The following is a 282,833-nucleotide window of genomic DNA, read 5'->3' as shown; positions in this document are numbered from 1 at the left end:
GCCCATGTGGGCACCACACTTCCTACAAGATGCAAAGAGACAAAGGAGAGATTTATGATGATGCTATGACATATTTATTTTTCTCACCTATAGCCTGTACCTGCACTATTTACAGCCAGACGTTGTCCTGTATTAAGAGAGCAGAGGCAAAGCAAAAAAAATGCACTGAAATACAATTTAAAGGTCCCATAATATTGTAAATAGTCAGTTTCCATGCCTTTGATTAAAAAGCAGATGGAGGTGCAATATAAATACTGTGAAAGTATTAAAATGCTCAAACCACAAAGATGCTCACAGCCTGTATTCAGAAACTTGTGACATATGGACTTCTGTACAGTTGTGATGTCAGAAATAAACTATATATATAGGATATAAAGTGCCAGTCATTACTTTGCTGCAGTGACACTAAAGGTGGTGCCAGGAGTGCAGATGCAGACGACCCGAACGCTGGCCAATCAGAGCAGAATGTTTTTTTGGACAAAGAGCCAATATGGGTATTTTAAGACACAGTATGAGAAAACTATTTAATGAATTAATTAATGTATTTGATTTTATATTAAAGCATTTAAACATATTATAATAGAAACCCCAAAATACAAGTATTTACCTGAAAATGGGCATAAAATAGAAAAAACACATTTCCTTGAGAAAATAAAGCACACAATAACATCTTTGCCAATATCACAAACAGAATAAGTTAATGACAGCACATGTGCAAGCAGAACACAAACGTAAATATTGAAATGCACAGCTAAAGATCTTTAAATTGGTTTGTACTGAATTTGAGTTGCAAGAAGGATTACGACTTTGTGCATCATGCAAGACTGTTGTTTTTATGTGCAGGTGCAGCAGTCCCGTTAGCTACTGTAGCATGACCTTAGCATCAGCCAAAGCACATAAATCTGCGCTCTGGTTGTTCTGCTACTTACTTCCGTTGTAACAAACGTTAAAATCCGGAACGGAACTGAGAATCGCACATCAGAAAAACTGTCAGGTGGAAATTTCCATAGACAAACTACTATTATGCAGAAAGATAATTGATGCTGGGATTCAAGTGATGCTGCAAATAGCTCCCTCCTCCAGATGTGATGTGCCACCCTGCAAATATGTTCCTCTAAAAACAAGGAGGGAAATATATGATCTGCAAAAAAAAAGGCTTTTATATTTTACATGTATAAAACCGGAAATTAAATAATAGCATTACTAAAATAACAACTATATAAATTTAACTTACTAGCTTTGTTGTTTTTTTTATTGGGTTTTGGATGAAACAGCACAACGTTCCTGAGGTTGTGTTTCTTGTCGGACTATTTTAGCAGCGACACAGCGCCTGTCACCTGTAGCAGCTTGCGTGGGTTTTTTCATTCGGCTTTCATTTACTACTGCACCGCCGGGAGGGAACAAGAGAAGGTCAACAGCTTCATCTACAGTAAAGTCAATATAATTTATTTTATTTAACCAACTTAGACACAACACGCGGACGTTATTTATTTACTAAAACATGCAATCACTATGATTGGGCTGTTATAGACCGTGAAGACGACTGACGGTGGTCATTCTCGCTCTGACGCGCCTCTCTCACCTATAAAAGGCAACCTTCAGGGAATTGAGTTTGTGGTTTCCCTCATTTCCAACTGGACTGAACATGTCTCCTTCGCGGTCCATTTTGCTGGTGGGAGAAGGGAACTTCTCATTTTCTGCCTCTGTGAGCCAGTTGTACTCTGAGACAGAGACCAGCATCACGGCCAGCTGCCTGCAGCATCAAGAGGAGGCACTGCGGCATGAAGGCGCAGCCAGTAACATTAAGAGCATCAAGGACTCAGGTACCGGTTTGTGACTACTTTCTCGTATTTGTGCCGTTTTGTTTTCTGTGACACTTACTTTTGTACACTTTTTTTTCTGTGTTAATCAGGTGGTGCGGTGCTTTTCGAGGTGGACTGTACAAAGCTGGAGGATTGTGCGTCTCTTCGGGGCCGTGTGTTTGATCGTGTGGTATTTAACTTCCCTCACTGCGGGAGAAAGAGTGGGGTTAAGAAGAACAGAAAACTTCTCAAAAACTTCTTCCTCAGGTAGAACTGCATGATTATCATACTTTAGGATTCAATCCACCGCATGTTCTCTATAGCATCCACCATCTAAATATTTACTGTTAGTTAGTGTAAGTAGAATTATAACAAATTCAAGTTCATTTTCCACTTAGTTTAAACGGAAAAAAAGTTATTTTGTCAATTTCAACAATTTCGTGTCGAAAAATTGTTTGTCAAACCATTAATTTACTGTAATTATTACTGTGGTGCAGTTGGGTATTAGTGTATAAGGTATAAGGCTTTTCTACCGCCCACATTTATGACAACACAACAACACCAGTTTTGCTCGGTAACTACATATTAAGTACTGAAAGCTGCCTTATCCTTTGATCAGACTAGACAGATTGTGATTCAATACCAGGTTTTCCCGTTTAATTTATTTATTTAAGTTCTCTCATGGCTGCTTGTGTTTAGACATCATCTTCACCCAGATTTGATTTAATACATACTTTTATGAACTGGAGAAATTTCCAATGTGTTTTTCCTATGACGTGAATACAGTACTAAATACTTGTTTGTTTTTATGTGCCCCCAGCTGTGTTCAGGTGCTGTCTGAAGAAGGGGAGGTTCATGTTTCCTTGTGCAATGGACAGGGGGGGACGCCAGCGGACCACCCAAAGCGAGAGTGGCACAACAGCTGGCAGGTGGCTTCCATGGCAGCAGAAGCGCACCTAATCCTTAGTGATGTCCGTCCTTTTGAGAGTGAGAAATACCAGAGCTACAAGTGCACTGGATACAGGTAAGGAGTCAAGGTGAGTGTTACAGTGTACAAAGAGAAACAACCCTTTGTGTGTGTGTGTGTGTGTGTGTGTGTGTGTGTGTGTGTGTGTGTGTGTGTGTGTGTGTGTGTGTGTGTGTGTGTGTGTGTGTGTGTGTGTGTGTGTGTGTGTGTGTGTGTGTGTGTGTGTGTGTGTGTGTGTGTGTGTGAGTGTGTGTGTCTGTGTGTGTGTGTGTGTGTACTGACACATTCTGTGATGTTACTGCTATACAGGAGCCAGGATAAGGGCTTTCATGTGGAGAAAGGTTTGCTCCACGTGTTTACTCGCAGCCTCCCCTACACCCCTCCTCAGATACTGAAGGTTGAGGAGGCTGTTGAAGGGGAAAGAGTCCACTACAATATACCAGCCGAGCTCAGTGATTACTTTTTCAGGTACAGTACCACAGACACTGTCATGCTGTTTAAGTAATATGCCACCAACGCAAAAAGAGTTATATAACCGCACACTTACCATCTCTTTTTTTTTCATCAGGGGATTTCTCAGCACAGGTTCTGTCCACCCTGTCAGGTTGGTGCAAGATTTTCTTCTCAAAGGACTGGCGGAGAAATGGACTGTTTCCATGACGACACAGACTGTTCCCTTCCTCCTCACGGCCAAACAGCTGCAGGCGTGTCGCCGTGACGTCGACAGCACACACTGCTACTGGATCCGCCTGCTTCAGAAAGACCTCAGCTCAGACGCTCATACCTCTGCAGACAAAAAAAAAGACCAGTTGATGTTTCTGGATGGTCGGGGACGCACAGATACACAAGACACTTGTGTTACCTCAGATAAGGTGAACAGGGTGAGGAGTAAAGGAGCTGAGAACTTAAGGTCTGCACGCTCTCTTGATGTTGATCCTGAAGCGGAAGGTGGTCTTTATATGCTGCGTCCATCACTGCTCCCTCAGATGGAAGAACTTCTAAATAAAAAAGAAGAGTGGATTAACAACGCAGGGAGTCATGGGGAGAATGAGGGGAATAATAAAAGTGTTGAAGCGGAAGGACATAAGCAGGAGGGGCACAGTGGGGGCTCTAATGGTGTCAACAGCTTGTTATTTGCCATTAGTGGCCTGGTGTTCAAGAATGTGCCCGTCAACCTCTGGGCTCTGCCTGCTTTTCACGAGCTCCTCCTCAGAGGTGTGTTCCCTTCAGAATGTGATCCAATCAAATTGCTTGGGCAAAGGCTGGAAACACTGCTCGCATCCTATGGGGTCTCCCTAGTCACAGAACAGGGGGGTCTGCGTCTGATGGCACAGCCGATGGGTTTAGTTGGTTCGGTGTTAGCAAGCAATGCAAATGACAACGTTAGTAATGTCAGCATTACTTTATCCCTAAATTTGGACCTCCTTGCTGTGCTCCTGTTCTCACTCCCCGACTGGCGGCTGATGTGGTCACATGACCCACGCTTTTTACAACAATTTTCACTCCGCCCATCGCCGGGGAAACCTTTCCAGCCATTCTCCCTGTTCCCCGAGCACTTCAGCTTTGACATCAGCTTCTGGACCGGGCCGACGTGGGAGGAGAGGAAGTTCCACGCTGTGATCCGAGAGGCCGGTCATGGGACCGTGGAGCAAGTTAAACTCATCGACACATTCTCACATCCTGACCTGAGCCAGACCAGTTACTGCTACAGACTCGTTTACCACTCACACACACATGCTCTGTCACACACACAATCCCTCCAGTTTCATAAAGACCTGGAGTCCTTTCTTACCTCTCATTTGCAAGTTACCATCAGGTAGCAACATTTGAATTTCTAGGAGGATCAGGGATTTAACCTCTTGTTTTTTTCAGATACATTAATTACATTCATTCTCTTTGTAACTGCTAAGCAAATTGTAAGTGTATATTCTGCAAAACTGTAGCTGCACCGTGTTTACAGTGGTTGAGGCATTGCATGCTTTCATAGTTCTATGAAATGCTACTAGAATTGTGTGTCTGTGTTTTAATAATCATACAATAAACATGTTATTTAACATAAATTAGTGTCAAGAATCATTGTAAAATAACAAAAGTAAAATGTATATGCATGTTGTGGCAAAGCATTAAAACTAATACTTTGCATAAAGAAGAAAAAGCACTGCACCATGCTATTGGGGATTTGGTGCTTAGGAGGTAAACTGTTAGCACCTCATACTTTGGTCCATAGGACTTGAACAAGAAACCCTTCACTCTCCAGGCCAGATCCCCACAGACTGAGCTACAAACACCCCCTAACAGCCTTAGAATCAATAATGTCTGTCTTAACAAGCAAAGGCACTTTAGTCCTCTGCAATGGTGGAAGAAGTAGTCCTTAAGTAAAAGTAACAATACCAAGGCGTGAAAGTCCTGCATTTGAAAATTATTCTTGAGTAAAAGAACAAAAGCATAACCAGCTTATAGTTTCAAAAATAAAAGTACTCACCATGCAAAATGACCCCTTTCAGAGTGTGAAGCCTTATAGGTCCCAGAAGTTTTTCTTTTGATCAGCAGCATAACTAAAAACACCTGTGAGGGTCTGGGCCCTTTGATCTATAACAATGCATCATATTTCATAAATTGATCCTAGCTTTTGTATGTAAAATCAAAGTAACTATAACTATAGCAGTTGAATTAATGTGAAGTAAAAATGCAATATTTACCTCTGGAATAGAAGTATAAAATAGCTTAAACCGGATATATTAAGGGGTTTATTTATGGTCTGTTAGAATTTAAATTAGTCGTGTATAGCGAAACAGGTAGCCGTATTTGTGGGGGTTGCAAGATATTTCATTGAGATGTGATATATATATATATATATGTAATCCTAAAAGACAAGGACAAATGTGTAATGTACAGAAAGAGAGAGTTGAATGAGAGGTTTCATACTGAGCTGGATGAGAGCTGTCAATAACCGAACAGCGGCGATAATGAACGAAGCGCCACTCGGGGAGCAGCGTCGGAAAACATGGCGGCCAAGGCGCTTCGGCAGCGAACCAGGCGAGGCAGCTGCAGACAAGATGCAAACAACGTCCCCGCCGAAGCTCGGCCACCGAAGGAGGAGAAAGGCGGCGATGACAGTAAAACCACAGAGACTCGGCAAGAGTGAGTATGAGCCGGGAGACACTAACAGTCGCCGGTCCTGTGAGCTCCATCCCCCGGTCTGACTGACAGCCTCAGCGGGGGAAGCTAACGTTAGCTACTTTGATACGTTAAGCAAGTTTGGGTCATAACGACACGATAACAACGATTGATAACGTCCCCTTAACAACCCACAGGACTGTGTCTTTACAGTTGTTTGAAATATAATGCTGTTGAGTTGAGTATCCGCCCCAAGTACTAGTTAGTTGCGTGTTTCTTTTGAGCGACGTAGTTGAGTAGTTGCCTGGTTACCCCAGTCAGTCAGATTCATTCATAAACTGCTGTCACATTGACAGGGTTATGACCATAGACATATAAAGAGTAGATGCCGCATCGAACGTTGGGCCGCGAGAAATGCGGCCGCCATCTTGGATCGGTCCTTCTCCCAGATCAGTTCTATGAATGACTCGTTGAGCCTATGAGTTGAGCAGCAGAAGGAACAAGATGCCAGAGCACTGTGCAGCGTATTCCTGCTCTAATCTAATATTACAATATTACAATTCATAATCAGTACGGTACAGTACAATTTTAAACAATTATACATAAATCCATGCATTTTTGAATGTTATAGTGAGTCCCTCAGGCTGTGGCAGGTAGATAAATATTTAGCTGCCAGAGGAGCTGCTGTCCCTTATTATATTATTATTATCTTGTCACAGTAGAGGCGTGGAGATTAGCCTCTGTGGGAATGTTAGTTAATTTACCCCCCGGCCAGATGTGTGTGTGCAAGCCTGTGTAGATATGAAAGGAGAAGCAGGGAGGAGAGGGGTTGTCGTACATCTGGTCTAGTGTAAATGGATTGCACATTTCAAGCAGTAGGTCAGCAGAGGATGTGCTGGGGTTTCATGAGAGGAAGACACTTCAGAGACAGTTCATCTCAGGTCACCTCAGATATTCTCAGTTTTGTTTTTTTAAATATTGAACATGACATTTAGATGAATTATGAGATAATTTTTCATGTCATGTCACTTTTTTTTTTAAAGTTTAGACTATCAAAGGAGAAGTGACAGAATCTGATCAACATCCTTTGCTGTTAAACTGTTTCATCAAACAGGAGCAACATGATGTGGGGTTTATTATAAAGAATGAATCAGAGATATACGAGGCAAGCGTGAACATGTATTTCCACTCTGTGCCCGATATTCTCACCGCTGAACAAAATGTCCCATACATTTTTACTTGGTTTTCCACATCTCCACTTGAAAGCAGGACGAACCAGAACTGATGGGTCCAGGCTTTTTTAGTTCAGTTGTACCACAGAAGTTGAAACAGTCTGAAAAGAAAAAATCATACATTTATTTAACTAAGGAAAAATCTTAAATGGTTTGTATAATTTAAAATGGATATTACTGAACTATGCCCCGTGTTTTTGTTTGCACATTAAATACAATTACTACATCATTAAAATATGTAATAAAGAAGACATCCACATAATTAGACCTTGCCTAAAAACAAAGGACACAGTCATTTTAGATACTATACAAAGTACTCCTCCAACATCACTGTCTTTTAGAATGAGAGCTACACTCTACACTTGGTAACTGTGCAAGAACAAAACAGTGTGAAAATGATCGATTTAACAAAATGTTATATATATTTGTATACCACACACACTCGCTCAAATGTGGACCCTCCCTCTCCTCTCCACTACCACGACTATTCGACTGGCAGAGCATGGATCATTTCTGAATATTTATTAACATATAGGGTTCGGCTCTTGTTTTTGTTTTTTAGTGCCTTAAATGGAAGTTTGTCTGTTTGACTTGTATTTAGATGTGTCCAAAATGTCATCTCTCTCTCTCTCTCTGACCTAATTGTATTGATACTCTTGATTTATATGTATTTTAATTTTCTCTGTGGGTGTGTGTGTGTGTGTGTGCATGCGTGTGTTTGTGTGTTTGTGTGTGTGTGTGAGAGAGAGAGAGAGAGAGAGAGAGTGAGTGAGAGAGAGATTTATGTATTCATGTATGAAATATAGCCTATTAATACTCTATAAATGATTTATATTGTTGTGTTTATATTTATAGTGTTTGCAAAACACCTATCATACATCACATATATCATATATCAGAATATTCTATTACTGCTAATCCCACTGTGAATATTAAAATACGCTGAACCGTGTCCTGTCCTTACACTGAGTGGAGCGGGCGACCGGGCCAAGATGGCGGCCCCACCGCTCGTCAGCGCCAATAGGCCCAACGTTCGATGAGGCGTCTACTCTTTATGTCTATGGTTATGACGACACAAACTGTCACCTCGCCCTCAGCACAGACGTAAATGTTTATTTTAAGTGCGTAATTGTTGATGTCAGTGCGTTGCTGAAGTCCTTTGAAGTCATTTATATCAGTTTGTAAGATGACGTGTCATAATAAAACGTAACGTGTGAGGATCAATGCTAAGCTGCAACTGAGCCGACTGAGTGTGAACCACGGACACCAGAGGAGTGTAGGTTATCCTGTAACCTGTAGTGACACGTTCAATGTTTTTAAAAGTACAGTAGTCACTCCTGATTATTTCTATTAACAAGAACACAGCTGACCACATCTGGGAGCAAGTTATAATGGGCATTGATAGATTATCGAAGTAAATAAAGTACTTTTTGGGGATGCAAGATAATATCGGCAAGCTATCGGTATCAGCCGATACTGACTTTAACATTAACTATCGGATATCAGATAACAGGACGATATAATAAACCGATAAATACATACACAGCTCCTTGATTAAATTAGATTAAATGCCCGATGGCGCTACGTGACATGTCACCTACGTCAAAAAAGCAATTGTCATAAATAAATATGGTTTATATAAGTTAAGTATTTGTCTTATGTTGAACAAGGAATGATTGAAAGTAAAAAAGGACAGACAGGAAATGGGGTGAGAGAGAGAGAGCGGGGGAGACATGCAGCAAAGGGCTGTAGGTCGGAGTTGAACCTACGGCCGCTGCGTCGAGGACCTTTAGTCTCTTTACATGGGGCAGGCAAAACAAAACTAGAATTGTAGGAGTAGCAGAGGACAGCTGTTCTGAGCAATACAGGTTTCATTAGTTATTTACTTCGTGTTCCACCAAACACCTTTTGTAATTAAGGGCATATTAATGAGCCAGATCTGAAATGATTACCATAATTGCTGTTTTATTAAAAACAGGTCCACTGGAAACATCAAACAGTTCAGCCTGTGAATGTTAAAACACATAGACAAGCATCAAAGGCCAGTTTTTTTGGTTCATTAGGTTGCTTCAGATGATTAGACTCTATACCATCAAGGTCATTTTCTGTTCAATGTACACAAAGCAGACATTATGCACTTTTTGAGTACATTTTTATTAAGTTGATTACATTTAATGCTGACATTGATCATAACAATAGTGCATATATTATTGTTGGTTATTTAGCAATTGTGCATCTGTGTGCGTGTTTTTAAATAGGTCAATAAGTCGGGGAGGACAGGTATGGGCTCCGGAAGGTTCAACTGCGTTTAAATGCCTGCTTTCTGCACGTTTCTGTGCAGCTTTGCTCAGCAACATCTCAGACTGTGATGAGACTTTCAACTACTGGGAGCCTGTGAGTACTACTCACTGCTTTTAGGAATCCTTTAGTGCAATGAGCAGATATTTGTGACCCAGTGATTTTCTCATATCTATGTCAGAATTTCTTTATTGCAAGTTACTGCTTCTTTTTCTGCAACTGCTGATCTGTACTGATGATGTTACTGTTTTGCCAGATGCACTACCTGCTGTACGGCACTGGGATGCAAACATGGGAATATTCTCCATTGTACGCCATCAGATCATACGCTTACTTATGGTTACATGCCCTTCCTGCTTGTTTGCATGCCCATGTTCTACAAACAAACAAGGTAACTGTTCCACACCTACTGTTATAATTTATTACAACGTTTGTTATTGATATTTTAAATGACTGACCGTCAGCAAGATCACCGGCTCTCTTTTATTCCCAGTGTTCTCTCATTGAGAGGACTGCATTTACCTTAAACTGCAGGACAACAGTGTCCTGTATGTAGAAACATAAAGAAAGCATGTACACACACACACACACACACACACACACACACACACACACACACACACACACACACACACACACACACACACACAGAGGTGTGTATATCATTGAACTGGTATATTTGCAGAAGCTTCAGGCTTGTCTTTGAATTGTGTTGCAGGTTTTGGTGTTCTACTTTGTACGCTGTGTCTTAGCATTCTCCTGCTGTGTCTGTGAACTCTATTTCTACAAGTGAGTTTACACTCCTCTTAAATGCAAGTAGGCATCCTAAGCATTTTGCACACTCATTTTTGCGATGATTATGTATCTTTATCTTTATATATATATATATATATAGACAATGATGATTAATATCCAAGTTAATAATTTGGCTTGTGTGTGACACAGGGCAGTTTGTAAGAAGTTTGGTTTGCATGTGGGCCGTCTAATGTTGGCGTTCCTTGTCCTGAGCACGGGAATGTTCTGCTCGTCTGCAGGTTGGTCAGATTTATTCACTTAGTTCATCCATTTCCATCTCTGTTGTGATTTATTACTGATTCCATCATTTTTTATTATCGTTTCACTTTGGTATCTGACTCAAATAACTTTCTAATTGCCTCTATCCCAGCCCTCTGTGATGTTACCATCCATCTTTTTTTAATAACTTATTACAGAGTCATCTTTTTCTGCCAAATCAGCATACTGGTCAAAAATAAGGAGCGGAACGGCCATTTGCACAGTGTGCAGTATACATTTAAGAACATACATTTCTAGGGATGAGATACTGCTTATCGATACGGTACTTAAACGGTTATCGGTTCTTTTTTCTTTTTTTAAATGTAACAAATTGAGAATTGAATTGAGAATTTAATGTACTACTGCTTTATTTTCTTGTATCTTAGAATGTACTTTACTAACTGTACTGTAATAAATGTTTTTGAAAGCCAAATCTGCAGCACAGTTTTGAAGAAAATAACAGCATAAATCAAATAGAAAACGTTTTAATAGCAACGTTTAGCATAAGCTATCTATACAACAACATTAAAATACAGTGTTAATGTGGGCATCACGTCATTACTCCTGTGTTTTTTTATTTTGATTATCTCTGTTTGCTCTGGCAGCATAATAAATCGCGAGCATAAATTACTGTATCTGAGGTGGGTTGGGAAAGGGGAGATTTGCGATCTAGGCTCAAAATGATGCATTTATCCGGCTGAATATTATGCACTTTTAGGTGTTTGGAGCATTACTATTTGCGTCAATTTTGGTCAAATTAAAACCCACACTTTTGTTCTCTGCGTCATAGTCTCTATCGGTGTGAGCGAGAGAATGACAGACATGCAGCACCAAGCCCCGCCCCCTGCACAGGAGCGCGGCCTTTGATACAGAACCTGTTCATAAGGAATGCAAGGACCATTAAGCAGGACCGATAACGTCAGAGCATATCGATAGTACGGCCTTTCAGAATCTTGCCCCGTGGCAAATTTAGAACTTGGTTATGGTACCCATCCCTAAACATTTCATATTTGTGGTACATTTCTGTTTTCAATATTCCCCTTATTCCCCTTTATTCCCTTCCCTTTTATGAAGGTGGGATGAAAAAGGCAGCTGTAACATATTTAGATGTGACGTGTCTGTGATGGTTCCTTTTTTGCTGCTCATTTATTGTGATCTATCCTCCCTTTTGTTTTTGCTCCTCAGCATTCCTGCCTTCCTCTTTCTGTATGTACACAACCCTGGTTGCCATGACGGGGTGGTTTCAGGACTCAACACCATTAGCCATCTTAGGTGTGGCTGCCGGTGCCATTGTTGGATGGCCTTTCTCTGCTCTGGTTGGGTACGGTCTTGAACAAAAATGCGTATTTGTCGGCAGTACAATCTTTTTGACTCTTAATACAGCTTCGACATATTTTCTCCTCAGAATTCCGATCGCCTTTGACCTGCTGGTGTTAAAGAGGCAGTGGAAAAGTTTTATCACCTGGTCAGCTGTTGCTTTGCTTCTGCTGCTGGTGAGAATATTGATTTTTCAAAACGCATGTAAAACTAATAAGGCTTTAAATTTGCATATTATAGGACAAAGGTACATATAAATGCGCTTCTTTGCAGTGTCACAGCTGCAGCGTGTGCATAGACCTTCTGTGGGAGAGTTAATCAATAATGTGGGAAGATAAGGGGATATTACATTTTCTCTGTTTTTTTTTCATGTGTCATACAGAAAATGAAATAATATAACAGACATTGTCATGGTAAATACAAACACTCTGTAATTCTTCATTAATGATACACTACATTATGTTTGATGTTGCTAAATGTAAATCGGCCTATTTACTTTCCTCTCTCTTTCCTGTGTGTCTTTCTCAGGTACCCCTTGTGGCAGTGGACTCTTACTTTTATGGCAAACTGGTCATCGCTCCAGTCAATATTCTGCTATATAACGTCTTCACACCACATGGACCTGATCTGTATGGTAATATACAAGCATACCTACTATCTGGTTGATCAAACCTGCATTGTGTTGCGCCAGGTTTTATTACAGCCTCTAGTATATAGTTGTTTAAAGTATTCTGTGTGAAATTTAGAACGTGAGGTATTATTTTTATAATTTAACAATATTGAATCACACCAAGAAAACTGACCTTACTAGAGCCGATCAGTTAGTTAAAGCATCAGAAATAGAATTTCCAAGTTGATTCTAGTGACACTTCCATCAATGGTTTTGCCATACAACAGTTAAACACACCATTAAGGTTTTTTTATTCTAAACAATGCTGGTGTTAATTAGGCATGCTTAGGGCATTTATTATAGTGATTGTTGGCTGATTGTATATAGTATATTTAATGATAATGGAACTATAGTTAAAGCATGATACGTTTAATGCTGTACTGTTTTTTTAGTGAACTCTAGAGGGCATACCATCATCAACACTTATCATATCAAACACTCAGAGTGCCAATAGGTTGTAAATAGACCCACCACTATTGTTCAGTGTTTTATCTGCTCTTATATTCTTTGACCATCCCCTCTGTGGATTTTCAGCCAGAACTTTATGTTGTCTTTACTGTAATACTCTTTACATGAGTTTTAATACAAAGCATGTTTTGTGTTGTTTCATTTTCAGGTACAGAGCCCTGGCATTTCTACTTTGCAAATGGGATCCTGAACTTCAACCTGGTGTTTGCTCTGGCACTGTTTTCTCTGCCACTCACTGCTCTCATGGAGACACTGTTACACAGGTTCAATGGTGAGGAGTGTCTGTTTCATACACCAGCACTAAAAAAAAGGAATAAACAGTGTAATAACTTACACTTTTTGGATGATGAAAAGGTTGTTATTTGTTTCTCTTAGCAGAACAATATTTATTATGATTACAAGTGGTGTGTTAATGACACACTCGAGTACTTTTCACCTCATTGTGTCGTAGACTTTTATGTAACAAATGTCTATGTTGGCAAACTGATTGAATTCTGATATGATGCAATCCAATCGCTATTTCTTGTAACTAATGACTGTTAGTATTACAAAACCGCTCCATCAAAATTGTACCCAGCCTCAGTAAACGCATATATAACCACGTTTTGACCCAAAGTTTCTGGGACTTACAGTTAAAACAATCATTTTTCAAGGAACTAAAAGTTTTGCGGCCCACTGCGGTCTAAAGAACCACAAAGATTAGGCAAATTAGTCTGCTTAAGTATAAAAAAGCAACATGACGGAACAAGGGCTGCGGATGTTGGCAGCCTGTGTGCCCGTCCATTTCATCTAAAAAACTTCACTGCATAATTTTCTGCTCGCAGTATTTGCTGCTGCACCATAGATGTATTGCTCATCAGTGACGGCCATCCCTGTAAAACCGACCCAAAAGTCCCTGTTCTTTCAGTACTACGCTCCGAACAGGTACTCTTTAGGGGGTTAAATGACCCCGGAAAATGTCCCAGGAAGTTAATTTTGACTCAGGTCCCTTGCGTCTAAATGCAGTGAGTTCCTGCAGTCAAAAATTGTCTTACGTGGCATTATGAGGTTTTCAGCAAAAGCAAAAAATGTATCACAATTAATATGTTTTCAAGAGTTTATGTTTCTGACCAGCCATTTTTCAAAGCAGCTCCTCTTGTGATTTCTCGTGCTTGTGCACACGTGTTTTCTGCAGTGCAGAACCTGGGCCGTCCATACTGGCTGACTCTGTCTCCCATGTATCTATGGATGTTGGTTTTCTTCACCAGACCTCACAAAGAAGAGCGTTTCCTCTTTCCCATCTACCCCCTCATCTGCCTCAGTGGGGCAGTAGCCCTCTCCTCTCTACAGGTGTGTTTTGCCATTTTGTTTTTTTTGTTTCAAAATGGTAGTGTGTTAGTTGTCTTAATGTGTAGTAGTTTTTAGAATCTTTAAAAATAAATTGTGTCAGATTCATTTCATTTCTTGCAGAAATGCTACCACTTCCTGTTCCAACGGTACCGACTGGAGCACTACACGGTCTCGTCCAACTGGCTGGCCCTAAGTGCAGTCGTGGTCTTCACAGTGCTGTCACTGTCTCGCTCTGTCGCCCTCTTCAAAGGTGTGTGTACAGGCAGACACTATTCTTCTAAGCATCAGTATCAGGATAACAAAATAAACAGTCCAAGATGGATAAATAGAGATCTTTCCCTCCGTCTACAGGCTACCACGCCCCTCTGGACCTGTACCCAGAGTTCCATCGAATCGCCAAGGATCCGACTCTCCACTCAGTCCCTGAAGGCAGACCTGTTAGTGTGTGCGTGGGCAAAGAGTGGTACCGCTTCCCAAGCAGCTTCCTGCTACCACACAAGTCCGTATTCAGGTCTCTTATGAAAGTATGGAAAGTATTTTGTCATTATCAAGTGCTGATTGTTTCTCTTTCTTAATCTACAGCTGGCAACTGCACTTCATTCAGTCTGAGTTTAAAGGGCAGCTGCCTCAGCCGTACACCTCTGGTCCTCTGGCCACACAGAGCATCCCAGCTAATATGAACGACCAGAATCTGGAGGAGCCGACAAGATATGTGAGTCACACAAGTGCATGTGTGCTGACACATGGACACTACTGAATAGCAGTTGCATTCTAATTGTGAATCTTTTACCCTGTGCAGGTGGATTTACGGCAGTGCCACTACTTGGTAGATCTGGACACTGATGAAGAGACGCCACTGGAGCCACGATATTCAGCCAACAAAGAGGAGTGGAACATCATCGCCTTTAAGCCTTACCTTCAAGCCTCAAAGTATTTACCCAAATCTGAAATTTACACAGAGAAAAAAATCTAAAGTCTTTAAATTTAAAAAAGTTTGATGAGATGTTTAAAAGAGACTGATCCAGTTTTTTTTTCTTTTTCTCCATCAGGTCATCTCCCTTCTTCAGAGCGCTCTACATCCCATTTATATCAGAGCAACACACCACCTACAGGCGCTACATCATCTTGAAACCACGGCGGCAAAAGCAGCCTCGTAAGCGGACCCATGGCTGACCTTTGAACTTGGGCTCAAGTCCAGAACCTTAACAACAGAAATCAGTCACTTCCCCTTAAGAGTGTGTGTGTTTGTGTGTGTGTGTGTGTGTGTGTGTGTGTGTGTGTGTGTGTGTGTGTGTGTGTGTGTGTGTGTGTGTGTGTGTGTGTGTGTGTGTGTGTGTGTGTGTGTGTGTGTGTGTGTGTGTGTGTGTGTGTGTGTGTGTGTGTGTGTGTGTGTGTGTGTGTGTGTGTGTGTGTGTGTGTGTGTGTGTGTGTGTGTGTGTGTGTGTGTGTGTGTGTGTGTGTGTGTGTGTGTGTGTGTGTGTGTGTGTGTGTGTGTGTGTGTGTGTGTGTGTGTGTGTGCGCGTCTCTTATTGTGTGGTATCTGTGTGAGTGGCGGAGATGAATGAAAGCGAGGGTGTATAATTTAACTTGGAATGTTAATAAAAACATGCTTGACTGCTAATGAATCCACCTTTTTTATTGGGACAGTTAAACCACTTCACCACAAGCAGACAGATTTAATACTGATCTCATTTTATTTGAAGGTTTCCTGGTGTAACAAACATACAAACCACTCACTTACAGGAGAGATGTCAGGGCATTATACATTCTGAATAAATAATAGTAATATATTTGGTCATTCTTTTCTATATCATGCCATTGCTGTGGTAAGGCTGCAGGCACTCAAATCCACTGTATGAGCTGTTAGCATTGTGTTTGATTTCCTCAATGGAGACAGAATTCCATTAATAAATAAGGGAACAAGTGTATTCATTTACTTCAAGTTCTGGACATCTCACAATTTAAGGCTATGTCAAAACACACTTGCAGTACATACAAAGAATACTCCCTTAATCTGTATTGATTTGGTTTATTGTGTCTCAATTTGTTTGAGGTAGCCTGTTTATATCAGGTGAGCTTGGTTGTGTTTAAAACAGGCACAGTAAACATAAGGGTCCAAGACCTCAATAGTTATCATACCAAGCAAGGGCAGCATGACAAGGCCATGCAAACAAGCTGCTTCACAAAGACGGCATAATCATTCAGTCAGATCTGAGACACTCCATGCTATTACTTGAAGTTTAACTTGGCTTCTTTACTGGGCCTCTTTTCCGTAAAGCTCGAGTATCTACTGCCTCTGAAGACCGCCTGGTTTCCTGTGTGCACATTTTTTGTGGTAATTTCACAAAAAGAAAGTGTGTTTGAGATATGTACAGTTAAAGCACAAATCAAGTGAATTGATTGAGAAATAATCTAGTCTTAGGGCCGAGTTATGTACACATAGACAGTTTTTTTAAAAAGGATCCGGAAAGTATCAGAAATATGTCAATTCTATTTCATGCATTCTTCTTTCTTATCAAACCCTCGTGCCTCCATTACCCACAATGCAACGACCAGCAATAGTTTGGTTGAGATTCGGGTTAGATGCTGGACCGTACCCCCTGAATAAATCTTAAAGTCAATAACTTAGCAGCTAGCTAACGTTGTCTATGAGGGTTAGGGTTTGGGTTAGGTTAAAAGATAGGGTTAGAGTTACATCTCATTACTGATTGTAACTTATAAGTTCAAACAACAGTCTGTGGGTTGCCGCCTGTGTAGTTTACTTATATTTTTTTGTTATAAGTATACGTATCTTGACGTTTTGAAGGTACACTCTAATCTACCAAGATTTGGGGTGTGTTATGGGGGTCATTCCTATGTTCCCCAGGTCCCATGTTCCCCTTCCCTTTGCTGATTTCATTCAGCATTTTGTTAGGGTTAGGGGTTACGCTTAGGGTCAGGGTCAGGGTCTACTTTGGCCCATTTGCCATGAAATTTGGCACTGATTAGGGAAAAAATAACAGACCGGGACCCTTTCTATGAAAAGCGGGAAACATACAAAGCGGGGAACATAGGACCTGGGCAACATCGGTGTGCTCCAGTGTTATGCTAGTAGCAGCTAATGTAGCCTAATGCTAGCCTCGAGCAACCTCTTGTAGTCTTCAACCCCAACCAGTGCTGACTTGTGTGACATAACTTTAGGCAATTTATCCAACTTCACTCAGCAGACACAAAAGGCTTAATACATTTTTTTTCACATATGGAGTAGTTCTCCCCAAGAGGAAAGACTTTGAGGTTTAACCGTGGGAATTAATTATGCCTTCCAGTATTGCAAGTAAGAAAACGATAATTTAAAGGCTGTGGGAAATGTGGTTCATTGTTAGCAATACCATTTGATAGCAAGGCATTACACGGTATTTGCACATACAAACCGATAGAAGATGGGCAGCATTTTGTAATTTAGGTAAGCTGATTTTAAATTCATATTCCTTAACAAATCTGCTTTTGATTACCACAAACTAAGAACCAAAAGGTCCTACCAAAAGGGCTACAGGTTGAATTATGTCCTGAAATCCAATACAAATACAAACAATTACAACCACGCATGTCTATAGTACAGTATGTTTGCTGCTCTCCTGCCAATATCTGCTGTACACACAAGTGTAAAATCTGTTCAGAGGATCAGTAGTTTTCTCTGTTGATCCATTCTTGCTCATTGAAGTATCTCCTTCCGCCATCAAGATTCAGCCCATTTCTGTAGCAATCCAGATTTGCTTGGTAGGATTTTCGGTTTCCATAGGTTCCGAGGCTGGTTTGGTAAGTGTCTTCCTTGCCGTTGGTGATGTATGTCTGATAGAGGTCAGCCTTTACTGTGTGACTTCCAGGCCTAATTTTGTCATCATAAAGGTCACTCCCTCCTCTGATACTGGCGTTATACAACCCATGGTCCCCATAAACACTGCTGCCGTAATGCTCACTCTTTGTCGTACGACGACCTAGACTCCTGTCATAAAACTCTCTGTGCCCGTTGCAGCCCAGACCGCCGTCATTTAAGTCCCTCTTTCCTGAGCGGCCCAAGCTGGTGTCGTAGAAGTCGCGGGTGGCGCGACGTCCAAGGCTGAGGTCATTGAGGTCAAAGTTGAGGAAGCAGCTCTCTGTGCTGGCAAGAGTCACAAAGCCGCTCTCTGTGTCCCGACCCCCCAGGTTGTCGTAGTCACCTGTCGGGGTGTCAGGGGAGGAGCATAAAAAGGAGGTGTTCTTGGTGTGAGGGCGAGCTGAAACCAGGTCATCCTCCTTCTGGGAGCGAATGACGTTGTAGACGTCAGTTGGAGCCGGGCTGGGGCAGAGGGCCAGGTCTGTCTGGCATACTTCGGATTTCTGCTCTTTCCTCCTTCTGTCTCACACACAGAAGAAAAGCATGAATAACAAGACCCCTCAAACATAGAATGTAGTAGATGATGTACCATATGCAAGAGTTTTACTGAAGCGCATGATCTTCACTTTATATCGAAACTGAGGTGTTGATTGAACTTGACAGTTTTTTTAGTGCCAGAAAACATCAGTGTCTCAGGGCACTGATCCTACTAGCAAGTATTGCAGAAGTAGCAAAAGCTGATAAGGTTTATTTCGTTGACATAGACCTTCACTGTTGTCCACAAGTTATCAAAAACACACAAATGACCCACATCGTTGCACTTGGTGTGTTCCTCGATTACGGTAAACATGGACTCCCGCCCTGAAACCCCAAATACACCGTCCTGCTACAGTACTCACTAGTGGTTATTAATCCACAGTCGAAGATAGTCCACAACAAATGCACTGCGTCTCAAATTTCAAAGCCTTTAAAAAAGGTTAAACTATGTATTTGAGAGTGAATTTTAAAGATTAAGGCTGAAAAAACAAATGTTTGCCACAGACTGGGTAGGGAAGACTAAAACATACTAAAACATTAGAGTACCACTTAAGTGATCCTTTAAGTTTACCAATTAAAGACACGCTGCTTGTTGTATTATGGATTTTTCCTATCATGTTGCCGCTTGATGTCTATAGCTTAGATAGTCCTAGGAAATGAACTGTTTTTTAAAGTAAGACCGTTTTTCTAGTAAGGATTTTATCAACCATGCTGATGTTTGAGTTGCAGTAGATCAAAGATGCATTTGTTAGGATCCTCACCGTCTGTCAAGTAGTTTGAAGCAGCAGACTCCCATCACTGTCAGTAACAGCAGGATCAGGGGTATGGTGGGAATGATGATGTAAACCAAATTCAGAGCTGAAAGAGAGACAGGAAACAGATAAATATTTAGAGATGATTATGACGAATGCAGAAAAAGATTTATCAACGTGAATCTCAGTCAACCTGTACTTCTGCCCTGGTTGTGGTCACTTGGATTCCACGGCAGCACAGATGAAGGGAAGACATCTGTAATGAGAAGCATCGGTTACACATCACTATGTATTGACCACACTCACTTTCAAAGAGTAGTCCATTTTTTACTGAGCGCATTTTACTTTGAGTGGAGTTGGGAGGAGGGGAAGGGTCCTGTGGCTTCTCTGTGGAGAGAATGAAGCACGGTCAACAATGTCCAAGTATTCTCAAAGTAACAGAATATTGAAATACTGTGTTCGCGGTACCTGCAGTGTATTTACAGATGAAGTTGTTCTTGGTTTCACAATTGTCGTCGTTCCACTGGAACATGTAGAGGCCCCCCAGCCCGGGAGGAGCGGACGGTTGATGATACATTACCACACACACCTCATAGCCGCACGATGGCTCATCCCAATGCCATTTCCTACAACAAACACACACACACAAAGCACTTTTCCTCCCTTGAAAAAAACAATATGGCGCATCACAAGGGGTTACTCCTAATGAAACTTTCGATGAAATCCCTGTTAGGCTTGGAAGAAAGGTGAAAAATTATTTAAGGAACTGAAGTATAGAAATACTAAAAAATGTTTTAGGTAATTTAGAAAAAAAAATTAAAGTTCCTATAATGCTTAAGTACACATACTACATAGTATACTTGTATTTGGGGTTTCTAGAACATATTTGCATGTTTTAATTATTTTTTAAAACACATCGTTTTCATTCTTTCTATCTGTATATTGTATTGTATATCTGTATTAACTGTCTGTCTTAAATGCTTCATTTTAGCGCCTGCCTCTTTAAGGGCGCACTCACACTGTCCATCCGTACCGTGCCCAAGCACGTTTCACGGCTAAAGTCTAGTTCGTTTGACCAGTGTGAGTGCAACTGTACCGCTCCTAGGCGCGCTTGCAGTTGGACAAGATGCACAAAAACTCCGAGGTCTATGGAAAGATTTGTAAACATTGTGATGACATCAATCAATGCGTGTGACGTGTTACGTTCTGATGATGTATAGACAGGCAAGAAGGATTTGTGCTAGGCCCATGTAGTGTGAGTACAAACGGGGCTGGGCTGTGGGAGGAGAGGGAGGGGCGGGACAAGTACCCTAAAGCACGGGGCACGGTATGGCTGGACAGTGTGAGTGCGCCCTAAGCCCCTCTCCCAAAAAAAGCCCACTCTGCTTTGATTGGTCAGTGTTGGTTTGTTTGTTTTTCAGTATCTCTGTACCGTCATTACACCTGGAGACTGACTGTAGCGTCCCCTATAAAAAATATAGTTGTGACATCACAACCATATCAAAGTTCTGACTGAAGGCTTGTTCAAAAGCAGAGTTTATGAATATGGACTGTGTGAATTTCTCTGTTGAGCGGTTTGGTACTTTCACAGTATTTATATAGCACCTGGACCTGCTTTATTATAAATAAATAAAATACATTTACATTTAATAGGTCACTTCATTGCTCTAAAACTCTCTAAAATGATAAACTAATACTCATACTGCCTTTGCTTTTTGCCCTCCGGATCCTTTAACTACCTCCCACCCACCTAAATGTGGACTTGCTGCCATCCAGCCAGTAATACTGTGAAGAGCAGTCTGAGCTGTTGTCATCTTCTCCATGGTTACGGCGGAGACCGATCCAGAAGTCTCCATCAGTTGGGCGGAGCTCTGTGATGAGCTGCTCTATGATCTTCTGCTCAGACGCAGACTCCACGCTCAGCAGCTGCCCCCCGTCCCGTCTGCAGGCGAGCTCTGCCTCTACAAAGTTTAGCCTCCGCCGGAGCTCAGAGAAATAGGCCAGCTTGTAACAGGGCCTGCCTTTTCCTGCCTTGCATACACGCTGACCTGCAGCCAAAGACACATATGCACACACACCCACACACACACACACACACACACACACACACACACACACGCACACTCACACACACACACACACACTCACACACACACACACACACACACACCCACACACACACACACACACACACACACACACACACACACCACACACACACACACACACACACACACACACACACACACACACACACACACACACACACCTGATTACATGTGTCAGATGTGCACTGAATTTTCTTTATATATCACAAGCATCAGCTACGAGAGCGCTGAACACAATAAAGGACCATCCTGTGGGAATCATGGGAATTTTGTTCCCACATGTTAGATCGATGGTGTTAGTAGTGGAAGCCTTTTATACCGTAAAATTGTAATTTTGAGAGGAGTATGTCGCCTACCTCTGGCTTCGAATATATCCGCTTCAAGAGCCAAACATCCAGCATAAAGTCAGGAAGGCAGACCATGAGGAAACCAAAAATCCACAATTGAGGCAAGAGTTCATATATTTACAGTTTACAGTTACAGTGTTGTGTTTTCTGTATGCAGCTTACCTGTAATGAGGCTCGTGGCTGCAGATGGATCAAAACATAAAAGCAGGAGGTGACAGAAGATTGTCAACAGGTCCATCTTTGTCAGTTGTTCACCACCACCTCTTGTATCTCAGTTTAGTCTTTTTCATACCGCTGTCTGCTCATCTGGTCATCAGTGAAGCTCAGAAGAAACCAGAGAAACTCTACCTGCACCTTAATTGGTGAGCTGTCACTTCAGGTGTGAGAAAATGCCCTAAAAAGGATGAAATACAATGAGAAAGCTAAATAAGTGCTCTAGAGGCAGGTCTCCTGTTCTATCTGCTGAAAGAGAGAGTATGTGAGACAGAAGGAGGAGCAGGAGGAGGAGGAGAAAAGACTGCGTGTTTGGGAGGGGGCTGTAATCTGTTAAGAGCAGTCTTAATGATTGGGAGAAGAGGCTGCATCGATCGCAAGACATCTAATCATGCAAGTGCTTCTCATAGTAAACGCTGACAAGAGGTAGATTTCGCTCCTTCCTTTATTACTTAAGCTTTTGGGTATTATCATTACAAAAGTGTTACATGAAAATGATCTGCTCTAACTCGATCAGGGATATGTCAAAATATTGTTCTCAGGTCTGTCTCCACTGCAGTGTTCTTCCTTTATTGTGTTTCAGTACATAGAAGGACAGCTAGCCAACAACAGCTGACATCTCCAAGAGGAGGGACAATTATTTGTTTTTCCTTTGCTTTCAAATCTTAAATATTTCCCTGAAACGTAAAATACTTATTAAAGTTCAGGCTGCCATCACTTTTTGATTCAGATGTTGCTAAGTCCTAATTGGTGCTTGGATATACATGACGTCACCTTTTTCCAATCAAGCATTGCCCAAAGACACAGATAACAACACAAATACAATCTCTTAGAATAATAGGCTGAGTCAACATGTTAATAACAAAAAAATAAAAAATGCCTTTCCCCTGCACAGCAAAAAAAAAAAAAAGCGATTTAAAAACATGTGACATTATCCCGACGTAAAGTCTAAGGACTGAGCAGGCACACAGCGGGCCGCATACCCCAGAAGTAAATCCAGGAGCTATTACATTTTTTTGGCGTGTCCATCAGGGCACCTTTTCAGTTCTCATTGAAGGAAAAAGGTGCCCCAAAGCCCAGGGTTATTTAAATGAAGATGGCAATGAAAATGTCCAACTGGACAGAAGACGAGGTAGTGGCCGAAATCTCTAGCGTGAGACTTGGTTACTTATGACCAAATTACTGACCGGCTGCACGCTCCACCCAGACCCCCCGCTTCTTCTAAACCAAACAGAGTATTTCCAGGAGGTGAGAACACGTCTGAGACTGAAAAAACTCCTGTTGTCTGAAAGGAAAACTTAATTTGTCTGACAGTTTTCCGGAGCAGTGGCATCAACCTTCACACTAACACTCAATGAGATAGCAGAGGTCGTTTTTTTTTTTTTTGTTGTTAAGATTGTTAAATAAGAATAGACGCAGACGACAAGTTTAATGTCAGAAAGTCACTTTTATTAATTTATTATTGATATATATAATATAGTGCTTATTTATGATTTACAGAGACCCAACAATTCCTCCATGAGCAGCAGCAAGTCACAGTATTTATATACAGCATTTACTCCACGCAGTTGCAACAAAAACCTTCCTTTTAACAGGCAGCAACGTTGAACAGAGCCAGCTCTCTGGAGGAGGGCCATCTGTCTAATATAATACCTGCTAGGCTATATAATTTTTATATTCTCACAAGATCGGCAGAAGTCATGGATGCATGTGAGCATGACCTGCTTTTCTGAGCACAAATGGGGTAAAAGTGTATGTATGCAGCTCTTAATGGTAGTAATTTATAAAATGGCCCATAAGGGTGATTTAAGGCTCGCAGAGAGACAGACCAGCCAGAGTTTAAACAGCAGGATGCTTCATCAGGAATATGCTGTGTGTGCTAGCGTAGGGAGTTAGAGTGGGAGGGCGGTATGAGGGATGAGGTTTCCCCGAATATAGGCTATACTGTATTAATGCACGCTACTCAATCCAAACACAGATTGATTTCAGGCAAAGGGTTTGTTTAAATTGAAGGCGGGGTAGTGGCCGTTGCCGTTACTTTAGCAGCTGATGCTCTGAAAAATAAAAGAGAAGACAGAGAGGTAACTGAGTCCTCCTGAGGGATTCAATAAGGAATGGACCCGGCTTTAAATTTCCTCCTTGTTTACAGCATCTGAGACCAAGAGAGGCTTTCATTCAATTAAGCCTCTCCCATTCGTTCCTCCTCTCACACAGTCTGTCTCCCTCCGTCTCTGCCTCCTCCTCTTATCCCACTGACCTCCTCCCTCTCTCCCAATTAGTTAAAGGGAAACCAGATGAATGTTCCCATGGGAGGCCAGTACATCACTGACCCAGCGCACCACCCCACACCACACACACACACACACACAAACACACACACCCACACACACACACACACTCACACACACATACACTCACACACGGGGTAGGCGTTTCACCACGTCAGAGAAACCAAACATTGATGTTGAAAATTCCCCACAGTTCTTTGATTTTGGACATTTAGCCAATATGCAACAGTAAAGAGAACTGCTAAACGTACATTTTCACTGAGGCGATGTCTGACAGTGTAATGGTCAACAGATCATAGTTACACAGTAAAATAACATTTGATTTGAAGTCATAAACTTGCTCTGACCGCAACAAATCATTTGTAATGCAATGACCATGTTTGTTTGTGGGTTGTAAAGACACGGCAATGAATAACAAACTCAGTTCATTTCCATCGCAAAGCCAGAAAGAAGAAGAAACAACTTAATTACTCAACAAAAAAAAGAACTTAACTTTTCATTAAATTCAATTTGAATGAACTGAGCTGGCACGTCGCCAGACTGAGGGTCCGCAATGCGTAGGTCTGCACAGAGAGCTGGAAATGAGCCCTGAGTCAGTGACCTGCGGGGGAGCTGGACGGCCATATCAGCAGAGATGATTCATGAAAGAGTTTTGATGAAAGCTTTTAAGTGCTGTAGTAATTCTTCAAGTCGTGTCTTTTTATGCAGTTTTGGGGGGAAAAAAGGAGGAAATCGTTAAATAACCATCGGTTGTGAATGCATAAACCATGAGTCGTGTAAATTAAGGAGACATTTTGACTTCACATTATAAAAAATTTTTGCTAGTTAGGGAACTCTTCTTCACACCCTTCTCGTGCCAGTTCATTACAGATTCATGATGTTAGTTGTCATTTACAGGAGCTATTTTCGGATTGTATGTTTGGTCAAGTTGTAATTTTAAATAGTTTTGCTTTGATGGCCCAAGATAAGAGCAATATGGATGAAATCTCTCTCTGTCATAATGTGCTCTATCACATTTCCTTTCTGGCATTTTGCCGTTATACTGTCTAGTAACAGTAAGTGGTATCATTTGACAACATCGGCATGATGGCAGCTGATTGGGTAAATGTGTCCCATGTCCCCCAGTGCATTAATCCTCCTCTGAACATGTGTAAGTATGCATGTACGCTTTTGACAAGAAGACGTTATCTGAATTTTTATATAAATGCAAAGACTGAGAATACAAAAAACAACATAAGCCAGTATTAAAACCGAAATGGCACAACTAATTACAGTAATGCAAATACATTTGAACTCTGAACACTACATGTTCTGTTGTGACTGTGATATGGAAGACAGCCCTGGTTACAAAAGTCACTTCATCACTGGTGTAGCTGCTACAAAAATATAAAAATGTATAAGTAAAGATATTTAGACACACTATAATATAACACACTGGATGCCTGTGCTTTTTATGTCATTCGCAGCAGAATTTAACTGTATGTCTGACTTTAAAAGCTTATCAAACCAACCAAAAGACAATTTGAGTATTGGATCCTTTATTTTCAGTTTTCCAGAGGCAAAAACTTAAGCGGTACGTAAACATTCTGGGTGTCATTTCCAAGGACTGATTTGAGAAAAGGGGCAACTCTGAAAAGATTCAAGTGGAAATCTCTGGAGGTCTTATCTGACTCGACGACTCCTCCCCCCGACTTGCACAAATCCTTGGTTCCCCAGCTGACCAATGCAATCTGTGAAAGAAACCAGTGGTTACTTTACAAAGTCAACAAAAACAAAGGCAGAATTACATCATTTATCTAAATGGAGTTTCTTTGCCTTTTGCCATCAGGTGACACTCGTTTGTGATGTTGGTAACATAGAAAATAACTGTTGTTTACCTGTATTGTGCGATGCTCATAGTTCTTGAACACAGCACCTCCAGAGTCACCTGTACCACACACATACACACACACACACGGTTACACCCAAAATAACGGCCTCTGATACGGTCTGCACCTCTGTTGGCCATGTTTTAGTATAGAAAATGCATGTAAACTGAAATCTTCATCAAAAGAATAACACAAAAAACAAGAACTATTTAACGATGACTGGAAAATGTGTATTCGCACATTTTAAAGCGACACAATGTAGTTTTTCAACCATCATACTATATTTCCACTTGCAATAAGTTTAATGACACATCTGTCGTATCCTGACGGCGTCTGTGTCACTTTCACTGGCACAATGAAACTTTCAGATCGACATCTGTGCACAAAAAACTATAAAAAAATTGAAAATCTGTTGGCTGGTACAGTGTGTATACTGTGTTGATGTCATGGCTAAAGTGAAACTAAACCTAACAAAGCAAAGGTTTTGTTGGATGAGACCAAGAAAAGAAAAAGGGATAGTGACAGACACACTGGCTGGCGTGAACCAAAGGAGGAAGAGGGCTTCACCACCGATGGCGACTTGGCCCTCATGCTGTTGGACTACTAGTAAGTACTTTGACGACAGTAGTCAAAGAAAATACTGTTTCCCAACTGTAGGGGGGTCCTGCAAGCAAATCCTCCATGTTGTTGCTTTAAGGGATAATGTGAGGTTTTATTTTAGATATATTTTACCATTATTTACCCCAAACCAGACAGCGATGTTGCTGCCTCTCTGTGTCTGTGTGCAATTTGAAGTTTCTGTGTTTTGGTGAACTGAGAGATGTTTGTTGGATAACTAGCAGCTCTTATACATGTATTAGAGGGAACATACCTTTACATGCTATATGATCTCTGAAAGGATCCTGACCACCAGTGCACAGGAAGTTATCGGTCACGGCAACCTTTGGATTGTCTGTTGTTATGCCTGGTGCCTCTAGTGCATGTCTGATGCATGCATCTCTCTGCATTGGTGATTTGGAAGAAGAACCATAGCTCAAAGTGATTTTTTTTTCTTTTAGGATTTGAATAAACAATATGGAAAGAAAGCATGTACACACACACACAAACGATCATACTCTCTCACACCCACACACACACACCCACACACACACACACACACACACACACACACACACACACACACACACACACACACACACACACACACACAGGATAAGCTTATTAAAGGTGACCCACGAAGCTGTATTACTGAACATTATATTACAGTGTCACTGCAGATTGAAAATCATGTAAGCTTGCCCCTGTCCTGAAAAAAAACAGGGTTTTAGTCCACACACACACGCACACACACACACACACACACACACACACACACACACACACACACACACACACACACTCACACACAAAACACAGCCCATTAATTGAAAACTCACATTATCGCCAAGCTTAGCGTGAGCATCCTTTTCGGCTACTGTGATTCCTTTCTTCGTCAGGAAACGAAGTCTTTCAAGATGATTCTTTAACAGGATCTCCTCTGTATTTAAAGAAAACAAAAATACAGTAAAGTACAGGTACAGGAGGTAGTAGAGATGTTCTATTGAAACTGCAATGCCACAAAAATAGATGGAAAACTTTTAATGCTATGGACAAACTACCTCTACACTGCACTGCAATAACAACACTGTTTCTTGTAAGCTTTATGTATTGTCTGGCTTTTAAACTGGTGAAAATGTTGATTTTTTTCTTAAGACCAATTTTTAAGATCCTTGTTTTAAAATGAGTCAACTGTAAATGTTGAAAAAGTCATCCAGAGATGGCATATTCAACTAACTCATGGCGTTAACGTTAGCTTCATTAGCTAGTTAGCTAGAGATAATAAAATCTGACAACAACAGTTGTTTTTCAATGAATAGCCTGCTTTTGTGACCTCTGTCTGAAATCAAGGATCCAGTGTTTCAAAAATGACTACAATGTTTTCATTTTAAACTGGATGTGCCCTGCCAGAATGAAAAAACCTGTTTAATCTAGAAACCGTAAGAATCAGTTCACACAGGAAGATAAGCATTTTTTGGTATTTTTGAGGACCAAGCTATGTTATAGTAAGCTGGTAGATTCATCTAACCTTGTTGCTTGCAGGTGGATTCACCCACCAATTGTAGAGCATCACTGGTCTCCTGGGTGCAAGGTATGCAAATAGGCCTGAAAAAGAAACCAAAAACAGAACATTTAATAATAATAGAAATGCAGTAGGCCTATTACAAATGTGCCAAACGTATAAGTATGAATGACAGTGTTTGTAGGACACAACTTCTCACCTAACGGCATTGGAGATTTCAACATCTTTCTCCAGTTCGATGAGAGCCACATCAAAGTCGTAGAACTCCTTCACACCCTCGTTTACTTTAGCGTGAACATTGTATTGTGGATGAATTTTGAAGGTTTTAACTTTTTTCACTGTAAGAGAGACACAATCAAGTGTTTGTGTTGTTGTTGTTGCTGTCGTGGGCGGCGCGCGGGGGGTTGCAGATCAATTTAGTCAAGTTGGGTTTTGACCTCAAAGCTTAGAATTAATCATTACCAAAGCTAATAATTTAAAGTGTAAATCCAGCAAAAAGGGATCCCAAGGTCTTTTTTTGCATGAAATACATCAAATAAAGCATCGAGACAGTTTTTTAAATTGATCAACATGTATGGAGGATGCCTGTAGAGACGCTAACAGCCCCAACTGGCTAACACTGAGTAACTCGGGGCGATGCGCTGAACGCATCCAAAACAGCTTTTTTAACCACTAATACTGCTCAAAATAGCACCAAACCTTTGCAGTAGCATGATAAGAGTCCCTACACATAAAACAAAGCACCAACAACAAAGTTAGTGAACTCGGAGTTTAGTTAAAAATGACTGTTTTACAATTCTGTGTCTTACCTGTAGGTCCAAGTTTACAGGTAGTCCGTAAAGGTTGATTACCGAATACACTGGAGTGCAGTTCAAGGAGGAAAGTTTAGGCGTTCATTATTCCATGAAAATGCATTATTACTTGGCTGTTTGTGACGATGTCTATCGACTGTTGACACGGAAATGAAAGAAGTTGCATGTGTAAGTTACAAAATAATTATCAACTTGTCCGCAGCTGGTAGTTGGGCAGTTGGTAATTATTTTAAAACAGTCTTTTTTAATAAACTCCGGGATTCACTAACTACGTTGTTGGTCGTTCTATGTGTAGGGACCCTTATCATGCTACTGCAGAGGTTTGGTGCTTTTTTTGAGCAAAATTAGTGGTTAAAAAATGTCATTTGGGATGCGTTCACCCGCAACATATTTTCAAGCAGAACAAGACCATGGGGTCCATTTGCGCCAGACTTACACTTTAACTAGATACAGTAACGCTCATTTAGTGAACTGTTAAAGCGCCATAATGTCATACTCAGATAACTGAAGAAAAGTGGCTCGAGTAAACAAGCAGATACACATTTATAATTACCTCTCCCCTGTCCATCATCAATTTCAACTTTGACATGTTCGGGTAAGTCTCCAAATGTGAAGCAGTGAGCAGCAGTCAAGACAAACTTCGAGGTCACCAGAGAGCCGATGCAGTCCCTTGGATATCCTTCATTCTTATCATTTAAAATGTAGAAAAATATATAATATAGTTTATGACACAGAGTATCACCCATGTAAAAAAACAACAACAACATGACATGGCGGACATGGCATGACATAATTAGGAAACAGATTTGTTATGACCAAATATTTCTGAATAAAAGCACATTTCTAAGTTGAATCCTCTTCTTTCACTCATTGTCGTGGTCAAGTACAAGCACATTCTCATGCCTACATCCTTATGTTACGGATTATGAGATTTACATAGTCAGTGTTGTAAACATATTTCACAGTCAGACGTATTATAAGGTTAAAATGAAATCCTGAAACATTCACCTGGATGGTAATGAATGCCCACCATGGGTACCTTTTCCTCTTGCTGTCTTGCTTGCTATCGTATGTCTCATAATCCTTGTGAAGACCGCATAGATCCTTCACTTCTTCTTCATCTGCATACAAAAGCCAACAAAACCAATCCAATTAATGTTTCTCATGTTCATTAATGCACACACATTTGAAAGTAAAGGCTCAATGTTAAAACTAAGCATTACAATAATTTCCAGGTGCGTTAAAAAAAACACATTGGTAGCAATTTGGGGTTTAGTATGTTGAACCCATAACATCATTTAAAATTATTTATCATTCATTTTGCAGATGGTTTTATACAACGCAGTGTAAAATAAGTGCATTAAAACTCTAAAGGAACAAAAGGAAGACGTCATAAAAAATCTATGTTCTGCACCAAAGACATACAGACTGATATTGCCATTCTTCATAATGTGAAAATGTATTATTTACATAAGTTTGCGTCATTCCATTTAATTTTTCTTCATTTTCATGTTTTTATGGTCTACTCTCTATTAACAGAGATATACTTTATATAGGCTACATGTATATAAGTATATAATATAATATGGTATAAATCTAAATCAAATCTGTTAATATCTGCTACATCAGTGGTGTCCAGCTTCATATCATATCAGAGGCAAAATAGATCAAGAGTGATGGTTCTGCCTGCTCTTAAGTACTTTAGGAAACAAGAGAACGTTTGGAGAATGGTCTGACCTCCACTTATGATCATATCTCCTCTGTGTCGAATTAGATAGAGGAGATACATAGCTGCTGTAAAAATAGAAATTAAAATTTCAAAAGATGACTTACCAATTATGTCATCAAAGGTCTCTTGTAAATTTGTAATGTCCTTCATTCTGAAGTAGTGCTGTCCATCGGTCCCTACTGTGAGGGGCTGCAGGTCGTCATCAAAGATCTCAGCTCCAATGGCAAAAATATAAATGTCTGTAACAAAATTGCAAAGCATGCAAAAAAGAGGCTCTCATTAGAGTCATGATCATAAGGTTTGACATACCTTGTTTCTAGCTGCCTCTTTTGCGGTAATATGTAACTTCAGGCGAGCAATTTATTTATTTTTTTTCCTTTTTTGTTTTAAACTTTATTGAAACACATTCACCTCTCTACTTCTATATATTATCCTCTTAAATCCATACACACACATGTTCCTATTTTACTTCTGCCCTTTCTACAAGCCTGACTCAGAAGTGGGAAGATTTCTGATTGCATGTGAACGCAGCATAACCGTTAGTGACGATCTTGGCTGTCAGCAGTGTCACTAAAGGCTTGGACCAAACGTTGCAGTACCACCAGAAATGGTGGGGGCGGTGTTTGGCACTGTGCACAAAGTGTACCGTGAATAGCAGGAGCGAGCAAGTCATCAAAAGCCCAGACGGACATTGTGAAATACTGAAAGCTACGTTCGTCGTCAGTTTCTCTCATCTGTAAAACCAATGTCTCAAATTCTCCGTCCACACTCTGGGATGTATTTACTGTCTCACAGCTGTCTACAACCATGCCTGCCATTCTGCCTTCTTCTCAATAAAGCAGGATGGTTATCTCCTCCATCGTCGCCATGTTTGTTGTTGTCAAAAACTTTTTTTGAAAGCATTGAGGCGGCTAATTAGAACGATAATAACGTCTCTATTTACGCACGAAATGGAAGCATAAATGAGCCTTGACATGGCGGTGCATTTACATCTAGGGAGGGAATGTCGCCACAGACACACATATTGTAATACTCAGCAAAAAGTAATGTAGAAGTACTTTCATTAGTGGGTCATATGATCACTCACCATTGTTTTAACACACTCTTTGATAGATAGGAAGTTAAAAGACAATTAAATAAATGAAAATCTTACAGATTACAACTTTAAAATATACTGTTCAATGATAGTTTCCTGACAGCATAGTATGCATGTGGCTGAATGTTGAAAATTCAGTATTAAAGATAAAACTCACCCAGATATTCGTCTCTTGATTGAGCCCCCTGTTGACCAGTGTGGTTCATGTATACCATGTTCTTTATTTTTTCCACGGTGGGTGCAGGTGATCCGCCCATATTGTAAGCACCTACAATGAAAGAAACCAGTGTTAAAATTATGTACATAAGCTTTATTCGTAATACGGCATTGGATTTTTAAAACTTTTTTTTTTTTTTTTACTGCCCTCAGCTTATATTAATACTTTATACATGAGCATATTTACATGCTATAATTTTAAATCAGTGCTGATTTGAGTGCACATACATCCCAAATCAAGGGCAGTGGCTGGAGAACACAGTTGAACTGAAGAATATTAAAGGATTAATATAACATTTGACATTCTTGTTAGATTAAGGGATTTAAATATGAATCTACCACTTATAAAGTTCACAACACATTAGGAAATAACCCCCATACAACCACAACATGTCATTATTACACTTCAGTTCATGAACGGATTTCACAAATGAGATATAACGTGTTTATTAGTGAGCTTTAAATGTCCTGCTAAGTTTCCAGTCTTTATACTAAACTAAGCTAATCAGCTGATGGATGTAGCTTCTTATTTATCAAACAGGTATGAGAGTGGTATCAATCTTCTCCTCTGACTCTAGGAAAGAAAGCAAATGGTGTAAAATGCAGAACTACTGCTTTAGTTAATTGCAGCATGATTATTTAAGTCCATATTTTGCCTTCAGTGAGTGAAATGGCAGCTTCACTGTTGAAGTGATTACATATACCAGATGGCTGAACTTACCATCTGTAAAAGTGATAAGGACGTGACGATGTTCCTTAAAAGTTTTGTCTCCGACTCGTTGCTTTATAATAGCCATTCGCTCCAAGAATCTCATAAAGACATTGTTCAGGTCTGTCCCTGTGTTTCTGTCTTCTGTAAATACACACACACACACACAAACACACACTCGGTTAAACACAGATCAAGCTGCGTATTAAAACCGTATTTCCAACAATAACTGATTTGTTTGACTCACTGTTTATTTTAAATTTTTCCAAATCAGTCTTGACGGCATTTAGATTTTTCTTTCCGTCCAAGAAATCAAGAATTGAGACAACTTCAAAAACTTCAGAGGAGAAAAAGATTATTTCATAGTTTGGAGTCACGGTGAAGGATGCGATCTGTGGAGACATGAAGCAAATCAGTTACAGGCCATGAGGTGAACTAGGAAAGAGTGGCCAGAAAGTGATTTTCATTCCCACGTCTGGGCACTACTTTTTTTTTGGTTTTTTACATAGATATAATACCTTTAATACAATATATATACAATACAATATAATACATAATACCGTTGTGGACATTGGATTAAAAGTTCTCCTCAAAATATCCTACAGTTTTTTTCAAGAGCCATAAATGTATAAAAATGTGAATTACAAAAAAACCAAAACCTTATGCTGGAGGTTTTGCTTGTAAATTTATTTACAACAATCTCTCTTACAAACTGACATTTATACATATACCTTACATCTGAGAAAACTATCCGTGCATTAGTATACTTGAACTTGAATTCAGACCATGAAATATGCAAAAAAAAAAAAAGAGAGAAAAGCGAATAGCAACCAGTACGATTGAACATACACGTGGAAAATTTTGATAAACAATGGTATTTGATGCATGCAAAAATGTCCGTAGCTAGTGTGTAATAAGAGGAAGTAAAAAAGAAAATAAACAACACTTTGGCCCAAAATGTCTGACATGGACTGCACCGAAAGATGCATTATAGTTCAGAATCTGTACACAATATTGTATAAAGCGATATTTACAAATCAATGTGTTAATGTCACAGCATGTCTCAAGTATTTTTACTATATTTTCTTATTATAAGTAATATTGGGGTGGATGATCTTTAGTCTTGTATGACCTTTTGACACAACTTTGTAAACACATGCAAACTGCTGTGAAATATTTTGTCGATGCAACACCTCATGCATCAAACTGCTTATGGTTGTTATTTTGTTGAGTAATTGATTCATTTATCAGCAGAAAGAGAATCCAACAAGCCAAGGGACTCGCGCCAAGAAGCATCGGTCAAGATTATGACGGGTAATTCATAATGCAATTTACTACTAATGGGCTGTTGTGCTGGCAGCCAGATGGGGTGGGATACTTGTACATGTGTCAGACAAAGTAAAAGGCTTCATATGTCAGCTCACACCAAACCATGACGCAGTTTATGACTTTAAAAAGTGAAATCCATTACCCCTGCTTATTATTATGACAGTCACATTCAAAAACCTGCAGTTAAACAGAAGAAACGTATTTTTATGCATAAAAAGTGCAAAAATGCAGCTGTCCGTTGCAGATATATGGAGGCCCAAAGAGTAATCGATTCAATTACATACAATATAACCATGAAACTGTGCAATAATCCAGTACATATTTCTTATTCAGTGCTTTAGTATTAAATGTTTTATCACCCTGGTTCTTTTCAAAATAGTAATTTGTATTCCAAAATAAAACGAAAAACGTCCTTATTTCAGAATAAAACCAGCTGCTTTAAAAAAAAAAAAGTTTAATCAATGCTTTATCACTTAATGTTAAATCACCGGCTCCTTTTCAATAATGAAAAAAATACATTTCAATTATTTCAAAATAAAATAATATAACCAGCTGCTTTACACAAAAAAAAACACATTTTTTCTTCCAAAAAAACATTTTAAAATGCAATCAACACAAAATGAGGTACAGCGAGTTACGTGATTTGGGCCCTTAACTACAGGTAGAGTATTTTGGGGGTAAATATTTCTAATGAATACGTTAAAGTTTCTCAATGTCTACATGAAATCTGTGACCCATCAATAATACAGTGGCTTCTTCTGATATGTCATTTTATTCCTTATATAAGATCAGGTGATTGATCAAATGTCCACATGAGTCACAGTAATTGCTGTATATCTAACATGTTTTAACAACTCAGCAAATATATTGCCAGCGTCCATCAACAGTCGGTACTTTCAGCCAATGTGCATCCTTTAAACTGGTCAGCAGAAACAATCCTACCTCTCCAGTCCCAGCACAATGTTGCTGACTGACACTTTCAGTTCAATATTGTAAGTGAGGCTGTTCTGATCAGCCTGTCCATTAAAGAACACTGTAAAACTTTTAACATGATTTATTATTTTTGGATAAAACTTACTGTGTGTTTCTTACCTTTGTAATCAGTTTTATGACAGCATTTCTTGCATCATTGAAGTGTTTCTCTTCGATGCTCTCTGAAATGTCCACTGCGATATAGATGTTAAGTGTCCCATTTTTGGAAATCCTGATTTTTCTCCCCTCCTGTACGTCACCTGAACAACACAGAGCAAACAGATTAGATTGAGATATATATATATAACTAGGGCATTATAGCGAGCAGTGGGTTTTTATGGAGTTATCTTAAAAGTAGGATAAATGACTAAATCATTTTTATTAACTAAAGTATACCTACCTCTTTACTGAAATATGCTGTAATAGCAAACAAGGTTGTCATGATACCAGAATTTTAAACATCGAAATAAAAAAACACAGCAAAAAGAAGGAAAAGAAAACAAATAAATTAACAACCCATGCATAAACACCTAGTAAAATACTAAAAACATCATCTGTGTTAGTTTCTGCTAAAGTAGGTTCCTGCTAAAGTAGGTGACATTTTACCGATCATTTTGACAACACACACACACAAACTGTAAACAATAACAGCGTCGCTGTGGCGCTGGTAATAACGATCAAATAAATCTAAAAATCATCAGTTCCTTACTTACTGGTGGGCTCCAAAGTGGTGAGGCTATTTTTGATTGCGCTGCCAAACGCCTCTGAAACCTCCAATGAAGTGTCATAGGTGTGTTTGTCTGCAAGAAGCAAAAGCCACGCAAACAGAAATTTGGAATATTTGTGACAAAGTGAAGTGATACTAGAGAAAAAGCAAACGAAAGTACTCGCCCATCCCCACAGACACTGAGGTTCAACTGTCAGTAGGTGGGAAGCTGGTGAGGAATCGTGTGCTTTACACTGAAATAGTGGCTCTGACTGAGTGAGCATGAGGAGATACCTCATACCTGAACAATCAGTAGTAGTGGGTAGGACATGAACCCACACCAGTGACCAGGTGGATACATTTTAGAAGGGACAAGATTAGCAGTAAAAACAGAACTTGGCGAGAGTTTAACAGTTGATACAAAATTCAAAAGCCTAGAGCTATAGGTGATAACTTAGGGTTGGGTCTATTTATATCAAATATTACTTAAAACTTGACAAATTAAGTAATTCCTTCTGAATGTTGTAGCATCCCTTTTGCACATTGTTTATTGACTCCCAGCAGACCCTCTCATGGCAAAACTTTGAACAGCATTTGTAGGTATCCTTCTTACAGTAGCATGCTGGCTCTTTGCCAGTCCAGTGGCCGTTCTCCTGACACACTCTCTCACTCGACCCCACCAAAAACAGGTTGCCATTGCAGCTGTATTTCACTGTGTCATCAATTCCAAATATGTTTCCTGTTCTTGCGGCGCCAGCTGGGATACCAGGATCCGCACAATTATCCCCTGCTGTGGTGACAAAAAAGAAAAAAACGCCCAAATCAGACAACATTCACAAATGAGTGATGTATCCCAAACTAGAGAGAGAGAAAGGAGAAGGAGAATGAACTGTTCAGGACTTACTGTCACGGCTACAGATGGGAGTAGAGCCGCTCCATTTTCCGTTTGGTAAGCACGTGCGTGTGGATGAGCCTCGCATCGTGTATCCAGAGTAGCACTCATACCTGGTCTCATTGTTCACAAAGTACTTCTCCTGAGGAGGGTTGACTTCTCCGTACTCCAGCACAGTGGGGTCAGGGCATTCAACGACTGCAAAACAGTACTAAGGGATCTGAGTTATCCTGTAGAGCAGGCGGCCTGAGGCAAAGTGAGAAATATCACCATCACTCACCTCTGCATCTCTGAGGTAAAAATTTTTTGGGTGCTGGTCTCCAGCTGCCAATAAGGTGGCACAGGCGGGTCAAAGAGGGGTATGGATAGAAGCCATCAGGACAGTGGTAGACCAACAAGCTGCCTGTCTGCAGCTGCTTGGTCAGTGTGTAATGGCCTCCTTCAATTTGCATTTTGTCCTCTGTACAATCACACAGAACCTTACCTGAAAAACAAGAGTGTTTCAGGCATGGGGATGTAGTAGTCATTAATGATGGGAACGACACAGGATTTTGAGAGCTGATTGTCGAGGCCCACGTGTTGAATTTTGTCAAATTGTCTGCCCTTTTTTTTTTATTTACAGCATCAGCAATGCAGAGGAAAGAAAATGTTCTACACTGTACTACTTCATTTTAGGCTCAAAAACATGGCTGTAATGTCCAAAATTGACCATGAAATTTAAATGTTTATTCAACATCGTTCATAAAAGGCAAACTTTCGTCGAGGATTTACTGAGGTAGAACCGTAACAATTATTTCGGACAGGATTACAAACAAGTAGCACGTTGTAAACTGTGTTGGGCATGAAAAAAACAAGACGGGGCATAAGCGCCCTTATCCAAGGTTGTCACATTACTTTTTGCCAGTTTACAAAAATAAAACAGACTGTCAACTGCACTCACGCACTCTTTCGGTGAAAATGTCCATTCTGCTTTGTATTGGAGTTGGGTGTTTTTTTTATCGAGATTAACCTGCTTTCCTGACGTGATTGTTTGAAAAGCATACTCCTTGCCACATAATTTGCACCGCACTGCTTTCACTTTGGTAAAACTATCCAACACCTTGCTCCTGTTCTTCTTAGTCGCTGCCTCCGCTACGTCGACTCTCTGTCGCCTGTCTTCAAGCACGCACGCACGCTCCCGTCATCTGTGAACTTGTATGATGGTCAAGTATCCCATTTAGAAAAACGTGGATTTGTTTTATCATAATATTTTATCTTATTATTTAATCAGGGGAAAAAACGGCACTTTATGATGTTTGTTTGAATAATCAATAACTTAACAGTTCACAAATACACATGAAAATCCCACAAGGGTCGATTGTCCGTCTTTCTGTCGAAAGAAAAGTCCCATACCTAGTCGTCATTGCAGATTGTAATGACACCGTAGCAGCAATTTCTGTAGTTGTGACATCACAACCGTACAGAAATCCTGACAGCTCGTTTAAAGGCACCTTTTCTGAATAAAGGTTGTGTGCATTTCTCTGTGGATTGAGCGTTTTGGTATTTTCACAGTATCTTTATAGCACCTCGACCTGCTTTACAGTAAAAAAAAAAGATATGTAAACCTCACTTTTTAAAAACATGGGACCTTTAAATGCCGTCAGTATTTTAGTAAAAACAAAACTGAGACTGTTTTAAGTTCACATTGTAAAAATAACTTAATAGAAACAGGAAATCATCAAAGACAAAATATCAGATGATATGTTTCTACTCAAGTTTTACTTAAACTATTTTTTTCGCCTGAACATTTTAAGTTGATCATGTCTGACTAAAACAAAGATAAAACCCAACATGCGGGACGTTTGGAAAGTCAAAAGTACAAATATTCTAGAAAGTAAAAGTGGCTCACCCATATAAAAGAGACATGAAAGTGCAGCGAGCCAACTCCAGTGGACAGAAAATCCCATGTTGAACCTTAAACAGGAGAAGAATATTAAAATGAGATGTTGCAGGAGCCCTATTTTAAAATGGACAGTGGTGTTCAGAAAAAGGGACTGGCCAACAAAGACATTCCTGGTACTTATTAACTTCATGACAAATAAAAGGAAATCAATACAGCGTGTCAAGAAAAAACAACAACTTCCCCCAAAATGTTTACTATTGCATTAGACCTTGAGAGCAGGGACATTTAAATAACTCAGGTTCAGTCAACCTGACTCGTGTAGAAATAAATTACCTACATTTCTTACTTGAGCCTTTTCCTGAAAGCCATGAAACATTTAGATAAACTCCACGCCGTTCAGGTTACCTGTTACCGAGTGTTGTTGTTTAAATCACTCTGTTTTGTGTGTCCTGACCTTAAGTAAGTCCGTTTTAGTCCTGGATTTTCCACCATGTGTACACACGCACAGTCACGTGTTGCATAAAAAAACAAAGTAATTGTGAAACCAACCAACTTTCATCATTTCCCAAAAACCAGTAGGCACTGTTGAGCTTTGCTCATTGACACATTGATTTAATTATTGATTGAACATCCGGTCAAACCACAGATTTAACTGTAGCTCTCCCTGACTATACAGACATTTGACTCACTCCTTCTTCCTTAATTCGACTTATTTGTAAATCTAGTGACAGACTCTGAAAGCACTGTAAGCAGTTTCAGAGTCAGTAAAAAATAAATATAGTCTCAAACAGATTTGTGTCTCATTTTGTGGCCATTTTGCATCATTCTATGGTCGTTAAATTGGTTAGTGGGTTAGTGACAATGAAGAGTCCATACACAGTGGAATACCGGTTAATGTGCCTATTAAATTTTGAGTTATGGAGTGAAGCATTTGTAATTATATTTATCCTTCCTTCATTTATTACAGTTTTCCTAGATTGCTATGACACCCTTAATGAAAGTGGCAAATGTGTTAACACTCTTTCATTGGTTTCACACATGCCTTGATTTGGCACACACTATAACGATGTAAAATATTAACAAGCACAGGCATAACACTCAAACTAAGGCTGGAACAGTTCATATTCATATTGATAGCAGTGTATAGTTGATTGAAAGAATATAGTTATTTGACCACAAGTTTTCCTCAAAGCAATTTCAGTCAAAAACAACTGGACTGGTTGTTTGTCTAGGAAGACGTTTCAGTTGTTTTTGACTGAAATTGCTTTGAGGATAACGATGACCTGGACGAATGAGAACATTCACAGGCTTGACCACAAGTTGTGTTGTTTGATGGAAATATTAGCTTTTGTCGCATGTGTTAGATGTGTTGTGAGTGTTAAAGCATTTTACAAACAAAATGTGTCATTTTGGCCCAAAACATTCAGATCAGGTCTGTATGTGTGAACACACAAAAACGTAACTTCTGAGTGGACCAATGTTTTCAAGCAAATGAGAAAAACTGTAAGTATACTAATTTCTAACTAGAACATTTTTCTATTCTGAAGACATTAATTTACATGCTCTCTGTCCAAAATGTCTATTCTACACTCCACATAATCTACAGATTACTATGAAAAGGACACATCGATTCTTCCCAGGGCATAAATCTAATTGCCTTTCCTCTGGCACCATCCTCTGGACAAAGCCACTATGGTTAGGTCTTATACATAATCAGCAGGTTGGTACCATTCAACATTGTGTGGCATGTAACAATAACGTAGGAGTGAGGTGACTGTGGTTCGACTCCGACTTGTGGCCCTTTACTACATGCCCCCCCCCCCCCCCCCCCCTCCCGCACCCCATTTCCTGTCTGTCCTATACAATAAAGGCTTGAAAAACTGCTAACAAATAACATATAAGACACCCAAGTATTATTTAAATATGGTATCTCAAAAACTTGTAACATGTCTTGTAATTGCAAGGCGATTTTTGTTTGTACTCATATAAAAAGCCTTTTTATTACAGTGTGTGACGTATGAGAGGCTGACGCATGATGTGGCTATTATGTTGTTATTCTATATAATTATATATATAAATAAGTAATGTAAGTTTATTTTTACTCGTATGCTATTTCATTATGCTTTTATTTTATTGTCATTTTATTGGATTCTGCAGTTTGTTGTTGTTGTGAAATGCTTTGTAACTATGTTTTGAAAGTCGCGATAAAAAAATAACTATATCAAAAAGTTATTATTATTATTTATATCCTGACTATACATTATGCCAACATTTGTACAGTACATTCAAATATTTGCAAATAATGTGATTTTCAAAATGTTAACCGATAGGGGGCGATCATGTTCACCCAAACAACGAGTAACCGAGACGGGGAGAAAAAAACACGAAGAAGAAAAGAAGCGGAAATGACGACGAAGTTATCACGGTTACCACAAGTAAAACAGCAACGCGCCAAATTCGTGCAGCGTCCACTGTTGTGACTGTCTCAGACTCATGGAGAAGTGTATCTAATCTTTTCTTATAAACTTAGGAAACGTGTCTGGCTAAAGAAGCTCTGCAGGTAAGATACTTATTTAACTACGTGGCGAAAACATCCTGTTTGGCAGCGTGTGAGTACATTTGCAGAATAGCTTTAACTGTTTGACAGATACAGTGATACATATTCTGTAGGCAGACACCAGGCAGATGTTACAGTACGTGCCTGAATTAAAATGAGACATGCGTAAATATTAGCCTGGAATAATATATTCAATGTGTGTGTGTGTGTGTTGTGTGTGTGTGTGTGTGTGTGTGTGTGTGTGTGTGTGTGTGTGTGTGTGTGTGTGTGTGTGTGTGTGTGTGTGTGTGTGTGTGTGTGTGTGTGTGTGTGTGTGTGTGTGTGTGTGTGTGTGTGTGTGTGTGTGTGTGTGTGTGTGTGTGTGTGTGTGTGTGTGTGTGTGTGTGTGTGTGACAATGACTTCTGTTTTTTTAGCATGGCTGTTCCTTTTGTGCAAGACTGGGACCTTGTTCAGACACTGGGAGAAGGAGCCTACGGAGAGTAAGTATCATCACTCACAGCATGTCTTACTTTATTTTCTATAGCAATATGTGCTTACATACACACACACACACACACTCATTGACTCACAAGTGAATACAATGTCATGTATGTACACATAGCGTACAGACCTTTTTACACACAATTCAGTCAGGAAACACTGATTAATGCATCAATAATGCAGTCTAAGCTTGTGTTTTTACTGTAAGGGTCAGAGTTTAATTCTGACGCAAAATCACCCAATGGTGTTTTTTGGCATTTACTTACATCAAATAAGCCATCGAGACAGTCCTCACATATCACTTATAGGATAATGAACCGGCTTTCCCAGTTAAAGGTGGAGTCTAATCCCTTTTGTGGGGCTGAACAATTCAGAATTACACGATATCGCAACACAGACGAGTATAATATATAATAACGTATCAGTACCATTTTGATTTAAGTATTGTGGTGCTGCAGAGATGTCCCAGCCTACAAATATTCCTTTATGAAGATGAGAATCATTATGTAAAATGATAATTCACTCACACTGCATTTGCAATGTCAGTCAAAATAGTTTTTCCCCAAACTATTTGTTCCCTGTGTGTTTTGAAAAAAAAAACCCTGGTGTTCATACTCTGGCTCTGCACTAATGAGGCATACATTACTGCTCATGCACAGGCAGTGGAAAGGCCGTGGATGTATACAGAGAAAGGCAGTGAGAGCGACTGTAAATCTTGCAAATGTTAACGTTCTGAAGTAGCGCTGACGGGAGGGATGCATTAATACAATATCATGTTGAAGTCTGATATGCAGCAAACATTTAGTGACTCACTATTTCAATTTCAAGCATTTTAACAACCCTCACCAGACTTCACGTCTGTCGTCGTCCTCCTTTTCTCTTTGTTTCATGTTTGTAGAGTAAAGCTGCTGGTGAACAAACAGACAGAGGAGGCGGTAGCAGTGAAGGTGATCGATACGTCTCAGGCTAAAGAGTGCGCTGAAAATGTCAAGAAGGAGGTCTGCGTCCATAAGGTGGGTCATTCAGCTATAGTACAGTTAGTGTGGCCTAAGGGCGCACTCACACTGTCCATCCATACTGCGCGCCGTGCTTTAGGGTACTTGTCTTCCCCCCCCCCCTCTCCCCCACAGCCCAGCCCCGTTTATACTCACACTACCTGGGCCTCGCGCAAATCCTTCTTGCCTATCTATACGTCATCACAACGTAAGACGTCACACGCATTGATTGACGTCATCGCGATGTTCACAAATCTTTCCATAGACCTCAAGTTTTTGTGCATCTTGTCCAACTGCAAGCACACCTAGGAGCGGTACAGTTGCACTCACACTGGTCAAAGGAACTAGACTTTAGCCATGAAACGTGCTTCGGCACGGTACGGATGGACAGTGTGAGTGCGCCCTAAAGCGTGAATGGATAACAGAGGTGTTAACACTGGGTTTAATGGCACTTCAGAGTAGCTGAAACAGAAGGGATTTGCATTTGTTAGTAGAAAACTCATATCTGTCTGAAAATCCTGTTAAGTTACCCACTATACATAAGATTTAAACTTACAAAATATGATTTTGTAAATGTTTTTCTTTTTTTTTAAAAACTTTTTTAAACTTTTAATTAACCAGAATTGTTTATGTGACATTTGCTACTGTTTAGATGCTCAACCATGCCAACATTGTTCGTTTTTTTGGCCATCGGAAGGAAGGCACAACTATGTATCTCTTCCTTGAGTACTGCACCGGAGGAGAGCTGTTTGACCGAATCGGTAAGACGGGCAACTGCAGGCGGCAACCATAGGGCTGCTTTCTATGGATGTTTAACTTATATATTAATTACAAAAATATTGGAACTAGAAAAAGTGACAAATGTCCTCAATGCTATAAAAAAAACAAGTCTACGCTTACTCAAGAGTACTGTTGTTTTTGTTATGAACAGGACATGCATTTGAGAAAGGAACTGTGATACAATAACAATTTGTGATTTAATCCAATGCCCTAATTCTTCAGTCTTCCAATATTTTGTGTTATTTTTTCAATAAATGTAATTTAAAGTACACTTGACAGTTGGATGGCATCCAAGCTCATGGTTTTGGCCTTCTGTGTTTTGCTCTTCAAATGAAAATTGTTGGCAGTATTGGCAGTGGATGATAGCTATTCAATAGAGGACTAATATCAGCTGTCTGACACATTTGTCTGCTGCTGCTTTCTATAAATTCTGTTTATTTATAACGTTATGTTGCTGTGGATCTGGATGGTCATTTCTTCAGGTTCTTAAAATGTTCTCATTTCTTTAATTTTAGAGCCTGATGTGGGGATGGCAGAGAAAGATGCTCATAGATTTTTCAAGCAGCTAATCTCGGCTGTGGTGAGTGAAGCGTATCGGATGTGACCTCCTGCTCCTGGTTGTGCTGTTACTAAATTATCAGATGCGCTTTTGCAGGAATACCTTCACAATGCCGGCTTCACCCACAGAGACATAAAGCCAGAGAACATTTTGTTGGACGACAAAGGTGAGAAAATACATGTGTATCAAGGTAAAGAAGTAAAAGCGTTGGTTTGCATTTAGAGTAACCATCATCTGCTGTTGTTGTTCTTTACCTTCAGACAACCTAAAGCTGACAGATTTTGGCCTCGCCACCATGTTCCGCTTCAAAGGACGAGAGCGACTTCTGAATCGACTCTGTGGTACTCTTCCTTACGTGGCTCCGGAGCTTCTCAGCCAAACGGAGTACAAAGCTCAGCCTGCAGATGTCTGGGCTTGTGGGATTGTGCTCACTGCCATGCTGGCTGGAGGTAAGATCACAAAGTCTGTGTTTACAGGGGCTGAACCCAATATCATACTCACCTCTGTAGTCCAATACTATACAATACACTGTAGTGTGAAGGTTATAATGTTACATGTTGATTGAACACTCGAGGTTGACAGCTGCAGAATGTGGTTGTGTTTTTGTGATTTGTGCATTTCATTATACATGTATATCACTTATTGTGTTTGTACTTTACTGTAATTATATAAAAACATGTTTTTTATAATGCCAGGCCTTGCCTTAGAATCCTCATGTTTTTAAGTTGTTTTTTAGTAATCGAGTGGTGCCAATTTGGTAGAAGGTAAACAAATACAGGCTAAAAAAAACCGGACTCAAGTAGCTACAGCTCACTTCGGGACTGCATGACATACTTTGACAGGGGTGTTGGGGGTAAGGCTGAATAATAATAATAATACACATATAAAGTATATATGTGTAAATAATACAAATAATAGATTAACAATTTAGTAATTGTTTTTTCATTTTTGAAGCTGCACTGAAAATCTGACATCAGCCATTTTCAGACAATTGATGACCAAAGCTTGGTTAGATCGGGTAGCATTTAAAAAAAAATCACAGCTTTTGCGACTTGAAATGATTTCAAATCGAAATCAAATTGCGATATCGATTTAAATATGATTAATCATTTAGCCCTAGTTGTGGGTTTAGACTTTGATATTGGTGATTTTAATGATTGGTGTAGCATTCTCACACGGTAAACCTTCTGAAACACCACACAAGGAGAACCATACCAAACCAAACTAAACGGTTTGGCACTTGATTCATGTAAACATGCAGCCACAAGGTGATTATGTGACTGTGAAATACAGCCAGAAAGATTATAAGAGGTTTTTTGAGTAGCACAGTGACACAAGATCTCAGCGGATCATATTAACGTATATTGAAAAAGATTTCAAGCCATCTACATACCATTTCACTGTAATGGAGAAAAACTGAAACTACAATATGTCTATTGAGTTTGATATGCACATCACATCACACAAAAGGCTTAACCATTGTATAAGTACAACAGTTATCGTACACCTGATAACACTGACCATATTGTCTGTATGCAATGGATGTGGAAACATTTGACCGCTGTCTCCGTGTTGCTTCTTTTCTCAGAGTTGCCATGGGACCAGCCCAGTGAAAGCTGTCAAGAGTATTCAGACTGGCTTCAAAAGAAAACATACCTACCTCCTTGGAAGAAAATACAACCATTGCCTCTTAGTAAGTAACTATATATATATATATATATATATAAAAATGTTCTCTTTCATAGTTTTTTTAATGTTCTTTTCCACATTCAACTTCTCTCTTCAGGTTTGTTGTCCAAGTTACTGCTGGCCAGTCCAGATGCGCGCATCACTGTCTCAGACATACAGAAAGACCGTTGGTTTACTCAAGGCAAGTCTCAAACAATTCAACTTTTTAGTTCAATGGTCATCAGACTGTTGTCTGACTGTGGTCTATTGCAGGTGTGAAGCAACCACCTCTGGGCTCAGGAGGAAACAAACATCTGCGATCAGATGTGGGAGTCATATCCCGAGCCAACAGGTCAGAGCTTTGTGTCTTTCTTATTTCAACTAAAAGGTTTATTATTTCTTTTTGTGCCTGTAATCTTAAAATAACGTTCCTCCCTCCACAGTGATGACAAGATGCAGTTTTCCAGCTCTCAGCCTGATTTTGCAGCAGGTGGCTGGGAAGCCATGTTGTTAATCGGCCAAAGCCAAGGTCAAGTCAGCTTCTCTCAGCCGACCAAGCCGGAGCACATGTTGCTGGGTAGTCAACTACTGGGCACACCAGGAGCCAGTCAGGTAGGTCACATACACAGTGCTACAACTCAAATCTCTGAATCTCATGCAAATTTTCAGCAACACTGGCTCAGGGTCTGATTTAAGGAAGAGTAGCCATCTTTCTCTCTTTTTTTCCTATTTGTCTACACGAAGCAAAATTATTTTTTTATGTACGCCTACCATAAAAGGCTGCCCTGATACTTACTTTTTACTTTCTTTGTGTAGTCGCCGTGGCAGAGATTAGTGCGGAGAATGACACGTTTCTTCACCACTGTGAATGCTGACGTCTCCTTATCAGCCCTGAAAGACGCATGTGACGGCCTTTCCCTTGGCTTCAAACTCAGCTGCACCAAACAGGTACATCTCTGCTCAAGGATACAGAATTAAAAACGTTACAGGGGTTAAATACACTCTTTGGATGGTTTAAGACATCCCAAACCACACAGCCAGGTTACTACTTTCAGCTCTCTCACACACACACGCACACACCCAAGCACACACCCAAGCACACACCCAAGCACACACCCAAGCACACACCCAAGCACACACCCAAGCACACACCCAAGCACACACACAAGCACACACCCAAGCACACACACAAGCACACACACAAGCACACACACAAGCACACACCCAAGCCTCTTCCAGCTGCCGCAGAATATACTAATGAACCTTTTTCTGCCTTTTAGGTGACCGTAAGCACACTGGACAAACGGAACAACAAACTCATCTTCAAAGTCCACTTGCTAGAGTTGAATCAGAGAGTGCTGCTGGACTTCAGACTGTCTAAGGTCAGTTTTTGCATTACTACAGACAAAAGTGTAATTGCCACTAAAAACTGAGGCGGTAAAGTTTTGCCACCGAATCATAATAAAGAAATAATGGAAGAAGTAAAAAAAAAAAGCAGCAGCAGGGTTTTGGGGAAATGCCACGAACAAAACAACTGCAGTGCAGGGATGTATCAGTATGTGTTTTCTTTGAAGTTGCAGTCAGTAAAAATTTTTTTGATCATATTCACTGAAACCAACACTATGCTCCGATAGAACAACATAAATCCGGTTTTAGGGGGAATAAATGCACCTCTACGTGCACCTAGAGTCTGTTTGTTTTGCAAAAATCGACCAAGGCCCGTATCATCATGTCCACTCATCGCAGGGCTGACTGTCATGTTACAATATCACATGCATATGCTAAATAAGGGGGGGGCGTGAGAGTTGTAAACATTCTTGAGTGCAGACTTGCAGACTGCAGCTTTAAGCTAATGCTCTGTTAAGGCAAACATGCATCTTGGCAAACATGCATCTTGTGTGATCCGATCACAAGTGGACGGCTCTAAGTACAGGTGTGAACGCATTTAGATCTGGTCGTGCAGGCCACATCCGTTGCCGTTCCGGACAGAATCTTTTAGCAATGTGTACGCAAATGTATCCTGGACTGCCTACTCAACTGACGTCCTCTGAGGAAGCGTAGTGCTCTCAAATTGTGTAAGCTGGTGTTCTTGGAGATTTGTTACAAGTGCGTCAAACATCCTTCGCGATTTGGTTTAGCTGGAACATGCCAAGAAATACCATCAAGCCTGTATAGTTTTGATTTCCTCTTTTAATTTACAGCAGACTAAGCACAGGAATCGCTCTGCTGCCTCCCGCCAGTTAAAAACAACACATTTGGTCTTTACAAACGGACATGACATGCATGTTTATTTGTATATAGAGCGGTGAAGGGAGATCTGATCACAGGTGGGTTTCCCCGTAGGTCCATGTAGCAATGATGAAGGATGACAATCACCAAAACTATTAAATCAATAATTTACCCTTGACTTCATGTTTACATCCCATCTGTTAAACATTTTAGTTTAAAAACAAAACTTACGACAACTGAAAGACAACAATGGATCTATATTTTTCTTTTTTTTTATTGGTCCAAACCAGGTGAAGTGAACTAAATAACAGTATAAACAACCTGGACCTGGGAGGTGTCCAAGAGTGCTTTTGGATCCTTGTGCAGAGATGTTGATGTTTGTCTCTGTTTCCAGGGCGACGGTCTGGAGTTTAAGCGTCTCTTTGTGAAAATAAAACAGAAGCTCGGTGACATCATCAGCACTCAGAAGATTTTACCCCCCATGACATGAGCAGCCTCTACAAACAAGTGCACACCTCATGGACCTGTGTGTGTGTATATAACTGTTCTATTGATACTTTAAACGTATCCTCCGTCTGTCTGTCTGTCTCTGTGTCCGTCTGTCTGTCTGTGCGTGCGTGCGTGCATGTGTGTGCGCACATGTACATACTCTTGTGAGCAACGTTTCAGTGTTGGTCACCAGGCGGGCAGACATTTATAAAAACTTGAGTGAAATCCTCACTTCAAGGAGTGAGTTATTTAGTTTAGGTACAGCGGCAAGTGTGTGATTTGTTCTGATTATGTTTGAATAAATTATTACAAAAACAACATTGTGGGTTAAATGTTCTGTGATAAATAAAACATAATGAATATGAACACTAACTAAGAGAAGAATACTTTTAGGGTTAGATATGAGGTGAGTCAAATGTTCAGTATCCATCCAAATATAAAGGCCTCTTTTATGAAATTGTTCGATGGACATCAGATGCTGTTCAAGCCCTTTTAGGTAAGCTGCTAAAACAAAAGTTTTTTGTTTTTTTTAATTCTTTTTGTTGGCTCAGCAGTATACATTAATATCTTTTAATGGAGAAATCAATGGGTCATAGTTTTATAGCAAAGTCACGAGGTGAGTTGGAACTGTTATTGTAACAGAGTTGAGATCAAAGTCACAAACTCAGGTTTTGCAAACCGTCTACAAAGCTATTCATTCTGGGTTAAAGTACAATAATTACATGTATGACTATGAGCCTGTGGCCTTGACAGTGATGGTGACACTGACAGGCTCATCGTCGTCTCCAGGGGCAGGGGCCTGGCCGATGGGGGTGGGGGTGGTACTCCTGGGTGAGGTGGGGAGGGGTGAAGCTGCCCGGGGTAAAGCCATGGTTGGACCTGGAAAAGACCAGTGCCATGGTTCAGTATCAGGTAGACGAGCAATAAGAATGTTAGTTCTGCTGAAGGTCATTTTATGCCATACAGTATAAAACAGAAAATACTCTGCTTCCATAAAGTGAGTAATGTGGTTTTCCACAAAAAAGTTCAATCACCATTAAAAAATATTATATTTACATCTACCCCTCCCTCACTAAAAAAAATCCAGTCAGTTAAAATGCAAATATTCATTTTAAAAGTTTACCAGGTTAGTACTGCTAAACGTCCCCCTTTAGGAGATGAATGTGAAAACAAAACCTAGTGTCAAACTGCCTTACTTAACGAGCAGAGGTCTAATCAACCAGAATTGGAAACACCTGAGGTGAGTGAGCGGGGATACATTTACCAGTCAGCTATTTGAGTTTTCCCAGAATTTACCACTTTAACACTTAACTTTTGCCAGATGCCAACATTTTTCACGTTGAAAACAGCTCTCAAGTTAAGTAACAAAACATTTTAGTTTTAAAATCCCGTTTTGCAGCCAACACATATGTGTAATAAATGTATTATGAATAGTTTTTTTAATTTAGTTTTATTGTTATCATTAGAGAACCAAATATTTTTAACAATTAGCACAAAAATGGAACCAAAAAACATTTATTTGCTGTAATTATTATTTTCTGCAATAATCCCAAATCCAGTGGAAAAATCCCATCAATTTTTTGTCAAGGGAACCAGGGTGATGCTAATTTCCAGATTGGCCTTTAAAAATATTCCATCCATGTAGCCCTCTATATGTGTTTGATGTGAGTTCATCTTGCCTTGACTGGATGATCCACCGATCTCCTCTAATCCTCCCTCCAACCCGTGTACCACTTCATCCTCCGGGAAGTTGATGTTTTCCCTCGACTGGCTGTGCTGCCTGGACACACCAATAGAAGAAACTGTTTTAATGGCATGTCTGTACACAGAATTGGCCATCAACATCATTACAAACTGCATGTTATTCATTGATGGCATTATATTTATATATAGACAGTAATACAGATACTTACGAACCAAACAGCATGTCATGTAGTCCTGGAAGAATAAACACAAAATATTAATGCAACGTAATTTACAATTCAAGTCATTAGGATGTTGGTGCTTGTGTCTGGGACTCACTGGGATTATTGTTGCGGTTGCGGATTATGAACACGAGCAGTAGCGCTGTTAGGAAGGCTGCAAAGAGCATCCCGCCTATAGCTGCTCCAATCACAGCAGGATACATATTGTAGCGTGGTTCCGCTGCAACACATGACAGTTACACATTGCAAAATAGTACTCTCACAAAATACAGACAGTTTCTGCACTTGATAAGTGTCTTAGATTGTTTGTCACCGAGGTTCAACTCCCTCGAGTGGTTCTCAACCCATGTCAATGTTGTTTTTGTACCGTGAAATCATTGTTTTGAAGCGTAAGATACACTGAAAGGGTTTGTTTGTAAGTTTAGTTGACACAATACGTATGTTAGAAGCAAGACTGTGCAAATTTTGAAAGTAAAAATAACAAATTCTTCCTCTTACAAATTAAAAGCTGAATTCATAAGTAATGAAGCGCTCTTTCTCAGTTTAGTTCAATGGGCAGTTTTGCTGCTGCGGCTTTACTTGCTCCGGTAAGGCCAGTCACTTATGGTGGCAAATGTTAGCAAAGCCTGGTTCCGCCTAACTCCTGGCTAATCCAAAAATTGTGTGAAATGGTTGGATGTAGCTGAGGCGGGCTGAATGAAGCCTACAGTCTATGCTCGCAGCCTGTGACTCAACGGCCTTAATATAATTCAAACACGTGAGTTATATATTCGGCCCCCGTACACTTGTCATGAATAGTAATATTAGACCATCCAGCTTTTGTACCAGGCTGTAATCATGTTTATTTCTGCTGTACTCTCTAACACAGGGTCCATGGGGATTGACTCACTTATGGAGCCAGCCTCAAGTGGCCATACGAAGAAATACAGGTTTTGGCACTTCCTCGTCGGCTTGAGTTTTCAGCACCAGAGGTTGGCGATTGGTCAGGTAGTTGACTTTTCTTCACTATTTGTGATGCTGCAACACTTTGTTTTAGCATTTACCATCATCCTGTAATTGTCACCTCTGGCCATCGGGGCTGTGGTTGAACAAAAGTTAGGCTGGCTTTAAAGTTGGCCCTACTGAACTGCCCATAAGTGTGTATTAACTGATGCATTGACTGTACAAGGGTTGAAAACCACTGGCCTATCCTACACTGACTCCTGACTTACAAGCCCTAAGCAATCACCTGACTTGGTTAGAGCTTTCACATCCTACTATGCATCATGGTACAATTAACACAAATAATTAAAGAAGAAGCACACAGGGCCATTTAGAGGAAAGGCAAGGAGCAGGGCAGAGAAGAAGGTTAAAAGGAAGTGACTGGAAGGTGTGAAGTGTGTGTAATTATTTGTGTGTTTTGATTGTGTGTGAATCTTTCACCTAAGTGGATAACAAAAAAAAGAAAAAGAAAAGTGTTACTGTCATCAAAGTCATCGTAATAGCAATCACAGCAGTTCACCGGCAGTAATGTTTGAATAACCCCCTAACTCACCTGTCACCTTTTTGTAAAATGTCACATTATTAATTGTTTCTACTGCCTTTGCCCATTTTTTCATCATCTGTTTGTTAAGACATCCCTAACTCACGCCCCTGTCTTTGCTCAGTTCTCTACCAAAAGTCCCGTATCTGACCAAACTTTCCTCTCTCTATTCACTTACTATACCTGGAGTCTTTGCTGTAGAAGGGTGTCCAACGGTGCGGTGGTTGAAGGGTGTGATGCGGAACTGGTAGGTAACGGTGGGTGTCAGTCTCCCTACTGTGTGACTCCTGACTTCTGGGTCCTGGATGATATTGCGGTACCAGACTGGGGGACCGATCCGCTCCTCTGTCTCCTCCTTTGAATCGTTGTTGCTGCCTCTCCTTCCTGGTCTCTCTGACACCCATCTGTGCTGCAGGACGAAACCTGTCCAACCTCCACCTCCATCTTTCTCTACCCGCCACTCCAGCTCCACCTCGTTACGCTGTCGGCTGTTGTACATCACGTTGACCAAGGTCACATTGGGTGGCATGGGGTGCCCTGAGAAAGAGACAAAACAGAATCGTTAGTTTGATACATACATGTACATACATACACCACAACTAAAAGCAATTCTTACCTTTCCCACCCTCATCCCCCTGCCTAACCTCTGATGCTACCTCCTTCCCCGACACATGCATTTAGAGAGAAATGCTGCATTCCGGTGCCATGGGGAGTCTGACTTTTCAGACCTCCAACTAGGCAAAGTGCACTGAAATGCCTATTAAACTGGAACCTCCTACTATTGAATTTGAGGGAGATTGAACTACCCCAGCTTCCCTAGAAGGAGGTTCCACTTTAACAAGCATTCCAGTGCACTTTCGCTAGTTGGAGGTCCGAAACGTCGGACTTCCCATTGCACTTGAACATAGCATAAGCTTGGCAAATCATTTTTTTTAATCAACTGTTGCTTTTGATGAGCCACAGCTGGCAGTAATACAACAGCTCTGGCAGTAAGACAACAGATCTTGGTTAAAAAAAACAAAAAACTTACTCTTGATCACTAAAGTGACATTGAGTTCAGTTCCTCCCACTGCGTTGGAAGTGGAGCACCTGTACTCGCCGCTGTCTTGAGTCTCATCGGTGTCTCTCACAGTCAGATTGGCCCATGCAGATGTTCGCAGCAGCGCGTACTTCGAGGTGTCTCGGACGCCCATGCCCTGATTGTTGATCCAGGTGATTTCACTGACGGGAAGGTAGTTGGCTCTCAGGTTGCAGGTGAGTTGAACATCACTCCCCTCGTACACCGACACAACTTTGCGCTGAGTCAGCAATACAGGAGCCTCTGCAGGTGATCACGTATTAATGAACAAATCATCTCTGCTATTTTGCTGTAAAGTGTGTCTTGACATAATGTGCACTGACCGAGTGTGAGCCTGCAGGTTTTGGGTTGGACCATGAGTGGATGCTTGGCATGGCAGGTGTAGGGTTTCCCGCTGCGGGCGGTGCCGTAGCGAAGGATCAGAATGTTGGAGTTTTCTTCCCCGCCTTTCCCCTGGCCACCGGGGCCCTCCCACCACACCGAGGCTTTGGGGGCCCCTCCATCCCAGGAGCAGGACAGCATCAGATACTGTTTATTGTTAGTCACATAGGCAAAACACACCGGCTCTGCAGGTGGAGTATCTGGGGGGGAGGAGGGGAGAGATTTAAAGTGAGATGTGAACAGCATAGAGGAATTCTGCTTGTTTTTCTGTTTCTTACATGTGTGTGTGCTGCACTCTGTCGGTTGTCTCAGAGCCAGGTGGGAGCCCATACAAGTAAACACACTGTTGTTGGGAGTCAGGCCTTCAGACGGCAGCAAGATGGCAGTATCAGTCATTGGATTTATTTGCCGCCCTGTGTTGGTCTCGTCTTGGTCCACAGTACGCTTCAGGTGTCCGGCCCAGTGGAGGGAGGGGGAGGGAAATCCACCGGGCCAGGAGCAGAGCAGTCTCAGGGAGGTGTGGTTCAAAGCCGGCTCCACAGAACAGGAGGGGGAGCCGTCGGGTGGGTCTGCAGGGATACAGCGTAACGAGGCAGTGATGTGCAAAGTGGGGTTAGGTGAGTTTGGGGCTGGGCGATATGGCCAAAATCTTCTATCCTGATATAGGCCATTACATATCTCGATAACAATATATATATATATCACAATATAACAATATTTCTAGTAATTCCATAAGTAAATAGTCTTTATGATGTGACCACATGGTAAAGCCTGTTTTCGTATACTTCTGTGTGAATTAATTACTTGACCAATGAAAAGTACTGAGTATTTACTTTACTGACTTTAGTGCAAAAATAACAATGTACAAAACACAGAACGTAAAGCACTGCCAAATTATGTAAATTTTGCTGTATTGCAGTTCTACCGATGTTTTTTGACATTGACATAGAAATTACATGGAAAAATAGACATTTTTATACTGTTTTGATGATATATCTTTTATATATCTTGAAATCACCCTGCCATATGAGGTCAAATAAAGTGCCTGTGGTACAGGCTTCAGGCTGCTGTGTATGAAACAAAAATTGGAAAAGAAATATGCTATTTGTCAGATATTCTTTTACTTGCTACCTTCTCTTGCGATAGAGATGGGCAACACAAATGAATGTCAAGTCATACAAAGTCTGTCTTCTCTAATGTAAAAGATGTGTTTAAAAAAAGAAAATGCTCTCCATCTCTATTGGGGGGGAATGTGTTGTTTTAGGTCAGAAACACGTTCTGAGTAACTAGCAGAAATGCATAAACTCAGCAAAAAAGAACAGGAGAGCAGAATGACAAGCATTGGCCAACTAGCCAACCAACACTTGCCATGGCTGTGACATCACAGCGAGGTACCTGCCAGAGAGTCCCATCAACTTCCCAGATGGCCCGAACAGGAGAATAGGTCTGCAGCACTTCCACACTCTGCTGTGTGTGTGTGTGTGTGTTGGTGTGTAAGAGTGCATGTGCTTTTGCAAGCTTTTGGGTCTGTTTTGAAACCTTAGTGAGTATAAGAGCTTGAAATATGAGAGATTTTGTACTGAATGGAGTATGGGTGTTTAAAAAAGAAGAAGCGGAGGAGGTTTCCGCGCTACACAGAAAACAGGAGATTTTTTTTAATTCAAAGAGAAAATGATCAGGAAGTAATGAAAGGCAAGTTAAGATCCTGGATTTGTGTTCTCTCTGTCTTGTTCTATAAATGTCAAATCTGAATTATCATCTCAAGTCTTTTACACACTAAGCAGCACTAAGACAGAGGAACACAGGTCAGGACTGAGTGGACAGGTTCACAGAGGAGCAGGAGAGCTGATGTTGTGGTCAGAGGTCACACTCACAGTAGACAGTCAGGCTGATGGTTTTTCTGGAGCGGGTGTTCAGGTAGGTGTTCTGTGCCAGGCAGGCGTAGTCACCAGTATGCATGCGTAGGATCTTGGTGATGGTTAACTGCGGCCCGGTGTAGACCTGGGAGTTGTTGTAGAACCAGACGTACTGACTGGCCGGGTTGGACTGGGCTTGACATAGTAAAGAAACAGTCTCTCTCTCCAGGGCTGAATATCCCCGCTCTGTTATACTGTACGGAGTCACGTCTATCTGAGGGATGTCCGGGCCAACTGAAGAGAAAGAACACAAAGACACTCAAGATGTTTATTTGCCCACATGAAGGTGTTTCAAAGCCTTCTCCACTAGCCTGACATTGCCACACCAAATCACAATATGCAAGTTATTCTGAAACCTCTGAGTCCATTTTCTCATTTTTTCCAAGGGGCTTTATAAACGGGTGTGGACCAAAATGGCTTTGGACACAATTGAACACCTACAACCAACCAGAGCAACAAATGATGTGATGTGGTGCCGCTGAGTGATGTACCAATGTAACCAGACTACAGCGTGCAGACGTGAGCTATGCTGGTTGTCATTTTTTTGAAATAGTACTTTAACTGTTCTAAACTGTTACTTACATACTTTAACGGCACTCCTCTTTACTAAGCTAGGTTTATGCTTGCAATAGTGTCCCCGGCGTGAGAGTGTGTGAGCCAAAATGACGGCATCATGTATTTTGTTTAGCTGTTTAAACGCGAGGGGGAGCAAATGCGTCTCGCAGAGCAAATGAAACACAAGCTCGCAGATTTGTAAGGTTCCCAGGCTACTTCTCCACTCGCCTGATATCGGAGAGAATTGTCAACTCGTTACGAGCTTCAGTCTGACATTGCCTTCACTCCACTCCCAATTTCTGACGTGGTGGGGGTGAAACGTAATTTTCATTCGACACCAGTTTTGTCATGCTTTTAAACTGAAACTTTGCAGATTTTCCAACTGCTTTGTGTCATTGCAGTGTGTGTGCGTAGTGTGCTCCCAGGCAGCCGGAGCTCCCCGCTCACTCGCCAGTCGGGGTCTGCCGGGTGACGCACTGGGGACTTTTCCACCTGATCTACCGCCCATATCGTAATGATAAATACAGAGCTGGTTGAGGATTGGCAAAGTTTCACTTTAGTGGAGCTGAGCGAGGTCAGACAGAATATGATGTCGGAGAAGACATGCCATATCTATGTAAGCACAGCTTGACAACTCAACGACACACATCAAATGCCAAAGAACGAAAGGAAAAGACATCAAAGCATAAAAAGTCATACAGTTTAAGTTGCAGTCAGCAACATTTTTTTAATCATATTCACTGAAACCGACACTATTCTCTGATAGAACAACATAAATCATCCAGTTTTAGAAAAAAATGTGCCTCTACGATCACCTAGAGCCTGTTGAGAGAGGAGTTTGGTGGTAGTGGGGGATGGGGCGTGAGAGTTGTTAACAATTCAATTTAACTGAGTCAACTCGATCTGCTAGACTTACCAACTGCAGCTTTAATTTAAGGATTGTAACCGTAACCTGTTGTCATAGTTTTAATTTAAGAGCTTATATTTTTTAATTTGATAATACCCAATCCTACCCCAAAGTCCCACAAATACTCACAGATGGTGTCCAGCCATAACCGGTTAGAGCTCTCGCTGTTGACGGCGTTACTGGCCACGCAGCGATACCAGCCGGTGTGGTTTCGGTTGATGTCGGTCACATTGATAACGTTGGTGTTTCCCTGTGCAAAGGCTGAGATGTTGCCATTGCGGGTCTCATGCTGCCACACATATTGGATTGGTCCAGTCCCATTGTCTAGATTGCAGCTCATCCACATTGTCGATCCCTCCACTGGAGATACATCACTCATCAGGAGGTAAGGCTTGCTGACAGGAACTATATTAAAGACAAACATGCATGTTTTCTGTCATGATGAACCCCCTAGCTACACCCGCTAAGGTAGGTGTTACAGAGCATAGGTCTTACCTCGGACAGTGAGGTGCACGTAGTAGTAGAAGACTTTGGGCTCCTGTTCTATGTCATAGAAAGCCTGGCAGGTGAAGAGGCCGTGTGCAGCCAGAGGCAGTTTCTCGATGCTTACAGCTGCACTGTTTGAGATGACCGTGAGCCGTCCAAGAGTCTGGGCGAGCTTCTGGATCCTCTGCCCTTTCCCCAAATCATACACCACAGCTCTTATAGCTTCAGTTCCAGGCTTGGTGAAGCTCCATATGTACATGTCAGGTAAGGTGGCACCGCACTCCAGGATAACTGCTTTGCCCACAACCCCATACACATTGGTGTCCCGGTACACAACCTCCCAGTGGGGTTTGATCTCCACCGCTGGAGGAGGGAGAAGAAACACAGATGCAAGCAAACGTGTGTGTGAAGGTAAAAGAGATGGCGGTGTCATGTGCCCCTGCCAGTGTTCAGTTACAGGATTCATTACACTAAGTTTCAGAGGCTGTAATAGTTTAATAAGGGATTCCACAACAGGTAACTCGATTAGTCAAATTATTTTTCCAGGCGCAATGAATTCATCAACTGTCTTTTCTCTGTTACCTTCAAATTGACATTCAGTGCAGACAAAACTCCTCATGGGTGTGAAACAAAACATTGCTTTTTTTTATATTCAGTCTTTATTAATTAGCTTAGAAGTGTGTTGGACCAATAAGTGACAGGAAACTGCAATGCAGAAATGCTAAATTTGTTATATTTAGAAACCGTAATGGCACTATCTGGGTTTTACAACAAAGAACAATCACAATTTTTGAACTATAGAATTCTCCGATGCAAAACTTCTGGTCACAAATTTAAATGATCCTTATCAATTCAATTTTTTATACATTGTTAAAAATGGATATTGTCGAAACTTCTGCCTAAAATATCGATATCAAGTATGTCATGCTATATTTAAAATCCTCAATTTTTACCAACAGAATTACAACAGATTCTACCGATAAATTATACAGAATTTCTGCCCAGTAGTACTCTCAGTTGTCATAATATATCCATTAAACAATCAAATAATTCTATATGGAAAATCTAATTTTTAACTGAAAGTGTAAATCAATCCAAAGACATGGGAAAGCCCTTACCATATGTGGTAAAGGTGATCAGGCTGGTAGGTAGAAATAGAAAGGCCAGCCCTAGCAGTTGGGCCACCATGGTATCATGATGATCCTAAATCCAACAACCACTTTACTCCAAAAAATTTAGCGTCGTGATGAAAAGGTAAAGCTTTCAGACCACAAAAACAGCCTGTTAGTGGCTTCCCTCAGATACCAGAGGTCGCATCTTTACCTCTCTCCGATCCAGAAGTTTCTTGGAGCCAGCTGCAGGCACTGACTTCATTAGACTGAGAGTAGGAAGGGACGGAGGGTCACTAAACTGATTTGGGCTCAATTATTCATGTGTTTTTCCTTTCTCTCTATCCCTCTATCCTTCTTTCTTTCTCCTGCAGGGTTAGAATAACACGGTGATACTGAGCTCATCTATTATACAAGACGGACGCATTGGTGGACAGGTTCAACACACACCTGCACACTGACAGGCCTTTTATGTTTATCTGCACTTCAGTCTTTTTTTCTTAAATTCTTGGTGAGCAACATATATTCACCTTGTTCAAACTGTGATGTCGTGTGACTAAAAGCAGGAATGCTGATGATTGCTTCACACAGACTGTAAACTGTCATCTTTTGAGCCAGCATTAGACTACAGTGGATACATTAAAAAGAGGGATTAGATGGGAGGGATTAGATAGATTTTTTTTTGTTTCAGTACAAGTTTGAGTCCCAAGAAAATCTTATAGGCTGCACAAACAACAAAAGAATGTATTTCGGTCTGTCGTCTTTGGCGAGTTGTAAAATTAAAGGCTCCAGATTTGAATTGTCTAGGTCACGTGAGGACCAGAGAGCAGAGTAAACGCTACTGATAGGAACTAGGATTAAAATAGATTTGGAAATCTGGCATCTCTCAGCGATGGTCTCTCCCAGCTGCATGATGTGACCACGACACTCTGCAGGCCTCTACTTAGAGATGTAAAGTTGCAGTTACTTAGGTGCTCATCCTGCACATGCACAATCTCAATCTTTAATTTTTATTGTGTTTTTTAAATAATCCTGTTGTGAGTGATGTGTTAGTAAAATAAAAAAGGAGGAGGAGGAACTGTTAAGTGGAGCCATGAGTATGTAATGTGAGATGTGTGTCATGAATGAATGCAGCACAGAGATCGGTTTTCCTCACTTGGCAGAAACTGAAATGCTGCAGAGCCTGGACAGAAAGATCAAGAATGGCTTCGTTTATCAACCACATCCATATAAAAATAACACAGCTCTCAAGTGAAATGACATAAATATGAATATAATAAAATGTTGGAATATGAGGATGTAGTAAAAAATAGTTCTCTGTGGTGGTTTATCACACTGGAATGCAGTGTGAAGCCCTTTTTATCCTAATGCACTGTAAAACCATAGCACACTGTTTACAGACCTATTATTTTAAATAGGAATGTCACATGTGTGCACTTTTTAAGTCTTTTCTGAGCCCCCGGTAAAATGGCAGCAGTTATCAGACATGCATCCATATAGGACTGCTTTTTTAATGGAAGCACCATATTTAAATCCGATTGGTTTAATGCACAAAAAAAAGGCAAACTGTTTGTGAAAGCAAGACATAAACTTTCCGGTCAACCAGAAGCAGCACCAGCCCTCGATAGTGAACAAATTACTCTCCAAGGCTTTGACTAATAAAGCTCCCATTGCAATGGAGAGATGCAGCGAAAGAGAAAAAAAGATATGAGCAAAGGGAAGATCGGGCAGTCGCTGAAGCCAAAGCTGAACATCAAGGCTGGAAAAGTCTGTGAATGCCCCATGAGAGCAGGGCACAGTCGATCTGTATACCGTTTGTTCGGGGAGCTGGGAATTCATTGTCAGAGATTTCATCAACACACAAAGGCAGCTTTTTGACACAAAGGGCACCCTGGGACTCTGGCGGAAACTGTAAATGCTACCAGTTTTGGAACACACAACAAACATCCATCGTATTGCTTTAAGCCAGGTGGGTGTGAAAACATCAATGCTGGAGTGACAGAAATGGAAATAAACGGTGTGCTATTTTGGCATGGTCGCTCTCAAAAAAGAGATTTTAATCTCAAGGGATTTCCTGATTAAATGATATAAATAAATAAATCACTGCCAGATCATTTAATACAACTTCATTTTAAACATGCAGTAACTTGTGCAGTGGAAAGAAGCTGTAAACACAACACTGACATAAAGTTGATATGGTGAATTTACATACAGTCAGTCGTCTGTGTTTATATCCAGCAGTTATGGAGCTACATGAGCGTTCATTTGGACAAAATACAATAGTCTCTCTCCACCAACTACTAAGGGAAATATCTGACTCTTATGTTCACCAGCTAGTCTTTAACTGTGTCGATTTAGTGCTGAGCAGGTTAATGTATAGTTAGGATTTTAGAGCTTTTTCTGCTTGGCTTTACGCTGTGAGACTGAACAAAAATGGTAAATTTATGAGCCTTAAAACAATAAGCTCTGACGGTAACGGCAGAGTCTGGTGGTAATTCTATGAGGGTCCATCACTACAAGTTAAATCTTTCTCATACGGGTCATGTGATCCATTGTTAATTCAAAAATATTGATTATAGCCTTTTTAAGTTCTCTAAAGCTCCCTAATCGACTTTCAAATAGTAGCCAAACATATAAAATATTTCATATATTAGTTACTTGCATTACTGTAGATCAGAGGTTTTCAAAGTCAGGCGGCCTCACCAGGGGGCTCCAAACTGTTTCAGGAGAGGTAAACCATTACACACATTAGTTATCTAAAGAATATCACCTACTGTAGAATAGCCTTAATGTGTGATTTGGTTAAAGAGATCAGAGATACAGTAGTTTTGGTGAGAGTCAGAAAGTAATTAATGCCTCAGTATCTGGTGTAGTCTGAAGTTATGTCAAAAGAGCAATTTAGGCTATCTTGTCTTAATTGTTGAGTGTCTATGGGATTAAATAACCAATAATGACCCCTGCAACTGAGTAAAACTAAGCAAGTAAACTAATGTGGGGTGAAGGGGGCCTTTTTCCACGCCTTTTCTGTGATGAGACCCACAGTCTCAGACTCTGAAAACCCCTGCTTTAGATATCTATCTTACGCTCTAACCATTAAACAGGACATAGAAAATATGGATTAGTTGATTATTAAAATCCATGAATCATCTCTGGTTTGAACAGTGTAATGTGACCCCATAACTGGGTCAGGGCGTAACAGATTATATTCAATAGGATTACAGTTTTCTGATTACAAACAAAAAAAAATTATAAGCCAGAATAATTAGTGCAACAAGACTGAGAGTCTACCGACATATTAGCAGCTGTGTGAGGGTGCATGGATGTATCATAAGAACTGGATACCGGACCAAAGATGGCGCCTCTTCAGACATGTAGGAGTTTCTCGCCTGGGGCACTCGTCCAAAAAGTTTCTAGCTTTCAGGTTTAGTTACATTGTGATGATGAATATAAAAACTCAGTGGATTAACGATTCATAACAGAGTCATAATTGACCGCTTGCAGTTAAAGGTGCTCTTTCAATAGCTTTAGCGACGTCTTTTTTATAGCAATGATCTATGGTTTTCGCTGCAATATCGTGAGTGGCCCCTGAAAAAACAAATGGCTGCGAGGACAAGCAGCGCTGTATCATTTATGCCTGTAGGCACAGCAAAGCTATGCTACATACAACATTATGTAGCATAGCTTTCATATTTAGCATGAATAATGGTTACCATAATTACCGTTTTAGATTAGCATGTTAGCGAATTAGCACAGAATAAATCACAACTTTCGTGGCAATCCATCAAATAGTTGAGATATTCCAGTCTGGCCCCAAATGGTGGACTGCCCAACAGACCAACATTGTCATCCACCAAGCCCTGCTGCCAGTGTGGCTCAAATCACACCAGATTTGCTTCTGATGAAACCAACAGAACTATTAACAATTACTAAAAACCTACTAAACTAAAACATTTTTGAGGAAAAAGTGCACAGTAGACGGAGAACATCTCAATGCTGGCCCTCAGGAAAGAATATATTATTTGGAGTAAAGACAGATGAATGTTTGTGGTTTGTGTGTTTTTCAGTCAATGTTGATGCAAGTTAACATGGTCGTTTTTATTTAAAGGCTAAAAGTCCCAAGGCTCATCCAACATCCAGTGTCAATGAATACTAAAATCCACAGATACCACAAATAAAAACATCAATTTCATACATCAACAAAATGTCTTCAGTAAATAAAAATGTTTTTAGATTTTTTTTTCTTTGCAAGAAAAACATAAACAATACAAAATACAAACACAGTAAAAGTATTACATAAGTATAACGAAAAGATGAGGCCTGCTGTTCCTCAGTAAAGGGATTTTGTGTGTACGACACAGGATCAAGAGAGTGGGCATGGAGAAAAAGTAGAGAATTGTAATTTCTTTCATTTTTTTCATTTTTTACAAAATGATACCATAGAGGATAAAGTAAGGGGTCAACCACATCGGACATCAAGAGATAATCCTCTCGTCCCTCAGTCTGGAGTTTTTTCCAATCAAATGCAATGACAGTCAAATCATCTTTGACTTGACCGTCCTCTATCCTAAACATTTGGAACATGGTTTAACAATATTCCCTTTTTGAAATAATAGATAACACAATAAAGGACTGTCCAAAAGAGAAGAAATGTTCAACAACAAAAGCTGCATTGTCCCATGACCTCCAGAGTTGTCCACAAATAATGCAGACAGGGCAGACACTGCCTGAGAGTCCAGGGTTAACCACATTTTTACAGCCTCCTCTTAGGAATGGTTCGAGTTTATATGGGGTCGTTTCATCTGAGCTCCTTTGAGAGGTTTGAGTTTGTGACGTACCTGTCGGCTCAGACGTACTGCTCTTTGGGAAAAGTGTACGCCGCCACTCCAGGGGGAGGAGAAGACAGGCCCGGTACCGAGGGGTACTTAAAGATGGCCATGGTTTGTGAAGGAGGAGAGAAGGTGTTTTTTGGTGTGTTGGTGCTGCTGCTGCTGCTGGTTGTAGTGGTTGGTTGCGAGGAGGGGTAGGGCTGTTGGGGCAGAAACGAGAGAGGAGGCTTGATTGGAGGGGAGTAGGGTTCTGGGTAGTCTTCTTTGTTGCAGGCCAGTCTGTAGCTCACATAGTCCGCAGTGTTCGGGAGCTCTTCATAAAACCGCCCTGAGTGCTGTGAAGAAATGAAGGACACATCTTAAAATTAGAAACAATACACATCCTCTACAACTGGTCTGTAACGGAAATACTGCAAATGCATTCAGTATAAGGCTGCAACTAACGTCTATTTCCATTATCAATTAATCTGCTGACTATATTCTAGATTAACTGATTGTTCGGCCTATAAACTGTCAGGAAATAGTAACAACAATGTCCAGCTAAGTTTCTCGAATAACAGAAAAAAGTAGGAAATCTCCATAATTCACAGGCTGATAAATTGCATTTTTTGCTATTTTGCATGAAAGGTTGATGATTAATCAATTATCAAAAAGTTGTCGATTATTTTTCTGTCAGTCGACTAATCGTTGCTGCTCTAATACCTACGTATTGTATGTACAGGAGTTATGTGTTCAGCCATGGCTCTGGGGAAAAAGCTTTTTCTCAGCTTGTTAGTCCGTGCAAGTATGGTTGTGAGCCTGGCTGAGGGGATGGTGGTGATCATAATATAGTAGCAGTGTGATGGTAGGCAGAGAGTGATGTGTATCTACATGAATAAAACATAAATCACAGCCTGCTAAGAGCAACTTTTAGTCAGGCACCAAAATGGTTTTTGAGTGAACTTCCAAGGAGGCTAAAATAGAGGAGAAATCACACATCATAATGCGTCATATCACTGAGGAACAACACATTTGCAGCATAAACCGGTCTGCACTTGCTCAAAGGCTCAATAACTGGTGCATGATTTTGGAATAGGGGGATGATTGATTTGTTTCACTGAGGCGTCCACAGTCGGACTTGGGTTGGAATACAGATGTTTAAATACATCAGCATTGGCTACCTGTAACATTAAGAATTGATTTTAGGATCCTACTTATTACTTTTAAAGCACAGAAAAGGCCTAGCCGTGAGCTACATCGCTAACCTTTTAACTCCTTATGAGCCAGACTGCAGGCTCTGATCTTCAGGCACTTTTTGTTGTTCCACGAGCCAGACTCAAGACCAGATGTGACTTTGCTTTTTCTATTTAGGGCAACTGCACTTTGGAATGAACTGCCTGAGGATTTTAGGCTAGCAAAATCAGTGAACCACACTTTTTGCAACACACTTAAAGTATTTATCTGTTCTTCTATTGTATTTCTGTTTGTAATTGTCTCTGTTTTTTTGCTGATGGTTGTAGTGTATTGTACTGCATGTTAAGCACTTTGTGAACTTTTTTTTGAAATGTTATAAAAATTAAAGTTATTATTAAAAGTTTTAGAGGCTTAGAAGTGCTGTTGAAACATTCATTTAATAGCCTTGGCTATGTGCACAGTGATTTGTTGACCGATGCACTGATTTGTCAGTGAATATGAAATATAATGTTCATCAATACACAAAGCCCTGAGGAACTAATTAAATATTATTTACACGAATATGTTTGATTTCTGTAGTAGTTAAATTTTGTGTTGTTAGCTTCCAACTGTATTATTGTGAGACTGCAGGGCGTGGGCCGCCTCAGACATTTAGCTGTAGCAAAAATTCTACTGCAAACTCTGTATTATTATTCTAAGGATGCAATTTTACTTTCAGAAATAGCAGCTAGTTGACATGCCAAACAAATGACCCCTTAAATATAGTCTTCACTGCAAACTGGCAACTTTTGTGATATGTAAATTACACATATGTTACCTGGATATCATCTGCTGGTCTTTTCCTTATCGGCTGGGACGGTTTTCTGGACGGAGAGTCTTTTCTATTCAAAGAGAATGAAAGATGGATGATGAGGATCAGAACAGCTGAGAAAGAGCTGAGAAAAGTTTAGACAATGGAGGGATAACGAACTGTTACATACGAGGAGTCGCCTTTTCTGCTTCTTATTTTGAGCACCAGGACTGTGATAGTAATGCCCATGAGCACTCCGGCAGCCAGTAATAAGGCGACTACGCTGATGACGTCGCCTGTTGCAATCTGCGGTAGAGGCTTTTCTACAGAGAAAACACACACAGATACACATCAATAAAAATGTAAACAAACACGTTCCCTTAGTAAACCGTATATACAAGTATAGAAAAGTTTCTGAAGTTTCATTTATTAATAGAAAATCTTTTTATAATTCAAAAGTATTATCAGTAACAGTAGTAGAAGTAGTCCTATTAGCAGGAATTCTTCTCTTACAATCAAATCGAATTCCCCAGACTTCAGGTAAACGTACCTATGATGCTGACCTCCACAGAGGCCGATCGTGTCCCGATGCTGTTGGTTGCGTCACACACATAGGTGCCTTGCAGCTCATATGTAAGCGGCCCTTTAAGGGTCAGGACGTTGTCACGGATCTCAGCATTGTTTGGTATGGAGCCATTGATCCTGCAGAAAATACCGAAAAATAAAACTTAAACAAGAAATGTGAAACTAAGAGTCAACGTTTTCTATTTTAAAATGTTCTATTGTTAGTGATGTTGATATATACAGAGTAATTTGCTACCAGCTTTCCACACTTTGAGTATTTCTGAGTCAGAAATAGTAACTGTGTGAGCCATGCCGTGTCCGAGCCATGACTGCCTCATTTTCCTGCTGGCCCAATCACAGTTGTGATGTTAATTAACGGCAGTAAATAGCAGCCTGTCGGCATAGGCAGAGCGGGGCTGGTTTCCGCGACCAGTATGCCGCCAGAGAAATGAAGATATCATCAACATTTAAGAAGAAAAGAAAAATTTTGAGTATTCAAAGAGGAGAGGAGAAGATTATCATCACCGTCTGGCAATCAGACATTTTGTGTCTCAGTTCAAGTAGCTGGTTGCAGGCAAACAATGCCATTTCTCTCACTAGGCTCAAATATATTTTGACTGTCTTGAATTTCAAAGCATGTTGCTTAAATTTACAAGTGAGTTGTGGATCTCTGACCTTGAATAAAGATCAGATACAGAACTTTGAGTAAAACGCTTGAGAACCCCTGCAGTAGGCCTAATTATATCACAAGTACAGAGGTCTAGGAGTTTACTACAAAAACTTACTACAACAAACGCAAAAAAAAACAAAAGGCAAGCAGGGGTGAGTTTGTTCACCTGTGTGCTTGTTGTCATTTAAGAAACCTAAAGTAGGACGGAAAGGCTCTCCAATACAATTCATCAAGAGAACCCAGATTTGGTTTTATTTTCTGACTGATTTTAAATGAAACTCACATCATAACCTCCTTCATACATTGTAATTAGGTCATCTCCCTTTGACAGTGAATTTGAGTGAAACACAAATAGAGTTGTACTCACACTCTCCACTGATACAGAGACACGGCCGGGTTGGCATCAGCTTGGCAGCTCAGTTGGACGTTCTCTCGGTTCAGGTACCAGTTTCCATCAAATCCATCCACCGAAACATCTGGTTCATCTGGTACAAACACATAGAAGAAAAGGTAAAATAAGCTTGTAATTGTGTTAATATTTTAGCCATATAGTTATGTGTGTTATGGGTGGAAAAGAATTACATTGAATATCGAGGGTAACGCTGTCAGTGTAGACCTCCTCGTTGTAGGTGGTCACGCAGGTGAGTGTCTCCTTGTGTGTTTCTCTGCTGGGCACCAAAATGTAGTCACTCTGAATAGTGAATGTCCCGTCAGAGTTCCTGTACTCTCGGGTGGTCACTTCTCCCGGCACCCTCGTCTCCCACCTGCTCACATCAATGTGGACGACACAGAGATACATCATTGCAGGTTGCTAATTTGTAGTTAAGTGGAAACTAGTGCAGTGTTGTCGGCAAAACAAACTTAACAAACTCTAAAAAGCGAGATTGACTTTGAGAGAAAACACTCCTTTTCTTGCACTAAAAACTCACATAAGCACACACACACACACAAACACGCACCTGATGGTACCGGGTGGTTTTCCATTGGCAGAGATGCAGGTGGCCACTGGTGTTTTCACATTGGATGAACGAGCCACCAGAGTCGGTGTGGACAGACTCATCTGAGTTGTTGGGCGAACTGGGGAAAATAAAAATAAAGACAAGCATTGAGTTCATCTAGCATTACTGTTTTAAAGCATGCTAATAAGGTATAATGTTTACAGCCTATTCAAGGTTCTGAAATGTTAAAGCTTTAAGTTTGACTCTACAGTAAACATGCAGTTCACCCCTCAACTCAGTTTTACAAAAGCCATTTGCAACATTTTCTATAAAAGCTGGTGCCCTGGAAACAAAGTAATTAAAATAACAATATTTCAGCATTCAGAAAAACACTATACAGTATTTTATTTATTCTTGACCTTGGAAACAGTAGTTTGATTAAAAGAAAATAAATTTAAAAACCAGTTCCTCCAATCAGAATATCACTACGTCAATGAGTATTACCAGTGGGACTGCCCTTTGCGTCATTCAACACCTTAAAGGGATAGTTAGATATTTTGGGAAATAAGCTTATTTGCTTTATGCAGAGAGTTAGATGAGAAGACCGATCCACTCTAGTGTAGGCTCGCTCAGTAGGCGATATGAGAGAGAATGCCATCTTCCTTGTTCGCAAAATGACTAAAATGCATGACCCTTGGTAACCTGCCACCCCCCCCTCTCCATCCCCTAGTAGCAGATTGAAGTTAGAATCTATGGCCCCGACCATGGCTCTGAAACATCAGTTGCCTAACTGCATATTAATAAATATGTGGTGCTGAAATAGCAAATGGATTTTTAATCACGATTTCTTATCTGAGTACAGTCCTTCTGTCAGTTTCTTCTTGGATCTATAGTATTCTCTAAACTATACAGTTAAGAGGGTATTTTAAAAAGTAAGAACCAGAAGAATCATTCAAGCGTTTCGGTCGCAGGTGAGTGAAGCAAACAGGGTCTGTTCCCCCAGTTAAAAATCAACAAATCGCCTACTGTGTATGCTACATATGAAACTAGAATCACAAATCTGTTTTACCGTAGACAGTGAGGTTTACAGTGTTTTCTCGGTTCCCTGCAGGAAACGTTGTGTATTCACAGATGTAGGTGGACTCGTCAGAGAGGCGAATCGAGGAGAACGTGATGGTGGTGTCTTCCAGAGTTGGAGTCCGCCGCCTCACTGCTGCGTTCTTGAAGCTGACACGGTCCCTGTAGGGTGGGGCCACAGACACACCCAGGGAGGGATTGGCAATCGCCACGTTCTGCTTACTGCCATTCACAAGTTTCTGCCACGTTACCTTAAGACAGAAGGATAGAAGAAAGTAAATGATGAGGGGAAACCACAGACGTCTGAAACAATTATTTAGTTATGTAATATTGAGTAGGCAATGGTTTTAGCCATTAACCACTTTTGAGATTTGATATTTAATATATATTTTACATTATGAATGGCCAGTTTCAAGGGAAGCACAAGTTTTTAGATTGACTTTCATACCACAAAATCCACTCAAGGAATTATAAACTTGCATTCATTATTGTTAAGCGGTAATGCAGTTCAGAGCAGGACTGGTTATTTGGAAATAATAGCCAGTAATAAAATAAATAATTGGCTTAAATTAAGCAAAACTACTGGAATAGTCACGACTGTTTTAGAATATCTTCATATCTCAATTTGGATATTTTTTTTGTATGTGTTCTGTAAATTAGCAAGAATCTACAGTACGAGTGAAGTCTAGCCTTTGATTTTCTTTCCTATGACCCGTCTAGTGCTCTTAAACGTGACCTGTTTACAGAGACTGGCTGATAACAAGGTTTTTCCGATAGCAGGTTAAGGCAAAGCATTTTTACATGCACTGAAATAACTTGGTCACTGTAAAATATTTAAGTCAGATTTCTCACCTACCACACATTTGAACTAAAACTGTTGAATTGTATTAATGATGCTACAGCAGTCTGAACAGGTTATTTGGCCAGTTGGGGGCAGCAGAAACAAGTTGTGATTGCAACACTGACACTTCATAACCTTTTAAGTTACTGAGTGACTAGAATTATTTGGTGTCGTGTTTTGGCCCTGAATAGCTCTGTTTATGGTCTCCTGTCTCTTTAGTGGACAAATGTGTTCTGGGTAGGAGTGATGTTATTTCTATTTTATATTGAGTGGGTGTAATCTTCAGGTGGACCGTGGAATACCTGGGAGATTTTGACAGGCGGGGAGCTGTTAATGAACCGACAGCGCAGGTCCACCTTTGAGCCAACATATCCCCACTTCCCATCATCCATTTCCACAGTCTGGCTTTTTATTCCTGCAGGAAAAACACAAGGGGTACACACATAAAAGAAAGTGCTTGCTGGGCATGCATGCACACACGCTGGCATTCCCTAAGCGGGTCACAGTCAGCACAGCCTGTTGAGCTGATAAAGGGAGCTAAGAGCTCTGTCACAGGTGATACATTTAAGCAGCAGGAGAGGTGAGCTGAGGTCAAAGGTTGTGGATTAGAGTGAGGTATAAATAAGCACGATTTGTTTGGTTACTGTTCCCACTGACTTACTGATCCCCTTTAACAAATCCACAGCACTTCCCGAGTTTACATGAGTCACTTGTGTTTACTTGGGTTTGTCAGATATACCGTAAACATTATTTTTAATCTGGTAGTTTAATTAAGAATACTGTTATTCACAATGCAGGAATGGATAAAGAACCGATGATACACAAAATAAAAAAAGATTAGAACAATGAGAACAATAAAAGACACATGCTAAAGAGATGGAAATGTATCCAGTCATGCCACATGCTGCAAATGTACTCGTCATAAAAAGTATAACTTTGCCTTAAAGTTCTCTAAGATGTAAAGATATAAAGCATTTTTCCATACAAACTTGTACTTGAACCTGGTAAATACTGACTCATAAAACCTCTGCAACATGCAATCAATGTTAACTTTATACTTCACAATCAAATAGACCAACAACAGTAATGAAAGACACTGGGTTATATATATAAATATATATGTGTGTGTGTGTGTGTGTGTTACAAAGGAGCACAGCCACGGTCACTCAATAAATGTCATCATGGAAACAGCCATTTATGAACTGTCCGATAAAGCACGACTTGGGTTTAGTCATAATAATTTCAAACTTTTGACAGCTGGCTACTTTCTCAAACATTTAATACAACAAAGCAGATGGCAGGAAATGTCAGTAAATGAATGCAAAGCTGAATCAGACAGTAAATGAATACAAAGCTGAATCAGACTGTAAATGAATACAAAGCTCAATCAGACTGTAAATGAATACAAAGCTCAATCAGACTGAATGTAACCCGTACCCAGGGGTGATTTCCATGTTTGACATTCTGTATTTTAAAAACAACAACATATAAACGAGGGGCCACACTGTAGTTCATGGCTCATCATGTAATCCAATATTTCCATGTTATTAATGGATATGGATATTGATTGGTCCATCAGTTTTCTAGTCGGGTCTCAATCAAAAACACCCTAGGCTGACAGCGCAGACTTGCATCAAGCTGCATAGCGCCTGATTCATACATGGATTTTACAACAAGGTTCTCTTGTTAGTTTTATTATCAGAAAGTGTGGTAGTAGCAAATAAATAATACATTTATACAACATGTAAATGAAGTTTTTTTTACATGCTGAAGGTGTTTTTAAGATTGTTTTTAAGGTCTGTTGAACTTAATTTGCACAGACTGAAATCAAGCGGAAGTGGGTCAGTGCTTTTTTTGTTCCAACAGTAAATCTGGAACTATGATGCTTTCCTAAAGTCTAGCATAATCTAGACGTAATTAATTAGTGGACATGATCTGTGCATTGTTTTCTTAGTAAACAGTAAAAAGTAGACTGTGAGTTACATGTAACATTTCTCTTCCTCATGCAGTATAATGTGTAGTTGAACAGTTTGAGACATCACTCCTGAAATGACCCAAAATTAAATATATTTACATTATGATATTATGTATTTTGTCATTTCATTTGGATGACCACCAACAACAACCATCAACCTATGTTTCCTCAGTCACTATCCATGAAAACGGCCTGTACAGTCGCCCTACTCATAGGCCAAGACAAAGATTAATGTGTGGTGTGCCCCAGGGGTCAATTCTGGGTCCAATCTGGTTCTTTATGTACCTGCTTCCCCCTCGACCATTATTATGCTGATAACACACCGAATCTATATTTCTCATTTAATCAATGAAGCTAGACACAATTCAAAACCACATTAGTACATTAAAGAATAAACTGAAAATAGAAGATATCCTTAACTTATACTGTACACAGCATCACCCAAACTTGGCTGGTCCCCTCACTTAAAATATTAAATCTGCTGTTAAAAACTTAAAGTTAGACATCCCTGTGAATGTTGAGCCTCATGGGCATTGATTTGCTTCGGTCCAGTTACTTTGCTTCTCTCCTAAAGCTTGAAAAAAAGACAGCCAAGCAATTACCACATCACAGCTCGATGACCGTTACACCTGGTTTACCAGCTGGGTCGACTTCAACAAGACCAGAACGCTGCAGCAAGACTTTTAACAAAACCAACCAACCAAGACATACTGTATATCACACATAATATCAGTTCTTTCAACTGGCTATCTATTCCCATTAGGAATTGTTTTTTAAGATTTTAGACATACAGTAGAAGGGATTGCAATACCACTGACGTCTTCCTACAGTGATAATCAAATTTGAAATACAATTTATTTTGAACTGATTACACTAGAGAAAGACAAACAGGCCCACATAAGAGTAACAACAGTCTTATCTCTGTAGTTTTAAACATGTCTTTATGTAAGAGAGAGAAACCAAATGATTTAGATTCTGATCGCTAGACTGTGACCTGCTACGGTGTGCAGGTAAAATAAAGGTCACCTGCAGACTGAGCCTGTGTGGGAAGAGAAAGCCAATCAGCTCTGAAATACAGTCAAGAATCAAGGTCTTCGCAAATTCTCAAATCCCACTGACAGGTGGATTCATATAATTCAACCTCCAATAAACCAGGAGCGGTCAATCACCAGCAGGAATCCTTGAATTTCTCGCACAAGACTATCCTTATAAATTACAATAATTAAACGTATTGTTACTGTTTTGGTTGGCGCTGTCTTAGTTCTGACGCACAACACGATACATCCTTCCACTGTTATGTGGATGATGTGCAGATCTACCTCCCTCTTCAGTTGTCTTCTAAGGATCCTCTCAAATCTTCACTAGCTTGTCTTGAATTTGAAATTGAATTTAGGAAACAAATCAATAAAGTGGTTAAAGGCTCTTTTCACAAAATTCGTATTTTATCAAAAGTCAAGCCTTGAGAGAGTCATCCATGCCTTTATATCATGCAGGCTTGATTATTGTAATTCTTTAGATGTTGTTCTTGACCAGAACTCGCTCTGCCGCCTGCAGCTGGTGCAGAACGCGGCTGCTTGCCTTCTGACTGGCACTAAAAACACATCACCCCTGTTCTGGCCTCCCCCCACTGGCTTCCCATCCGCTTTAGGATTGATTTTAAAGTGTTATTAATAGTTTTTAAGTTTTTAACTGGTCTGGCTCCTCTATATCTGGCAGAACTCATACACGTCCATAATCCAGCCGGAGCTCTACGGTCATCCAGTGAGTTGTTGCTGGATGTACCAAGATCAAAACTGAAGACTAAGGGCGATTGTGCCTTCTCTGTGGCTGCTCCCAAACTCTGGAACAGCTTGCCATTACATGTTAGACATGCGCGATCCATGGAGAGGTTTAAGTGTGCTTTAAAAACACATCTTTTCTACTTGGCCTTTAGATCCACAGGGACGTCTAATCCAGCCTAGTTTTGTTCAAAAGGTCATTTTTAACATAATCTTGCACTGTCGTTTATGACTACTGTAGCCGTACACATATGTGTATGCATGCACAAATGTTTGTATATGTGCATTTAATACATGCAATTGTGAGTATATGTGATGATATGCATGTGTTCTTGTTTCTTGGCCATGCGCTTTTTTTGTTTTTGTCTCTGCTCTGTGAAGCCCTTTAGATGACTGTTACGGGTCTTTTTAACTGTGCTATGTAAATACAAGTGAACTGGACCTTGAACAACGGTAAACATACCTCATAAACAATACTACAATTTCCGTACATACTATATGACAATACTACTTTACTTTAACTGCCACCTAATGCCTAGCTTGGGAACAAAACAAACCTGCCGAGTTTGTTTCACTTTCCCTCCCATTTAGACAGATTTACAGCAACTTGAGATCTGATGGACCAATCACAACCATTTATCATCAGGGCAGGTTTAAATGATGGCTGAGAGAGGGGCATCGTGCTTGAAGGTACAAAGTCACCAAATGTAAATGTCATACCGCGTCCAACACAATTTACGAGGCTCAAGAAGTCACTGTCAAACTCGGCAGCATTGATCCAATTTTAATCAAGATTCTATTACTGTATTGTGTATTTCTCACCTAAAATGTTTTCAGAAACACATTTTAGTGTACTGTTTAGCTGTAACTTGACAACAAAAAAACACCAAGCACCGCACCAACATACTGTACATGAGTCGCTCAGTGCTACTTTGTTTTATTATTGTGACTGGTTGTAGGTCTATCTAATTACATCCAGAGGCATTTTGGTCTGAACCTAAATCGAAAATAAACTAAGAGGTTCGGGACGTGACAAATAATCGCCAAGTTCCCGATCGAAAACCAGATTGGCTCAACAGTTACACAGTCTAGGGCTTTTATTTTGAAAGGTTAGAACAGTAGGAGTCGATTTGGTGTGCGCTGCATTTGTCAAGGTTATAAGGAGTTTGCTGTCTTGAATGCTTCAGTGTTCTTGTTTTAATCCTCATGCCTGTATTTTGCAATTTTAGAGAATCAACCTCCTTTGTGAAAAAAACCTTTATTTATCACTGCATAATATACATGCTCTGTGTGAAAGTACTCAAAGACAAAAATGTCCTTAATGCGCATTCGAATTGGTCTGGTGATGCCTGAGGCTACCTTAGACCTGCAACATTTGAAAGAACACGTTGACGGTTTCATAAATTACATTAAGCCATAAAATCAGCGTATCATACAGAATCAATCAAAAAATCAACTGACAGCAGACTGAATTATGAGATTTTTTAAAATTATTTTAAATTGGTTTATGAAACACAAAAGGTACAGATTCACAAACAAAAGGCACAGCATGGTAGTGTGCTTATCTAGTTTCACATCACCTGCACGATGAAGACACGATTAGATTATGATGATTAGAGAGCGTATTAATTCCCTACTTTAATAGATTTGTTTGAGCTTGTCTTATAAAATAAAGCTGTGGAAACATTTAATATGCATATTTGTGCATGTTCTATTCATGCAAACACACGCAAAAGCTTAGAAATACAGATTGACAAAGGACCCATCTGCACGGCTGACATCAATCATCAAAAATATGACCAACATCATCACATACAACCTGAGCCACATGTGTTTCGTTAGATTAATAAGTTTAATAGTTTTGTGTTAGAGCAGGAGTTCACTGGGTCTTATATAAACCATTGTGAGTTTGTGTGGGTCGTTGGGAGGGATGAAGGCCAGCAGTGGGAGTAGATTACAGCATTCAGGATATTAAAGTGCATTTGCATCAGAGTCCCTGTGCTGCCGTAGATATGGAAGCTCACAATTACATCTACAGTATTTTTCAGATTCCCTCCTAACAACTTTAGTGTGCATGTTTTTAAACCTGTAAGAGATACTTTTTTCATCAGTATTAATTTGCCAGGATAAACATTTCACTAAATGCCTCATGCATCTATTGTTCATGTATGATTCTGACTACACCACATTACTACAGAAATATTTCATGTGATTCATGTTAAACTGAGAATTTAACAGAGAAGATTTGCTGTTTCGAGGATGTTTCTGTTGTGATTTGAGGCTCAACTTCATCAGGTTGAGCTTTCATTAAAGTAGAAAATCTGCAACACTCTTTCAATTATTAATTTGACAACATTTTCTGGTAAACAGTCCTTTAAATTTCCATTACTAGTACGACTAACAGCTGAGGGATGAAATGTATGGGGATATCTATCAAAGGAATAGTTCCACATTTTGGGAAATAAACTGATAATCCTCTCACGTCTCTACAATATATTTGAAGTTACAGCCAACTTCTGTTAGCTTAGCTTAGCAGAAAGACTGGAAACATCATGTCCAACGTTAACAAGTTAAGTCTGCATACTAGCACTGTGAGAGTTCAGCGATGTTCTGTGATGCATTAACAGACCCTAATCCGCCTTCTACCCATCGTTAATGTGAAGAAATAAAAACAAGCTCAGTAAGTTCAGAAAAGATACAAGTCAATCTGTAATTTACTAGTCCTGCTTATCAGGGAAATAAAATTCCTTTCACTTGTGTCTGATTTCTGTGGCTAAACACACACATATGTATACCACTTAGAGACCCCCGAATGAGCTCTGGTGCTGAGCTGATTAGGGGCTTTAGGTGGAGGCAGAACAGACAGAGCCTACCTCTCTGACACACACAAGCACACTCTTTCATATCTCGTTAGCCCCACATCTCTCCCACCTTCCTCTTTTCAGCTGTGTCCATTCACATTCTTCTATTGTTTAGACCATGGGAAATGACCTCACCAGCCCCTCATGACAATAATCTATAAACAGCAGCACGGTGGCAAGAGACAGCCCTGGGAACGTAACACAACAATAGCAATATTGTTTCACACTTGAATGTGCAACATAGAAAAACAGCAAGGGCTTCACATTGTGGTGTTGTCTTTTGTTCATATTCTGAGTGGATATCCTCCATCTTTCTTCATCATTCTCAGTATGTGACGAGACATTTTTAACCTTTTGTCATATGTGTGAAAGTTTAACAGAGAGACTATTTGGTAAATAGTTTACAAATTTACAAACACCAATTAAAATATAATATATGATAAAAATATATAAAAGATTTCACCCTAGGAAAAACTTGAAAAGCAATTTTAAACAACTTGAGAGCTGTATAAAACTATAAAAGTCTATAGCCAGGGGTTGCACCTGAACTAAATGCTAACATTGGCATGCTATCATGCTTCACATGACAATGCTTTCATGTTGATGTTAAGCAAGTATAAGGTTCACGATGTCCACTATTCGTAGTTTGTTCATTAGCACTAGCACAGTGTACAGCTGAGGCTGACAGGAATTTCATTAGTTCTAAGACTAAGTATTTAGTCATAAACCAAAGTATTTGACAAATTATTTTACCTCATTTGTTTTACTTGATGAGGCCATTACATTAAGAGAAGGGTTAAGGGGTCACCAAAGTTACCAAATCAATTCATCCTGAGGAAGATGTGTTTATATGAACCAAATTTCATGTAAATCCGTCCAATAGCTGTTAAGACATTTCTGTGAAAGTCAAGAATGTTGACCTCAGGGTAGCACTAGCGGAGAAGTCAGGGTATCACCAAAGTCAGTCAACAATCCATTAAAAAGTTGAGATACTCTAGTCAAATAATTAGAATAATATACAAATTATCAGCAGCCATAAATTGATAGATATTTTGAATTGTTACACATAAGATGGATAAATTAAATATAAAACTGGAAAAGCAGGCAGAGAGAAGATCAAAGCGGCCACTGTCACACTGGCACATTATTTCAGTATGTGTCTGTACTAAATATGAGGCTGACATTAACTGCGGCGGTGCTGTTAATAATGATCATCTCATTAAAATGTGTCAAGGCGAAATAAAACTACATCTACCTTAAGCAACCAGAAGGCCACAGATACTCGCCTACAAATCTGACTTCATGCCACAGACGAGAAAATGAAAACCAGAGAGAGAAAGAGGAGAGGACAGATTAACTGTTTAATCTTTAGGCCATCAAATCTGCGATTGATCTGGGATTAAACACTGAGTTTGTGTCTTTGGCCTTGTGACTTACAATGTAGGGAAACCTGAAGCACAGAGGAGACCACACACACACACACACACACACACACACACACACACACACACACACACACACACACACACACACACACACAGCACTCAGACTAAAACCTCGCCCTTGTGTAACTACGCACATCCTGAAAGTGACAGACTTCTGGTTTGTGATGGATACCACCACCTGTGACTAGGCTGTATTTCACATAGCAGCTCTCTTTATAGCTCTAAACCAAAAGATTGCAGTCTGACAACAAAAAACAACTTAACCAACCAAGGAAACTGACTTTTGGACATCCACTTTGCAAAATGACGTGTGTTGCTCTCGATTTTTTTCCTGATCAAAATGGAGGAAAAAAATTATCCTCGTCTCATTTTCCACTAAATCGATTATAATCTCTCATTGTTTTTGATCGGGATCTGTCTGTGTGCGCATGCATGCGTATGTGTGCGTGTGTGTGTGTGTGTGGGTGTGTGTAATCTCTGTGGCACTGCAGGAACGTGGAGTGTGCACTTGGCTGGTGTTCAGCGGGCAGCTCACAGGATTACAGTATGACTGTTGCTGCTGCGTTTGTGTTTTGGGACATTTCAGGAGAGTAAAAAACCCAAGAGAGAGAGGAGATGGAGAGAAATAAAGAAAATCTCAACTGATTGAAAGACAATGAAATGAGAAAAAGACTTCAAACGGGCTGCCTTTGGAGAGGGAGGTGCACAAAGAAAAGACAAACAAAAGAGTACGGAAGGGCTGTGTGCTTGTGCCGGATTATTTTTGCGGGGTAGCGTCTGTGTGTTCCAGATGTGGACAGTGGATTATGCAAAAACTCATAAGCATGCCTCTCTCTCTGCCTTTTCTGTGTCTTTCCACAGTGCAGGACTGCAATCTTATATGTGCAAAACAAGTCAGTGATTGCCTTTGACAGCACTCGCATCGACCTGCTCCGGGCTCCCAAAAGAGGCTGTCGGAGTGTGAGGTGCTCTGACTGCACCAGTCAGGAGAAGACAGACACACTGCAGCAACAGTCAGCAGGCTGGGAGGCTTGGCACTGATCATGTTGTTATACCCTTTCTGCTCCATGTGCAGCTCTAATCCACTGCGCTGTCCTTCAACATGACAATCCCACATATGGCATGGCCTCACACTCAATAATAACGCATACACACATGTATGCACACCCGCAAATTACTGCTCAACCAGCACGGGGGGGTTTACTACTGACTGAGGGAAAAAAGCAATCACAGCAGATGTCACAGCAGCTAAACACATCCATATGCTGCCACAATCACTTTTGTCATTACGTATTATGTATACCATCACCCCCCCCCCCCCCCTTTATTACAAAGCCACAAGTCTGATGTTATCGGTTTGTTTGGCCCCAGCTTAGTGTGATTACACAGCTGCACCTGTTAAAATGAGGCAAGAGTTAGTCCATTTACACACACACACACACACACACACACACACACACACACACACACACACACACACACACACACACACACACACACACACACACACACACACACACATACACACACACACATACTGTAACACTGTAAAAGGAGAGTTGCCATCTGCAGGGGCCACATCACACCAGTGCACCTGCTAGTTTGGTTTGACAACTGGACGAAAAACGCTGAAGCTGGTTGACATAGTCTGATTCCACTTCATCGGTCAGGAGTCAAAGTCATACGCATATAGTTTTAGAGATTAAATCATTTCGATATTGTAATGGAAAAAATTTGTACTCATAGTATGTGAAACATAATAGCACATGTGAAAACCACACAGGCCTGAAGCAGCTCAGTTGAACTTTTGTCTTGTTACAGTTCCTGTTTCTGCGAGGGCTATTTCTCGTGCCTATACATATCATGTGTGATGTCTGATCACGTATGAAATGTCTTATGAATACATCCTTTTTCAACTGCTTCTTGGTCAGTCAGTTTGCACACTGTTCTGATCCATACATGTGTGATTCTGTGTTTGCTCTCAAAACCTTTTAGAAAAAGAACCCTTAATTACAGATCTTTGTCTACAGTTTATTTCTTCTAAGTTTCCACCACAGATATGAAGATGTTATGAAGTTTTATGGTCCTAACACTGTCAGATTTGCACTGAATGAAGCAGAATGGGCTGATGCTGAGTATTATTGAACCTATAGCCTACAGTACATTGAGTATCAACTACATTTTAAAAAGCATGAAAATTTGATCTGACCGCCCTTAAATAGAGAATTTATAAATTGTAACCAATGGCGTTAGTAAAAATAAATAATTTAATGATCCATCACATATCAGCTGTAGGCTAATAATAACAGAACTCTTTGGTTACAAGGTTGTGCAAAATCAACTTAGCAACAAAAACCTTGTTTATTATTTGAAACAATAAAATAATCAATAGTTTATTAATCAATTACGATATATAAACTCTATCAAGAGTAACTAATTAGGCAGTGGTAGCCTAGCCTTTTTACTACATGTGCTTATTAATGAACACTGGTGTGATGTAACACTAATGTAAAATAGACACTACATGTTCGTATAAATACAAAATAATGTATCATAATAAAGGCCAAAACTAAAATCAACACGTTAAAACTGTTCATACAGAGGGTTATAAAGCAACCACCTATTTAAATTACAACAATAACGTTTTATAAATATTGCTCTGGGTTCTCCTTTGGATGGTTTCTCCATGCTCCTCTAGTTTTTCACCTCTTCGCGTGTCTTTACCTCCTCCTGTGTGATTGTATATTGACACAGAAAAATCAATCATGCCTTTCACATCACTATTATTTACCAGGTGCTGAAAAAAGCAGAGCAGCCTACCTGGAATAACACAAGTTGTTATCAGGAATATCCAAAATCCAGTCCTGTCCATGCCCAAACCAGCGTTGCCAGCTTCTCGCTGTGGTTAGATTCCCAGTGTGCACTTGTTTTACGCGCCCTGCCTCCCAGACTGAACACACGGCAGCGGGTTCAGCTTCAGGTCTGTCTGTCAGGGGTCCCCTCAGGTCTCCATGTATGCGACAAACGAAGCACACACACTCTGAAAACTTTAACTCTGCGGGATGTGACACTTTTTCTTTCCTCCACACTATTTCCGACTCCCCTCTGCGAGGTGACGGGGCTGCAGCAGTCTCTGTCCGGCCGAGGCTTGGCGGGGATAAAGCAGCTTAACGCGAGGGCAGATTATTTCCGAGATAGCCTACCCCCAGTTCCGACCGACAACTGTCTGTCACTGTGTGAGGGATGAGCTGAGCAGTCCGCCGGCCGACTGAGGCACATTAAGAAAAAAAATGGCGCAGTCAGACTACTTTAAATAAGCAGACTCAACAGATGCAATCAGGGGGCCCGACAGGGACGTAGATACAGGAACGAGCTCCCTGACTGTAGTGCACACACACTGATGCCACCTCCCACTAATGAAACTGAGTTATGATCTATTATGCTGGCTGACCTTTGAGTTTACAAATCTAAAGGAACTGTTGAAATACAATCATGTAAAGGGTTAGGCATACTAGGCTTTGTTTATGTGTATTTAAGATGTATAAGTTTAAAACTCCTGAACTAAACTAAACTAAATAAATGAAAAGATGATTATTACACCTAGGAGGTATTAGAGGAAGAAGAAAAAAGCGGTTAGGCTAAAACATTTATCTCTTGCTCTCCATTGCTGAATGGTGCTCTTGACCTAATATCCTATATTTTACACCCTCCCCTGAAGGGCAGCAAACACTTTTGGCACAGGATACTTAGACAGTCACAAGTTTGCAGAACACATTCATGAAGCTGGGCCTTTATAAACTGGATGGGATCCTGTTAAATAGGCCTGTGTTTAAGGGATCTAAAAGATAACACATAACAACAGCCAAAACCCAAAGTACAGTCTATCCAGTAGGCAATTAGTTCATGTTATCGGGGTTGACGCCAAACCACCTCATGAACGACTCTTATTAATGCTGTGTTCCAGTTGAGTTTAGAAAGTCAGAATTTCCTAACCTGACTATCGACAGATGACTTTCGTTCCGCCTTGACTCCGCCTATCTCCACTCAACCATCTGGGATCACTCCATTGCAGAGGGATTTCAGGGTCCGCAAAAAAATGGTCAGGCCAATCAGGACCGCCAGGCGGGGTTTTATAGATGTGACGTAGCTGTTTGTGATTCAGACAACAATGGCGGCCCGCATCGAGGAAGCAGGCGTCGCCATTGATGTGGCTATGTTCTCCCTGTTGTCCAATCTAGCGAATATTTCTTCTTTAAAAGAACACCAGAGAACGGCTCTGAAGGCTTTTGTTGGTGGAAACGATGTTTTGGCCTGTCGCTCTCATCAGCGTCACAGGTTGGTTACGATGTGCGTGGTTGAAGTAGCACGTCAATAAAGATTACGGACAAGTAGTTTATCCAATCATATGCAAGGATTTTTGATAAGGCCCAGCCTCCTGAAATCTCTTTGCTATGGAGCGATCCCTGATGGACGAGTGAAGCAAGGCGGAACAAAATTGATCTGGTGAGAGTCAGGTTAGAAATTTCCGAGTTCCAAGTCAGAAAGTGTTCTCACCTCAAAATACGACATGGTTGCACCAAGTATGAACAGTATATGAAGTTGTTGTTTATTTTCGCCTTATTTGTATCTCAAATAAGTCGTAAACACACTGCTGTCCACCATCTATCTGCAGACATGTACAGTGTTTGCCACATGTGTTCTTGACCAGGACTAAGAAAAAAAAGCTTCAGAACCACGGACAGCACCAGGAATTTATCGATACACAATTTCAAAGTCATGGTCAGGGCCATAGATTCTAACCTGAACAAACCTCAGTCAGATAAAGGATCAATGAGTCAGACTAACATATTCAGCTAAATGGCCCCTCTGCCCTGCACTCTCTCTGCTATCCGGCTGTTAAGTCTGACGTAACACCCGTTCAAATTATGATTTCTGGTTCCAACCGCTCCGATGAAACAAAACACAAAACACAAGACACAATGGCCGAACATATGAACATGTTACGACCTCTTTTGTCAGAAAGACATGTTTTTCATCGATAAGAACGAGGTAAAATGACAATTACGTTGTTTTTTAAAAACTCAGATCTGTTTAAACAACGGGGAGCACGGCACTGAAATCCTATTTTTAAAGGGCGTTACGTCAGGTCTTAACAGCCGGATAGACCTTTCAACAGAATTTCGTTGCTAGGCTACAGCCTTTGTTAACTTCCTGTCGGCTGACTAGGACAAATTTAAAATGTTTATGTTTACAACTTTGTAAAGGTCTGTAGGGGATGGACGGGGGGGCAGGTTAACAAGGGGCATGTATTATGGTAATTGTGCTAACAAATGGTATGGCATTCCTCCTCATCCCATCTCCCGTCACCCACTGAGTATATCCACATATCTCATCTAAAAGTCTAAATAAAACCATATATGAATCTAAGAGAACCATAGTAACTGTGAAGGGCACATGCGAGTCCATACTAATGTCATTAAGGTGATAAGTTATGTCAAATTTCACTGATTAATAATTTGAGAGCACAAAAACTATTAAATTATTAAATATATTAAATGTTTTCTCTCCATGGCACTGTGTAAATAATAAATAAATGAATACAAAGCTGACACTTGGAGCCCTAGGACTAATGGGTACATAGCATGAGATTGCATACCAACTGACAAGCCTTGAACAGTTAACATGCAATGGCAACATAATAGTTCGACATTCACATGCACTGAAGAGTACTGGTGAAAGGATTTATGATTGCAAAAATGATTAGGCTTAGCCTGTATGGCCAAGGGAGGTGACCACTGTAGGAAGGTGAGAAATGACTGAAACTCGAAAATAGCAGAACACAGTGGGAGTAGGAGCGAAGAGTCGCAGCTGTGTCTAAACATGCCTGATGATGAACGAGAAAAAAAACATGATGTAGGCGGCACCACATCTGTCTATAGCTATATCAACACAATTAATATGAAATATGATTGTAATATCATGGGGGGATTAGGGGAAGCAATGCTATTATGGGACGCCTCTCCAAATTCCTTATATGAATCCATTAAAAATATATATTATTTAGATGTATTCAGTTTGTCCTACATTGTCAATAGGAATGGATTAAAGTGATTAGACCTTTTGTCAGTATTCAATAAGCCCGCTGTGCTAGGCAAGGTAAGGTATCTATATAGCACATTTCAGCAACAAGGCAATGAAACGTGAAAAAAATACTTTAAAGTCATTAACGAGACTGGGAAATAAAAACAAGCTAAAATAGAATAAGAGAGGTATAAAAAACAAGAATAAAAGTTACTGTACAGTGTAAGAAATGGTTTGATTGAACAAAAGGCAGCATCAAAAAGAAAAGATTTCAGCCTTGATGTGAAAGAACTGAACTTCTCCATGTTTGACCTTTTTTTTCTCTGGGTTCGGATGCTCTTTCATACCAAAATACATGTAAGTCAGGTGGTCTGGACACTCTGACTATGTGTGAAGGCTGGGGGCAGTGAATGGAATGAATTGGGTGAAGGGAGTAATTAGATATTCATAAGTTCAACTGCAAAATTACCTTAAAAAAACATATTTTCTTTTATCTATGTGGTCAGAGCATTTAGCTCTATCACTCAAAGGAAGTGGACTTTACTCATGAATCCACTTCCAACTTACTTTGTGAAATTCCTACTATTACCTTAGGGTGGAGACACTGTGCCATTTTGGCATGACAGTGCTAGAAATGTCTGGGTGTCACAAATTCACCCTGTGTTTGTATGCATTTAAACTGTGCAAACAGGATATCATTAAAATAAAATATCTCTTATATATATATTAAGAATTAGTGTAAGGAAGTTTAGACGGAGGACAATACAAGAACCAGTATAATCTCTGTGGAGGTCATTTATAATACATGAGAGCAGCTTTAAAAGTGAAAATGCGAGGGAGACTACCATATAGAAAGACATGAAGGGAAATCTGGACAGGAGAGGAGCTCTTGCAATGAGAGGTGAGGTGAGGAGAGGACCAGAGAGGAAAGGGAACAAGGTCATAACATGCTGCTGGTGAAAATGATGATGCCGACAGAGTTTTACGCCCTCCTGGTGTCCTCCATCAGGCACTGCAGAGGAGAAAGACGAATCAGCGCTCTCTCATCCACCCTCGTCCCTCCCACTTTCTCGCTCCATCTCTCTGTACCGCTCCCACTTCGTCTCAAAAGTATGTTTCTCTGCAGTGCTACGCACTGAAATCACCAGCTGTTTATCCTCCGGCCGGACAAGAGCACCAGGCAGAAGCTACATCATCTAACCCTGACAGGAGGTAAGACTCCTCAAAGATGTTCAGATTCAGCTCTGGGAATAGATATGAGCACTAAGGACACAGGGAACATGCAAGAACATATGGTACGCAGGGCATGATAACCGGAAATACCTACGCACAGAGATGTGTAAACATTAATCTATAGCTTAACATTAAAATCTTAGTAGGTAAGATTAGACTTTGTATACTGATACATGCAAAACTCTGCTATGGACATTTGGGAAATGGGAGTGATAGTGTGACAAACAGCCAATTAAACAGGAAAGAGTAAACATCTGTGCCACCTTTCAATCTGAATCATGTAAAGTCATCACACTGAGCCACAAGTGGGCTCAGATCAAGTTCTGGAGGCATCTAGGGGACATTTACACCAGTTTGGATCAGAGCATCTCAACCTCGTCAGCTCGTGATCTAAAAGTCATGTTTGTCGCCGCAAATTAGATTTCAATAAATAATATGGCCTCACCCAGAATGACCTCACAACCGCCTGGAGAGCGCAACATGGTGGCTGCAAAGCGCTGATTTAAATGGATCATAATAGAATCTGATGTGTCACTGCAAAACAATAGTGCTTCCATTTCATTTATGTGGATGATCTTTGTGATTTGCTTTTCTCTTCTTTTTTTTCAAAGTTGAATGGATGCTTCTCCATCATGCTCAAGTCTCTGTTTGTAGTAGGAGTCCTGGGAGGTGAGAATAAGTTATTGTTACTTAATCTCTATTTTCAGATTAATTATATGTACACATGTTCTCTTCTCATCCTTGTTACTCAGATGCTTTTCTGTTTTTTCCCCCCAGTGTTGCTGATCCCAGCAATGTGTGATCAGATATCTGTGTGCGTTGAAGAAGACAACGACCTGAGAGTAGACTGTCTGATCAAGCTCAAGTCCGACCAGTACAACAGCTATCAGTTCTCTTGGTCCTCTGGCACCAAAGAGTCCCTCATTAACAGCAATGTGTCCGGTTCAACAGCAGAGGTCCAATTCAAAGACAAAAGCTACGTGGAGCAGATAGAGAATGGCTACAGAATGGTCCTGACCGGCTACACAGACAAACTCCCACATAACACCACGTACATGTGCAAAATATCTGGGGAGATTGCCAGAGTCAGTGTGGAGAAAGGTAGGTGGATTGACTCTGTGTGTGTGTGTGTGTGTGTGTGTGTGTGTGTGTGTGTGTGTGTGTGTGTGTGTGTGTGTGTGTGTGTGTGTGTGTGTGTGTGTGTGTGTGTGTGTGTATGTTCAAGGGAGTGAGCATGAGAGTAAGTGAGTGGGAGACACATTTGAGAGGACTTTGTCAACTGTTTGCATCCCACTTTTCTTCATCTGCAGAACAACTGGTCCAGTGTTCGGCTGTGAGCGTGTTTCTCAAGAGCTCCTGCTCCTGGATCTTTTGTCTGCTGCTCTTCTTCTATCAAACACACGTCTGAAAATAACATGGGAGCTTGTGCTGGCACACCCACATCTAACCACGCTTATGCATTGTACTCATCAAACGTCAATAACACCGACATGCTAATATGATGTTGTCAGCTTTCAACTATGTCTCTCCTTCCTTTGTTTCCCTCCCAAGAGCACTCAATCAGTATTAAAAATGTTTCCATAACTGTCTTTGACCCGAGAGAATGAAGACGACTCATTAGAAATTTTAAGAGATGGGCTTTTTGCTGCATACACACACACACACACACACACACACACACACACACACACACACACACACACACACACACACACACACACACACACACACACACACACACACACACACACACTGTATGACTATGACTACGACTAGCTTATTTTGGAAGCTGCAGCATTCATTGTCAATAAAGGGATGTTGTTTAAAGTGAGACATTCATTTGTTGTCAATTCAGTGTTCATAGAGGGACAGACCTGGGAAAAGGTGGAAACTTTGACTTTATGTGACACTTAATAGATCATGAGTTAAGAAATGTTAAATCTCAGTTGCTGCATACATTGATATGCGACCATATTAGATGGATTCATCTTACATATTCAGGGCCATGCATTTCCTAAAAAATAAAAAAAATCATATTTGTATAAGAATGCATCCATGCTTCCAAATTTAAAACATTTTGTTGTGTTTGTGATCATTCTCTAATCAAGCTAGCTGACTTTTAAATTTTTTTTGCATCTTTCTGTGCTACGTGGTGCTGAAATATACTTTTATGTAATATGAATCCTGCTAATGTGGTAGCATATCAGTTACAACCATGAATTACATTACATTTCATTTAGCTGACACTTTTTATCCAAAGTGACTTCCAATAAGTGCAGTCAACCATTGAGGTACAAACCCAGAAAAGCTCAAATTAAGTAAGTGCATTAGCTTCAAACTACAGAGTGCTATGTATGCTGAGGGCAGGATGTAAGTGCAATTTTTTTAATTAATTAAAAATAAAATCCTAATATCAAGTCCGTATTGGGTTAAAACCTCCACTGTGAAGACAAAATAACAAGCCAAGCAACTAGGTGATTGAAAAGCACCATCCCCGGCTTGTAGAAGTATCTTTGTGGGCAAGATGATCGTCCGATATTACTCCTGCAGGTTATGGTATGGGTGTCTAAATCTGTCTGAATTAGAAGATAGGTAGATCCTGATGAGCAGATTGTCACCTTGCATGGCAGCCTCAGGCAGCCCCTTTATACCATAAATCAGAGCAAAATCACACACACACACACACACACACACACACACACACACACACACACACACACACACACACACACACACACACACACACACACACACACACACACACACACACACACACACACACACACACACACACACACACACTTACAATCTGTTCAATCTGTTCTCAAATTCCTCTTCTTACTTTTCCTCTTCCTGCCTACAATGTTGTCTGATAAAACAATTTTTTTAGCCCTTGGCAGACCTACTCGTCAATGGAGAAATAAACATGACTTAAGTCTCAATAAATAAGTGCATTAATATTAAATAAGTGCCTAAATAAATAAATTCATGAATAAATAAATAAGTTCATACATGAATAAATACATGCATAAATAAATTAATAAAGAATAAACAAATTATTTATTTCTGCCTTTTTTATTTATTGAAACTTAAAGGTGGAATATGAAGAATCTGATTCTGATTTTGCATCTAGTGTCTCAAGATCAACAAGAACAACAAAAAATAATTAAAAGAACTCGGGTTGCCAGGTTGGTCAGACCTGGCCCAGTAACTTACAGGAGACCGGAGTCTGTTTGTGCCTGTTTGAACCCGTCCCCTCCGGCAAATCACACCATAAAAACAAGTATTTCAGATGAATTTGACTGACAGTTACCGTTACAGCGAAGTAAACATGAAAGAGTGTTTTATTGTCGTTGAACTTCTTTATTTCAGTCAATGGAGTGAATGCTTGGCCTATATTGACTCTGGTTATTTCCCGTCTCCGGTCACTCAGCTGCTGGGACAAATAAGCAGCTGCAGGATTGGCAAACTCACCCAGTGCCAGCCTACAGTAGCTGCACCGAACAACAGACAGCCCTGGCAACCCGCAATGCCGGCCGCTATCAGCTGGTAAAATGTAACAGAACGTGATAGAAAGTCACTGTCAAACAAACCTCAAAAAAATGTAAAATATAAATTCAGACAATATAAATATATATATTTTTATGGAAAGGCACAAATGTAGCTTTTAATAAAGATTCTACATATTGAATCTTTATGTTTAGATCTCCATACTCATCTGCTATTTGGCGTTCTGGAAATTTGAGTTCCTGACCCTCGGTGCTATCCGTAGTTTCCGACACTACAACGATGGCCGCTTCAACTGGTAGCAGCAAGGGACCAGAGCTATCTAGAGCTGAGTACCTAAAACGTTATCTTTCCGCTGACGAAGATGCCAAAAAGTCGAAAGGAAAGCTTAAAAAGAAACGACGGAAGGTTCCTGAAAAAGGGTGAGACTGCGGGGACCTTTTTAATGTAGCTGCTTTTGCATGTTTGCGAGTATGTTAGCCGTTAAGCTACCTGAGGTCGCTGTGTAGCGTTTCGTAAACTTCTTGTTTTTGAGGGGGGCGTGCATGTATTTAACGCTAACTCGCCTTTACTTCTCTTGTTGAAGACTCAAGATAGTAGACGATGACATAGACTGGAGACAGATGGCCACAGAGGAGAAGGAGATTGAAGAGGACGAAGAGGAAGCTCCAGTGGTGAGAACTTAGCACCCGTTGCCCTGTGCCCATTCATTCAGGCCACTCACTGTCAAACTGTACACATGTAAACATGCCGTGTACGCTCATTGTGTACACGTGTTTTTATACTCTACTTCTTTAGGGGAATCGTGGGGCTATATCTGTGCTATATGTAATTGTTTTGTATTTGTTGTGGTTTACTTAACGTTAAATGGTCATTTTTTGTAAAGGGTCGCTTTGGTACAAGGGTCGTTATATCCTGAGATAGGAGTTTTACATATGGATACAAACCATCATGGTATATGCAGAGTACTCTGAGCCTTTACTGGAGTAAAATTACTAATACCACACTGTAGAAATACTCTGTTTCAAGTAAAAGTAGAATGTTACTTACGTAAAGTACAAAAGTATTAGCATCAAAATATACTTCAAGTACAAAGTAAAAGTACTCAGTGTGCAGAATCTTATGTTATCAGATTGTTATTATTGATAAATTCATGTAAATATCACTTTAATGTTGCAGCTGATAAAGGTGTGGCTAATTTAATTTACTTTATAGACTGCTCTGAAGCTTAGTCTATAAAACATTTTCTATTTATAATCTTTAAAGTACCTAAAGTTACCAAATTAATGCAGTGGAGTAAAAAGTACAATGTTTCCTCTGAAATGTGATGGAGTAGAAGTATAAAGTAGCATGAAATGGAAGTACCTCAAAATTATACTTAAGTACAGTACTTAAGTAAATGCAGTTGGTTACTTTCTATCACTGGGTATACATTATTGTTATATCAGTGAGTGTATATATTGTGACTAGAACTGCAAAACTTTATTTTTTCTATGAATCGATCTATAAAAACGAAATTGTGAAAACTCTTGGTCATTTCTTCTGTCCGACCAGCAGTCCCAAACACAAATATAAAATTCTGGAAAAAATCAAGGTATACCAATAATGCCTAAGGCAGTCCTGCTAATTTATTTGCACCACTGACTATCATGCTCTAATACAAGCAGGGGTATTAAAGAGATAGCTACCGGGGTATAGATGCACGACAAAATCTATGGTTGTTGTCAAAAGTTGTCATATCGCCAAACCGTCTCTTGAAAACTTCATCTCTTGTGTTTGTCTTTTGAGATTGCTGAGATAATTGACGAGCGACCAGAGGAAGTAAAACAGTTGGAAGCCTTCAGAACCAGCAATAGATGGAAAGTGATTGGAGGTAATTTGTTTTGTGAAACAGTAAAGATTATCTTTGTCTGTATGCTAAACAAGGTTATTTATTTGAGTCTCCTCTACCAATAGCTGATGAAAATGAAGACACAGAAGAGGGGATGGGAGAAGAGCATCAATATCCAGAGCCTGGGGAATCAAGCAGGAGTCGCCATGACTCTCCAGACACATCCCCTCCTAGAAGAGCTCGCCATGACTCTCCAGACACATCCCCTCCTAGAAGACCTCGCCATGACTCTCCAGACACATCCCCTCCTAGAAGAGCTCGCCATGACTCTCCAGACTTATCACCTCCTAGGCAACACTCAGGAAAATCAGGGAAGCCACAAAGTAAAGGTGAGAAAGGTGTTGAAAAGTATTTTTTGATGGTGAACGTTGTCTCCTGATGCATAGGGCAAGTTCATGTTAACAAACAAAAAACATCAAAAACCAGAAGACCTTCTAACATTGATATACAGTTTATCAGAATATTTGTGTCGGGAAGTGTATTTGAAAAATCATTAAGTTGTCGAGTTGATGCCAATCATATTTGATTGCTTGGTAGTGGAAGGTCAAACTGAAACATCTTTTTCATTTCACTCTTACTTAGTAATTGGTTTGAAGCTTTAATTTGGAAAATAATTTTGTATGCCATGATTCATAGTGTAAGAAATCCAATTATATTGTTACAGTGAAACTAATGGTAAACCAATATGTGTCCATATACTAGCTAGTGTTTTTACTGCCATTCCCTCACAGTGCCCTAACAACTTCCACATGAGAAAAGTCCTTTTGGTGCAAGTGTTTAATTATAGAAACACTTCACTAAACAATTCATTGTTTCTTTGTCAGATTCATCCCCCGCCAGAAGAAAGCCCAGCTCATCATTATCAAGTCAAAAACGTTCACCTGATCCTCATCTCTCACCACTGGCAAAGAGGGTTCAGAACCGGCATGATTCAGACTTGGACCTGTCACCTCCACGAAAAAAGCCACTAAAGGGAGAAGCTTCAGACTCTGACCAATCTCCTCCAAGAAAGCAGTCCAAAAAAAAAACAAGATGGGGCCCTGATTCTGACCAGTCGCCACCCAGGAGGCAGCCCCAGACTGCAAAGGACTCAGATGGAGATCTGTCACCACCACGTAGGCCTGGCCAGTCTCAGGTGGGCACAGAGAAGCTCAAAGAGCAATATGAAATCTTATTTGTCTAAAAGTGTTGCGTGTATTCAGTCTTCAATGTCTCATGCAGTTTTTCCTGTTTTCTTCTCAGGGTCCAAGAATGCTTTCTGGTGGGACGGCAGGTCTAGTTTCTGTAGATGTTTTAAAGAAGGAGAAGGAGGAGAACCGCCGCAGAGAGAGAAACAACCAGCCACTAGAAGGTTTGCTCAGCTTTTCTTTTAAAAATGCTTTTCCTAGGGGCGCCCACTAGCTCACTTGGTAGAACAGATCTATATACAGAGGTTACGTCCTCGCCAAAGCAGCCCGGACTCACAACTGTGGCCCTTTTCTGCATGTCGCCCCCTCTATCCCCCTTATTTCCAATTGACCCTCAGCTGTCCTGTCAAATAAAAGCATTTTAAGCCAAAAAAAAAGCTTTTCCTTCACAGCTGTTCAGAGTTCACAGGACTTAACATCTCATATAATTTACATGATCCATGCATACTCCATATGTTTTTGCTCATAGTTGTGATTATTTTTTGTAAAGTTGAACGATACAGTACTCTTTTAGATTCAATTTTTAACCTATTTTCCTGCTAACACTAGATGAATCCCGAAATGCCCAGACGGTGTTCAGGGACAAGAGTGGTAAAAAAAGGGACTTGGATACAGAGAGAGAAGAAAAGAAGAGGAAAGCTGGAGAGAAAGCTGCAAAGGATGAGAAATACGCTCAGTGGGGAAAAGGGTACGTCTGCACGCTTTATGACGGGATTGTGACCATATAAAGATTTTAAATGTGTTGTGTTTTGACTTGTTTCAGTGATTAGGGTAAACATGTGTTTACAGGCTTGCCCAAGGTCAGATGCATCAGCAGAAACTTGAGGATGCAGTGCATGAAGCCCAGAAGCCGCTAGCACGCCAACGCGATGACGAGGACCTTGACCGCATGTTGAGAGAGCAGGAAAGGGAGGGAGATCCGATGGCTGCGATGCTGAGACGGAAAAAGGACCGCAATGCGAAGACACATGGTAATATATGTTTTCCTTGAGTTGATTTGTGCAAATTGATGTGTACCACAATATATATTGTAAGTCATATTATTTTTTGTTTTGCAGACAAACCGCGATATAAAGGCCCACCACCACCTCCAAACCGCTTCAATATTCTGCCGGGCTATCGCTGGGATGGAGTTAACAGGTACAGTGTAATATGTGACCTTACTGTATACTATATGTATGCTATTCTCTTACAACTCATGCAGTTTAATAAGTATGTGTAAAGTAACCGTGATCATAATTCTGTCTTCTACACTGAATTGAACCTGATACTGATTATATGTGTCTCACAGGTCGAATGGTTTTGAACAGAAACGCTACTCGCGAATAGCAGATAAAAAAGCTGTTCAGGAGGCAGCGTATAAATGGAGCGTTGAGGACATGTAACGGCAGTCAGATACTGACAGACCAGGAGCGGAGCTGAAGAGAAGGATGGCTCATCTACAGAAATAGACAGCAAACAGAGTATCTAATCTATAAGCATCTGCAGATTAGACACAAAAACTCAACAGAACTGATATTTTGAAATGTAGTGAGAAAGATTTTGTTCACCGTTCAAAGCTTTTTGATACTGTACAATGGATATCATATTATAACAAAGTGATTCAACTAAAAGAATAATTGTACATAGCAGTGAAGGGACAGGATCTTTATTGTATAATACTTGAGTTGATGTAGAGCCAAAACAGATATGTTTTTCACTGTTTTATTAAATAATGTTTTGTAAAGTGTTGTGCCCTTTGTCACAAGTCTCCACATACTTTGTAATTAATATGAACAGAGTTGACACTCAGTCATTTCATAGTCTCACATTGCCAGACCACATTCCAGTGCTGGAGAGTGATCTGACCACACCGGTTTATTATTTCTGGGCTAGGGAGGTACACTCTGGCTTGTTTATATTTTTTTAAACAGTTCCCAATCTTCTTGGGCGGGCCAAAGATGGCAGAAGGGAAGGAGAATGCATGACCAGGCGGATGTCAGGTTTTATCCAAGCATTGTACATCTGGTAACCCAGACTAGTCATTATATATTATGGAGCTGCATTGTATTGAACAGCATATAGAGTAGTTAAGGAGTTATCTAGTTATTTTTTAAAATTGGATAGGATAACTCAATAGACACTGAGGCTATTTAAACACAAGTGTATATTGTAAGTGGACCTTTAGTGAGTGATTGTTTTGTCAAACTGCTTTTTTCAAACTTCAAGAATGAACATTTATCCTAAGCCAATATGGACAAGTCTTTAAAGTGCTGTGACTGAAATAACAGCTACTGAGCTCACATCTCATGACAACTGAGCGAACTCCATACACTGATGAACATTGTGGCTAAATCATTGAAAGCTGAGTTGGGGCTTTTAAGTGAAATTAGATTATAACATTTAAAACATTGCACCTATGTTGACTTTAATTATTATTTAAAATAATTTTAAAAAGTAGAGCTATGTTAATTATATGTGAATGATGTAACATTTTGTGAGGACAATATACAGTACATTTCAAAATTACTGTTTGAACAAAGCAAAAGATCTGAGTTTGGCCCACCTTTTATCTAATATAAGCGAGGTAGATGGGGCAAAGGTCGCTTATAACGACTTATTTACTTTACCTCTGTATCAATATAAACTGGAAAGAGCTGTACATGTGTATTCATTTACACACAATTAGAAATAAGGACAATACGTGGCCATGAATCTAAAAAGTACCTCAACGTTAATCGAGTAGGAACCTTTAAGACTAGAACTCGTTTCGCTGCGGGATGTTTTTGTTGATGCACACGCTACGTTCTGTTGGAGTAAAACATTCAACAGCATCTGAGGGGTTCTGTGGCTAATTGTCGATTAACGTGGCGAAATAACCACCTAACTTTACGCTTAAACTCGTGTTTTGAAGAAGCGGACCTTTGTCACTTCACTGTGGGTAACAATGGTCGACTGGAGTCCGATAGCGAAGGTGTACGACCCGCTGAAAGCTGGGAGCATCGACGGGACGGACGTGGAGCCCCATGACCGGGCGGTATGGAGGGCTATGGGTGCCCGCTACAAGCCCAACAAAGGCGTCGTGGGAGACCCGCTGCTCACGCTTTTTGTGTACCGCCTAAACCCCCTGACAACCGAGGACAAAGTTCACCAAGTGTTTTCCAAGTACGGAGACATCCAGCGACTCCGGCTGGTCCGGGACATCATCACGGGCTTCTCAAAAGGATACGCCTTCGTTGAATACAAGGAGGAGCGGTCTGTGGTTCGGGCCCGCCGGGACGCCAACAAGCTGGTGGTGGACCAGCACGAATTGTGTGTGGATTTTGAACAAGAGAGGACCCTTAAGGGATGGGTACCCCGGCGGCTCGGCGGCGGGCAGGGAGGGAAGAAAGAGTCCGGACAGCTGCGGTTCGGTGGAAGAGACAGGCCTTTCCGTAAGCCCATTCACCTCGGGGTCGCTCCGGTGCAGGAACGAGGAGCCGGTGGAGGTGTAGGGAGGGAGTGGGATAGACAAGGGACGAGAGAAAGGGAGGACCGGGACCGCCACAGAGAGGCCGAGTGGGGTAGTAGAGGGAGGAGAGATGACCGGGATAGAGGCAGAGAGAGGGATGACCGCAGACACGGAGACAGGAGCAGGCACCGGGACAGGAGATGAAATGCTTATATTTACGCAACTGGAGAGTCCTCCACGAAACCGGTCCCGCCCAGTTTAAAACAAGTCATTGACAAAAGTTCTACTCCACAGTCGAGCAGCCTGCCTGCAGGAGGTTTAAGCCGGGTGTGCTGTGAAGGAGACTGGGACATGTAGGCCCATTGGGTTGCACACTGGAGACGTGACTGCGGAATGAATAAAAATTTCTGATATTATCATTATTTAAACTAACGAATTCAAAACTTGACTTGACTTATTTATCTTTGGAGTTTGGGATGAGAAGTTTACTTTATGATGTTTATCAGATTGTACTGATTGTAATGGGATGTCAACCTCTCATTTCCAGCTGGTAGTTCATGCTTTTTGTAGTGTACATTAAACAAAACAGTGTAACAGTGTTCACCATATCAAGAAAATGCACTGTGCATTACACTGATCAACTTTTAAAAAATATAATATAGGTGTTGTCCAGCCAAGTGAAGCCTTACAACTGAAGTAAATAAAAAGTAGAATCTGCAACTAAATGGACAACATGCTTTTATTTTTAACATCTACAAAGCTGTAAATCTGATTGAATCTCTCTCTCTCTCTCTCTCTCTCTCTCTCTCTCTCTCTCTCTCTCTCTCTCTCTCTCTTTATAAATACTACATTCAGTTTCTGTTTTAAAATCCGAGGTAAGCATATTACAGTTTGAAACACTGTGTACGAGTTCCTAAAGGGGGAAGTTTACCAATGTAGCCTCTCTGTGTTGTACAGTTTTTGCTGGTGGAGTTTTTTGGAGGATCATACTTGGTAAAAATTAAGGATGTGATGAGGATAGCATTTATGCTAATTGACTCTACACAGACGGACGGAAACCCAAATAAACCAAAGATCATTTTAACACAATGGTGTCACTTTCCTTGTTCGGGTCCAAAACCAACTAAGATTTTCCACTGTTGTTATTATGGGTTGCATTTTGACCTGTGAAAAAAGCCATTAAATGATTTTTCCAGTTATATATTACTATTACCATGTTTTGTGCGATTATAAGACAAACTTATGGTTTCAACTAAATGTAAAGTTCACAAATTTGAATTCTACAAGTTCCAACTCCTTTAGTTACCATGGAAACTTATTCTGTTAAAATGCAACTTTGTGATTGAACTTAAATTTTCATGCTGTTCCCAATGAAGACTACAAAAAACACAATCACATCCAGTCATACATATATATATATATGACATAAGCCAACATAGTTTGATTTAAAAGTGATCTGTCTTTGAGAATTGTGCTGAAGTCTCAGCTTCGACGTTTGATCCCTGCTCCTGTCCACTGAAGCAGATCCTGTTTCAGTTCTGAGTCACTGGGTGGATCGTTTTCCCTCAAGCTTACCGCAAGTCTGCCTGAAGTCATCACTGTGAACTGTTAAAAGGTCTGGTGTTAGCATTAGTTCATTAACTGGTGACTCTGTGCACCGGACACATCATCCGTCCATTAGCTCATCAGATTGACCTGCTTCTGGGAAATTCATCACATGTTGCCTGAGAAGAAGCTAAACCTGAGAAAAGAGGCTGCTGGAAAGAGGAGAGTCCTTGGTAACACTGATGTCAACAAAAGCAACTAAAGAATCTGATTGCACTTAAGCGCATATTGAATAGAGTATTTCCTGACAGACACGCTGCACTGAATGTGGTTAGACAAGGAGACTCAACACCTCTGACTTCTATTTCACTCCATTTATGTATGAGGAGTTGAATTAAAAGTGATGTGTTATAGTGTTATTTATAAGATAAGACTAGAATTGATGCAAAGACACACATAACATACAAAAAATGTTTATTCCTCTGCACTGTGATTATATCAAGTTAGGATTGATTTGTATTGGCGGCCATTTGATTGAATTTAAATTAGACATTTGTTGCAGTTGGTAAAAAGTTATTAGGGCTTTATTAAACATTTATTTTTTCATGTTTGGATGTCCCGATGAGGTCGCTCTCAGCCTCCCAGCACACCTGGGATTTATGACGGGCCAACCAGGGAAATTCTCTCTTTGCACCGTGCTAAAGTCGATCCTGTGAACAGAAACGCGCAGATACTGATGAGCTGCTCTAAAGTCAGCTGTATAAGACTGGGGGGATGTTGGCAAACTGGCTCTCACCTGAAAGCGGGGTTGATGCCAATGTTGTCTGGCTGTGGGAGGGCAGGTGTTCGTCTCCTGCAGCTGGAGGACGGAGGAGGGAAATCCTTCTGATACTGAGACTGCATCTCTGTCGTATCTTGTTCATTGGTCACGGCTGTCTGATCATGGTTGCCTTCTTGCTCGTGCTGCCCTGCTTCCAAGTCTCTGCTGCCGTGTCCTCTTCCAGTTTGTCTTGAGGATGTGGGATGAGGACGGTGGGACTCCTGCTGTGTGTTGTGGTCTCCTGAAGGGTAATTGTAAAATTGGTAATGGTTTCATTCCATACACAGTAATGAAATAAACCATAAAACATCCCATCTTTCTGCTCATGTCACGCCCCCAAAAATTCAGTGGCAGACTTTTCCACCTCTTCAAGTTTTCTTCAATTTTTTTTAATCAAATGCTTATAACAAGGCTTTTTTGTAATTATTACATGGAATGTGCTGTCCTAAATAGGTTTTTCAATAAGTACAGTAGTTACACATGGAGGGAATCATCTTCTCCCAGCATCACTCAGTGGCACAATATGATACTGGTCTTCTTTAATTGTGATAAATGCTCTGTTTTTGAATATTAAAGGTCCCATTTCATCCTCATTTTCAGGTTTATACTTTTTTTTTTTTTTAATTTCTATTACAAAATGTTTACATGTTTTAATGTGAAAGAAACACATTATCTTTCTTATACTGTCTGTCTGAAAAAAACTTTTATTCATGTTCTGCCTGAAATGCTCTGTCTTAGCGCCTGTCTCTTTAAGACCCCGCCTGATAAAGACCAGTCTGCTCTGATTGGTCAGTGTTTCTAGGTCTTCTACATCTGTGCTCTGCATCTCTGCACCTTTATTGCAGCTGAGGAATGAATGTAATCGTACTCTAGCTGCTTCTATAGAGTATAATTGTGGCATCACAACTGCGCAGAAGTCCTGACGGTTAGTTTAAAGCCACAGTTCCTGAATATGGACTGTGTGCATTTCTTTGTGGTTTGAAAATTACTTTCCCAGTGTTTATATAGCACCTCAAACTGCTTTATGATAAATAATAAATGGAAATCACACAGAACCTTTTAATTGTCATACCATTTTAATTAGGACCATATAAAGCCACATCTTAATAGCACTTTAAGACTTACATTTACATTAAGGCTACATCCTCTTTGTTTCAACCAGTACTTTGATGGCTAAAACGCACATTTTCAATCTCTGCCCTCAAACACACAGCCAACCTGGCATGTGCTTTCAGAACTGATATTTCCACTTATACACTCACAGCGTATCTTGAAACAGATAGAATGAGTTTACTCCCTAGGTTGAGATAAGACTGCAGACCTTTGCCTCTGTCTTGTTGTGAGACGGGTCTTAAGCAGAACGCTTCATGTGATGTGGTTTCCATCTTAGCAGGAGTGTCCGGGTAGAGGAGAAATCCTGGGGAGAAAGGGTAAAAAAGTGCTTTAAAAGTGCCTGATTATTTCCTATAATTTCCTATAATCAGACACTTTGAGAAGTTCATTTTAGTTCCTGTGTTCAAATTTGTTTCTTTTTAACTAACTACTTTGGAGTAATTCCAGTTAACACGTCACAGCTGGACTAACTTCACTTAACATTTGCTGAAATCGTTCCAATTGTGTATTTTTATTTTAATATTGGAACTGGAGAACCCCCAAGCCAGTGCTTTTTTTTAATATGGTGATGTCAGTCGTGGCTCCTTTCGGCCCTTTCGGCCCTTTTACTTTGAAAGCAGTAAAAATAACTAAAGAATATGTTTTTGTCTTTGCATTCAAAAAAACTGCCCTAGGATTGAAGCAAAACTACAGAAATAGGGAGGATTTTGGATATTTATAATAGGAACCTTATTCTATTTACGTAATCTTCCATTTACTCAAACCTTTTATTGTTCCAGTTGTCTTTTCTTCGTGTCATTGAGGCCATCTGTCTTCAAATCCAACCAGAAAACCACATTTATTTGCAAAACCCTATGAGGAGCACTTATTCTACCCAAACCACAAAATCCCATGAAAACAGAATAATTTGGGTCCATTAAAGTTGAGAATGAGTCATCTGAGAATAACTGATGTCTGATGAGGAGACAGAGGAGCAGCCAACCTTTACCTGCCACTGTCGGAGGTTCCCCCCTGTAGGGTCGATCACGCAGAAAGAACCCGTGGTGGCGACGGGGGTTTCGTGAGTTGGCATTTTTGATGAACATTTTGTTTGTTGGCTCCTGGGTGTGCTCTGGGCACCACCAGCTGCTCTCAATCTGTTGGTGTCTGGTACAACAAACTGATGAAAGCCTTAAAAATATCACAATTTGCATGTATTACAAATAACCAGTATCAAGCCTTTAAACAGCTGTGTCACCTTACCTTACATGTAGAAAAAAACACAAGCTGTGGTACGAATCTGCAGTTTCCCTGTACTGTCTACGTTTCCCTGTAATGTGCATGTGTGTAAGGCTATACACTGAGCTACTTAAAGCTTGTTTACTGCAGTAGTCATGGCGTTCGATTCTTTTCCAGTGAGTGACAGATACAGTAGTTACCAACTGAGACAATAAAGCCGCTGGGCCACCAAACAGAGAGCTGAAACACAGTCCAGTATGAAAGGTTTTGAAGAAGGGCTGATTTAACTAGGAATCAGATAAAGTGGAGACACTTCTCAGGAAGCCAGAAGTCCTGAGCCGAGTCTTTTTCTGAGGTAACTCGTCTAAAATGTTATATTGCATCGGTGACTCAAGTAAGATGTACAGTAGCAAGTATAGGGGTTAATTTAATACATTTTCAGTTGTGTTTAGTCGCTCACACCATGCTGTCACAAAAAGAAAACATGCTGTCTATTCAGTGGTTGCCCCGGAGCATTTGGCGAGCACTCAGCAATGCACTGTGTCTCCAGTGTTCAGCTGGCATACACCCCAACTATATTTCTTTCACATTAGAGGGCCTGTCTTAGCCTGTGACTTTCAATGTGAAACTTTATACGTACTTGTACATAAATGCTTTCACTTAATATATTCCAAGATATTCTGTGCCGAGAATGTTCCTACAAACTTTTTTCACTTCCATGCAACAGTGTACTGCATAGACTACTGTACGTTGTGGGCTGAAGGAGGTAGGACATAGTTTTATATATATATAGTATATACATATCCATCACATACTTTCTAGACTTTACGTGGATATTTTCATCAGAGTCTAGAGTCATTTTGAATTATATACTATGTACAGCAACAGTCCAGATTAAATAAAAGGTAAGATTCACATCTTTTTTTCTTTTTTAAACAAAAAAGATTCAGGTATGGACTTAAATCCCAAAACCCTGCACAAGATTTTCTTTTTAAACAATAGATACAAAATTTCAAAAACATTAAAAAAAAAACAATCAACACTTCATTTGAAAGCGAGATGTTTTCTTTGTCTTTATTTTTATGACTTCAGGGAATAACCCTATTTATAGCCTATCTGTATTTCTTTAATTATATTTTAGCTGTCTTTTTTATTAATTATAAGCACAACAAATCCTACCAGGGGAGTGGCATTTACAGTCAATTTTTTTCGACACATTTTTCTTGTTGTCCTGGAATGTAGCCTACACATATACAAACACAAAATCAGGGGGAAAAAAACAAGGAAGAAGTAAGAAGGACACACAAGGGGAGATAAATGTGTGGCCATAAGGCCAAAAAAAATAAAATAAGCCATCTTAATATATATAAATTACTACATGAACGATTATCATTATTATTACTGTACATTATTAATGAGAATAATAATATTGTCATTGTTATTAAATACAGTAGGCCTACTACTATTCTACTACTACAACTACTACTACTACTACTACTACTACTACTACTAATATAATAATAATAATAATAATAATAATAATAATAATAATAATGATAATGATAATGATAATAATATTAATAATAATAATAATAATAATAATAATAATAATAATAATGATAATGATAATGATAATGATAATGATAATAATATTAATAATAATAATAATAATAATAATAATAATAATAATAATAATAATATATGCATTTCACTGTTGTTCTTATTATTATTATTGTTGTTGAAATTTTTCGCTGATCTCAGCCCGCGCCAGCAGGAGTCTCCCGTTCCCATAGTAACAAGCCTTCAGTTGGAGCAGAAGTAGAGTTAGCAGCAGTCTCTACCGACCGCTTTGGGACGTCCAACATTAACCTCTATCACTTTTTTCCTGCTACTGTTTGTGTTTTATGTACGAACTAAAAAGCCACTAAGAAGTAAAGCCGGGTTTTAATTGTAACGTCATGCTTTTAATAGGTGAGAGAAACAGTGTGGAGCTCGTCGTGTAGCCTCACGTCACAGACTCGGCTGTGCTTCAATGTCCGGAAGTTCTGAGGGGAAAAAAGTAAGAAAGGCATGAAAACAGGAGCTGGAAGAAACTTCTGACCACTTCTATCCGAGTTCATTTGAACGCCTTTTTCTCGCGTAAATCTCACCGCGTCTTAGTCTACGTCCTCTTTGCACTAATAATCAGCTGTGTGCATTAATCTATCGATGGGTCTGCCGACGCTGGAGTTCAGTGATTCTTTCCTGGACAGTCCGGAGTTCAGGGATCGACTGCACTGCCATGAGATCGAGCTGGAGCGCACCAACAGGTTTATAAAAGACCTCATCAAAGATGGAAACATGCTCGTATCTGCACTTAGAAGTAAGTATACGCTGATGAAAAGCTTTGTTTTCGGGCGTAGGTGCGTTATTTAACCAGTTGCGCGGTATGCTGCCCAAGGCCATCAATTCAAACTGGGCCAGTTCAGCATACATTAGACTTTAATCGCTTTATACAATGCATTACAAATGTGTGGAATGAGCACCTCAGTTAGTGACAGTGTTATGCACAGGTTATAGCAGAGATCTTCACCAGGGGGTCCTCAGAGATACTGTTAGGGGTCCCACAAATTCTTTCATAATCTTTTCAACGTTTTTTTTCTTCAAGAATACGTGTGAAAACATGCATTAACATGAATGCAACGTGTTATTAGCAAAGATACATTTGTGAAAAAATAAATAAATACATCTACACAACCTTGATGTTAGGCTTACTGGTTTATATGTAAAGGTAGCCACTAAGCCATGCACAGATACAATTGAGCTGAAGGATCCAATGTGCCTTCATAATGTATGTTTAACATTAACGTATGATGTTTAAATATATGAATATGTTAATAATGATCATTGTAATATCTTTGTATTGTATGCACCATGTAAAGCCGTGTGTATGGGCTTTAGGTCACTCTAGCTGTTAGGCCCAATTTAATATGCAACTCAATTTAATACAATATTTGTAGTAGGGGGTCCCTGCTTCGTTCTTCGTCTCAAGACCCCTGCGTTATTGTGTCGATATCACCAAACAAGAATAGATGTTATCTAATCATGATGGGTTAGACCTTATTTACATATAGTCCTAGTTTTGTGTTACTTTGCGATGAAGGGACATATTTTAACGTAAAGATGAGTGAAATGAAAAATGAACATTTCTATTTGCTTCACCATCATCGTAACTAATATTAATGATCAAATGATCCATGTCCCCAGTCACTTGATAAGGCTAAATGTAGGCTAACATAAAGAGGACAACATAGGCTATCCTATTTATGTTTCCTTTTTAACAATTCTGATGTATTTCATCAAAACTGTTGTAATTATATCGATGTTACTCAGTTTAACAATGAGGTATGTGTGCTGTCACATAATAGTTCTCGACTAATATATAGCAAAGCTGGATTATCAACAGGGCAAGGCAGGTTTCAGGGGCCCCAAAACCTGCAGACTTAATGTGTCAACTGGTTTGTGCTATAGTTTCTTGAAAATGTACTAAAAAGTAGACCTACCACCAAAGTATCCACCAGGGCTGTAACTAACTTTAGGTTATTGTGTGAGTAATGGAATAATAATGTCATCTAAAAAGACTTAGAAGAGGGAATATTGAAATATGGTCATCATGGTTTGTTTAGAGGCCAAAGCCATGCCTACAGATTGCTTGTTCATCTGACTAAGGGTACAAATCCTAATACAGTCAGTACAATCATGTTAAACATACAAAAGTGTCCGATCCTCATATTTTGAGAGGTATGAAAGAGTGAAGGTTTAGCATTGTTCCTTTAGAAATGATTAATATATCATCAAAATTGTTGACGATTCATTTTTTTATAAAAAATGATGCATTAACTGACTAATGGTTTCAGCCCTAGTGTTAACTGACAGGATAGGTCCATAAAGAGGTTGCTGATAGGGTAAAACAAAAAATAGGCACACCCAAAAAACTATATTTGGTTGACAGGTAAATCTATTAATAGACATGTATTTGCTGGAAAGTACACAGGTGGCTGAGATATTCATATGTCATCAGCTATTAGCTAATGAATACTTTCAAAGAGGTATTTGTAGTTTCTTTTGATCACCTCCAGTTTAAGCTCAGACACACCTACGCTTTGTAGCTGCCTGCGGTTTCTTTGGCAGGACAAACCATGCTCACAACACTGGCACCTCAATCACCACGATACAATGCTGTTGCTATTTGTGATTTGCTAAGATTTATAACTTTTCATGACTGTAAAGCCTTTTCAGTGTGTGTATCTCACATCAGTGTTTTTAGTGCAGTAAAGAGTATTTTTTAAATTTGACTGAACAGAGCTGTCAGAAAAATAAGTTATACACATAAAAGTTTTGAAGGAATCTGACCACAAACCGTTGGCATTAGCACACTGCGACATTATTCAAATGAAACTGTATATGTAAGATATGTGAACATATTTTAGATATTGAGAATTAAGAGCCCAATTATACTTTACCCTATAAATGACAGGTATATTGACATTAATTATTGAAGTGTTTGACTTAGTGATGACACATAAACTTTTCTTTTCTCCAGCAGATGATAATTAAAATTACAGCCCTGCTTTTTCCCTGTGTCTACACTCAACACTGATAATACTTCAATAATACTTTGGTCCACATCTTAACAACATAGGGACAACGTCTGTCATGCATTTAACTTGACTCCATTCCTTTTTCCTAATCTCCAGGCAGTAATCAGCTGTAAACTGCTACTAAAGGACATTTTAATGTTTTTATTATCAGTGTATAATGCAGCGGTGTGGTTGAAATATTTCCTGACCGATGTTATGGGTTAGTGAGTGAGAGAATGCGGCCCTGTGGTGCCAAGTGTTCATGCACCTCAGAGAATAAAGCTAGTATTAAACTCTATTATTGCAGCGTTGTTTGGACACATCAGTTTTCTGAGACCAAGGCAATCAAGTTTATTGCGGGGTGTGGCTGTCTGTTTACATCAGACTTTGACACCTCATGTGTTGGCAGTGGATGATATGCAACAGACTTGTAGGAAAATACATTAATAGTTTATTACAGGAGAAAATAAGTGATGCTGCTTGTATCCTGCGGGGGAATGGGAGTGTTACATGGTGTTGGACCAATGATGTCATTAACCAAACAAATGCCAAAATCATTGTTGTCCATAATATGGAAATAGTCAAACTATATTAGTTATTGCAATAGTAAAATTGCTGTAAAGGCTTTAAATGGTGGCTGAATGGACTACTTTCTGTTTTCCTCAGGTCTTTCTCTTGCTGTTCAACGGTTCTCTCAGTCTCTGCAGGAGTTTCAGTTTGAATGTATTGGAGACGCTGAGACAGATGATGAGATCAGTATAGGTAAGACTAAAATGTCCCCCAATGATCTAGAAAACATATATCATATCTCAAATATGATTCATATTTGAAGTGTATCATTTATTTTGCAGCTCAGTCCTTGAAGGAGTTCTCTCAGCTCTTGAGCACCATGGAAGAAGAGAGAAAACGACTGGTAAGAAAACATGTGAAAGAGAGAGAGACAGAGAAAATCAGTCTGTTAGATGTGACCTTGAAAAGAGGCCAATGAAGGGCTATTGTTATATAGTAAAGATGTCAACTAACTATATGTATGAGCTGTATTGTATTGACACAATGTTAAGCTTTGTTATTTTAATTAATGAGAAAGAGGTGTGTAAACCTTTTTCTGTAGAGATATTTAAATGCTACTTTGAATAGATATACTGTATGTTAACCATCTAGCTACATAACTGACATAAAAAAAATGTGATTTCATATATATTTATACAACCAGGAACAAAAACCACAGACATCTGAAGGGCTTTAGAAATAAATTCTACAGAAGGGATTCTCCTTGTTCAATAACCCTGCTCTGAATGACAGTGATGATCTGAATACACCATTCAACCAAAAAGCCCCTTCTGAACCAAAATGTTATCACCAAAGTCGGAACTAATAGTTTCCAGGATTTCACTTTGAAAGTCACAGTATTTGCCAGGCACATTCACTGTCCTAATCTGGTATTCCCACCAGTCTGATTGACACATTTGTTGTGAACTTTGTGCCAGTGGCAGTGAGTGTTTCAGGGTGATTCGGAAAAATGTCTATGACTTACAGACCTTCCATCAGCCAGGGGCCTTTGTGTGGGAGTGATTGGTGTTTGGCACAGCCTGTGTGCAGGCAAACCTCTGCGCATGTGCAATGTATGTGCATAGTATATGCTACCTTATGCATAGCCCACTATTTGTGTGTGTGTGTGTGTGTGTGTGTGTGTGTGTGTGTGTGTGTGTGTGTGTGTGTGTGTGTGTGTGTGTGTGTGTGGTGTGTGGTGTGTGGCTTTGTGGCTGTGTACATGGTCTGGTTACAGAGGAACCATGTGGAACCTATTCTGCCAATTCCCCTGTGAGACTGAGCAGAGGCCTGACTGCCTGGGAAAGTCCATAAAAGGGTCCTGTGTGTGTATTTGTCTGCTCTCTCTTTCTGTCTTCTGTGTGTGTGTGTGTGTGTGTGTGTGTGTGTGTGTGTGTGTGTGTGTGTGTGTGTGTGTGTGTGTGTGTGTGTGTGTGTGTGTGTGTGTGTGTGTGTGTGTGTGTGTGTGTGTGTGTGTGTGTGTGTGTGTGTGTGTGTGTTAATTGTATGCCCTTTCACTGCAATGCTACAGATAGGTCTGGCTCTAATACCATCATTATTGAGTTAAAGGGCAATTTCAGCAAATGGATTCCTCTGAAATACCTACCTGTTCAACCTGAAAGGATTACACTTTGACAATGCCCTTCTGTCTCTTAGTGTTCACTTTCAGCCTGCATATTGTAATGTGATGAAAAAAGAGCTGGCATGGTACTGAAGTGAAGTGAAGTGAGAGTGAAGTCACGATGCAGGGCTGAGAAGCTATTTAAAGTCTAATGCTTAAATCAACTAGACAGAACAAAGCAAGACATGACAGAGACTTGCATTATTTAGACTCATGACTAACGAGGGCCGAGACCTTGTACAAACACCAGAGCTCTGATAACGGCTCTATAGCCTCAACACTTAACATCAACCTCAAGTTTCTCATTTAAGACCAGCTACACTAATATTGCTACAATTGTGTCATGATTATTTTAGGTTTGAAGGTGTGACAAGATTAAATTTTACGTCAATCGTGCACAGAGGATGTGTTGTTATAGCTTTTGTGATACCCTGAATTTTCACCAAGCACCATCATCAGATCAACATCTCTATTGGTATTTTTGTTTATGAGTTAATATTTGACATCCTTATGACATCCCCATCAGCCTTAGCTGTAGTTTGTCTCTATTGCTAAGACTTTAAACTAAGATGGTTAACATGGTAAATATTATATCTGCTTTGCATCACCATGCTAGCATGCATTTAGCCCAAAGCACAACACTGTGCCTGAATGCAGCCTAACTGAGCCGTTGGCATGGCTGTACGTTTGTAGTCTTGTTTCTGTGACTTGGATATACCATGAGCAAAGTCCATAAAAAGCTCAACGATCAGTGTGATCATGCTTATAATGTTGGATAATATTTAAGCAGTTACAGTCAATTTGGTCATAAACTGACTGTTATTGAGGTTTTTCCCGGGTGTTGCCATGGTATTTTTGTAATATAAACAGGAAGTAAATAAACTACAGGCACAATATATCAATAGAGAGGTATGTAATTCCTGAGATCGGCTGTTTCCTTTTCTCTAGCACAAATATTTACAAATAATCACTTAGAATTTGGCGATAGATTGACATCACATTGATGTCCTCATTTGAAGTATTTTGAAATCCCCTGATTGCAGCACAGGGAGAATCTAGTTGTTGTAGGATTTAATTTGACATTTTTCTCTGTGTGTAATGTCAACATCTGCTCTCAAATGAAGCAGAAATGTCAAGAAATGTATCAAAAATTTAATAACAAGCATCTATTGAGCAAACCCCATTCGACAAAACCTATTCTAAGTAAAACACTGAAGTCATCGCTGCAGAACTCATGAGCTATTGACAGTCTTACTGTTTACTGTTATGACATTGAGCTGAGTGTAATGTGTTTTTCCTCTCAGATCCAGAACGCAGATGACGTGTTGATCTCACCGCTCGAGAGGTTTCGTAAGGAGCAGATTGGAGCTGTTAAGGTACAACAGCTGCTGATTTGATTATCAACACCAAATAACTCAACCAGTAACCTTTTGCCTTGACTCGTAGGCGATATCCAAAACTTCACACAGTCTCTGTTGAGGTTTTAACACGTGAATATGTAAAGTTCAGTTCATTAAGCAAGCTGTGTGCATCACTGTGGTTGGTAATCAGACAGATCATCCTGCTTTGGTCTGGTCCCAGTCAGTCTCTCTGTCAGTGGTCAGAGAATCCAATTTTGTTAGATATACGGTGGATCACAGTCAAGTGTCAGTAACAAGGTCATGGGAACGGACGCTGGGAGGGAAGACAGGGAGCACGTCACAGACAGCGAGAGATAGTTGAACTCAGTGAGGCAGTATAAACACAAAGTGAGTCTGGTGTCTGGTTTCAGCAGCTGTCTCAAGTCTTTTAATTCAGTTCATCTCATTTTTTTCTCCTTGCTCTGTCTCAGACCAAAATAAGAGGTAGCATACAGAAGACAGGGTTTCAAAAAGTAGAACTGGTCACAGCTATGACTGACACTGAAAATGTAACTTAATTTCTCCGTGTTGATCGAAGCGACTCCTCGGCCTGTAGAATGTAGCATGAGTGTGTGAGCAGCACACTGTTGAGCAAGTGGTTAGACATGTGGAGTTTGGAGCAGCAGCTGTTTTGGAAAATAACTGCTGTCCTAAATATTTTGGCAATGCCTCTTCCTTTAGATTATTAATGGTTGCTCTGTAGCAACCTCACTGTGGCCTCACTGATTTGTGGCACTCTGGTATTTTCTTTCGCCAGGCTAGCAGCAGAGCTCTGACGAGGTCAATGCCAGTCTGCTGACAGTCGGTCTGACAGTCAGTTGACCATGACTGTGTTCCAGACTGAAAAATGGTGACTATAGGTGGATTGCCATGAAATATGAAACAGACATAAATGGTCCCCAAAGGATAAATGTTAACTGACTTTGGTGATCCCTTAATTTTTTAATAAAAGGGTTGACTTTTGTCATTCAGAGTGAAATATCTTCCCAGTTATTCAATGGATTCCCATGAAATTTCCTACGGATATTAAGGTCTTATACTTACTTTGCAAATGATAGCGTGCTAGCAGGCTCAATTAAGATGGTGACCACGTCAAACATCATACCCACTTAAAGAGACACTTCACCCCAAAATCAAAAATACATATTGGTTCTCAAAGTGCCAAAAAATACATTTGAAAACACAAAGTAAGGTCTCTTTCCAAATACACCAGACATACATATCACTGCGCAAAAAGAAGTGTGCTTGTCCAAGGTATCTGTTTATTATTTAAGTAATATCACTAGTAATATTCTCCTCAAAATACATGTTTGTTTTTATATTATATTTATTGCTAATATCCCCTCTACATCCCTATCTTCCTCAGGAGGGAAAGAAGCAGTTTGACAAGGAGACAGAAAGGTACTACTCTGTCATGGAGAAACACCTCAGCCTGTCCTCCAAAAAAAAGGAATCACAGCTACACGAGGTAAAGCGTTAGACTACTAAAAACGTACACAAACCTCCTCCCACATGTGTTAGGTAACAAAAAGTACGGTATGGGTGTTGTTTCTGTTTTTGTTGCAGGCTGATTCACAGATGAGTAAGGACAGGCAGGTGTTTTATGATGCATCACTGCAGTATGTCTTCAAGATCCAAGAAGTGCAGGAGAGAAAGAAGTTTGAATTTGTGGAGCCGGTGAGTTCAAATACATATCTTGTGAACATGTTTACGTGCAACTTTAGCCCAAATTAACTGAGCTGCTGGGCCTTCACAGCTCTGACCAGTAGAGGTAAAACACAGTCACTGACGATGCAATGTTTCATCACAGGAAAATATGTCTGAGTCTATTTTGTACTGTCTATGATGTAAACAATGAAGTAAAGATTGAAGTTGTAATTGCAGCCAAGCCAGTGATGATTTTGTGTGTATACAAGGTTTTGTTTGGCCAGTGACTTAAAAAAGAAAAAGTTTTAATGATAGATATCAGTGAAGCCGACTTCCTGTTGCTGTAGAGGCACTTCCTGCATGGAGATCTCTTCCGCCTGACAGAGATGGAAACTCTTTGTTGTAGAGTAAATAAGGGCGTTCAGGGATTTTTCTCTTATATAGGCCATTTGGATTGATTGAGAAGACGACAGATATTCATTCTTTTGTAATCCTCTCTCATTATACTCTACACTCCCAAGCCCCCAGCTAACATTTTTCCTGCAAATTTCTCCCTTTGATCTTCAGTTATTAGCCTTCCTGCAGGGTTTGTTTACATTCTACCACGAGGGCTACGAGCTGGCCAGTGAGTTTGAACCCTACAAGCAGCAGCTTCAATTCAACCTGCAGAATGTAAGTGTGTATGTTTTTCTGCAAGCCTCTAGACCAAATGTGGACCTGATATCACTTGCTTTTTTCTGGTCCACCTGCCTTTTACAGCCTCGACTATTCACACTTTTTAGCTGGTTCGCCTGGAAAGAGTTAAAGTTAAACTGAACAGACACTTAATATTAATCCATTTTTTGTTTAGACTGCAAAAATGAACTGGGCACTATTCATCCTTTCAAAGTTTGGGGTCTCAGATGTTTTTTTTTCTCTTTTAAGAAAAGCAAGCACATTTTAAATGCAAATGGGAAAATCAATGTACTGTTTGAAATAACACATCAGATAAGCATCATTACAGACTTGTAGTAAGTGACTCAGCTGGACTAAGTAACAAGAAAGATTTTGTATGTTTTAAATAAATATGTACACAAGCTTCTTTTCAATGCATTTTCTTATGTATGTTGAAAAGGCTCGCAATAACTTTGAAAGTACGCGTGCCGAGGTGGAGAGGCTGATGAAGAGGATCAAGTCTGCAGAAGAAGACTTCAAAGCCCCCAGCTGCTTTACAATGGAGGGATATCTGTATATACAGGAGAAACGTGAGCTATAGAAAAATCTTATTTTCTCCTCGTAGTTTCTTTCTCTCACTTATTCTGTGAAGAGCAAATGATTTCCTTTGTTAAAACACATACAAGTGCACCTGCATGAATTTGTGTCATGTATTATAGGTCCATTGGGCAGTGTGTGGACCAGATACTACTGTACTTATGAAAAAAGCTCTAAGATGTTCACCATGAGCAACACTGAGGCCAGACCAGCCAGCAGACAGGTGAGCTGGTAGCTACTCATGGGGGAATTGTTCTGGTCTTGTAAATCATAAATAAGTCATAAAGTGGGCCTACTCTATATGCAAAGTGCCCTGAGATAACTTTTGTTGTGTATTGGCACTGTAAATAAAATTGAATTGTATTTAATGTTAAATAGCTGTCAATGCAACTTTCACAAAAAACATTATGGATTACTCACCTCACACGCAAGTTTTTGTAAGTACATTTTATGGTGTCTTTGCGCAAGTTAAAGTGTAATCCCGGCGCAAAGTCATCCCGTGGTCTTCCCGGAATTACACTTTAAAGGGTAGAAAGTACATAGTTGAGAGGCTAAAAGATGGTCCTAGTGAGAAACAATGTTACGTGGCTACAATATCAAAATCTCAGACTATGTGTGTCACGTCAAACACTTCTCTCTGTTTACAGAACGGCGTGGTGAATGGTACACCTGAGATGTTCAAGCTGCGCTCGTGTGTCAGAAGGAAGACAGATTCAATCGACAAACGTTTCTGCTTCGACATCGAGGTGGTGGAGAGGTGAGAGGGGAAAGTTAAATGAGAGACTGTGTATCTGTAAAACAAAGCTATCAGTGGAATAAATAAATCAAGATAAGACCGCTGTCGGATTTTGGTCGGATTAAATGATCTCTTTCTCTGCAGACATGGCGTCATCACCCTGCAAGCGCTTTCTGAGGCCAACAGACGGCTGTGGATGGAGGCAATGGATGGGAAAGAACCAGTATGAATATATTCACTATTAATTAAAGATAATAAGCATCATCTGAAATGTCATACCCACAAACCTTTTCTCCGTCTTTGTTCAGATTTACACTCTGCCATCTTTGCTCAGTAAAAAGGAGGAGAGTAAGTATCCTAATTTATACTGTTCTTGATTTAATTCACAACATTCTATTTATTAAACTATTCATACTGTATGTCTGGTATGTCTATATCAGATATTTAAATAAAAAATTGTTGTTGTTTTTTTACAGCATTTCTCAATGAGGCAGGCTTCAGCTTTGTTAAGAAGTGTATTGAGCTGGTTGAAACAAGAGGTATCTCAAATGTTCATATTGGAAAAATATTTCTAATATTTGTATTTATTTTACACATTGTTAACAAGTGTGTCAAAATATATCTGTATGTGTGTGTAGGGATTACCACCCTGGGACTGTACCGGACTGGAGGCGTCAACTCCAAAGTGCAGCGGTTGATGACGAGTGTGTTTGGTAAGAAACACCTCGCTTTCCTCCGTACAATGTTTTTCTCCTATATTGGGGAGATTTATTCCAACATGATGAATGGCAAGTGTATTTAAAAATCCATCGCTACAGATAAATAACGCAATATCTACTTTCCTGTAGCATCCACGGCTCCGTCTGACATGCAGCTGGATGCAGACGCCTGGGACAACAAGACCATCACCAGCGGCCTAAAGAATTATTTCAGGTGACATAATATACAGTACACAGCAGTTTCTTTGAGCTGTTTCTTTCTTTGAACACAGGTCATAAATTGTGAATTCACAATTTCTAATGTGTGTGCAGGTGTCTGGCAGAACCGGTACTGACCTACAGACTGCATAAAGAATTCATCAAGGCTGCAAGTAAGATCTGTTACCGCCGCTTTCAAAATGACGAGAGTATGACGGACACAATCTGTTATATCAACAGTATTTGGATTTCATTTGCAACCTCATACATTGTATGTCATGGAAACTTTAGGACATTATGTCCACACTGAATCAAAACCATCCCTCTGTGCATTTTCGTTGTGTCACAGAGTATGACGACCAGAAGTATAGAGTGAGAGCCATTCATGCTCTTGTACACAAACTACCAGAAAAAAACAGAGCAATGTTGGACATCTTAACCAACCACCTCCTCAAGTATGTACATAATAATGCACACTGTGCTTTTATTGTGGCTACCCTGCAATTATCCCTATTATGCTTATTTGCTTCAGCTGTTCATGTGTAGACGATCACGTGTGTGTGTGTGTGTGTGTGTGTGTGTGTGTGTGTGTGTGTGTGTGTGTGTGTGTGTGTGTGTGTGTGTGTGTGTGTGTGTGCGTGTGCGTGTGTGCGTGTGTCTGTGTGTGTATGTGCGTGTGTGCGTGTGTGCGTGTGTCTGTGTGTGTATGTGCGTGTGTGTGCGTGTGTCTGTGTGTGGGTGTGTGTGTCCTTGTTTGGGTGTGTGTGTGCAGGGTGTCCTCTCACAGTGACCAGAACCTGATGACTGTGTCCAACCTGGGAATGATCTTCGGCCCAACGTTGATGAGGTCGCAGGAGGAGACCGTGGCCGCCATGATGAACATCAAGTTTCAGAACATTGTGGTGGAGATTATCATTGAAAATCACCACAAGGTACGCTTACAAAAACACACACACACATAGAGTAAACGCACACAAGCACATAAACATCCACTCACCTAACAGACATGTTTGTTCCTGCCAGATTTTTGCTGAGGCGCCAGACCTGTCGCTGCCGTTACCTCAGGCTCCGTCCTCTCGGTCGACTCCTCGGAGGAACAAGGCCATTTGTCTGTCATCTGGAAAGAGGAAGGCCCGTCTTTACCCTCCTGCTCTCTGCCTGGCAGATAACGACAGTGAGTCGCTTTGCAGCTTACAGCCCCTTTGTCTTGTAACTTATCAATACCTTATTTGACAGTTTGAACTGTTAGTTACTTTTGAGATACAGTATATGATAAGCTTATGAAATACAACCCATAATTAAGGATTAAACCAGCAGTTCACAAGCTTTTTGCATTGTAAGACCTTTTATACAGAAGCTGTCTGTGCAAAGATGTCTATAAGTTCGTATCAGTTCCACCAAAGAGTGATTTCCTGTCAAATGGTTTCTTTAAGATTCAATGCCCAAAGATGTACATCATATTATAATATTTTGTAAAACAGTAAAGATTATAAAAATAATCACATTCATTTAGTTTTTTTTGTAGAAGAATTCAGTTAATCATCATCTCACGACCCTCAGATTTATCTGCTTGACTTTACTCGAAGTTAATGGGCTGATAAAAAAGCATAGGGACCAACTAACCTTGACGTTGTCATTGTCATTCACTCTCTTTATCATGTGACTTGTTTCTATTTCTTCCTCCAGGTGACACATTCAGTAGCAGCCCCAGCACGACTCCCATGGGCAGCCAGGAGTCTCTGTCCTCACACTCCTCTGAGAAGAACGGATTGTCTCAGACTTCTCCTCCATCCTCTCCTGCTGCTGGGTCCGGCTCATCCTCCGCAGCACCGGCGTCTCCTCCCGCGTCTTCCTCCTGCTCCCCGTCCCACAACTCTTCAAACGGGAAGGATCAGAAAGACCCGACAGACGGTGCCCCCTCCCCTCACCGCACGCCTTCCTCTTCCTGGACTTCCTCCCAGCTCACTCCTGCCCAGCAGACGTCCTCTGTGTCCTCCTCCACATCCTCTTTACTCTCTACAGAGAGGAGTCTGTCTGTCAAAGGAAATTCGACTGCCTCCTTATCATCCGTAAAAGAGTCCAGATCTCCTTCCATAGCCTCCTCATCCACCTTCACCATCCATCACTCTTCAGTGGAGCGCACCTCCTCTGTCAGGGAGGGTCGTCCTGTTCAGAGGGTGTCTTCTGTCTCCTCACTGAAGAGCACTCATTCCGTGGATCAAAGAAATGCATCCAACACCTCCCCCACTGTCACAGAAACCACAGTGACGGACTCTAGCTCTCCCTCTCTGCAGCACAGGAAATCTTGCAGGACTGCCTCCTCCTCCTCTTCCTCTTCTTCTTCATTATTCCCCTACCGCCTTTCCACATCTTCCTCTCTCACCTCCCTACACATCTCTGAGGGTGCGTACATCTCTGTAGGAGAAAGTGTAAGAAGTTGAAGTCACTTTATGTCACTCTATGTTTGGGTCTAATCTCTTGCGTTTTTATCACAGATTACAAAAGCTGTCATGGATCGGTACAGAGTCTCATGTCACTGGACCCACAAGAGGCACCACACAAGCGTAAACCTGCACACACACGCTTTGGCTCCAATCTGACAGTGAAACACTCTGCAGCCGCCACATCCAGCAACGGTTACCAGAGGCCTGGATCAATGTGAGTGTCTGTATAGCTGAATTTTTATTTCAGACATTAAGGTGCTCTTATCACACAACACTTTACGTTGTGCTTCAGCCTGTGATACCTTCTCTCGGAGAAGGAAAATATATATGGATCTAACTCTGTTATTCGTGTTTTTGACCTCATTGGTCTGATTCCAGGAATTATTATTATGATATAATGAGTATCTCTAATTTTGTGTTTGTGTGTTACAGATTATCAGTCAGATTACCGCAACGTGAGAGTTCAGTATTCTCCTCAGCATTAGACATATGTTCCTCAGGAAGGTATGTTGATTTTGAGTTTGTTTGGGAAATCAACCTTTTTAGTCCAGAAGCTATCACTTGTCAGTACCTAATACCGAAGCCTGAAAACTATAAAAGCAAAACATATTGTTAATTAAATTCTCCTGCTTTCATTTGTTTTCCTAGAGATGCAAAAGCTCTTTACTCCTGTGAGGCAGAGCACAGCCATGAGCTAAGTTTTCCACAGGGGGCGCTGTTTTCCAACGGTAAGAAAACCACTCACAGGCTTAATTTCCTGAGGGATCTTTGACCCCATTTACATGGTAGATGCTAGAATGGTGATACTGAACACAACACGAGCATACAAGCATCAACACTCCAATCAGCAGCTAGCTATCTATGAAGGGTTAAGGTTGGGGTTAAATGCAGGGTTTGGGTTACATCTTGGGGAATCACATCTTCATTTATCATAATTATGAAGTAGATTATTGATGAGGTGCACAAGATGCCTGTGTTGCCATGCCGGTTATGTTTGGTATCCATTTATACCTGGTATTAACATGGGATCTGTATGTGGATACGCTACCTAAATAATGACATCTGGTGTAAATGGGGTACTAGATGTTCAGGAGTCATTTATTTTTTTAATGTAATCTGAAGATCATTCTCCATGTAATGCATGTGTTTTGCTGATTTATCCTTATTTATAAATCACCTTTTTTTAATCTCACTTGCTTCTTAAAGAGATCTTTTGCTGATTTGAATCCAGGTTAGTCCAGGTTAGGCATGGAAATGTGGGCTTTGTGTTCAGATGAACGGTGTTTGGCCTGTCTCTATGGCAAAAGTCCTGCAAAAAGGAGCATCAGTGATGAACTGCGATCTCCCCTTCTGAACACAATGCCCACATTGCCATGACACATACCTGAATTTGAATGGATAAAGTATCCCTTTGACTGTAAGTGTACTCACTTAAATTAAATTACTTCAGAGTTGACTTTAAATGTTGGTGTTTAAGGATTAAAATAAAAGAAATAATACAAAGTGGTTTCGCGTTATTTTTCTCTGGCCTTATTTTAATACATTTTTATCTTTGGAAACCTCATGACCTGGACTAGAATGTAATATGAAGTGTAAATCTGGGCTTTTCCTAACACAACCAACAGCACACTCTATTATTTCAAGACTAACATTTGCTTCCACGTTGTGCCTGGTTTGAGATTGTGGGTGTCTATGTGAGTCATTATATGAGGTGAAAATTGATTGGTCTTTGTCTTCACTTGTTGTTTGTGTCTGCAGTGTACCCATCTGTGGAACCAGGTTGGCTTCAGGCAACGTTCAACGGCAGAACCGGCCTCATACCTGAAAACTACATCACGTACATGTGACAGGACCCAGTGATGTCATCACCACATCACCGAATAACACAAAGGACTAACATAGACTTTAGGGAGCTACAGTGCATGCAGTAATATTCTGTGCTGCTGATCAAAGATATAATATATTCATCATGTAACTGTGACTGTGATCACTGAACTACTGGGGTTTGAGATAAATGATGCATATGGTATCTGACTACTTTACGGTATGTGAACCATGTTATTAAACGGCCTATAATACAGAATATGTAAAAGTCTGACTTGTTGTTTGACTTTTCCTCCATTCATACATGACAATGTCATCAGCTGGTCTTTTATGTTTTTGTTCAACGCTAGACATACATGACGTTGACTGTAGGGTACATGGAGACAGTATTTTTCAATCCACTTGTGTAGTTCATGTCTAAATAATCATTTTTATAGCTGTATGAGCAGAGATGAAGTGTTCTGTGCCTAAAACAGTATGAACTGGTGGTCTGAGACTAAATCCTACTATAACAATTTTTCTCTGCTGTCTGTCAGTTTTCATGCTGTGTAAATAAAATACTTCTCTCCCTAAAAAGCACCAGATTGTATTAGTAGATTCGGTGTATAATTATTTTTATTTTGTGTGTTTACTGTGCTTTTTCCTAAAAATAAATTGATGGTTTTCACTAGAGATATCGTTGTTATTCTATATGCCACCGTGCAATACAAACCATTCTTTATATTACAAATATGAGGGTAGGCACTGGATGTTAGTTTTGGCAAGGTACAGGATTTTCTATGTCCTTCTAATTGGAAAAAACAAACAAACGTAATCTTTAAATTACATGTATTCATATCATTAAATGTTTTAACGTGCATCAATGTGTGAATATTGTTTTTCCACGTTATAATGATGGGCTGTATTTTGTAGGAATTGGAGGATAAAATGATCCCATAAGCTGTGCTTCCTACAACTGTACTATGTGTGCGCTAAAAACATAAACGACACATAATCATCATCTGCAAGCTACATTTTAATTTTGTATTCACATACATACATTCTTATTTTATCAGTGTTGTTTCACTATCTACATTCAGTGTTGGAGAACAGGCACTTAAAGTATTATGTTCATGTCGCGGGGACTGGCAGTGCTGCTGAAGGTGAGCTGATCTCTCCCAGCCTCCTCAGCAGCCCATCCAGTGTCTCCGTGTTCTGGGATTTCTCCTCCAGCAGCTCATATCGCAGACTGGAGATGTCCTGCTTGATCTCTTTGAGCTCACCTGAAAAAAAAAAACACAGTTTCATTTCAAAATGGAAACCCCCAAGATTCAGAGAAAATGAAATACTATAGATGTTTGATGATTATTTCCAAAGTGGATATAACAATGGGAGTTCAGTTTCAGTATCACTGTGTGGATTTTACCTTCAGTGATCTCGTCACTCTCTTTGTCTGCTTGGGCTTTAATGATGTAACGCTTTATCAGACGCTTCATAATTTTCTACAACCAGAGATGGGAAAAGTGCATAAATTCTTTGAACAGGCAGAATTAACCATACTATAACTGTAAAAAAAGTAAGATATAAAATAGTTCCATATTCAAATTCCTATTTGGATTAAGGTTTTAAGATCAAGAAGTGCTAAGTCTTAGAAAAGTATTATATTGCGACATTATTGTTTGAATAACTTCTGTAAATCTATCAGTCTTCATTTCTTTTGCATATAAAATCTAATTCTGCAAAGTAACTAGAGACCACTCACATAAATGTGGAGTAAAAAGAACATACCTGATATCTCGATGGGCTGCTAGAAGCATCAAATCCTGAATGTTTGCCAACTCTGAGCTGGAAAATGAAGCTTAAATTCACTTAATTGAACAGAATTGTGACATTTCTCAGATTAAACTTGTCGTCAGGTCTGAGACGGAGCCTGTGGTGCGGCAGCAAAACCACTGGGAGGTGCTCAGCTCTGCATTTAAAGCTCCACTGAGTATCATGGTTTCATGAGAAGCTGAGAAAGGATAAAAGCTTTATAAGCTACACATCCACATGGTGTACCTGGTTGAGCTGAGTTCCAGTTTTCTCCTCACTGTGTCCTGCCACATACTGCAGGAGCAAGGACTTGATGGCTGTAGCCAGGCCCAGCATAGATTTTGGACTGGGGACCAGGTTAAAGGGCACAGGCAGCGTTCTTCCCTCCTCAAAGTAGGAGAACCAGAGTTTGGCTCGAGCAAACTTCCACTCAACGTCAGCGTCATCCTAAAGGAAAGAGAACAAATGACAGAAAGGAGGGAAACAACAAATTAAGTTTAAAAAAATGTTTGCTAGATTTTGTTGCTACATTAAAATAAAGATCAATTTTCTCATGATTCATACTTGGTGTCATACCTAAAAATACATTTAATGTATTGAACAAGCCTCATTTTAGATATTTCAGTGGCTATAGTATTGTGGTTTACCTCGTTTTTTTACTCCTAGTCTTAATGACATTTGTCCTCTCCTGTCAAAAACTGAAAAAATACTTGAATTGCATAAGAAAATGTGCTACATGTGAAGGCAGGAAGTGCTTTCTCAGGCCACTCTGTCCACATTTGCGAGCTGTATCTGAAGCACAGGATGATTTCTGATGACAAACCTCAATCTCCTGGAAGGAACTGTTAATCATAGCGATGAGCATGTTGAGCAGCACGATCACCATGGTAACGTTGTAAACCCCATACAGCACGTAGCCAATGTTCTCAATGAATTTGTGTCCGTTATTGATAACGACAGACTTGACCTCAGATAGGCCAAATATAGCCCAGAACAACGTCTTGAAGCTCTCCTCCAGGCTAGAAACACGCACAGAGAAGGAAATGGAGGGAGATGAGAAAAAAAGTTATTTTTGAATTCAAACAAACCATAAATCATCAACGGAGATGTTAAAGATGTTCAGTAAAAAAACGCAACGGAAGAAGCAAAGGTATTTAGGTCATTTTGTAACTGTGTGTATGTGAATAAAAGCTTGTTCAGATAGGTAATCCATCATATCATTTTCCTTCTTTATATCTGTGTGAAAATGCAGTGGCCAGTACCCCATAACTGTACCCAGCCCCCCAAAATGGGTCCCAAGATAAATCTTAGGGGTCACAATAGCCATCTTTCCACTACCGCTTCACTGAGAGCTAGGGCTAGTTGGTTTTAATGGTCCTGGGTCGCAAGCCGGGACAACTGAAATCATTTGCCTTTCTACTATCGCGCCAATAGCACTGTAGTATTTCTTTAAAATCCACCCATAACATGCCACCTCGGTGTAAACGTCACCCATCCATGCCACAGCTGCGCGGATTATAAACAGACTCAGAGTGTTGTAACTGAAAATATCCATACTGGAAATACAATTAGCACCATCCAGCAACTATCCGGCTGTTAAGTTATGACAGAACACCCTTTCAAAATATGATCTCCGGGTCCAAGCCGCTCCTAACCTCATATTTCTACAACGCCGCAGTGCCGCGTTCCCCGTTGCTTGAACAGCTCTGAGTTTTTGAAAAACAACATAATTGTAATTGTACATCTTATCGATGTAAAAGATGTCAAACTGACGAAAGAGATGATTGTAATTGTTCTAATGTTGTCTTTTTTGTTTAAACGGAGCGTTTGGACCCAGAAATCGTGTTTTGAAAGGGTGTTAAGTCAGACTCAATGATGTAAACATAAACATGCTAAATGTTTCCAAGTTCATTCCTGTGTCAGTGAATGCCAGAAAACTCACCAACTGAATTGGATGGATTCCACTGGATTCCACCTCAGGTCACATTAGCCCTGTTTGGCCCATGGGTAAACGGTGGGCCATATTCACCTGGAACCTGGCCCCAACATGGCCTCACCATGGCATAATTTAAGACGAGAAGTGACGAAAAACTGGCCTGGGCACGCTCAAACTAACCTTTTTTGTGTGGCAGTGGAAAGGCGGCTAATCTGACTAAACGATAACAAAGATACGAATCGTATTTCATTTATTTACGACTTGTTTGTAATTTTGATTTTATTCTGAAATGCCGGTTGTATTTCTACCTCTTTGAAAATCCTGCAAATAGATATAATAAAATAACGGCAATAATCTGAGAAGAAATGATGACTTTTTGTTGAAAATACCAACATTTCTTTTTGGCGACTGGGCTGTAATTTTATTGGGTCAAAAATCCAAACTTGATCAAGACCACAAATATTAAATTAATGGATTACCTTCTGAATCTCTTGACGTCTATGCAAGCTAATTTTCATACCCGAAACAATTAATGTTAAAACTACAGCTGCAGGAAGGCAGGAAACTCTAAGAGCACGTGTGAACAAATGCAGGTGTCGCTCACGTGGTGAAGGCATCGTTCTGCTTTGCCCCCAGGTAATAAGAGTACAGGTTGAACATGCCGATCATGAACGCCAGAAAGACCAAGAGAAAGATGACCATGAACTTGAAGATGTCCTTGACAGTCCTCCCCAGAGAGATCTGTAGTGGACCGAAGCTCTCATTGGCTGGGAGGATGTACGCGATCCGAGAAAAGCTCAGCACCACTGCCACTGCGTACAGGCCCTCCGATACCAGCTGAGGGTCTGACGGCAACCAGTACAGACGTGCTGCAAACACAGAATTTGAATCAGCCAGTTAACTTTACACTTTGACTTTAAAGGTCCCATATTAGGCTCATTATAAGGTTCATGCTTGTATTTTTGGTTTCTACAAGATAATGTTTACATGCTTTAACATTCTCCCTCTGTCTGAAACACTACGCTGCTTCTGAAAAAGCCCAGCCTGCCCTCAGTGGTTAGCATTTTCATGTTTTCCCCATCTGCGTTCTCTGCATCTCTGCACTGTCATTGCAGCCGGCACTTTCTATCTATATATAGTATAGTTGTGACATCACAAGTGTACAGAAGTCAGGACGGCTCATTTAAAGGCACGGTTTCTGATTGCGGGCTATGTGGGTTTCTCTTTGGATTGAGCATTTTTGAAACAGTCACAGTAGTTATGTAGCACCTTACTTAGCATCTTACATTTTACAATATGGGACCTTTTTGAAAGGCGAGTCTTACAATGAAGGATGCAGTTATGGTTTTAAGGGAGATTGAAGAGGAAATGTTATTTAGTTGGTCACATTATGACACTATGACAGTATGTATGTAACAAAGTCACATGATTATAGGGATAGAAAAACTTTCTTGGGGACATTCCTCTATCCCTTGTGTGTCATTTGAAACGTTTTACCTTTTCAACAATTATCCAAAACACTTCTGCAATCTGTGACTGAGGGCATACAAGTAGACTATTTTAGGGAGTCACAAGCTTGGTCGAGAATGTTGGGAACCACTGAGCACAAGCAACTGTTTCTCAGATTTGCCTTCAAAAAGCTATTTTTGTGAATTTTATTAGTCAAAAATGGGTCTGTTTTATCCAGTTCCCAACCAAAAAAAGGACTTTCAGGCAGATTATAGTTTAAAGTCTAAAGCCAATAGACGTCATCTCAGCGACAGTAGAATATATGCTCCCATATGTACCGCCTCATTCTAACTGGAACTGTTTATACATTCAGTAAATGATGGTATTTAAAGTGTGGCGGTCTGTTAGTCTGTGCGCATGCTCACCCAGTGTAAAGTAGTGTATCTCTGGGGGCAGTGTGACATTAATCAGTGTCGTGTAGTGTGTGTGTACATAAGTCTGGGCTAAGTCTGCGTGTCTCAGAGTGGAAAAGCGGCAGCTGAAGGAAGCGAGAAAGATCGCCAGCATCCCAAAGTCAAGGAAGTTCCACGGTTCGACCAGGTACTCCCCTGGCCCTTGACTCCAGATCTCCTTCACCTCAGCCCAGATCATACCTGCAGCGGCACAACGTCACACGATGTGATACACAGGATGACTTTCCTCCATCGTCCTGACTTAATAACTAATGCTCACCCATGACCCATGAAATGATGAGGGTTTCCATCCATGTGAAGGGTGTTGTGGTCATGCGGTAGAGCAGCAGCGGGTCAGAGTTCGGTTTGAGTCCTCCTGGGAGGTGATGGTGGGTCATGTTTGGCAACAGGGTGGTGCCTGCGAAACGGTCGGCAGCATTCAGGATCAGAAGACCCAGAAAAATTGTGAAGGATGAGGCATGGGCCACGAACTTCATGAAGGGACTTCGCATCACTTTACCCACCTGAGAAAGAGAGAATGTCCAGCAGGGAAATAAATGTCTAGCATTTATAGTATTTCTCGTGCCTAAATACATCTGTGATTAAGCTTTACTTGTTATACTTCCACACCTGTGGAACAAGCTTCCTGAATACCGGAAGTCTGCTGAAACTCTCATTTACAGCTCTAACAGCTCATTAAAAACAGGGCTTAAAGCATTATTGTTTACTGCTGCTTTCCAATAACTTATATATAACTTATTTTTAATCTTACACATCATTTTTGTTTTTATTGTCGTGCAATTTTAATGTTTTCTTTCTTTTGTGTTCAGTGTATCTGTACGCCCCAGGAAAGCACTTTGAATTGCCTTGTGTCTGAATGGCCCTTTATAAATAAACTCGCCTCCCCTTGCCTTGCCTATTTGGGAAGTCAAGTGAGTGACATTTGGGAGCATAAATGTTACATACTCTGCTGCACGGAGCGATCCAGTAAGCCACAGCCAGTCCAGGCAGTCCGATAGCCACTGCCATCACCACCAGCAGTTTGATAGCAGTGGTTTGTTGTCTCAGGCCAGGCATATTCTCATACCAGATACTCAGCAGCTGCTGCTGGCAGTTAGGATGTGCCACAAACTGAAGTGCAGTAACAGAAAGAGTATGGAAACAGGGATATAAAGGCAGCGAGAAGATGAAAGAACAAGGCAGCAGTTAATAGCCAAATGTTGTGTGAACATACAGCAAAGAGTATGTTGCTATAAACTATGATTTGATCCTTTAATTATTAGAGGAATGGACCAAATAAGTACTGGGGTATTATCAATGAATCATTCCGTCAAGAGTGCATCAGTGCACTCTTTCTGACATCAGAGTGAAATCAGTGCTTTTCAACAGCAGACTCACATCTTGAATCTCTTTGTCCTTGAATTAATCAAGGACAAAGAGTTTGTGTTTGTTGCCACAACAGCATTACTACATAACTTTGATTTTAAAAAAGTCATTAAATGTTCGCTGTGAGTTAAGTTTTAATGGCCAGATGTGAAATAAGTTGCTGGCCAGAAGGTTGGAAATCAATCTGATTGTTGAATATGTGTTTTATGAGCAAAAACACTGTCCTTTTCTTGCCAGTTAGTGAGCATACTAACCTTTTTGAGTTCGTATTTGATGGCTAATTTGAGCCGTGTGAGGGAGGGGCGACCTGGTAGTTCATAGGTGTCTTCAGAGTCAGTTTCTCCGCTAAGTATTGCCTCCACCTCCTCCGTGCTGCGGCACAGATCAAGAAGGCCCACCACGTAGTCCTTACACTGGCTCGACAGACAGCAGTATTCATTCTACAAACACAGGAATGAGGAAAAATGTGTCTGTTTGTATCGCATCGGATATGGTCTGATGCTTGGGTTACTGATGTGGTCCGACCCATCTGACTGCATTCTAGCAATATATAAGTCGGGATTTCATGGAAAATGTGTTTGTAAATTTTAAGGGAACTATGTCAACATTTTAAGATTGAGTCTGCTCGTCAGTTTGGCTCTAGTCACATTTGTTTATGATTATACAAAGTTTTCAGACTGAAATCTCCAGTGATATAGCTCTGGGAAAGTTTACAGGCCTCAAAACTTACCCAAAGGTCCCATATTAGGCTTATTTTCAGGTTCATACTGGGGTTTCTACTAGAACATGTTTACGTGCTTTAATGTTCAAAAAACACATTATTTTTCTCATCTTGTCTGTCTGAATATACCTGTATTCACCCTCTGTCTGAAACGCTCGGTATTAGCTCCCCCACCGGAAAAAGCCCGGTCTGCTCTGATTGGTCAGAGTTTCTGGGTCTTCTGCATCTGAGCTTTTTGTAGTGGAATGACTGTAACGGCGCTGTAGAAGCACTTTCTACATATATAGTATAGTTGTGACATCATAACTGTACAGAAGTCTGGCGGTTGATTTAAAGGCACCGTTTCTGAATAAGGGTTGTGTACATTACTCTGTGGATTTAGCATTTTGATACTTCCACACTATTAAAACACACCTCGACCTGATTTATAACAAAAAAAACAACACATAGAAATCCCACTTTTTACATTATGGGACCTTTAAAGCTATCACGGTGTGACATAAAATGGTCTATTTACAAGAAAAGTAGGCTATATGATTCATTCGGGTGAGCAGTGCATTTGGATTGTGACATGTATTTCTTGTAAAGTATCTGTAGTATACAGTCCTACAGTAGTAGTAATTATAGACTAGTTATTATGTGTGTCAGACCAACAATGTAAACAGTGTGTTTCTGCTTCCTCTAAGGGCTCATTAAATGTTCTTGAGTTTACTGGCAGCTTTTACTGGTTGGCAGCAACATGCAATAGTTTTTGTGTTCTTGAGGATGAGCTGGTATTCAGGGCATGTGCATGACTCACCTAATAAGTAGCTGTAGAACTGACCGGATGTACACAGTGATTATTAGGCAGGATCTTTAAAAACATTGTTACCTTAAATTCTTTCTCAATATTTGCCAGCATGGCCAGCTCGTTGCTGAGCTCCAGGGCTGCCAGCACCGGGTCCTCATTGGACAGGGAGAGGTATGCAGGACTGGCGAGTCCTCTGTAGGCATTGATCCTTGATCGCGAGTGGCTGAAGGAGTCAAACTGCTGCTGGTAGTTACAGGAGTCGCAGCCGCAGAAGTAATCATGAGGAGGATCGATGCGAGCCCCTTTACTCAGCAGGGTGTGAACTATTTCGTACTCCTGGCAGTGTGCTGCAAGGATCACAGGAGTAACGTCATGAGAGAACCTGTGGGGATGTACACACACAAAGACCATATTTATATTTACAGAGATCATGTTGCATCGATAATCTTGTTTGTGTTTAACATTTTGGGAAATACGCTAGACTGCTTTCCCGTCAAGTTACTGATAGGCTAGGGGAGTGTACCTCTGTTCTCCGGGTCCTATGTTCCCCTCTTTGTATGTGACACATACATAGCACACTTTTTATAAAGATTTTTTTGGGCAGTTTTTCAAACCTTTATTAGATAGGACAGACAGGAAATGGGGTGAGAAAGAGAGAGGGGGCAACATGCAGCAAGGGGCCGCAGGTCAGAGTCAAACCCACGGCCGCTTTTTTAAGAAAAGGGTCCCATGTTCCCTGGTCTGTTATTTCTCCACAATCAGTGCCGCATTCCATGGCAAATAGGCCTATATACACCCTAACACTACCATCTAACCCTGACCCTAATCCTGACCCTAAGCGTAACCCCTAACCCTAACAAAATGCTGAATTAAATCAGCAAAGGCATAGGCTTATGTGCCCGCATGCCTCCTAACTGCCTTACCTTGTCCCGTCTTCGTCGTAAGCGTAAAAGTCGTCCAACATGTCGGCTTGAGCAGGGCTTGCTGTCAGGCGATGGGCATCTCTAAACGCAGGATGACCCAACAGTGTTTCTGTGATACGGACATAACCTTTACCTACAATACACACACACACACACACACACACACACACAGGGTGCAAAGCTGTTGGTGTGGTTTGGTACCTGGTTCCTTTGACCCCAGTACGTTTGCTCATTTTGTCAAAATGTAGTCTTTAGTTGTGTAAGATATGTATTTGCCATTTTTGTTGTGATGACTTTAGATCAGGGGTAGCCAATCCTGCTCCTGTAGAGCTACTGTCCTGCATGTTTTAGGTTTCTCCCTGCTCGAACACACCTGAGTCTAATGATGTGCTCGTTATCAAGCAGCTGAAGCTTGTCACAGGTTTGATAATCATTAGACTCAGGTGTGTTGGAGCAGGGAGAAACCTAAAACATGCAGGGCAGTAGCTCTCCAGGAGCTGGATTGGGAACCCTGCTTTAGATAAACATAAAGTAAAAACCTTGAAGCTTTATCTTCCCAAAAAAAGTTGCTTTAATCTAAACTCACACAACAGCAAACTCACCATGTTGCTCGCCCACTTACAGCCAAATAAACTGGAGGTTTATGTTGCTAACAACCCTGAGTGACTCAACAGAAGATGTCATGTGTAGCATGTTAGCTAGCTCGTTTTGTAAACTGTTAAAATGTTCTTGTCATTCCAGTTTTACTGTATAGAAACAGTTGACTACACTTTCTGCACCTGAGGTGAGCATGTTTGCACTCAAGTGAGCTCATTTTTGTTTTGCTGGTCTGGAAGCTTAAGTTGGTTTGTACTGGATTTATTCAGCCTCATCCAAATAAAACTAGCTCTAAAGCAAGGTTTGCATGGATCAGTTGTTGGCGCCTCCTCGTCAGCAGGTGAAAGCCCATCCCAGAATCACTCTCGTTCTCGCAGGGGGTCATAAATTATGATTGAGAGGAATTACTTTTGTGTAAGCCTACACATTTTTTTTTAATTTAGGAAAATCCTACTCTGTGTGCCTTTAAGCTGTTTTGTGGCCAAAAAAGGATGGTTTACTGTGTTACAGTATGCATTTTGAGTCAACGCTCCTATTATACTGTAAGCCCAGTCACTTTAATTGGGCTAAAGGCGTGCTTGTGTGTGCATTTTATTTTTTTATTTACTCCTATAATGCTCTAGGTTGATGTGTTATCTGTAGGCTTTATGAGATTTGGTGGAAGACCCATTAAATCATAAATTAAAACTGTAAAGCATGATGCAGAATCAGAGTCGGTTTCACCAGCTCTGACACATTTGAAAGTTTTGACCCCTGGAGAACATTTCAGTATCAGCTTCCTGCCATGTTAATCCTCCACATGTACTTTTGGCCTTTGTATACACACAAATGCATCTTACTGATGGCTAACAGGAGGGCGTCACCCACTCTGGCCAAATCCGCCCTCCCCAGCAGCAGCTCCGTCACCTCCAGATGTTCATTGGATACAGCCAGCTGCAATGCATTCTGGCCCATGTAGTCCACAGCGTTAACATTCAAGTTGGGCACATGGAGCAGCATGCGCCGCACCTCTGGTATGTTGCCGTATTCAGCCGCCTCCAGGAAACGCTGCTCGACCTCTGACAGGCTGATTGACGGATCAGAGAACATGTACGCCGGGCCACGGAGAGCCTGGCGTCGTTTAACAGCACTGAGAGGAGCAATGAGCTGTCTCTCTGAGCTGCTGTGGCTGCCAGAGAGTCAGGAGACACAAACACAGTGTATACTGTCCAAATGGTCACTTATAAACATTAAAAAAAAAAAACAGACTTCAGTTACTTCTTCCCAGTTTCATCTCAATTTCACATTCTTTAACTAAAGTGTTTTCATTTTAGTGGCTTAAGATGCTGTAAATAAGACATTAATCAATGTAGCAGATACTAATTTACAGGTTTAGATTTACTTTACATTAATCTACAGGAAATTCTTCTGTCAATCTTTCCTGTGATGAACCATGTTTGGATACGCATCTAAAAATAGAAACCAGTAGAGATTAAGTGTACAAGTTTGAATGGAAATGTTATGCTTTCAGCCCTGATTTCACATTCATGTACAAAAACTTCAAAAGTTTTACATCTAATCCTAAGGATGTTACTGACATAACATTATTTATTGATTGACAGGAACTATTACCTCTATTTCCAGGTAACTGCAACATTCAAAAGTAAATCGTAGCAATGTTACCTAAAGCACCAGTTTAGTTCAAGTTCATATAAACAATTATCTAAAAATAGCTACAAAAGCTGCTGTCTAATAGTGAACATGCTGTATAAGATTATCCTGAACCAATTTGATGGACTCTTATTGTATACTATGCAACATCACAAACATTAATTAGGATTTTAGTAGTTGTGGAACATTTATGGTGACAAAATCAATTTCATACAGCCGAAAGGATCCATATTATGCGTGATAATCAAATATGCCTTGTTAAAATACAAAATGTTATCCATAATTGTACTATTATTTTAACAACACCTGCAGATGATGAACACAAAAACACACCTGCCCACCACATGCACATCTGGCTGAGTGTGGGATGTAAATTAAAGACTCACCCGAGGCATCGTCCAGAGCAACAGTTTTCCTCTCCAAAATCATCGTACATCAGCAGGTTATCGCGGCTCCGTGCCCTGGGGCTGTCGCCGTAAGCCGCGGGTCGGCTGTTGTGCTGAACAGCTGGTGGTCTGTGGTTCATCCCGGAGGTAATCAACAAGAGAGGGTCCTGGTTCATAAGAAGGAGTTATCAAGTGTCTGTGGCTTGACTCTCTCCCCCTCTCTCTGTCTCCCTCCCCCCTCTGTTTCTCAGTGTCCTTGAGAAAGAATGCATCCATCTGGGTCCCACTATACTTTTATTTACACAACTCCTTGAACTATACAGATGTGGAGGGCTCAGTGTTGTGACTGAGCACACTGAAGGTTACTGGTGATATATGGCTATATTTGTCTTAATCCTTTCAGCTGAATCTACGTCCAGATGTTCTCTGATGCTACTCCCTGCATTAGTTTTGAGAAAACAGGCAAATTTGCAAAGATTAAGTGGATAAACGGGAACAGAATATTCTCAAAATATTGTGCTTTGCCAACAGTTTTAATGCCCAGGTTGTAAAAATCTATTTTAAACCACGGTGTTTAGAGTACATGTGGAGTTTTGTCAGTTAGTGTGTGTGTGTGTGTGTGTGTGTGTGTATAGGAGTAACTGATGGCTGATGAACAGCAGATGAGATTCCTCAGGGTTTAAATTCCCAGTAGACTTTGCTTCCTGTGTGCTCCCACTCCCCACTGAAGGTCCAGTGTGGGAAAACGGTGTCACACACACACACACACACACACACACACACACACACAGACACAGACACAGACACACACACACACACACACACGCACACACACACACCATATATATAGGGTGTGTGTAACTGTGATTTTTTACAAGTACAATGTAGTAAAGGTGAGTCACAGCACCCAGTGTTTCCATTATACACACACACACACACACAGACACACACACAGACACACACACACACACACACACACACGCACACACACACACACACACACACACACACACACACACACACACACACACACACACACACACACACACACACACACACACACACACACACACACACACACACACACACTTGAATGTATTATTTATGATGATGCAGTGTCCTTCTTCATTGTTAATCTATGTTTTCAAGCTAATTATCCCATAAAACACATTACATCACACCGACATGTCAGCGTTCAAAGATCTGATAGAGCCGGGTCTCTGATGTGCGACTGAAGCAGTGAAACTTGCCTTTTAAGGCCCTGATTGCTAAAGATTAGTCGCTTTGGACATTTCATGACGTAAAGTAACAGCTTCAAATTTCACAGGGAGGATGGCAGGTTGAAAAGGGGGTAAACTCTGATAAACCAGCATGAGTTTTTGTTAAGATTTTCTCCTCAAAACAAATCAGACCCCAGAGCGGGATGTAAACACTGTCAGCTCAAACATACACACTCTTATTGGGGGGCAATCGGGAGCAATGAGTGGGCAAGCACCTGGATATTCATGTTCTCTATGTGCGTGTTAGTGCCACTGATTCTGGTGATAACACTGTAGCTTTGGCTCTCTGTGTGGTCTTGTATGTGTATATTACCAGGGTTAATGAACTCATACACACACACAACACACAAACACAACACACACACACACACACACACACACGCACATACACACATTAGACGGATTAGAGGGAACTGTCAACCAATGGTGGAATGTAACTTTAGTATATTTACTCAAGAACTGTCTAGTGCAGTTTTATGGTACGTTTACTTTACTTGCATATTTTGCAGGTATTTTTTCATGCAAATCAAATGTTTCCTTTAAAACAAGAGGCCCTGTTTAGTAAAAGAAATCTCCTTCAGATTAAGTCTTTTCCAATCTGAATTTTGAGTTTTATTTTCTTAGCTAAAAAAAGTGAACCTATTCAAGCATCACATACAGCATTAACAGTGCACATGCTCGGTCTTCACAATAAATCTGTTCATGAGGTAGGAGTGTGTTTGTCCCTACAGCAGGTGTTCCATCACCTCAGGTGTATTTGTTGTTAATTGATGACATCTCCGCCCCTATTGGTCCAGTTCCAGTATCACGCTCACTGGCTTTGACTTTGACACAGTCCATGGGGGCTCAGGGCAGTCCAGCTGCGAAATCTGTCCCGTGTGATTTTCCTTGTGTTTGACATATCTTTCATTGTGAGACTGAATTTTTTCTTTGCTTTAACATAAAGTGTTTTATTGTGTGTATACGTCAGATCATAACTAATATCCTGGTTGAATTTGGAGAAGATTCTTCTTTTTCCTAGCAAAAGTTAAAGACTGCATTTTCAACCTGCCACAGAATGAACCCCCCTCTATAATGCACACTGGCTTTGGAGCAAACTGTGGTTGTGTATCTGGCCTGAGGACACCTCAATGTAGACAACAGGGGTCAGGGCCATTTTTCATCGATGTGTCCATGGTTTCTATTGTGAAACTGCACGTTCGTGTACAGTAGGTCTCAAATTAACACACCGGAGAGATGCACTGCACCACCTACTGGAATGGGTCAGTACTTCAGGAGCAATAGGTTCCATCTGCTGCTGTCTGTCACAACTGTAACAAAGACTCCAAATGTACTCAGCATGAGATGCATTCAGAGTGAGAATGAGACAACGGCCCCTGGATAGAGACATGCAAAAGATCCCACCATATTTCCTACATAGGAGCAAGAATGTCTTTGTCAAGCATTTGTTTTTTTTTGTAGTTATTTTGTGTATTTTATGGCCATTCTGTGTCTCTTTGTGGTCTTTTGTGACTCTTTGCAGTTGTTTTATGTATCGTTTGGCATCTCCTATGTTAAATATGTTTCACTCTCTCTCTTCAAGGGACATTTGGCAGGTGATGGCCAGGTATTCCCTGACACTTTGGATTTGGCTTTTTTGCAAGAGCATATTTACTGTAATTGTTAATAGGAATACGTGTACATTTACAAGCTGCTCCTAGCAGGGGTTTCTTCAACTTTGATGGCCTTCCCACTCTACAGAGGACTTTGGTTCAGATGAGCCCTCAGAAGATAAGCCAATAAAGCATTAATAAATAATTTATCAACCGTTAATGAAGCAATTAGTTACAACTTGCACACATTTTATAGTTTGTCTTAAAATAAAATATTACCAATTTACTTAGATTTTTTTCTTTTTCAGAAGAAGAAGAAGAAGAGTTCCTTTATTAATCCTGTAAGGGGAAATTCAATTTTTAATTTTTTTTCACTCTGTTATTATTCAGGTTACACACACACAGGCACCATTACCCACACATGCACAAACAGGACTTATATACATGCAATTAATGAAGAGATGTCAGAGTGACGGGGCTGCAAAGCAAAACCATGTTAAAGGATTATTTTAAGAATAGGTGCTTGGTAACAATGAGGGGAAGCAATAAAAATAAGGCATCCTTTCATCCCTTCCATCCTGTTTTTATTCAAACTTCAGGCTGTAAGATGCAGTGCAACTTATATAATGTATGCTTTCTTCCCCTCTCCCCCTGCTTCTCCTCCTTCATCTCTTCCTTTGTCAATTATTGGTTGCGATCCTCCTGATCTTCATCGTGACAGATTTGATGCTGTGAGGGACTCCGTTCTGCCTCCAGGTGTCCCACAGGATGTGCGTCCTCTGCCCCTGGTTCTGCTCTGCGTCTTCAGGGGAGCCGTTGAGGTTTGCGAGGCCGCACTGGTTGAACCACCATCCTGTGTGGTTGTGCTGGGAGCTGCAGCTCTCCACTGTGCGGTTGTCGATGGAGCAGGAGGGATTACAGCCGTCGTTGTCCACATCAGAGGCGCTGAATGGAGCCGTGTCCTGGTTTTGATCCTGGTCATAGCCGCGAAATGCATCACCTGCACAAAAAGACAGAGATGCAAATTATCATTATTACGGTGTTGAGAAAAAAGTCAAACAGGTGTTACATACTTTTTGTAAACCTTGACTTATGATGCAGTCTTACCTGCGCTGCCTGCGTATCTGCCCAGGTGTATGCAGAAGAACTGGGTTTCACTGTCCAGTTGGAAGTCATCATATGATGCATAAGTGGTGATGTCATCGTGGGACACCAGAGCGATGTGAAGTTGAAACCGAGTTTCTTTCTGGTTTACTATATGAAAAACCTTCTTCAGACCCAACCAGTGCTCTCCTACACACACATACACATAACAAAGAGACTGTGACGACACTATTATCATTGGCAAGAGCAACAACATCAATGTCTCCAACATTTGTAGGGTTTGTTCAAGTGAGATAACTGCATCTTTAAATGTAAACGTTTCATGTTTGAGCCTAGAATAATGTGTAGGGGAAAACTATACATATAACTTATGATGGTGCATACATAGTAAAGTAATATTTATTGACATATAAATTGTGTTTTAAATGTTAAATGTGGATGTGCCATGTGGACGGCACAGGGAACTTTATCTGTGGTTAGCTTACTTAACTTTAGGCCGGTAAACGTATCATCAGAGTTAATGTAATGTTTGTTTGTTTTTTGTTTTTTCACGAATAGGTCGATTTATCTTTGCTAGCAATGTGTTGGATTCATGTAAATGTATATTAACTTTGGGATAAAAACATCGGTAAAAAGCTTTCAAAACAATAACTGAACAATAATACAATAATTTGGTGGCCCCCTGCAGTGACTCTGAGCACCTCCTAGGGTTGAGGATCTTTGACTTAGATTAAATAAACATTTTTGATGAGTATCACTTAAATGTGTTGTTTTTATTGTTTTTTTTTTACCAAAATATGTACAGAACTGGACACTTCACTACAGTTGCAACTATAACTAAACAACATTTACAGGACCATTGACAGAAATGGAAAATAATATGAATTAGTTATGTTAAGTTTATAATAAACTGAAAATAAGAATTGTTGTGTTTTCGTACCTCAGAATGAGCCGTTTGGATCTACATATAGAGTAGGCTGCGATATTGTTTGTTCACACTATGCTAGGGCAACCTCATCGCTAGATGCCACTACAGTGAAGCTTTAACATTATATGAGCAATTGAAACATGTTATTGGCATTGAAAAACTACTTGGTTGGATTTAACATGCAGCAAGCTATTGCACAATATATAACAACAGTGAAATAACAGAGCAAAGCACTGGGCTGGGGCTATGTGGTGAATGTCTTAATGATGATGATGGTGTGTACATTTGTTGACTGATGTTCTTGGCCAGTCAGCTGGCACCTGGTATACTTTAGCGGTTGTTCCCAGCACCTCAACCTCCTCCTCATGTTGTATTTAAAACTTAAAACAGGAAACACGCTTCTGCTTGAAGTACTTTCATACAACCTGCAAGGTTTCCAAAGCCGTCAACATAATCAGCCCAGGCTCGTTTGAAGTCAGTTAATCCATCAGTCCTCCGTTGCATCACGGTCCAGCCGCCTCCCATGTAGTCCATCTCACAGAAGACCTGCAGCATGCGTTACGTTTTCAGTTGGGGACTGACGATTGAGTGACAGACTGTGAATGACTGACGTGTTAGTGTACGTCTACCTCAAATGAAGAGTCTGTGTTCTCTGGGTGGATGATGTAGATGCCACTGGGGATCTTGGGGACGACTGACAAAAGATTGTCCTTGATGTCGCTGCAGTCTCTTCCTAATCAAAGCAAACACACTCTATTGTCACCAGGAAGGAAACATTCACCAAAGGATGTATACCTGAGGATGCATGTTGTATATCTGTAACACATTTTACATTACTGTCCAGTGAAAACCATGTATTTGGGGATTTAATTAATCATACTCAAAGACTAAACGTTCTTTTATAGGTTGGGGATTTTCTTCTACTTCTTCGGACAGTAAAACCAGAAAAAACACGTTGTCATGTTGTCATGAAAAGTTGACATTTTGGAGATTTAAATGGGTGACAGACTAAAAGTGTGTTCCAGCAGTTTAGCATTGCACTTAAGAGCATAAAGTTTGGAGACTTGCAAGAGACAGTTTGAAGGCCCAATTTTATACATCAAGATCAGTGTTATCAGGAGGACGCTACAAAACTGAAGGTGTGGAATTTGAAAGAGTGGGCCATTTACTGGGCAGGAAGGGTCTAACAAAGAGTTGCATTACGGGACTTGAAGGATCCAGTGTTTTGTGGATCGTGACCTTCAGGCTAGAGGCTAAAAGTCATAATATGTATTTAATGTCTCTCACAAGTCCCACAGCTTTATGGAAGTCAAATACTAAATTACTAGACTATGTGTTAAGAAGTCTTAGTATGAGTCAAGGCCCCAAAGCACTGGATCATACACTTCCCATAATGCAACTCGGTAGTCTCTTCTGCTAAACCCTTTCCTTTTGGTTAATACTTGTGTCTTTCACGGCCCTTGTTTGGGATGTAGGCTTTCGTTATAAATCTAAAGTCTGAAGGCCAATCAGAGATAACTCAAATGACATCATCAGGGTTATTTTGACACTCCTTGTGACTTGTAAACAGATATTCATGTGCAGAATTGGTGTAATTTGTATGTATGAATGTTGTGTCGTGTGCTTGTGTGAGTTACCGTGGGATTGCACTGGTTTGACGGAGTACATCTCAGTGTTGCTTCTCTGAACCTCGGAGCTGAGCGTCTGCACTTTGGTCATCAGCTCCTCCACCTGGAAATGTGTCGTTACTGTTCATGTAGCCGGCCAATCAGATGCTCATAAACTCCGTTACGCAGAGAGAATAAGAAGACTCCACTTCACCTGACTGCTGAGGATGTCCAGGGCTCTCTGCTGCTCCTCCATCACATCCCTCATCAACTTCCTGGTGCTGCGTCCAAACGCTAACAGAGACTGCTGTAACTGGCCTACACACACACACACACACACACACACACACACACACACACACAACCACACCACACACACACAGGTACACGTACACTTACACGTACATGTTCTGAACAGTAGATGATGATACATGTAACAATAACACCAGGAAGGAGATTTTTTTTTTTTACCACAGATTGAATGTTTCTCATCTCGTAGCAGCTTGACAGTGATGTCACACGGGATGGAGCATGTGTCCCGACCTTTGACCCCTCCAGGAAGTTTCTGGCCTTTGAGAGGAGCATCAGAGACGTCCTCACTGACTATTTCTGATTGGTTAAAATTAGAGCTGTCTCTTGTATCCTGGCAATCAAGAGAGAACTACAGTGAGAGTTTAATCCGCAGGTTTAAATCTACAATAATATAATGTGTCATGTGCTACTCTCCCGGGATGTCTGACTTTGGGCGCTTCATACAGTAAGACACAGATTCTGTAACTGATTCTGACCCACGGGTGCATACATGAAAATATTAAATCTCATGGGGTTCAAAGTTTGAAGTTAGACATCCTGGTCGGCTATAAAACACACACACACACACACAGTGTAATTAATATCCTGTTTTTAAATCCTGAACACAAAATAAACATTTATAGCCAGTCTGAGAATGTAACAAAGTACTTTGCTTGACCTATTTCCATTTGATGCTATTTTACACTTATATATTTCAGAGGGAAATATTATAATACTTATTTAGTGCACATCTGTTACTAATTATTTTGTAAAGTTACAGATTATATGATGTTGAACACATGATAAGCTTCTGAAACTTATAACTCAAAACCATGGTATATAATTTTTTCAAGTCATTTTAGTCTGAAATCAAGTCCTCAAAGTTGTATGTTCATGCACAAAAGTAAAAAATGAACTGCGAGCGTAGCGTACTTCAACGCAAAACAGCCAACCTGTTTAAAGAGTTTTCAGAATTCAACTCATCAGAACAGGGTTTTATTATTATTATTATTATTATTATTATTATTATTATTATTATTATTATTATTATTATTATTATTATTATTATTATTATTATTATTAAGTTTTGTTGGAGATTAAAGATCCTAAAACTTCATAAGTGTTGTTTTAAAATCACAATCAGCTCCACCGCAACACAAAAGCTGCTAATGATCCTATAATATATGTAACACTATAAGAGGAACTATTTGGCACAACAAGTACCCTTCATTTTATTACCTAAAGTGCATTTTTACAGTAATACTGCAGGCTTTTATTTAAGTAGGATTTTGAGTGCAGGGTTTGTACGTATAATAGAGTATTTTTACATTGCGATAATGTATCTGAATACGTCTTCTTATCCTTAATGTAATCCTTATTTCCACGCACAGACAATTTAACTTGTCTCTTTTAGTGTTAAAATAACTAAGGAAGAAAAACTAATCACTATTATTGATCCAGCCATGATGCCTAACTCTAAACACTTGGATCTTCTTGATTACATCAGCATTTCTTGAAGCAATTTATAGTCATCATATACAATAACACAACAATTCCTCCTGACTGACCAAAGTTGAAAATCTTTATGACGTGCATATAATACATACTGTGGAGGAAAGCAGCTGAGGCACAAGCAGCAGGAGGACAGTTGTTGTCCACATCATGTCAGTGTCGTCTAACTGTGATTATATCCTGAACTCCGTCTGCTCCGTCACCAGCAGCCCCTCCTTCATTTATGCTTTAATTTTCCACAGAGTCTGCTCTTTTCCCTCACATGTCCATCCTACCGAGTCTTGTCTGCATCTGCTCCTGCCTCTGAGGTGTCAAACTTCTCCCTGCGTCTTCTCTGCCTGCCTCCCTCTCTCCACCTCCATCAGTCACTCCCACTTCTTCTTGTAAATTCCCACCGTGACAGCAGGTCAAATTTTGTGAATGGGTTGGTGATAAAAGTCTGCATATGTTTCTGACAAGTAGCTGAAAGTGCTGATTCAAAATTTTTGGTGAAGAGTGATTAACTTCCCCCTCAATGTGTCTATTAAGCGTTGCTACTTTACAGGTTATATCCTGCCACCGGCATGAGAAACAGATGTGTGGAAAGGGAAATGGGCAGCTTGTTTTAATGTAGTAACACTTTCTCTCTGCATGTGTCTTTGCGTGAGAGCTGAAGGTATAGGGTGCAGCGGAGGCATGGTGCCTCTTGTCCCGCCACCTCTTCTCTCTCCGACCACTGACTCATACATCTGAAAACAGCCTCCAAGAAGGTCAGACCAATTACTTCTGTTAAATGGGCAGTTAAGCAGTGAGGAAAGTGAAAAGAGCAACAGCACATTCCAGTCGGGGTCCAGCTGGAGCCGGCCGGGCCTGTCGCTCCCCTGGAAAACTTTGCTGTGAGAGCCAAAGAAAAGCTTTGCTGTTGTTCTGAACCTGTGCAAGTTTACAGCCATGGTCAGTGAGAGGAATGTGAAATGCCTGGTGCCACAGCCTCGGGGCCCCCACATCTGTCCTATGTTACATGCTCTTGTAAAGTGGTCTATGCATGTGAATGACACATTATATCAGACAAGACTGTGTGGCGACTGTTTATTATACTCTCTATGTCCTTGTAAAGGTATGACACATTTGAAAACACTTTGAAGAAAGAAATTTACTTGTTCACTTTCTTCTTAGATAGATTGTTACAACTCACATGTCTGTATGCTAAATATGAAGCTAATTTTAGACAGTAGGGGCAAACAGCTAACCATGGCTCTGTCCTATAAGCTAGCCTCAAACTGGGGCCAATCATAGCTGATATTGGGCGTGAGGCAGGGTACACCCTGGACACTATCACAGGGCACATAGAGACAAACAACCATTCACAACTACAACCTATATTATCAATTAACCTAACACATGCATGTCTTTGGAGTGTGGGAGGAAGCCGGAGAACCCGGAGAGAACCCACAGAGAACCCACACAGACAAGGGGAGACTGCACACAAACTCCACACAGAAGGGTCCCAGCCGGGATTCGAACCAGGAGCCCTCTTGGTGTGAGACAACAGTGCTAACAACCACACTACCCTGCGGCACATGATCATGTAATCTGTGTAAATATCTTGTTCCTCTGCCTTCCCCTAGTGCTCCTAACAGCACCTGCAAGATTCAACCGCGTCCAAAGCAAAACAACCCCAGCTGAGCAGTGTCCAACGCAGTGACAATCACTGCTCATGAACTCTAATCAAATTTTCAAACTAGGATGAAATATAGATCAAGATTCTGTAACTGCATTGCCTGTTTCCCCCCTTATCATTGATCTAGTGACTCTGTCCTAATGTACCGTTTGTTTGCAGATGCAGAAGACCCATAGACGCTGACCAATCAGAGCAGAATGGGCTTTTTCAGGAGGGAGGCTGAAAGAGACAGTCGCTAACATGTATTATTTCAGACAGAGGGTTGATACAGGTATAATGAAACAGGCAGTATGAGAAAATATTTTTCTTTACAATTAAACAATGAATATATTATAGTAGAACCCCAAAATACAGATATGAAGGTATAAATTAGCATATTATGGGACCGTTAATTAGTGAATGAATGGCTGTAGTTACTTCACAGACAGTTTCCATCTCATTTGAAGCCAATAAGCATGTTTCCCAAACAGGTTCAAATCAATTAAATTAAAAATATTCTAACAGCAGTCGCCTTCCAAACACTTTTCAGTTTGTCCTTTTTTCAAAAAACAAAATATTAGCTTTTGTAGTGATTTTGACATTACAACACTAAATTAATACTTAGCATTAAATTAATGTTTTTTTAAATAAGACCAATTGTCATTTCTAGCTGATGTGTCTGGAGTCTGAATAGACACCTGATAGGTTGCCTGCGTGTCACTGGTCTGGTTATGTCCTCTGATTTGGCAACAAAAGGATTTTTTCAGAAAAACAACAGAGGAGATCCTGCAGAACTAATAATCCCAACACCAACAATAAAACAAGAACATCTGCTCCACTGCAGTAAAACAACAGCTGCATTGTTTTTTAAAAAACATCGTACTGTACTGTATATGTAAGTAATGAAAAACAAAAAGATGTAAAGGTATGACAGTGCCATCTGCTGCGCTTTGGTTTGTATTACATTACAATGATGCTTATGGTGATCTTTTGCCTTTTGCCATGGTGCATCTGAACTCTCCGCACACAGACACAAGTGATCATTTCGGTACAAATAGTACATATTGTCCCATCGATGATGACTGGACCTAACGTATAAAAACATATCAGTTCTCATACATTTATTTAGTAATGGTCTACAAAACCAATACCTATCTTTTTGGGGGGGTTGACCCCTTAAATCAAATGAATGTCTACTTGTTACCCTTCATCCCCAGTTGTTTGTCGACCAGCTGTGATTTCCTCGCCATAGCTAACTGGGTTTTCTTTTTTAGAAGTAAAATCACCAATGCATTCACCAGAAAAGAGCAAAGATGTGTGTCAAGTCAGGAAAATGAATAGAAGTGTGTTTATCATAATTGTGGTTTTCTTGCTTTCCTTTCCCATCAATCATCTTGTGACTTCCTGACCCCCAAGTTGGGAACCACTGGTCTATATATTGGTGTATTAAAACCCAACACGCAAATAGCACTGTTATAGTGACTGTAGTGCAATTGTCCAATAGTTTGTTACACAGAATAAAACAAATATATTGAATATAAATGAGAGTTCAGACCCAAAATCACATTGTTTTCCTTTTATAAGATAATAACATTTGAATCCAAATGTACAGTGCTGCTAAAAGGAGAGACTCCACCTATTATGAAGTTACCAATAATGAAAGGTTACCACAGATACACACATGATGCACTGTGTAATTAGCACAAGAAAAAACACATTAGGCTAAGTCTGCAACAATGATCACAGTAGGCTAAAACATAAAATAACTTGAGGGCCCTCTAAAAGGGGAAGTGCATGCAGACAGAAGACAACACTGTATGAATCTGTTTTGATCATCACTCAGTTTAAAACAACAATGTATCAATGTTGAAATCCCTCTTTCGAACATACCAGATGAGTATGAAAAAAATCATTTTTGACATTAAGAAGAAAATGTATTTTCTGGTAATTTAACAAATAAGATTATTGGAGCAGCATGAATTTAACACAAAATAAGTAAACATATAATACCCATTTTTCTGCTTATATTTCCCCTCAAGAAGCTTGTTAAAATCCTCTTTTTCCACACGGTTTGACAGCACATTAGATTTGATTATTAGACTCAACTTAAAGGCCCACAGTCGGGGCGACACAATACAGTTCAGCATCTGTGCAAACAGCAGCACACATAGAGATATAAAGATGTAAACAAACGTATAATGAACAATAGGGTAGAGACTGAAAGAAGGGATGTAACTGTAATAAAGCAATATAATGTGAACATTTGGTACATGTATTCCTGTATATTCAGTTTATCCCAACTCTGATATGAAGCTTTATGATGTTTACAAGTGAAATATTTAAATCCAGTACTGCATGCTTTTATGGCTGCTGCAACATTCATTGGGATGGAAATCATCGAGATGCAACCAATAGTTGTATACACATTTTCCAAAATTCAACAAAACATTATATTCTTTGAAAGTTCTTACAGGTGCTGGAAATCCTTAGAAACACTTGAATTTTAATGTAGTGTTATGCATGTTTGAAAACTGCTCTGGTTTTGAATAAAGTACTTGGAACTGCTTGACATTTAGGTTGTATAGGAAGTCAAATCCTAAAATTTGTAGTGATTTCAGCTGTCTCAAAACATAATTTTGGTTGTTTACAGCACAATAATATGTAATTTAATGTGATGAAACTATGGTGTATATACTGTTTGTACTGTGTGTTTAACCATAGCTGTAAGGTGATGAAAGAGACTAAAAATGCAGATGGAAATGTTTGAAAAGTGCTTGAATTTGACTTTGTAAAAGGTGTAGGAACCCTGATTTTTTTTTTTTTAAGTTAAAAATCGTGCACAGTGGCAGTCAGCCGGGGTTCATTCGTATGGTTTGGCAATTGTTCTGTCCCCCCTTTAAAAATGTCCATTTTTTACAATAGTAAATGACTTAGTCCAGTTATTTATAATACTATTTTGAGTCAAACTCTTTGATTAAATGTCTACTCGTAAAGAAATACATCTGTATGGCTCTCCGGGTCCAGTGAACTCTGCTGGACCATAATGGCTCAGTGACTGAATGAGTTATTGGATGCTCAGTGGATAATAACACCAGCCCAGGCAGACATTTTTTCTTGAATTCAATCTGTTGGCCAGCTGAGCTCCGGCTCACTGTGCGCATGTTTTCCACCAGAGGGCAGCCCACTGTGGCTGCGGCTGCATGGACAAACAGGCTCCGGCTGGGTTGGCCTCGTCAGGGGCGGATGTTTTCTCAGTGCAACTTCCCAATCTCCCCTCCCCACCCCCCCTTAAACCAGACCAGAGCAGGCCTTTCTCCCCTCAAGTATATCATGTCGGTTGTCTCTTGTCCCCTCTGTCTACACTTGGCCCTCAGCCTCTTCTTTCATGCAGCAGGGAAACCGCACTAACTGGAAACTGCACAGAGAGGAGATTAAAGCATGGCCAAAGTCCATAAACTGGCTCTTATACCACTGATCTCCGCGCGTTTCCAGGGTTGGAAGCGACTCTTTTTTGTTTTGATGCAGCTGCGTATAAAAGCATTAATTAATGCCATGTTGTCTGAGCCTTGTGTTGATGTCTGCTCAGAGTGAAATATTCCCCCCTTTGCAACTGCGGCAGCTTTAAAACCCTGCAACCCCGCCCCTCAGCACTATCACATGAATCTGGACTCAACAGTGGATGTGAAAAAAGTTTTGGAGGTCTCGCTGAAATCACGTTTCTCGCACTAGTTTCAAATACACGTATGTTTTTTTTTCCCCACTTGAGGAGGCTTTTTATGTCAACGTTTGCATCGGATCGCAGTTTCCGTCTGAGCGTTTTCCCGGCTGTGATTTCTCCAATTTATTTTTTCCCTGCAGGAATACGGAGAGAGGGAGAGAGAGAGGGAGAGAGAGAGAGAGAGAGAGAGAGAGAGGGGGGAAACGGTCTGGCTGCTTGAAGGTATGTGGGAGGCATGTAACGTGTTGTACAATGCTGAGATTGATTTTTCACAGCGATCGCTGCTCTAAATGGTGCCGTTTCGACTTCTTAACCCGATAAGTGAGTTTCCTTTCGCAGCTGCTTCACCTCTGAGGTGTTACAGCTTGAAACAGACAGACAAGGACACAAAAGTTCAAATGGGGTGGGGGTTGGGGGGAGTAGGTGGGTGGGGGGGAGTTTAAACTGTAAACAAATATCCGATCATTACTCTAGCGTCACTGGGCCCCGTTGTTTTTATCCCCTTTGTTTTGTTTGATCCTGAACTTTTTTTTTCTTCGACAGATTTCTTTCGACACCACCAAAAAAACTTTGGCGACATGGACGCGCACCGCGGCGCGCCTCCGGCCGGGCAGCAGATCGTGCACGTCCGCGGGGACTCGCAGACGGAGCTGGAGGCCCTCTTCAGCGCCGTGATGAACCCCAGCAAGTCGGTCAGACAGCCGCCCTCTCTGCCCATGAGGATGAGGAAACTGCCGGACTCTTTCTTCAGGCAGCCGGATTCCCGGGGCCACTCCAGACAAGTAATAACTGCACCCGGCTGCTTTACAGCGCAGCACCCATGTGTGCAGACATCCACCACGACTACATGAACTACATGGAGTACAGTAACGTTAGCCCCGCAATATAAGCCTACACAAACATGATCTGCAATCAAATACAGTCTAATACTAGGCTACCTGCTGCATCAGTGCTGGGGGCGCAAATGTGCAGAGGTGGAAAAAGTACCAAGAGCTTTTACTGAAGGAAAAGTAGTAGAATCAGAATCAGAATCAGGTTTATTGCCAGGCAATTTTCATTGCAAGGAGTTTGACTTGATTTGACAGTGCCTACATAAATATAAACATGAACACAAGCAAACTAAACATATAGATATACCACACTGTAGAAATACTCTGTTACAAGTGAAAGTCTTCCATTTAAAATGTTACCTTAGTAAAAGTACAAAAGTATTAGCATCAAAATGTACTTAGAGTACAAAAAGTAAAAGCACTCATCATTCAGAATATTATATCAGATTATAATTATTGATAGATAAATGTGAATATCACGTAAAGGTGAGGGTAATTTTATTTACTTTGTATTAGTTTGTATTAATAATCTGAATCTGTAAAGTAAAGCATAAAGTACCATAAAATGGAGTACCTTAAAAGTACCTCAAAATTGTACTTAAGTACAGTTACTTTCGACCACTTTAGTACAGTTACGTTAGCCCTGCAATATGAACCTACACTGAGTGACCAGCATAAAACAAATCCTCTGTAATACAATACAATCTTATACTTGCCTACCTGCTGTGTCAGTTGCATAATATATATATATATGGTATAAACTATATATGTATATGTAAATATGCAAATATGTTTGTCATTAATATTATGTCCACCTCCTTTGTCATACATGCAAGGGACTAAATATCAGGATCACTCAATACCTTGAAATTCATGTTAAATCTGCAGATTATTATTTTTTTGATTGTTTTCTTTATGAAATTGGGCCAATTACAGTTTTACTACAGGTGAGGTCTTAAAAGATGTCTTGTTTCTTTATTCGACCAACAGTTCAAACCCCAAATATATTGAATTTACTATCATGGATGCATCTCTTTAACACATTTGAGAAACTGCAACCAGCAAATTTCTAGCATTGAAAATTGAGCTTGAACGATAATCTGATTATAAAAATAGTTGTCAAAAATGTTTTTGGGCAGTTTTTGGTTCCTCCTCCTTAAATATGAGGATTTGCTGTTCTTCCCTGCTTTAAATCATTGTTGACTGAGCGTCTTTGGGGGTTTGGCCGTTCATCAGACAAAATAAGCCCTTGCAGACGTTGCCTATGGCTTGGGGGGAAGTTGTGGTGGACATTTCTTACTGATGTTTTATAAACAGAACAACCAACTTTAATATAATCAATAGTTACAGCCCTAATCTGTCTGTCTTCAGTAAATATTACAAGTTCAGAATCAGGATGCCTGTTATTGTCACAATGAGATTGAAAGAAGCTCCTACACAGCGCAGACATGTATGTAGAATATAAAAAAGGGGGGTTAGGTCCACAAAGGTAGTATTTTACTTGATAGTTTCAATATTTCCCGGGTCACTGATGTGTCAGTTTCTACCAACTCCACTTTCTTGTTGAGACTTTAGAAGTTGTTGTGGATGTTTGAGCGGGTTTACCTTCAAACACTGTTACAGTTTGACTGAACTGAGCATGTCCGTTTGTATTTGTACTCCCACGGCAAACACTTTTGTTGTTTTACTGATATATGCACCATCAGTTCAGACAGAAAGTATCCTGTATGCCTGATGATGACTCAAATACTCATTACATTACACTCTGAGCCCTTAAAAATAAGGACTTGGTTGAAAGAACTGCTGTCCGTCAGTCCCATCAAACTAAAGTGACTTTTACTCCAGAGTTGTTGTATTTTAAGGTTTCTGATGGAGAGTTTTCCCCATCCACTCACCTGAGATTCTGAATAAATGCATTGAGATTATAGATATAATATTTAAGCCACAGTGAGAATACATTTTCTTACTTTTCATGGCCAGATTTCAGGCAGATCTTCTTGAGACCAGAAAGCAGTCACTTGCTGTTACAACCAGAACATCCTTTCCAAACACTTACATTTCACGTTCAATGCTGTTTATTTGTTTAATGACCAGCAAACACACCTTGAGTCTATCTCTTAGATTTGTAGATGTGGCTCAAATATTATAATTCCTGAAATTTGTTGAACTCAATCAGCACTAAAAATCTGTGTTCCTCAACAGAGAAATGTAAAAACTTCCTGATAGAAGTAATGCCGACCATATTTCAAAGTAAAGCAACCAGTTTCATTTGTTTTTGCACCTTGGCTCTGTCTGGTCGCCATCCAAACCTTTTCTTCCTGCTGGTTTGTGTTTCTGATTGCTGTTTGTGGCTCGTCATGGGAGTTGTTAACCCTGCTTGTTTCCCGTCAGGCCAGTTCGGATGGAGGTGTGTGCGGCTCCCTCACTCCTCATCACGTCCGCGCCCATTCTTCCCCTGCCTCCCTCCCCGTCAACTCGCTCACCACTCAAGCAGCAGATGTAGCGGCGGCACCGATCATACCTGACGAAGTGCCGCTCCCCCACGGTTGGGAAATGGCCAAAACGCCTACTGGGCAACGTTACTTTCTCAAGTAAGGTCTGACTTCTGCTGTATCAGTGTGTTTCATCTGTTACTCCACAGGTTACTTGAAGGGTTTCTGTTTTTAAAAAGTTACCCAAAGACTCTACACTTCTACATCTGCAACCTGTTAATGTCTGAAACTATAATTTTTAGTTTATAAATGGTCTGAAAATAGTGGAAAATGCCCCTTACAGTTTAAGAATTTAATTTCAGATTGCTTGCTGACTGTTCAAATATCAAAGAGTTTCAATTGATAGTCAGAAGAAAGAAAAGAAATCAGAGAAAAGCCGCAAATCTTCACCTTTGAGAAGCTTAGAGCAGCACTTTTTTGCCATATAAATGACTGATTCAGATGATAAACATTATGTAGATAAATGCACCAGGAGGAGTTTCATCTTTTCTTTCTGTCCTGTAACAGGAAAAAAAGTCCTTCCTGAATATTTTGCTAGAGAATGAATATAATAAAAAGTAAAGGGAAACGGCAGCAGTGCAGATGTACGGATAACCTGGACTCAAAATAATCAGTTCGCATGTAAACAGAAAATGTTCCAACTAGTTTTGCAACCTGTGTGGTTTCAGTCAGTTTCATTCACCAGAGCTCACGGCCTGAGTGCTCAAACTCCTGTCAAAGGCTACCGGTAGTACAGGTAAAGCAGGTCCGTGGATAAAACGTGCTTTGCGCTTCTTATCCATCAGGTTGCAGTGGTTTGACAGATGCAGATACGTTTAGACTTGTTGTGTGTTTGCAGTCACCTGGATAAGACAACCACTTGGCACGACCCCCGACTTTCGCAGCTTCAGTCGGCTGCAGCTCAGCATCCCATCTCCGGCGCTCCGGTCCACGCCCACTCTCTCAGCAACCCAGCACCCACTACGCAACCACAAAACATCAATCCAGAGACAGGTATCACTCTGCTCCAACCCCCCTTCCTCCACCGTCCAGTTTCTTCTAAAAGCATTAGACCTGCTTTTCAAAGTTCAACTTCATAAACAGTGGGCCAGGTCTTTGGTGGGTCTTTTTTTGGGATTTCTCTTTGGGGGTCTTCGTCCATTGCTTTGGTGACTTTGGTGGGAATTCTTACATCCAAACTGTATATTAAAGCCTGAAATGACGTCACCCTGATAATAGGAATAGCTTTAAAACAAAAGCCGGGACTCATGTTTGATGTAATAATGAAAGCATCCCAATAAATTGAGTTCATTCGTAATTCTGAGAAAAACTGCGGTCAAAGCAGTTCTATCAGTGTATTCAGACTGGTGTTTTTTGTATTTAGATGCAGGTTTTATAGCTTGTTGGACCATTGTTATCTTTGAATTAATTCCACTCATGTCAAAATTTTAAAGGGTCAGTTTACCTAAATTACAAAAAAACAACTTTTTTTCTTATTTAAACTCAGGTCGTTTATTTTATTTTAAACTTTTATAAAACATTTACAAAACTGAAAATATAAATATGAGAAGACAGAGGGATGACATGAAAAAAAGGTCCCGGGCCTGTAATAATGATCTTAACTGATAGGTCCACGGTTTCCTGGTCTTGAATCCGTTATTGCAGGTGACCGTATGGACATTGAAACGGGTTTCTCTTGCTGTAATACTTCCAACTGTTTTTACTGGATATTATAAGATGCCTTACTTATGCCCTTCCAATGTAAGTAATGAGGACTAACATCCACGCTGATTGTTCTGTGCATAACGATATTAACAAGTTTAGCAGAAGCTGAGACAAGGCTTCGGCTGTTCAATTTAGCCAAAACAATTGGATATTTTCCAGACTTACTGAATTTCCTCTCTTTCTACTGTTCCTCCACTGCAGCTCAATAAGGAAACAAAGGTTTTCCATTAGCAAAAGTTGTGACTAGCACTTGGTACTACCGTTGGTACCATCTTGGTCCAGGTTCCAAGTGAGCTGAGTAGACGCCAGAAGGTGGAGGTAAAACACTGCAGACCACTGATTGGTCAGAGAGAGCCGTCACTAAGATCTGACATTTTTAAATCGCCAAGCTGCCGTCAATAGATACAGCAGTTCTTTTATTCACTAGATCGGATTTTAGAAAATGGCAGCCAGCAAACCTACGCCATACAGTGTGTATGCCGTACAGTTGACAAAATGCAGGTGTACCTTTGGTTGCCGATGAAAGTTTCAGTGAGTGTCACGTTGAAGATGATGTCAAGGCAGTTTCATCACAGGATCAAGTGAGAATCCCACTTACACAGAGGTGGTGCTTTCCACAGTGGAAAACAAAAAGAGAAAAGCACTCGTACCAAAACTGCGAGTCGAGTCTAGCAGAGCTGTATCATACAGTGGAAACACGGAGAGAGGGACCTTTTTGAATAAATTTTTGCTCCGCACAAGGACTGTGGATTTTGGAGACACGTCAAGAGTGTATCCTATTATGTCCATCATGAACAGGAGGAATGATTACAGCAAGCAAAAACTGTTACAATGTACGCATTTGTTTTTCTTTCACTATTGACTATTGTTCTAAGTCTGACTTGGAAAATTGTGAACCTATCCTTTAAACCTCTGGGCCACAGGGCTCCTCAGTTTGTCTTTCTGCTATCAATCCTATACAGTGTGGCACTAATGGCATTGAAAAGTTAAAACAACTAAACATTGTTAAAGCATTAAATCAATATTTGTGTGTTAACAGTGGGTAACAGGACTACTTGAAAGTGTGAAATGTCACTCGAAGTGATGAACCATAGACAGTTATCATTCAGCCCTACAGAGCAGTTTAGCATCTTTCAGCTCTTTGTTTTGGATTTCAGCTGAATCAGGCCAGAAATAAGTTACCCCAAATTATCAGTAAAAAGTGTTCTTCCAGGTCTCATTGGAACTACTTTCTACTGAAGAAAAAGTCCAAATACAAACCTTCCCTAATGTGTGTAGTTAATAAAATAATAATCGTGTATTATCCAGAATAATGGGGACAGTGTTTCTGCAAAGAGATGCTTCTATTGAATTTTGTAATAGTAATTTGGCTGAACGGACCCTTTAAGAGTAATTAAAACTTCTTTTTCACAAAGAGCAGCATTGCATACTTTATGCTGATTTACTGGAGTGTTTTAACAATCTCCCACCCACTGCACTCAGCAAGATACACCTAGGTTAGTACATTTAGACCCTACAGAACATTCTATACTGTCACTATTTACCCACTAACCTTCACTTCTATTCATAATACCTCTACAACTAGAAGCTACACAGACATATAAGGATGTGGGCCAGATTTTTACTTTTCTACTCTCAACACTCCATGCACTCCATCCACCATTTGCCTTCTCACTGTGTACTTTCACTGCTGTTCAGGTCCACTGCCTGAAGGCTGGGAGAAGGCTGTGACTGCAGATGGAGAGGTGTACTACATCGATCACATAAATAAGACCACCGCATGGGTCGACCCGCGTCTAGGTAGCGCACTATCAAATTTGTGTCTCCTGAATTGACAATTCTTGAGTCAATGAGAAGCATTTTGTTCCAATGTCCACAATCACAAGTTGCTGTTTGGCAACGAAAATAAATAAGAAAGATCGCAATGTTTTTGACAAGTTTTCCTCATATGTCATTGCTGAAATATTTACTTAATTTTTTCAAAATGTCCTTTTTTCCTATGAATTTTATGTTCCAGCCCAGAAGATGAACCCTGGCATCCTTGGCTTGGCACTGCAGCAAAGGCAGGAAAAGGAAAGACTCAGATGCAAACAAGGCCTCCCTCAGCAAATCACACAGGTCAGAGGTTGAATAAAGCACAAACTCAACAACTCAACACAAGATGCCTTGCATTTAGGTTATTTCATGTGTTATCTGGTTGTATTTTCAAAGTTAAGAGCAATTCAATTGTAGTTTCATGTAAACACAGTTTGAGTCTTCATGACATTATTCAAGCGTGTGTTTGTGTTGTAGGAGGCAGGAGGAAGGAACCAGATGCCCGGCGGGATGGACCATGACAGGAACGCACAGACACTTGTCCCTTCTCTGGACGTCAGGATCAGAGCCTCGAGCCACGAACCCACACTTAACGGGTGACTTCATGTTTAATGTTAATGTCATGACACGTGCTGTTGATTTGTTCTAGTGTCACAGAGTTGTGGTCATTAAGGGACAAAAGTGGGAAAAGTATTCATAACCTTCACTTTCTTCCGGTTAAACCCGTTTTTTGAACAGTTGATATGAAGGAATGTTTAATTGTGTGTGTGTTCTTGTGCAGCGCTCACTCTCGCAATGAGAGCACTGACAGCGGTCTGAGCGTCAGCAGCTTACCCCGCACGTCGGACCACATGTTGAGCTCTGTGGATCACATGGACACTGGTAATACACGTGCACACGCACACACATGCATACATCAAAATCACCATTTATACTACCATTTATAAACATGTGTATTTTTACTCAAACCATGGTTATGACGAACAGGGTGTCTAGATGTGACGTGTTGATCTAAATCTACGTTGCAACCAACGGGAAGCAGTGTATTTAAAAAAGCTTAAAGTTATTTATTTAGGGATAATGCCATAATTCTGGCTTATTTCATTATCATACTTTAAATTACTTATCTTGTAACTAAGAATTAAGATTTGCTTGAAAGTTTAAATCTAACTATTGATCTTAGCGGAAAAGAATTATAGTAACTTATGCAGAGTAATTTGTGTTCATTTATTTTTTGATTAATAAAAACTCCGTACCCAAATGGATCTGTAATTATACAGAAAAGGAGAGGAACTGTTGCAGAAACGTGAGAACATTTATTATACTAATTACATGCACAAATACATACATTCAATGGTTTAAAGAAAAAAGCTCAGACTGGCAGCAACACATTTCCAGATTTTCGCTTTTTCTCAAGAAGCATCCAAATGATAGTTCTTATTTATTTATCTGTTTGTGTGCACATATGTAGCTTATTATATTTGTGTGTCCCTAACTGCCCCTCTTATTTCCTTTATTTTTGTGCAAAATAAACAGCGGAAAATGGAAAACATGAATTGCGCGTTTTATTTATGTACATGAACCCTTCCTGCGGGAACAAACGTTTCACGTAGGCTACTGGTCCAGGTGCAGCTGTGTTAAAGAGACAGACCCTGTTTTGTGAAAAAGAGAATCATCCAAACTCCCAAATTCCTCACAGCTCACAGTTCATCTTAAATTCTCAACAAAGTTCAGTCATTTTTTATCTTCTTCTCTGACTCCTTCCAGGTGACTCCGGCGAGACCTCCTCGATGACCTTACAGGAGTCGATGCCCGTGCTCCCGATGTCTGAGAGCGAGGAGCTAATGCCTTGTATCCCCGAGGGTCTCAGTTCAGACCTTCTGATGGACATGGAGACCGTTCTCTCTGGGTCGCACATGGACAGAGACAGCCTGCTCACCTGGCTATAGACACACCCAGCCACTCCCCCCCCACCCCCAAATATGATTTGACACCAAGTCTTCATAACATGACTGAGAATTCTGGAGAATATTTGGCTTCACAAGTGGTACAGAACGACGTTACTGAGAGAATATGCTACTGCTGTGTGATGGATCCCTAACACTACTTGCACCCAGAGGAATGACAAAAACCCGGCTCTCGCAGAAGGTGGTAAGCTGCTGATGTTCTCTTTTTGGGCCTGGTTTTTACATGCGTGACAAATTTACATATTTTTACAACGCTCCTTTCTTTTTAGTCATCGACCTCAGATGATGCTTCCCATGTCTCTGGTAAAATGCGTCACGGCTAATTTTAGACTACAGATTTATTTTATTATCCCCACTTGGGCAATAGTGTTTGCAGCAAACTCCAAAACAAATGCAGTGTCAAGTCAACAAAGTCTGCATGTAGCAGCTACGTAAATGCAAAAAAGAGGCGTTCAAATAACAAAAGTTTGTCAAAGGATATTCACATTGCCCTCAGTTTACATCATATCGCTCGTGGGATGAAAGGGCATCATCTAGTGCTACTAACTATAAGCAGCCTGTATTTTGTGATTTTTATTGTTCACAGTTGTCCAAAACATATTCTATTCATCTGGTTTAACACTACATTTGTAACATAAAACCAAAAAGCTTTGCTCCAAATTACCACTGCTACACAGACACATCAGGGGGAGAGGATGCGCCCTTGTGGCGAGTCAGTAGAAGATTAAGAACACTAACAAGAGAGTTTTGACCTTCAAACTTTCAGTGACGCAAGCCAAAAAACAGTATTAAAACCCTCATCAGAGTCACTCATAAGTCTGTGTGGAATATCTTGGAGGTGTTTAGTAAGTAATTAAGTTTTAGAGGATAAGCTTTATCTTTGGTCACAGTGGAGACAAAAGCCTTCACATTTGGAGGAATTAAGGCTACAGGATAGTGGAGTCTTAACCTTGTGCACAAAAACTACAGACAAGTGTGTTTTTAGGACCTCTCTTTACAGAAAGGAGTGCTGGAATATAAAGAGGATGTCTGCAGTAAATGAACACGTACAGTATAATGCAGTCCTACACAATACAGGGTTCCCCCCATGAAACTGTAATCCTGACAGCCACATCTGGTCAGATCAGTTCACCAGTAACGCTCTAAAGCATAGCAACACTACATTCATGGACTTTGCTGTGTGAACTCTTTTTCTCATGGGTTTGATTTTATAAGAATGTGTAATTTTTTTAGAACATAAGCCCACCTCCCCTCAAAAACCTTGCAACAGCCTTGGTACACGCCTCATCTTTTTAAGTAAGTAATATTCAGGTTTTGTTAATACAGTTTTTGTTGTGTTGGATTGCATTTTAGTGTAACGCATTTAAGTCATTTTGTCCACTCCAGCATTGAATATAAGCTTCCCACAGGTAGTATTTATTGGAGATTTGTTTTTTGTTGGATTGCATGATATTGTACAGTATTATTATGTCCACCCCTCATTTAAGAAATGATGCCACATAGTTGTCATCAGGACCTGCATGTTCTTCTCTGCTTAGTGTGCAGCTGAGATTTTAGCGAAACATAAATTAAACATAATCAATTAAATGTTCTCCCTTTCCCCACTATTGGCTTAATACATTCCTAATCATTTGCTTTGTTTCTAATCTTGAGCATCTATTAATTCAGTGGCATCAACTGTCCAAATGTCTAAGTTTTAGCTAACACAACTACAATCATGTAATCACTCAATATCTTTTCTATACATCCATAGATACTATGGTGGATAACAGTATCATCATCATTTTATTAACTAAATACAATTCATCTTAGTTGCGAAAGATATATATATATATATATGACCATAAGTACAGTACAATATTAAAATAATCTTTTCAGAATACTCTCTATCAAATACAACCTTTTTTTCTTTTTACAGATTTTTAACCCATTAACAGGAAAAAAAGGTTGAATATGACAAAAAACACATCAAATTTAAACTCTATTCAATTCAACTCTCTAAATATTTATGAATAGCCCTAATGTAATTTAAAAGTCAGTCTATGGTAATGAATTTCACAATAGAAGCAAGTTTTAAGATGCTGATAATATACTGTCATAATGGATGGACACATATGGATTAGATGCCTGGAACAGTAAAACACATTCAAGTTTATAAAGCAGAGCAGCGGGGTTTTCTCAATACTTGATCACTAGCGGTGATGTAAAATGTATGTGATTTGCTGTAAATACACTAAAACATGCAAACTCACTGGTAGAATCCATAAAAAATAATCCTGTAATAGTCAGTGCCATATAAGGTCTCTCTCAACTATATCGATTTATAATTTCCTCTGTGTGGCTGAAGTTTTCGTCTCTTAAAGAGCTGTTTTGTAAGTGGGGAAGAGAAAAATATTGTGCTTTAAAAATGAATATCATATGGAGAGTCGCAGCATAAGTCAACCCTGTCGGGCCTCCTCAGAAAAGCAACATACTAATTGCGGATGCTGTGTTCTTGGTATATTTTGTTCTAACTATCAAGTGCTATCTGGTGCTGTAATACAGAAGGCAATCATCAAAAGGGGAGCTCTTTACTCTCCTCTTTTAGTTAAACTATATAATAAATATATAATCTTTTTTATCTGCTGGATTGTTTCTGCATTGTGTTTATATTTTATCTGAATTTGAAGCTTATTGGTGAGAGCATTCTTCTAACCAGCTTCCTTTTTATATATACAGTATTTAGAGGTAAATATTTCATTCACAACATCCCCAAATAAAGAGCCAAGTCACCTAAGCTTTTCTAAATTAATGTACCATAAGCCTAGAGTGACTTACTGTTCATACACATAATGCAACACACTACCTAGCCTTTTATTTATCTTAGCATGCATGACACTTGCTATGTATGTTACATATAATGATGTTTATTATCTTATTTACAGAGAGTTTGGAGGCAATCAGACTTGTTTTGTACCTTTGTATGCATGTGCTTTATATAAATATATTTCTTCTTACTCTCACTGTAATCATTTTAAACAAGTTTCTGTGTAATAAACTTTTAAATACACCTAGCAAGAAGTAGTTTCTAGTCTGTGGATTGTCTGTGCTATGGATGTAAAACTACACGTTCTTGTCTTCATTGGCTGACTGGCTGTTTTTTTCTTTACACAATTTACTCAATATTTTTTTATAGCTTTCATTGCCACGGTATGTAACGGTGTCAGGTATCCTGACAAACATATTTCCCTATAAATTTGAAAGCTTGTAAATGCAACATCTTATGCTAGAGCTGGGTAATATGGGAAAATGAGTCATATCATAATAATGGTATATCACGATTTAGCACATTTTCTGGTAATTCACTCAATAAATAGTCGATATGAAATAACCACATGGTAAAGTCTATTTTTTGTAAAGAACTTTAGTGCAAAATGAAGATATCCCAAATGTGCAGGGATCAGAACACAAAGTCATCCAAGTTGGTAAATATTACCATAAAGAGGTTTTTCTGAAAAGAGACGAAAAGACAGGAAATGATACAGAAAAATATATAAGCCTACGATAGACACTTTTATATATCGTTTCGGTGATAGCATTTATTATCATATTACCCAGCCCTATTTCAGGCTGTAGGGATTTCCAAGAGAAGTTGATCTCTCTGTAACAATAAAATTGATTTTCATAATTGACTTAACAGCTAAAAGCTGAGTTTTTAAGCACTTGATGATGGAAAATGATCTTCACTCTAGAGGGGACACAGGTAGACGCCTTTTAAAGAAATGATAGGTACTTCACATGAAAAGAGGTAAGTGGAGTTAATGTATGTCACCCATCTGTGAGAGTGGATCATGTGGTTATGAATAAGCTCAGTACAAAGTCGGCCCTGTGAGGACTGGTTGACACATCAGTGGGGGGAGTGGTTGTGGAACAGAAAGTAAGGGGAAGTACGACACACTGAACTAATCTGTTGACATGACATGGCTCTTTGTGTGGTAACCATCTGACTCGTCTTCTACAAGGCCTCTATGTAAGTATCCTGTCTTATGAGAATATTCCTTGGACCATTATTTTAACTGTAATATTCTTACATAGTAAGTCACAGGTTTTTGTAACTAGTAACTCATTTACTCAAGTACTCTAAATACATGTTTGAGGTTCTTGAATGTTTCAGTTTAACGTTACTTTATACTTCAACTCCACTACACATCAGAGGGAAATATAGGAGGCTTATTTTAATGCATTTACTGCATTTATGTGACAGCTGGAGTTACTAGTTACTGTAGATTAAACTATCCAAAGTGGATACCAGCTGTAACATTTAAATGTGGCTATGTATTGAAGACTATTTGATAATATCCCAATTATATGACTTGTATAAATAAGATAACTCCTTGAAAAGGATCACTTGGCCCAACCCAACGAGTACATCTGCTTTAATACTTTTAGTACATTTTGCTTTTACTCAAGTGAGATCTTGAATGTAAGACTTTTAGTTTTAACAGAGTATTTTTACAGTGGTATTGCTACATTTACTTAAAATATATGAGTACTTTTCCCACCACTTCATAGGGATCCAAATTGCACTTCTGCAGTTTTCTGCAGGTTGCAAATGGGAGTTTCATTCACTTTTTTTTTATCAATTTAAAACATATTTTACAAGAAATTGTAATTATAACAATACGTTTATAATTCTTGATTAATTAAATAAATATGTAAGACATTATAATATCTATTTGATAGGAATATATGAGAAATAAATTGTATTTTGTAAGATAGTTAAGTAACGTTACAAAAATGTGGTTGAGTTTGGAAAATAATACAAATATCATAATAATAATAAAAATTAAATAAATAAATAAAATAAATGTATGACAGAGGAAGCTGTTAACTAACATACAATGAGTTATAGAGGGTGGGATAAAATAAGTGTATACTTCTTTTCGGACATATCAAATAAATAAATAAATACATTTATTCATGTATCTCTATGTTTTCTAGTTGTGTAATATAAGAATTTTCTGTATGACCTTTTCGGTTTTGCATGTTCAAAATATCTTCTTTTAAATTTACATCTAATTAATTCTAACACGGGGACTTTTCGTATTTACCTGAGGGATTTCTAACCAAGTTTAATCTTCTGTAGCTTTCCTTTCACCGATAACCGGAACCAGAAAGAGGCGGTGTTTCTGTGACGAGTCTCTCCGTCACACTGGGACTTTCCATACACCGACTGAATTACGGAACGGTGAGTAAGTCACACGACTGGAAAGGACTTGTTATATCGTCTCATATGTCGGCTTCACTCAAACCAGACGGTGTTATTTCCCGTCTGCTGCAGATAAACGAGGAAGCTTTGGCCGTTAGCGGAGGCTAGCGTTAGCAAGCTAATGTCCGTTGATGTCGTGAAACAGGTTTATGTGGGGCGTTGACTGGCACGTCATTCGACAACTGCTAGCAAATATGTATATCTTAATTAATGTTTGACTGCCCAAACCAGTTTCAAGACCAGTCTCAATTCCCCTCATAAATATAACCGTAAACGACGTAACTAATGTTAGCTAGAAGCAGAACCACAACATAACCAGGGCTAAAAACAGGAAGTGTGTGGTGAATAGTCGCGTATCCTAGTTACCAGTTACACGCTGAGGAAAGTACCCAGCATACCCCGAAGAAAATACCAGTGATGACAAATAGTACCTTAGTTGAGTTTTTCAAATTATTCTTTATTTATATGGCACTTTTCATACTTTGACCGTAGAGCAAAGTGCCTTACAGAAAATAAAAGCAAAACATACACACAGATATACGCAAAGACATACACACTTAGAAACACAAACACACGCCCACGGTGTGTTTTTGTGACACCACCCTAAAAGTCTTTAGTTGAAAGTTTAATCAAGCAGCTTGTCATAGCCTTACCACCTTAACTCCAGAAAAGAGGAGAATAATAATATCAATATAATGTTCAATATTACCTTTCCTCATCATGTGCAATATTTTTCAATTTAACACTATAAGACAGTGGCCATTAAAGGTCTATATGTATTCATTATCCTTCAAAATAAAGTTAATAGATTTAAACCTTCTGACTTTGTTTTTTTTTTCTGTATTTCTTAAGGTCCTGGTATCAACTAAAGGGGAATATCCATCATCCTAACCGAAGGAGGATTACATTTTTCTTATTGGGTTTTTGGTGTTCAATTATGGCGGCTTAGACACCTACAAAAGGGATGTCTGAGATGGGGGGAGGGGTTTGAGAGCACATATCCCTTGGTCTTTGTATGTGTGTGCGCGCATGCTTGAGGCACTTATTTAATTTCTAATGTTGGTACACATAATCACATACTGCGTGTTTAAGTTTGAATGGTTAGACATGCCTGTGCTGAATACACAAGCTACTAAAGTATACACTGATCCTGGTTGATCTGAGCACATTGTAATGTTCTGATTATCGATTTGAGGATGCATTTTAATAGCGCCTTTTAAAATAGTCCATCCTTTTTTACTGCATAGGATGTGTTTTGTTGCTTGTACATCCACTGGGGCTGTAACTGAAGAAGAAATCTTGACGTTTCAGCAGTTGAATGTTCAGATGTAAAGTAAAATGGATCTAGGTGTAAAGTATACTCTAGGCTACATGTAGGGAATGTGATGTTTGAGAAAAATAAATGACAAACAGACTGCATGAGGTGCCCAAGGATTTAAGTACTGTGTGATGATAGTGGTTGCTGGACTGGTAGTTTTTTTTCTTCTGGACTAAATTTCATACTTTCACACGCCAAGCCTCACTTTCTTTTTTACTCTTCACTGTCCCTTCACTTTTGTTTTGAGTTAACCCGACACCCCCTGATCTATTTTACATTGCTGTGTGAGTGTGTGTCGGTGTGAGAAAGCAAGACCTTGGGTTTTCTCAAACCCCTCTCCCTTTGACGGACATCTCTTTTGTCTTTTGTATTTCTAAACTTAAAACCAAAAATGGAAACACTTGTTCAACTCAAAAACAACCAGTTTTTGATGGGGTTGTGTCGCAACGGACCTCCTCCTGACCTGCAGTATGATAACTCTTCAGGTACCAGTCTCTTTCATTGTCTCGTTTTATCAGATATAAATATTATTGATAATTGTTTCTGACCTACTGATAATTTCCAATCTTAAGGAAATGTGTCAAAGTTTTGATGTTTTTATCCCCAGAGCTCTTCCGCATCTCTACCTTTGCTCGATTCCCAGCTTCGGGAGTCACAGAGCGAAGTCTGGCGAGGGCGGGTTGGTTCTACACTGGCGTGGGCGACCGCGTGCAGTGTTTCAGGTGTAACGTGACAGCAGAGGGCTGGCAAGTCGGAGACTGTCCAACAGAGAAACACAGACAGCTCTCTCCTTCCTGCTCCTTCATCCAGAGCCTCCCGTCTACGGCTAACCTTCTTTCCTCCTCTCACTCCGCTTTCTCCCCACTCCGCATTGCTCCAGCCATACCAGTAAGATATCTGGAAAGTTCTTAAAAAAGATAAGAGATATACTTTGGAGAAGAAAGATGTCCATATATCTTGAAAAATCATAGCTAAAGAATAGTAAATTGTGAGCAATGATTATACTTCATATATTGATCTAAACATTTCTGACTACTGTAGTTGCCTTTCCTCGTAGCATTTAGCTGCCTATGTAAAATCTTAATATTTTGTATTTTTTGTCTTTTAGCTTTCTGGTTCAGGCCCAGCTGCTCCTAACCCGACCGTAAGCCAAGGTGAAGAGCCAGGGGGCTATCTAAATATGGGCTTCTCTGCTCCACCGCCCTCCAGCCCACTCAGCTCTCGTGGTGTAGAGGACATGTCCCACCAGAGACCAACATGCCACAACCCAAGCATGCGCAGAGAGCAGGACCGCCTGGACTCCTTCCACCCCTGGACGCTCTCCATCATAACTCCTGCTGAGCTCGCCAAGGCAGGCTTCTACTACCTGGGCCAAGGCGATCGAGTGGCCTGCTTCAGCTGCGGGGGACAGGTGTGTGTCATCTCAGGGACACGAACCAGGTTGCTGTGTAATTATCCCTGGGCTGTTATTCAAAATAAGTTCTTACCTGATGCTTGAATCAGAGGCTAAAACACACATTTTAGAGTTCCTATCCATTTTGACTGGATTGATTATCTTCTTTTAAATCCCTACATTTTGTCATTATTTTGCCCCTACTAATGTTGAATAGTGTATCACGCAACTCTTACTTATTATTTGTGCATTTCTTTGTTTGTTTAAATTTGACTTATTCTGCCGTACACCGGTTATAGGAACACTCAACAAAGATTTATTATAAAAAACTTATGTGTGTTTACTGACAGAAGTTGGCATCAGACTACAGTACATTCATTCATTCATTCATCTTCAACCGCTTGTCCCTATCGGGGTCGCGGGGGGCTGGAGACGATCCCAGCTGACATTGGGTGTGAGGCAGGGTACACCATGGGCCGGACGCCAGTCTATCGCAGGGCACAGACTACAGTACAGCCACCTTAAAAATACAGGCAGCACCATTCAAGTGTGTGTTAGGATGTTCATATGTTGAACAATAAACATGATAGACGTTTTTGTTTGTATTTGCAGTTGAGTAACTGGGAGCCAGGTGACAGAGCGGTATCCGAGCACCAGAGGCATTATCCAAACTGTCGTTTTGTGCGGGGGGACAGAGCTGACAATGTGTCGCTGGCCGGACCTGCGTCTGGAGGAGTAACGTCTCAACTGTCTTCAGGAGCCTCAGCCCTAAGTAATGTGTCCAACCCTGCCATGCAGCAGAGTGATGAGAGGCTGCTCACTTTTGTCAACTGGCCGTCTCGTATCCCTGTCAGGCCTGACCAGCTGTCTAAAGCTGGCTTCTACTATGTAGGTAAGGAAAAATTTTGAGAGACAAACATTATTCTGTCACAGTGACCTGATAATTTAGAGGCATTCATCTAAATGGCCAAAAAAGGAACGCAATGCTAATGTTGCTCCATGTCTGCTGGATGTGTAAGTAACTGTTTGCTAACACAACTGTAATATCAACTTTATATTGAGATAATGCCAGTGTTGTGTTTACAACTTGTTGCACACTTTTCCACATATTAATTCAGAATTGTTTTTATTGTGAAAGCCTGAATGCATTTTACTAACTTACTAGATTTACTTTAACTTTCTATGAAGACCACAGCATAAGCTATGCTCCCATAAAGTCTAATATAATGTATCTTTTTTTCATAGCAAATACTTAGGATAGGATAGGGTCATTAGGTCTATACTTCTAGAACAAGATGCAGCCTAAAAATGTAAATGCTGTCATTTAAAACATCTTGAAAGTCTAACACAAAATTTACTGATAATGTCCAGATGAAAGATTGGAGTGAAGTAATAAATTTCCCTTCTTTGCAAGACTTTCCCCCCTCATGATTTTGGGGTTGTCCACTGCAGACATTTTTTGTCTAGTTTTTCATTTGAGCTGGAAAGTCCTGACAGTAATCTTTTCAGGGACACCTGGTTTACACACAATCTCATGTTAAGACTAAATATAGCATTCATATGTCATTAGTTTACTACCAAAGGTTCAAGCAAAAGAGGAAGTAAAAGATGAGAAACAGACCTGTAGTCCCATAAGTTTCAAACCGAAACAGTCATTGTTGTCATTATCCCAATGTTTTTTTTTTCTCTCCCTCTTTCAATGAAACCCCCTAAAACCACTTTTTTATACTGAAAGCTCTTTGTTTGCCCTCAAGGTCGTAACGATGATGTCAAGTGTTTCTGCTGTGACGGAGGCCTGCGATGCTGGGAGTCCGGAGATGATCCTTGGGTGGAACATGCTAAATGGTTCCCTCGGTAAATGCTGCAGTTTGAAATTTAGCTTTTTAAGTGATTGTTTAATTTGGTGTCAATGTGTCATACAGAGCACTTTGTACCGTAGTTAAAATATAAATGATTTTATTCTTGTATCTCTGGTTAATCACAGGTGTGAATATTTGCTCCAGGAGAAGGGACAAGAGTTTGTTCACCAGATCCAGGCTCGCTTCCCTCGACTGTTTGAACAGGTCAGTCGAGAGCATATGTTCAAACATTTGGCTTAAAACAAGTCATCTAAAAAAAAAAAAAAGATAGCTTATTTTTATGTTTTCTCTCCAAAAGCTCTTAACAAATGGGGACAGCAGCTCCAGAGAGTTTGTGGATCCACCTGGTGAGTTTGAAATGATTAGTTGTGTGTCTTATAAATGGAGCTTATTGAAACCGAATTATACAATATAAAGGGTTTAAAGCAGGGGTGTCAAACTGATCCAGTAAAGGGCCGTGTGGCTGCAGATTTTCATTACAACCAAGCAAGAACACACGGCCCTTTACTGGATCAGAGTGACACCCTTGGTTTAAAGAGTCCAAAGACATACAATTTTCCAAAAAGGATAAAAAGTTAGGAAGCTATGTCACGCAGCCTGACGTTTCTACTCTCTCTTTCTCTCAGTGGTTCACCTTGGTCCAGGAGAGGAGCGATCCGAGGACGCTGTCATGATGGACACCCCTGTGATCAAGTCTGCTTTAGAGATGGGCTTTGAGCGTAGTCTAGTCAAACAAACAGTCCAGAGCAAGATCCTGACCAGCGGAGAAAACTACAGAACAGTCCAGGAGCTGGTTTCAGACCTGCTCAGTGCCGAGGACCAGAAAAGGGAGGAGGAGCGAGAGATGCTGGCGGAAGCGATGGCATCAGGTACAGTTGACGAAAATGGTGCATGAAAATGAACAACCATGAAATCCAGCGTTTGTAGAACTATCAGCAACTCTCACACCAGTAAACATTTGAAATGTTAAAATTCCTTTTATTGTCTTCTTTTGTTTCAGATGGTTTCACCTTTGTGAAGAGACACCAGGCAGCGTTGATCCAGCGTCTGAAGAGTGTAGAGCCGGTGCTGGAGCATTTAAGAGAGCAAAATGTGATCTGTATGTTTCTCCTTTTTCTTTTATTGTTATTGTTATTGTTGCCACATCTTTTAAATGTTTAACTCCATTAGTAGAAAGGACAGTTAATGAGTTACTATAGTTACTAGTTACTATTTCAACTGCTTAGTTGCATAGTTTGAACTAATTTGGATTATAAGTGTAGAAATATAGTAATTCAAGCAATTCTATTCAGTGCTAGGTAAGGTATAGTAAATGAGAGAACCCATACAATAAGTAAGTAACTGAAGGATCAATGGATTCGGGTTTAGTTGATTGACTTAATGTCAGAAGTTTTCCCATGAGCCAGTTGGGGCTGAACAGTTGATGGTGTTATATAATAATCAGTCACATTTCGCCATTTTATTTCATTTTCTCATACAGTAATACGCACAGTACTTCAGGTTATAGTGAGATAATATAGAAGCTCATCAATCATCAGTATGACTGCCAAGTGAAAGTCATATAAATATTCTTACAGAATAATTAGAGTGATGATGCAGCTGTAGCATCCAGAGTTCAGAAACCTCTCATTTGTGACTATCTCCTCCCTGTTAACCTATAGCTCCAGAGGAGTATAGCGGTCTTAAGGCTCAGACGTCGGCCCAGCAGCAAACCGCCAGGCTAATAGAGCTCGTCCTCACCAAGGGAAACGCCGCAGCCGAGGTCTTCCGCAACTGGATCCAGAAAAATGATGTTCACCTGCTCAGAGATCTCATGGGTATGTCTTTCAGACAACATACAGTATTTTCTGACTGCAGTCGTCCCAGAAAGAACATACAATATGTGCTCAGACCGTGTACATTAAAGTAGAAAGCCTTTGATATAGTTGGCCAATAAGAAAAACATTGCTTTCAAGAAGTGCCAAGTATGGTTTTAACTTAGAGCATATTGTCTTGTGTATTGACCTAACCATTTATTGTCTTTCTCATCTTCAGCCCAATCAAACGAAGCTGCATCACCAAGCCAAGATCTTTCAGGTATTAAGACACACTTGCGCCTCAGGCTGCACTTACCATCCTGCCGGTTTAAGGTTTTGTGCTTAATAGTTTTAACTCTGAAGCATTTTGTAATTTCCATTTTAAAGTTGTTGATCTTTACTCAATGATGGTCGCATAATGTCAAATTCCTTAATGTTTGTTAAATGAAAACTGGGTAATTTTCATGGAAGAAGAACGGGTTACTTTCCTTTTGGGAAATGTGTGTTAAGGGGAACTGGCCGAGTACCATTAAATTGCTTTTATATCATCAAGCGGGAATATAGCCCAACACCTTGGATTTTAAGGTGGAATCTTTTTGTCTGCAGACCTCCCCATGGAGGAACAGCTGCGTCGCCTGCAGGAGGAGCGTACCTGCAAGGTGTGTATGGATAAAGAAGTCAACATTGTCTTCATCCCATGTGGACACCTGGTGGTGTGCAAAGAGTGTGCACCTTCACTGCGAAAGTGCCCAATCTGCAGGGGCCTAGTTAAGGGCACGGTCCGTACCTTCCTCTCATAACCAGGAGGCTGCGAGCTGAGTTCCTGCAGTCTCACAATGTGATTGAATTTAAGCAATATGATATACATTTATATACAGCTGACAGACATAACCTTATCCGCAGAGATGTAACAATACATTCATCTCTTATGCTATTCAACACTCGGGTTGGTATCATACTTTTATTGGCTATATTTTTAGCAGTGTACCACTTTTATCCATTACATTTTACATGACATTACACAGTTAGGAACTTTTATTATTTCCATTTAACAATATGATTGTATTATAAAGATTAATCTTGAAAGTCACGCAGCACTGACCAGCCCTGCAGTAAATATCAGTGTGATTGTTTAAATGTTTTACATGGTCAGATGTTCATTAAGCCTCTAGTTTGTGAAGTAGAGGCAACAATGACTGTAAATCATGATTACAGAAGCAGCTACAGATTAGTAATTGTGACCTGAGGTGTTGATTTATGGCTGATAATTTGGTTAAGAGAAAATATCAAACAAAGCGAGTGTAAATGGTAGTTGTCATAAGTAGATCAGCACTTAAGTGTATCCAAAAACTAGCCAAGTAACATAAGGATTATCTAAAAGCCTGTACTAATACCATCATATTTACTGCAGGGCTTCTGTCTTCTAGCTATTGAATTGAACTGACTTTTGTGAATTATTGTATACTCTCCATCTCTTATCTAGTTATTGTATTTATTTTAAATAAAATCTGGTTATATATTCTGTTCCTTACTAAAACATGTACAAGTTCCTTTTCTCAGTCTCATCTGGTGATAGTTTTACCTGAACTTGCACCAGACAATATTCAGTTAAACGCTCTGTACCGACTGTTTATTCTGTTAAAGTATACACAATTAAACTTGGTACTTGCGTGTAGTCCACTCTACATGCTTTTCAATTATGCATGAGCAGTACTGGTATGACCGACCATTTCACAGTTGTAAACCTAAACATGTCCCGGATAATGTCCTGTTAAGTTTGACAGGAAGTTAACAAGGACCAAGACTGTTGACTAGCAATGACTTTCCATCTATAGTTTAAGATCCCAGTTCAACAAACACGTTTGTTTTGTTATTAATACCATTCAGGGCTTAAGTTGGATCAGAAGCAAACATACAGCAATAGTATGAAGCCAACATTATAGAATGGCATTAGAAGTTGCACCTGTACTTTGAGTGAAAAACAACTATCTTGTAAAACTCCCACTGATCAGGGCTGCTGGTAAATGTGAATCTGAACAGAAGCCCCGGTATGGTTTTGTAAACTTGCACCAAGCGTAACTGAAGACAGATCGATGCTTTCAGACACTTCTACCAAACATGCACTCCTTAAAGTCTGATTTACTTCTTGAACATGTTCTATCCACACAATTTACTCAAGAGCTGTAATAGGCTCCCTTTTCCTTCATATAAAAAAACTATGAATTGTCTCCGCTAACAAATCTTTCACGTCCTGAAAAACATGAATCCTAAATAAGCCAGTGTTGCTGAAAGCATGTAGAACCTCAGTGTATGTACCCATGTGTGAAGACAACTCAAACGAGGACACTGAATCAGTTGTAGTTTATACAAATATTTATTTTTCCACAAGTCTCTTCAGCCAGTTTAGATGATGCCAATCTGTGAAGAAGAAATGGACAAATTACACAATGTTTTGTCAACAGAATGAATACATCTATACCTGTACTATCTGGCATCAGTGGTTCCTTTGAATGCATCATGGACATTCAGACGTAAATAAAGTTTACATCACTTGCACAGGATTGACAACTTTTAGCTTTCAAAAAACACCTCTTTCACCCCATTAAATGATTAAGACTCACCTTGTTTGCAACATCCAACGCATCGTAATCTGGTGCGAGACGAACGTACGCCTTCTTCTCACCGTCAGGCCTGAACAGTAAAGGGAAGGTTAGTAAAACATGGTATCAAGTTTTTACTTACAATTGGAGCTTTGAGAACCTAGGTTGACCACATTTCAATATGTTCAATTTGTCTTTCCACATGTTATGTCTGGAGAGGTCTATCCTACAATCGCCCAGAGACTGTTCTCCTCCGGAGTCCAACAAAAACTACAACCATAGATGTGATTACACTGAGCCAATACACCAATGACCACTTGTATGGATTAAGTAGTGCTGCACGGATGACACTTTTGTAGACCTGCCCCGGGAAGTTAGCATCGCCCCGGCTCCTTTAACAAAAAGCCAATAGGACTTTTCCCTTGATTATTGCAGAAAATTGGATGTGATTCTTTATTCAATAGGATGTGGCCAACAGTTTGATATATAAATGACCACTTTTATGATTTTTGTTGTGTAAATGATATCCCAAAAGTAAACATCTGTTAGACTTAAACTACTCTACCCACTAGCTTCCAACTGATTTAAATAGTACTGCATGCTAACATTTGTAGTCTCATTCAGCCACTTTTAGTACAGGCTTCAAAATTCAAGGGTGTGGTATTTATCAACGTGTTTTATGTAGTAGAACGTTAAAATATCAATGGTCTGTTGTGGGTTTTCCAGTTCCCAAAACAGACATTGTGAAAATGGCATTCAGCTCAGTCTGAATAAAGATATCTACCTGATGAGTGTGTTCACTTTGGCGACGTCGATGTCATACAGCTTCTTGACTGCGTGTTTAATCTGGTGTTTGTTTGCCTTGACGTCCACAATGAACACAAGTGTGTTGTTGTCCTCAATCTTCTTCATGGCGGACTCTGTTGTCAAGGGGAACTTGATGATAGCATAGTGATCCAACCTGCAGGGAAAAAAAATATACATTAGGCCAAAAAACCCAAATCCAGAACCTTTATCTGGTTAATATCCAAGACTGTATCATGACACATACGCATGTGCCCTTACTTATTGTTCTCATTTAAAAATATTCTAGTTGGGTGCATCAGTAGTTTATAAAGTTGGAATCATGCCTTTTCATACTTTGATCGCATTTACCATCATATGCACCAGGTTAAATCGCTGTATTTGTCAGACGCATGCAGTCACTAAAACTCACTTGTTCCTGCGAGGAGCACTCTTGCGAGGATACTTGGGCTGCCTGCGCAGACGGAGGGTCTTGGGGCGACGGAAGGTGGGAGAAGTCCTGATTTTCTTCTTCCTCTGGCTGTGTACGCCCTTGAGCACAGCCTTCTTGGCCTTCAGGGCCTTTGACTTGGCCTCAGTTTTGGCAGGGACAGCTTAAACAAAGAAATACCATTGTTAGACATTGTAATCTGGTGCGAGATGAACGCACACCACGTTCTCAGTCAGGCCTGAACAGTAAAAGGAAGGTGCTTAGTACAATCTATGGTATCGAATTTTATTTACAATCGGAGACTTGAGAAGTTTCGAGGATCTACGTTGACCACTTTTGCTACATGGATAACATTTTTGATGGCTGACCTAGAAGTTAGAAACGCCCCGGCTCCCTCATGTGTAAACATTTCGGTTGGGTGCATCAGAAGTTTATAAAGCTGGAATCATGCTTTTTCATGCTTTGATCGCTTTACCATCATTTGCACCAGGTTTAATCCATATATATATATATATATATATATATATATATATATATATATATATATCCTTCAAGGGCCTTCGACTTGGCATACGTTTTGGCAGGGCCAGCTCAAATAGAAAAATACCCCTGTTAATTGGTCAGGTCTTCATGCACCTCTAGTTTATTTGTTAATATACCACTATACATCTGTGAAATGTTGCAAACAGCAAGTCCCTACTCTCCATTTCAAGCAGTTGACATGTAAACAACAGTTTACGCATCTAAGATGAGCCCTTGGATCAGATTTAAAGCTGACCAGGGTTTAATATTCCCTTTAGGAATCTGTGAAAGCGACATTTTGGCAGACTAACATTAATACAGTCCCCACATCTCTATGAAGCTACAGGACATCTGTCTGCCTTAAAATGGATGAGCGGTGTGATTACACGGCGACCAAAGCACACTTTTCAGGACATATGCAATACAATACACTACACATCTGATTCTCTGAGTTTATGGACATTTCAACCCTTCAGTGCTCAAAAATACCAACGCTGCATAAGACTGAATGGGCATGCTAAAGATACTGTATTTAATGTCTTTTAACATTAACAGCAACTTAAACTGCTATCACGTGTAGCTTCAAACGCCGCTGAGGCAACGTTACACAGCAAGTGTTAACATCACAAAACAGCTATTCTACAACCACATTACATGATAGCTAGGCATATTGTTATTAGGACATATCAACGTTAACAGAATAAGACGTGTCCCCAATAGACTGTGCTGTATAAAGGCAGTAACTAGACATCGTCAACATGCTAATATTAGCTTAGCATCACGTTCTAGGATACATGCCGGAGACAGTCCGCGTTATCTACATATTTAGACAGTTCACAGCATTATCCTGAGGTGAATTCAAACACGGTAAGTTTATCATTACATTTCGAAAATATCTCATGGACACCGGGTGCAATATGAGTGTAAATTGTACGATTTAAATCATTCAAAATGATTAGATTGACGAACCTTCCTTCTTCACCTTCGGTGCCATGTTGAGAAAGGAAGGCTAAACGGGGTTTCCTGCAGTATAATGCATGGGCGAGATCTCACAGCAGATGTATCGCGATACGTTAACAAAGCTGAACCCATGTAAATGGAAAAATCAGAAAACCTTACTTAATCGGCCTAAAAATGAATTTAAAAAAAATATCTTTCTTATTTACAAACATTAGCTGATGCCAACTAGCTATTACACACACACGCGCGCGCGCGCACACACACACACACACATATATATATAAAATGTCTGTGATGTATTGATAGGGCCTCAAATTACAAATGAGTGATACATTGATTTATTTGTGTATAGAAACCTATTTGAGGACCATTGTACTGTCTGATAAAATGAGATAATGCCTTGCCTTAAGTATTTTTACATCATTATTTATGTACAATGTACTTTGTTTTGTTTCCATTTTTGTTTATATTGTTTGGGGAAATGCAAACTCAATATACTTTTAATGTAGTTTTAAAGACTGAATTGTTCTAAATAAAGTTTGGAGAGAAAAAAAACTTTCTGTATATCAATCGGATTTCGAGTGTTAATATTTTGTTGTCGGTGGTGGTGCAACCTTTAGTTGTGTACATATATTTTCCTTTGTTTTAAAGAAATGAACCTACTAAGTAATAGCACAGTTTTTAGAAAACACTTTGGTTAGAAACTGTTTTGAGTACTTTTTCCAAGAACTATTTGAATATGTGTTTATGTTAAAACAAGACTGTGGGAGCTTACGTGAGATATTATTTGTTAGAAATTGCACTGGATATGCTTTTTTTTTTATTCATGAAAAATAGCAAAATACTTAATACTATATTTAGCTTTCTTCTCTCCAGGTTTAAGGTCTATGCCTTTTTTAAAATAACACTATATGTATTACTAACTATACTACTAAGACTTTGAAACTTAAAGTATAACACCCGTATTTTGTTAAGTGTACATGCTTCTAGCTTGTTAGTTGAAGCTAATCATTCATCACTCCATCACACATTAAAGCCTTCTCTTGAATGTTTGTTAAAATGTTCAGTCGATGTCACAAGTCCCCGGTGGGCAAAGGCAACGGATATTGAATCAAAATAACACAAATACATTCATATAAACTGTTTATTTTATACTCTGAAAATACAAATCACAAATGTGAAAACTAGCAGTGAAGCAGATGGAAAGTTCTAGTTAAGAAATAAAATAAAAACGTCCACGTCAGTCTGCTTGTGCGCCTATCCTCTATTCCTTTTGTGGCTTATTTTTCCTCCCCTTTTTCCTGTTGGACAGAGTTGAAAAACAAAACATACCTCTGAAGCGAATCGTCAGATAAAAAGTCATACATGCCAATTTTTCAAAATTAAACCTACAGGAAGTTCTCCCCTATGCGCACCCCCTTTCTTACTTTTTTAACTTGGCTCCAGAGGAGTTTGATCCAGTCTTCTGAGGCGCCCTCTTTTGCTCATCTCTTCCCCCTTCTTTCTGCGTTTTATTTCTTTTCTTCAGCTCCCGTCCTTTCTTTTTCGTTTCTCCTTTCTGTTGTTGCATTACTGTTTGAGATCCATTTTCTCCTTTCTGCTCTCCATCCGCTGCCTGCTTCTCTCCTTTCTGTCCTTTATTCAGCTCTTTGCCTTTTTTCTTCATTAAGAAGCGAGGAGTCGTGCAAATGGTGCTTCTTGTGGGAGGTTTCTTCTCAAGCCTCCGCTTCACTTTGCTTAACACAGACAAACACACATGGGATATTATAACCATTTTACCAAAACGGGTCAATTAAGCAAGAAATAAAAAAGCAAAAATGTCTTTAAATGCATTGGTTATTGTGGAACTTCACTGTCATCATTCATCTCTTTTACCTGTGTATCTTCTTGAAGCCAACCATGTAGTCGGGTAAGGGACAGCCAGCTTGTTTTATGACATTAGCGATGCTGTTACACAGAGATGTAAAGAGAAATATAATCAGAACGGTTTGCAAATTGTAGAACACTTCAAATTTTGGGAGCTTGCAATACTAAGTGTGCGGATTGTGCTTTGTATGCTGCTTTTGTCCTGCACCGGTTCCTTCTCAGGCTTGGATGTAACCGCCATTCGCCTTCTTTGCCTTCAGCTACTTGGCAAACCTCTTCAGGAGGTGAGCCAACAAAGCCTATCATGAGCTAACAAAGCCTTGAAAGTTGTGGTTGCAGACATATCGTAATGTCATATCTGCCCTAATTACTAGTGTCCCACACAAAAACAAGGTGTATATATTTATCTGTAAAGGAAGTCAGTTTGCACTTCTTTGTATCCATGTACCTGCGCAGCAGTGGCTTGTCATTTTCTGTGAAGAAAGTGATGGCCTTCCCCTGATGTCCAGCTCTACCAGTCCGACCTGAGGAGAAGGAATCGATGAGTCCAGGGAACTTTCTTTTTTAAATACAGGCAAACAAAACACATACTCAACAATGTGATGACATGACAACATAAACTCACAAAAACACTGATTCACTGATTCAAATAATTAGGTTGACATTAATTGTGCATTTAGAAACTGATATACATATGACAGGTAGATCAATTTCTTTGTCAAAACCCAAAAGGCATTTAATTCAAAATGATATAAAACAAAGAAATTGAATTTTGTGGAGCTGTGACCAGCAAATATTTTTGTTTTTTCACAAAATAAATGATGATAAATCCAACTAATCAGTTAATGGTCTCAGCCCAATACAGGATGATCTTATTGTGAAATGACTGATTACACAAAAATCTAACCAATTCGGTGGATGTACTCCACAGAGCTGGTGGGGAAGTCGTAGTTCAGCACGAGGTTGACTCCTTTGAAGTCGATTCCTCTGGCGAGCAGAGCCGTGCAGATCAACACCCAAATCTTACCGGACCGGAAACTGTTCACTACGTTGTCCCTCTGAAAAAGAAAAGCAACAGAGGAGGAGGGTTGAAACAGTTGCACATCAGTGGCACAGAGATGACCCATGATGCAGTGTATGAAGAGTCTGAATGTACCTGCTGCTGTGTGCGGTCTGCGTGGATCACATCCACATTGATGCCCTCGTACACCAACTCGTGGAAAAGCTCTCGTGCTCTGTCAATTGACTGCACAAACACCAGCATAGGAGGCAGGAAACCCTGCAAATGGCAAGAAAGACATTTTTTCATTAATCCTCGGTTGCAGAGAAATAAAGCATGTATTAAAACAATTCTTACCTTTCTTGCATTTCTCAGTTAGAGCACTCAGCGCTTCCCTCCGAAGTCCCACCCTCTTCCCCCTGCCTGACCTCTGACGCTACCTCCTCCCCGACATGTGCGCTGAGAGAGAAATGCCGCGTTCAAGTGCCATGGAAGTCCGAAGTTTCGGACCTCCATTTAGGCAAAGTGCACATGAGTGCCTGTCAAAGTAGAACCTCCTACTAGTATATTCTGGGCAGGTCGTTCTCCCCCGATTTCACTAGTAGGAGGTTCAGTTTGACAGGCATTCCAGTGAACTTTGCCTTGTTGGAGGTCCGAAACCTCGGACAACCCATGGCACTGGAACGCAGCATGATCAGCGCAAGTGAAACTGAGCGATGGATGACAGGGAGGAAGATCGGCAAATCATTTTATTCAGACCGAATAAAATGATTGGTCAGGTTTTATCAGAAATATATTGATGAGTTTTAACACCTGGTGGATTTTAGTGTGTCATACGCATATAAGGAGCATTTTAAGATTACAAAAGAAAAGCGTAAAAATGCCAGAAAGGTAGGAACTGCTTTAAATAACAGACTCAATTATTTACAAGCTTGAAAAGTAACGTATCTGGAGTGTCCTTACTCTTTTGATGATATCCCTCATGGCCACCAATTTGCCGTTCTCTGTCCCAACAAACAGCAGCTCTTGTTCCACAGACTCCACGGCCGTATTTCTGAGATCATAAATACATTTTTTTTCTAAGGTTAGAAAAAAAGGATTATACAGATACATGAGAGGAAGAAGTTCTTAATGTACATTTTTACCTGTGTCCAATGTTGACAGACACCAGGTTGTCAAGGTTCAGGCGGCACCACTGCTCCACATCTTGCGTGCAGGTGGCGCTGAAGAAAGCCCTGCGCACCTTCGGACCAGAACAGGCGAGGAAAACTGCGGCCAGCTGCTCCCTGAAGCCTGTCTTACCGCCCTCAAACAGCTTATCAGACTCATCGACAACCAGCCACTCCACACTGAAGAAAAACAGGATCAATAACCTTTCTTTTCTCCCCCTCATGATTTTTTTTGTGGTATTATGACTTGGTTTAAAAGTTGAATGTGGAGACAGTGACAAGAAGACAGAGAGGGGTATGACATGCAACAAAACATCCACGACTGGAATAAGAAATTTCATAAAAAGAAATACAGAGGAAATACGTGTTTTGTGTTCCAAGGAGGAAATTGGAAATTTGAAGGGTTTGCAAGTTTGGCTCAGAGTAACATGAGGTGACTGTGACTAATCTTGGAAAATGTATACTTTGTTGTCTTTTATGGTACATTTTATTTCATATATTGCACTGATTGACAAGTGGCACCGTTGCTGCATATCTGTGCGCCAAAGGCAGTAAAGAAGAAGTTTGCAAGCTAGTAAACATGGTTGTACGCGATGTACGATTTAAAATGTTTTAAAACAATTGGTTTTAATTCGACATGTTTGTTCAACCTTGAGGATTTGCACAATATGTTATAGTGAGTAACAGTGAATATATTGTATAATTTACAAGAAACATTCACAGGGCGTCTTTGAGAAAAAAAAATTCAAAGCATCAGATTCAGTGTTACCTGCTGAGGTCGAGAGCTGGAGGATCCTGGTTGAGAAGGAAGACGAGTCTATTTGGAGTACTGACGAGTATATCTGCACAGAAATGGAGGAGGTAGACAGTGAAGACATTTCACATTTCAGATTTTGGTTCATCTGCGAAAACGTTTTCTATTCCTTACCGTATTTTTTGTTTGACTGTGGCCCATATTTCTTGGCTGCCATAGAGGCTTTGTCTAGGATGTGAACTCTAAATCCTACTCCCTCTGACAGGCGGAGCAGCTCTCTGTAGGTCTGAACACAGCACAACACAACTGAATCAATAGATACACAAATGTGTGTGACCATTTAACAAGACTTTTTAAGACTTAAAAGATGTACTCTGTAAGATTTTTCATCTATTTAATTGTCTTTTAAGTTCCTATTTATCAAAGAGTGAGCTAAGACAATGGTGATTGATCAATGACCCACTAATGAAAGCACATCTACTTGACTTTTAGCCGAGTATTACAATCTGCATGTTCCAGGGCTGGATGTAAATACGGCGCCATGTTAGTGACGCTGCTGACAGCGGTTGGTCTGTCTGCCGAGATCGCCACAAACGGTTGTGCTGCATTCACTTGCAATCGGAAATTGGGAACTTCCAACTTCTGAGTCGGGCTTGTAGCAAGGGCAGAAGTTTAATAGGAACATTTGTGTGGATTTAAGAGGGTAACATAGGGGACTGACTGGACGTAGAGAGGTGAATGTGTTTCAATAAAGTTTACAAATGAGCAAAAAATAAAAAAGTCAACACAGTGACTGTGAACGTGACAAGATGGAGGGCTCTGAAAGAACAGCCTCGCCTGCAATTACATCTTTCTGCCAAAGAGGCCGCTAAAAACAGCTCATCTCAGTTCTTACGGAGTACAACTTTAAGCAGTAGCTGAAGTTGTTTTGGGGATTAAAACCAGGAAGCTTATGTCTTCACATTCACTTGTTATCCGTAAATATGGTGTATATCATGATAAACTGGACTGCAAACAGGCCGCTGTGTGCGAGTGTTTATGCGTTGTGTACCTGGTTGGCCAGTTCTCTGGTCGGGGAGATGACCACAGCTCTGAAGCCGAGGTTGGCCGGCTGCTGCAGGTGGGTGAGCAGCGGGAGACAAAAAGCCAAAGTCTTTCCTGATCCTGTGGGAGCGCAGGCCAGAAGCTCCCGAGCCTGACCGAGAAAAAAAAAGACAAAAACTGGAATCCTCACAAAACCACCGCCCCCTCTTTGCGTTATTTACCAACCACCAAATGCACACGTGTGTCTGTACTCACGTGCATCATGAGCGGTATCGCCTGCATCTGCACTGGTGTCGGGGAGGTGAGCCCTGCGTCCTTGAGGTTCTGGAGGACACGCGGGTTCAGACGGTACTCGGACTGCAGCTCTTCAAACGTGCACACGGGGTCGGGTACGTCGCAGCCATGGACATTTATACGGTGTTGAGAGCGGATACGATTCACCTGAAAATCAAATAGACAGAAAATGTGAGTACAATATACTTTCTGACATTCTTCAGAACCCTTAAAACATCTCTATTGGTGCCTGTACGAGGACCTTTTCCTGATGGAGATGCTTTAGCCTCTTCAGCGAGGACTTCTCCTTCCCGTTACTCGGCAGGTCTTGGATCTTTCTGTCCAACGAGGAGGTCCAGGAGATGCCGCTTCCCTCTTTGTCCTTCAGTGGTGCACCAACAACTTCAATCACACAGAAGACGGCAGTGAGTCTCTAGACGCGGACAGCTACATCAACTATTACATGCTTTATGAACTTAGCGAACAGGACAAGCATATAAAACTATCTGGACCTTTCAAAACATCTCGCCAGCAGCAAACAGCCACATCATTTACCTTTCACCACCACTGTGTTTACTTTCGTCTTTTTCTTTTTTTTCTGCACATCCTTCTCTTCATCCCTTTGCTTCCTTTTGACTCCTGCACCAGAATCTCCACTTCCCTCCTCCTCATCATCCTCCTCCTCATCATCATCCTCTTCCTCCTCCTCCGGTCCTATGGAACTGCTCTGGGATCCATTGGTTGATCCTGTGCCAAAGTAATCGATCGCAGAGAGAGCATCTGAGGAAGCTCCCCCTCCTTGAGATCTGGCAACCTGTAAAAAATTACACTGCACTTTAATACACTTGTGTGACCTGTTGTCCCACCACTCATCTCATTAAATGTGACATTAAAGCACCCAACAAATGTCCGAAAAACTAACACTGAAGCGCACGTTCACTCTGGTACAAATCGGGATTAGCCTAAATGTATCAAAGCGTGTGGCTCGTGCTGATCTCAGTCGCTATTTTCCGGGCGATAAATCATCAGCTGCACGTGTTCAGTTTACCTTGAACCGAGCGGCGTCTTGACCAAACCTCTTCAGGTCAAATTTAGCTCCAGCTCCGAGTTTCCGAAACAAGTCGAAGGCGTCCATTCCTGCAGCAGCGTGGTCTGTCCGCGGCCAGGCGTCACTAGTCAACATCCGGATCATCCACCCGCGCCTCTGAACACTGCTGCCCCCGAGCGGCTGCCTTTGACAGCCCCGCGTGTGATCATAATAATATTTATACAAAGATAATACAAATAAAGATATTAATAACAACGATACTATTAATAAAAATAAAGATAATAATTTTAATAATTATAATAATCATATAATATTAATGATAAGAATGATAATAATAATAAGACAGAGCAGATTAATCTTGTGTTGAGTAACTCTGAAACCAGGCTGTGGGACATCACTGTATTTATTGTTTTGAACATCTAACGTGCTGCACAACAGTCTAGTTTGTAAGTCCAGACAGCGTCATCATGGCTGTGTTCACATAGAAAATGTAGTATACATCATTAACAATTGTTAATGACTGAATAATTATGGCTGCTCAAAATACCTGTATTAAGACTATTTTTTAAAATATATATTTTTATAGGACAGCTGTAAATTACAAAAAAAACAATCAAATTGATGTTTAATTGCATCCACGGTTATGCATTTAATCAGACAGATCTCTCCACACATAACAAAATATACATTTTTCTCATCTTAATAAACTTGGACAAGAAAATTCAACATATTTGTCTTCAAAGTATAATTTCAAATAATTTACAAAAGTAAAATTTCAAATCACATTATGAGAAAGCTGGTTATATAATCTTTGCCTTCAGTCATCAGTTAGTTTGTGTTTGGATGTTTCTCATCCAACTTAATTTTTTTGGATGTTTCAGAAGGTTTCATGAAGTTCAGCGCTGCAGCCGGAAATTAGACTCTTTCCAAGTCTTCACAGGTCTTTAGCAAATCCTCCAGGAAATGAATCACCACCTCTTTACCTCTTTCCTCCTCTTCCTGTCTTTCTCCTTCAGCCATCAACTCCTTTAGTCTGATCAGGGTCTGCTGCAGACCTCCGACTCTCTGCTGAGGGGTAAAACTGTCCCCCCCTGTGTCTTTCTCTCCCTCTGCCCCCTCTCCTCCTCCTTCCTCCGCTCTGAAATATTTTATCAAATGCTCTTTGATGCCCTTCCCCTCCTCTTCGGCCAGAGATGCCCCAAGGGAGGGCATGTCCTGTGACTGGCTGACGCTGAGCAGGTGAAGGAGGGCTTGTGAAAGCGTATGTCGCAGGCTGGCACTGTAGCGGTACTCTAAGAAGTCGTTTGTGTCTTCGCTGTTCTCAAGAGCTCTAGCCAGGGAACGCCAAACACAGATGAACCGCTCTGTGTCCCCGTAGCAGCCACGGTTGGCGGGAGCCGCCAGTGCGGCGGCGGACTTGATCCGCACCTTGAAGTTCTTGCAGGAAGTAACAACATGGCAGAGGGAGGAGAACGCGTCACTAGACCACGGGGCTGACTCTAGAAGGAAAAAAGAAACAGAAATGTAAAGTTTTTATACGTGAGCATCATTAAAACAAAAACATTCAGCTCAGTCACTGTTGGGTAAATTTTACACCCATTCAAAAAACTAACAAGTGGGAAAGGGGCTGTAGAGGCTCCAGAAAGCCGCTGTGTCTGGTCAAGATTCAGTTACACAGCATCAGATCTTAGAAGAATAGCTCAGCATTTTTTAAATACACTTGATTTTCCTTGTTTCCAGTCTTTATGCTAAGCTAAGCCAGTTGACTTCTGGCTGTAGCCTCATATTTAACAAAATCATATGAAAGTGGCATTCATCTTCGTCTTCAACTTTCAGCAAGCAAGCAAATAAGTACTAATAAATAAGTATTCATTTGAATGCTGGTTGAGAGCACAGTCACAGATGACCCATGTTGATTCACACTAAGGGCAAACATGGGTGAATGCCGCGGATAACAAGCAAAAACACTTACCGAGTGGCAGGGCTGGGTTACTGAAAGCATTTCCCAATGCATAACAGGCATTCCACCTGACCTTCATAGTGGCCTCTGATTGAACCGTTTTAACCAGAGCACGGACTGCGTCTTCCAGCGGCCGTTGGAACGCAGACCGGGTCAGCTGACTCTCGCGCAGGAAATGAAGCAGATTGCCCAGTGCTCGCACTGCATTAGACTTCACCTGGGGGGAGGATGGGGGTTGGGGAGAGCAGAAAGAAATGTGGCATAATGTAACAAACCTGAATGTTTGTGCCACGCTCTTGTGTGTAAAGTGACAGAGTGAGCGCTCGCACCCTGTCTTTGTCGGCCGACGCTCGGGTGGCTGACTGCAACATCTTGAGTAGCAGCATGTCTGATAACTCTTCTTGGAAGTCCACACCTACACTCTCCCTGATACAGAGACAGAAAAATGTACAAAAATATAATAAAAAAACAGTATAATATAGTGTAGTATTTAGGGTACAAGGTCTATCTAAATCAGTTACCTAAAGTTGTTTGTTTATTATTTAAACCTCCTCTTTGTTTATAACATGATGAAAGTTAGGCTTTTATTTTGTAAAATGAGTAGGTGATCCACGCTTTAATCTTCTAAATGAGATTTCTATGATAAAGGTGCATTCGTTGTGTTTCCCAACGCAATCACTCAGCACTTTCTATCCATGTTTTCTTACATATTAACAATGAGTGTGTCTGTGAGGTTGCCTAGGGACCAGGCAGCTTTTGCGCGGACATTTGGAGATCGATCATCAAGGGCAGCGAGGATAGTGTTTGCCGTATCTGCCACGAACATCACATCCTGAACAGAAAAGAGGAGGAAAAAAAATCCCAGCCTGTAAAACAGATCCTTGTGGGTCAGAAACACGTTGCTCAGTATGCTCATAGTTGCTGGTTAGTGTCCCTACCTCTCTCAGACAGGGGAACAGTATGTAGACTCCCAAAGCCCTGACAGCTGCAGTCTTCACCAGATAGTTTTCACTGTAGGTCAGCCCCAGCAGCACGGTGATGCACATCAGCTGGGTCTTGTCCTTATAAAAAAAAAAAAAGAACATCGCGCACCTCACCTACAGATCCCTGAAGCTCAGTACCAGCTGTGTAGAAAAATCAAAGGGGAACTCACAGGCAGCTGTGCGAAGGCCTGCGGCAGGATGGAGGGGAGCGCGTCGCAGGCACTCGTCTGCAGCGTGGGATGTTGTTCGTTCTGTAGCGCTCCGTTCAATGGCCCGCTCAAAACTTCTGACCAAAACAGCACCACCTACACCATATCCACATATGTATGGATGAAAAGGTATTCGTATGTAACAGTTTATTCAACTTAAACCTTTCTAATCATTCTCTACGTTCTACTCCTTGGGTTAATGTTTTCAGAAAACAAACAGCAATAGGTCTGCTGAGTCCCTATTGAGTGTCTATATCTAACAATTATTGTCCTGGATTACACATATGATGTTTGTAGAATTAAATGATAATTTTTCATGATAAGAGGTTGGCAGTTTAGTAAGATTGCTCGGTGAAAGGCCGTGGAAAAAGCGTAATGAGAATGATTACATTTCATGTCACCAATGCAACTTTTTCAGGAGCTGAGGTCCCATGGGATCTACCAGAAGCTGCCACATAGGCCATAAAACATCCTCTCAAAACCAGTCTACCCTGATACAGTATAAAGATAGTTAGTACTTACCTGGCTCATAGGGACCCTCAAGCTCTCAGGCACATTGTTTTCTGCTCTGTACTGCTGGATTATTCCAGTCCCCAACTCCTCTAGTAACTAAATAAAAGACGATGACATGGATATCAGTGCACAGATCTCATTGTTTCTCTCACGTGTCATTTCATATAATTTTTAAAAGAGAGAACATCTTGTAATGGGTGTGTAAAGTGGTGGGGTAATGGAAAGACAGGGAATGTCAATCAAACCAGTGTTGGGTTGTTTTGTTTTGCTTTCTTTCATTTTCACCATGTTTTTTTTGCAAATTAACTCTTCAGATGGAATTAAAAAAAAACTACGAGGAGTTACCTTTGCTCCGTGCAGTTGTATGGAAGGGTCCGTCTCCCTGAGGCAGCGAGCACTCACCTGCCCAATCTCACACAGAGATGATTGGGCTAGACAGAAGTAACCACGTACCAGGTGGGACATGACCTGAAACCCACAAGACACACTTTAAAAAAAAAAACACCTTCAGATTTTATAAAAATCTGTTTCGGGCTTTAGTTCTGTCACTTTATCTCTCACCTGTAGAGCTTCTAGTCGGACAGGGGAGGGCTCTAAAGCGACACCTCCTCCTGTTCCCGCTCCCTCGCTGTCCGATTGGTCCTCTCTGGGCTGAGTCACCAGTGACACGCATAGCTGCAGCAGCCACGGCTGGGTGCCGTCCTCCTCCCCCGGTTTGCGAGAAATTTGGGGCGAGTGTGTGCTCCGCGGGGAAGGTTTGACCGGTGTACGGGAGGGTGAAGACACTCCGTCTCTTTGTCTCCAGCTGAGAGCCGAGTCCTGAGGCGTGAATGAGCCGGCGCTGCTGCTGCCCTCAGGCTGTCGGAGGAGGAGCCCCACCTCAGGGAGAGGGGCCTGAGTCGTCATCAGAGCCCCATAAAGTGTCAGGACTGATACACGAACATTCACATCTAAGGACAGAGAGCAGCAGTATTAAAAGAAGCCTGTGTTACTGACCTGTATCTTAAGTCCTTGTGCTTAGTTATCTGAGTGGACTGATGATATACAGACCTCTGTGGTGGACGTAGGGACGTATCTGCTTCCAGAGCGGGCTGAGCAGACCAGGTCTGAGACGGTGGTAGGGAGCGTTCGCCACCAGGTAGGCCAGGCACTAACAGACAGTATAAGTTGTTAGAACCTGCTCCACAACTACGTGCGCATGTTGTTTCATGTTTAGCTTGACTTTTAGAAGGTAAAGGGGTCATTACGAAACTGCGCGTGTACCTTTATGACTTGCGTCAGCGTTTGAGGGGAGGTCTCAGCCAGCAGAGCCAGGCTGAGGGAGCGATGCAGCTCTCTGACGGCAGTAGCCAGCGAGAAGGAGAAAGGGGTGTAAGATGAACGAGGAGAGGCCGTATCTTCCGCTACAGCCAGGAACTGACGGGAGCCGCCCAGCATGGCCGACAGCACCTGAAGCGCACATGCACGGACCTGGAAGTGGAGAAATGACGCAGGATCGCTACAGGCATATTTGACGAGCATAATCGTAACATGAAAAAGGGTGAGTCGTACCTTCGGTGAGGGGTCCTTCAGTATAATTGTGAGGAGAGTGAGAGGTGGCGGTCCCCCGATAGGAGCGTCTGGGATGAAGGAGGACCAGTATCCATACAGGGTCCTCTTTTCTACACCTCTCACCACTGCTAGCAGACATTGAAGCGCTCCCTGACGCACACGACCATGGTGAAGTCTGAAAAATGAGAAAATAAGCAGGATGAATTCTTACTCGTTCATTTAGCATTTCCATCTATTTTAACCTTTTAGAAAGCACAAAGTTAATTTGTTCTTTACATACAACATGATAAAAAGTTTCAGTAAAAACTTAAGAAAGCAGGCATGCTTGTACAAAAGGAAAAAAAAAGAGTGGTGACATGGATGGACACATATTTCCTTATCTGTACCTTAATTTGCTCTGTGCACTTCCTTCTGGGTCAGAAAACTCTGAGTCAGAACTGGTTTTTTCCCAGGTCGGGTAGAGAGACGGACCAGAGGGTTTAGACAAGGACTGTCCTTCACCTCTGCCTCCCTCCCTCCCCCCTTTCTGAAGTGCGGGCACTGCCTCTCCATCATCTTCCTCCCCATAATCCCCCATGCTATCCTCAGCGCTCGTCTTCTTCCCCTTTCCTCTGGACTTCCTCTTTTTATTCTGAGGAGAAACGATAGAAAACATTTGTGTATTTCCTTTACCGATTTTGAAACCACCCTTACTAGACCTTTAACCAAAAAAAAATGAAGACTCGTCTCACCCCTGAGGTTTTGCCTGGCACGGCGGCCTCCTTTGGTGGTTCGGGGGGTTTTGGGGTTTCAACGGGTTTTGATGCAGAGAGACCCTCGTACTGGGGAAGAGGTGTTGGGTAAAGCACAGTCGGCCACTCGACATTCACACCTGGAGCTCCCTGGAACATGAGCATCTGCAGGAAACAAATGTCCAAATGATTATTACAATATATAGCTGTCATGTTGATTTGTGCTGGAAAAGGGATAAAAAAAAGGGATAAAGCAACAGGAAAAATCTGCAACTGTGTCAGAACATGATACCTTAAGTGCAGCTAGTACGGACCCAACCTCCTCGCCTCCACCAAATTTCCACTTCCCACCTGAGAGACAACACTGTAGTCCTTTCAATGCAGCCTGGATCACCTGCACACAGAACACAAGAGAATGGGACAACCATGATGACATGTTTTCTGTTTTGTCCCCCACTGAAATTTCCTTTTTTAAAACTCAGATCATAACTTACCCTGCAGTAGAAGAGCTCATCAGTGTTGGGAGGTTTGGGTGACTGCAGTGTTTGCAGAAAGACTCTGAGAGATACACTTCTGTATTCATCATCCAAAGGTGGCTGACCTGGGATCCTGGAGGGAGACACAGAGAATTTGGGCCCTCTTAAATGCAGCTGACACAAGTTGTGAACACAACACTGACATATCATCATCTCCTGAGAGATGTCTGGCTTTTTTAGCTGCCAAGTGCTCGACTATATTCACCTAGCTAGTTGCTAACTGTATCTGTCTGCCGTTTGGCGCTGGGCAGGTAATGTACAAAATATTTGGATGTTCTTTACCGCGACCTTGGGTCGTGATTGGAAATTGATTGTTACAGCTGTGAATCCAAACCTAAAACAGCCGCCGTCCTTCGCAAAGCTACAACCTTTTCAGTGCCACATTTCATGCCGACAGGTGTTTGGTTTAATGGCTGCAAAAGTCCTTCAATTCTTTCTTGACATGGAAAGGGAATACAACTTTCCAACAACACAGGGAAGTCTAATTCCACTTCTTGTAATTTGAACGGAGATGGGGATTTATAAAGTTATTAAGAAAGCATTTAGGACTAGGATTCGTTTGCTCGCTTCATCTCTGCTCCAACCCAATAATAAAAAGAAACCATTCTGGCTTCAAAAAATTGAGTGGTGAACCATAACTCAAAAGTTTTAAAACACTCCATTAGAACTGGATAAGACACACAATGCACAGTACACACAGACAAAATGCTAAATGGCTATTGGCTAAATAAGCATGCTAAAGCCTACCTGAGACAGATGTTGGCCATACAGGTAAGAGCAACACGGCGCAGCTCAATATTTGGCTGAGATGGAGAACTATACAGCAGCAGGATTCCATCTTCACCCAGCAAGTCGACGAGGTGCTATGAACGAGAGCAATCCTTATGTAAACATTCAGCAGCATACACTACAATACACTTTCACAGAGCCTGTACAAATATCTACCTGGTGGCACTGAGGTCCATTCCCGTACACTATTGTGGAGAGTGCCAGGAGGATATCTGCGTGTGTCCATGTACTGCACACTTTTAGCGCATTGGCGGTATAATTCACCAATACATCCAATGTCCGCTCGTCCATTATTACCTGGAACAAAAAACAAAAGAACAGCACATTGCAGTTGACTACGCAGTCATGGTCAGCACATGAGTAGATCTAGTCTATTTTTACTACATGCTAGATGTTACCTTTAACTGATTGAGCAGATGATGTGCTAGCTGGCAGAGCTTGATGACTAAATGTTCTTGACTCAGCGGCACCAGACAGCTGACATGTTTCAGCAGACTGCACACGTCCTGAAATGGGAATGAAGAGGCTCAGCACAACCACAAATGTCTTCACAGCAGCAAAACAAACAATCCTGGATATCACGCACGTCCATTTAGTTGATTGAACATTTGATAAAAATAGAAAAGGCAAACTTTTTTTATAAGAACATTTAGGTGCCAGAACAAGACGCATTTGCACTTTGCTTTAGCTGTTGTTAAATGGTTGGTAGGACAGTGCTACATGACTGCTAGGCGATATGGCCAAAATATTCTATCATGATAAAGGTCATATCATATCTCAATTAGTGATCAACTGTTGAACTGATGTTTTTTTTAATGGCCAAAGCTGATTATTTGAAAGCAGAGTGGGTGATAGCCGATATACAGCATAATGTCGATATCATATTGTTTTGCATCAGATGAAATATAATAATTTGATAATAACAAATGAGACATACAATCGCCGAACTTAAATTAAATAAATAATTAATTAATTAATTAATTAATTAATAATTAAAAATGTGGGTCACTATGATGTTCTCTATGGTTGCTAGGGCGCTGTGCAGCTGGCTAAGACAAATTTACAGACAAACATTGCAACATTTTCTGAAATGTTTAAATACACTGAAAAGAATAACTTGTAACATTTACTTCACTATATCACTGTAACAATTTGCACTCTATTTTTTCAAGTACATTTTACTGCTGACACTCACTGACAATCATTTATAAATAATTTAAATTGTATATGTAAATAAATATTGAAATGTACTCTTCCTCGTCTGTGAATTATTTACATTAATAAAATGTGTAAATATTAAAATGTTTACAATATTCAAGCAATTCTAGCAATATTCTAGTTCTCGCCGAATTTTAATTTGACTATGTATAAATTACTTAAGATTAATTTAATATATTATACTATACCAAAAAGTCATTTTTTAAGTGTATGTATATCATATATTTGGTTTTGGTAGATTCTACGGACACAAAGAGACAAAGTGAAGTAACATAAATGTTCAACAGTCTGAAAGACAGAAAGCAGAACAAAATCTATAAACTGCTGCTCTCACTGGACACATTTAAAGAGACGCTGAAAGACTCTGTCACATCTGGCTGCAGATGTTCTCAATGTTGAATTATGTTTTGATATCTTTGAATTATGTGTTCTCAAACTTTGCGCCTGACGTACCACCTCAGAAAATATCAGGCTCTCTCAAGTACCACCACCAAGACCAATGTTAAAATACAGCAGCGCAGGCCGACACTGTTCAGCTACAGAAAGGAAGGTTTATTCCTAATCAGAGAGATTATTTATTGTCTTCAGCCCTGTATGAAGGTGTAGCATCAGAACTCACATGCCAGTGTGTTTTCACACCAATCATTTTACCTCTGCACTCTCTTGCCATCCTAAAAGATCTTAAAAATTTAAGTATTTTCCTAGTATTATATTAATTTAGTAATTAATGTTCCCTTTTTTTATTTCAGAGATTCCTTTGAGAGAGAGAGCTTGGGGGACAAGTACCAGTTTGAGAACCAGTATCTTAGAAGATGTTATTTATAACTTGTTTTATTTTAGTTGTTTCATGTTTGTGTTTCTGAAACTTGTGTTTCTTGTGCTGCTGCCTGGACCTCAATGTGTCTTTTTTTATTATTTACTCGCCTCATTGGTTTGTTCCTTTCTTCTCTCTGGTTCTTATTAGTTTTATAAAATTTGAATTATTTTATCTATTATGTTTTAATTTATTTATTTTGTATGTATGTGTATATATGTATATACTATACTGTATGGTTCGGGCATCTAGTAAGGATGCCCCCTGGATGCCTCCCAAGGGAGATGTTCCAGGCACGTCCAGCTGGGAGGAGGCCTCAGGGAAGACCCAGGACCAGGTGGAGAGATTAGATCTCCACACTGGCCTGGGAACGCCTCAGGATCCCCCAGTTAGAGCTGGTTAATGTGGCCCGGGAAAGGGAAGTTTGGGGTCCCCTGCTAAAGCTGCTGCCCCCGCGACCCCGACCCCGGATTAGCGGATGAAGACGAGATGAGATAAAATACTGTATATATATAATATATATAATATATATTGTTTCATCTGTTTTGCATGGCTGTTCGGTGGTTGCTATGGTGTATGAAGTCGATATGATGCGTTCACTAAGGAAAAGAAATGACCAACTGAATTTCGATCACACAACATGATTTCTATAGTTTTTCGTTTTCACTGCCACACGTTAAGTTGAATACAGTGGTGTGCGTCACCTCTGGCCGGATGTTGATGTTGGGCTCGAAGGTTTTGTTGTAGTTTTCCGACAGGAGCTGGTCAAACAGCAGGTTGAGCTCCTCTCTCAGCTGGCCCGAGTCTGTTCGCAGGGCTCGAAGCTTTGCGGCGCAGCGGGTAAACTGCGTCTCGACGTCCGGCGGTGAGCCAAGCCGCCAACTGTCCGTGCCGAGCGGGGTGAACGGGGCGGCCTCCGCGGACAGAGCCACCGGAGGAAAAACACGGACATCACTACGGTTCGTCAGAGCCGGTGATAACACGGTGTGAGCCGCCATATTTTCGGTTGGGGAAGTGTTTCCCTTGCTCGGTGGTTCTCGCCCCTCATTTCAAGCTCGGCATCCAAATGTCAGGCTCATTACTGCCCCCTACAGTTTATTTTTTATTTCTACATTTTTATTGAGGTTATACACAATGTAAATGTAGAAATAACAACATACATTAAAATGTCCAAATGCATTAAAACGTAAAAAATAATAACCAAAACCCAAACGTATGGGGTATACTAAAGTATGGGACTTAATGTGAAATGTCTAAATAATCTGATAGTTTTTCACATATTTTTGAGTTTTAAGTTTTGCATAGTGGTCAATTATGATTTAAAATCTGATTATTTAAAATGATAAAAGGAGGGTAGTGTAGTGTTAATCAAAATCATTTTTACGGATATAGTATTTTACTAAGAAAATAAATTAATTATGTAAGTTTCATCTGCTGAATATTTCTTAATGTTAAGAATTAGTAATAAATCAATTTTTGTTAGAATTACATTTTACGGTGTAAACCAGGAACACTGTCTCCCCCTAAGAAATAGACTGAGAAACTAACAAAAATGACACCTAAAGAAGCAGTAAATCATACATTCAACAATTTTACTAAAGTACAAAGTTTTAAATTAGTAACAAGTGATTTCATAATTTTCACAACTGCCCTCTCTGTGTATTTATGTCATATTTGATCATTTTGCAATTGCAGTTTCATTAGTCTTGCGTTTGTATAAATGCACATAGACATTGAAAAGTAGCTGGGACACTGGTGCATTCTTTATGCCTATATATCTATAAAAAATAAATAAAAGATAGAGTTGAAGCATTAATGTGTAGCTTTTTAATGTTGCAGCTGGTAAAAGTGTGATAGTGTGGTGGAGATCTGGCAATGTAAGATTACCTTTAGACAGATTCCTTAGTTTAACCAATACATTTTTGAGCCAATCCTCCAATCAGTCGTTTTAAACTGTGGACGTCAGGTAAAATGAGTAGACTACAACACGTTAAAATGTAAGGGAGTGAAGCATCTTGAAATAATAGTTACAACTCCCGCTACTGGATATTTCCTTTACACACTTACGTATGTTGGTTTATCCAGTTTTTGAGAATACATTCATTTCAAAAGCCTTCCACCTGCTTTGAAGGTTTAAGATCGGATTTATTTATCCCCCCCCCCCAATAAAGACAGACATCTAATAAAGCACCAACATCTGTCTCCTACTTCTGGAAAATCTGATTTGTTTGTCACCTCAAGAGAACAAATGAATGCGTCAAGACATTTGATCTTAGTTCATGCAAATGAAGCAAATTTCAAAGCACACAGACATACGCAACACACATTTTAAACCGATTTACTGTGTCAAAGTTGTTTTGTGCTCAACATGTTGAAAATATCACAATACCAAACTGCACACTAAATTACATTCTAGAGATGTACAGAAGTAACTTTGTAAAGATTCACAAGTGAAGTGGAAAGAGGAATGTTCAAGCATGTACAAAACCTTATATCTCTTGGCATTTAATTTTCTTTATTAAGTGCAAGCAACAGTCTTGGAATTTATATTCAATCTCAGTCAACACTGAAAATTAAAAAGGCATGTCAACAAAAACTCTTGCTTGTTCCATGAAAAATAAGTTATTATACAACATATGTGAAACAATGTACAAGGTCGGTGCAAAGCACAAATAATATTCAAAAATTATGAATCATGTCATCAGTCAGATGACCGAGGGATGGAATGGGGAGTAGCTTTAAATTGACATTTTCTATGAATGGCACGTCACCAATCCAGGTATGACTAATGCGCCAACCACCAACGGTTTTAGTGGTGTAGGTGGCAAAGGATAACAGACTGAAGCTAGCAGGAAACCAGGAGGTAGGCATGTTTGCAGAAAGGTGGTAGCAAATATACAGCATGGCACAGACGTAGTAAGGGCTGAATTAAAAGTAGTTTCCAGAGGGCCTGTTTGGATTTCAGCCTGACTTGAACAGAAGAATGGCCACTTGGCCCAGGTAGAAGTAGATGAAATGCTTCGTCTCGTGCGTCACGTAGCTGCCAAAGTTCCTCCCAACAATGCAATGCCAAGTGGGGTTGTACTTCTTGTCAAACTCCTGGAGGGGGAGACAATAATTACAATATCACAGATGAGACCATTTACAAGTTTTAATTAATGCAAGTCTGTACTACTTCACCCAACATACCTTTTTGACATAGGCGGCAATATCCTTCTCAATGTTGTACTTTTCCATCGCTTGCATGGCACAGTCCACTGCATCCTGCTGCATTTCATCAGACATGTCTGCATTCTTTATCACTGCCTTCTTGTCAGACATTTTGGCTTATTTGACTGCAAAAGGAGAGAAAAAAGCTAATAATTAGGAATTACAGTTTCCACACAGTGAACCTTGTTGTTCCATTTAGATGCTGGCTACAGTTATTTGACTGAGTTGCATTTTGAATGAAGGAGTGACAATTTGAGAGTTAAATGGGATTGACATACAATCCAATTAACATGATAGGGAGGACTCCTGAAGCAGGGTCACCTGGCTCTTCCTCAGATGGACACTGACAGGGTTGTAGTGGAACACACTGAGTGGATTTATATAGACAACTCAGTAATGTGGCTTTGAGAGACACACAATGGGAGCATTTAGCACACATCACAGCCAAGGACACACAACTGCACCTGAACTGTGCAATGGACATCATTATAGCTTTAATTCACTGCTACATACGAAACGATACTAGCTATTTCTGGCCTCTTCATACACAAGATATTCCTCAATTAATCAGGTTTACAAACAGCAACATGGAGAGGGTGGCAGGGGCATTATTGGAGCTCAGGCGAGGTTAGCATGCCAGCCACAGAAGCCTGTTTCCCCCTCTCACCTGCTGACAGTGCACAGGTTGCATTATCAATAAACACGGTGATGAACGCTATTTTGATCACACACTGCATTTAAATCTTACCGTTTCTCAGCGAAGATAAATTGTTGTACGTTAGGAGAAGCTCCTCAGTTTTTCGTTCATTTATGAAGAGAAAGCGTGCGTCTCTGTTCCGCCCTCCACAGCGCACCCGCTCCCTGATTGGCCGGAGGGAAGCCGCCACCCTGGTGACGGCGTTTTTCACTTGCGGACAGTGCCGGCATCTTATTTCCACCCAGAATGCACCGCTTCCACCCCTCGCTCCTCCGCTCCATCCATGCAGGAAGTGTTTTTGTGTTTTGTTTCATTGAAACGATTCACTATAAACATTGCCTTTCTTACATGTTCCAGAGTTATACTAAATATCAGAAAAGCATTTCTAAATGTAGAAACAATAACATACATTTAAATGCACAGACAGTAAACATAGAAAAATAAATGAAGAATAACAAAAACCAAAATGTATGGGGGCTGCTTAACTAAGGGAGTCAATTTGAAATGCCTAAATAATCTGATGATTTTTGACGATTTATTTTTTGTCTTTAAGTCTTCCATGGTGGTCAATTATGATTTAAAATCTGAATATTTAAGAATGTAAAAAAAGGCACGTTTGTTAAGCCAAATCATTTTATGGATACAGTATTTTGCTTTTATAATGCAATTATGTAAGTTTCATCTGGCGAATATTTGGGATTTAATTAGTAATAAATCAATCTTTGGTAGTATAATTGTTTTTACCAAACAGAGGTTAGACATGAGCTGAATGTGCATTGAGTATTGATCCCAGGCCACTTGTAAACAGACAGAAAAAGATCATACGATCTCTACAGAACAATACATTTTTTACCTATCGCACTGCAATTGTTCCTTTCATGTATCATCGTTACATTTGACTGTGTGTAGCCAATAGCTGCACTTTAGATAAAGGGAATATATCCCTCAAAAATTAAGGAAAATACACAATTTTACAGTTCACCAGTCCTAAATGATCTTTTCTGGATTTCCGAGGCGTGTCCACTCTCTTCAGTGCAGTGTGATGATATAACAGACATACGACAACCTGGACATCCTGATGAAGGAATCTCAGTAGGTACCGCTGCTAGACTGACTTATGAATCTTGGTTACACCAGTCTTTCATGAAACCAAAAACCGGGGAAAAAATTTAAGCATTAAAGCTTTATTGAAAGCTTAGTCAACCTCTCAAAGTATACATCAATCCAGAATAAGGATATTTGGTAGTATGGTCAGTCAAGCTGCTCATAATTCAAAGTCCCCCTTCACTCAAAAATGTGTTTTGCTTGTTACTTCACTTGAATGTTTGATCTTCACTGCAGAATGAGAAATGCTGTTAATGCAATGGTGATGTTTAAAAACCCATTGTTACTTTACTTTGAAGTAGGAGACAACTTGTGTCTAGTAGTGAAAATATTTGCATATTCATAGAATTTTTTTATTTCTTAATAAGGGACATTTTTTTAACTTGACTTCATCAAGTCCTCCAGAAACAACTGGTATTGCACACCCAAAAAAACGGTGTGCATCATGTACTGTATGTGTCTGGTATTTTTGTGCACACCCTTCTATGGTATAGACATACTGGAAAAGAAAACCACAAACACTATCTTATGTTATTGAAAGTTTTATTAAAAGAGAATAAAGCTTTAGGATACTGGAGATTATACTTAAGAAAATCAGAAATCATCCTCTGCAGAAAAAGACTGACCTAAGAAAAAGATACAAACCACATTAAGGTCACATTCCCTTGTCGCGTCCCAGTCCTCCCTCTTCCCTCCCTACTCCGCGTTAATGGTCGCCCACTATTTACCACTCTCCTTAAGCGTGTGGATCCATCCTGCACCTCCCAGCCCTCCTCCTGGTTTTGAGACGAGCTTTGCTCTTCTTTTTTTTTTTTTTTTAGAATTTTGAAAAAACAAAAATCTGAAAAATAATCGCTTGTCACAGTGCCGTCAGTAATTGTGTCTCTGAGGTCCCAAGCAAAATGGAAAAAAAATAATTTGGATTATTTGAAAGCCAATTTGGTTTGAATATTTCACTATTTCCGGTTTGATGGGGTTATGTGGACAGGGCCGGGGGTCAGGATCCTCTCCCGGTAAAATGCTTCCAATGCTCCTGATCCATGTATCCATCCTGAAGCCTAATCCTAATCCTGATCTGATCCTGAATCCTGATCCAGCTCCGGAATGGGGGGACAATGAGCCCAGTCCAAACCTTCAGAATACCAGCAGAACCAAAGAGAAGGAGGCGAGTTAGAATCACACCTTCAGAAAATACTAAAATAAAAATGTCAATAAATTCATCTACCAGGGAGTTCACTTTGAGAAAAACAGGGAACACCTTCTATAATCAGGCCCCAAAAAACTAAGATTTACTTTGGAGACTGAAAGAAAAAAAAAAAAAGAACACAAGCTTTGGATGTCCAAATACAAAGTGGTATACAGAACTTGTTACAACTGAAAACATTCAACAACTGCACTCTATTGTGAAGTATATATAAAAAAACTGAACAGCCTTATAATGCAGATTTCACAGTTGACAAGGCACAGCCATCATACCATTGGTGCCACATTTGACTCCTCCTCCTGTTAATCTTAATATGAACTGTTTCCTCTGTTCCCATCCTATCCTGTTCCTCTGAACTCTACAGAGAGACACACAAGAGGGTCAAAGAACAGTAGTATATTCTTAAAAGAAGTAAAATATTTCCAATCGAAATAAAGCAAATGTACAGGTGTACAACGAAGACAGGTAGAAGAGAAGTACAGAGGGGTGAGAGATGGTTAGCAGAAATGTTGATGAGGGAGGGGGTGAGGGGCTGGGGATGAGAGAGTGAAACAGGGCTGTGTACTCAAATGAAAACTGCAACACAAAGTGGGGGAACACACAAGGAGACAGTGTAAACAGGTAACATGAGATGATCCATGGTGAGTATACAGGACTTTTTTGAGTGATGTGAAGATTTCCTCTCCAGATCCGAGACACACCATTGCTGCAGTCAAGGTGGATCTAGGTGCGGGAGCGGGAACGGCGAGGAGAGTAACGTGGAGACCCTCTGCTCCGACGGGAGCCACTCTTGCTTCTGCTGCGGCTACGGCTGCGGCTGCGAGAGCGAGAACGACCATAGCTGGGGCTGCGAGGACCATCCACCTTTACACGGATGTAAGCCGTCTCTCCCTGAACACACACATAAGCATAACTAAGCATCATTACCGTGTATATTGCTACATGAGACTCGGGTACACAGAAAAAAACACCTATTTCGTGGTTGCTGGTTTATTAGCAAAGCCTTCACTTGGACCAAAAATATCAATTTATGTTAAAAATACTCGGATGCTACAGTCACTGTCATCATCATCACTCCATGAATGATGGGCATAGCCAGAACTACGATGCAGAGCAAAATTACACAACCATTCAAACTTAATACTGGTCTTTACTTACTGCCGGGTCATTCTCCCCTTCACTCCTGCTTTCTTCATTTGAGAAAACTTTTCAATTCCAAAATGTAGTCCCACAGCCATTCCTTATTAAGTTAGTTTGCGGATGTAACCCTTTACGTACCTCATGAGAGCGAAACTTGGTGTTATCCAATTGACGTACAGCGTAGGACATGTCTTCTTTGCGTACAAACTCCACTACCCCGGTGCCATCACGGTACACATCAGCATAACATACATCACCTGCCTCACGCATGTGATCCTTCAAGTCCTGCCAGCTTCCACTGGAAGGAAGACCTGACAGGAGAAGGTGGTGTTAGCCTCATGCATTCATCTGTACACTTAGGTAAAGAGGAGAAGACAACTTGAAAAATGACGAACACATCACTCACCTTCCACAAGAACCCTGTACTCTGAGCGTCGGGAGGGGGGGCCATGTCTTCCCCTCTGGGGTCCCATTGGTCCACCACCACGATCACCACCACCACCACCACCTCCTCCTCCTCCTCGTCCACTTCTGGGAAACTCAACACGCAGGCGGTAGCCATCGTAATCATAACCATCACGACCATAGACCGCATCCTCGGAATCCCTGTGAAAAGTTAGACAACTTATCAACTAATCATTGTAGATTTAAAAGCCAATTTTCCAGTGGTTTTACGAATAAACTGGTGGGTAAGGTTGCAGGTAGTGCAGCAAATGCCTATTGAGATTAGGTCTGGGTGCAACCAACCCAACGTGTACTTTAAATTACATTCAGGTTTATTAGACAAACCATACCAAGTTAAAATTAATGCAATTAATTCACACTTTACATTTAATATTTTATTACAAATAATTTGATAGCATTTTATATTTAAATGTCTGGAAACACTCGAGTTATGGAACTTAAATTCCATTTTGATCTCTCATTCTTGGTAGGCCCTAGAATTAAGCTGAAATCTGTGGCGCTGGGAGGTCCCATTGATGCATGCATTTAATTATAGAATCATCCATTTCTGTATTAAATTGTTTATTGAGACTTAAGTCATGATTAGACCTCCACAATAACCTGGCTACTGCGTGTGCATGGGTGTCTCCATTGTGACCCAGTTTGCGTGTAACGTTAAGCTAACAGAGCGTCGAGACGTGGCGGGAGAGTGCGGCTCACCTCGGATCCTCGAACTGCACGAAGGCAAATGGTGGTCCTCCTCTCCGGTTCTTCAGATCGATGTCACGAATGGCTCCATACTTGTAAAACAAGTCTTCCACGTCCTTTGAGCGGATATCAGGAGGAAGATTCCCCACGTATATCCGACAATCGTTGCTCCCTGCAGGTCCTCGAACTACACCTCCGCCGGACATGTTAGCACAGAACTGGCTAACAATAACAGTTAGCTAAGGAAGTTAGCACGCGGCTAACAGATCTCCTCCGGCCGAACTAACGACAGAATGACGCGAAGATGGTTCAATTAATATGACAGACTGTCGGTGAAACACTCTTTAAATATTTATGTAATGTTACAGTTAAAATCCTTCGGACTGGATGGCACAAAAATCAAATTAACACGAGCTAAAAGTTGCAAACCGCGTCTCAAATCCTTCCTCCGACAAAGCGCTCTTCTTCTTCAACAGCGTGGCGGATCACAACTAGCTTTAAATGTGCGCGCTCCGCCCCCTACCGCGAGAGTCGCGTACTGCAGCACACGTGTGTGTTCAGCTCAAAAGTTCATCCTTTTTTTTTTAGATTTTTTATTTTAGTTTTCTTATTAACGGTTTCTCAAATTGCCGAGATGTTAACACAACAAACAAAAGGATTCACAAACAAGAAAAAGTACAGGAGATTAGTAAAATAATACAAAACCCAACACAAACAAAATCATGAACACACAATGATTTACCTAGTTTGTTATAAAATTATACGATTTGTATAAATTTAGCGTTTTTAAAAAATTTTTATTGAGTTGTAATTTGGCATAGTTTCAAAATGTGTATTTGGATCAGATTTATGATTAGTTATAGGGGGGAATTTCCTTAGATATTTAATTTTATTAACATAAAATTTAGCCAAGTTAATGAAAATAAAAGCTAACAAAGCAATTTCACATCAAGGTCCATTAAGCTGTTGTGGAGCTAAATAAAAATAAAATTGCTAAGGATATGATTATTGACTGTTAGTGTGACCTTTGTTACTTTGTTTTAACTTGCTGCATATGTGTGTGTTGAAAAGTTCTTTTTTTTTCCTTCAATTTTTTATTTTTGTTTTAGATTTACCTAATTTGTTATAAAATTATACGATTTGCATAAATGCATTGTTTTGGTTAGTTTATTATTGAGTAGTTTTAAATTTGATATAATTTCAAAATATGTATTGGGATCTGATTTATTGAAATAGTTATTAAGGGGCAATTTCTTTAGATATAGATAGATAATTACTTTATTCATCCCAGAAGGGAAATTATTTTGTTGCAGCAAACTGGTACAACTGAATATGATACAATAGAATAAAAATAAGATAAAATAAATATATCTGGGTATAAGAAATAAGTAGAAACACAGAACAGAACATGGGCCCATAAGCACGAGATATGTCCTTTTAGAATTGAACTATGCTTGGACAGCAGCTCAAGGATGGTACATAAATATTTTTTAAATCATTTTATCTCCACACTGGCCTGGGAACGCCTCGGGATCCCCCAGTTAGAGCTGGTTAATGTGGCCCGGGAAAGGGAAGTTTGGGGTCCCCTGTTAAAGCTGCTGCCCCCGCGACCCGACCCCGGATAAGCGGTTGAAGGTGAGATGAGAGGATGAGAAAAGATAGAATAGTAACTTGAACGATGATTGATTAGCGAATGTTTTTTTGGATTCCGACGGTTTATCCTTTTTTGCCCTTTCCACCTTTAACAAAAAAATTACATTGATGATGCAATAGGATCCGACTGCTTAAACCACATTCAGGATTGGTCAGTGGTCAGTATAAACGAAGATGCACCCTGACAACAGTCAGTGCTTTAGTTTGTCTAGCAAGACAAACAACTCAAACACTACTGATCTGTTAATGTTGAATTTTAATGGACAAAACTGGTGTAAATTGCTTTAGTAGGGCCTGCCAAATGACATAAAAGAATCACTTAAAATCAGGTATTCTTATTTTCTTGCTGACCAAAAAGAAAAAACATGAGATAAGTCTTTATTTTTTTAATAACTTAAAACAGAAAGTGTAATTCAAATATAAAACAATTCAAGCTTTACAATATACAGTGTCACACCGCCATGGTAGCCATTCATTAAAATCTTACAATAAACACAATTCCCAACATGAAACAATGAAAATCATACACAGCTGTTACGTAAATCCCACACTCCGATGATGCAAATGAGTCTTTCTTCATGCATTTCTCTGTACCTAAATGTCAAGGCCACTGACAAAACAGTTTGTTCATGAGGTGTTTTTTTGTTCACGTTTGTCACATCTTCTCTTCCAAGTGTTTCTCAGTCCTTCTTTGCTTGCTTCTCTCTGCGTCTCTGTCTAACCTCAGACACTATTTTGAGCAGTGACAGCAGAATAGGCACACACATGGGCAGGAAAAGTGGTATGTAGATAGCAAACTTCTGGTCATCGGGAAAGTAAAGGAGGTGGAGGAGTGAAGGGTCAAAGAATGCCCTCTCTGATGCCAAGATGGCCTCTTTACTGTACTGTAGAGCAAAGCCAAGATTCCCGGCCTCCAACTCGGCCACGGCCAGCTGCAGGGAGGTGACAGCACTGGACACCTGAGGGATAGCAACAACAATCACAGGTTGGATACAAATCTTGCAATTATACGTAGGAAAGAGAATGCAATAACTAACAACTTCTTTTAGACGCTAAATACCAAATAATCACAGTAATTTGTTGTTGATATTGGGAGTTTAGAGGGAGAGCCCTTTCTTGTTTTGTTTTTCCCCTCAGCATTTGGAAAATGCACGGTGCACACAGGAATATGACTTAGTGAGACAGTTCAGTAAAGCAATAAAGTTTAAAGTTAAAAGGCATGTTAAAAAGTTAAATACACACAGATATAGTTATGCTACCTATATTGCAAATAAGTTGAGGGTTTAAGTTGATTACACAAACTGCATGCTCCTGTATTAAAAAGCATAACAGGGTGAAAAATGTTGAATTGAGAGTTTTTACAGTCATCTTATGTTCAGAGCTGCATCTATCTCATCCGTGCTTATCGCCTTTGTTGATATTATCCATGAACTTAGCTTGCTAGCGACTAAGCTCTGACTGGTGAATACTTTGTCTAATTATGGGAAAAAGCTCCTGAACACAACACCAGACCTGCTTGAATCGCTTAACAAATCTGAGATGTGGACAGCGATTCAGTGGTCTGTAACCAGGCTCGTCAGATACTATTTTAGTGATCAGATGCCCTAGATGGGGCCCGACACAGACACAGATGTACAGATCTGTGTGAGACGAATAGGCAACATATAAACTACTGATTAGCACCCTGATCCGACAGAACACCTGAGGAGCACCACACTGCCTCTTTTGTTAAAGACGTCCACATCAGACAGAGCTCTTTCAAAGGGTCCAATGAAGTTGGGTATGCAACTTACCTGTTCGGCAATGTTATCATTGATAACAATGTTGCCTATCTGGTCCAGCAGCTGTGCGAGTGAAGTGATGGTTGTGGTTGCTGTTGCAACATTTTCCACACTCCGACTCCACATGAGACGGTCCAACTCCCAATCAGCTAGTCCTGTACTGCCGCATGGTTCCACCAGGAAGCCCGGGGGAGCGGTAGACGACTGCACACCCAGCAACAGTCTGACAGGACATGGTACAGGGACGTTACCTCATGTTTACACAAAAAGAAATACCTGTCGTATTGTAGGCGTCTGCTTACCGAAGCTGTGCAAGGAAGACTCCCATGACTTTGGCCATATTGATGTTGATGTCAACAGGGAACGCAGCCTCTTGTCCATAGAAACCATTAACATTATAGACCTTTTATAAAATGGATAAGACAAAAACAACAAAACAACAAATTTAGAGTGAAAAATCACTGCAAAGCTAACAAGGTATTAATATATCACATATTTACTTATAAGAAGCTAAAACGATTCATAGTATTTAGACTACTTTCCCCAAGTTTTGCCCTTAGATTATCTTACCATAATCCCACCCCAACGCGGAGAGTGAAATGCATTTGAAGGCACTTCCTGTTTCTTGTTGTCATGAATGTAAAGCGGTGAATGATGGGCATCGGGGACGTACAGGAGAAAATTCAACACCGGGTTGGAAGATGCAGCATTTGAGCCTTGAAATCAAATGCAAAAAAAAAAAAAAAAGTTAGATATAAATACACAAGGACAAACCACACCAAATTTGACTTATTTTGGCAAACGTTTGAAAAGCATTCAGTGTGGGTTTCATTTTACCCAGTCTAGCCTCCACAGGGTTGATGACATGTGCGAGGCTGTCAGAGTTGAGTGTGTAGGCGTTGCGGCTGCTATCATAGCGCGGGTTGACACCGAGCATGGCATAGTATAAGGTCTGTAAGGAGAATTATGTTTATTTATATACAGTAGCTGAGCATCTTGTCATGGTGCACATTCATTCACACACTTGCACATATAGTACCTGAGAGTCAATGCTGAAGTTGGCCACGGGGGCCAGTTTTGTAAGTAAAGGTTGGATGTAGGTCTGCACGGCACCCTCTATGTCCCAGTGTAGCCGGTGTGACTTTGGGTCTGGGTTTAACAGACTGAATGTTATCTCATAACCTAAAGAAAAGAAAGAATAACGAGAAGGGAAGTGTTCACATAGCTGTACGTACTAACTGGTCCACTTAATGGTTGTGCTGAAACAAAGACCGACCTGGACTGGATTTAAAGGCTCTCATACTGTCAGCAATTTTGTCTTTGTTGCCAGGGCCGAGGCGGACTCTGACGCTGAGGGCTGCGGTGATGTCCGTGTGACTAAAAGACATCACCTGCAGCACCTGCTTGATCCGAGGCTCAAGATGAGTCAGCAATTGCTCTAGTGTCCTGCCCACTCTCATCTGGGCACCGATACGCAGCAGGGCTGTGCGTCGCTGACCGATATACACATCCTGAGAGGCGTGAAGGTAAGGATCAGTATTGGATATTGTATTATCTTCTACTTATCCAGAGTGACATAAAGAACACATAATTCTGCCGTACACAATTTTCTGTATTGACCAGTAACGACAAAATATGCTGGATAGATTACAGTTAAAGGGCTTCTTGACTTCACAGAGATACATAAGCTCGGAAATGCTAATTCTACCATTCCTCAAAGCATGAAACTACACATAGACTTTAATTAACTCTTTAAAAGTATGGACACATGCACAATTGAAAAACTAAGTTAATAAAGAATAGGAAAGGGTTAACACACTAGCCAAAAAATACTCTTCATAAAGAAAAAAAGGAGTTGAGAATTTTTCACCTCAGGCAGCAGTGAAGATGACTCTGGGATCACATACACAACAATCGAGCCACACGGACTCTCACTGAGCGTGTGCAGAGATAGATCTGCCTCTACAGAAGAAAGAACAAGAGACATTACAGAAAGACATTACAGAAAAAAGTTAGCTTCTGAAGAGCTGACAGCAGATTTGGCAGGCTCACCTGCAGAAGTGGGCTGGTTCAAGGCATCCTCCTCCATGATTGTAGCCGTGCGGTACTTTGTCTCATACCTGTACCTCAAAGCTGTGTCCTCTGAAAACAAAAAAAAGGATTAGAGACAAGAACTGCCATGCATTCTTCATATTTCATAACCATATGATCACAGACAGCATTAATAAATAAACCACCATCTACTGTGTGCTCCTCATCCTGTGTCTGTGTCAGTGGGAATTTCTTCTGCTGTTCTGGTGTCACCGTTCCACGAGCAAACACAACCTCCACATCAGCACTCAACTGTAGCTACCAAAAAAAAAAGTAGACAGGAACATATTTAAAAAAGGTATACATACATTGAGACATGGAAGATAAAATGGACCATAAGATAAGGCATGTAATTATGAGCAAGAAGCACAAACAAACCTTCAGATTAGCCAACTCCTTTATCTGGCTGACAGGCAACCAGGCACGGTACGTTTCAGTTGTTCGCCACCACAGAGGGACTCCCACGATGATGACCACTGCTGCCATGGACAGAGCAGCCAGACGGCCACGTCTACGCTCTGAGAGACAAACAGTAAAACAGATAAGCTTCAAGGCATTACTGTATATATCAATATATTCAATATTTGTGTGGGAGTGTTTGCCATGTCATTCGTATATAGTGCGGTTGATGTCGCTGTATTATGTCTGTCCCACAAGGATATTTAAGTCAAAAGCAACTGGACTTGGTTAATTGTCTAGGAAGACATTTCACCTCTCATACAAGAGGCTTCATCAGTTCATTTACGCATCTGATCAGGCTGGGACTGAGGTTAAATACCTGGATATCCACACCAGACATTTGGACCAGTCCCAGCCCGATCAGATGCGTAAATTAACTGATGAAGCCTCTTGGATGAGAAGTGAAATGTCTTCCTAGACAATTAACCAAGTCCAGTTTCTTTTGACGGAAATTTCCTTGGGGGATAAGGATGACCTGGACAAATGAGAACATTCACAGGCTGTATTGTGTCTGGTTTTGTTAGTACCACTGTGAGTAATTTAGAAAACCAATGCACAGGACTGTTTAATAGCAGTAATGGATCGTTTTTTAATTTATTTCTAGCATCAATGTGACAGATTCCTTGATTTGTTACTAGATTAACCAGGACTAGAGAATGCTATTAAATAGAGACTGCACATTTTACACCCAACACATTTAAACTCAGGTCTAGTATCATTTCAAAACGCACATTTTCTCAGGGTCAGCTCTTTGGGTGTCTTTAAGGTTTTATGTCTCACCTTTTACTCCTCAGTGTTTTGTATTTTCCATCTGTTCCTTTCTTTATTTTACTAGCCTTTATTTATTGTATGTGTATGGGCTATCATTGTCATCTTATCTCTGCTGCTTTTTCCTGTTACCATGTTATGTTATTGTATATATTGATATCTCAAAGCATAGTACAGCTACACACCATGACTGATGATTTAACACTGATTAAATTATATTTCTGCTTATTCCATATAATGACTGAGCTATAAGCCACATGCATTGGGAGTAGGAACTCTAATGTTTTAGTAAATTGTGATATAAAACATAAATATTAAATACATAAGGTGGCAGTGATAGATACTGTGGTGCGGCTAAATCAGCTAGCTGTTAGCTTCAGAGTCTTAATTAATATGGAAAAACAGCCTCGTGCTGGGGTCGTTAAACATGTGAACTATGCTCTACAATATCAGCCCTAAACTGCTGTAAATGCTGCATTTATGTAAGAAGGAAATAATGAATACAGAATGCATTTATGAAGCTACTCACCCACTTCCGTGGTAGCCATTTGTGTCAAAGCGCTGAACGGGATGCGTTTGTTATTAGGACACGCCCAGTCTTACGTCACATGACCGGCATTCAAAACTAAACGGGCGGGTTCGTGCGGCTGTGAAAACAACATTCACATACATAACTACAATTTTAATTTGAAATTGAACCATCTATTTTAAGTTAATATGCAACTGTCTGTGTGTCCGCCCCAAACAACGGACATTAACCGTCGGCCCACGCGGTGGAAAAATCAAGCGCACAAACACAACGTGAGAAACTGGCTCCAGCGCCCCCACGTGATGGCTTCAATGTTGGTCATCAAATACACATCATACCCAATGAACCTAAATAATAAAATGGGCCCATGATAAGGACTTCTATTTGTCCATGAATACAACGTGACCAGAGGAATAGAAACCCTATGTCCCCTTACTCTAAACAACAATACAACTATACATGTATAAAACAAATGTACAGAATGAACACACTAAATGAATACATAATAATAAATACTAAATGCAGGATGCAGATTTAAGAGGCAGTTCGACAGATAGTTTATTCCATTCAGTAGTGAGATAGCAGAGGGAAAGAAGCAGACCAGACATCTGATCTGCTGCACTGCCTCTTAAATCTACTTTCTGCATTTAGTATGTTCATTCTGTACATTTGTTTTATACATGTATAATTGTATTTAAGACCCTACTTCATATTACATACTGTATATGTATATTGTATATATCCATAACTTATATACCTGTCTATTTTTGTCATCTGGATTGTATATTTGTCCCAATCTATTATTATTATTATTATTTTTACTTATGTGTACTTAGTGTTTTTATTGTATACAGCGTGTCTACCTGTCTGAGAGTGAACACCTACCAAAGTCAAATTCCATGCATGTGTGCATACTACTACCATTAAAGTTGATTCTGATTCTGAAATATTTGTGTTTAGACTAGGTCTATATACATATATATACATATATACATATACATTGCTGACTGTGTTTTTATTATTTAATCCACTTTGTGTGCACATACTGTACGTGAAGGAGCAAACATATTGGATGCATCTTACAATCCAATCCAGTTCAATAACAGCAAAAGCGTATAACACATTTTACGAAGGTGATATTTACTACAGGTCTTCGTTATTATTATTATTATTATTATTATTATTATTGGTGTATGTATAATGTACAACTGAAGACAGATAAACATCTCAAAGTACAGGACTACTTTACTTTAACTACTTTTCAATACTGAAGTAAACAAAAGTGGACAGCATTAAACAAAACAACAACGCTGCACAATTACACCTGCTGGAAGCTGCAACCACAGGTGTTTTGAGCAGCTTTACCGGAGCCGTTGGGAGTCAAGTGGTGGCATTAAGGGACAAGCACTGCTCTCTAACTCTGCCCATCCAAATACGTTAAGCTGATCTCTCAGAAGGGTCATACTGCCGACTTTCTGGTCAAACCGTTAAGCCACTAAAGCAAGATTTAGCAGCTTTGTGTTACTGTTACGGGATTATTACATGTTCCTTCATGGGTTGAGGAAGTTTTCATTTAAAAAAAAAAAAACTAAATAGACTGGAGACTAAATAAAATGCATCATCACAAAGCTGAAAATGGGGCTGTTTTTACAAGCTCAGTGAAAAGATGAATCCTTTTTTAGAGCTACGTGAGTCTCACGACAGTGATGCTACACACATATTATGATCTTATACAATATGATGCATTGCTGCAGATTAAACTACCAAAAAGTATACAAAGGAGGTACAATTAGCACAAGCGTAAACATCGACAGCAGTAACATGCAACATAAACATTAATGTAACAGTAATAATAATACAGGAACTTTATATATAATAGTAAAACACAGACAGAGGACTATTTTCTGGTAAGTAAAGTCATTTTAATTTTGATACTTATAGATAATACCTACTTTTACCTCAGTAAGGTTTTGAATGCAGAGTATTTTAACAGTGTGGTATTTGTACTTTTACCTAAGTCAGGCTTCTGAATACTTGTTGTAAATTTATAAATATTGTAAATAATATTCCTATTATTCTTATATTTTATATTTCGGTGCGTTTATATTGTTCATATTTTTCTATTTTTCTTGTTTCAATAGCTTGTTATAATCTATTGTTTCTTATTGATGCTTCTTCTATGTTTGCTATTCACTGTGATGCTGTAAAAAGGAAATGTTCCCCTTTGTGGGACTAAGAAAGGAATATATTATCTTACTACTTTACTCCACTGTGTTTTACTGACTGGAGGTAAATTGGCTGGATGAACGTGTGGAGAGCTGCGCTTACAGCACCATATAAGGAGATACAAGTCTATTGTGCGTCAGGAATGCAGATTAAAATTGCATCCAAGGACAAAATATTAGGATAGGCACTATAATAACAGCAGCAATAATGTCACACAGAGAGATCTCTGCTAGTTTTTTATGAGTTTATTTTTCTCTACTATTTGACACACCAAGTGCTTCAAGAACAATATTAACATCACAAACGTCACAGTAATCCAACACAGCAGTGACTGCTTTCCCCTGCTGCTAACCCCACGTATTGGTCCACAAAACATCAATTGAAACCTTCTCGTCTTTCCGTGGGGCGGGCCGGGGAAAATCAGGAGGGGGTGGGAGGGGAGGGGATGACACACGAGCATCACATAATATCGACACCTGCACACAACTGAATACATTAATTACCGTATGTGATTTAAAGATAATGTTATACTGAGAACAGACACACAAGATGTTTCTCTGATTAGTGGTGATTAGAAGCGTGTGAACAGAAAGGGTAGGGTGAATCCTGCTGGAGCTACGGCTTTTCTGCAAGTACAACAAGCACTCCGCGCTTTTTTGGACAGTTGCTCTAAAGACCAACTCAATCTGGAAAGACGTCTTCACACCGTTTTTCCTCTTGTCCCTTTACGGATGTACTGATGACTAATCGGTTGGTCCCGCTGTCAGGGAGGATGTTAGTATGGCGCTTTACAGGATGGGCCAATACAGCAGTTTGACAGAAGCGAAACACCAACGCACTCGCACACACACCTCCCAGCTTGGGAGTGGCTCAACATTTATCATGTGGCGGGGGAACGGAGCGCCAGTTGTGTGACATAAACTGAATACTGACTGATTATCTTGATCTACTGTTAAAATGCTTCAAGTGTCTGACTTTCTGTCTCTGACGTAAAATAGTTTTCCACTTCAGTCATAAATTGTCTCAAAGCAGATTTGACTTGTTTGGTTAAATAGAAATAAAAAAAAAAAACTAAAACATAACAAGCCTGTTCCCTTTAGTATGGTAGTTTCACATTATGTTTTTAAATACACATATCTAATGAAATTTGAATAACACTAAAGTACAGTAGACAGCGCAGGCCTGTGGTTGATGGAGGAGTGAAGGGGAATAGCAGAGCAGATATTAGACTATAACTAGGCCACAGTTGACTGCGGTAGATGTTTAGTAGGCGTGATTAGCCACGTAGAGAGATTGTCCTGCGGAGGCACCACTTCCGGAAGACTCGTACTTGCCGAGCGCAGCCAAACCGTTTGCCTGAAGAAGAGACGAAAATAAAACATTAACAAGATCGCACAGGTTACCTTTGTTTCATTTTACTCTACGAGGATGTGTCTAAAGTCTGTTTGCGTTCTTTGTCGGACCTCAGCACGCTTGATGAACTCCTCGGCGGCGGCCTTCTCGTTGCTCAGCTCTCCTCTCCATGCGTTCAGGGCAGAGGCCTGCAGGGCACGGCCGTAGGAGAAAGTCAGGGCCCAGGGCTTGGCGAGCGGACAGTTGTTAATAGCGTTAAGGTTCACGCTGGCCTCCTCTTCGGACTGCCCGCCTGACAAGAATGTCACTCCTGAGAAAAAAACACAGAAACAAGCAAATACACACGTTATTTATCTTCTTAAACCTGATTTCCTACAACATTCAAAACTTAATAAGGCTGGATACCAAAAATATGCTTCCATACCGAGTACTGAAAATGCCTTGTCATTCAATATCAAATTTCAATACGTTAAATGAGTAAATGGTATCAGCGGTGGTGAGCCAATAAGCATTTAGTATTCCTGTATCAAGATCTAATCAGGCTGCAAGTCGAGGAGGCATGCAGGAAAAACACTACGTCACACGTGTGTGTGCTGTATTTTGAGACAGCACAGGTGTGAAGTAAGTTAAATAAGCGGTTGAAGATGAATGAATGAATGAATGAATGGAAACTGATTTTGAAGTCAAGGCCCTGGTTTAGAAGGCTACCCGGTAATGCTTTATCCTACAGGCAAGCCCTAAAAATGTCCTAATGATTGTATATGTCATTTTCAAGTACAGTAAATTGGTAATACTGATACGTATAATAGAGGCAGCATTCAACTAGTACAATTCCAATTATTTACTATAAGCTATAAGGTAATACAGCAGAGACCGAGAACAGCAGGTCAATGGGGAAATCTGTCTAAATGCAATCACGCACTTCAACTTATATAGAACTGCAAGAAACAAATGATGACGAATAAATATTTACTTTAATTAAATGGTTTGAATTGAGCAGTTGCTTCAACTGCTTTAAAACTTAATGCGACTAAGTTAATGTGAAAACCTAGATACCAATCTTTGTCTCTAGTTTGCTAAAAAATCGGAAAAATTCAATCACAGATTTCCAGCAAACTAAATGGAAGTTATTCAGAAATAATGGAACTGTAAAAAAGAGTAATTAAAAAATAATTTTAGAATTATATATATTCGTATACAGGTAATATTTTACCTTGGTCAAAATGTATTTACACAGACTAAAGACTTGACTTCCTATAAAACATACAAAATTAACTTATAGTCCTACTAAAATGATAAATACATTTTCCAGTTTTAATCCGTGCCCCTGTGTTAATTCTTCCCTTGTTTCTGAATATATGCCAAATATACATAAAAACAGTTTCAGATGTCTCGTCCTGAATTCCTATGACACTATGGCTGTAGGGTAATGTAGGTTCACAGGAACAAAGCACCAACTGTTGTTTCTTGTTGCTATCTATCTATCTGTCTCGGACCTGTGACGGCTGGAGGCACAGTGCGGCGCAGGGCGGTGACGGTAGCCATGGCGATCTCCTCGCCGCTGTACTTGTTGGGGCAGGAGTGTCCAGCTGTGACCATGTTGGGCTTCAGCAGCGTCCCTTCCAAGTATACATGGTGGTCTGACAGAGCCTTATACACTGCAGCTAGGACCTAGCCGTAAGAAAGAGACACATGTATGTCAAAGGACTGTGAGGACTTTGTTGTGTGTACACATGTTGTGAATACGGGACGTATGCAGGAGGTTGTGTTATAGTCCTCAGCAAATTCACCTTCTCACTGACGTACTGGCAACGCTTCAGGTCATGGTCCCCGTCAGGAAGGATCTCAGGCTCCACAATAGGAACGATACCATTCTAAGAGAAGTAACAAAGTATGAGTTTGTTATAATGTCCAAATCAATTCCTCAAATCAATTAAAAAAGAGAAAAGAAAAGAGAATTAAATCTTTAAATAGAGATGCACCGATCCGATATTGGCTCGGATATTGACTAATTAGCTGGATCGGATAGCGGATGAGTGAGGCCGATCCAGCTTTCCGATCCAGTCATTTCTTTTTTCATCATACACAGCAATCCAGTTACAGCGATGTAGTCAATTCAATTCTATGTTTGCAACACCAGTTAGGGTTTTATATTACATTTTAAAATATCTGTTTACATGCAAGTGTTATTTATTTTTTCTGCTAATGTACACATTATTTGTAAATAAATAATATTAAGTAAATTTATATCTGTGTTAATTTGTTACCTTTTTTTGACCAGGCTAAATGTTTATGTCAAACCTGATGCCTTGGCAAGGTATACGATTCATTAATTCAACAGTAGTATCGGCTCAGTATGGGCCGATACGCTCAGCCCTGGTATCGTATCGGATTGGATCGGAATCGTTGCATCTCCATCTTTAACCTAACTAACTAACTAACTGAATAACATGCTCAGTAATCTCACACCAACCTGCTGGCAGATGCTGGCATATCGTGCCAGAACATTAGCATTCTCAAAGATGGCCAGCTCTGATGGTGTGGTGTCGCTGATCTTCAGCACGCAGCGCCACTTAGCGAAGTCTGCGCCGTCCTTCTTGTACTGCGCACAGCGCTCGGACAGCCCATCCAAACCTACACGCCAACACGTACGCAGAACCATCCATCAGAAAACACAGCAGGGGTGTGTAATCTTTGAGAGTGAGTGTTACTAATGTGCACCTACCCTGAGTGGTGGTCTCTCCATTTGTTCCAGCGAGGGGAACAACACCTTTGTCCACCTGTAAAGAGGGAGAGCAGAAATGTTTTTTAACACATATAAAGGGTATCCCACTGAATATCACTCTCTCGAATAAACACATTTTCCTGAATGTACGTCCTGAACGCTCTTTGACCCAGTTTGTTCTCCCAACCTGATCTGCTGGTATGGGTGGCTCTGTGTGTGTCTAAACAGGCTGACTACGAGTCTGTGTTTTCACATACACCGTAGGAGCCTTTCTAGTGTTACCAGCCAAACAAATGATGACTGCAGAACTGAATTACTCATAAAATGTCATATAATATCAACCGACACTGTAGCTGTGGGGACATTGAGAGGCAAAAGGCTGAGCTTCTACGAGTTCTTAGGTTTTAGGTGACTGACATGAAACCCACTATTTCCCAACTAAAGAGTTCTACTCTGGAGGTTTAAATATGACTAAAGCTGCTGACTACAACAATGAGCACCTTGATGCCGACAACCATGCCGCGGTCTTTGATGAGCTTGGCGAAGCAAACGCCATCGTCTGTGTTCTGGTACAGGGTTTCATGGAAGAAGATGACCCCTCCGATACAGCTGTCGACGCGCTGGTCGGCTGTGAAGAGCAGCTGGCGGTAGCGGCGCCTGTTCTCCTCTGTGTTTTCTACCCCGATGGGGCTAAAACGTTTAGCCATGCTGCCTGTAGACAACACACACACACACGTTTTCAGTCATAACTCACACTAAGATAGATGGGATGAACAGCACTGATGACTTTGTGATACGTATATACATCTATCCTTTTATTTCTCTAGCACGTAGAACTTTGCAGTAAAGATTAGTAATTAACATTACTGATGTCAGAATTTTGCGACCATACACGCGCATACCGGTGGATTCATCAGCTGCGAGGATGCCTTTTCCTGGAGCTACTATCCTCTGAGCGATATCCTGAAGCTCCTTCTTCTGCTCAGGAGTCAGTGCGGGATACTGGTGAGTCATGGTGGCTGAAAGAGAGAGAAAGCAATGAAGAGGTCACATTGTTTCACAGTATGTCGACCTGGACCAGAGCCCAGCCCTGGCCTCATTTTTTTGCCCCTCTATTGCCTACACCATGGCTACCTAAATGCCAGCGCTAAGCTCTTCTCAGTCAGGGCAGGAGGATGGCTGAAAGTGACAAAACTCCTGCAAGACGGCCGAAATCCAAGGACCCAGCGTGCGTGTGTGAGCAGATATAATGTAAATACACAGGCATTGACATCAAACTACCTGGGCTTTAATATAACTGTGTTACTGTAACTCAAAGAAAAACCTTCTCCCGTGATATTGGAGGCAGCTGCAGCGCTGTCATGATGTGCTAACATGCACACACGGTTTAAACCTGATTATTTTGTTCCCTATTGCCATCCTCACTCTGCCGTAAATAAGCAGTTATGTAACCCCTCCCCACCCCACTCGAAGCACAGAAGACAGAGAGGGAGCGATTATGTAACAGGGCTCCTATATACACTCTGCTGCCAGTCCTCATTATAGCCGTGGGACTGGATGCAGCACGGCTCGTTTCTCTCTCCTCAGCAACATTTCTGCCCCATCAACTGCACATATAAATGCCTTGCTTTTCATTGCCTTTTTTAATCACCCTATCTAGTTTCCCTAAACTCCGGCTGTGATCACTGAGGCATGCTATTGGACGCGCTGAAGACAAAAACACATGGAATTTGTGATTTTCCATTTTCACACATCCCTGAAATGCATCACTCCCATTACTGCAGGCTCTGCCAGGGAACAAAGTGTGACTTCCCTTTCTGGTAGACTGCACCGGCTGACAAGCCACTCCCTGCAAATTACGTCATCCGCTTTGATGAATCTGTTTGATGGGTGGAAGCTACTCCTTTAGTGACAAATAACAACTAAGAATAAATAATATTTCAGATAGATACTATCTCAGTGTGAGGACACTGGATTTTACAATATAAAGCACCATTGCATCATACATACAACTAGGAGGGCCACTGGACTTCCAATGGAGATTGGTTTGCTTTGGTAGGACACTGCCTGACATTCCCTATATCCTCTGTGTTAATCCTCAGCTTAGAGCTGAGATAACAGCCTTTGGAGCACACACACACATGCCTTTCAATGAAAACAGTGTTACCACAGTACAACTGCAAAGCCCGGTTCACTGGTAATAGTTAAATTCTACATGCAGGTGAAATTAAAGAGGCCAGGCCTGCAGGGGACATTACGTCCCTTGAGGGGAACAGTTGGACCAGGAGTATAAAGTGCAACTCTCCAGTCAGTGAATAAGAGAGGGTATTTACACACTTGATAAAGGCTAACCAAAGCACAAAGGAATGAAGTCTGGGACATGAGTATGTTTATGTGTGCACAGTGCTGCTCCACTGTTAGCCAGACAAAACTCATGCACAGGAAATACCTACTATCTTTTGTGAAGCACCTGCATGCTCCAACAGTATATTTCCACTGACACTGGGTCCAGTGTGGTTGCGTTTTTGCTGAGAAAGCATTGTTATTTGAAAGGCACTGTGAAATATACATTTTGTTCAGTCAAACGCAAAGCAAAGTTGCCAAATGTGTTTTAAAACAAAAACATCCTCCTTTTAATTGGAGCGGGAAAAAAACAAAATGTAGCATGGAATGTTTTTCAGTCTTTTAAAAGGACCTTAAAGGACAATGCCCCGCTGTGTGCATGTGACGTCCCCTCTGATAGATGATCAGCCTGGAGCAGGTTTGGTGTAAACACACCGTTTAACACTGATATTATACAAATATAATATATTAGGCAATGAACATTTCTACTTCTGAACGAATCAATCCAATGCATACATGCAAGCAGGTGACAAAACGCAATGTTGTGGCAGCCATTCTCAACAAAAAAAAATCTGATATTTGAAACATCAACTGTGAAAGCTTTATTGCTAGAAACCCTAGAAACAAACTTCCCTGAGGTATTATGTGGTGACAGGTTTGAAAGGCTTGGTAGGAACGTCACACTGTGGAAATGTCTGGTCAACGCCATTTTAGTAACAAAATGGAGGAACATACCAACTGCAAAGACATATTGATTTAATGCCAACAAAGATTCACCGCTGGATGAAGTCCTTGGTCTCCCGCGGTCCTTTATATTGGAGCAACCCAATCTCCACTGAAATAAGCAACACCTCCACTAATGTCAGAAGAAAGTATTACATTTATATGAAATGCAAAATATTAGCCTTATTAAGCTTCTGGGGAAATCGAGCACTGATCACTGCATCACCAGAAAACGGCCACATATTTAACGCGTGAGGAGGTTGTTTGAATCTTAAAGTCCTCCAAACACATTTTAAAGTATGTAAGAATACGATTGATTATGATTAATATTTTGTTTAACATTGAAATCCCACACAACAAAAATTAAGACAACTCTGAAAAGGGGCTGGATGCACATCAATTATTTCTCCCTCATTGAGAAATTCTGGATTTGGATGATTAAAGTTTAAAAAAACTTAGAAAATTAGATTCTGGTGGACTCATAATCTCTTTAGATAAAAAAAAGAATGTAAATGAATGCCTGTTCAAGGGCACTTCAGCAGCATGAACACTGAAATGCTTGTTTGATGTCAGTCTGACATTTGAAACAGCAATCTTCTTATTACAATATATTTATTAATATATTATTATCACACATCCCTGGTGACAAGGTCAATCTTCCAGACATTGCATGATTTGACAACTTTATCTTTTATGATGCACTGCACCATGGGCAGGCAGCCTATTTTTGGTGTTTCTATAAAAAAAAGTTATTTTGGAATATTTTTCCATTAAAATGAAGGCAGCCCTAACAGAAAGAATTCTTGATAGATGTGTAAGAGATGAGACGGAGAGACAGCTGAGATTAATATTTGGCTGTGTCTCAACACTGTGTCCCTCTGGGCTTTTCTCTCCAGCCTGTTGCGTAGTGGTCGACCTCAACACAGTTTCTGCACTGCGACATCAAGATGCAACAGCCAACTCCCTACTGTGGCGTCATGCTAAACCACACAAACTTTAATCACTGCATGTACTATCAATACACATCAATCAAATGCAGTGTACAGCAATCATACTGCAGAGAACAGCCGAAAAATAATTCTCTGTAAAGCTGGTGCTGCAAAGGATCACTTACCAACACAGAATGCAGATAAGAGACCACAAATGCCTTAATATCAAACTCAATCCAGGATCTACATCTATAGCAATCATGCTGCAACAGTTCTTTTTTCAAGCATTGCTGCAAGCATTAAACTACAATATACTTGACGTATGCCCACTATATTGCATAGTATGTATGAGGCTGTAGGCAGGGACTTGCACATAAAACATTTATTGATAGTTAACATTATAATGACAAGCAACGTGAGCGAGGAGAGGATTGGATATATTTCTTGTTGCTAGGTGTTGCTGCCTTCTCTGTATTACCATCTGGAGGTTCATCCACCTTGTCTGGTTCTCTACATTGCAAGCTGCATGAGCCTTAAAGCCTCCTGCGGGGCACCACTAGTAGCAAAAGTAAAAAGCCTGCTTAGAGTACTGCGTATTTGTTACCAGGTGGGCTGCTGGCCTTGGCACTGACGCACATTCCTGTGTTTGTGTCGTTTCTATCCTCAGGCCTTGGTCCAGCAGAGCTAGCAGGAGCAACGTTTCCCATGCAGCTCAACACGAAGGTTTATGGCAGACGTCAAGGCTTCGTGCTTTGCAGTTCAAAGAGAGGATGACACTGGTGGAAATGTGCAGACTACACTTACATTTCCCTTTGAAACACTGGTAAACTATTCAATTGGCCAATGAGTTTAATATATAGAGAAGGGGAACATATATAAGATTAAAGGGGCGATCGATTTTTCTTTTCTTTTTGCATTTGATTACAATACAATCAGTGGATGCTAAACTATTAACATTAAACTAATTAAATTTAGTCATATGGTCGGACAAACAGTACAAAACCCACATATATTTACATGAGAACGTGATGTTCTAGGTTATAGGGTGAAGTCTGGTTGAAAAAAGGCATTGATGTGTGAAGCTCGATGTGTGATTTTTGTTCTAAATATATAAAAATTAGAAATGTATAGGCCTACTCCTCCTCAGCCTGCCCCGCCCCCCACCACATCGGATGAGGTCTACGTGCAGAGGGGCAGATACACACTCGACAGGCACTGACACAGCTGCCATCCGGATGAAAAAAAACCCATTTACACAGATAAAACCTGCAGGTAACGTTCAAGTAACAGCGTGCGTTGATTTAAACAGAGAGCGGACGCAACAGGCTCTCCTCCGTCCACTTTCATCCTTGAAGGTCATCATTTTTGCAACCTCCCTGCTGCGTAATTTCGACGGTGGGCGGAAATACACAACTTTAAATCACAATTACTACACTTTAATGGCTTTCTGTTGACGGCATACGAGCCACAGGTGAGGCGACTAACGGTTACTATTAATTAATGGCTGACTAGCAAGGGAGATAAAGTTAGCTTTAAGGTGTAGAGCAGCCTCAACGTTATTATAATCTATATCTGATGGTTTTCACATACATGAAGAGTTGTATGCTGTCTCATTGGTTAAATGATGTTTCTCTTACCTGCTGGTGGGTGTCTGGGCGCAGAGAGAGCAGGTGAGCTGGGTGTGGAGGATGCGGAGCGGTCTCCTGTTTCACTGCTGCAGCGCAACGTGACCCTTTACAAAACCCTCGAGCCGGGGGGCGGAGCCCGGCATCACTGCGTCATGTGACGGAGCCACGCTGACGCGCATGCGCCCGGAGAGCATCATAACTCAGGGATTGCAGCATGATTCTGCATCTTTGTAGAAAACAGGGACAAAGATGTGAAACGTTTTTCAATTGAGTTTTAATCTCAAATTAAAAAGCCTCAAAACTACGTGTTAACGATTATGGGTATCAGGTTTTCCTTTTTTCAGATAATCCATAAAAACATATTTGTATAGCTGTGCATGGTGGTGAAAGTAAGCTAATCGCACAATCAGTGCAAAAAAAACAATCAATTTGTATCAAGCCACGATGGGAAGTGGAGACGGAAATACAAGCTACAAGTGAGGAGAATTATCTGACCTAAAGATATTTGTTGGGAAAAATTTTGAGAAAGTGAATTCAGTAGACCCGATAGACCACATTTTTTGGTAAACGGCTGAAAAAGAGTCATTTAGGTTGTTAATGGGCCATGTAATGCAAATCCTTTGAGTAAAAGTAACAATATATTAGTATTTTACAACTGAAAGTCCTGCATTTAAAATGGTACATCATATTGTTAGTACACCAAAGGCAGACAAAATGGCCACAATGGGTGATTATTTATCATTTACGGATCATATTTTAGATGCTGATTCTAAAATATTACTCTAGCTTGTAACTAAAGCTGTTTGATAAATATTGTGGAGTAAAAAGTACAATACTTCCCTCTGAAATGTAGTAATGCAGTAGAAGTATACATTATCTAGTATGATAAGTATAGTACAATGTACCAATGCCATTTCTTATGCATAGGCATGCAATGTTTCTGCAGAAATATGGTGGCATAACTGATAGGAAAAGTGAAGCAATGTCTCTCCTTCTTCAAGCCATCTCACACAGACAAAACATCCAAATCAGCAGGTCGCTGTGCAGTTTAATAATCCATCTGTGCTACATGGTAATTGCAAAAATACATTGTAACATAACATCTAACATCAAATAGCATCCAAAGTAGTCATATAAACTTTATAAAGAGGAATTTATAAATAGGTATTTGTGGTGACAAAAAAAAAAAGAAAAGTCAGGATAACGTGAGGCATTCTGGGTACACGTCAGGGCACACTTTACAAAATCATAACATAATCTGATGATCAGGTAAGTGCATGAAGGTGTGTTTATTGGCTAGGGTAACGACAGCCTCAGAGATTAGAAAAAAAGCCCTGTATCTATCAAAATGGTAACTGCATGTAAACAGTACGGTTGTTTATTCAACCCTTTCAGTCCCAGCTCAGATCTGTACAGCCGGGTGCCATCTTGGAGTCAAGATCAAATCAAGGCTGACTTGGGAAAACCAGCGAGTGCTCCCCTGAGTCGCAGGTTATGGCAGCATTAATAAAGGTACAGAATCACTTTTAAAGTAAAGATTACAGAATAATCACGATGACTGTCTTTCATCCACTTCTGCCAAAACCAGTTTCATAATCATGCAACATGAAAATAAAGGCAGAATTTCAAACACACACTCATTTTGTTGAAGGGTTTTGGATGGATCTTTTCTTAACTACATATTAAAAAAATAAATAATAATGCAGTGCACACTCTTCAGCATGACTTTTTCATGTCAGATTGAATTTGATAGCAATGTATTAATAGGGCAGCCATGACCAGTCACTTAAAAACTGAAACTAGATGGACATTAGCGCCATCTTTCTTGCAGAACTGTTGAGCAAATACAGTAGACTTGAAAAGGTGCTCATTGAAGAAAGGCAAACAAGTTTTAAAAAAAGTGTTCAGTACATCATAATATAAGCCAACATAAAACAAGGTGTTCACAAATGTTACTCAAATTAGTTGTTCCTTTCTAAACTGTAGGTCAAATGATCATAATCAGCTATTTTGGCTTTTACTAAATAAGACATTTTACAAGGTGCACCACACAGTGATTAAGTGTGCAGCAATACGTAGGCCTTTACTTGGAGTGTGTTACTGTAAACTCAAAGTCTGTCACACAAACACTTCTCTGCGTGGGCCTTTTTCCTGAGCAGGCTGCGGTGAGAGAGCTGGGCCGGGGAGCGGCGCAGTCATGTTGGTTTGTGGGTCGGCATCCAGCTGCATGTCCGGCGTGGCAGGAGGACTGAGGAACGAATCGTAGTCGAAGCCTTTGAGAGGCTGCAGAGACAAAGTGAGGCCTCGTCGAGCTTTGGCAGCTCGGTCCGGTCTGTCCCTCAGCTCCAGAATCACCTGGATAGTGACAAGCATAAAAATTCACTTTGCTTTTTTTCTTTTTCTTTTTTTTTTTACATTATTGTACATTTCTTTAACAGTCACATTGGAACAACCAGACGGACTACTCCCAGACATTCACCAGTTACCTCCACAGGTTGGCGCTGCAGCAGGGTGAAGTCAAAAGTTGTTCCACGGAAGAAGGTTTGACGTTTGAAACGTTCAAGGGTCCTCAGGCGGCGGGAGGGAGTCTTGCACAAAAGCTGTACAGAGAAACATGTAGGTCACAATGTGGCATCAAACTAGCCCCCCTGAGCATTAAGTAGATACTGGTGCATGTAGTCAAATAGTCTGAAGTGGAGACTTGAACATTTTGTACCAATATGATTAAACTTTGTGTAATTACCTCTGTTATTAGCAAGGCCAGTGGGGAGCTGATGCTGAGGGGCATTTCATAGGGAAAACTCCTCACTTTCCACAGCATTCTGCAGTGGTCTGTTTCTGGAGGCACGGGGAACTGAGGAGAGTTTTAGGCAATGAAGAGAAATCATTCAGGGGGTTTCACTTTTGACTTTTACATGGCAAAACATAAAGCTGCTAATAACTAGATTTCATAAAACATACAACACTTTGAGTCCTTTAAATTTAGATCATTTGATGTACAAATACCAATCGAAGATAGCATCAAATGTGTTCTAAACAATTTTCTTCTACAAAATTCAGTCTCAGCTACGTCACTGAATCAACGGTTGTGAGTAATATCTGCTCATCATTGACAAGCCAAGCGGCAACAAGACCTCACCTTCCCTGTAACCAATGAGAAAAGCAGAATTCCCAGTGACCACCAATCAGCTGCATGGTTGTAGGGTCCGCCACTGAGCACCTCTGGGGCTACAGAGCAGAAAGAGCATGCTTACAGCACTGGCTGTAGTATATATTTGCACATTACTATAATCACTGTTTAGTATAATAGATTAAAATAATGTTTCTCTGTCTGTTAATATGTCCTCAGCATCTGATCTGCAGGTGTGGGTGGATGTGCTGGAATATTTCTCACCCATATATTGGATGGTTCCACAAATGGTAAAGGCTCTTCCTCCTCTCTCCAGACGACGGGATAAACCAAAGTCAGCTAAGCGGAGGTGACCTAGAACAGACCATTTTCTCTACATCATTATGCACGAATGACATAATTGTTACATTACAGCTGGTGAAAATATCAAAATAGTCCCATACTAATTTAATTTTATTAGCAAATGTGATTGGATAGAAAGACTGTTCCCTCAAACAGATGTGTGCATTAATACGCATAGACTGACGTATGTGCACAGTCAGGATGTTCTCTGGAAGGTTCTCCTGCACACCAGAGCTATGCTGCTCTCTACTGGTTTTTACTCACCGTTGTCTGTGAGCAGAATATTCTCCATCTACAACAAATAGTACCAAAAACTTAATTAGACACCCATCCATATTGACCAGTTTAATAGACTTACTATATTAAAGGAAAAATAATCTTGTAGCAGATTTTCCAGAGCCTTGGATTTCTTTCTCATTATTAAATTGCAAATGAAGTAATATTCTTCACACAAGGTTGGACATTTTAATAGTAAAAAAAGTCATAAAAAACCTGTAACCTGCAAGCCATTACAACCAGAACACTCAGGAAAAGCACAGCATTGAAACATTTCAATAAAATACTGCTTCGATAACATATACAGTACATATGAACAAAAGGAAAGCTTTTAATTTAATTTAATGGGTTGAACACAAGAATGCATCAATGGATGGATGTGTGGCAGTTTTTTGGAGATGAGGGATAAAAAGCACTTTACCAAATTTAGAAAATCCTGGGTTCCAGTGGCTGTTGGCCTTCTTACAACTGATAGCGCTGTGGTCACTTTAACTGTGTTTTTATCCAGTTTTTGTCCAGTGAGGCACTGTTGCACTTTGTTGATTGATGATTGTTAATTGTTATCCCATGTCACTCATGTTGTATGTGTATTCCATCTCTTTTAATTATTAGCTCTTTGTCATCGTATGTGTCATTATTGTGCATTTTGCGGTTGTTTTTTCTGCTGACTGTACTAAAAATTGCCCCCCGGGGACAATAAAGATCTCTTGACTTGACTTGACTTACCAGGATAAACTTTAGGCCTGTAGTATTTATTTTCTTTCTCCTGCTATTTGGCACAAAGTTAATTTGAAATGTAGCTATTTGCTTTTATGTAAATGTTTAATACATTCTGTAATGTTTAATGTTTTGAATTTGGTTTTGTATCAATATTACTGGGTGATGTTTTGTAATGTGATGTTTGACACAACACACGTTTTTGTTTCACTTGTTAAGTGAGGACTACTGCTATCCACAATCTATGTTAAAAAGAAATACATTTGTGTGCATTGTGTCCCATTTATCAGAATAAATGGAGTGTCATTGTGGTCCCAAACGTGTGAATTACCTCCCTCTCTTACCTTCACATCTCTGTGGATGATCCCAAAGTCGTGCAGAAAGCCTGAGAAAAACCAGCAAAGCGACAACAAAAATATCAAATTCAGCCAGCGATCTCAAATGTTTCAAATGCTTTGTTTCTGTGGGAGATCCTTTGCTCATCTCATTTTATAAATACTCACAATTAAATACTGACACTTTCCTATAATCACCTCTGATCTAATTAGGATATTTGAGGAGAAAAGTGAGGTGTTTATAGCATACTCACCAAGCGCACATCCCAACTCTGCTGCAAACACTCGAACAGTGTCCTCTGTGAACTGACCGATCATCTGCCAGTAGGTGTACAGGTCTCCTGTGCTGCAGTAGTCGCACACTGCAGGAGGAATGACAGCATTAATTGGTGTCTCTGTCGTGTAATGTCAGGGGTGAGGGGCAGTGAAGGTCAGTTGGATGAGGAACACACACTAGTGAAAAAAATTAGTATAGAGTAGTGTAATCTGGGAGTGCGGGCAGTGTAAATCTATCTTCCTCTACAAACCAAACACAGGGTATTTAATGTCTGTTTTTTGCCAGTCTGCTAAGAACGGTTCTGATAAATAAAGGTAAAAAAGTGGGGTGAATCGGGAATAGGTGTCTGGAATAATGGATCATCCTTTTCTTCATGGAGATAGTAATCTCAAGGCCTCACCCTCTGTGATACAGGAGGCTCTATATAGTCTTGATTTGCTCCAAATAACCTCCATGTTTGCACGTAAGGCTTAATGATTTACTGATGATTAACTGTTTAAGCAAGCAGGGGCGCCCTCTCTTTGGAATGTGACACATGTTCTTGTTGAGCTGCAGAAGCGGTCAACATCTGGTCCCCGGGCTAACTTCGCTCTCTTTACAAACTGGGTCACACTTTCTGAGTCAGTGGCTGATTTAGAAATAAATAGTGGGGGAAATGCTCTGGAGGAGAGGAAAAGGGGGCGAGGCAGATATAGGACACACAGGCAGTGGTAGACTGGGGTCTCTAGGCAAAACAACCAGAATAAAAAGACATTATTGGAATCTCTTTGTCTTTTGGTCATCGTGTTCAAGGTGTCGGGTTGGGGATTGCAGGTATAGATTCTGGACAAGGATACCAGTGTTGAGGTGAGACAAGGTGGAGTGAGGGGTTTTTAGGGTAGTGGATCTGGGTTGGATTGGGTCACTAGTCTCTGGCTCTGACTCACTAATGTAGAGGTGGCGCTGAGTCTGCCAGCAGTCCTGGAGGTCGTGGACAAATGGGTGGTGAACCTGACCCTGCGGGGCAAAGGTCCAAGGTCAACCTGAAAAATCTCAATTTTGGCCACTGATCAAAGAGATGTCCGTATTTTTTTCCTCACTGCGCCTTACAAGTTTTCTGTGATAGGAAAACTTTACTTACGACTTAAGTAACTTCAGGTCTTGTTGGTGAAATTCAAATAATTGGAATTAGTTTATCGCCTCTTCAAACCTATCAAAATGTGTCCCACAACATATCAGATGAGGTCTGAATCCATTCACAGTATAAGCTTCAGTCTTACCAATTTAAGTTATATAATTTATTTTAATGTAATATGAGTACCATTAGTGTTGATACAGTTGTTTAAGTAATAAATTAGCAATGTTTAATAACACACTGACATATTTTATAATCTTTTTCACAATTTGTATCGAATATTTTAGTTAAAAAGGCTAAGAAAGCCAACCCTGATGTACTCTCCGGATACAAATCTATATATTTATACACACACACACACACACACACACACACACACACACACACACATATATATATATATATATATATATATATGTATGTATACACATAGTCATTACATCATAAACACATATCCATCCAATAAGGTTCTTCTGCAAAAAATTATTATTGTATAAAAGTGGCTCAGGTTTACTTATATTTAGTATTTCCAAAACCAAATCTTTTCAGAGGCATATATTAATGTCTAAAAACCTTCAAGATGTTATGTTTTTTTTTAATCTACAAACTCCCACCTGGACAATAACTTCTTCTTTTGACTGCTCCAACACCCCCAGTCTTAAAATCTCCGATTTAGGAATAACCTGGTGGAAGACATAAACTGTGAGATGAAATACGAATACACAGGACTGCAAGTATTTTATCAGGTGCAAAAATATATATTTCAGAATTATAGTTAACTATAACAACTGTATTGGTGTATATGTTAAAAAGCCTCAATGGGTACAGTTGAAATTAGGGTCATTTTGATCATTAAAAATACACTATTTCAATGACATTATTGTCTTTAAAAATGTTTTGCCTGCATAAAACATGCTGTATTTCTTTTACTTTTAGACTCACTTTGACCGCATATGTTTTCTGTTTGGTCTTGTCCTTCACTTTCAGAATGGGTCCAAACGAACCTTTGGCGATGTAACTCAACACCTGGTGGAGAGAAACACAGACACAAACAAAGAGACATCATCCAATGATATCAAACAACTGATTGGTGTCTCTGTTGGAGCTGAGGTCTACCTGAAAGTGCTCATGCCCAGGCACAGTTCTGTGGGGGAATTCGGGCAGGAACATGGCAATGAACCCCGGCAGGCTCCACTCTGCTCTCAGCTTGCCTGGGCCAACTCCCGCCAACCTCAGGACGTGCTCTGGGATGTCGGGGGCTTTGCCTTGGAGCATTCGACGCTGGCCCAGACGCAGGGCAGGTGGGGCCAGGCGACAGAGGCCTGCTGGGATAGACAGACCCATGCTGGAGAGGAAGCCACGCCACCCTGATGAGAAGTCCCCATCCTCCTGCCCTTCAGTGGGCCTCTGTAGAGGAGACAAGGGGAGAAGGACGCCCAAAGAAGCATTATGGTACAGGTCAGTAGATGGTGCTGCAGGTGAAACATATTATTATGGACAATTCCAATGAACTTGATTTCTGGAAAGACTTATCAAGGTAGGTGTGCACTGCTAAAATACCTTTAGGGAGTTCATAGCCCAGACACTCATGAGTTAACAGTGCTTGTATAAGATATGCAGGACAGAGGGGGGCTTTATAAAAATATATTTCTATTCACTACTAAACCTGGGGAAGTGTTACATCAAAAAAACACACTGGGGAGCTGCTCAGCGCAAATGCATTTCTGTAGCTCCACTTTTATATATATTTTAATTATGCAGTATGTGATCTATATGGTGATTTCCAGCGCTTCACATGACCCATAGAGGCAACTGTGTCCTACAAAAGATTTCCTACTGTATAATCATTGATTGCATTTGCAAAATCATCAGTCCAACCTTGTGCAAACCCTCTCAAATGCATGCAGCGTGGAGTTGCAGTGGCCAACAGATTAGTTTCATTTAAACCATTACACTACTGCTCTTGTTTGTGATTTAACAAGAGAAAAAAAGCAGCTTGGGCTACATCCAATCTGCAGTCGACCTTTTATCCTGCACAACAACAGATCTGATGCTCTGTGGTGCAAGATGTGTGTAATCAACCATGCAGGATGTCATTATCAACAGAGCCAAATGAAGGGACACATCTATAGTCACTCAACATGAAGAAGTGCCAGCAATGCGACATCCGCCTGGCATCTGTCAAGAGACTGGGAAATGTAAAAATTGAATTTAGTGTGTTATTATCATGCATGTAAGGCGTTCAGTTGCCAATTTATTTCAGATATCAATACCGGAAGCGAGACATCGCCTTCAAAGTAAAAGAATAAAATGATGTAATCATGATAATGTAATTTTGAAGACAACCACAATATTTTAATGGACATCAAGCACTTCTAAACTACTCGTTAATGATTAACAACGCAATTTGATTACACTTTATTTCAACATGCTATAAATAATAATTTAAAAAACCCATGTCGTCCAGGATTGGCACTGTCGTTGCTGCCTGCTGATTTAGGGAACCAAATCGTCGCCATGGAAACAGGGAACCCCCCTCTACGTGCGTCACACCTTAGCAACCAATTTGACTCAACTCACCGTCTTGTTTTTACTGCCGTCGGCCCCCATCAGTGTGACAGGACATCGGCACTGGGAACTCAGTGCGACGGCTGCTCCTCATCCAGGCACCTCACATAGTACTGCGCGTCTTCACGGTAGCCCATCAACACGTTCGTGCACAACACACAGACTAATTATAGGTTTGACGATGCTGACCGATACTCTTTATCAACAATCTGCAATTGAGCAGGCTATCCAGTGCAAAAGTGATAGATATGGCGACATATAAACAAGTTAATCCCGAGAATGGGCAACGTCAGCGCAAATCCGCCCACATCTTCGCCATCCAATGAGACTGCGACCCGGTGGAGTTCAGCTCCCCCTGCTGCTCTCTGCAATCAGATGCAGACATAACTTCTACGTAGGCTTTAAGTGAGGTTTTTTTTATCTTTTAGATTATCGTTTGCATCATTTGCATGGCAGACCTCATAGCGTGTTCTCTAGTTTGCTGTGAACAAATGAATGCATGCATCAAAACTATGAATGCATGCTGCAGTGGTAGCTCTGCAATCGACCTCTGCATTCTTTAGTTCATTTGTGTGTATAAATAAATCAGTGCATGCATATTTTCTGCTGCCTCAACATGATGTTCAGAGCAAATCTGCAGGGAAACATTAAAAGGTAAATGCATGCATGTTTGCAGCTTAAGCAGGGAGCCCGGTTCTGTGAGTGGAGGGTGTCTTGACAGGATGAATTCAGGTGAATCAATCTTAAATGTACATAACTGGACCATAATGGCATCTACATCATCCTAACTTGACTTCCTAAAAAAAAATACCCACCCTCAAATCAAGACCAGATTAATCCTAAAAAAAAATACCCACCCTCAAATCAAGACCAGATTAACACAAGAAAGAAAATGCAAATCAAGACATGACATGACAGCCTAAGTGCCTTTTATTTGGGACGAAGAACAAATAAAGCAAACAGTGCCGTCCATACATTTTACTTTCACATTTGTTAAGCAATGTGTGGTGATTTCAACAAAAATAAACCAAACTGTTGAGCTTTAAATAAACAAGTAGAAAAGGTTTTTTCGTTAATCCATGTGGGAGCGTTCAGGGTTAAAAAGGAGCATCGGCTGCACAGCATCAGATTCAGTCATCCTCATCGAACCCCTTCCTGCCGCCCTGGGGAGGTTTGGGTCCCCCTGCTGGTTTAGCCATGATGATCTGAAAAGGAGTAAGGACAGTCAGTCAGATCTTTATGGCTGAAAGATAAAGAGCACCGAGATCCAGGCAGCAGGCTCAGAGGCAGGCAAGTTCAACTTTGACAGATTATTCAACTAAAAAAATACCATTAAAAAGCGTATATTCTCAAATGATGAATTTTTGACCCCTACAGATACCAAGGGGGGCCATTTAATGGAAACTTTTGTGAGGAAAAATTGCTCGTACGTGCATATGCCGATTCGATTGCAACCAAGCCCCGATGACCTCACGCATCCCCCCCTCTCCTTTTTCTCTCCTGTGATGATGTAGGTTTGCACTCTCATACATCTGCTTTATTTTAGGGTTTCATGTTCACTTTCAGCTGTATGAATTGTATGCTATGTCATAAAACCTGTTATACAACAGAATAATGGGGGACTTTTATTGTGAAGAATTTAAAGGAACTTAAATGCTTTTCTCCTTTGACTCACCGGTAAGATTCTGCACCGTAAGAACAGGAACGCTTATCGCATCCTACGTATTTTTTCATTCCAGGATATTTTATTAAAATATTATTGAATATTTCTGTGACATAAGAAATACTTTCCAAATACTAATGTTTAAAAAAGAAGAAGAAGAAATCATCCTCCTTAACATGTTCCATTTATATTAAATGATGTTGCATGCAATATTTTTACATTCTGCACTTGTCTGATGACGTCCACTGCTAAGAAAAGAGTTCATGAATGCATGCAGCATGCTATTAAACCATATTGGTTCGGTTTTGTGCAAGTTTAGACTCAAAGTGATTTAGTTCATAAAAAAAAAAACACACCTGAGAAGTGGCTGAATGCTGCAGCTACACAAAATTTCTCTGCATTGAGTTCTGTATCACACCCGATGTTAGTAGTGACAGGCAAAAGAACAAACATTTCACAACTTCAGTGTCCCGTGAGCAAGTGAGTACATCTGTGTGAGTCAAAAGCACACACAAACACATGCCAGGACCTACTGATGGAGGGTGCGTTTGCGCCCTCTAATGGTGAGTATCAAAATTATCAGGCGCTTCGTCCCAATCGTCCTTGTCCCAATGGCCTCTCTGCTTGGGAGCCTTGGGTCCCCCTGCAGCCTTAGCCATGATGATCTGCGTCGCACATATATACACACACACTAGCGTCAACTACCTGGAGGCTATTAATCCCTATAGGCCTCTCCAATTACCCATCACCTGCTGAATTTAAGAACATCAGTTTTATATCGATTATAAACAACTCAAAATAAAACTACACAGAAACAAGCTAGCAAGTCATCTGCCTTGTGTGTATATACCCAGATGAGAGGAAGGGAATGTTAAAGGTGGTTTATTTTTCTAAAGAAAACAAATGATAAAAAATGACTCTACTTTGAAGACGCAAATTTGGTGCATTGCACTTGCATCTGCTCCACAACACAAAGATAGGACTTTGTTTAACAGTTCAAATTAAAAATCCACATAATATTAAATTATTAATTAAAAGCAATAGCAACAAATCAAAATACTCCTAATCATAGTTGCTGTCTGCAGACTGATTAAAAGGATGAGGCAATATTCTATTCATTTTCTTATCGTCAACAAATCCCAATAAATAAATCAAGAATTGATCTAAAGATAGATTGTCTTTATAGTCAAAGTCTGATACAGGGAATCCCTGTGCCATAGAGTAACTATTAGAAACACAAATACAGTTGAACTGGGGGACATGTTCCTTGTTATAATGAACATGATGCTGCTGTAATACGATACTAAATAACACAAACGCACTAGATATTTATTCCCAACAAATGCACCATTTGCTTCAGTCTGTGGCATGTTTGTTAAAACCCACAGTGCCCAGCTCCTTTTTAGGAGTTCCACAGACTTTGTTGTTCTGGTCTTTAAAAACAAACAGAAAAACACCCATCTGGTTCTTATAGAGTGTAAGATGTGCATGATTTGGAAGTTGCACATAAAATATTTTCTTCTTTGAGGCTGCTTTCGACCATTTGTGTGTCGCAAGCATTTGTGAGTTTTTGTACACACCTGGTCGACTCTCAGTACTGTGATGGCAGCGTTTGTAGCCAGTTTGACGCCCCAGTATTTGACCAAGTATGGCTCCAGAATGCCAGCTTCAAGCATGTCCTTCAGAGCGGGGCCTTCTCCCTAAAGACAACACATCATCAGAACCAAACAGAAACCTGTAGCTCAATACATCCAAAAAGTAAAATGCTCTGCATTCAGGAAAACAAAGATAGTAGGAATTCTTGTACTTGCACACATTTTTGCATTTTAGTAGCCACAAGCTAAATGTGCATGGTTACGCATAATAACAGGCTACATTGTTGAAAGTCAAATGCCATTATGGCTCACTTTATTTAAATGCATCAGTAAAAGCATTAAAAAAAAATACACATGAAAGATTTTCTGTGTATGACTGAACCACAGACTTTGCTGATGAAGTTATTTTTTTGCCACATTTTTTTCATTTTCAATATTTGTTCTTTTCATGTGCACATACACACCTCGATGTCAAAGCCCATGTTTTTGTTTCCCTCATGATGTGCAGAGTACAGTTTAGAGATGAGCTCGCTCCCCTTCACACCAGAGTTCTCAGCCAGTGCCCGTGGCAACGCCTCGAATGCTTCAGCGAACTTCTTAATGGCATATTGTTCCAGACCCGGGCAGGACTAAAGACAGAGGGAGAGAAAAAAAGGTCATGTTTCTGCAATTCCTCAGCCAGTGATGCAGCAAAGACACAAAACCAACCAAAACCTGCATACCTCTCCATACGAGGTGATCTGTTTGGCCAGCTCAATCTCAGCGGCTCCTGCTCCAGGTACCAGACGCTTGTCCTAGAGACGGTGAATAACACAGAAACTGTGGCTGTTGTGCAAATATGATCATGAATTTCACTTTGACTGTTGAGATTTGCTGATACTAAATGGCAAACCACTTAAAACAATTACTCCCTGAGAGAAATACAAGGAGATACTCTCTAATATGGTATATTTATCTTTCATCTCCTTTAATTGATATTACTCATTTCCAAAGTTCCAATAAATCATACAGCGATTTATTGTGTCGACTTACCCTAACCAGAACCTTAAAGGTGTTAACTCCATCATCAACAGCCCTCTCAATGTCATCCATCAGGTTGTCGGTGGAGCCTCTGATCACCACTGTTGAGATCATACCGTCCTCTTTCTCTGTTTAAAAGGATCAAAGCACAAGACGTTGAGCCTAAAACTCACATGGAGCGCAGATCATCAGGTTGAAAATTGAAGACTCTCGAGGCTGGAGTAAAAAACGATTTACCGTGTTTGAAGACCACAACCTGAGTGTCGCCCACCTCCGTCAGGTACACGTTGTCACAGTGACCCATCTCATCTGGAGTTGGAGCCGTCTAAGAAAGCAGAAAAGCAGCATTTTACATGATATAATTATGCATTTTTATTATAGTTACTACAACCGATCTGAACGTTACATGACGACACTCACCATCCTGGGCAGAGCTACAGCTCCCAAAGTCTTGCATAGCCTCCTGAGGTCCCACTTGCTGTTCAGCCTGACGGGGGAAGGAGAATGATTTAGGGCTGGGCGGTACACCGTGATAAAAGCTATAATACCATATATACATTGCAATACAGCCATAGAGACACATTTTTTGGATGATTTTGGTCGATTAACGGTGCATTCGGTAATCGACTTGTTTGGGCGCAATATGGACACAGCCGTCTGCTAAGGCTTGTAGCATTGTAAAACAGTCTTTTTTTTATAAACTCTAGGTTCTCCAATTATGTTGTTTGAGCTTTGTTTTATGTGCAGTGATGCGTATCATGCTACTGCAGAGGTTTGGTGCAGTAGCATGATACTGTATTAGTGGTTAAAAAAAAAGCCGTTTTGGATGGTTTAGAGCTCTGCCCGAGCTACTCAGTGTTAGCCATGCCTGACTGTTAGCGACTCCCGGATTTTTTCAGGAGTGCATTGCACCTGCGTCTGCTCCACAACACAAAGATAGGACTGTTTAACATTTCAAATTAAAAATCCACATAATATTAAATTATTAATTAAAAACAATAGCAACAAATCAAAATACTCCTAATCATAGTTACTGTCTGCAGACTGATTAAAAGGTTGGGGTAATATTCTATAATTTTCATATTGTCAACAAATCCCATGAAAACCAAAAATACAGAATTGATCTAAATAAATTAATTTTAATTAATAACTTAATTTTTTTAACTAATTAATTATTTTTTGTGTTAATAGGTGATCAGCTAAAAAAAAGAAAAACTGTCTTGTTTGATGTATATACATGCTGAAAAAGACTGTGGTTTAACTTTAAGCCGGAATTACACTTTAATCATCAACATTAGCTTGTATCATCAGAGGTCATCTGTGTCTCACCTGACCACCATGAGATTGTACTTGTTTGCGTAGTGAAGTGCCATGTCGGCCACTTTCCCCCCAGTAACCACCACGTTAGCACCGGACGCCTTGATGGCCTTCACCTGAGCATCCATCATATCCTCCTCTCCTTGACTGAAGTCCATGAGCTCCTTGGCATTATTTATCAGCACTGTGCCCTACAAGACAAATAAGACTATTGTTAGCACCAGAGATCAGAACAGTCATAGGGGCGAATGAATCCCCTTTATAAACGAATAAATGCCCCAGCACTGACCCCCCTTTTTTATGTATATGGTGTACGTAGTCTGAATTTATGTCAAACAGCAAACTTTGGCTAACTTGGTTGAACTGTTTTGTGCCTATGGGCTCAAATGAATATCTTGTTCCCATATGAATCCAGGAATTGAGAAAAAAAAAAAAGCAAATAAAGTACAGTAAAGGGCAAGGGGGCACCATTTTCCAAGCTTTGTCTGAGCAGAGGCCCACAGTCTCCAGGACTAGGTGGAGAGATTATATCTCCACACTGGCCTGGGATCCCCCAGTTAGAGCTGGTTAATGTGGCCTGGGAAAGGGAAGTTTGGGGTCTCCTGCTAAAGCTGCTGCCCCCGCGACCCGACCCCAGATAAGCGGCTGAAGATGAGATGAGAGGAAGTATTCATTACCTTGGTCTCTGTAACCATGCAGTCAAAGGGGCAGGAGAAGACAGCGACCTTGGCGTCTTTAACTGATGTGATGTCTCCCTCGGCTTCCTTCTTAAAAACCATACCATGTAGCATGGAGGACGAGGTCACTCCACAACCCTGAAAACATCCGGACAGTAATTTAAAAAAAGGGACAAAACACAGACAGACAGACAGACAGACAGACAGACAGACACTTACCAAAATCTTGCATACTCTCACGTTGTCAACATTAAAATTGCCGGATGCTGGTAGGATTGACACTGTGGCACAAACCAGTAAAGAAAAGAAAGTTAGAGAAACACAAAAGTAATTAAACCATTGAGTTATTTATCTTTGACTTAGTCTGGATTGCCGACTCACCACAGGCCTGTGCGATAAGGTTGGCGAGGAAGTCTTCGTTGCCGTACTGTTTACTCATGACTGCTGTACGGATAAGAGAAGTCGCCTCCTTAATGTCATTGAGGTTGTCGGCTGAGGAACATACGCAGTCTGACATGATCTCCAGGGTCTTCTTACATGCTTTCTCATAGCCTTCAATCACCTGTGTCAAAGAAGAAAGGAGGCAATGAGTAAATGCAGCAATCCACTTATTTGAGGTGTAAAAAAATTGTTCATGTTTTATCAATATCAACTCTAAAAAAACACTGTATCATCCTGGTATGTCTTTATATATTAATAATATTTAACTGATTTGCATTTTAGGGAGTTATTCAAAAATACCAAACAAGAACAAGAACCAACAGAGTTTTCTCCAAAAAAAACAAAAAAACAGAATTCTTCAAAAAGGCATTTCCATACATCATGCATGATGATGATGACTACATTGGTTTACCTCTGACACAGACAGGCCCATCCTGAGCAGCTCTTCAGCCAGCTCCAGCAGAGCTCCGGCAAACACCAGGACAAAGTTTGTACCGTCTCCGACCTCCTGCTCTTGCATGTGAGATGCCATCACAATCATTTTGGCTGCTGGATGCTGCACCTATAAAAAATGACATTCACAGACAGTTAAATATCCTCATGTATACACCATTCCTGAATAAAGTGTGTTGCACAACAATCAGAAATACTTTAATAATCCCAGGGGGAAATTATTTTTGTTACAAACCTCCAGATATACAAACAACAAATATTATACAGCCAATATCAGGTTTCCTCACCTCAAGCTCTCTGAGGATTGTGGCGGCGTCATTGGTGACAAACAGCTTCTCCAAGTGGTTGATGACCATTTTGTTCATACCTTAAAGTCATCAATGTCGTAGTTTAGCCATCAATGATATTTTTTGTTGTCCCACCAATATATGTAATAGATAAAAGCTCACACAGAGACTTTAGACAAAAGTATCTCACAGCGGAGTAGAGAGCTTACCATTTGGCCCGTAGGCGGTGCGTGTGGTCTGAGAGAGCTCCTTACAGGCTTTGATGTTACGAAAGACGGCCTCCTCAAGCCCTGAATAGTGCTGATGAGAGAACATCAAAACTTAACTCCTGTGACTTTCCAAGAAAGGTGCATAACATTTCATTAGTGTACAGGTACATAAGAAAGGTGAGAAAGGTTTATTTAAGAGGAAGGCTGGGAAGACGCTGTCTATTTTTTTATCAGTTGATAGGGGTGACAGATGTATCTCGCTGAAATTGCATATAGAACAAAAGAAAGAAAAATAAATGAATTCATATAAAAAATAAACAAATTAAATAATAATAAGCAAAGTAGCCTCACACATTTTTTTTTATTTGATCCTTTTATTCAGAAATAATTTATTTTGGGTTGTACAGCCACATGACGACATTTGTGATGATATGGATGTTTCCGTCATGTTGTTGTAGTGTGATTTAGTGTTAGGTATGTGTCGTTTATTGTGACTCATGTTATGTTTCTGTCTTAATGTTATGTTTTTGTGTTTAATAAAAAAAATCCCTGAATAATACTGCATCAGAGAACAACATACTGTAACTCGACTGCTGTGACTTCCCAATAAGGGTGCATTGCATTTCATTGGTGTACATGTCAGACATAATGACTAATGGAAAATGGTAATGTACCTATCAGCATTACACTGGGAATATGAGATCTAATGAACGTGTGTGGACAATAAAGCGACTTGGACAAACCCATCAACAGATAATAGACGAGTCAAAGCTAACCCAAAACATGAAGCATCAGCATCTAATCCAAAGTCTCAGCTTTAACACTTTAGCTAACCGCTAACTGGGTGTGACTGAGGTTTGACAGTCACTGTATCGATGCAGCTACAACACTGCAGACATAGAGCATTTACGCGCTGGAGAGGACATAGAAAAGACGCAGCCCATTGTCCATCACAGCAGCCCCGGGTCCAGCAGCTCCAGGCGGCCTGGCTTCCTTCTAGAAGTCTCCCACATGACTGTGCTAACTCAGGGGCTAACGCAAGCTAGCATGCTAAGTTCACAACCATGTGATAAACAGCTACCACGCTACTAACAAACTGATTTAACCTCACCTTGGCGCCATCTTTCAACATTTGGGCAAAGCCCGGAGCTTTGGGAACGTGAAGAGCCATGTTTCTGGATGTTTAGCAGCCCCGGTGTCTTGGAGAAGGAAGCCGCGGCGTGGTTCAGCTCTGGGTACAAAGCCGGAGAGACGGAGGAGGAGCGATTTCAGCGAGGCGTGGGGCAGAAGACGGGCAGCAGCGAGGGACAAACGGAGCGATTCTCGTTTGTTAAAGGCACTTTTTTCAGACCACGACACACCGCTTGGGGGAGCTGTTGGATTTATGTTAAAGTGCATATAGAAATGGGCACTGTAATAATCGCCTCTAATTGAAATAATCATTTTTTTTGTTTTACAGCCCTTAAATGATAATATATTAAAAAAAAAAAAAAATTCCAGCGTGACTTACACATTTTGCCTGAAAACATTCAAGTGAATTGTTGTTTTTCAAAATTTCAGAAAATTACTTAAAAAATAAAAAATTAAAAAAGTGATGGGTCCCTTTAGAATAACCAACATAATCCTCAGGTATAACCAATCACCTTCCAGATTACACACCAAGTTAATTGGGCTCCACCTGACATCAACTGTGGTGTTTTTGATTGCTTCAGAATAAAATCAGCTGTACCTTGAGGATTCCTCTCCTAGTCGTGCATGGAAACACAAATAATTCACCATGGTTGGAAAGATGCTTTCAAAAGAGCTCCGGGATAAAGTTGTAGATAGGCACAAGTAAGGAGGAGGATATAAAAAGATTTCAAAGGCTTTATCTCTCCCTCTGAGTCCCATTTATAGTATAATCAAGAAGTGTAAGGCATATGGCACCACCCAGACCTTGCCTAGATCGGGCCGCCCCTCCAAACTGGAAGACCGAGCCCGGGAAAGATTGATCAGGGAAGCTACCAAGAGGCCCATGGTGACCTTGAACTGAACAGTTCTGCAGGAAGAATGGGGAAATATTTCCCAATCTAGGTGCACAAAGCTGGTAGAGACATCCAAACAGACTGATGGCTGTAATTAAAGTAAAAGGTGCCCCCACAAAGTATCAAATCTTGGGACTCATCACTTTTCCAACCCTGCTATTCTAATTTTTCATTTTTTATTACTTTTCAGAAATAATAATAAAAAAAACACTTGAATGTTGTATGGCAAAATGTGTAAATCAGGCTGGAAAAAATAAATATTTTTTTAATGTATTATCATTTCAGGCTGTAAAACAAAAAATGTGACCATTTCAAAACTTTTTTAGAGGCACTGTAAATAGATTTCTTGAAAAGCATCAGAAATGTAAATGTAAAGCCTTTATTTACTTGCAATATAACTTAGAATAACACATACAAATATTCTAAACAGGTATGCATTTAGAAATGTACTAAAAGTGAAAGTATATGAGAAATATCTTAAAAGTACAGCAACAAGAGGAAAAAAATATTTTGAGGCCCGTCACTGAATCTATTTTCATAAACTGTTGGGTGGTTTAATGAGTTCATGTTTTTTGTTGTTGTTATATATTCAACTCAATTCAATTGTATGTACAATACCAAATCATAACAACAGTTATCTCAGGACACTTTACAGAGGTAAAGACCACAATCAATGCCTTATTTATAATTTACATAGACCCACAGTGGCAACGGAAACCTTCCCTTTAACAGGCAGGAGAACAGACCCAGCTCTATGGAGGACGGACATCTGTCTTGACCGGGGAGGATGAAAAGGAGAGAGACAGGTGGCAGTTCCAGGGATGCAAGCAACCACAAAAGTAACAGTAACTATAATAATATCTATAGTAACGTGAATATGAATTTTATGTTATGAGAGTTGATATAGTAGGATAGTAGAAACAAGCACAGCTAAGGTGATAGAATATGACAATAATAGTAATTATGGTGGTAAATATGATCAATGATGAGTAGTGGTAATAACAGCTGTGATACAATGAGATACAGTATGTTACTGATGACATTTTTAGTGCTAAAAATAATATAATTTATAAACTAATGATAGTAAATATGAGAAATAGTAATAAAAGCAGCCGGAAGTGTCATGCAGGACCACGGCAGCAGAGAACTCCGAGACAACAAAGCACAAACAACTCTGGGGATAAGTTGAATTAGTAACATCCATATATACAGGTATTTATATATATACTATGTTTACAATGTTACATGTATAAATCTGAAATGTCATTATAGCTGTCAAATAAATGCAGTGGAGTAAAAATCTAAATGGATACACTCAAGTAAAGTACAAGTACCACAAAATTGTTAGTGCTTGGGAAAATACTGTATATCTCGTTACTTTCCACTACTGGCGTAACATATATATCAGTAATAAGTAAAGACAAATAATATATATTGTCACCTAATTTCTAAATATACATTAAAATTATATTAGTAAGATTCTGTTAAATATTGCAGTGGTTTAAAATATAGTCGCCGGTGCTTTTAAAAGATGTTGAATCAGTAACTTTGACTTTCATCACCAATTCAGAAGTGCAGAGGATCTGGTTTTAGCAGGACAGACACACTGAAGATCACAGACGAGAACTCCACCTTCCACATCATTTAATGAGACAATATAGACAATGATATATCAGAAAAAAGACAAGACTTTTGGGTTGTTGAAGCTCACAGGTTTATTGTGTGATTTTCTTTCACATTTAGGCAAAACATCTCTGTTTACTGCAGAGACGGGTACTAAAACATAAAAATGCTACAGTAGAAAAAAAGCCCCCTTTTATAGAAAATATACTTTACAATTTTGAATAATCAAATGACATATTAAAAAAAGGAATAACATGTTTGTGACATTATTGCATACATAAAAAGTAGAGGAAAATACATCTCCCTTTGTCAGTAAAATTTGTTCTGCGGATACAATTTTGGTCTTGTGCCACTTTTCTTTTAAAGTACATTTTTAGAAACATAGGTTTTCTATGCAAAAAGTGAGAATACAAAACTACATTATTAGTATCTTTTAAATGTAACTAAGACATTTGGTTGTAGCAGCTATGACAGTTACATACACCACAATATAGAAATCCCTTTGGTAGCTCCAATTAGGATATTATACCCAAACCCAGCTAACCTGAGACATGTAAACACACAAGAACTACTTGAATATTGCAAACTACACAACATAGATATAAAGTAGAAGACAACGCTGCCATGTAACAGTCTCCCAGTATCACCATGACAACACTAAATGTAAATATAACACTTAGAAAGAAAAAGGTCCCGTGTTGTACATACAGACATGCATGTAGTTCAGTTGGGTTTGCAAATAGTGTTCACAGCTGTGTGTGCCCAACCTCCCACTGTGTTTGAGAGATTCGTGGCTTGACGCGTGAGGTTTGAGCGACTGAGTTTACCGCTAGGGTCCAACTTCCTCATCACCGCTCCTCCTGGATGCTCCCGTGTACTGTTCCTGCAGAGAGAGAGAGAGAGAGAATAATTACTGCAGAAAGCATGAACAGAGGGAGTGTCAGTAATGAAAGTGTCGGCAGGTGAAATCGAAATGGAAGATAGAACCAGATGTGTCATTAAAGAGGGACAAATCCAAACAAAAGTATCACCATTTCATGCTGAAAATGGCTCAACACACCCCCTACTGTTTTAAATCAGCTCTAACCTCGCAAATCCAATGATGAGGTGGAGCCGACCGGTTGGGACTTCTCTATGTCATCAAATTTAATTGATCTTATTGATCTCTAATCTTTGCACAGTTATAAGTTTGACACATTTTACAAATTTTTGATTTTACTATTAATATTAAAAAGGTCCTTGAGTTACTTTTATGTTTATAAGACTGCTGCACTCTAGCTCATCACTGGACACTTCACCATTTTACTTTACCTTATTATATATATTCACTGCTATACCATCTGTACATGTATACCTGTATACCATGTATATCTGTCCTGTTTACATCTGTATGCATTTATAAATTACATAGGGTTATTATATATGAGGCTTCTCATACATTTACTACATGCACTCCTGTTAACATTCAGTTTAATTCATCATAATTACTGTTGACTATACAGTATATTACTTTATTGTATTATGTTACACTTTATTCCTTATCTTAACTTGCATTACTTTGTGTTAAGATTCTCATTTATTTTAACTTGTGTGATCTTCCATTTCCAACTTCGTACACATATTTCATTAGCATTTTTGAAGGGAGTCCAAAAACCTAAACTTTTTATCGCCAACAAATGGATCCCTGTAATTGTTGTGCACATGATCAAAAAAGTGCTTGTACCTCGAAAAGGGGCTATATTATTACTTCCAAAACAAGAAAATAAAAGCAGGGGACAATGTTCCTCAACAGTAAATTTAGAAACAAGAGTTTTAAGCTAAAACAATAGTTTGAGACTTTTTAAGTTTATGTTACAACTATTTATGACCTTGAATTCAGATTTGTACTTGCAGACACCCTGGTAAGTAGGAGAAGGAGGAAGGAAGTGTGAGTCTGATAGAGAAGAAGAGCATCCTTTGCTTGGACAATGCAAGTTATTCATCAGTCAGAAGAGAGAGGCCTTTCATTGCAACAGAAATGAAAAGCCCTTCACAATTTCATACAGCGAAACAGTGCAGCTCTGCCATGCGCTTTTCATTCGACGACTCCGCCGGTTTTAGAAGCATGCTTTTTGGATATTTGGATTTACCTTTTTTCCTACTCCACAATTAAGGAATAGTTGAACTGCCTGTTGTAGGATGAAAACAAACTGGTGTTTAAATTTCCAAAAGGACAAGCCTTCATACAGCAAGAAAGCCGTTGGCTGCATGTAAGAGAAGTGGTCACGGTCCACGTGCCTTCCTGTTTTTCACAGTGTATCTCATTCTCCATGGGCTGGTCCGGACCACGATTCAACATTTTGAACGTCAACACAGGAAGTGATGTAACTATACTCTCAAGCTCTCTCCAGCACATTTCTGAAATTTCATTTGCCTCCAATTTCCACACCCATACAATCTCCCCCTGCTGTCGCCCCCTAACTCCCTCCTCATCCGAATACCAGAAACACAGTTTCAAATCTAGCCAGGAAGAATGTGTGTGGGGGGAGGGGGAGGAAGTCGGGGGACCCACAAGCTGTGCTGGGATTCTTTAGGTGGGAGGGTGATCATGCATCTCTGAGGTCTCCTCTATGCACAATATGAATGGAAAACAGAAAATGGACAGTTGGCTTCCTCGAATACACACAACACTCTCATTTACCTACAACACACACGTATGCTTTCACTCAGAGAAACCGTATTTCTTCCACTTTCAAACTCACAAGGAAAAAACTAATAAAACAGACAACACTTCTGACTGATAGTAAAATTAAAGAAACAGAGATATTAAAATTCACAACACGCCTAATTATCAAAACATTAATATATTAAAAGTAAAGATGCTTTACCTGTTGTCTCTGGCAATTATGTTGTCAAAGGCCTTGGACAGATGTTTGAGCCTCCTAAGTCCACTGGACACTGAATCCAAATCTCGGTCAAACTTTCTGTTAAAGCAGAAAAACACACGTTCAGAGCAGAGTAACCCCCCAAAATGAATATAGCAAACAGAGATTAAACCTGTAAAACATGGTGTGAATAACAGAAGACTCACAGCCTCTGGTTCTCTGTGTTGGGGGAGGCAAAGGGACTTCGTAATGCAGCCATTCGGACCAGCTGCCGCCTGCCTCCACCTGTTTTCACCCCTCTCATGCCAGCCTCAGGAGTCTTTCTTCCTCTAGATCCCGGGGTACGTCCGGGTGTGACCGCCGCTCTGGGGGTGCGTCTGGGTGTTGCAACACGACCGGGCGTTCGTCTCGGGGTGCGAGAAGTTGACGGACCGCTTTCTTCCCCATCACAAGTCTGACCCGGGCTCTCTACCAAACACCCCTCGCGTGCAACCTCTCTGGTCCTATGCATTCTCTGAGTAAAGGATAAAAGAACAAAAGGGAAGAGAGATGAGGAGGAGGAGGGAGCAAATTTTGCTTGAGTATAATACATGCATTCCCTGAACTGAATTGACAAGTGATCCCTCTACCTGATATACTCCAGTGATGGAGTTTCGAGCACTGCGAGTAAGTTTGCGAACTGCACTAGTCTTTGGCTGCTCCTTCTGGGTTTCCCAAGTTGGATTCTCCGGGAGAGAGTTGGCCTGGACAGAACGTAGCGGGAGGCGCTTCCTCAAAGACATCCGTAGAGAGTTAAGTGAAGACGAAGAGCGAAGCTTGCGGAAACGGTCGGGGGCTTCTGGGGAGCTCTCTGCCCCGTCAGACTCATCCAGGACTGTATGTGCCCGCCACACTCCCACCACAGCTTTACCCACTCCATCCATCATTGTAGACGCCATGCTGACTGAGCTGCAAGAGGGGAGTGTAGGTTTAACAGAACAGCAGAGGGTGTAGTAAAATATTATAAAACACATTCTAATAGCAGATTTTAAAACAACTGTTTTAAGTGCTTGACACAGTTTTGAGGGAACCTCGGATAAGCGGTTGAAGATATGATGAGTTGAAGATAGACAAGTACTCCAGATCTCTGGGAAACTTTTTTGTCACAGCAGATGGGCATTTATCAGCTTGATTAACAATATTTTATCAAGCAAAAATGACTCCTCAAATGCCAGGATTTGAAGCGTTTCACCTTTTAAATGCCATTATACGTAAATTGTATGAAAATTGAATGGCTGAGTTTTGGACTATCAGTTACACCACACAAGCTGAAACCACCACATTCAGCTCTTAGAAATAATGATGACGGGGGATTTTATGAATCAATAGACCAATCAAAGAGGACAATAATTGTTAGTTACAGCAATAAATAAGACAAATAACTCTAATAACAATAAAATACAGGACATCATTCAAATAAAAAAAGCTCATCAAAGTTAAGTTATAATAGCATCCAAAATAAAACAAAGTAATAAGTCACAGTCAGCTATTAAGACAGAGATAAATTAATTTAACTCTTCACAATCTTGATATAGTAATAATCAGGGTTCCTCCTCAAATTCAAGCACTTTTAAAAATATTTCAAGGCGCATCTTAATGCTTTTCCAGCACCTCACAGCTGTGGTAAACTAGATAATTGTGTACAGTACAATACTCAGTATTCAGTATACTTATTATTGCACTTGTTCATCATCACATTAAATTGGATGTTTTTGTCCTGTAAACAACAAAACATGGTGTTTTGAGGCCGCTTTCTACAGAGCTTTCACCAACTATTTTGATAAACTGTTAATCATTAAGTCATTTTTCATTCAAAACATGCCAAAAATGCTGTTTTCAATCTCTGAAATATGCAGATCTTCTTTTCTATATGTTATATCATATATGCCACAGCATATTACATCAATTTCAAGCAACTTTATTAAAAAATCCGAGCACTTTTCAAAGATTCAGGTGTTTTCATCCCTGTATAATGGGAAAGTGTAAAAGGTATTTTAAGGAATTAACGTTAATTCAAGATTCAAGATTCAAGAAGCTTTATTTATCCCGAGGGAAATTATTGTGCAACAGTTTCGATACAAAGGCGGAAAAGGATCAGAGTAACAATAAGCATAAACATAAATCAAATCAAAATAAAGCTAACGTCAGATAAATCAAGCAATGAACCAAGTGTGACAGAGTGCAACAGACGTTGTGGTTAAGCGTAGGTATATACAATATACAACAATAGATTAATCAGTTACTGACAACAAATGTTGAATATGTCGATGAACAAAGGACGGGGAATTACCCGTAACAGCCTTACAGACAGAAGTTAATCTGTGTTAGTGAAAGTTTCTGTTGAATCAGGATTTGTTGCTCTGCAGGCGGCTCTGCTCTCTTCTAAAGTCACGTTAACGTGATGGTTTCATGCAAAACACTGTGATTTAAACAGCAGCACTTGTGCGCCAAATGGGGACGATAATGAAGTGACAAGTTTCACACTGTTAACAATGAAACTTTCTGAAGTAACGGTGGCGTGAACAATAACAGGCTAGTGAGTATCTTTCACAAACAATAAGAGGGCGGTGTTTGCGAAAGCCCCGTTAGCTTCTCTGCAGCTTTAGCTTACGTTAAAACCTCACTTTACACGAAATAAAGTCTACATTAAATACTTTACGTTAATTCCTGTACGTTAAATACCAGCTAACCAACCGTCTACCGAACCGCCAGCTCACCTGAAAGTACCAGTCGTTGTGAGAGTCGTCTTCTTCAGCCGCCCGTTGCTGTTGTTTCTTTCTCCCACCGTTTGAATTTGGCGGTGGACCGCGGACCGCACGCAGACACACGTCACCACGCCCTTTACGCAAAGACCACCGAATGACGTAACACGTGACGTCTCGGCGTGTATGACAAACACAAAACCGGTCATCTTTGCTTAAATCTCTGGTTTTGTTAAAAAAAAACAAAAAACAAACAGAAAAAGTGATTCCTTAATGAGTCATTTTGAAAAGTTTTCCCCTGAAGCCCCGGTTTGAACAATCCGTTTTTTATATATTTAATATTTGAATTAGTATTATTTCTTTTATTTATTTATCTATATTACCTCTCTATTTGGTTATGAATCATGTCACCAATGTGCTATTTGTTATATTATACCTTGTAGTACATTTTTCAACTATAGTAATAAAAATAAATAAAGAAAAGTAAAAAACCAACAAAGAAACAAAAATAACAATGAAAAAAATGGTCATCGTGACATTCTGAATGTGCTTGAAAGATAAAAACAGTCCCTTGCATTGCCCAATTATAATATTACCATATATTGTTGATTTTCTGAAAACCTGTGTACTTTTTTTCTGAGCGTACTGATGAGTTGTGTCCTGCTTTGGAGGAATGTGTTGATTGGATCAATAAAATATTTCAAATTTCACCAACATTTACACAATTAATGTTATTATTATTATTTGATTGGCCAAATTCCATATTCATAAATTAAATTCACAGGTAAGTAACCAGGCTTTAGGCCTGTAGCAATGAGTACAAACAGTACAGTCACTCAATTCAACATTTTAAAACAGAAAGCAATTAAAACTGTAATAGCTTGTAGGTCTATTGTGATTTTTTCAACATAGATCTTTACCCCCCCTAGAGTTGAACTATTTGTCTATAAGTTTAAACATACATTTATTTTCCCTTCTTTTTCTGTACTTTGTTTAGTGTCCCTTAGGTCTACATGTTTAACTTACCTAAGATTTATAGATTTCTAGATAGAGAGAAAAAAACAAAAGACTCGTCTTTTGAAATGGTACCACTGGTAAATGCCCTTGAAAATGTGTGTCTTAATTATATTAAATAAAGGACAAAAGATTTACAAAATATGCTTTAAAAATCTTAATTGTAAATCATTTATCATCAATTTTTGTATTAAATGATCTTATTTTAAAGGTCAAGTTTTAGGCTGCCCATTAAAGAAAATGGTCACAAAGTAAAAGCACTATGTGTTGTGATTCTGGACAGTCTCTCGCTCTCCTCTTTTTAATTGTTGTTTTTGTCTCCCTCTGTCTGTGTTTTTCTGTATGTGCTTTCTTTCTGTTTTTCTGGTTTGAGTTTGTTTTCCTGGCAGGTGATCCTTGTTAGCATTGATCACCTGCCAGTCTGTATATAATCCGGTACTGAGCCTCACTCAGTGCCGGATCATACCCTCTTCATACCCTGATGTCGCCCTGTGTACCTGTTCCTCTTGTGTCCATTCATCGTGTGAGTTTGTATCTAGTTCTTCGTGTTTTTTCCTTTGTGTTTAGTGCACCTTTTTTTAAAATAAGTTTTATTAAATTTGTTAATACCGTCTCCTGAGTTCCGTGTCTGTATTTGGGTCTCCTCCGTGTATTCTCCGTCGCCAATCATGACACTATGACGACAAATACCATAGTGCTTTTACTTTTATCCATCATCATCATCATCATCATCATCATCATCGTCATCATCACCATGTCACAACTTTTCCGAAACACCTCTCCTCTACATTGTCCTGCTTTGAGTAACAGCTCTTCAGCTATAATGCAATCAAATTTGTTCAGCAATAAAACTTATCTTTGTGAGGTTTATATGGCTCAGTTTTTATTGACTTGATGTTGATTTGTTTCCAAAACCAGGATTCAACTTGACAAGTTTCTTAGGCCAGCCGGTATTGTTGTATGGCCATTTTCTTTACTCAGAAGTGTTTCTAATATTTTTTCCACCTCTTCAGGAAGAAAGAAAATGATAAACACATCTCAATTTAACACAACTTATTAAACAATGTGTCCTGTTGGACCGTGCAGCCTGTTGACTTCGACAGCACAAGAACAACAGGTCAATAAAATACCAATTATGTTTTGCCACTTATACACTGAGGCTTTATTCTGTCTTTATTTGCACATATACACAAAAATTTCCTTATTAATAGATAAGAAGAGTTTAAAGCAAAGTCACCAGCAGATGTCACAATCATGCACGGGAAAGACTTTAAAGCTCCATGGCTCCAAGATCTCTGTCATGTTCACCTATTTGTTTTAGTCTGTGGTAATTTAATAAATGCATCAACAAGCATATGTCTCCACTTTCAAACTTTCATCTATTTTTTTTCTTGTAAATCAATTTGTGAGGAATCAGTTAGACCATATGTTATTAATAATTACTGACTGTTGGACACAATTATAGCTAAATGAAAAAGAATGACACAGGAAGGGACCAAACAAATTCCCGACTACAGATTCAAAGCCATGCAGGCGTAACAAGGCAGAATATTTCACAATAAAAGCATTCACTCAGCTTGTCTTCATATTTGATAACCATTTTACTGTGCAAACCTGCATTCTTGTAAAACGTGCTACCATTCTCGTTTGCCACTGAACTGTTTATGTGAACCTGTTAAGTGTTTCTTTTTTGGCATGAACACAAAGATTTAGACTTTGATCTTCAGCACGTCCCTGTGCCTTTTCTCATTTAGAGTAAATGTATAACATGATTTTAACAAGTCTTTCATTGTATTGTTGAGTCAGGAGTTAAAGTTCAGTGCGAATGTGGAAACTACTCAGACCAAGGTGGTGAGGAAACAAAAGCACTTTTATTGCAGATATTAACAAGGAACGGGCAGAGCTGCAGCACATAATGAAAAGTAACACGTTTCATAGGTGATCTCAAGGACGTTTTGCAAACTTCATGGCTCATCCTGCCATAAACAATAGATGATACAATGGATAGCAGTAAGATGAGAAGACTCAGCCTAAAAGCTTTGTCCAAAGGTAACAAAATCCACCAGCCCCTCCATAGCACACTTATATAGATCAAAGAACACGTTATATCTTGTTTGTTTAATCCACAAAAAACCTGCACATTGTGTTTTTTTTATTGTTGTTACCTTTATATAGAGTCAGCCAGGTGAGCTCTAGTGGTTTCTCTTTGATTCCAGTCTTTATGCTAAGCTAACCTAACCTAACCAGCTGCTGGCTGTACTGTAGCTTCATATTTACAGAGGGGGTCTTCAAACTCTCAGCATGAAAGCAAATAATCACATTTTCCAAAATGCTGAAAACTTGAAAAAAAATATGGAATATGTTAAAATTGGTTAATGGAATGTTTCATGGGCACACACAAAAAAACGAGATGTGATGTCTTACTAGCGCCTCTCATTTGGTGAAGTAGAGAGGACCACTTATTTTTGGGACAGCTTACTTGCAGCACTGTCAAAAAGAGAAATAAAGCATTATGAAGTTCAGTTTGTAGTGAGCCAGGTTTGGTTTGTGTGCTGTATTTATGTGTGTTACCTTTGTAATTTTGTTCCACCGTGAAGCAATGGCAAGAAGCGCCGTAAGGCACACCACTACCACGCCTGCTATCGTGGGCATCATCGGGAACTTCAAAGTCTTTTCTGCAGTTGAGGAGGAGGACAATGATCAAACCCATTTTTTCTTACTTCATATCATTTCATGTGCTAATTTCACTGATTGTGTGAACTGACCTGTTACTGTGACATTGAATTGCTGGCTGTGTTCTCTATAGACGGGAGACTGTGCCGTGCACTGATACGTGCCTTCGTGCAAGCTTTTCTCCACACTGTCAGCGGTAAGCCGGCTTGTGAAGCCGTTATTGGTCACCGAGAAGCCACCTGCTGATAGATCCACAGCACGTTCATTCAGTGTCCAAGAGACGGAGGAGACAGGTGGATTGGCCCAGATATCACACTGCAGGACTAGCACTGCCTCTTCTTCTACTGAAACTACCTTTGACCCAGAGAGCTGTGGATGATCTGAAGAGGAATAACACAGAAAAAAATGTGTCAATTGTATGTTAAGTAGCGAACAGCTCAAGCGATGCTAACCGGTCAGAGTGGCTAAATCTTGTTACTGCAGCTGTTGCAAAAAGAGCTATGTGTCCTGGTATTGTTCGTGTCCTGGAGAAACTAAGCCATACCACAACCTTTTCTCTAATCCTAACCCAATCTGCCTGTTGCCTAAACTTAACCGCTGTGGTGCACTCTGGTTATCGTTTCACAGCGTTAAATAGAATATCATATTTCGTAAGATGTCATACGAATCGGTTTCTGTCACATTTTGTAAGATACCATACAAACTTGTTGACTAGTATACGTGAACAGGGCGGGCTCTGATCATGTCTAGATAACCTAGGTCACCTCTCTCAAGATTTTTGCAGGGCTCACTCTCGTTTAAATCACAATGAATCTTAGTTTCAGGTGACTAATGAAAACATAATTATTAATACTTTATTCCATTTCTGCCAATGGATCCCCAAAATATCTCAGTGATCACCAAAGTCATTGAGATCCAACCTCTGGGGACCATGAATATCTATACAAAATTTGAACAGCGGTCCATTGTTGAGATTTATCAGTGTGGACCAAAGTGATGGACCAGCAGACCGACATTGCCATCCCTGGCATGGCTAAAATTCCAGTTGACCTAAAAGCTCGCAAGTTAATAGTGATTATTACCAGTAGTATTATTAACATAATGCCAACATTTATTCGATGGGACTTACATGTGACATTCAGGGTGACTGAGGCCGTAACTGTGGCATTTTTGCTTAGGCAGCAGGTGAAAGTGGCACCATTGTCTTCATAGATGACGGGTGTCACACACACGTGGCTGAGACCCTTCTTATTTCCTTCCTTCAGACTGACAACAGCGCCATTCCTGAGCCACACCAACTCTTCATCAGCCTGAGTCTCACAAGTCAGAGACACAGTCTTCTCCAGCTCTGTCTGTATAACACCCTCACTGGTGACTGCTGGGACAGACTGGATCTTGACATCTTAGGAATGTAAACAAGGGAGAGGGTTAATACTTTAAGGGACGTCTGAGTGAAGCAGTAAAAGGTTAGATTGCACGAAATTGGTTAGAATTAATCTTTTATCCGGAAGATTTAACTGAAAGACGCCAGTCCAAGTCTTGGTGACCAGACTCACAAACACGCACTTACCTAGTGTCTGTGTTGCACAGTTCAGGATCAAGTGGAACAGAAGAGGTCTGAATATCAACTTCATTTTACTCTTCCTCGGATAGACCTGGAGGTGAGGCAAACATAATCACAACACAGTTCTAGCCTGGTCTAACAAAATGACATATGATGGGAGACTTTGGCCAATCACAGGTCATTTCAGAGACAGAATGCGTTCCTATTGGCTCAGGAGAGAGAGGGAAAGCTGCAAGAAGAATTCTCACTCTGCTTCAAATTCTGGCAATTTTATTTTTGGCTTTTTACCCACTGCAGCGTTAAGTCATTTTGCCTAGTATCACAACACTTTTTTCCCATCTGTGTATCATTTTACAGCATGTGGTCACACATGTAAACTTGCATCAATATTATATGCTCAGAGCCACTATTACAGAGGAGAAATAAAGGACAAAAGATTTACAAAATAGGCTTTAAAAATCTTAATTGGAAATCATTCATCATCAATTTTTGTATTAAATCATCTAATTTTAAAGGCCAAGTTTTAGGCTATCCGTTAAAGAAAATGGTCACAAAGTAAAAAGCACTATGATGACAAAAACCATAGTGCTTTTACTTTTAACCACCATCGTCATCATCATCATCATTTTCGTCATCATCATTATCATGATCATCATCATCGTCGTCATCACCATGTCACAACTTTACTGAAATACCTCTCCTCTACATTGTCCTGCTTTGAGTAACAGCTCTTCAGCTATAATGCAATCAAATTTGTCCAGCAATAAAACTTATCTTTGTGAGGTTTATAATGCTCAGTTTTTATTGACTTGATGTTGATTTGTTTCCAAAACCAGGATTCAACTTGACAAGTTTCTTAGGCCAGTCGGTATTGTTGTATGGCCATTTTCTTTACTCAGAAGTGTTTCTAATATTTTTTTCCACCTCTTCAGGAAGAAAGAAAATGATAAACACATCTCAATTTAACAAAACTTATTAAACAATGTGTCCTGTTGGACCGTGCAGCCTGTTGACTTCGACAGCACAAGAACAACAGGTCAATAAAATACCAATTATGTTTTGCCACTTATACACTGAGGCTTGCCTTTTTCTTAAATGGCCATTTTATTTTTGGCTTTTTACCCACTGCAGCGTTAAGTCATTTTGCCTAGTATCACAACACTTTTTTACCCATCTGTGTATCATTTTATAGCATGTGGTCACACATGTAAACTTGCTTCAATATTATATGCTCAGAGCCACTATTACAGAGGAGAAAAGGCCGGTGGCTGGGTCCAACTTGAGACTGGTGTTTGTGTTCCGTGTGAAACAAGATGTTAATTTATTTTGGTTGTTTATGCTGATTATGGAATTAACGTCCATAAAATAACTTCCTCGTTTTAAACCAAATCACAACGGTTTTTTTTCTAAACTAACCACCCAGTTTTGTGGCCTAAATTTACGTTTTGTCTGAATTTGGAAATGCGACCGCAGTGAAAAGGGGTCATGAAAGAGTCCATGTGTGAAGAAGAACAGGGCGTAAAACGACACGTGAAACATGATGGCATAGATATTAATTTCACATTTATTTGCGATTCTCCTTTAATCTCAATTCACCAAAACTTCAGCACTTTTCAACAGAAAAAAGCAGCTCCAGATGTGTGACAGGGACAGTCTCTGAAATGAGTTTGCATTCATTAAATCTTTAAAAGTTTTTAGATTGCGTTTGCTTTCTTAATGCCTTATATGTTTTATGTAAAATACTTTGAATTGTTGTTGAAAGCTGCTATACAAATCACCCTGCCTTGCCTGATATTTCTCCTCCTCATTAGGCTAACGACGTCCGTGACACAAACAACACTTCACACATTAATCAATGTGTTTTTACCCTCAGTAGAAATTTCCAATTTCCTTTCTCTCATCGGTCAATCAAAGTTTCTCTGGGAGCAAGACCTTTCTCCTGTGCCCTTCTAATTATTACAATCTAATTGTTAAATGAGCTTAGAGAAAACATGATCAAACTTTGTGCATGAGTGATGAATAGTAATGTGTTAATGGATTCTTTTAAAGCATCTAAGCAGGAAAATGTTGTGTGTAAGACTGTTTTTGTAAACCATAAAAAGCCAGTAGAACGGAGTTGAGAAAATGTTGCCTTTAGTACAGTTATACTCATTAAGTGTATATGTCTGAATATCTGAAGTATCATAAAATAAGACGTTTAAGCATGAAAGAAAATGCTGTACAATTACAGTTTTTCTTGCCTTTTTTTATAGTCTTTATAGTCTTTAATGGCATTCATCAAAACCTTGTTGTGTAACCACAATATTGTGTCCAATAATCCATTTGTTGTTAACATTATGTTTACTACAGTGTTTGTTCTGAAGATTAAATTGATAAAAGCTTGCCTATAATCTGCTCACCCATTTGGATAAAAGTGAAATAAATGCAGTCCATTTTTCATAAAAGGGACAGTTTTTACTTACGGGCACTTCCATCAAAGTCATATGTGATTGTAGTAACTTTTTCCTAAGTCATACCAGCACCACAGTACCAATGCTCTCTGGGTTTTTAACCTATAAAATAAACTATAAAACATGGAAAATATGATAGCACACAACATTAACCCTTACCTGGTGATGATTATGTCTTCTTATTTCTTCTCTGTGCTTTCTTTATGATGTCCCCTGCGTGTGAACATGAGAATATGGAGGACTGTTCAAACCTTCAGTAGTTCTTATAAGCTTCAGATGCACATGAGGACGCTTTTATAACCTTTCCGAATGACTTTCCCATCATTCTACTCTCCTGTTCCTGCCAACACCCGTTTAATCCTCCCACCTGTGATTTTTGCTTTTTTTTTATTGTTGTGTACGTATAATGTGCAAACACAAGGACACTTTTTTATTGGTTATGGTCATTACAATGGCACTTAAACTTCTTGGGTGTGGATTTAAGGTTCTTTTCATATGCTTTTAAAAGTTATATATTTTTTTAAAGCCCTTAAGACAATGATAATGCATTATTTTCTAATGGATTTGACAATATAGCCAGTGCCTTTGTTGATGAAGTAAGTCACTTTTCTATGTAAACAAAGATAACTAAAATTCTATTTTTTATGTAATTGTATTGTATTATACATATATAGTACTTGAGCTATTTTAATGTTCCTGGTGACAATAAAGTCCCTGTGCACTTTGCTTGCTCTGTGTTCATGTCAGATGATTTAAAGTAAGCAGAGACCAATGTAATATGTGTATTACTATCAAACAGGTCATATATAACACGTTTATAAAATATGAAATATATAATTTGCCAGTTATCTGCCAGTTTTAGATTCAGGAAAAGACGAAAAACATAGTTTAGCATAGTACTTGAAAACACTGCATAAAACACCGCACAAAAGTATAATAGATGCGCCGCTTGCCAGCAGGCAAGTCAGGCATCTGCTTGGGGTCCCAGGCCAGTAATTCAAAAAAAGTTTACATTTTGCTAATGTTTTCTTGGTGTGAGAATATTAATATCATAATGGCGATGAACGCTCCTTCAAGGGGCCTCCTGTGAATTTTCTCTTTATGTGAAGTTTCACAATAGACTACCTAGTAACCTATAAACATGGAGGGGTCTCTTGTTTCTCTCTCTCTCTCTCTCTCTCTCTCTCTCTCTCTCTCTCTCTCTCTCTCTCTCTCTCTCTCTCTCTCTCTCTCACACACACACACACACACACACACCTGTAAACTGAGCTTTTCTTGTGCCCTCTTTTTGTTTATGTCTCTATTACCAATGAACTGTGCGCTCCCTGTAACTGTGTCCTAAATGAGAACCTAAAGTCAGTAATTAAACTCATGCTGTTCCTCAGTCACAGCTTATTATTAACAGAAGTACATTAGTATATAAGATACCCAGAGATGCGGATGAATATATGTTTAAGTCGCAGAGCTCTGTTAGGAGTAAATGGAGTGCAAGAATATGTGCATGTGCAACTATGTTTGTCCATGTGACAGGTATATATAAGGAGGCCGACCCCAGGGATAAAATCAGAGGTCAAAGTACAATCCGAGGCAGATAAGATCAGTGATATACACACACACACACACACACACACACACACACACACACACACACACACACACACACACACACACACACACACACACACACACACACACACACACACACACACACACGCATACACACACCCACTCAAACACACTCACACAAATATAAATAGTGAGTAATTAATCAAAGCCTGCACAGTGCATACAGGCATTCTTTAACAGATTACTACTGAGCCCTGTAAGACCACACACACACACACACGCACACACACACACACACACACACACACACACACACACACACACACACACACACACACACACACACACACACACACACACACACACACACACACACACACACACACACACACACGCACACACACGCACACACACAGACTCACACACACACACACACATAAACACACACACATTCACACACACACACACACAGACACACACACATCATATATACACACAAACACACACACACACACGCACACACACACACACACCAAAACATGTTAATGAAACAGGTTCACAAGCACTCACTCAGAATACACACAAATACTCATATAGGTTTATCAGCCCTGCTTTAACCCTTGTATCCACAAATAAAGACTTTGGTTCGTTTCCACTTCCTCTGATTACTTTCTTTCCTTCACTCATCTCCTTCCTCCAAACCAGAGTATTCAATCAATAACTTTTAAGCAGTGCATGTGTTGCATTTCTAAACCCAGATAGGCTGACTGCCCCTCTTACCATTGCTCTTTTTTTCTAAACTCCCTCCCTCCCTCCTGTGTCCCTTTGCTACGCTCTCTCTCTTCTCTTTTCTGTTTATGTGTTCGAATGGAGAAGATGAGTTCCCCGGAACATGCACACGCTTCACCGAGTGCAGGGCCCGTTGCCGGGGTTTCAGTTGCCAAGACGGCAGGGGCCGAGGGTGACGAGGCAGAAGTTATACCCAAACTTTTTCACTGTGCATGTTTGAGACGTTTGCTGCCACTGGCCTACAGAGAAGAACTCTACCATGTCTTACGGCTCTCAGGTCCGCTGGTGAGTAGGGGAAAGTTGAAGTGTGTGGGGGGAATGGTATGTTATTCATAAAGTGCTACAACTGTTATACACTTGATTTCTACATTCACTGTTTGCAGAGTTACTGTTGAATGTGCACTGTGACAGAATACAGTGCAATCAGTTACCAGTTCTAAAATATATATACAATTTGCAATTCAAATACAATAATGCCTTTACTTTCTTGTAGTGCAAACCTGTCTGTGCTTGCAGATTTCAGAACGTTGCTCTCTGATTTCAAACTACTTTGCTGGGTAAAGATAAGCTGTCAGAACCCAGCTACAGTTCTTCTTGATTGCTAAGGAACTATTAATTAAACTGGGGTCCACCTGATCTTCATCATCACTTTCTGAGCACGGCAAAAGTCTTCACACATGTTTTACACCCACACAGACCTCACAGAAAAACTCAAAACTCCACTGGATAAGACATGCATATACCGTATTATGCATTGTGTAATGATTGATTGAACAAATGTATGAATTTGACCACAAGTTGTGTAATTTGATGGACATATTTGCTTTTGTTGCATATTTTTATTGTTTTGTGAGTGTTAATTAAAAAAATAAATGTGTCATTTTGGCCAGGAACTTTCAGTTTAGATCAGTTTTGAAAACGTACCTTCTGAGTGGACCAATGTGCTCAAGCAAATGAGAAAAACTGTAATAGCATGCAGGTCAAACTCATGCAGAAAATTATAACTATAATTTCTTACTAAATTATTATTAGCAATAATTATTATCGCTAAAATTATAACTATAATTTGCAATCAACAAGGAGCTGTTTGAAAATGTGTCAGATCTTTCTGTTTGTTTCTACAGCTGCTGTCTCGGATTCTGAACTTCCTCCTGACGTTTGTTGTCACCATATTCTGTGGTCACCTTGGCAATGCAGAACTGGCTGGATTGGCACTGGCCACAGCGGTACTATTTTTAATCCTTACAGAAATAATTGAATTTACCTGCTCCAACTAAAGTAATACAACAGCTACCACTACTCATTAACCCTCTACTACTTCTCTTCTGCCAGAGCTCTTGCTGCTGTTATTATGACAATCATTTTCTCTTCAACTCACAATAATATCGGGAGTGTTTTTGTGTGATGATGCTCAACCTCTATACACTGACAATGGGACTTGGGAATACTGTGATATTATATTCCAAAAGTGTGCAGAAAGATACACATATTCACATCAGCACCTACCAGGTCACATGGTGTACACAATAGGAAGACACTGCCAAACTGGTAAAGAGCTGTTGTGCAATCAACTGCACAAACAGAAAGAATTTAGACAGTTCGTACATAGCACATGTGATGGTCAGGTAGGTAGCTTTAATGTAAGATTCCATTCTTATCCTGACTTAGCTCTGATTGGTCAACTCTTCAATGAACGTAACACCAGATTTGCTGTACAAGAGGTATTGAACCAGGCTAGGAGGTCTAACAGTGGTGTTCATTCGGGTTAAGACTCGGTTACTCTGAAGGCAATAGCCGATGATTCACAAAATCATTTTTAAACCAATAAGCGTTACCTCTTTCCCCTCTTGTTGCTGCAGGTATTGCCATCTTGGTAAAGACCATTCAACAGTCATAAACCACTGACTGTTGGGTAAAGGGTATCATTGTTGCTTCCACCGACGGGTCCTCTATTTGTTTGCATTGGTCCCAGTTTCAGACCTCTGTAAAGTCATAGCAGCCAGCTGTTGGTTTGCTTGGCCACCAGTGTTGGGCATGGATATTTTTACCTATAACCACTTTAAAAAAACGAAACAAAAAATGCATTACTTGGCATCAAAAGTATTCAGTTATGTTACTCGTTATATAACTGTATTACTTTTATTAAAATGTAATGTGTAACGTGTTTAGCCAGCTCCTTTTAGAATAAAAACAACACAGAAGCTCTGTCCTACCCTCATCTTCTCTTCTGCAATTTCCCAGCTTGGGATCAATTAAGTATTTCTATTCTATTTTATTCTATTCTATTCGATTCCATATCTCTCAGTCATCAGAGTTTAAACTTTGGACAACTGGCCTCTTGCAACAACAAATGCGTCTTTGCTATTCTGTACACCAGAAAACAAGTCTGTATAATAATACATCCATTATTTGAAAGCAGGTCCCTTGCCGTTATCCACCATCCTTCGTTTAGCCTTTTGGCTAGCAGTTGATCTGACCTGCCTTGGCCCTGATCTGCCGCACATACACATAAATAACAAATAACATGTTTTAGATTTGATTTAATCTCAGGGGTGAAACCCAAAGACAGAGAAGTCTGCTTTAATCAGTCTTTCAGTTGTCCTGCGTGCATTGGGAAGACTGAGATCCTGGATCATTCAAATATTTCTTGAAATAGCTTATCCCCAAATGACCTTGTAGGGTGATCTTTGAGATCCTAATGGACTGAGATGAGGTAGGACACAGTGACACTGAAGTGAATTAGCCAGTTTAAATGTCAAATCATATGGTCTGGGCCGGTTTCCTTCCTACTTATTAGTTTAGATTTTAGGGCGATTAGAGCACATTATAAATTTAATTTTCAATCAATCTTAGGTTTCCCAATCCTACAACTTCATCCTACCTAAATACTATCACTGGAGACTATTTCTTCCATTAAAGCTTGACACTGCTAAAGCATTTTCTCCACACACAGTTTTTAGAGCCAGTAAGACTACCTCTCGCTGAGCCGTGAACTTTTCCACCCGTTCTGTGCTTGTTTTACTCTTTTCTATCAATGGGTTTCGAGGATCTATGAACAACATTTACATAAGTTGCTGAATCTCATTACTCAGTTATGTACGGAAACCAAAAAACGACTATGCAAAAAAGTTCATTGAACAGTGGTATTTTATAACCTAACTTATAACCTAACTTTGCTTTTTTGTTCTCTGTTGTTTGACTCTCCACCTCTCAGTCTATTAACATTACCACAGTTGCAACAGGCTTCGGCCTTGCCCTGACTTGTGACACACTAATTTCTCAGGTGAGCAAACCACAATATTTAATCTATTCATTATTCTGTGTTTTTGACGGAGAGGTTTGCATTTGAACCTATGCAATCAGATTGAGTTCTCTTTTCTCTCATTTGTGTTTTGCAGACATACGGCGGTAAGAACATGGAACGTGTGGGAGTAATTCTCCAAAGGAGTATATTGATCCTGCTGCTGTTTTGTCTGCCCTGTTGGGGTCTTCTCATCAACTGTCAAAATGTGCTGCTCCTCTTGCACCAAGAGGAAGAGGTGGCAAGGTAAATCCACAGTTTATCAGATGGATGAATGCCTTGCATGTGTATGTCAGAGTTTACAAAATTCCGTAGCTCCGTTGATGACAAGCTGTTAGTAAAAAAAAAAATCTTATCTTTAGTGCCACGGTTGTTATTCTTATCAGGGATGTAACTGACGTTTCTATTATACATGTATTGTATTGTATTGTATTGTATTATTGTTGTTGTGTATAGAGATGTTTCATGTCAGTGTGCTTTTTATGTTAAGTTCAGCATTGTACGTACATTTATGAATATTATGCATGCAGTTTTAGACACCTGGATATGTGATTCCACCCATTAGGTTTATGTGAACAGGCACAGTATACACACATATGCATACTTGCAAAAAGAGGAGCATGTCTGAGCAGAGAGTAATTTATGGTCCGTGTGTTCCTTCTACTAAATAAATATGACTCTGTTTGCCTCCCTTTCAGAATTGCACAACTCTATGTGATGGCATTTCTACCAGCTGTCCCAGTGAGTGAACTCAAAATAACGTTTACTTGAGCTATTTAATCAGGACATCCTATAGGCTCTGTATAAAAAAACGAAGCACAAAATAAGTTTTGGTACAACCAGTTTCTCAAAATAGGAAGCATAGTGACGAATGAGGCAAGGAAACACGTTTATGGTGATGTCTTTGTCTAAAACGAGAAATTCTGGCGACCGACTGCCTGAGTTTGTCGATCAGTTATCTGATTATATTTTGCTTAAGAGTTTAAAGTCACTCAAATTAAATGAAAAATGAAACCTGAATTCAAATTACCTTTCTGATGATGCTTGAAGGATCTGAGCCACAGGAAATATCCACAGAATAATAGCAGACTAGTATAAGTATTTTACCGTGTTGTTGTATTTACTTTATTAACCATGTCATAGATACAGAACAATCCAGTTCCATCCAATTCGTTCTGTGACCTCTCCAATGCTCAAAGTAATTAATAGCTGCATCTTTGCAGAAATGGGAATAAAACAGTAGTTTATGTTTCTAGACAAATGTACGCAACAATAAATGCCTATAATAGTCTGTACATCTATTCAGTCCATGTAGTCAAATTGAAGTTTACAAGTGACACAAAAGCAAGACATGTCCACTGTCTATCATGTTGTACTTAATAATCCAGAGAAAGTGATTGGAGTAAGCAAAATATTACCTTTTTTTAAACACATTTTGATCAGATTATTAGCATGCATGTTATCCCTGTTCACACACAACACGTCAACATTTGGAAGTGAATGAGCAACATAGCGATATATAGAATCAACAACTAAAAGCAGTAACAAAGTTGTTTTTCTGAGAAGTGTTACCGGCTGTATTCTTTATAAAAACGACACCCCTCTTTCTCTCACTGCTACAGGCCATGTTCCTGCATCAACTGCAAGTTACTTACCTACAAAACCAAGTAAGTTTATAAGAGGGAACAGGTGCATGTCTGCTGCACTGAATTTCAGTGGGTGCCCTGCCTGTGAAAATGGACTGCAATGTAATTGTTTCCTCAAAGCAAATTCAGAAAATGGTTGCACTCCGGGGGTAACCTGACTCATCAGATGGTTTGTTACACAGAACCAGCTGAGAAACCTGTCACTGGAAACTGATTTGAAAAGTGAAGGTGTTTTAAAAAAATACCTTGCAAGTGATTGGCTGAAACGTATGTCTATCAAACACTTGCTGAAGTCAATCAGGAGAAGAGAGAAAACATATTTTCCATTGATCAAAGCCTTCGGTGTCATTCTCTGCTCTCAATGAAGAAGTACTCTCAAGTTCGGACATAACTGCAGGGCTCGAAAATAACAGTTACCATGTTGCCACTGGAAATTGGCAACCAATTCTTAGCCATTTTAGCATGTGAAAATAGAATTGCTCACATGTGCACAGGTATTTTATTTAGAGACAAGGGCAACAAGGAAGTTGTTTGAATGTGGGGTAAAAAGCTTGACTAACACGACAACATCACAAACGAATGTGCAAATTGAGTCGACAAAGAACCAGATGAACCTAAACCAAAACCAAAAGTGATATTTGTTCATTGTAGACGTCATTAGGCTGGCGTATAACCACAAAGTATGTTATTTTCTCAAGATTAAACTGGCTGACATATTTTGAGCTTCGGGAACCAACAGATGATACCTGGTTGCCAGCCCTGCAACTACCTCTTGTGTCATCGTCACTCCCAGCTGCCTCCTCTCCCCTCAACTGCCAGTAGCTCCTCACAGGACGATGATTGGCCGGCTTTCCTTTGTGTATTGGCACAACATTGTGTAGCAGCATTCACAGTTCCCAGACTTTTCCTCTAGCTCCACCATGACGTCGACATTTGTGGTTTTGAGGAAAATTGACAACTATTTGTAGGAAATTCAATAATTCAAAGTTTGAATTTGACAGTATACTTTGGGACCAAATAGATGCAAATCTAATGACTTTCACATCAAGTTCAGCTGTACTTTGTGCTAAGTATTAATCAGCAAATGGTAGCATGCTAACACTCTAAATGAAAGTAGTGACATTATCTTAGTTGCTCAACGTGCACATTGTCATGTCATTGTGAGCATGTTAGCATGCTGACATTAGCATTTAGCTCAAAGCAATATTCTGCCTAATAGGCACACAAAGCCGCTAGCATGGCTAGTCTCTACTGGACTGCTGTCTTTTTGTTGAATTTTTTGTTTGTCTCGAACCTGCATGAATTATATATAAGCTCTACGGATCGAGCTGATTGTGGATTCTTTCTTGTGTGACAGGGGATCATTCTACCTCAAATGTACACAGCAGCAGTAGCAAATATTCTTAACTTGGGATACAACTACGTCCTCATCTTCAGCCTAGAGTTGGGTGTCATGTAAGTGTCTTCATTCCTCTCCTTTCTTATTTTTTTTTTGATGGACTTTGTGTTGTAGATACGGTATCAGGCCCTGGGGGCCATTACCAATTAATACTAGTTAAGCCTCAACAGCATTTAAAGCAGAGAAACTCTCTTTCTCTCTCCTGATCACCTTATTGTTGTAGAGGGCTGATGTGTAGCCAGGAGTTTGGGAGGAAGAGAAAAGGAGGTCAGAAAACTCATTATGTATTTTGATGTCATGTGTCTAAGAAGAAGGATTTCTTTCTTTTTGTTAAAAACAGAGCTTTCAGTACACTGATGTTTATTATTTTTGTACTTTTTTTAGAGAGGAAAACAGTGTAGGAGAACTGAGAGCGTTCTGACAGGAGTTGATCCTGGTCCAGCTGGACAAACATTTGGTTCAACAGGCAGTCCACTTAACCAATCAGGTCCGTCCCTCCCATAGCAAGCGTAGACTCCAAATGTTCAAGGCTTATTCTCAGACCATTAGAATGTGTTCAAACCACAGTGTAACTTTAACAGTCACATTACTGACCTACTATGACTGCTCAGTGTGCAGTGCTTTGTCTTTGCTTAGAGAGAGAGGGATGGAGTTAGAGCTAATGAAGACTGTAACTAGACATCCCTATAAATATAAAATAAACGTTCTGTTGTGTGTTTGCAGTGGATCAGCAATTGCTAACAGCCTTTCTCAGATATCCATCTGCCTGCTGTTGTTTGGCTACATCAGATGGAAGAAGCTCCATCAGCAGACATGGGGAGGTGAGTTATACACACAAATGTGAATATCAAATGGGCCTAAATTACCAAATTCTGGGCCAAGAAGTAAATAATGCACGTAAGCAGTTAAAACGGTCTTCAGAAAACTGTCGTCCTCTACAGGCCATATTGAGTGTAACCCTTCTGTGTGAAACATTCTGCAGGCTGGTCCACTGGCTGTCTGCAGGAGTGGGGCTCCTACATGAAGCTGGCTATTCCCAGTACATTCATGGTCTGCTTTGAATGGTGGATCTGGGATATTGGAGGATTTCTTGCTGGTCAGTCTTGATTTTGTTCACAATTTCTTTAAAGCTTCTTTTAGTAGAACATGGAAAATGTAAGTGTTAAAACATGTAGAGGCAAATTGTGTATGTGTCTTTTTAAAAAAAAGTTAAACTTGCGTATCATAAAATCAATAGACTTTAATCACACAAACCATTTACACTCTTTAAAATGTATGCTTAAGAATATTAAGAAACATATTTCATTGATAATTGAAATGTAAAAAATTCTTATTTCCTCTTCGCTTTTGTTCAGTACTACCAAGTCAATGGACAAATTATTGCCCCAGCATGTGTATTGAGATGTTTTGGCTGGCTAAAGAGGTTAAAACACAAATGTTCAATTTTGAATAAACCACTTAAAGCTTTAAGGCTGCAACACAGGGCCAGCCACTCCCCCATCCACACTTACTGTGTCACATTAAATTTATTTAGACATTTTTATCCAAAAGGTCAAAGGTCAACTTCAATGTGACGTCATAATGTTCTGCAAAAAAAGCTTTTCTGGCCATTAATTAGCACCATAAATCAGGAACAGAAGGGGAGCCATTTGGTTGGTTACTGAAGTGATGACACAAATCTTGAAACTGTCTCTTTTGCGGCCAGGTTATGTAATTATTAATTCTGTATGTCTGGTCGGCATGCATGTAAACTGCAACTTGACTGTTTGGTGCAGGCATACAACCGTAAGATGATAATTCTAGTTTCACTCTGTTATCATGTTACATGAACACGTAGGCCCGAAATACACATGTAAAACGTGTCTATATAGTGTATATATATGCATTAAATGGAGAGAAGTCAGAACGAGGGGGCCCCATGTTACAGCTCTCCAGCTACCAGTTCACACTCCATACTTGATCCATATGGGGACTTCAACCGGCGGCCCATCAGTTCCCAAACCAAGTCCATCTGGACTGACTTATTGCTGCCCGAACCAAACACCCTGAATGTGTCCGGTCAAACATCACAAGTGAAGCTTTTGGGCATGGTGGGAACATCTTTGTAAATGTCTGAATGTGACCTTTATCTATCAGGTTTACTTGGAGAGGACGATCTTGCTGCCCAGCATGTGTTGCTGGAAGTAGGAGCCATAACATATATGGTATGCATCATCCAATGTGTTCACAGGAACATTTATGTACATATTATTATTTATTTCAACAGTTATCAGAATTTGGGGAAATGTACTTCTTAATCTTAGCTGAGAAGATTGATACCACCGTCATATCTATGTTAGGTAAGGTCCTAGATCCAGGAGGCGATTAGCTTAACTTAGCATTAAGACTTGAAAGCAGATTAAGACACTCAGCCCGGCTCCATGCAAAAAAAAAAAAAAAAAGGACAACCAGTAATTAATATTATTATGTTGCATCTTGCTTGTTTTATTTGGAAATTAAATAATTATGATTTGTGTTTTTTTTAAAATATAAATTCCCAAATGACTTGTCTTTGCCAAGAGTGCCGGGTCATGATCCTAGGCCCGGGAACAGCATGCCTAAAGATAATTTATTTATTTAATGATTTGCAAAGGTCATGGTTGCTGTTCCCAAGTAAGGCAACTGAACCACCATATCAGTCCCATGCAGCAATGTGATTTAATTGACAAGATGATCAACCAAACATAATGGAGGCCTGAAGTGACCTACTCATCAAGTAAGGAAAGATAAAAAGTTATAGACACATTACAATTTAATCAGAAAAACATAAATTATAACACTCCCAATAAAACATGCACTCCTGGGCTGGCTGCCTGCGCATACTGGGGTAGTTTCTATGGAACATAGCCTACACTAGCAGCTAGCATTCACCAAAGAAACAGTTCAAAAAAACTAATCAATCAAGGCAGTAGTAGAGAAACAAATCCAATGCTGTGCAAGGTTAAACCACGGTTGTTGTCAAAGAGTCTGGTGAAAGAGGGCATAATAGATAACGGCTTCAGTTTACTATCAGATAGGGCTGTCTGACAGCAAGGTTACGTATTTTTCTCAGAAAAAAAGGAACTAGATGTCATAGCCGTTGTTTGTGTTCATCATATCATGGCTATGAACCAATCAGATTGCTTGATTTGAACTTCCAACTTTATGAAAACGGTTGTTCATCAAGTTATACACCCAAAATCACAAATTGGTGTTTTTACATTTCTGTTTGTATCTGGATTTAACAAATGAACTAGAACAGTACTGAGTGTTAGAGGTACTGGTAGGTTTACTTTTGAACTTTGGATATGCAGGCTAACTGTTTCCCCCCGCTTCGAGTCTTTATGCTAAGCCAAGCTAATTGCCTTCTGGCTCAGGCCAAGTATAGATCTTTTTAAAAGACTATTGAAAAAAAAGCAAATATGTTTATTTCATACAGCTGTGTAACTGATTTTAACTGACATTAAAAAGTAACATCGGTCCTTGCAGTTCCCTTTAGGTGTCCATGCAGCTGCCTGTGTGCGTGTTGGGAACGCTCTGGGGGCCGGTAACACTACTAGGGCTTTAATCACCAGCAAAGTGGCCCTGGTTCTGGCAGGTATGACGACAACATACGCATACTTGTAAACAAAAACATTCATAATCAATGTAACCCAAACAGTGTCCAGTGAAAATGGTTGATTCTCCTACCAATACAGTATAACTGGACAACTCTGACATGGGTGTAATCAGTGTATTAAACTCTTGGACTCCAAGGCTTAGCTAAAGATATTGTTTTTATTGTACACACACAAAAAATAGATAAATACCTGTAAGAACCATGCAACTTTAATTTCAAAAGATATTTGGTGGATGTGGATGAAAATCAGCCATTGCAATCGTGGAACATACAACTCATCAGGTTACGTAATGACTTTTCTACAGGAGTGATGGCTGTGTGCCAGGGTTTCGTCATGGCTAGCGCCAAGTCTGTCGTTGGCTACATATTTACCTCTGATGAGTGAGTTTCAGGCCAACACACCTTCGCTCCTGCACCATCTAAAGGCAACTTTGTTTTTGATGATTTTCTTCTTTTGTCAGAGCAATTGTGGCGATTGTCTCAGAGAACATGATGGTCTACCCATTTCTACAATTCTTTGATGCACTTATGGTACGTTATTACAGATATGTTCTTGTGATGTTCTACATTGAGCTCTGTGATGTTGTTCTTTTTTTAATTTGTTAAAATATGTGTGTATTTTCAGTGTGTCTGCTCAGGGATTCTTGTAGGAGCTGGCATGCAGAAAATCGCTGCATTGTCCAACTTGGTGTGTTACTACTTCATCAGTCTGCCACTGGGAGTAGCTCTGATGTTTAAAGCCAAGCTCAGAATATTAGGTATTTCCCTTCAATTCTATCTATATATGTGTGTTTGTAACCAAGCTATGACTAAAAATAAAAGAAATACAGCGACCCTATTATTCCTGTCATGTAACACCAGTCATTCTGGGCTAGATAACCCAGTACCGCAGTCCTATAACATGTTTAGACTCACGATTGACTGTTAAAAAAAGATTCAAAATCAATGCAGCAGTACCAGAAATGTGTTACTTATTCTACATATTCTTCTTCCTTGTCAAAACCTTGTGCCTTCATTACCCATAACACAACTCAACTTCTGACAGTTCAGTTGGAGAGTTAGGTGTGTAATGCTAGTGGCTAACATAGCCTCGAGGCGCAAGCGTGAGCAGAGAGAGCGGGATACAGAGGTCTGGCTCACCTGTTGATTTTTTATAACTCCACATCCCCAGAAGTTTTAAACTTGTATTCTTCAGAACCAACAGATGCTGATTTAATTATCATTATTGGAGACAATGTATCAGATCTTGCACAACTCCCTCTGGAGCCACAAATGGCTCTATACAATACATGTAGTGGAACTCTTCAAGACCTGAAAACAGACTTTGATGTGAAATGAGTGGTTTCCCTTTAAATTGCCGGTAGAGACCAGAAAAACGTACAGCAGCTTCACACGCAAGTTAGTTGTGGAGAGTTTGTATTACTGCAAATGCAATGGCTTTTATCAGCCATTCAGCCATTGTATGAGTCACCAATGTGTTACCTTCAACAGTAGATAGTGACTCAACAGACATTTATTCAAATAAAAATAGTCAGGATTATTTTACTATTAATCTCACATACCCACTGAGTCCTGCTGCACCAGACATTTCTTTATTTCCCTCCCTGCAGCTGGTCATTTACCCCCTGCAAAAGTTAAGCTCTTTGCTGTCCACTTAAACTATGCATGTATTGACAATTTTTTAAAATGTATTAAGTAGTAAAGCAGTATTTTAGTCTTATGTCATAAATATTATGTTTATGATTTGTTGTTTTTCTAAAAAGTGAATACCCTGTTGATGTTTCTTCAATGTGTGCGTATTTGTGTCCCTCTGGTTAGGCCTTTGGCTGGGTCTGCTTATATGTGTTATCTTGGAGGTGGTTTTCTTCCTCATTATAATCTTCAGACTCAACTGGAAGAAAGTCACACACAAGGTAGGATGCTTTATGTAAAGTTTTCCAAAAAGGATTGAGGGACAATAAACAGAAAAACATTATTTTGCAGAGAAGAGTGCTGTTTAGCTGTTATGTTTTTCAATTGTGGGTCAGTTAGTGAGTGAACTTTAGAAATATATAGTACCAGTCAAAGTTTGGACATGCTTTCTCATTCAAGTGAACCAAAAAACATGCCTCTCATGAACCTCAAAAATGTGTTGTCAGGCTCAACTGCGAGCTGGAAAGAAAGTGGTGGTGTTACCAAGGCGTCCTGTCAGTACAGTGCTGAATGAAGCGATGGTGCCTGATTTCTCTGACAACACAGTAAGTGCATATGTATAATATGTGGTTTTTAGTCAAACAGCGTGTTCATACTTACATTTTCCATGTTCATCATACTTGAACTACTCACATCAACATTCATGTTGATTAACAGCAATATCTTTGCACCCTGAAGACCCAGCTGAAAGCCGAAGAAGACCCTAAAGCAGATGGCTACAGTCCAGTCAACACCCAGGATCAGGAGTTGAAAGCTGACCACAAGGCTGAGGCCAGTCACACAAGTGCAGGAGGAGCTGAGGGGGATGCTAAGCACAGCAAAAATACTTCAAACACCAAAACTGAGGTGCCACTTTCTGTCACTCAGCTGATCTTGCGCAGAGGATCCGTCGCCTTGGTTTCAGTTCTCACTTTGGCCGTAGGTGTCGCTGTCCATGTTGCTTTCCCTGTACTGGAGTCTTCCAGTCAGAAAAGGGACAACTTTACACTCAACTGGAATAATGACTCCACTCCTACACCACTGGCTCCATTGGACTTTACCCTAAACTTCTGAGCTGTCTTTGACCTCTGAATGTAGATGTCTAGTGACTGATAACAGTTCTCAATGACCAATTTTATCTCCTAGCGAGAAAAGTAATTAACTGACAGTCTACTCGTAGAATTGTGTAATGGATTAACCTGGTGTAGCGAAAAAATATGTCCCAGTGCTGCATTGCTGAGTAAACTCACAGATAGACGGAAGCATTGTCAAATGACACTGAGACTTGCATGATAAACAAAGGTCTTGTTACACAGATGATGATTTAACCAGCTCAGCCTGAGATGCATAACAAGACAAGACACATTATAAATCCCTCACTGAGAGATCATGTGGTCAGGGACGGCCCTGTACATCTGGGGGTCCTAAGCAGGATAAGTTTGGGGGCCTTGTCTCACAGACGTGAAGCATTCAAAGAACCCAATACCATATGCAATTATGACCATAATGCATTTTAATTGTACATGATGAGCTGCAGTTCTTTTTACTGCTAATTAAATACACCCACTGAATCACTCAAAGAAAAGCTTACTAACTACATTTTTTTGTGAACGCTTATTTTGTGTTGAAAAATTTAAAAGGGCATCAACTGTATTTGTCCACCAGATGGCTCTAAACCTGCAATATGAATGAAACAATTAATCTTGATGCAGCAGAAAAATAAAAGCTCCAACAAAAGCTTCTTGTTTGAGTTTATATTTATTGTCTACAGTTTTATCTACTGTGGACATTAACATAATAAATGGACAGTATATATGAATAACTACCTATGTAAAGTGCAAAACAACCTCAATACAACACAAATCCCAACTGAACACAATAAATGTAACTGGCCATAAAGAGAACACTGTGTCCAAATACAATTCCATCAGTAATATATTAAAAAAGATAAATAAATAGTCAAATAACCACATTGAATGGTAAGATATATTATATTGATAACTACCCTACAGTAGCCCAGTTTTTTCCTCCTCTGCCTGTCCAGTCAAAACCATGTATCTCCAGATGTGTTGATGTTGAATATTTGTGATAAACTGTTCCTTCATGTGGTGAGAAGATGTTCTTACTTCTTAAGCAAAATAAAGTCTTTAAAAAGTCTCTTGGATCAGCTGGAAAATCCAACGTGGCCAGTGTAGTTTATAAAGGAGTTAAAATGAGAACAAACTTTATCATCTACATCAGTAAAATGCAACATACACGTTAATGCAGCAGAAATATTCATCCCGAAACCTCAGATATAAATACATTAACCTTTACATTATTGTATTGATTACATTCTTAAAAGTAAGGTTTTTGTAGGTAGAGCATTATTTTCACAGTGTGGTATTAGCACATCTACTTCAGTAAAGGGTCTAAATACTTCTGCCACCACTGCACATATGTAACTTACCAGCAACAGTATCTGTTGTGGTTTCAGGTATAGAAGCTACACCTGAACCGCAGGGATTTGCAGTAGAGGTATCATTTCCAGCTGCTGTGTAGGGCAATTATAATATAGTCAAAACCAGAACCTGCATAAAATGCACAGTAGAAAAAAACGTCAACAAGAAGACAGCACAGTGAATTGTGACTGTGAACATATATATTTTTATTGCTGGAGTGCAGGTAGCACACAAAACTATTCAAAGGAAAGGCAGCGTTACATTTTCACTGCACCCTAGTTAATAAAATGACTTTTAAAGTGTATAACAATAAAAACTAACCACAGGGAAGCCAAAAACTATTACTCCCCTGTGAAATTTGTTGTGGTCTGAACTTCAGACTACAGACTGAATTCTTATTCTAGGTTCTTTTAAATATGTAGTTAAAGTGAAGAAATACAAACTATGCTCACAAGGAGTCAAAAATCAAAACCACCAATTACTGAGGTTGTGCTGTTGAAGTCACAGCATCCAACAGCCTCTCACCGTACTCACAAGCAGAAAATGCGACTCTTTGTCCTGCTAGCATGTAGATGCATTTGAAATGAGTGGTAAAGTAGGTACTAGAACATTTCCAGTTTTGCCAGACATGCTGTTAAAATTAAACTGCACAAACAGAAGAATCACCAAACCCAGATTTGAATTTTGTCGTATCCTTTGAATAACTGAGATTTACAGATATCAGTAAATAAAATTGTCAAGGTTAGGGAAGAGAATCATACATTTACTTTTATTATTTAGACATGAAATGGCATTTGGATTTGTTAAAGGTGTACGAGTCGGGAAAGGTAGGCTACTCATAATGGTACTATTGCTGCTGTAGTTCATACAATTATTATTTAAAAGACTCAGTTAATGTTTAGCTGTTAAACGTGATGGAAACCGGCTTTTTAATAACGGATTCATGATAAAACAATGATTGTTGTTTATAGACAACGGCAACCTCATTGCCAGACCCCAATAAATGATTTCTCTATACTTCAGTGTTTGCACAAAGTTGAAGATGTTTTTTTTCCATCTGGGATAAGAGGCAATCAATGATTTCTGTCACATAACATATACTATCTGGTATGATGCTAGATTCAGGTAAATGCAGTGGCCAGTGGTTCTGGACTGTTTCAGCACAATATCATGAACTGCAGCCATAATTTAATTGACTTCAAGGTATGCTGTTGTGCTGCATGGCTACTCAACCAAGAAGTTAATATGAGATTCCTTAAGCCACTGTATCACAAGTTCTAGTCTAACGATGCTGACAGCCAATCTTTACAGAGTCACTTGTTAATGGGGCCACAGCATGTTACTGATTGCAGTCTGGAGGTGAGCGGGCCAAGATTACAGTCTCTGTGAGGCGCCTGTGACAATGTCTCCTCTGATGAGCAAGACTGAAGCTCAGACAACGATGTAACCATGTATTTATCAAGCCTGATTTACATGTTGAATAATGATTTATTAATATGCATTTTTTTCTCATGGGACTCTTGCAAACATCAATCTGTTGCAAGCCGGCGCTGATGTCAGTTAGGAGAGTGCATTGGCTTCTGGGTGCACTGGATTCGCTCAGGGCTGAGTGGAGACTTTTATGGATGTCTCTGAGGTGAAAGCTCTTTCAAAGTTATCACCTACTGAAATAAATACAAATTAAGGCTAAATAATCATTCTTTCAGCTGAAGCACACTTCTGTAAGTAGGAATAAAGAAGAAAGTACTATGTTAATTTACTTCTAGAGTATTCATCAAACATTTATGTTATTTGAAGCTAAATGTAATATAATATGCTAGAGATTAAAGGTCTCATATTGAATTCCGAGTGTTTCAGAGGGTGAATGCAGGTTTATTCAGACGGATAGTATGAGACATATTATGTGTTTTTCTCAAAAGAGACCTTATACAGTATTTTCACTTTGGGAAAATAAACTTAAGGCGCACTCACACTGTCTATCCATACCGTGCCCCGTGCTTTAGGGTACCCCCCTTCCTCTCCCCCTGCAGGCCAGGCCTGTTTGGACTCACACTACCTGGGCCTCGTGGAATGCTTCTTGCTGCCTATACGTCATCATGCCGTAACACATCACACGCATTGATTGACGTCATTGCGATGCGTCCCTTTGTTTACAAATCTTTCTGTAGACCTCTGAGTTTTTGTGCGTCTTGTCCGACTGTTTTTGAATATTTTCATCTGACCAAATCTGCAGTAAACACTCCACCTCCGCATCACACCAACGTGAACCTTTCACCGCCATTGTTTTAAATGTCCGCGCGTGGTCCGTCCTTATTTTTTCTATGTCCGAACAGGCGTGTACATGTGCGCACGCTCGTGCTCGTACATGTGAAAACGTGCTTTACAAAAGCCCACCTCTCCCGTGGCCGGCAAGCGTACTGCTCCTAGGTGCGGTACGGTTGTATGTGAGTGAGTGCGCCCTTATTCGCTTTCTGGCACAGAGTTTGATGAGTAGATCAATTCCAGTCTGTCAGGTAAATACAAGGATTCAGGCCTGTGAATGTTCTTATTTGTCCAGGTCATCGTTATCCCCAAAGCAATTTCCGTCAAAAGCAACACCACACACCACACAAAAGCAATCTGGTTTATGCTGTTAAATGCAACAAGGAATGCAAAGATCTCTACATTGAAGAAACAAAACAACCACTGCATAAACGCATGGCCCAACACAGGAGAGCTAACTCCTCAGGCCTGGACTCTGCTGTCCACCTACATCTCAATGAGAAAGCCCACTCCTTTGATGAAAACAATGTCCACATCCTGGACACAGAGGACAGATGGTTTGAAAGAGGAGTAAAAAAAGCCATCTATGTAAAAGTGGAGAAACCATCGCTAAACAGAGGAGGAGGTCTGAGACATCACTTATCTCCAATTTACAATGCTGCCCTTTCATCCCTGCCCAGGAGATTAAACAATCTAACCTCAAAGAACAACTGTTCACAAATGGCCTCCTGTGACTCCAACGACTGTCGTTAAGACTTAATAGAGCACTAACGAAGTCGAAACCTACTTCCCACCAACGACTGTCACTCCAACGACAGTGGTAGGCACTCGGAGCACAAAGGGTTCCAGTGACATCATCGGCCTTGAGAGAGGTTAAATACCTGGATCTCCACACTAGTTAGTTGGACCAGTCCCAGCCTGGTCAGATGTGTACATGAACTGATGAAGCCTCTTGGATGAAGTGGTGAAACGTCTTCCTAGACAAATAACCAAGTCCAGTTGCTTTTGACAGAAATTGCATTGGGGAGAAGGCTTCAGCCAACAACTGGTTGCTCTGCCAGTATGGACTAATACAATGACACATGACTTGTTAATCAGTGAGCTCTAGAGGTGCTGTTAAGTAAATATGCATAGAGCTAGGTTAGCTGTTTCCCTTTCCAGTCTTTGTGTTTGGCTAAGCTAGCTGGCCTCATGCTGTAGCCTTATATTTCACAGACAGACATGAGTGGTATCAGTCTTCTCATATACCTCAAATAAGCGTGTTCCCTATTATGTCGAGCCAAAATTACTTTCAATGCATAATCATTTAATGTTAACCAGGGTGAAATCTTTATTTGTATGCTGGCTATAACTGTGGAGCCTGAGCTCGCTAGTTATCTGCTCCAGCACAGAGTGGACAGGTGGTTGATTTGCTCAGTTTGACATGTCTTCATCCAGCCAGCATGTTGCAGTGTGAGCGTACAGACCTTTCATTATTGTCAAATTTGGCACGACAGATCAAAGGAAAGGAAAATAAACCAAAGAAAAAGAGAAGCTTTTCCGTCTTTGATGATGAAAGCACACAACCACGGATGCGCTGTAGCCTAAATATAGCATTTAATCATACTCCTTCTAATTGTGGCATCCATTCAGACAATATATATTATAATGAGAACATATATTCCGTCAGTGTCTTGATTGATGATCATTGATGTTTCTATATAAAGTAGACATCCCTATACAGTATTTTTTCAGTTCAGCTTTTCATTGGCTGCCTCATTTAAGTCGTGTTTCTTATTAGATTACATGAGAACAGCAGAAGTGACTGGGTTTACTATTAATAGAATTAGAGCATGAAATACTATTGAAATAAATAAATGTAGCTTTAAAGACAATCCTGACTTCAAGTTTTCAAAATGATGCAGCGATTCCATTTATTTGATGCCGTTACGGAACATTTTTACTTGTGCATTATGTATCATTGTAACACAGCTATTTCCTTTCATGAGTGCAAAAGTAAATGCCCAGAAGTTTTAGAAAAGTGGGAGAACAGAATCAAAATTTGTCATTACAAATTGCTTCACATGATAAGACGGAAGTCTGCCTTGACTCTGTCATCCTAATCTTGTAACACCCAAAGACATACAGTATTCCCTTTTTATTAATTCTTTGGGTAAGTGTCTGTTTTACCACTAAACATGAAGAAGCATCTGTACTCTCAAAGGCAGACTCACAGCGTTTTGTTTCATGCTACACACAGGAAGTCTAATAATGGTCACTCATCTAATTCGAGCAGTCTGATGAGCAGCTCGCTGATGAACACTCCAGCAGCGAGGATGATGAGCATGAGCAGCACAGCGAGGCCACGTCGTACCACCAGCTGCCTGACTGACAGAGCCACATCATCTAAAGTCTGCTGACCTACATCGAGCGCTTTCGGCAACCCCTCAACTGGACTCAAAGAACTGGATCGACTGGTTGGTATGTGGGTCTGTTTCTCACCAGGGTTCATGGCTGTGAGGGTATGAATACATGGTTAACGTTTGTTGTGTAACAGTTCCCAGAAAGAAGATTTCCATGCTGTAGGTGAAATAACTATAGTAGCTTGGGTTTACCGTAGTTTTCTATCCCGAAGATGTTGTTCCTCTCTATTATGTGGACTCCTGCTCTTACCAGCGCCTACTCAGATATATCAAAAGAAAACTAAATCACGTATATCATATAAGACACTACAATAATAGCACCACATGCTGTTTACAGTTATCATTAAGGTATTCATTGAATTAGTTTCCTCCTGTGACACAGTGTGTTACTCACCTCTTCAGTGGCTTTCGTCCAGTTTAGTTTACACAGGAAAACTATAAAAATCGCAGACTGTATTGAAACACAAATGAAAAATCCTGACCACAGCCCTGCAACAGAGATGCAAAGGACAGTTTATTAGTTTGAGTGGAAATGTGATTAGATTTTCCATTACTGTATAAATATTTAATCCATCCTCACCTACAATGCCCATCTTGACAACGAACATCAAAGACACTCCAATGGGGAACCCGATTAGGTAGAAACACACCAAGTTGCACGCTGCGCCAATCATTTGCTTCCCTGCCCCCCTGACAATACCTCCGGTCACAGCCTGAGGAGGTAAAACAAAGAGAAATCCAAAATCGGTGCCAACAAGTCGGGTTATTTGTCTTGGCAGAGCGATGAAGTGACTTGTGTGGCAAAGGTTCTCACCGCAATGGCCTCAGCAACATGGATGAAACTGTATATCTTCATGACATCAGCCACCCTCTGAATAATGTCTCTAAAAGCAAAATGCAAACACAGACATGAGAATGAAAAAGTAACAAAAACCATGTGAGCACAGTTTATGGAAATGCTTTTGCTTGTTGCTTCTCTGTCAAGCGACATTGACCTCTGAAGTTAATACATGATGAATTACACTTTTTCATTATATGAGCTCTCTTTGTAATCTTACTTCTCGGTGGTGAAAATGTAACCAACCACATCCTTAGACACACCAAGACAAGCTCCGATGAAACATGAGACAATAACTGGATGGGGCGTGAGAAAGACAGCATGTTAGACAATATATGAAAGCACCGTTGATAAGAATATAAATTAAGAAGTGACAGAGGGAACAGAGGACTTTTGGTGGAGAATTTAAATGAACAAACATGGCACATGACTTTAACGTTAAAGTTTGTAGATCAGAGGAACAGATCCAGAACTCCACATAGCCATCACCATCGCCTGTATTGGTACACTGCAGTGGTGATTTGTCAGGCTACATATTTAATTCATACATGCACAGATGAGGGAGACCTTGCTGGAAAGCTTGGCTTGCTCTGTGTTCCCAGCACCAAGAGCGTTTCCAACCCGGACACTGGCCGCCACAGAGAAACCCATTGGAAACTGTGATGGACAGGAGACAATCATTTCAAAGTCAAATATGATACACCAAGATTCTAGTAGGTCCTGTAGATCAAAACCATTCAGGCATCCACATTAATACTATTTAATGTCATTTAGAGTAAGAGAGAAAAAGACAAAAGCAATTTGAGGCAGTTACCATGTAAACAATAGCAGCCAGTTCATAAACTATAGACTGAGCTCCCAACTCAGTCTCACTGATGATGCCTGCCAGGAACCCTGCGATCTCATACAGCCACCACTCCAGACAATACATAAGCATGCTGGGGAGGGCCAGGTGGAGGAAAGGACCCCACTCCTGCAGGCAGTCTCCAGACCACCCTAGGGAGATAATAGGAAGTACAACAGATTCAGTGAAATGTATTTAGCTTCAAGTTATAATTTGAAAGCAACATGGATGCTACAGAGAAGAAGTTTTGTTTTTTATTACTCAGAGCGTTCCAAAAACATATTGATATGTTTTGATTTACAGTTTCAATCATGGTTTAATCCCAGACTTGTTGCTGCACTATACTATATAACTTTTCTAACTAATCTAGGTCACCCTACGGTTTCAACCTAATACCATATTACAAATTACATGAGAGCAAAAAATCGATATGCAGTATGCAAATTAATAAAACGTTTATTACCATCAACTGGTCCGCCATGTTTCTGTGTAATAAGACAATAACGCGGCGAGTTATGTACCAAAATGTCTGGTGTCTTTCCGAGTTGTCGTTCCAACTTGACGGGAGTTTCACATGAATTTCCCAGTCGAGGACAATTTTTTTCAGTTTCAGTGACACATAAAAGTTGGATGTGTTTGAGCTAAATGCTAACATGCAACATGCTCTTTTAACATGTTTAGTGTGTTAGCGTGATAGCATTTGCCAATCAGCACTAGTAAAGCTGATAGGAGTGTCATTACTTTTATTAAAACGCTTTCCGATATCGAGTTAAGAGTGAATCCAGAAGACAGAAAATGTTTCATTAACGCCACATTTAACTGATGCCAAAACTGTAATGCTTTACATATCTGTTTTTTTTTTAAATTTCTAGTAAGTTACCTAGAAAGAACAATGCCATTTGGCACTTATTATAGATGAAATAGAGATAGTACTAAATGTGTACATGTCCAATGAAGTAATTCCAATTAATTGTAAAGCTAGCCTCATTTTGTAAGCGCACAGCAGGTCGACATAAAAAAGTAAGACATTTATCTGCAGGCAGGCAAACAATTCAACACACTTAGAAACTACATTTTTCAATAATACATAAATGACAGATCTATATTCATTTATTATATGCATTTACACTTAAATGGAGCTATTATTTCAATGAAATTCCTTTGAAAAAAGCTTATTGAAGAAATAAATAGTTTCTGTCATTCTGATAATTATTATCAAATTACAGAAATCTTTCAAGAAATCATGAGGAAGTAAAGATCAAATGAAAAGTTATTCTGACAGTTATTTAATCCACAAAATTTACCGCCCCATGTTGCTTTGTGCAGTCCCCTGGAGCAGATGTACACAAACAAGAACACAGCCAAGGAATACTGTGAGATGGCGTTGGCAGCTGCAGATCCACTTCAGTGGCGTCACGATGGTTAAACCGCAAAAGGTAGAAAAACAATGTGTGCGGTCATCACTCAGTCATCATGAAGCATGCTATATCCTAACTCTGATTGGTTTAAAATAGATTAAGAGTACACTATGGGTGCATTTACGGATTATCAGACAATGGGCCGCTGGGCACAGACATGTAAGAGGCCCCCCACTCTGTCAACATATGAACAAGACACCTAAATTGACTTTTGTGGTCATTGGGCACTTATTTTAGATGTTTTTACTTTTTCTTTGTGGTCATTTTATGTCCATTTTAGTTGTTTTGTATGTCTCTGTAATTGCTGGGCATCTATTTTGAGTCATTTTGTATCTTTTTGTGGTGGTTTGGCAACTATTTTTAGACATTTTACGTCTCAATGCCTTCGTTTTGTTTCTCTCTGTGGACACTTTACATCTATTTTTCATCATTTTGTGTGACTTTTTCATCATTTCTGTCTTTATGTGGTTGTCTTGTGTCCATTTAAAGTAATTAAGCATCTTGTTGTAGTCGTTTTGCATCCCTGTAGTATTTGTTTTTTGTCCCCTTTGTGGTAATTTTTGGTGGTTTTGTGTATATTTCATTTAGCATCACTTTTTTTTTTTTAACAACATTTTATGAGTCAGGGCCCCTGTCCCTGTGCCCTGTAGGCCCATTCAATAATCCATCCATGTATGGGTGTACTCACGCGACCCCCAGATCCAGACAGTTGAGGAAAATGTAATTGATTATTACATTTAAAATGTTCCCCATGGCTCCAGATATCACCTGGGGCCACATGATGCCCTGTGACCAAAAGCAAGGTGTTTCAACACATTAATGCACCTGCTCTTTTATACTTTCTCACAGTAAATACTTCTTTCCAACATACAAAATGACCTCATTGCAGACAAACTTTCAGACTTTATTTTGTTTAACACCAGCGGTCTTACAGTCATTCATCTCACCTGATTCTGAAGATACCTCCCCTGCAGCTGGTACATAAACGCAGCCTGTAGAATCCAACACGAAGCGATGAATGGGGTTAATTAAATCAATAATGCAACACAACAACCAAACACTGTGGAGGAGGCTGAACTTACTGGCAGAGCCGGCATAAAGATCTTCACATACAGCTGAGAGAGTCTTTATGGCAGACAGTAAAAAAGGGGAAAAGGGTAAAGAAGGGGGATAAATCAATCTGACACGTGATAAGTGTATATGTAGCATCTGATGTCAGTGTGTGCTATGGTATGGCAGTGATGCACCGATTTTCAAGTGGAGAAAGTTCACCTGGCGACCTGTGCACTCTGCCTGACAGCCAGCAGAATTGGCTGAGTGTTAATGAGGACAGCCCAGCAGGGGAAACAGGCTAAGAGAAGAATCAAAACTGCCCTTTGGAGTATCACTCCTACACGCTTCAGGTTACCACTTCCATAAGTCTGCAAGAAAGGGGTCAGACAACAGGAGAATAAAATGACACATGAGTTACGAACATACTAACTTGTGTTAGTAACTCAATTTGACACAGGAAAATGAATCTGGAGGAGCTGTGAACACAGAACTAGCTGCTCAGGACTGACCTGTTTGTATAATAAAAAAAATTTGATTGAATTGAAGAATGGAATACCTGAGATATGAGAGTGTCACATGCTGATGCCAAACCACAGCCAATGGAAATACCGGTGACATTTATTACCTATAAATTAAAATGAGATATTATTGACAACAATCCATGCCTGGATAGATAAATAAAATAAATAGATAAATTTAAAGGAAATGGAATGAAAGAGAATGAACAAAATCACAGTAAAAACAGAAACTAAAGTGCACCGTGATCGCTCACCGCTATTGCTAACGCCACCCCGGCCAGCTCTGTTTTCCCCAGGTGACCGCAGAACACCATGCTGACGAAGCCGATCAGGAAGCTCATCATCTGTGAAATCAACTGAAAAAAAACTAAATCATGCTCCCTCGTTTCCATAACTATTAAAACATAAATGAACTTCACCAACCATGAATGACACATTAAGCTCCACATGCAGCTGATGGAGTTATTATTAAAGGCCTCGCGGTAAGAGAAAGTTCCTATTTGCTCTGGCAGCTGACATGTGCTATGCTTTGGTTTTTGCTGCAGCTCTTTGTATTTCCAAATGTCTTTACTATTTCTCTTTTCTTTAGAAAATGGTTCTAGTGATTGCTGGTGTAGGTTTTTTGACAGCCTTTGGCATCAAAGGGTGTCAAAAAAAGGAAACTAAAAGTCCTCGTTTATCAAGTTCTGGCATTGTGTGATGAATGGGAGTCAGATACATGAACAGAACAATTTTTTTTTCCTACCACAAAGTTATAATTTTCTGTTCAGGAGACACTTATAAATGTTGCTACATTTTAGAAGCAAGAGATAGAACTTGTGGGCCAAATCCCTTTGAGAGGGAATACAGGGATTTGAGGCTCGAGCTACATAAACATGAGCTTGAATTAGCCACAACCGCAGAGGGAACTCTAGAGTCTGTAGGGGGCCTGGGCAAAGATTCATCGGGTGACCTGGTGACCCAAGCAGTTGCCATTTTCTGTCCATCCCTGAAATGCTTTGCTCAAATTGACATGTTTTATTGTGTTTATTGCCAGACGGTGTTTGAGATAAATCTGTCTTTTTTGAATACTGGAATAGCATCTTTTTCTGCAGAATGTTTCACCATTGAATCAGGCTTTCACAATCTTTTGGCTAAATGACGCAAAATAAATATATAAATAAATCTGCCTGCCCAGCTTTTAGGGTTACTTTTGAACATTTACAACATCTTCCAGTGCTAATTGAGAAGGGCCAACATATCACACTGTATTTGTCCGGTAGGCTTCTTGAGCTAGTGACGTCTTCAAGGCATTTATTTAGGTCAGTGAGAGGGTGTAATCTGTTTTAGTTAAAATGCTGCCACACTTTTATTACGATCACGCAATTATTTTTCTAATTAGTCCTAATGATTTTGGAAGTTATTACCCTGTTAATTACTGTAACAATAAAACATGTGGCAAATTGAAAAGAACTGCTGGTACACTACAACCCTCATGTTAACTAAAGCAATTTAAGCTTTTTCAAATAAAAAGCCACTCAGACATATTCACTTTCATAATGGTCATAAGTTTACACTGAAAACTACTCTAAATAATAGCTGGTTTAAAAAAATATACAGTACAATCCTGAGATGATGATTCACACTCAATCATTGTGATTGCAGGCTTAATACGTTTAGCTCTGAAAATTTCATATTTGACTCTTGTCATATCTAAACACAATCTTACCATGGGTCCCGCCAGTTTTAATAACTGAACTGTTTCATTCTTGTAGTCCGCAGGTAACCAGAGCTTGATGCTTTTCAGGCAGGGTCCGCAGAGTGAGTCAACACTGTGGGCAGCAGGAGAAGGTGATTTGTCTGTTTCGGCCTGTCCATTAATCCCTCTACATGTGTTTTCTGTAGCTATATCTTCCATGCTGAAATGAGATTTGGCAGAAAACAGAACTCTACAGTCCAATATCCCTCAGACACAGCCGAGAAGGCTGGGAGTAATCAATAACCAATTACCTGGGTAATAATCACATAACCAAGGCAATGTCCGCCCAACTACGCCCTGTCTTTGAGAGTGGGCATATACAGTATGCTGAGGCATTGCAACAATTCAGATCTCTCCACCCCCAATTCACCAGCAAGCCGTGCACTCCCCTTAAAATGGGGCCAAAATGAAGCTGGCTGGTTTTCTCTCAGTTGCTCTGCAACATCACAGATCTTCACTGCTTCACTAAAGTTCAAAGGGATGAAATGTTTTGTCAAAGTATGAATACACATGCCTATAACTAAACACATTGTATGAGTAACAGGGCTTCAACCCGGTTAACCCTGTCCTTAACGGGGCATCGATGGGAGGTGGAAGTGGAAGTTGGGAGACTGACAATTTTACTGTCGAGAATAAAGTAGGACACATGTTTAAAGGAAAAGTGAAAGATGGCTTAAACTGTATAGGTCGATGATACATTAACTTTGCCACTAGATATGTAATGAAGGGCTAAAATGATACTGTCGCTGGTCAGAGATGCTTAGCCTGCTGGGGTATATGAGTTCGGTGATACATATGGGCTCTATATGAGTGACTACCCATCGTCATCTAACCCCTTGTTAACAAAGAAATATATCAGAACAGCAGCTTTAAAGGGGCTGTAACCGATATTTCAGATTTAGAATGTATTAGATAACAATGTGAAATGAATTTTACAAAGTGAAAGGTATCACTTGTAGTGATGAACCTCCAGAGGATTATCACCTAAATCTGCAGCTCCTCTTGACTTTATGGAGACTTCTATCAAATTTTCAGCTTGTTTTTTATAGCTGTGCGGCAACTTTCATTCACTCTCCCCACTCTAAAGGCATATATATGCTCAACCTTATACACGTGTTTGGACGGAGACTGACGGAGACTGACGGAGACGGCGCACCTTTTGTGAAAGCTTATGGATATGGCAGAAACGGAGCAGTACAACCAGAAATCATTGAGGGAGTGTAGCCATAGTTCAAGTGAGATACGACCATAGCTACCCTCTAGTGTTTTTTGCTTAACATCTCTGCCAACAGGATACATGGAAATATGTGGGCAGTGACGGTTACATCGTTTGGAATGAACATATTTATCTTTATTCCTATAGGGGAGCATAAATTAGTCATTATAGTGTTGTTTCCGCCTGCACAAGGCAGCTGTTTTCACCGAAACAACTCTAGAATTCCACTGGATGCTACCTGCTCAGCATCAACAGCAGACAAACACAGTTGGAGACTAGCTGGTGAACAATGTGGAGCATTTAGCAGCTAAAGAGCCCTATATATATATATATTCCCTTCGGACTTGGTAGAGACATAAAACCGAGCTAAAAAATCATGGTGAATGATGTCACCCCATAAATGCGGGGGTAGGTAGATGGTTTTTATTTTGGCAGTCACGTGATTCTGATGATGTGTGAATTTCAGTTAGTTGGGCAGGAATTAATGCAAGAGATGGAGGAAAGTCCAAAATAGCAAAGATGAAACAGAACCGAAGTGGTCACTGCACACACACGAGCATTATCTGACTCCGCTCCTCCTGACCGCAGATGAAAAGCAGATGAAAAGCAGATGAAAAGCAGATGAAAAGCAGATGAAAGCTTGCAAACCATTTTTCAAACCTTTTTCTGTAATTTTCTTGCATTTTCCCCCTTATGAAGTACAACTTTTGGTACATGTTAAAAGCTATTTGTGGTTTCACGGTTTCAGTAAAGAATAACACAACAGAGGGAATGAACGGAAAGAGCGGATAACAACAAACATAATTAACCCCTATTTAACCCCACATTTCCTGTACCTTTAATATGTGAAGATCAAAAAACTTGATGAGCGCAAGACACAATTGGCCTCTTTATAAACATTGAATAATACATTAAATCACTTGTAATTGAGTCGAAACTATTGACATCTGATGAAAACTAACAAACTCTTCTGCTGTCTGCTGTCAAATCATTTCATGACTGCAGTGATACTAAAAAAGGGAGATTTATTTTTTCCCTCACTGAGGTAAATCACTGAGTCCATCACTATAAAAGACCACACATACAATCCTGTCACCTCATCATGTTATTAACACCTCTCAGTAAGGTGTTCCTCAGGTTGTGACTAAGAGAACCTCCCATTGGGTGGTGCTGTTTTGCTCTTGTTGAAATCCAAACACTCAAAATGTCTGGCACATCAGGCTGCTCCACTGAACTTTGAATGGATTTTAATCAGTTAATCAAAATAATATAGCCCAAACATTTGTTTCTCCTTCAGTTGATTCAAGTCATTAAACACAGTCAATCAATATACTGTCAAACATTTCTTTGCAGTTTCAACCATTTTCTTTGCCTCGGGGGTCAAAAGGAGAAGTGAAGAGCAGAAAAGAGAAAGAGAAATTAGCGGAGGCCAACGGAAGGCGAAGGGGGTGACACCTGGTGTAGGCTCTCATTCATTTTCCTGGTTCAGTGATGCAGCAAGGCCCACCGGGTCCACCCACCCACCAAATTGTATTCCTTTGGCTCCCCCATCCCAACTACACGCACAGAATCACACACACACGTAAATATGTTCCACCAACCAATGGGCGCGCCGTCCGCTGTGACGTCACACTGCAGTTCTTCTTGGGCTCCACTGGATGACAGTGGCAAGTCACCGCTTACACATGACGAGCCGTCATTCTAAATGGCGACCGGTCAGAATGTGTGTACGTGAGTGTATTTGTATATGTGTTTGTGTGCATGTGCGTTTAGGGTGGGGTTCGCGCCTGATGGGTAGTGATGGGGTATTGAAGAGGTGGAGAGGGCTTATTAGAGGGGGTAGGTGTTTTGATGGAGGTGTAGGAGGCGGGGGTGGGCAGTAAAATCGCAAATGAGAGGAAATTGTTTTGAGTCACAGCAGATTTGGTGGAGTGAGATAAGGGCTGATGACGGTGGTGGTGGTGTGATTAGGATTAGGGTGGGGGGGTGTAGGGGTTGGAAGGGAGTAGAAGGTGGTGGGGGTGGAGGGTGGGCGCTTGAGTGTGTGCATGGAAGAAGGTTTTGGGAGGGGTGAGACTATTTGCACGCACAGTGTCACTGTGTGTGAGTTGTGCTGTGCATTTATCTGTTTGTGTGTGTGTGTGTGTGTGTGTGTGTGTGTGTGTGTGTAGGTTGTGAATTTTCCTGACTGTGAGAGAGGGAAAATGAGGGAAAGATTAGGAGATGGGTGGTTTAGATAATGGCGGCCAAAGAGAGCGGAAGAGGGCAGAGCGTGTCACGCAGAAAGATAGAGTGCGATGGAATAAGAAAGAGTGCATGAGACAAAAGAAGCGAACATTTGATGGAGAAGCACAAAAAAAAGACAGAACGCAGAGGGTACACAGAGGATGCGGGGGGGGGGGGGGGTTGCAGGCCGTGGATGAGAGGATGGATGACGGGAGGGATGTTGAAAAAGTGCCAGAGTGATTTTCGACGTTTTTTCTTCCCTCCTTTGTTGGTTACGTTGTTGGTAGCTTTAGGGTTTTTTTTTTTTTTTGGAGGGAACAATGACGCAGAGGGACCCGTCGCATCTGCTCCAGCTGATAATGATGATGATGCCTAAAAACGATAACAATAATAAGTAGCTTCTAGTGGAACCCTAAAATCGCTGGCACGATTACGATTGCGTACGTCACACATTATCACACATGACACAATGCACTGGACACACAGACATGGCTATCTCACGTTGGCAGTGTGTGTGAGGTTGGTCAGAGAGAGAGAGAGAGACAAAGAGACAAAGAGACACAAAGGTGGAAATAGAGAGAAAAGGGGAGCGGTGAGGATTATACTCGGAGTCTGTCACCTGCATACACTTGACATTCACATACAGGACGAACGTAGGAGATGTGTGCTGAAAGTCAAAACTGAAATGCATTTATAGCTGCCCCTAATAGGGCAATCTTGTGTAATTTAGCTTTTATCAGCACAGAAAGGGGAGGGGGGGGGGGGGGGCAGCCACAGATAAAGCGGAACCCTTCTGAACAGCATCATTTTGAAATGTGTTAAAAACCTGAATGAGATGGTGGATGGCGTGGTGCGTGTGTGTGTGTGTGTGTGTGTGTGTGTGTGTGTGTGTGTGTGTGTGTGGGGGGGTGTTTCATAAATTTTTGACCACATTTTTAGTTTAAATCTACACAATGTCAAACGCCTCATTTGTATTTCGGACTTTGTCAGAAAGAACGAATGATTGAAAAATGACGTAATTCAACCGTGATTAAAGCAGAAGACAATTCGCTGTCTGCTCTTTTGATGATGTATGAGCTTTTGAATGTCTTTGGTGAGTCATATAGAAATGACTTGAAATAGCCTCGGATATGCTGTGCTCACATTGCGTCCCAGCATCTATAAATATGCTTGATGTTTTGAGAATTTTGACTTGACAGAGACAGCAGAGGGGAGGTATTCTTCAAAAAACAAATTACGATCGTACATGTAACTGTCGAGACTCTCAGGTAATTAGGTTACATTACATTATGCCTTAATGAATTCCTTGTATGACCTGCGAAAACAGGCACATTATGATCCCGCTGTTCATTTAAACTGTGCCGTCCCAATGCAATGGACGAGCCTTTCTCAAATGCCACCAACCCTGATTTGTCTTCTGTGACTCACTCAGCCTCTAAAACAATGCGGCACCGCGCAGCTCTGGTCCCTCATGACACACTGTCCTTTCCATAGCACCCTTGATGAAGCTGCAGGTTGGTCTGCACGGTTAAACACAAACAGCACCAAAGGAATAAAAGAAAAGATCATAAGTAATCAGGTTTTTGAGGAAGTCTTGTATGACTCAGTCCAAAAGCCTCCCATTAGGCTCACAGGAGTTATTATGTATGACTGTGTTTTTGTTGGGCACGTGATGGGGTTGGAGGTCTGTATTATATGACAAACAAAGGCCTGGAAGTGATTCTAAGCTTTGTTGACTCATAGACTGAAGAGGCTCATTGACTGTGGCAGCTGGTTGACCTTGGAGAGTAGGTGACCTGTTTCTCTCACTTTCAGTTTTACCCTCAGGAGCTTTTTTTTTGTTCCCCGTCTGAGGAAGTGAAGCGGTTCGATCTGACACTTACATGTGCATCAACGCTTACAAAAACTTGGGAGGGCATATCCATTACTGAGGTAAAGAAATGAATGATTTTAGCTGTTCAGTGTTTAGTATGTAAGGTCAAACCTCCATTCCAGCTAAGGAGCAACTGAATCCAAGTATAAAACAGAGAAATGTTTCACACTATATCAGTGTTCAGTATGAAAACAAAGCTTACTGTACAACCAAAAGTCAGACTTGTCAGCTGGCTCCCCTTTATGATTCATACTGCGTCAAAGCGAGTACGTTTTGATTGTTTAAGCTGCTGATAGTCAGACGTTACTCCCAACCACGACCAGTAGAACTAAGTAATTTGGCATTTGGCAAATCATACAGCACAATTCATTTAAGATGGTGAATCAATCTTTCCTTTATTCTCCATGACTTGATCTAACACTATCAGTCATTTCTGATACATTTTGTCGCAGATTATGACATTTCAAATCTTTGAGGATGTAAAGATGTAATCAGATCTTTTATATAACAACCTGATGCTCTAAAGAAACAGAATATTTCATTTAAACCTATTTTTGTCTCCTTTAGACAGAATTTGGTTTTGTACTAAATGTGAGAGAGAGTGATACATATTTTCAGCATTTATATAATGAGGCTTGGGCCAGGGCGGGATGTTTGTGGATGTTTGTTCATGCGTTAGGCATTGTGTTTGAACAGAGCTTGACCAAATATGTGGTCGGACTCTACAGTTAAAGGTCGGAACAAAGGAGTTTAAAAAGAGGTTGTGACCAGGTCATATTGACAACTAAGAGAGCCGGACGGAAACCATTTCCACTCGTCTGTCAGTGCTTTTTTAATAATGTAAAGTTTGGTGGCGAAATATTCATAATCAATATGTCTCTCATTGACAGTGTTGCCATGGCAACACCGTGATAATGCTAATAGCTACTGTTGTGTAGTCTTTCACACCTGAATGTTTCCAGTCTCCTGAAAGTTTTATAAACCACTTTACTTAAATGTTCCCAAAAATGAAACGCTTTAAAAAGACGCACGTGCCCCTGAATAACAGAGTGCGGTGGAATAATTTGTACAAATGTGAGTGCGGGCTTACAGCTGCATAGATACTTGCATAGGAGAGACTGAAGGCACGAGAGTGAGAACACACCACAGTGTGAGGAGCGGCTCCCACTCAACACAGAGATTTTAGTTAAGTTGTTTTTTTTTTACTGCTGTGAGGGTACCTAAAGAAGCACAACCAGATACTACTGACACAAATGAACTGAATTAATATCAGTGTTGATCAGGAACAGTAAAGTGGATGGAGGAAATTGGGGAGGGGAGTGAGGGGGAGAGACGTAGAGGCTGGGTGTGTGCGCGTGTCTGTGTGTGTGTGTGTGTGTGTGTGTGTGTGTGTGGGGGGGGGGGGGTTGCTGTGTGTTGGTGATGAGGCTTGAAAAGAGATGAAGCTAGCTGGGGGAGGAGAGGCGGGGGAGGACCGGAGAGTGTGAGTTAAACGCAAAGGGAATTAGAATGAACGGTGACAAGATCTGCTCATATTTCCCATGTTTTTATCCATCCCAAACACTTTGCTGCAGATATCAATAGTCAGATATTTCACATTCAAATAGCAACATAATGTTATCATACAGTGATGACTGACAATTTGGAAACTGGCCAGTGTTACTGTCAGGCTGCTGAAGTATAAATGCTTTGCGTTTTATTTTACAGTAGCCTTGCAGCATCTGACAGCCATGAATAATGAGTCCGTTTAACATACTTTTCTAGAAAAAGTCCTCCGCCAGTGAAAAACAAGAAATGTGTGAGACTTAAGCAGATATTTGTGATGAAGAAATCAACACCGTCAATGTTAAATTCCATGAGAAACAATAAAATGAAAGCAAAACGTTTTTGTTTTTATTTCCTCTTTGGTTTCTCTCATAACAAGTTACTTTTTCTCATATCCAAAAAGTAAAACTTGCCAATATACAAACACAAATGTGTTGTTTACAAAAATATGCAAGTCAGTTTAAATTAGTTTAGCATTACAGTATATAGTATGTAATGAAATGGTGAATAATACATATTTTTATTGTAATTTCATACCATTTTCATCCTGCAGAACTATGTGAACTTGATTGACTTTGCTTTTATTTATTCTTTTCTATTTTCAAACATTAAAATGGTGTTTTACTGTTTTATGACACTTAACAGTAATGTGATTGACATCAATGTGATTATGTCTTCTATTGTGACCTTTTTGTGCTTTATTATTTCCCTCTGGGCAATGTAACATTCTTCTTTCTTCCATTATGTCCCTATTTGCTGTTGGGTTTCTTTTCACTGAGTTGGTGTTTGATACATTTTAATAACATGGGTCACCCTGAGATATTTGGGCTGGTAAAGATATGAGGGTGAAGTGCTTTTTTCAGTCCACTGAAAGAAAATGAACCAGCAACTGCTTAAATAATAAAAAATTCAAAATATTTGAGTGTTCAAGGTGAAAATAATCATTAGCTACAGCCCTAATACTTTTCTCTAGTATATATATGTGGTGTGCCTGTATAATGTTGAATGACTTAGTCACGTTGATCACAGCACATTTGACGCAGCCTTTTCTCCTAACAGAGGAGGAGCAGAGGAGAAGCAGAAGGAAATATGCACACAGGATACAGATGGTTGATTTAATCCACAGATTTTATTTTAACTAATTATAAGAGCGGCAACATCACGCTGGCAGTAAAGCGTTTAAAGACTAATTTCTGTCTTTCGTTAACATTTCGTTCGACAGTTTGTGTTAATCATCAGGTTGATATCTCAAATTCGCCGGGAAGGCTTTAAAAGGTCTACATGTTTTGTAGTTTCCTTTGGCCTTTTAAATTTCATCACTTTTTTATTATGCATTCAGCATAAGATTGTGTTTCAGATTTCACAATGCGACGCATTCAGTGAGTACAGTTTATGAGACAATATGGTATTGTAACTACACAGCTGTGGGCTGTGATTGCAAAGCCTGTCACTTCTGAGTGTGCGTGTGTGTGTGTGTGTGTGTGTGTGTGTGTGTGTGTGTGTGTGTGTGTGTGTGTTGCCTACAGGTGACTCATCGCACTGCAGATGACCACAATGTTTTTCTGCTGCTTGAGTGTTCATGGCTCTCTTTCTACCTTTCCCTGTCCTATAGTTCTCACTCCCATTCTTTACTTCTCTTTTTTCTCTTTACACCCTCTCCCTTTCTCTTTCCATCTGTGCTTTTTTGTAGACATTGACAATGAATCCCCAAATTACGTAATGCCCTGCCTCGTACAATTCTGTCTGGACACTGCAGAAATGACATGCAGCAAGTAAAGAGACAAATAAATACTACATTTTGAGGCACGTTTCATACATGTCTTCCTGCTTTGTGTGCTACATTGTTCCTGCAGAATGCCGGCCACCAGCAGCGGACTGTTCACCCAACCCAGGTATAATGAGCCATAATGTCATTTGATTGGCATGGCCAGCGTCACAGAGAGGGGTGGGAAGAGTAAGCTAGTGACAGAGCGAGGAAGAAAGAGAGAGCGGCAGAGAGAGGGAGGGGAATAATAATACTAATACTAATAATGATGATGATGATGAGGGGCCATAGGCCGAAACAAAGGCAGAATGACAAAAAAGGTGGGGATCAATTCGTGCTTGCTACATCATTTTCTGCGTCCCCTGTCCCCCTTCCCTCCCTCTCTCTCTCTCTCCCTCTCTCTCTCTTTCTCCCAGCGTCCAAGTCACATCAATCATACATCCATTTACCCCATCCTTCTCTCCCTCTCAATTAGTCTCTCCTCCATTTCTTGTCCTCTGCTTCCCTGTCATCTGCATCCAGTGCCACTGATTTTATTTAAACATCATTTCAAATGCAAGCAGGTGCTGTTGAAATGTTATGTTTCCTTGATGACATACTGAATATTAACTGAGCAGAGAGAGGGAGGTGAACCTCATTCAGTAGTAAAAATCCTTTAAGAGGTAACAGAAAGCACACAAAACATATACGAACACTGACTTTTGCACTTTTGACATATAAGTGAGCTCTGCTAAATCTTATTATTATTCTAAAGTGTTGTGTGTTGATTATATCATTCAAAACTGTTTAGATGTGGATAGAAGGCAAAAAAGAACTTCCTTTGTTGTATTTTATGTTCCTTTTCTAGGCTAATGCTTTGATTTTTCGATCCTTCGGAATGAGTTTAAATACAATATGGCATTATTAACATAGCATAACATAGTACAGTTATTAATTTCAATATCCTTATATACAATATGTTTAAGAAAGCTTATTGCTAAAAAAAGAGACAGAAATTTGACTTAACTCAAGTGCACATAAGATGGTTAGGCCTATATTTGTTACCATGTATTATTGCATTATTCACATTCTTGTTTTTGTTTAGACAGCTAATAATTGGATATTCAGTGTTTTTTATCACACATGAACACACTCTCTCTCTCTCTCTCTCTCTCTCTCTCTCGCTCTCTCTCTCTCTCTCTCTCTCACACACACACACACACACACACACACACACACACACACACACACACACACACACACACACACACACACACACACACACACACACACACACACACACACACACACACACACACACACACACAAACACAGACACACACACACACACACACACACCATTTACATTGTAATTACCCC

The 282,833-nt window shown here is 40.1% G+C and overlaps 29 protein-coding genes across 39 annotated transcripts in view; 10 read left to right on the top strand and 19 right to left on the bottom strand.

Annotated features, from left to right (window-relative positions):
- The window catches only part of LOC310956796 (mitochondrial import receptor subunit TOM40B), a 2,857-nt gene extending 2,842 nt beyond the window's left edge, over positions 1 to 15 (bottom strand). Inside the window, exon 1 of the mRNA XM_083927168.1 lies at positions 1 to 15. This exon is cut by the window's left edge and continues 178 nt beyond it. Coding sequence (XP_083783294.1) covers positions 1 to 6 — 6 coding nt within the window. The 5' untranslated portion in view covers positions 7 to 15.
- Positions 16 to 1,437: 1,422 nt separating this feature from the next.
- fdxacb1 (ferredoxin-fold anticodon binding domain containing 1) lies at positions 1,438 to 4,786 on the top strand. Its single transcript, XM_083927158.1, has 5 exons — positions 1,438 to 1,823; positions 1,913 to 2,069; positions 2,623 to 2,826; positions 3,079 to 3,237; positions 3,338 to 4,786. Exons 1-5 carry the CDS (start codon positions 1,646 to 1,648, stop codon positions 4,587 to 4,589), a joined length of 1,950 nt encoding a protein of 649 aa, XP_083783284.1. The 5' UTR covers positions 1,438 to 1,645; the 3' UTR covers positions 4,590 to 4,786.
- A 978-nt stretch (positions 4,787 to 5,764) lies between these two features.
- On the top strand, positions 5,765 to 15,522 carry alg9 (ALG9 alpha-1,2-mannosyltransferase). The gene is made up of 15 exons (XM_083927159.1): positions 5,765 to 5,910; positions 9,377 to 9,512; positions 9,673 to 9,807; positions 10,135 to 10,205; positions 10,362 to 10,450; positions 11,655 to 11,790; positions 11,875 to 11,962; positions 12,315 to 12,420; positions 13,073 to 13,195; positions 14,099 to 14,253; positions 14,374 to 14,503; positions 14,605 to 14,752; positions 14,836 to 14,965; positions 15,053 to 15,183; positions 15,303 to 15,522. Exons 1-15 carry the CDS (start codon positions 5,774 to 5,776, stop codon positions 15,424 to 15,426), a joined length of 1,839 nt encoding a protein of 612 aa, XP_083783285.1. The 5' UTR covers positions 5,765 to 5,773; the 3' UTR covers positions 15,427 to 15,522.
- Positions 15,523 to 17,913: 2,391 nt separating this feature from the next.
- layna (layilin a) lies at positions 17,914 to 22,088 on the bottom strand (the record flags this gene model as incomplete). The annotated part of the gene is made up of 8 exons (XM_083927161.1): positions 17,914 to 18,625; positions 19,405 to 19,501; positions 19,595 to 19,651; positions 19,741 to 19,782; positions 19,864 to 20,021; positions 21,146 to 21,443; positions 21,860 to 21,880; positions 22,013 to 22,088. 8 exons carry the CDS (start codon positions 22,086 to 22,088, stop codon positions 17,914 to 17,916), a joined length of 1,461 nt encoding a protein of 486 aa, XP_083783287.1.
- Positions 22,089 to 25,895: 3,807 nt separating this feature from the next.
- LOC310956909 (complement factor B-like) lies at positions 25,896 to 38,745 on the bottom strand (the record flags this gene model as incomplete). The annotated part of the gene is made up of 18 exons (XM_083927287.1): positions 25,896 to 26,081; positions 26,229 to 26,278; positions 27,091 to 27,220; positions 27,656 to 27,756; positions 28,345 to 28,421; positions 28,538 to 28,676; positions 29,704 to 29,836; positions 30,159 to 30,271; positions 30,984 to 31,118; positions 32,133 to 32,243; positions 32,913 to 33,044; positions 33,148 to 33,292; positions 35,322 to 35,461; positions 35,915 to 36,001; positions 36,521 to 36,697; positions 36,812 to 36,997; positions 37,080 to 37,283; positions 38,688 to 38,745. 18 exons carry the CDS (start codon positions 38,743 to 38,745, stop codon positions 25,896 to 25,898), a joined length of 2,304 nt encoding a protein of 767 aa, XP_083783413.1.
- Positions 38,746 to 41,653: 2,908 nt separating this feature from the next.
- chek1 (checkpoint kinase 1) lies at positions 41,654 to 48,440 on the top strand (the record flags this gene model as incomplete). Its single annotated transcript, XM_083927165.1, has 13 exons — positions 41,654 to 41,718; positions 42,618 to 42,732; positions 43,367 to 43,475; positions 44,010 to 44,074; positions 44,150 to 44,219; positions 44,314 to 44,502; positions 45,642 to 45,746; positions 45,840 to 45,923; positions 45,995 to 46,073; positions 46,165 to 46,333; positions 46,538 to 46,669; positions 47,002 to 47,103; positions 48,345 to 48,440. 13 exons carry the CDS (start codon positions 41,654 to 41,656, stop codon positions 48,438 to 48,440), a joined length of 1,380 nt encoding a protein of 459 aa, XP_083783291.1.
- Positions 48,441 to 49,169: 729 nt separating this feature from the next.
- On the bottom strand, positions 49,170 to 58,397 carry vsig10l2 (V-set and immunoglobulin domain containing 10 like 2; the record flags this gene model as incomplete). The annotated part of the gene is made up of 12 exons (XM_083927157.1): positions 49,170 to 49,318; positions 50,119 to 50,219; positions 50,353 to 50,377; positions 50,462 to 50,584; positions 52,070 to 52,423; positions 52,917 to 53,207; positions 53,288 to 53,545; positions 53,624 to 53,914; positions 55,220 to 55,495; positions 56,853 to 57,128; positions 57,219 to 57,572; positions 58,328 to 58,397. 12 exons carry the CDS (start codon positions 58,395 to 58,397, stop codon positions 49,170 to 49,172), a joined length of 2,568 nt encoding a protein of 855 aa, XP_083783283.1.
- A 4,764-nt stretch (positions 58,398 to 63,161) lies between these two features.
- On the bottom strand, positions 63,162 to 80,141 carry nectin1a (nectin cell adhesion molecule 1a; the record flags this gene model as incomplete). The annotated part of the gene is made up of 10 exons (XM_083927160.1): positions 80,077 to 80,141; positions 69,500 to 69,612; positions 68,349 to 68,607; positions 67,301 to 67,418; positions 66,924 to 67,105; positions 66,709 to 66,826; positions 65,658 to 65,809; positions 65,298 to 65,430; positions 65,135 to 65,198; positions 63,162 to 63,479 (listed from the first exon to the last, which is right to left on the bottom strand). Exons 1-10 carry the CDS (start codon positions 80,126 to 80,128, stop codon positions 63,162 to 63,164), a joined length of 1,509 nt encoding a protein of 502 aa, XP_083783286.1. The 5' UTR covers positions 80,129 to 80,141.
- A 4,310-nt stretch (positions 80,142 to 84,451) lies between these two features.
- Positions 84,452 to 86,364, top strand: LOC310956689 (uncharacterized protein). The gene is made up of 4 exons (XM_083927019.1): positions 84,452 to 84,549; positions 85,182 to 85,239; positions 85,348 to 85,671; positions 85,881 to 86,364. The coding sequence occupies exons 2-4, from the start codon at positions 85,203 to 85,205 to the stop codon at positions 85,976 to 85,978; spliced, it is 459 nt and encodes a 152-aa protein (XP_083783145.1). The 5' UTR covers positions 84,452 to 84,549; positions 85,182 to 85,202; the 3' UTR covers positions 85,979 to 86,364.
- Positions 86,365 to 88,338: 1,974 nt separating this feature from the next.
- bud13 (BUD13 homolog) lies at positions 88,339 to 92,792 on the top strand. Its single transcript, XM_083926787.1, has 10 exons — positions 88,339 to 88,499; positions 88,664 to 88,751; positions 89,866 to 89,950; positions 90,034 to 90,297; positions 90,793 to 91,103; positions 91,211 to 91,319; positions 91,705 to 91,843; positions 91,945 to 92,126; positions 92,214 to 92,295; positions 92,447 to 92,792. The coding sequence occupies exons 1-10, from the start codon at positions 88,360 to 88,362 to the stop codon at positions 92,538 to 92,540; spliced, it is 1,494 nt and encodes a 497-aa protein (XP_083782913.1). The 5' UTR covers positions 88,339 to 88,359; the 3' UTR covers positions 92,541 to 92,792.
- Positions 92,793 to 94,014: 1,222 nt separating this feature from the next.
- On the top strand, positions 94,015 to 95,263 carry snrnp35 (small nuclear ribonucleoprotein 35 (U11/U12)). The gene has a single exon (XM_083927639.1). It carries the CDS (start codon positions 94,082 to 94,084, stop codon positions 94,787 to 94,789), a length of 708 nt encoding a protein of 235 aa, XP_083783765.1. The 5' UTR covers positions 94,015 to 94,081; the 3' UTR covers positions 94,790 to 95,263.
- Positions 95,264 to 101,276: 6,013 nt separating this feature from the next.
- Positions 101,277 to 116,977, top strand: arhgap42a (Rho GTPase activating protein 42a). The gene is made up of 24 exons (XM_083927616.1): positions 101,277 to 101,643; positions 104,567 to 104,662; positions 104,752 to 104,813; positions 107,375 to 107,446; positions 108,837 to 108,938; positions 109,037 to 109,147; positions 109,685 to 109,789; positions 110,232 to 110,361; positions 110,491 to 110,591; positions 111,016 to 111,125; positions 111,249 to 111,327; positions 111,413 to 111,452; positions 111,581 to 111,643; positions 111,743 to 111,817; positions 111,953 to 112,037; positions 112,136 to 112,194; positions 112,371 to 112,476; positions 112,794 to 112,953; positions 113,045 to 113,195; positions 113,708 to 114,424; positions 114,517 to 114,679; positions 114,898 to 114,969; positions 115,114 to 115,193; positions 116,224 to 116,977. The coding sequence occupies exons 1-24, from the start codon at positions 101,490 to 101,492 to the stop codon at positions 116,310 to 116,312; spliced, it is 2,982 nt and encodes a 993-aa protein (XP_083783742.1). The 5' UTR covers positions 101,277 to 101,489; the 3' UTR covers positions 116,313 to 116,977.
- A 408-nt stretch (positions 116,978 to 117,385) lies between these two features.
- Positions 117,386 to 128,510, bottom strand: trpc6a (transient receptor potential cation channel, subfamily C, member 6a; the record flags this gene model as incomplete). Its single annotated transcript, XM_083927617.1, has 14 exons — positions 117,386 to 117,551; positions 117,695 to 117,770; positions 118,057 to 118,113; positions 118,327 to 118,527; positions 118,904 to 119,099; positions 120,621 to 120,885; positions 121,891 to 122,118; positions 122,198 to 122,441; positions 122,884 to 123,048; positions 123,558 to 123,743; positions 124,896 to 125,196; positions 125,738 to 125,870; positions 127,174 to 127,502; positions 128,371 to 128,510. The coding sequence occupies 14 exons, from the start codon at positions 128,508 to 128,510 to the stop codon at positions 117,400 to 117,402; spliced, it is 2,673 nt and encodes an 890-aa protein (XP_083783743.1). The 3' UTR covers positions 117,386 to 117,399.
- Positions 128,511 to 131,919: 3,409 nt separating this feature from the next.
- Positions 131,920 to 136,964, bottom strand: angptl5 (angiopoietin-like 5). Its single transcript, XM_083927631.1, has 8 exons — positions 136,780 to 136,964; positions 135,353 to 135,524; positions 135,096 to 135,199; positions 134,912 to 135,005; positions 133,904 to 134,007; positions 133,700 to 133,820; positions 132,350 to 132,535; positions 131,920 to 132,242 (listed from the first exon to the last, which is right to left on the bottom strand). Exons 1-8 carry the CDS (start codon positions 136,834 to 136,836, stop codon positions 131,923 to 131,925), a joined length of 1,158 nt encoding a protein of 385 aa, XP_083783757.1. The 5' UTR covers positions 136,837 to 136,964; the 3' UTR covers positions 131,920 to 131,922.
- Positions 136,965 to 141,966: 5,002 nt separating this feature from the next.
- On the top strand, positions 141,967 to 153,892 carry LOC310957175 (transcriptional coactivator YAP1-like). 5 transcript variants are annotated; one of them, XM_083927629.1, is made up of 10 exons: positions 141,967 to 142,064; positions 142,182 to 142,263; positions 142,585 to 142,823; positions 145,263 to 145,462; positions 146,202 to 146,356; positions 148,766 to 148,867; positions 149,085 to 149,185; positions 149,360 to 149,478; positions 149,664 to 149,764; positions 150,650 to 153,892. In XM_083927629.1, the coding sequence occupies exons 3-10, from the start codon at positions 142,620 to 142,622 to the stop codon at positions 150,829 to 150,831; spliced, it is 1,164 nt and encodes a 387-aa protein (XP_083783755.1). In that variant the 5' UTR covers positions 141,967 to 142,064; positions 142,182 to 142,263; positions 142,585 to 142,619; the 3' UTR covers positions 150,832 to 153,892. The 5 variants fall into 5 exon arrangements, with proteins under 5 accessions (XP_083783755.1, XP_083783753.1, XP_083783754.1 ...); XM_083927627.1 differs by having other exon boundaries at positions 141,986 to 142,068; positions 142,194 to 142,263; XM_083927628.1 differs by having other exon boundaries at positions 141,996 to 142,263.
- A 912-nt stretch (positions 153,893 to 154,804) lies between these two features.
- Positions 154,805 to 164,132, top strand: birc2 (baculoviral IAP repeat containing 2). The gene is made up of 14 exons (XM_083927620.1): positions 154,805 to 154,858; positions 155,975 to 156,076; positions 156,950 to 157,900; positions 158,023 to 158,303; positions 158,524 to 158,826; positions 159,421 to 159,700; positions 160,563 to 160,662; positions 160,793 to 160,871; positions 160,966 to 161,014; positions 161,294 to 161,536; positions 161,668 to 161,766; positions 162,329 to 162,484; positions 162,702 to 162,743; positions 163,070 to 164,132. The coding sequence occupies exons 3-14, from the start codon at positions 157,807 to 157,809 to the stop codon at positions 163,261 to 163,263; spliced, it is 1,920 nt and encodes a 639-aa protein (XP_083783746.1). The 5' UTR covers positions 154,805 to 154,858; positions 155,975 to 156,076; positions 156,950 to 157,806; the 3' UTR covers positions 163,264 to 164,132.
- Positions 164,133 to 164,818: 686 nt separating this feature from the next.
- rpl23a (ribosomal protein L23a) lies at positions 164,819 to 167,838 on the bottom strand. Its single transcript, XM_083927641.1, has 5 exons — positions 167,789 to 167,838; positions 166,280 to 166,460; positions 165,848 to 166,024; positions 165,085 to 165,154; positions 164,819 to 164,881 (listed from the first exon to the last, which is right to left on the bottom strand). Exons 1-5 carry the CDS (start codon positions 167,811 to 167,813, stop codon positions 164,867 to 164,869), a joined length of 468 nt encoding a protein of 155 aa, XP_083783767.1. The 5' UTR covers positions 167,814 to 167,838; the 3' UTR covers positions 164,819 to 164,866.
- A 1,067-nt stretch (positions 167,839 to 168,905) lies between these two features.
- ddx52 (DEAD (Asp-Glu-Ala-Asp) box polypeptide 52) lies at positions 168,906 to 175,054 on the bottom strand. Its single transcript, XM_083927618.1, has 15 exons — positions 174,934 to 175,054; positions 174,441 to 174,699; positions 174,148 to 174,287; positions 173,868 to 174,053; positions 173,620 to 173,763; positions 172,743 to 172,854; positions 172,584 to 172,656; positions 171,791 to 171,994; positions 171,609 to 171,699; positions 170,802 to 170,924; positions 170,553 to 170,703; positions 170,094 to 170,169; positions 169,655 to 169,726; positions 169,207 to 169,515; positions 168,906 to 169,080 (listed from the first exon to the last, which is right to left on the bottom strand). The coding sequence occupies exons 1-15, from the start codon at positions 175,018 to 175,020 to the stop codon at positions 169,044 to 169,046; spliced, it is 2,064 nt and encodes a 687-aa protein (XP_083783744.1). The 5' UTR covers positions 175,021 to 175,054; the 3' UTR covers positions 168,906 to 169,043.
- A 470-nt stretch (positions 175,055 to 175,524) lies between these two features.
- On the bottom strand, positions 175,525 to 185,235 carry heatr6 (HEAT repeat containing 6; the record flags this gene model as incomplete). The annotated part of the gene is made up of 20 exons (XM_083927286.1): positions 175,525 to 176,432; positions 176,906 to 177,110; positions 177,223 to 177,319; positions 177,601 to 177,725; positions 177,832 to 177,954; positions 178,047 to 178,181; positions 178,608 to 178,694; positions 178,944 to 179,066; positions 179,160 to 179,548; positions 179,649 to 179,748; positions 179,862 to 180,068; positions 180,150 to 180,324; positions 180,536 to 180,780; positions 180,881 to 181,045; positions 181,173 to 181,274; positions 181,375 to 181,489; positions 182,164 to 182,279; positions 182,362 to 182,502; positions 182,604 to 182,711; positions 184,942 to 185,235. The coding sequence occupies 20 exons, from the start codon at positions 185,233 to 185,235 to the stop codon at positions 175,849 to 175,851; spliced, it is 3,636 nt and encodes a 1,211-aa protein (XP_083783412.1). The 3' UTR covers positions 175,525 to 175,848.
- Positions 185,236 to 186,698: 1,463 nt separating this feature from the next.
- On the bottom strand, positions 186,699 to 188,281 carry dynll2b (dynein, light chain, LC8-type 2b). The gene is made up of 3 exons (XM_083927642.1): positions 188,196 to 188,281; positions 187,427 to 187,572; positions 186,699 to 187,336 (listed from the first exon to the last, which is right to left on the bottom strand). Exons 2-3 carry the CDS (start codon positions 187,556 to 187,558, stop codon positions 187,199 to 187,201), a joined length of 270 nt encoding a protein of 89 aa, XP_083783768.1. The 5' UTR covers positions 187,559 to 187,572; positions 188,196 to 188,281; the 3' UTR covers positions 186,699 to 187,198.
- A 1,493-nt stretch (positions 188,282 to 189,774) lies between these two features.
- On the bottom strand, positions 189,775 to 193,200 carry srsf1b (serine and arginine rich splicing factor 1b). 5 transcript variants are annotated; one of them, XR_014593503.1, is made up of 6 exons: positions 192,757 to 193,200; positions 191,999 to 192,198; positions 191,731 to 191,903; positions 191,154 to 191,343; positions 190,725 to 190,810; positions 189,775 to 190,380 (listed from the first exon to the last, which is right to left on the bottom strand). XR_014593503.1 is itself a non-coding variant. In XM_083927637.1 (5 exons), exons 1-4 carry the CDS (start codon positions 192,948 to 192,950, stop codon positions 191,176 to 191,178), a joined length of 735 nt encoding a protein of 244 aa, XP_083783763.1. In that variant the 5' UTR covers positions 192,951 to 193,200; the 3' UTR covers positions 189,775 to 190,810; positions 191,154 to 191,175. The 5 variants fall into 5 exon arrangements, 3 of the variants coding, with proteins under 3 accessions (XP_083783763.1, XP_083783764.1, XP_083783762.1); XR_014593502.1 differs by having other exon boundaries at positions 190,725 to 191,343; XM_083927637.1 differs by having other exon boundaries at positions 189,775 to 190,810.
- A 1,544-nt stretch (positions 193,201 to 194,744) lies between these two features.
- Positions 194,745 to 200,058, bottom strand: pigs (phosphatidylinositol glycan anchor biosynthesis, class S). Its single transcript, XM_083927621.1, has 12 exons — positions 200,026 to 200,058; positions 198,648 to 198,787; positions 198,416 to 198,527; positions 198,231 to 198,320; positions 198,049 to 198,140; positions 197,455 to 197,689; positions 197,218 to 197,360; positions 197,016 to 197,130; positions 196,749 to 196,894; positions 196,481 to 196,581; positions 196,191 to 196,401; positions 194,745 to 195,356 (listed from the first exon to the last, which is right to left on the bottom strand). Exons 1-12 carry the CDS (start codon positions 200,042 to 200,044, stop codon positions 195,078 to 195,080), a joined length of 1,683 nt encoding a protein of 560 aa, XP_083783747.1. The 5' UTR covers positions 200,045 to 200,058; the 3' UTR covers positions 194,745 to 195,077.
- A 2,446-nt stretch (positions 200,059 to 202,504) lies between these two features.
- aldocb (aldolase C, fructose-bisphosphate, b) lies at positions 202,505 to 212,090 on the bottom strand. The gene is made up of 9 exons (XM_083927633.1): positions 211,962 to 212,090; positions 207,232 to 207,348; positions 206,830 to 207,041; positions 206,330 to 206,384; positions 206,078 to 206,238; positions 205,395 to 205,478; positions 205,101 to 205,275; positions 203,715 to 203,914; positions 202,505 to 203,607 (listed from the first exon to the last, which is right to left on the bottom strand). The coding sequence occupies exons 2-9, from the start codon at positions 207,341 to 207,343 to the stop codon at positions 203,515 to 203,517; spliced, it is 1,092 nt and encodes a 363-aa protein (XP_083783759.1). The 5' UTR covers positions 207,344 to 207,348; positions 211,962 to 212,090; the 3' UTR covers positions 202,505 to 203,514.
- A 1,980-nt stretch (positions 212,091 to 214,070) lies between these two features.
- On the bottom strand, positions 214,071 to 220,753 carry rskrb (ribosomal protein S6 kinase related b; the record flags this gene model as incomplete). The annotated part of the gene is made up of 13 exons (XM_083927625.1): positions 214,071 to 214,307; positions 214,439 to 214,552; positions 214,696 to 214,806; positions 215,092 to 215,180; positions 215,347 to 215,436; positions 215,689 to 215,716; positions 216,762 to 216,802; positions 217,007 to 217,114; positions 217,956 to 218,025; positions 218,758 to 218,826; positions 219,086 to 219,169; positions 219,260 to 219,550; positions 220,724 to 220,753. The coding sequence occupies 13 exons, from the start codon at positions 220,751 to 220,753 to the stop codon at positions 214,071 to 214,073; spliced, it is 1,362 nt and encodes a 453-aa protein (XP_083783751.1).
- An 870-nt stretch (positions 220,754 to 221,623) lies between these two features.
- On the bottom strand, positions 221,624 to 229,624 carry cct8 (chaperonin containing TCP1, subunit 8 (theta)). 2 transcript variants are annotated; one of them, XM_083927622.1, is made up of 16 exons: positions 229,485 to 229,624; positions 228,374 to 228,464; positions 228,165 to 228,244; positions 227,837 to 227,986; positions 227,365 to 227,545; positions 227,203 to 227,264; positions 226,984 to 227,121; positions 226,319 to 226,497; positions 225,410 to 225,476; positions 225,227 to 225,314; positions 225,002 to 225,117; positions 224,692 to 224,763; positions 224,434 to 224,598; positions 223,955 to 224,074; positions 222,908 to 223,039; positions 221,624 to 221,916 (listed from the first exon to the last, which is right to left on the bottom strand). In XM_083927622.1, the coding sequence occupies exons 1-15, from the start codon at positions 229,542 to 229,544 to the stop codon at positions 222,932 to 222,934; spliced, it is 1,677 nt and encodes a 558-aa protein (XP_083783748.1). In that variant the 5' UTR covers positions 229,545 to 229,624; the 3' UTR covers positions 221,624 to 221,916; positions 222,908 to 222,931. The 2 variants fall into 2 exon arrangements, with proteins under 2 accessions (XP_083783748.1, XP_083783749.1); XM_083927623.1 differs by lacking the exon at positions 222,908 to 223,039.
- Positions 229,625 to 232,374: 2,750 nt separating this feature from the next.
- pimreg (PICALM interacting mitotic regulator) lies at positions 232,375 to 237,700 on the bottom strand. Of its 2 annotated transcripts, none has more exons than XM_083927634.1 (5): positions 237,641 to 237,700; positions 235,514 to 235,832; positions 235,091 to 235,398; positions 234,888 to 234,983; positions 232,375 to 232,903 (listed from the first exon to the last, which is right to left on the bottom strand). In XM_083927634.1, exons 2-5 carry the CDS (start codon positions 235,820 to 235,822, stop codon positions 232,744 to 232,746), a joined length of 873 nt encoding a protein of 290 aa, XP_083783760.1. In that variant the 5' UTR covers positions 235,823 to 235,832; positions 237,641 to 237,700; the 3' UTR covers positions 232,375 to 232,743. The 2 variants fall into 2 exon arrangements, with proteins under 2 accessions (XP_083783760.1, XP_083783761.1); XM_083927635.1 differs by lacking the exon at positions 232,375 to 232,903 and adding an exon at positions 234,150 to 234,188.
- A 3,356-nt stretch (positions 237,701 to 241,056) lies between these two features.
- On the bottom strand, positions 241,057 to 242,946 carry tmigd1 (transmembrane and immunoglobulin domain containing 1; the record flags this gene model as incomplete). Its single annotated transcript, XM_083927640.1, has 5 exons — positions 241,057 to 241,126; positions 241,211 to 241,314; positions 241,405 to 241,692; positions 242,442 to 242,700; positions 242,869 to 242,946. The coding sequence occupies 5 exons, from the start codon at positions 242,944 to 242,946 to the stop codon at positions 241,115 to 241,117; spliced, it is 741 nt and encodes a 246-aa protein (XP_083783766.1). The 3' UTR covers positions 241,057 to 241,114.
- A 4,813-nt stretch (positions 242,947 to 247,759) lies between these two features.
- On the top strand, positions 247,760 to 260,409 carry slc47a1 (solute carrier family 47 member 1; the record flags this gene model as incomplete). The annotated part of the gene is made up of 17 exons (XM_083927285.1): positions 247,760 to 247,966; positions 248,806 to 248,907; positions 250,896 to 250,964; positions 251,080 to 251,228; positions 251,681 to 251,723; positions 252,605 to 252,649; positions 253,986 to 254,083; positions 254,751 to 254,848; positions 255,010 to 255,123; positions 256,164 to 256,231; positions 257,535 to 257,643; positions 257,970 to 258,045; positions 258,126 to 258,195; positions 258,290 to 258,422; positions 259,483 to 259,577; positions 259,803 to 259,901; positions 260,041 to 260,409. The coding sequence occupies 17 exons, from the start codon at positions 247,760 to 247,762 to the stop codon at positions 260,407 to 260,409; spliced, it is 1,944 nt and encodes a 647-aa protein (XP_083783411.1).
- Positions 260,410 to 266,292: 5,883 nt separating this feature from the next.
- LOC310957173 (multidrug and toxin extrusion protein 1-like) lies at positions 266,293 to 273,008 on the bottom strand (the record flags this gene model as incomplete). Its single annotated transcript, XM_083927624.1, has 16 exons — positions 266,293 to 266,531; positions 266,633 to 266,696; positions 266,835 to 266,929; positions 267,021 to 267,153; positions 267,255 to 267,324; positions 267,499 to 267,574; positions 267,827 to 267,935; positions 268,093 to 268,274; positions 269,427 to 269,524; positions 270,229 to 270,326; positions 270,488 to 270,532; positions 270,623 to 270,665; positions 270,813 to 270,961; positions 271,150 to 271,218; positions 271,366 to 271,467; positions 272,820 to 273,008. 16 exons carry the CDS (start codon positions 273,006 to 273,008, stop codon positions 266,293 to 266,295), a joined length of 1,761 nt encoding a protein of 586 aa, XP_083783750.1.
- Between the last annotated feature and the right edge of the window lie 9,825 nt (positions 273,009 to 282,833).

Source organism: Echiichthys vipera (genome assembly GCF_963691815.1).
Source record: "Echiichthys vipera genome assembly, chromosome: 14".
Classification (NCBI taxonomy): Eukaryota; Metazoa; Chordata; class Actinopteri; order Perciformes; family Trachinidae; genus Echiichthys; species Echiichthys vipera.
The sequence above is the reverse complement of the archived record's forward strand: the minus strand, read 5'-3'. Positions and strand labels throughout refer to the sequence as shown.

Bases quoted from the DNA above. Each gene is read 5' to 3' on its own strand.
- fdxacb1 (XM_083927158.1), top strand. From the start codon at position 1,646: ATGTCTCCTTCGCGGTCCATTTTGCTGGTGGGAGAAGGGAACTTCTCA. The intron at 2,070-2,622 runs GTAGAACTGCAT...ATGTGCCCCCAG, and splicing joins CTCAAAAACTTCTTCCTCAG to CTGTGTTCAGGTGCTGTCTG. The intron at 2,827-3,078 runs GTAAGGAGTCAA...ACTGCTATACAG, and splicing joins TACAAGTGCACTGGATACAG to GAGCCAGGATAAGGGCTTTC.
- alg9 (XM_083927159.1), top strand. From the start codon at position 5,774: ATGGCGGCCAAGGCGCTTCGGCAGCGAACCAGGCGAGGCAGCTGCAGA. The intron at 10,206-10,361 runs GTGAGTTTACAC...TGTGTGACACAG, and splicing joins TGTGAACTCTATTTCTACAA to GGCAGTTTGTAAGAAGTTTG. The intron at 14,753-14,835 runs GTCCGTATTCAG...CTTAATCTACAG, and splicing joins AGCTTCCTGCTACCACACAA to CTGGCAACTGCACTTCATTC.
- LOC310956689 (XM_083927019.1), top strand. From the start codon at position 85,203: ATGCTCAAGTCTCTGTTTGTAGTAGGAGTCCTGGGAG. The intron at 85,240-85,347 runs GTGAGAATAAGT...TTTTCCCCCCAG, and splicing joins TGTAGTAGGAGTCCTGGGAG to TGTTGCTGATCCCAGCAATG. The intron at 85,672-85,880 runs GTAGGTGGATTG...CTTCATCTGCAG, and splicing joins CAGAGTCAGTGTGGAGAAAG to AACAACTGGTCCAGTGTTCG.
- bud13 (XM_083926787.1), top strand. From the start codon at position 88,360: ATGGCCGCTTCAACTGGTAGCAGCAAGGGACCAGAGCTATCTAGAGCT. The intron at 88,500-88,663 runs GTGAGACTGCGG...CTCTTGTTGAAG, and splicing joins CGGAAGGTTCCTGAAAAAGG to ACTCAAGATAGTAGACGATG. The intron at 89,951-90,033 runs GTAATTTGTTTT...CTCTACCAATAG, and splicing joins TAGATGGAAAGTGATTGGAG to CTGATGAAAATGAAGACACA.
- snrnp35 (XM_083927639.1), top strand. From the start codon at position 94,082: ATGGTCGACTGGAGTCCGATAGCGAAGGTGTACGACCCGCTGAAAGCT.
- arhgap42a (XM_083927616.1), top strand. From the start codon at position 101,490: ATGGGTCTGCCGACGCTGGAGTTCAGTGATTCTTTCCTGGACAGTCCG. The intron at 108,939-109,036 runs GTAAAGCGTTAG...TTTTTGTTGCAG, and splicing joins AGGAATCACAGCTACACGAG to GCTGATTCACAGATGAGTAA. The intron at 111,818-111,952 runs GTAAGAAACACC...ACTTTCCTGTAG, and splicing joins GTTGATGACGAGTGTGTTTG to CATCCACGGCTCCGTCTGAC.
- angptl5 (XM_083927631.1), bottom strand. From the start codon at position 136,836: ATGATGTGGACAACAACTGTCCTCCTGCTGCTTGTGCCTCAGCTGCTT. The intron at 135,200-135,352 runs GTAAAAAAAAAA...GTGTGTGTGTAG, and splicing joins TGAGAAACATTCAATCTGTG to GCCAGTTACAGCAGTCTCTG. The intron at 132,243-132,349 runs GTAAGACTGCAT...CTTTTTGTGCAG, and splicing joins CAGATACGCAGGCAGCGCAG to GTGATGCATTTCGCGGCTAT.
- LOC310957175 (XM_083927626.1), top strand. From the start codon at position 142,332: ATGGTGCCGTTTCGACTTCTTAACCCGATAA. The intron at 146,357-148,765 runs GTATCACTCTGC...ACTGCTGTTCAG, and splicing joins AAACATCAATCCAGAGACAG to GTCCACTGCCTGAAGGCTGG. The intron at 148,868-149,084 runs GTAGCGCACTAT...TTTATGTTCCAG, and splicing joins ATGGGTCGACCCGCGTCTAG to CCCAGAAGATGAACCCTGGC.
- birc2 (XM_083927620.1), top strand. From the start codon at position 157,807: ATGGAAACACTTGTTCAACTCAAAAACAACCAGTTTTTGATGGGGTTG. The intron at 158,304-158,523 runs GTAAGATATCTG...TTTGTCTTTTAG, and splicing joins GCATTGCTCCAGCCATACCA to CTTTCTGGTTCAGGCCCAGC. The intron at 159,701-160,562 runs GTAAGGAAAAAT...TTTGCCCTCAAG, and splicing joins AGCTGGCTTCTACTATGTAG to GTCGTAACGATGATGTCAAG.
- rpl23a (XM_083927641.1), bottom strand. From the start codon at position 167,813: ATGGCACCGAAGGTGAAGAAGGAAG. The intron at 166,461-167,788 runs GTTCGTCAATCT...TCTTTGTTTAAG, and splicing joins ACCGAAGGTGAAGAAGGAAG to CTGTCCCTGCCAAAACTGAG. The intron at 165,155-165,847 runs GTAGATATCTTT...TTTACTGTTCAG, and splicing joins AAAGTGAACACACTCATCAG to GCCTGACGGTGAGAAGAAGG.
- ddx52 (XM_083927618.1), bottom strand. From the start codon at position 175,020: ATGGACGCCTTCGACTTGTTTCGGAAACTCGGAGCTGGAGCTAAATTT. The intron at 173,764-173,867 runs GTGAGTACAGAC...TTTCTCGGTCAG, and splicing joins CGATACCGCTCATGATGCAC to GCTCGGGAGCTTCTGGCCTG. The intron at 172,657-172,742 runs GTAAGGAATAGA...ATTTCTGTGCAG, and splicing joins ACAGTCAAACAAAAAATACG to ATATACTCGTCAGTACTCCA.
- dynll2b (XM_083927642.1), bottom strand. From the start codon at position 187,558: ATGTCTGACAAGAAGGCAGTGATAAAGAATGCAGACATGTCTGATGAA. The intron at 187,337-187,426 runs GTATGTTGGGTG...CTCCCCCTCCAG, and splicing joins TTGCCGCCTATGTCAAAAAG to GAGTTTGACAAGAAGTACAA.
- srsf1b (XM_083927638.1), bottom strand. From the start codon at position 192,950: ATGTCCGGCGGAGGTGTAGTTCGAGGACCTGCAGGGAGCAACGATTGT. The intron at 192,199-192,756 runs GTGAGCCGCACT...AACTTTTCACAG, and splicing joins GTGCAGTTCGAGGATCCGAG to GGATTCCGAGGATGCGGTCT. The intron at 191,904-191,998 runs GTGAGTGATGTG...TTCTCCTGTCAG, and splicing joins GTACAGGGTTCTTGTGGAAG to GTCTTCCTTCCAGTGGAAGC.
- pigs (XM_083927621.1), bottom strand. The intron at 198,528-198,647 runs GTTTGTTTGTGC...TTTTTTTGGTAG, and splicing joins AGGAGTTGGCTAATCTGAAG to CTACAGTTGAGTGCTGATGT. The intron at 196,402-196,480 runs GTAAGCAGACGC...ATGTCCTGTCAG, and splicing joins GTCTTCCTTGCACAGCTTCG to ACTGTTGCTGGGTGTGCAGT.
- aldocb (XM_083927633.1), bottom strand. From the start codon at position 207,343: ATGACTCACCAGTATCCCGCACTGACTCCTGAGCAGAAGAAGGAGCTT. The intron at 206,385-206,829 runs GTGCTCATTGTT...CCCTCTTTACAG, and splicing joins GCATGGTTGTCGGCATCAAG to GTGGACAAAGGTGTTGTTCC. The intron at 203,915-205,100 runs GTCCGAGACAGA...TTTTTTTCTCAG, and splicing joins TGTGCCTCCAGCCGTCACAG to GAGTGACATTCTTGTCAGGC.
- cct8 (XM_083927622.1), bottom strand. From the start codon at position 229,544: ATGGCTCTTCACGTTCCCAAAGCTCCGGGCTTTGCCCAAATGTTGAAA. The intron at 228,245-228,373 runs GTAAGCTCTCTA...GATGACTTTAAG, and splicing joins CACCGCCTACGGGCCAAATG to GTATGAACAAAATGGTCATC. The intron at 225,477-226,318 runs GTGAGACACAGA...TTCCCCCGTCAG, and splicing joins TACAATCTCATGGTGGTCAG to GCTGAACAGCAAGTGGGACC.
- pimreg (XM_083927634.1), bottom strand. From the start codon at position 235,822: ATGGCGTCTACAATGATGGATGGAGTGGGTAAAGCTGTGGTGGGAGTG. The intron at 234,984-235,090 runs GTGAGTCTTCTG...CTGCTTTAACAG, and splicing joins AACACAGAGAACCAGAGGCT to AAAGTTTGACCGAGATTTGG. The intron at 232,904-234,887 runs GTAAAGCATCTT...CTCTCTCTGCAG, and splicing joins ATAATTGCCAGAGACAACAG to GAACAGTACACGGGAGCATC.